This window comes from Ursus americanus, chromosome 28 (genome assembly GCF_024610735.1).
Source record: "Ursus americanus isolate L20-20 chromosome 28, mUrsAme1.1.p, whole genome shotgun sequence".
NCBI lineage: Eukaryota > Metazoa > Chordata > Mammalia > Carnivora > Ursidae > Ursus > Ursus americanus.
The window spans coordinates 34,097,661-34,383,467 of NC_142154.1; the positions used below are offsets into that span (position 1 = coordinate 34,097,661).

At 50.6% G+C, this 285,807-nt stretch overlaps 2 protein-coding genes, 2 long non-coding RNA genes, 1 other non-coding gene and 1 pseudogene across 6 annotated transcripts; 3 read left to right on the forward strand and 3 right to left on the reverse strand.

The window, feature by feature from the left end:
- Window positions 1-13,622: 13,622 nt before the first annotated feature.
- Window positions 13,623-13,729, forward strand: LOC123800891 (U6 spliceosomal RNA). Its single transcript, XR_006782042.1, has one exon. It is a non-coding gene; the product is annotated as a U6 spliceosomal RNA (small nuclear RNA).
- Window positions 13,730-35,194: 21,465 nt separating this feature from the next.
- LOC123800775 (uncharacterized) lies at window positions 35,195-39,464 on the reverse strand. Its single transcript, XR_006782017.2, has 2 exons — window positions 38,556-39,464; window positions 35,195-36,081 (listed from the first exon to the last, which is right to left on the reverse strand). It is a non-coding gene; the product is annotated as an uncharacterized LOC123800775 (long non-coding RNA).
- ANP32A (acidic nuclear phosphoprotein 32 family member A) lies at window positions 36,027-73,250 on the forward strand. 2 transcript variants are annotated; one of them, XM_045810610.2, is made up of 7 exons: window positions 36,027-36,157; window positions 65,569-65,718; window positions 65,912-66,034; window positions 67,997-68,195; window positions 69,487-69,584; window positions 71,662-71,725; window positions 71,993-73,250. In XM_045810610.2, exons 1-7 carry the CDS (start codon window positions 36,104-36,106, stop codon window positions 72,052-72,054), a joined length of 750 nt encoding a protein of 249 aa, XP_045666566.1. In that variant the 5' UTR covers window positions 36,027-36,103; the 3' UTR covers window positions 72,055-73,250. The 2 variants fall into 2 exon arrangements, with proteins under 2 accessions (XP_045666566.1, XP_087712952.1); XM_087856826.1 differs by lacking the exon at window positions 36,027-36,157 and adding an exon at window positions 37,143-37,295.
- On the reverse strand, window positions 69,638-70,688 carry LOC148107594 (uncharacterized). Its single transcript, XR_015722146.1, has 3 exons — window positions 70,530-70,688; window positions 70,234-70,356; window positions 69,638-69,693 (listed from the first exon to the last, which is right to left on the reverse strand). It is a non-coding gene; the product is annotated as an uncharacterized LOC148107594 (long non-coding RNA).
- A 32,420-nt stretch (window positions 73,251-105,670) lies between the features above and the next one.
- CORO2B (coronin 2B) lies at window positions 105,671-232,861 on the reverse strand. Its single transcript, XM_045810663.2, has 12 exons — window positions 232,531-232,861; window positions 166,686-166,886; window positions 129,375-129,491; window positions 119,722-119,871; window positions 118,923-119,087; window positions 116,982-117,098; window positions 116,750-116,854; window positions 116,133-116,229; window positions 112,467-112,579; window positions 112,010-112,100; window positions 111,667-111,806; window positions 105,671-107,645 (listed from the first exon to the last, which is right to left on the reverse strand). Exons 1-12 carry the CDS (start codon window positions 232,543-232,545, stop codon window positions 107,514-107,516), a joined length of 1,443 nt encoding a protein of 480 aa, XP_045666619.2. The 5' UTR covers window positions 232,546-232,861; the 3' UTR covers window positions 105,671-107,513.
- Window positions 232,862-278,139: 45,278 nt separating this feature from the next.
- Window positions 278,140-281,515, forward strand: LOC123800816 (cytochrome c oxidase subunit FA4 pseudogene; annotated as a pseudogene).
- Window positions 281,516-285,807: the final 4,292 nt, after the last annotated feature.

Sequence of the window (285,807 nt, forward strand, 5' to 3'; positions counted from 1 at the left end):
ACCAAGGAAAGATGGAGATCTTTTTCTTAACCTTAAAAAGCTCAGGTATATGTTTGTTCTGATTATATATTATATCTGTTCAACATAGGAAATAAATAAAATTAAGAAACAAGTAGTAAAAATTACTCATAATCTCACCTCACAAAATAATTAGCTACAACTGAAAGTTTTATATATGAATTTATACACACACACACACACAAATAAATATCATAATATAATATATTTACGTGGTGGAAAAATTAGAAATGGTAGATAATTGTATATAAAAATTAAAGCCTGAATTTTTTTAATACCTATGTTCGCATAGCTTTTTTTTAACCAAAAACTGGAATCACACTATACACATTATTCTATAGTTCTCCTCCGAAAATAAGTTGTCATTAATCATCATCAATACCAACATGAACATTACTATTTATTGAAACATATGCTTTTTGGGAGGTACCATTATCCCCATTTACAGATTAAGAAATTAAGGATGACAGACATTAAATAAATTGTGATCTGGAGCAATTTTAACCAAGTATTATAGAATCCAAACCCATGTACTTAATCTCTGTCAATAAATCCTCACTTAGAATATTGTTTTAAAGTTAATTGTTCAATTTATTAAAGTTACAAATATAAAATGCTGGTTCAATTTACAATGTTAATCATTCTCTTATTTTCCTTATAAATGTAGAAAAATTTAATAATTATTAATAAGGAGCTTGTATGAATTTTGGCTCCACTTATAAATTTAATTAAATGTTTCAATTATTTCAAATTAAATTTTGAAATTTAATGTAGTCAGCTTCCTTTTTAAGTATTTCAGTATTTGATTTACAGAGAAACCTCTCCAAAGTATCTGAGTAATATTTATAAATTCAATCAATTAAATATAAGTATGATGAGTCTAAAATGCCTTTAATTGTTCCCATACTGTTTACAAAATAAGTGAGATTTAAACATTATATGACAAGTTTAAACCAATTATTCAATTACACATTATAAGTTAGAATTGCAAACCTAGCATGCTAAATTCTATTAAACAGTGCAAACTCCTAAAGTGCCAGACAGAAACAAGCTCATTAAGGCATAAGTATTAACACTGCTTGTTCTTCATCTTTATAGTTAATTCTAAATATCCTTGAATTGAAACATATTTATCCAGTTCCAGTTCATGTCACAGAGTAGCAGCCTGTGTTAGGCTAACTTTCTTGCCAATAACGATTATAAATCCTGGACAAAATATAAAAAACAACTGTGTGAAGGCACTGGTGAGCAACCCAAAGTAGGGAGAAATGGAAAGAATATTACCCTTGAAGAAGAGAACCTCACTGTATGAGGTCCACCTTGAATCAGATTTTCCCCTGAAGGCACTTCATAGTTTACTGCAGTGACTGGGGATATACAGCCCAAGCAGAGAGTAACAGTTTTACTAGGCTGAAGAGACAGAGCCAAAGTTTTGGAAGTGATCCAGATGCACTGGAAATGGGGGTGTATTTGGGGGGATCCTAGAAAGAAAAAAGCACAAAAGGAGATCAAAATTTTTCACATAAATTTCCCTTAAATCCTGACTGATTCCTAAATTATGTAAGCATGGAAATAAGCCTCAAGAAATCCAGCAAAAAGAAGGAAGCTAAGGAAAGGAGCTGAGAGTTTAGCAGCTGCCTAGGACTTAGGAGTTTAAGTTTGGCATTTAAGTCCAACCAAAATAGAGGAGTTTGGTAAACAGCTCGGACTTTCCACTGACAAGCCAGGAGGGCCACGCTTTATGAGTAAAGACCACATCTGAGGACCAAGGGCTGAACTGAATATAGCTTCTCTAACAAGGGCCAAAACTAATCCCCCAAGAAGAAAGGTAACATGCCAGTGATTTAACTGCTGTTATAACAGAATACAATACTCTTTACAAGAGGGGCGCCTGGGTGGCACAGCGGTTAAGCGTCTGCCTTCGGCTCAGGGCATGATCCTGGCGTTATGGGATCGAGCCCCACATCAGGCTCTTCCGCTACGAGCCTGCTTCTTCCTCTCCCACTCCCCATGCTTGTGTTCCCTCTCTCGCTGGCTGTCTCTATCTCTGTCGAATAAATAAATAAAATCTTAAAAAAAAAACAAAACAATACTCTTTACAAGAAGATCACTCAACCCAGAGTTTCTACAATATATTGTTTACAATAGCCAATGCACAATAAGAAAATTATTACACATGCAAAGAACCAAAAAAAAATAAATGTGACCTGTAATTAAGAGGTCAGTAGAAGCAGACCCACAAGTGACTCATGTTAGAATTAGCTGAAAAGGACCTTAAGACTGGTGTAATATATATGATAGAAAACCTACAGGAAAATATGGGCAAATGGGTGAACAGATAGGGAATTTCAGTGGAGAAATGGGAAAACTTTTTTTAAAGAATCAGAAATTCTAGAAATTCTAGATGCATAACCTAAATGTAATCATGAGAAAATACCAAAGTATCCTTTACTAATGAAGGGGTAATCAAGACATTCTCAGACAAAGAGAGACTAAAAGAATGTGTTACCAGAGATTGACCCTAAAATACTGGATAAAGTTCTTCAACACAAAGGAAATGATAAAAGAAGCAAACCTGAAACATACAGAATAAAGAAAGAATCACAAAAAATTAAAATGTGGGTAAGTATAATAGATTTTCCTTCTCTTGAGTTTCTAAAATTATGTTTGATGGCTGAAGCAAAAATTAAAATGCTGTGTGGTATGGTTCTCAATGTCTGTGAGTAAATATTTAAGACAATTATATGGAGGAAGGTAGAGGGACCTAAATGTTTCTATACTTCACTCCAAATGGTAAAACGTGGATACCAGTTGTCTTAGTCTCCTTGGGCTGCCATAACAAAAATACCACAGACTATGTTTAAACAACAGAAATTTATTTTCTCACAGTTCTGGAGGCTGGGAGACCAAGATAAGGGTTCCAGTTGATTCGGTTCCTGGTGAAAGCTGTCTTCCTGCCTTGTCGATGGCCACTAGCATGGTTCACATGACCTCTTCTTTGTGCTTGCATGAAAAACAGGGAGATCTCTCTTCTTCCTCTTATAGGACCACCAGTTCTATCCCATTAGGTCTCCATTAGGACCATTAATTTCCCCTTACAGACCCTACGACCAAATATAGTCACATTGGAGGTTGGGGTTTCAAATATGAATTTGGGGGAACACAATTCAGTCCATAGCACTACTGAACTGTAATAAGTTATACATATATAACACCTAGAGCAATCATTGAAAAAAATCTATGAAAGAGATACCATCAAAAACACTATAAATATGTGGGGCACCTGGGTGGCTCAGTCGGTTAAGCATCTGCCTTCTGCTTAGGTCATGATCTCAGGGTCCTGGGATCAAGCCTCATGTCAGGCTCCCTGCTCAGCAGGGACTCTGCTTCTCTCTCTCCCTTTCCCCCACCCCCAGTCATGCTCTCTCTCTCAAATAAAATCTTTTAAAAAACCCACTATAGATACAGAGAAGACATACGAATGTCCAAAGAGATATGAAAAGGTGCCTAACATCACTAATAATGAGGAAAATGTAAATCAAAACAACAAAGAGATATCCCTTCACACTTGTTAGAATGGCTATTATCACCGCACACACACACACACACACGCACAACTTCCAAAACAAAAGATAACAAATATGGGTGAGGAAGTGAAGAAATTGGAACCCTTATACATCATTGGTGGGAAAATAAAATGGTGCAGCCACTGTGGAAAGCAGTATGGCACTTCCTAAAAAAATTAAAAATAGAACTACCATAAGATCCAATAATCCCCTTCTAGGTATGTATCCAACAGAACTGAAATCAGGATTTGGAAGAGGTATTTGCAGAGATACCATTTTGAAGGCATTATTCACAATAGCCAAGATACAAGCTCAACTTAAATGACCATTAACAGATGAGCAAATAAAGAAAATGTGGTATATACATATAATGGAATATTATTCAGCCTTAAAAAAGAAAGAAATCCTGCTCAGTCGGATTTCTCAGACATCCTGCTCAGAATCGGATTTCTCAGAAATCCTGCTCAGTCGGATTTCTCAGACATCCTGTTCAGACATCCTGCTCAGAAATCCTGCCATACATGACAATATAAACAAATTTGGAGAACACTATGCTAAGTGAAGTAAGCCAGTCATGGAAAGACAAATATTGCCTGATTCTACTCATCTGAAGAATCTAGAATAAACTCATAAGAACAAAAGCTGAATGGTGGGTGCCAGGGACTAGGAGGAGGGGAATACGGAGCTCTTATTCAACAGACATAAAGTTTCAGTTAAGCAAGATGAAACAGTCAACAAAACAAAGAGGCAACCCATGGAATGGGAGAAGATATTTGCAAATGACACTACAGATAAAGGGCTGTTATCCAAGATCTATAAAGAATTTCTCAAACTCAACACCCAAAAAACAAATAATCAAGTCAAAAAATGGGCAGAAGATATGAACAGACACTTTTCCAAAGAAGACATACGAATGGCTAACAGACACATGAAAAAATGTTCAACATCTTTAGCCATGAGGGAAATTCAAATCAAAACCACGTTGAGATACCACCTTACACCGGTTAGAATGGCAAAAATTGACAAGGCAAGAAGCAACAAATGTTGGAGAGGATGTGGAGAAAGGGGAACCCTCTTACACTGTTGGTGGGAATGCAAGGTGGTACAGCCACTCTGGAAAACAGTGTGGAGGTTCCTCAAAAAGTTAAAAATAGAGCTACTCTATGACCTAGTAATCGTGCTACTGGGTATTTACCCTGAAGATACAGATGTAGTGAAGAGAAGGGCCATATGCACCCCAATTATCATGGCAGCAATGTCCACAATAGCCAAACTGTGGAAGGAGCCAAGATGCCCTTCAACAGATGACTGGATTAAGAAGATGTGGTCCATATATACAATGGAATATTACTCAGCCATCAGAAAGAACGATTACTCAACATTTGCAGCAACATGGACGGGACTGGAGGAGATTATGCTAAGTGAAATTATCATATAGTTTCACTTATTGTAGAACGTAAGGAATAGCAGGGAGGACATTAGAAGGAGGAAGAGAAAAATGAAGGGGGGGAATCAGAGGGGGAGATAAACCGTGAGAGACTATGGACTCCGGGAAACAAACTGAGGGTTTTAGAGGGGAGGGGGTGGGGGAATGGGTTAGCATGGTGATGGGTATTAAGGAGGGCACATATTGCACGGAGCACTGGGTGTTATACGCAAACAATCATGGAACGCTACATCAAAAACTAATGATGTGCTGTATGGTGACTAACATAACATAGTAAAAAAATTTTTTTAAAGGATGAATAAATCCCAGAGATCTGGTGTATAATATCATGCCTATAACAATACTGTATTATACTCTCAAAAATGTGTTAAGAGAGTAGATCTTATGTTAAATGTTCTCACCGCAATAAAACAAACAAGAAGTCATTACCATCAACAATAACAACATAGCTACAGTAAAAAGGTTGTACTGAGAAGCATGGACTACTAATAATAAAAGAATCTAGTACTCTGGGGAAAGAAAACCACTATAGATAAGAAATTCTAATGTTCCTCAATGCACGAAAATCAATCATACGTTGATATGCTAGCAACAAACATGGGCAAAACAAAATTTAAAACACAATACCATTTATAATCACTCCAAAACAAATGAAATCTAGATTCATACCTAGATAGGACTCAAACAAAATACGTGTAGGATCTGTATCTGGTTATGCATCTTTTTGCAGGAATATCATGTGATGTTGTGCTCTTATTGAATCTTCTTGGGTGTCTTAGGGCTTCAGTCAGTCCCATTATTGATGATTTTCACTTTGATTGATTAAGGTGTTGTCTTTCAGTCTTTTCCACTGTAAAGTTACTCCTTTTGAAATTTTTTAAATTTGAAAAAAAATAAAAATTGTTAAATTGCACACAGTAAAATTCACCTCTTTTTGGTGCACAGTTCCATGAGTTTTGACAAATACATAGAATCATGCAACCACCACCACAGTCTAGATACAGAATAATTCTAACACTCCAGAAAACACTGCTTTATGTTGCCCCTTTTGGGTCTTGCCCTCCCTCCTCTCCGAACACTTGGCAACCACTGATCTGTTCTCTCTCCTGTAGTTTTGCCCTTTCCGTAATGTCAGAAAAATGGAATCATACAGTATTTGGTTAAAGTTACTCTATTGTCCTTTGTAGTTAATATTTGTGGGGAAGTCATTTTAACCTGTATAATATCCTGCTCTTCATCATACTTTCTGTTTATTTACATATTTATATCAGTATGAACTCATGGTTCCCTGACTGATTAAATGGTCATAATCCATTACTATCACTATATGTTTTGATGCTCAAATTGTTCCTGATTTGACTAATGAGTCCTTTCAAGTTGGCATCTATCTCTCTCTGACATATCTCTATCATTTTTTAGTACCTTCTGGCTTTCCAGCACAAAATATCCCAGGCTTACAGGTGCCCATCACTGGGGATGTGACTTTTTGCAGGTCCTTTCAGTAGAAAGATTAAGAGAATATATACACACGTATGTATGTACATACGTGTGTATATGGCACACACATACACATATATTTCCACCCATATTTATTTTTTAAAGATTTTATTTATTTATTTGAGAGAGAAAGAGCGCGAGTGGGGGAGGAGCAGAGGGACAAGCAGATTCCTTGCTGAGCAGGGAGCTTGATGCGGGGCTCAATCCCAAGACCCTGAGATCATGACCTGAGCCGAAGTCAAACACTTAACCAACTGAATCACCCAGGCACCCCTCCCCATATTTATCTCAATCTGTGTCATATATATATGTAAAGCTATAAGCTCACACCAATACCTTGAATTCCAGTCTAACATTACAGTACAGGGTTCAATCAAGTTTTACCCTGTTCCATATTTGCAACTCTCTTCTCTGATGGTGAGAAACATGGCTCCAATCATCCTTAATGTGTTTAGTTAGTAAGTATATAACCAATTTTGCATCACTGCCACTAACCCCTCACCCATGCAAAATTCCTGTTCAGGTTCCAGCTTCTCACATTGGACCAGCCCACTGCATAAGCACCCCTCCTTACCCTGCTTGGGATCCAACATCCATGCCAGGCTGGCCTTCTAGATGGATGCCCTCTTTTCCCTTGCACAGGCTCTGAACCCCCCTTAGGGCCTCCCCAGCACGTCCATGTGAATGCCTTCTCTATCCTGCTCAGGATCTGACACCCCACAACAGCCCTGGCTGGGATCTTCACTCCCTCTCTACAGGGATATCCTCCTCACCTTGCTTGGACTTTGAGTCCCCAGCATGGGCCACCCCCACTTGTGAATGCACTTCCTATGCCAGCCTGCCCCTCCCCTGCCACATGGATATCCTTCTCACTCTGCGCCAGGCAGCTCTGCTATGCCACACCCTTCTTATGGTGTTCTGGCTCCTACACTGTGCCTTGAGCCACCCTCCTGCATGGATGCCCTCCTCATGCTGGCAGATAGATTAAGACAGATCATCTCGGCTGAATTGAAGCTGGTCTATGTCCAGTTTGCCTTTACCCCTAGAGCAATGCCCATCCACGAGTCTCAGTGGGAGGGCCTGGGTTTTACCTTGGTGGATTTTAAACTCCCACATTTGTCTCTACATACATGCGAGATTGCCAAAATCTCTGCTTAGCTTTTTAGCCCCCTAGCAACTTTCTGTTCATTTTCTTGGAAGCTCATGAGCTCCACTTAGGTGTCAACAAATGTCTTGAGAAGGGATTATAAATAGAATTTCAGGCTCACTTCTTTGTGTTTCCCTTTTTTTTTTTTTTTTCTGGGATCTCCACTCCTCAAATCCTGGTTATGAAAGGTAGCTCTAAATTCCAATTTCTGTCTCCATAGCCCCATAAGCTTGTGGCAGCTTCTCTGCTCCTGCTTTCCATTCTATTGCCAGGACCGTGAATTGGCAACCACTATGAGGGGGCAAATTACTGAAAATATAATTCATAATCCGTGTGCTTCTCTTGGCTTTAGAAAGCGATATTGGTCCTTCAAGTCCCAGCTGTCAAGCTTACTCTCTAATGCAGTCAAAAAGCAGCTTTTTAATATCTAGTTTTTGGGGTGCCCAGGTGGCTCAGTTGGTTAAGTGTCCGCCTTTGGCTCAGGTCATGATCTCAGGGTCCAGGGATTTAGCCCCGCATCAGGCTCCCTGCTCCCTCTCCTTCCTCCCCTCCCCGTGCTTGTGCGCGCGCGCTCTCTCTCTCTCTCCCCCTTAAATAAATAAAATCTTGAAAAAAATAAAATAAAACCTAGTTTTCATAGTGGTTCTTAGCAGGAGAATAAATCCGATACCACCTACTCTGTCCTAGCTAGAAGCAGACGTCTACCTGTAGTTTTTGTTTTTCCTTTGTGTGAAATGTTGCTTTGAGTTGGGAAGCCAGTAGGTTCCCTGTGCGATTTCAGGGGAAGGGGGAGGATTCGGGTGTGTGCAGACCACCATCCTTCTAGAGTAACTGCCTATTTAGGTGCTAGAGGAAATTAGGTGTATTCTGTTGCTCTCTAGAAAGAACATGAAACCAGCCATCCTATCAGATTAGGGTTCTCTGTACCCTGAAGGGCTCACATGTGACTGGAAACTGCTGTTCTTAGCAGACAGCCCTTTTCTTCCTTTTATCGAGTCTATATTACAAGATATAGACATTTCAAACCAGAGTTATAAAAATCAAAGCATGTTTTACATGTTCATATGTAATGAACGTGCTCTTGTAAAAATACAAAACATGCGATTGTTTACATTTTGCTAGTTACTAGACATCTAGCAGAATTGTAAGGCTATTAATTAACAATGCACTAGCAGCACCGGTGCCCAGTAAAGGGCCGTAAGTTTAAAATTGTAAGAAAAACAACTTTTCTTCCATTCTTCTGAGTGTACCTTGTAAGTAGAGATATGATCTCAGTGTGACATAACGTCCACGTTCTGAATGTGAATGCTGTTCTGGGAAACGGGAGTCCCTGACCATGACAAGCTCTGACTGGGAGAACTATCCCAGAGAAGGGGACATTAAGCAGAAGGACCTAACTGTGGACTTGCCCCTAGGCAGAAACACTGAAAGAAAAGGATGAAGTATAAACAAACAAACAAATTACCAGCTTTAAAAGTGTTTTACTAGATTAGGGGCAACTGGGTGGACAGTTAAGCATCCAACTCTTGATTTGGGCTCAGGTCGTGATCTGGGGGTGGTGGGATCCAGTTCCCTGCTGGGCCCTGGGCTTAGCTCAGAGTCAGCTTGGTGTTCTCTCTCCCTCTCCCCCTCCCCCCACGCATGCGCACGTGCACACACATGCTCTCTCAAATATATACACACATATATACATAAAATCTTTAAATGCAGTTGAAATAAAAAGTGTTTTATAGATCGTCTTCACACCAGAATGCATGAAGGTAGTTATAGTAGCTTCTGTGTCTCATTTTGAGCCAAGAGAGTGCAGCCTGGTGGGCAGGGCATGGACTCTGGGTTGGGTCTAAATCCCAGCTGCACCCTCCACTAGTTGTTTAACCTCTATGGGGTTGTTTCCCCCAAAGTCACGAGAAATTGATATCCGTCTTACAGGGTTGCAAGAATGAGATGAGACAATGGTACATGAAAGCACTTGGTAAAGAGTAGTGACTAATTTTAGAGACTATTTTCAAAGATGGTTTAAGATGGTTTAGGACTGCCATGATCGCTAAGCTGTGTGAACACAGCCTCTCGATTCTCTGCTCCACGTACAGGATACTCTCCATTTCCACAATGGCTGGCAAAAATTTAAATTTAGTGGTCCCATTGGACAAGAATGGCTGTACATAATATATATATGTGAATATATATATATGTTTTTTTTCACATTTCATGAGTGTGAAATGATAAAGATCTAGAAGATTCTTTAGCATTATCCTGGCTGGAGCTTTTCATTTTGTAGAGGAGGAAACTGAGGCCCAGGAGGTGAAGGGCCTTGCCCTAGGTATCCTCCTTGATGACTGGCAGAGCCAGACTGGCATATGGGAGACCAGACACCTGACTTGTCTCTCCTCCCACTGTGTCCACACTGATCATGGTTACTTGAAGGACTAGGGTCCTCACGGGCACTTTGTCTCTTCTGCCTCATTCTAATGGCCAAGGCGGGTCACCCAGCCAGCCCAGGTTCAAGGCTGGGGAAATAGGGCCTACCTCCTGGTAGGAGGAGCTCCAATGCCACATTGCACCAGGCATGGATACAGAACAGGGAGAAGAACAAAGAAGAACACAAAAGGCAAATGTCTTCCATGGCCCTGATTTTTGCTCTGTTCAAAAGTAGCCAATGAGCGTCACACCTACTTTTCTTAAGTGTGAAATTATGCATGTCTTTGGATTTTGTAGGCATCTGTACACTGTGGAGAAGCCTTGGGAAAGCAGTTCTGTACCTGATTGCCCGCTGCAGCCCCACACAGTGTGTTGAGGCGAGTATGAGGCAGCAATCTGCAGGACTCAGTGATCTGGGCCTATAGGCTCACAAGCAAGGTAAGATACCCACGGGGACAATCACAAGATAGCAAATGGCAGTGGACAGCGACTCAGTGCAGGCACAAGGGGTGAGACTAGCTTGCTGACAGTCAGGACAGCAAAGCTTCCTTGAAAGACATGAAATGTATACAAGGCAGGGAGAGGTGGCTAGCCCTTAACTAGCCAGATAGAGGGAGGGGAGAAGGTCTTACCGGAGGGCAGTAACGTGGTAGAAAGTGCGACATCAGGGGTGAGCCTGCGTCACTGAGGGAAGGTGGATGGCATTCAAGGTGGAAAGACAGGGTTAAGCCAGATAATAGAAACCTTCCATCCAGGATGGCTGGGACCCAATGAGGGGGAGGAGCTGCACCTACAGGTCTGTGAGGCAGGGCAGGAACAACTTCCGGAGAGAGGAAACAGGGAGAAACTTCTATCAGCCCACAAGCTAGTGCTGGTGCCTTGAGGCCTGGGTAGTGGAAACCTAAAAGGAAAAAAGCTAAGGCTGGTCTGAAGGGAGAATTTGGAACATTTATGTCCCTTGCATTCAGACACTCATGGCAAACTGCATTATAAGCTAACTTAGTGTTTAATGATTTTGAATGGCTATGTGTCAAATGGGAGGTTCTTTTTACCCCAATGGTTATTTCCACTCTTTTACCCTAAATGCAAACATGTTAGTCACGTGGTAGGGAAGCAATTTTTTTTCAGCTTGTTTTTTTCATCCCTGAAAAAAATTCTAGTGCAAAAGCAACTCAAATGTAGATATTAGGAAAGTTTGTTTTTGAAAACTTTGTATTGGATACCACTCATTTGTAGCACTTAAAACCAATTCTAAATTTACACTCAGTATTTCAGTATTTATTACTTTAGACCTGCACTGTCCAGCATATAAGCCACGAGTAAGTATATGAAATGTGGCCAGGCCAAAGTGAAATGTACTAGAAGTGTAAATTATATTCCAGATTTCAAAAACCATACAATTAAAGAATGTAAAATGCCTTTTTAATAATTTTTATATTGATGACTTACTGAAATGATGATTTAATATATTGTGTTAAATAAATATATTGTTAAAATTAATTTCACCTATTTCTTTTTACTTTTTTAACATGACTATTAAAAAATGTAAAATTATATATGGGTTCACATGTATGGCTCACATTATATTTCTATTGGGCAGTGCTATTTTAAAAGCTTCATTTGTCTAGAAATATTATGTTATGGAGTGGCCCATACTGCAGTTAATGACATTAACAGGTAGAAGGGGTTTGCATGCCCTGCGAAATGAAAAATTGTTCCATACGTTTCTATTTTCTTCCAGGCTGAATCTGTGATTTAGTGATAAATCATACAACTATCTTGAAGCAATGCCATAGTTCACGCTTTCAAGGATAGCCATTTCTGTGATTATGATTTCTTTTCCCATAGGGAGGGGATACGAAAGAGGTTTGTAATAAAAATTTCCATTCATTAACAAGTTTAAATAATAAATATTTTAGGTTATCACTAAAGCGTGATAAGTAATGTGCCTGCATAATTTTAGCACCAGTTTACGAAATCTACATGCAGCCAGCAGTAGACCCTTACTGAACAGGTGTGATGTTTTGTTCTCGTTGCTGTTGTTTAGGTCTCTCAAGTGTCTTTTAATCTACAGTAGTCCCTTGCTGCTGTTGCTGGTTTCCCTTTTTCTGTGGCCCTGACTTTTTGAAGATTTGAGGTCAAGTGCCTTGTAGAATATTCTCCATGGTATCCTTCAACTTGTCCCACACTCCCCTGAATTCCTGGAAAACGAAGATCGGGTCTAGAGAAGCCCGATTACGTTCAGGCCACACATTTTAGTAAGAATAATAGTTGATATTGTGTACTTACTATTGCATCATATTAGGAAGCACATATGTCAAGTTTTTCTAGGATTCGTGATGTTCAACTGATCACGTGTTTAAAGTAGCAATTGCCAGGGGCACCTGGCTGGCTCAGTCGGTGGAGCGAGCGACTCTTGATCTCGGAGTTGAGTTTGAGCCCTGTGTTGGGTACAGAGATTACTCAAACTAATTAACTAATTAATTTTTAAAAAGTAGTCATTGCCAGATTTCTCCATTGCAAAGGTATATGTTTCCATTTGCAATTAACAGTAATCTGGGAGATGATACCCGTTTCGTAATAACTCTTCACTTAATGGTTGTAGCGTCTATTACCAAATCCTTGCTTGAACCAATTATTTCATCAGGTGTTGCAAAATGGTGATTTCTAAATTCTTCAGTTCCTTTTACATCTATTAGCTGCAGCTAAAGACAGATTTTCTTTCTCTCCTTTGTATTACCATGAATTCATGGATTGTTATTTATACAATATTTTACAATCAAGTATAGTCATTACTCATTTTGATGCTCAAGTTATCTCAAATTTGGCCAATGTCCTTTAGACATACCCCATCATTGTTTGAGCACTGCCTTGCTTTCTGGTACAATGAAATGTCCCAGGCTCACCTGGTACTTTCTCCACCCCAAATTGGGTTTCTTTTAGGGAAGAAAGCTGTTTAGAAGCCAAGATTTGGACATTAGGTATGCTCAGTACACAAGGGTTTCTCAATGAACAGTTGTTAAAATTGGGGTATAATTCACATACCATAAAATTCACCCTTTTGTGAATAATTAGCGGCGCCTGGACTGCTCAGTCAGTTAAGCGTCTGCCTTCGGCTCAGGTTATGATCTCAGGGTCCTGGGATCAAGCCCTGCATCAGGCTCCCTGCTGGACGGGGAGCCTGCTTCTCCCTCTCCCTCTGCCTACCACTCCCCCTGCTTGTGCTCTCTCCCTCTCTGTCAAATAAATAAATAAAATCTTAAAAAATAATAAAATTTTAAAAAGTGAATAATTCAAAATGCAAACCGAAACCATGATGAGGGGGTGGCTGGGTGGCTCAGTTTGGTTAAGGTTAAGGGTCTGCCTTCGGCTTGGGTCATGATCTCAGGGTCCTGGGATCAAGCCCTGCATCAGGCTTTCTGCTCAGCCGTGAGTGTGCTTCTCCCTCTGCCTCTGTGATCGCTTTCACTGTCTCAAATAAATAAGTAAAATATTTTTTAAAAAGAGAAAAAGAAAGAAACCACAATGAGTGCTCACTTCAGCAGCCTATATACTGCAATTGGAACAATACAGAGAATATTAGTATGGCTTCTGCGCAAGGATGACATGCAAATTTGTGAAGTGTAAAAAAAAAAAATCCACAAGGAGATACCGTTTAACAAACATTAAGATGGCTATCATAAGAAATGTAATTTAAACAGAGAATAACAAATGTAAGTGAGGATGTGGAAAAACTAGAACCTTGTGCATTGCTGGTGAGGACATCAAATGGTGTAGCCAAGATGGAAAACAGCATGGCAGTTCCTCAAAAATTCAAAATAAAATTTCCATATGACCCAGCAATTCCATTCTCACGTATATAGCCCAAAGTACTGAAAGCAGGGTCTCAAAAAAAAAAGGTATTTGAACACCCATGTTCATAGCAGCATAATTCACAATAGCCAAAAAGTACAAGAAACCTAAGTGTTTGTCGACAGATGAATGGATAAACAACATGTGATAAATATATAGAATTTATCTGTAAATTTTTATGTATATTGAGTATCTACATCTATAGACTATTATCTTGGCTGGAAAGGGAAGGAAATTTTGCACATGCGCCAGCATGGATGAAACCTGAGGACACTTTGCTCAGTGAAATAAACCAGCCACAAAAGGATGAAGACAGTATAAGTCTTCATGAGAAGCCTAGAGAAGTCAAATTCAGAACCGGGAGAGGAGGGAACGGAGAGTTATTATTGAATGGGACATAGAGTTTTGGTTTTGCAAAATGAAGAGTTCTGGAAACGGATGGTAGTGATGGTGGCTCAATAATGGAAATGTACTTAACGCCACCGAACCACACACTGAAATAGTCTTAAAATGATACATTTTATGTTATGTATATTTCACCACAAGTTTTTAAAATTCAATGATTTTTAGTGTGTTCATAGAGTCATACAGCCATTACTACTTCTAATTCTAGAACATTCTCATCACTCCCACAAGAAATCCGGTATTAGCAATTGCTAGCAATTACTGCCAGCAATCACTCCCCAGTCCCCGTTTCTCCTTAGCCCCAAATCTACTTTCTATCTCTATACATTTGCCTGTTCTGGACATTTTATATGCATGAAATAATAAAGTATGTAGCCTTTGTGTCTGTCGCTTCGCATAATATTTTCAAAGTCCATTCATGTTTAGCATAATATTTTCAAAGTTCATTCATGTTGTGGTATGTACGAGTATTTTCATTTCTTTTCATGGCCAAATAATATTCCATTGTATGGCTATCTCACATTTGTTTATTCATTGGTTAGTTGGTGGATACTTGGACTGTTTCCATTTTGGGCTTGTAAGAATACTGCTGCCGTGAATATTAGTGTACAAGTTGTTGCGTAAGCATATTTTTCTTGGATATATACCTAGGAGGGGGATTGCTGCATTATATGGTCACTCTATGCTTAGCTTTTCTAAAGCCTTTTTTAAATCTTTATTTTTAAGTAATTGCTACACCAAAAGTGGGACTGAACCTACAGCCCTGAGATCGTAAGTCATGTGCTCTGCCGACTGAACCAGCCAGGTGCCCCTCTATTTAATAAAAGAAAAAAATTTTTTAAATTTTTAACTAACATGCTTAACTTTTTGAGGAACTGCCAGACTGTTTTCCCCAGCAACTGCAGCATTTTACATTCCTACCAGTGTGAGTTTCCAATAGTTTTTTTGAGTATTATTAAAGTCATTTTGTAATCCTTCTAAAAAGGATCTATGAATTGGCTTAAATCATACAGCTCTGTGCTTTGTTTTGCTTTGCAAATTTGAAATAAAATAAGCAGGAAATGCCTCACGTGAAAAAATGAGCTGTTTTAATAATAAAATATATACTGCAACATCTGTTATCTCTAATCCAGAATATTTTTCTTTTTCTTTTTTTTCTCAGAATATTTTTCTATTGGGCCCTAACACCTGTGGCCTCCTGACTGCTTGCCGGACCCGGACAGGTAAGTACGAGGGAGGAGTCTCCGACTGGGCCAGTCCTGCTGGAGAGGCTTGCTGAGCCCTCAGCATCCCATCTACCCCCTTTTCCGCAATGCAGAGCGGCCCCGAACTACATTTCCCAGAATGCTCCCAAATGGAGGTTGGAGTTTGCATGAAAGGAATTCGGGGGAAATTTGCAAGGTAGACGCGAAAGGGACTCTGTTATTCTCCAGGGGTGGTGACAGCCAGAAGTGAGAGTCGCCCAGGCTGCCCAGCGAGCTCTCCGGAGCCCCGGCTTCAGGCTGAGACCGTCAGCGCCCACTCGCGCCTTCGCAGCTGCTGCCCCAGCTCCGCTCCCTCCCTGCTCGTCCAACAACCGTGTAAGCTCCTACCGCTGTATTAGACCCTAGACCCAGAAGACGTAGAGTGGCTTGTGTTTTCCTAAGCAAACCCTGAATAATACATGTGTGTATGGGGGAGAGGTACCATTTAACATTTAATATATTCAAAATACAATGGGGGGGGGCGGGAAATGTGGTGTGTCTAGAGACTTTTTGCACCTGTGGGAAATTTCTGTTTCGGAAGCAAACTGGAGTCAGCCTTGCTAGTCTTAATTTACCATGAACATTTAAAAAAAAAAAAAGCATTAAAAAAGTGTCGTTAAAAACTCATTGTAAGCTCCATTTAATGGTCGAATAATAATCCATCAAACAGATATCCTATGATTTAACGAACTAATCCTATAATGTTGGCATTTAAACTATTGTTTAAAATTGTTTGGCAATTATGAATAATCCTGAAAAGAGCGGCTCTTATGATTACTTTCTTCAGACAGATTCCAAAAAGTGATTATTTCGGGTTCAAAGAATATAAACATATTAAAGATTTTGAATACACATTGTTAGATTGGTTTCCAGAAATGTAGCAATTTACACTCTTACAAGTAGTGACCAAGAATTTGTCTTGCCTGTCAGGACAGTCTATGACTGCCATCAAATGCTAGAATGTGGCAGTCATGTTTGCTAATTTGCTTGGTAAAATTTCAGGTTTAATTTTTATTCACTTGATTAGCCAAGTTTGTGTTCTCTCTCTCTCCCTTCCCTTCCTAACTTCCGTCCCTCCCCTCCCCCTCTGTTTCCCTTTCTCCTCCCCTGCCTTTTTCCCTTTCCCCTCCCTTCTCTTCCTCCTCCCTCCCCTCTCTCCCCTCTTCTTTCCTTTCCCTCTTTTTTTCTTTCTTTCCTTCTTTTTTCCTCCTTCCCTCGCTCCTTCTTTCCCTGTATTCTTCCTTCCTTTCTAGAATTCACATGCTTCGCCTATAAATCTGTCAAATACCAGGTTTTTAGAAATTCCCCCAACTTCCTGTTGCATTTAATTTTGTTTGCATATAATTTTATTATATATCTTAATATTTTTATGTAGCAAAAATCTATTCCTTTAGAATTCCTAACATTGCTTTCAATATTAGTTTATTTGCCATTTGGAAATCAGATAAATACTAAACTCTATTTTCTGTTATTTATGGCTTGATTTAAAATTATGGCTTGATTTTATACATTACCTCTTCGACTTACCTGAACTTTTTTGGGAGAGGGGGAGCATATATTAAAAGAAGATCTAACTTAACTTTCCCCTGAAACAACTAGTTGCTTGAGCACCCTTTGGACAAATCCTACCCTTCTGTAATATTATTTTTAGATTCTAAATGTGGCTCTTTTAAATAATTAAGACATGCATGTTGAAGAAAGTTCAAACACCTCAGAAATACATAATGTGGGAAATGAAAGAATCCCACCCCTTAAAGGTAATCACTGCTGATGATTTAGTGAATTATTTAAATTTTAGCTTTTTGTTTAATTTATTTTTTAAAGGTTTATTTATTTATTTATTTATTATTTGAGAGAGAGAGAGCATGTATGTGCTTGCACGTCCAAGCATGGTGGAGAGGGGCAGAGGGAGAGGGAGAGAGAGAACCTCAAGCAGACTCCATAGTGTGCACTGAGCAGGAGCCCCATGCTGGGCTGGATCCTAGGATCCTGAGACCATGACTTGAGCTGAAATCAAGAGTCTGGCACTTAACCGACTGAGCCATCCAAGCGCCCCTAAAATTTAGCTTTTTAAATTGAGGTATAGTTTACAAAAATAACATGCATAGATTTTAAATGTACAGTTTGGTGAGTTTTGACAAATATATATGCCCATATAACCATCAGCCAGTCAAGCTACAAAACATTTCCGCACCTAAAAGTTTCTCTCTTGCCCCTTTTCAGTCAGTCCCCATTTCCAACTATTCCCAAAGCAACAACTATTCCAATTTCAATCTCTTTGGTCTTGTTCTGACTGTTCTTAAACTTCATGTAAATGGAATCATGAGTATAAGCTCATTCATGTCTGGCTTCTTTCACTCAACAGAATTCTCTTGAGAGTCATCCATGTTGTTCTGTGCGTTAGCCCTTCTGCTTTACTGCTGAATAGTTCTCCAGCGCATGGGTAAATCACAGTTTATTTATCTGTTCATGTATTGATGGACATAGGCGTTCTGTCCAGTTTGAGGCTGTGTCAAATAAATCTGCTAAGAACATTGCAGTACAACACTTTTTGTCAGCATTTCTGAAGTGGAATTACTGGGGCAGAGGGTAGGCGTAACTCTAATTTTATAAGAAACGGACATGTGGTTTTTCAAAGTGGGTATACCATTTAACCCTCCACCAGCAGTGTGGAACAGCTGCTTCACATTCTCACCAAAACTTGATATTATCTTTTGTGTGTGATTCTATTTTTAATATATTTTGTTAACATTTTAGCACAGTCACACAAGATGCAAGTACAATACAAAGAACATTTTCCTTCCCCATTTTATTTTATTTATTTATTTTAAAGATTTTTATTTATTTAATTGACAGAGATAGAGACAGCCAGCGAGAGAGGGAACACAAGCAGGGGGAGTGGGAGAGGAAGAAGCAGGCTCATAGCAGAGGAGCCTGATGTGGGGCTCGATCCCATAACGCCGGGATCACGCCCTGAGCCGAAGGCAGACGCTTAACAGCTGTGCCACCCAGGCGCCCTGATTTCCTTCCCCATTTTAGAATAAGTTGCCAACCTAATGCTCCAGCCCCCCTAATTCTTGAGTGTGTATTTTATACAATCAAGGACATTCTCCTACATAACAATCAAAATTAGGAACTTAATCTGGGTGCATGACAAACATCTAATCCTCAGACACTATTTACTATTCAATTTAATGATTGTCCTAATAATGTTCTTTCTAGTAAGAGGATCCTGTTCAAAAAGTCTATGTTGCACTTAGTTGTCAAAGGTCTTTAGTCTCCATCAAACTGGAATTTTCCTCAGGTTGCCTTTTTTATTTCTATTTTTAAAATTTAATTAATTAATTAATTAATTTATATTTCTTGAGAAAGAAAGTGTAAGCAGGAAGGGGCAGAGGGAGAAGGAGAGAGAGAATCCTAAGCAGGCTCCAAGTTGAGTGCAGAGCCCAATGTGGGGCTCGATCTCATGACTCTAAGATTATGACCTGAGCCAAAACCAAGAGTCGGACGCTTACCTGACTGAGCCAGCCAGGTGCCCCAACAGGTTGCCTTTTTTAAAGTTTCCAAGCCAATTATATTGTAGAATGGCCTCAAATTTGGTGCCGTTTGATGTTTCTTCATAATCGTATCCATGTCACACATCTTTGGCAGGATTATCGTAGCAGGTACACGACTTTAATTTGTCCCCTTACTGATCATATTCACTTTGATCATTTGAATAAGGTGGTGTCTGCGTGGTTTCTCCAATGTACTCTTTTCTCTTTGTAGCTAATATTTTTGTAGGGAAGTATTCTGATGTTAGGTAACTAATTGCTTCCAACACTTCTAGTTTGTTCATTTATTAATTTATATCTCTAGGGACTTGTGGTTTCCTATGTTGTTCTGTGGGCAATCATCTATTACTGTCATTTATTTTGATACTCAAATTGTGCCATATTTGGCCCTATAAGCTGGCTTCTCTGTCCTTTTGAAATGTTCCTATCATTCTTAGAATAATTCTCTGCTTTCTGGCACAAGAACATTCATTATTGCCTTGAACTCAGAGTGAGCCATTCTCCAAGGAGACTTAGTTTCTTTTAATGGAGGATGGTATTTAGAAACCAAGATTTAGGCACTTGGTGTGCTCATTGTTATTAGCATAACACTGCTCCTAGTGCCTATCTCAGGAGAAAATTAGGGAATATGTGGATGGATACACACAAATACACATACACACACACACACACACACACACACACACACACACACACCCCAAATGCACACATTTACATCTGTTTATTTCTTTCCTTTTTTTGAGAGAGAGAAGGTGCACACGCACACAGGGGTGGGGAGTGAGGGGAGGGGCAGAGGGAAAGGAGAGAGAGAGAATCTTAAGCAGGTTCCACAATCCTGAGATCATGACTTGGGCCAAAATCAAGAGTCAGACTCTCAACAGACTGAGCTACCCAGGCACCCCTATCTATGCTTATTTCTATGCCTCTTTACATTTATTGAAAACCATAAGTCCACACCAATACTTCCAATTCCAACCGAACTCATATGATTCACTTTAGTTTTCCCCCTTTCCATATTTGTAACTCTTTTCTCTGACATGTATTATCCTTATCATATTTATTTGATCAATACACTGAATATATCTAATCTCCCATGTCCACTGCTATCTCCTCCCCAGTGTGGTCACCCTCCTCACTATACTTACTCTCTGATACTCCACTCCAGATTACTCTTCTACCAGGACACCCTCCTCTCCTTGCTCAGGTTCTGAGATCCTGCTTTGGGCCTCCTGTTCAAGCAGATGACTTCCTTAGACCACTTAGGCTCTGACTCTCTAGGCCACCCTCACATGGACACCTTCTCACTCAGCTCAGACTCTAATTCTCCACGTTGGGATATCTCCCATATGGACTCTCTGCTCTTTCTATTCAGGTTCTGACATCTACCACTGGGCTTTCCTCTGTGTGAGCACCTGTCTTACATTGCTTATGCTCTAATATGCCATATTGGACTGTCCCTAAACATGTTTGCTCCCCTCACTCTGCTAGAGTTCGGATACACTGTTCTAACCCATTGTGACTGCCCCTTCCCCCAGATCTCCATCATGTGGCCCCTACTTGGCTCTGCTCCACATAATGGCTTTAGGACTGAATCGTTTGGGAAGCAAAGGGAAAGAGGAAGGGGTATGGGCCTATTGTCATTCCTTTAAATTTTCGTTATTCCAAAGGGTTTGACATAGTGTCTCACTATGTTTTTAGAATGCATATCTTTGATGAATAATGATGTAGAACTTCTTTTATGTGCTTATTGGCCATTTGTACATCTTTTTGTCAAGTGTCTACTTGAGGGTTTTTTTTTCCCCTCTGCCTTATTGATTTGTAAGAATTCTTCACATATTCTGGATTCAAGTCCTTTTTAAATGTGTATATTGAGAATGTATTTAACAACTCTGTGGCTTGCCTTTCTGTTATCTTAATAATGAAATTTTTACTTTTTATGAAGTCCAACTTATGAAATTTGATTTTATGGCTAGTGTTTTTGTGTTCCATCCAAAATATCTACCTACTTCAACTTCATGAAGATCTTCTTCTGTGTCTTCTTTTAAAAGCTTTAAAGTTTAGACTTTATGATTAGGTCTCTGATCCATCTTAAATTAATTTTTGTTTATGCTGTGAGAACAAGGCCAAGGTTATTTTTTTCCATGCAGATATCCAGTCGTACCAATACCTTTTGTTAAAAAAAAGATTTTCATTTTCTGATGAATGACCTTGGATCTTTTGTCAAAAATCAAGTATTGTACACATGTGGATTTATTTCTGTATTCTCTCTACTGTTACATTGATCTGTAGTCTACTAATACACCGAAACCCCCAACGTACTTGATTATTGTACCATTATAATCAGGTAGTGTAAGTCCTCCACTTTTTAAAAAAGATTTTATTTATTTATTTGACACAGAGAGAGCACAAGCAGATGGAGCAGCAGGCAGAGGGAGAGGGAGAAGCAGATTCCCAATGAGCAGAGAGCCTGACATGGGGCTCAATCCCAGGACCCTAGGATCGTGATCTGAGCCGAAGGCAGATGCTTAGCCAGCTGAGCCACCCAGGCGCCCCAAAAGTCCTCCACTTTTGTTCCTCTTTTTCAAGATTGTTTCTGCTAGATCCTTTGGGTTTCCTTACAAATTTTAGAATTAGCTTGTTGATTGGCTACAAAAAATGTTGCCTGGGAATTTGATTAGGACGATGTTAAATCTATAGGTCAGACTAGGTAAAGTTGCCATCTTAATAATATTGGGGTTTTTACTAAATGAACATTATATATTTCCATTTGTTTAGGTCTTTCCTAAATTTTTTTCACCATGTTTATCATTTGCAGTATACAGGCATACCAGAGAAGGGATGGGTTTCGTTCCAGACCACCACAATAAAGTGACTAAAACGATAAAGAGTCAAATGAATTTTTTGGTTTCCCAGTGTGTAGAAAAGTGATGCTTACACAATGGTCTATCAAGTGTGCAACAGCGTTATGTCTAAACAACAGTGTACATACCTTAAGTAAAAAATATTTTATTGCTAAAAAATGCTAACCATCATCTGAGCTTTTAGCGAGTCATCTTTTTGCTGGTGGAGGGTGTTGTTTGCTGTCGATGGCTGCCGACAGATCTGGGTGGTGATTGCTGAAGCTTGGGGATGGCTGTGGCAATTTCTTAAAATAAGACAACGATGAACTTTGCTGCACGGACGGACTCTTCCGTTCACGAACTATTTCTCTGTAGCGTGCAGTGCTGCTTGATAGCATTTTCCCCACAGTCCTTCAGAACCGGAGTCAGTCCTCTCAAAGCCTGCTGCTGCGCTGTCAACTAACTTCATGTCATATTCTGAATCCTTTGTTGTCACTGCAACATTCTGCACAGCATCTTCCCCAGAGTAGATTCCATCTCAAGCCACCACCTTCTTTGCTCATCCATTAGAAGCAACTCCTCATCTGTTCAAGTTTGATCCTGAGGTTGTAGCAGTTCAGCCCCATCTGCAGGCTCCCCTTGTGATTCCAGGTCTCTTGCTGTTCCCACCACATCTGCGGTTACTTCCTCCGCTGAAGTCTTGAACCTCTCAGAGTCCTCCATGTGGACTGGAATCTACTTCCTCCAAACTCCCATTAACGTTGGTATTCCATGGTCCTCAATCCCAGGATGTGAGCTTTCTGGGGTCTCCATTCATGCCTCTGTACCTATGAGAGTTTATACATTCTACATTAGGCTGGGCCCAAGCTCTCCTGTCTTTCACTATTGTGCAGCCTCTGGAATCTGTTCAGCTCTCAGCCTCCCAGAAACTTCCCTATGGGATCTCCTGGAGTCTTGCCCTGCTCATGCACATCTTAACAGTGGGCCAAGTACCCAAGGGAAGTTTTTATGCAATTTTAGAGGGTTCCTTCTCTGCAGCTGCCTCCTCTAAGTCATCTTGCCCTTCAAACCCAGCTGTGTTAGCAGGCCTACGCTCTAAGCTCTGTTTCCTCTGCCCGGAGACATTGCTGCCCTCTGCTTGGGTTCCATAGCCCTGCGATGAATGCAAGGGTGACCTCATGTGCTTCCCTTTTCTGAAGGTTAATAACCCTGCCTTGGTTTCTGTTCAATGCCTGCAATTGTTGTGTGTTCAAATGCCTGTGTCTGTCTAGCTTTTATTGTTGTTTACGGCAGGAAGGTGAGTCCAATGTCAGGCACTCAATCTTAACTAGAGCTGGAAGTCAAGAGGTTCATCTTTTAAAAGAAATTAATTTAAAGAACCATGATGTTTTTCTCATCTCTAGCTGTAGTGCAAGGCTAAATATACAGAGCCTCTTACCAAATACTCTTGGTCATATTCAAATCCCAAATTGAAAGTCCTATATTTTTATAGGGTTCTGTCCTTTCTTTTCACACCTTCCATTAAAACAGTGGAGAGCTTAATAAGATATATTCATCCCAATCTTTGCTAAATTTCCTATTCATGTAATTGGAGGAAGCCTAAAACATGTGCATATTGATTTTTATAGACCATTAGAGGCAAAAGTTAGATTTCTTTGGTCAAAGATAGAACATGGAAGTACAAGTGCTCAGATTTCCTTCAGTTGTTAAAGGAGAGTAAAATAGATGAGCTTTGTCACCTCATTCCTTCTTTATATTTTTATGTATTTTTATTTTTTATTTTATTTTTTATTTTATTTTTTTTAAGATTTTATTTATTTATTTGACAGAGAGAGAGAGACAGCCAGTGAGAGAGGGAACACGAGCAGGGGGAGTGGGAGAGGAAGAAGCAGGCTCATAGTAGAGAAGCCTGATGTGGGGCTTGATCCCAGAACGCTGGGATTACACCCTGAGCCGAAGGCAGATGCTTAACGACTGAGCCGCCCAGGCGCCCCTATGTATTTTTATTTTTTAAAAAGATTTATTTATTTGTTTTAGAGATAGAGAGCACATGAGCAGGGGGAGGGGGAGAGGGAGAGAGAGAATCTCAAGCAGACTCCCCATTGAGTGTGGGAGTTGGGGCTTGATCCCATGACCCCGAAATCATGACCTGAGCTGAAAGCAAGAGTCTCACACTTAACCTACCAAGCCACCCAGGTGCCCCTCATTCCTTATTTTTTAAAAAATTAAAAAAATAGGGGTGCTCAAAGAAAAAGGGGGCACTCAGTGGGGAGTCTGCTTGAAGATTCCCTCCCTCTGCCCCCTCCCCCCCAGCTCACACTTACACACACACATTCTCTCTCTCTCTAAAATAAATAAATCTTTTAAAAATCTAAAAAAATAAATAAAATAAGCAATCTAAAACTTTTTCCAGTTGTATTGAGATAGAGTTAACATATAACATTGTATTAGTTTTAGTAACATGATGATTTGATATATGTACATATTGCAAAATGACTACCACAGTTTCGTTAACGTCCATCACCACAAATAGTTATAATTTATGTGTGTGTGTGTGATGAGAACTTTCAAGATCGACTCTCTTAGCAACTTTTAAATATAGGCTACAGTAGTAACGATAGTCACCATGGTGTACATTACACCCCCAGAACTTATTTACCTGATAACTGGACGTTTGTACCATATGACCTTCGCACATTTTGTCCAGCCCCCTACTTCCCTGCTTCTGACAACCTCGGTACCTATGAGTTTGGTTTTTTAAGATTCCACATATAAATGAGATCATAGAATATTTCTTTCTCTGTCTGACTTATTTCATTTAGCATAAGTTAGCATATCCTCAAGTTCTGTCCATGTTGTTGCAAACAGCAGAATTTCCTACTTTTTTTTATGACTGAGTCATCGGTACATAAACAGATAGATTGGTCTCACATTTTTCTCTATCCGTTCATCCACTGACATATACTTAGGCTGTTTCCGTGTCTCGGCTATCGTAAATAATGCTGCAATGAACATGGGGGTACAGATATCTTTTCAAGAGAGTGATTTCATTTCGTTCAGACATATTCCCAGAAGTGGAATGGCTCCATTTTTAATTTTTTGAGGAAACTCCATACTGTTTTTCATAGTGGCTGCACCAATTTACATTTCCAACAGTGTGCAAGGGCTCCCCTTCCTCCACATCCTCACCAACACTTGTTATCTCTTGTCTTTTTCTTGACAAGCATTCTAACAGGTGTGAGGTGATATCTCCTTGTTGTTTTGATTTGCATTTCCCTGATGATTAGTGATGTTGAGTACCTTCTCATGTACCTATTGGTCTTTTGTATGTCCTCTTTGGAAAATGTCTATTCAGATCCTCTGCCTATTTTGTTTGTTTTGTTTTAAAGATTTTATTTTTAAGTAATCCCTACACCCAGTGTGGGGCTTGAACCTCCAACCCTGAGATCAAGAGTCACATGCTCCACCAACTGACCCAAGCAGGCAACCCACTCGCCCATTTTGTCATTGGATTGTTTGTTATTGAGTTGTATGCGCTCTTTATATATTTTGGATATTATTCCCTTCTCAGATATAAGATTTACAAATATTTTCTCCTGTTTTGTAGATGGCTTTTCCTTTTGTTGATGGTTTCCTTTGCTGTGCAGAAGCTTTTTAGTTTGATGTAGTCCCACTTGTTTACTTTTGCTTTTGTTACCTTTGCTTTTGGTGTCAAATCCAAAAAATCATTGCCAAGACCAATGTCAAGGAGTTTATGCCCTGTGTTTTCTTCTAGGAGTTTTATGGTTTCAGGTCTTTGAGCTTTGTCATCTCATTTTTTCTTGCTTTTTGATGAATGCAAAACCCAAAGGAACAAAAGTTGTATACCCTCTCTAAAATTGGCATAGACACAAAATTAGAGTTAGTGAGCTCTGTAATTCCCATGTCTTTTACAAATTGCCTGTAAGACAATTCAATCCTTGGTAGGAACCTAAAATAAAAGACAAGACAATTCTGGGGTAGAAGTCTAAAATAAAATTTTTATAGTAGGAAAGCTTCTGTGTTATGGTCATAGAAACAAGGATTTATTTTTGTTTCCCTCATGCTGGAAAGAACAAAGAAGTTACTTAGCAATCCCTGTCTCCCCAATATCCTATTGCTATTTACTTGACACTGAAGATTTAAGTTATTTAAATGTGTCAAAGGGACTTTTTAAAAATAGGGTGCCCACTATGTTCAAAACATTTATTTAGTCATTAAATATATATTGAATATTTAATGTTCAAACAAGGCAGGGGTAACAAAAACATGTTATATATTATTCCTATCTTCAAGGATTTATTATGGGAGGGGTAAAAAAAACAGCACCTGGAAACATTGGCCCCTTGTTGCCCTTTATAGTGTTACGGAAGTTCAAGGAGAGGTAAGATCTTGTTTGGGTGGGTGGGTCATAAAAGTTTTCATGAAAGCAGTGCCATCAAGTTTGGTCTTTAGTTTTAGGTAGAATTTTTGGGGGGAAAAAAAGAAAAGAACACATAACATATAGTCAAAGGTAGAAAAGAAGGGAAGAGCGGAAGATCCAATTTCTGGAAAGTAGAGATAGCAATGGGAAGGTAGTGTGGGGTCTCCTTGCTGGGAGTTTAAATGCCAGGCTGGGGGGTGTAGGCCACCAGGAACTGAGAGGCTGTTATTGATCATAGGAGCACTGTGACTGGAGCTCAGAAGCATTCATCTGGCCAGAAAAGGGTATCAGGACCTCTAGGCAAGTGCTGGTTCACAGAAGAGTTTCCAACTACTTGAGTAGAAAGTCTTGGACACTGTAGTGAGTTTGCATAAAATTAAATATACATAATATAAATGACTCCCCTGTATTCTGAATTTGAGTCCTCCCTACATTACCATTTTTTAAAAGATTCTATTTATTTATTTGAGAGAGAGAGCAAGCGAGCCTGAGCAGGGAGAGGGGCAGAGGGAGAAGGACAAGCAGACTCTGCTGAGCGGGGAGCCTGACATGGGGCTCAATCCCAGGACCCTGAGATCATGACCTGAGCCGAAGGTCCATTTCATTGCATCATTATTTACATTAGCTGAGACATGGAAACAACTTAAGTGTCCATCAATGGTGAATGGATAAAGAAAATGTGATCTCTCTCTCTCTCTCTATATATATAAATACACACACACACACACACACACACACACACACACACACACACACACATATAATCTGGCAAAAGTAAAAACTGGTGATCCTACATTGGTCCTTAAAACATTTTTTTTTTAATGTTATTGGTGAAAAAACCAGAAGCCTAAGGACTGCTGTCACATTGGGTCAATGTGGACATGAGGGAGATTGGAGCAGAGGAAGTGGGCTGGAAGGAGCAGAGACATTTGGGAAATAAAACTTAGAAGATGAGGCAACTGTTTGGCAATGTGAGTCAACAGAGGACAATTCCAAGGGTGCCACTGATAAAAACAGGAGGGTGGGGAGCACGATGGTATTTTGGTGGAGGCAGGGCAGGCAGAGGCTGACAGGGAAGATTAGTTTGGGGAATGTTCTGTGCAGGTTCCTGAGGAGAGCTGTTTGGAACTGTCTCATGGGCAGTGGAAATGTCAGTCTGGAGCTTGGGAGGGAGGCTCATTTATTGATGAGATGATAGACATTTATTATGCACCTACTATGAACCAAGCACTAAATGTGGGGGAAAGAGATATATTTGTGTGTCATTTATACAGACTCTCTTACAATTATCTTTTCTTCATTAAGTCCTTGTTACTTAATATAATTCTTTTATGTCTGTCTTATGGTGCTTCTTTTTTTTTTTTTAATAATGATTTTTTATTATATTATGTTAGTCACCATACAGTACATCCCCGGTTTTCGATGTAAGGCTCGATGTGTCTTATGGTGCTTCTGAGAACCCGCCATTCAAAGATATACTGCAAATACAATAATAAATATTTGAAATTTACAAGTCATCTACAAAATCATAAATAGATAGAAAACTAAGACTTAAAAAACAACTTTATTAGTGTATTCGTTGGCACAGGCTGCGGTAATAAATAGATCAGAAAGGTAATGGCACAGCACCGTCGAAGTTTTTATCTTGGTCCCTGTTTATCTCTTGATTAGCAAGCGAATAGCTTGGTAGCCAGGTTCTCCTTAGAGACCCAAGCGGAGGCGGGCTCCACCCTGAGAACAGCACGTGGCTTCTAGGTCCTCTGTCGCCTTCATCGCAGTCCGCGGATGCACTGGAGACTTAAGGCCTCACAAACGTCACTTCTAGGAGCACTTCAAGGCCTAAAACTCTGGCAGATGGCTGGAACTAACTACAGGGGCAGGTGGGAAGCACAGTCCAGTTTTGTGTCCAGCAAGAAGAGGAAATAGATTTTGTTGAGTAATTAGTATTCTGCCACGATTTGCATTAAATCACCTGAGCAAAAGTTAATTTAAACAACTAAAACAGGGGCACCTGGGTGGCTCAGTTGGTTGGGCATCTGCCTTCCGCCCGGGTTGTGGGCCCAAGGTCCTGGGATCGAGCCCTGTGTCAGGCTCCCTGCTTGGTGGGGAGTCTGCTTCTCCCTCTGCCCCACCCCCTGCTCGTGCTCTCTCTCCCTCTTTCTCTCTCAAATAAATAAATAAATAAATAAATTTTAAATAAATAAATTAATATAGTAATAAATTAAAAAAACAGTTGGTCATGAAGAGCCTGCAGAATGTGTCAATGAACAGAATCCTTAGCACCGCATCTCTGGAGAGAAGTTATTGCCATTTGTAAGGAACTTCTATTCATGTTACAGTTAAGCTAGGCTTCAATAGTTATAAAAATCAAACTTGGAAACAGTTGAATTCCTATTAACATTGTTCAGAGTGCCCGCAAGGATATCATTTGCTTTTTCTAGCTGAAAAGCAATCTGAGCTAAGTGACCTGAGATGATGGGGGGCAAGAGGAAAGAGGACAGTACACCAGGATTAATATGTTTTCTATAAGCAAATCCTTTACGACCTTCCTCTGTGTTCCCAGGAATATGGGCCTCTTTGATGTGTTTGTGGTGTTGACATTTCTTTCACCATCAGCATTTTTTCTCCAAAATTGTCCTTAAAGTGACTGCATCCTTTTATGATCCCTTACTTAGTCTGTGACCACTTGCCTACTCCCAATCAATTTTTACAACAAATCTCAGCCTCCAGCTTCGTCCTGCACTGGAGTCTGAACGTGTGCTCAGAGTGGCAGGTGGAAACCCATCAGCAGTAGTAACTACATCACTACTCAAGATCTTCCATCACTTGATATCCAGAGATCGCTGCATTTATTCATGAAATATAAGATTATTAGATAATAGATTATTCCTATCTCTAGTGTATTCCTCAGGACTAAATTCCTTGTGACTTAAAGTCAAATATCTCTACTGGAGATCCTTCTTCTTAGTCTTAAAGTTATTATCTGTTCTGTTTTATTAAACATTTCATTGACATGAACAATAATATGTTGTTTACTATGGCCTAGGATTTGGAGAGGGAAGCGTTTGAAAGGGAATTAAGGAAATTAAGGGTTTCAGGTATCAGCTGTGTTTTAGGTCGATCCTAGGTAGATAATGCAGTCTTGCTGATTGGACTGCTGTGACAAAATACCAGATTGGGTGGTTTATAAACAAAACCAAACTGAACATTTACTTGTCACAGTTCTGGAAGCTAAAAGTCTGAGATCAGGTGGTGTTCTCTTCTGAGTTGTACTTTTGCTCTATCCTCACATGGTAAGACGAGGGAGCTCTGAGGGTCCTCTTTAATAAAGGCACGGATCTCCATCCTGAGGACCCAACCTCATGATCTAGTCACCTCCTATTAGGAGGCCCTTCCTCCTAGTACCATGACTTTGGGGATCAGAATTTCAACATGTGAATTTGAGGGGGGGTTGCAAACATTCAGACCATAGGGAGTCTCTTCCTGGTAAGTAGTAGGGAGCCAGAGAGGGACTGAGATGGGGGTAATTTGGATCATTAGGAAACCTTCACAGTACTGTTCGATCAGAACACTAGTGGATTTTACTTTTGGTCCTCTAGCATCAGAATACTCTTTGGGCAGGGGCGCCTGGGTGACACAGCGGTTAAGCGTCTGCCTTCGGCTCAGGGCGTGATCCCAGCGTTCTGGGATCGAGCCCCACACAGGCTCCTCCACTATGAGCCTGCTTCTTCCTCTCCCACTCCCCCTGCTTGTGTTCCCTCTCTCGCTGGCTGTCTCTATCTCTGTCGAATAAATAAATAAAAATATTAAAAAAAAAAAAGAATACTCTTTGGGCAGAATCCTAAAATAGGTAGGAGGCAGGGTCACACATCCCACTGTAGAAACTAAAGAGGGCAGATAATCTTTTTCCTTGACAGCTGGGGCATCTGCAAATGTTCCTGCCAAGGGCTTTGAACCTTGAAGGAGTGACACAAAAATGGAGGCTCCTGAGAGATCACTTGCAGGAATGGAGGGGTGCAGTCCACATTTAGAGATGACTTTAGCGGGGGTTCCTCTGTAGACTATACCAGGAATACTGCCCAGCTTCCCCTGTTCCCAGTGCTTTTCCTGGACCTTATTCTTCTTAGGTTCTGTGATAGCCTTCTATGAAATTGCTTTCTGCTTACGTTGGTCAGGGAAAATTTCTGTTGTCTGCAACCAAGAATTCCAGCTAGCACAAAGAGCCCCCAAATCTGCTATACTTATATTTCCATTAAAGATAACTTTATCTTACTGCAGAAATTATCAACTGAAAAACTTAGAAAATATAAACAAAAAACACTGTAACCCCATCACCCACAGAGCAACTTTGTAAAAAGTTTTTTTAAACATTTTCTGGTGCAGGGACACCTGGGTGGCTCAGTTGGTTAAGCGTCTGCCTTCCACTCTGGTTATGATCCCAGGGTCCTGGGATCGAGTCGCACGTCGGACTCTTTGCTCATCGGGGAGACTGCTTCTCCCTCTGCCTGCTGCTCCCCCTGCTTGTGTGAGCTCTCTGACAAATAAATAAAATCTTAAAAAAAAAAAAAAACAGAAAGAAACATTTTCTGATGCATAGTCTCCCCAACTTTTTCCTGAGCATATGAATATATTCTTTCTTTAGCTATTATAAAAAGTGCTCCCATATTGCAATCAACATGCTTGTTACTTGCTATTTGGCCTCACCTGTAGCACTGCTTCTCCATATGAACATAAACACAGACACGATGAGTTGGTCCAGCCTAGTAAAAAATATGTTACACTTACTCAAGTTTCCTTTGAGTAAATATATATAAAAGTGAAGGCATATAAAATGATTTCAGGGACATCCTTGGGGCAGAACTCATCCGGCAGAGGAAAGCCAGTGTTCCTCTCCCGGGTAAAAGTCCTCAAACACCTAACACGGCCACCTGGGTTTGGTCATGTGCAAACGAAGGCATCATTTTTATAATTCAAGTTGCTAGGATTCAGGATTTCCAGAGAAAACTTGGGACATAGGTATACTCTCCCGAGGACCACTGTTACAACTAGAAATTCACTTAAAAATTGCTGATCTCTCAAAATGCCTGAAATTGATCTCTAATTCAAGAAGAGTTGTAGGATTTATATTTTAAAATCATTACTTATATGTACAAATAATAAGTGCTGCCACAAAGTAGATAATCAGAGAGGACAGTTTTGCTGTGTATGCTTAGAATTAGAAATACTACTTGCAAATAGTAAATATATTAAAAGTTCTTAGAAAGTCTGTTCTCTACCTTTTATATCTTAATAGGCTTTAGTTCCTTTTTCTTCAGAGGCAAACTTCAACTGCAGGTAGTTTAAAAAAAATGAGTAGGTTCTAAATGAATTGCATTTACATTTTTTCAACCTAGCTTGCCTTTAGCCACAGTCTTGTTCTCATGGCTCCTCATTCCATTATTTGCCTTTAAGGCATCTGTTTTTTTCCTTTATAGTCATATTTTAATTCAAGAAATAAGAGCTTCTAGCTCTGGTTTTCTTCTTGGTGGATGGTAATTAAACTTTCTTTTATTGGTACCTTCAAATTATCTTTAATAAATATATTTAAGAATTGGATTAAATTTCCAGTGCAGGTGATAGTTGTTGGGTTCCCCCCCTTTTCAAAATAAACCACTTTTTAAAAAGATTTTATTTATTTATTTGACAGAGAGAGAGACAGCCAGTGAGGGAGGGAACACAAGCAGAGGGAGTGGGAGAGGAAGAAGCAGGTTCCCAGCGGAGGAGCCTGATGTGGGGCTCGATCCCAGAATGCCAGGATCACGCTCTGAGCCGAAGGCAGACGCTTAATGACTGAGCCACCCAGGCACCCGGAAAATAAACCACCTTTAAGCTCATTTTAAGATTTTTACCATTGGTTTTAAAAAATCACATAAAATGACTGCTTTCATCTAACAGTGCTTTTTCTCCATGTCCAACCGATTGAAAAGGCAACATCAATAACTTAAATAATAAATAAATAAAACCACTCAATGCTTTATTAAGCAAACGAATTAATAGTTAACTTTTTAGATCCTGGACCTCGACATTTCTTTGCTATTCAAATCAAAATGCAGTAGTCTTCACATTTGTTACCATGGATTTCAAAAGAATAATCTACATTTCTAAAGCTATTTATATAGAAAGACAAAAGAGAACATAATTAAGCTGGAGTCTTTCCATAGCATTGTCTTTTGGGGTCCAGGCAGCAGAACCATGATATAGGTGAAAAAGTACTATGGCTAGGTTCCAATGTATGTGATTCAAGCTGAAGAACAAAGTTGAACTGTGAATACATTAGCTCAATTCAAAAAGTGAATGCTAACCAGAGGGTCTCCATCTTTGGAGACCAAACAAGGACAAAGAGCTTAAATGGCAGCAGTATCACTGAGGGTTATTTATAAAACAGCACTTTGCAACACATATCAAGAAGCTAAGACACCCATTGCTCATACTTCTCAGAGAACAGAATAGGATGCTCATTTGTTTGGAATGGGTCTTGAAGGAAAATATTCTGGAATACCCTGGAAGGCAGGAAGAGAGCCTTCCTTACTTGAAGACCATCTTTCTCCCTATGGGCTCAAGCCTTTGAATTGTATCTCATTTATCTTCTCAGTGTGAATCCACCCCAGCTCTAGAAGTTAGTCTGCAAACTTTCATAGCCTAACTCCCATTGTCAAATGGGCTTCTTTTCTTACTCTATCTTCTGATACTCAGAACCATTCAGAACATGTATTTACTACTATAGTCTGCAATGAAATGTGATTTAAGAAACAACTCTCCAAAATAAGGAATATAAGAGCAGTTTGGTCTCTCTTTTTTTTTAAACGTTTGGTCAAGTAGCATGGGACAAATGGCTCAGCTCTAGCTGAGTTAAATTCCCACTTCTTTTGATAAGAAAAAGTCAAAATCAATAAACTTTTCTTAGAAATAAATTACAAACAAATCTATTTGTAAGAGGAAATCTATTCTTCTCAAGCGTTTTGGAAAGATGGAAAGTTAAGTATTCAATTGGTTATACGTACTTTTTGGATATTTCAACTTCTGTAAGATTGGAATCTAGTGAAGCCTTCCTTCAATTTTCTAACACCAATACAAAGTCTGTTATCAAAATGTATAAAAGATGCTTCTAAAAACAACTGTTACGTTTAGTGTTTTTGACTTAGTGATCGAGCCATAATTTTTTCAATTCCAACTTTCATTTGTTGCTGTACCCTCTCCCTAATGGGGGTTTGGGCCTCCGAGTCATCTTCTTCAATCTTTGTGTGATAAGGTGAGCTACTGGCTTCTGTTTAGCAGAGCTGGATCAGGAACATCTCTGTGTTTGATTGGCTGGCTTTGAAAGGATTACTCCTCTGGAAAGCCACTGTTCTGTATCACATTGCTAGCCGGGTGGACTTAATTGTGGTTAAAAAATTCAAATTGAAGATGAGTATTTACATCAAAGAGAACATTACCTTCAGTACTCCTAGGTTACATAGCTTCTATGTGTGTAATGAAGAGCTCTATTTCAAAACAACCTTAAATGCTATAGCCAGAAATAACGGACTCTGGCAAAGAGAGGTAATTTGGGGTCCCTGTATGTTCTTTAACAAAGTCAGTACGATTTAAAAATAAATGAATTCCAACTACACAAATTGAGTTCAATAAGATTAACAAAACTGAGGGAGACCAATATGTCAGCTATGTCAACAAGTCAAATACATTATACTATTTATACCCAGATGACATAGAACAATGACTTTCCATTTTTATTTTGCATTACCCAGTTACTCAGAGTAAACATTATTACTTTTCAGATGCCACTTATCATTTTATCTGAAAGAAAAATTTACTGAGCAAAATGCTTAGCTGTAGGATTTTACGTTTACAATCCATCAGGTTATAATATTAAAGTTACTACAGTTTCTTCCCCACTGTGAGCATTCTGTATGTGCGTTTTATTTACATTCTGTCACTTTCTATTTCCTCCTAAACTTTATACGTTCAAGAAAGAAACTGTATTGGTGTTATGTAACAATACTTCAAATTTGCAACATACATACTGGTTTCTCTCTCCCTTGAACCCATGTGCCTGGAAAATAAACACAATGTATCCCCCCCAAAACCACCTTGGAGTGTATAAAGAAGAGTGTAGACCTGTAGCAGTATAAGCACTGGAAAACAGTTGTGTGGAAGGGTAAAGATGTATCTGTCCTTGTTGACAACAATCCCCACGATTTAATAAGAGCCACAGGCAGCCAACTTGGTAAATGACAAGGTTCAAGGCCTGGCCATAAGAAGTGGGTAACCCAGTGGGAGTTAAGGCTTTTAGGTCTTACAACTAATGTGATTCAAAAAACAAAACAAAACAAAAAAACCCCAAAAACCCCAAAGCAAGCAAACCGTAAAACCTGGAGAAAGTGCTCCAAATAGAGCCTCTTTGGCAACCCAAATTCAACCAAATGATTCAGGTGGACGGTTAGAATAAACTGTGCGCCGTTTCCTTTCACTAGGTCTACAAGCCCATAAATTTGTTTGGTCCAGAACACCAGGAGTTATTAGCACCTTCCTTTTCCACTTTTTAATATTCAATATATTCAGCAACAATCCTTAATCCATGGTCTTCATTCATTTATTGACTGAACAAGATCCTGGGTGCCTCCTGGTGATCGCTCCTTCCAGATTGACCTTATATGACAGCAAACTGAAATGCCCCTCCGTGGAGAGGGTCAAGACCGTGAGGAAAGTCATCCAAAGGTGGACGCATCTTGCTTTCATTTACTTGTTTATTAGAGGGGCGGCGATGGCCGTGGCTAGACGAGGACAAGGCGCGAGGCGAAGGGGCGCGCGGGCCGTGAGCCGCAGCCCCGGGGTGGGCACCCGCGGAGGAAGTGGAGGGCAGTAGCCACGCTCTACCAGCTCGGCCCGCCGGACCCAGAAAATGACCAGCCCCTCCCCCTCCACTGCACCCTTGACCCCTCCCCCTCTTTCCAGGCCTTTCATCCGCCCGCTCGCCCGCCGGGCAGCCCCGCGGGCCCCGGACCTCGCGCCGCCCGCCTCTTTCGCCAACCCGGTCCAGCGACGCGGGCAGGCCCAGGGCGGCCCCGCGAAGCCCTCGGCCGGGCGAGGACCCCGACCCCGACCCCTCCGGCCGCGCCCCTCCCCCTCGAGTAACGCACCTGCGGCCCCGCCCCCGGCCAAACGCTGAGGCGGCGGCGGGCTGGCGAGGCCGAGCGGCTCGGCCCTCCAGGCGCAGTCACCTTCCCTTCCCCCGCCATTCTGCCCACCCCCCTAGCTCAGCCACCAAGCAGCCGCCGCGCTCCTCAGCCGCCCCGAAATCTAAAGGGGTCCGTCTCCGGCACCACAACCAAATGGCTGAGCCTCCCTGGCCGGCTGCGCAGCCCGCCCATTGGTCCCTTCCCCCCCGCCGCCGCCACCATTGGCTGTTGCCCGGAGACCCTCGGCAGCGATTGGCTCCAGCTGTTGCCGCTCATCCGCTGGACCGCAGGTCCCGCCTCCACCGTGATCAGGTTAGTGTGCGCCGCGGGTGCTGGGGGCTCGAGAACCGAGCGGAGCTGGTTGAGCCTTCAAAGTCCTAAAACGCGCGGCCGTGGGTTCGGGGTTTATTGATTGAATTCCGCCGGCGCGGGAGCCTCTGCAGAGAGAGAGCGCGAGAGATGGACATGGACAAACGGATTCATTTAGAGCTGCGGAACAGGACGCCCTCTGATGTGAGCATTTGCCAAAAATATCTCTGTCGGTCCATTCTCCTACTTTGTGTGTGTGTGTGCGTTGGGGGGAGGCACTTTTTTTTGAGGGGGGGCGCCCGGGAGGTGTGGGTTTGGGGGTCGGACTGCAAATGAATTGCAAGGTTGGGGGGTTGCAATGCCATCCGAGCATGTTCCGGCTGCCGCCGCCGCTGCCCTTGGTGTGTGACTACCTGTGCGTGTGCTCCCGCGTGTGCGAGTGTGGGTGCGAGAGTGTGCGTGCGAGTGTGCACCCACCGGGGGCCAGCGGGCGCACGCGTTTGGGTCGGAGAGAATGAGGCAAAATAACCCTCTGAGCTCGCTGCTCCCTTGACTCCGTCTGGGGGGAAGATTAACGAGGGAGGAGGAGGAGGGGGGCTGCCTCCTGGATTTAACAACAAAAAAAGGGGGTTTTATATTTTATAAATGAATCCCCCCTTCCGCCCCCCTCCCGCGCCTTCCCCCTCCCTTTCTCTCTCTCTCTCTCTCTCTCTCTCTCTCTCTCTCTCTCTCGCACACACACAATAAGTTTTGGGCTTCGCGAGTCCGGTTTAGTTTCTGATAAATGTGGGCCGAGGCCCCCGGGGAGAGCGCGTGGGGAGGGGGCTGCAGTGGAGTTGGGAATGGCTCGAGTTTAAAGTGCGTCTTCATTTCTTTGCAGTGATGAGGCGAGAGACGGGGGAGCCATATTTGTAACTTTGTAGTGTTCGTGAACGCGCCCTTTCTCTCCCTCCCTCCCTTTCTCTGCCTCCCTTCCTCTCCTCCTCTTTCTCCCTCACTCTTTCCACCCCACCTTCGGGCCAGATGCTGATGTTTCTTCCTTTCCTTCCGAAGGGAGGATAAATTGGAAGGGGGGAGGGATTTTCGAATGTGCAAAGGCACAGATAATCCCCGCGCCTCCCCACCTCGAGCGATCGCTATTGCAAGTTACCCAAAGGCTACGTCCCGGTCCCCCCTCGCCCCTGCTCCTTCCGGCCTCGCTAAGATGCCAGCCTTTGAGCCCTCGCGCCCCCCGGCCAGTCTTTCTCCAGGGTGGGCTCTTCGGCAGCCATTCGGCGCCTCGTTAATACATGGGCACGGGAAACTTTGTCAGGACGCGAGCTGCCCAGACCTGGTGCCCGTGGTGGGTATTGGCTGGGTCCAGATTTATGCGGGCATAGGAAACACGCAGCTCCGGGATGGGAGTTTGCCTTCTGGTCGCCGTTATTGATTGGGCAGCGGCGGGAGTACGGCCGGAGGAAACTTACACGGATGGGAACTGGGAGGCTCGGGCGAAAGCCCACCCCCAAGGAGGGGGAAGGTGAGGGTGGGTTACTCGAACGCTCGTTTGTATTTCTGCCTCCCTCTCGCTTTCTAACAGTGTTTTATGTGAGTTGGCGGCTCAGCGGAGGAGACCCCGGCTCTGGGGCGGAGACCCTGGCCGGCTCCCCTCCCGACCCCTCCGGAGACCAGGGCGGCGCGGGCGGGAGGACCCCTCCTCCAGCCTCGGTGGCCAGGGTTCCACAGAGTTGGGAGTTTGGGTAGTGCTGTGCGCTGACCTGTCGCCCCTCCAGCCCGTTAAAAGCCGAATCCCTGGCCAAGGCAGGCCTTGCTTCCTCTTTTCTCTAGTTCCTCCCCCAAACCTGAGTGAGACTTTTGAAAACAAGATCCTTTTTGTGCCCCCCCATCATAACGCAGCTGTGGACTGTAGACGTGCAGTGCCTTATGGCGCGCAGGGCGGAGAGGGGGTGGCGGAGGGAGGGGAGGGGGTGCCCGCCGAGAAGGCAGGAGTTTCCGCGAACAATTTGCCGGCGGTTTGCCTTTCTCTGGCCGGTTTCATCCCGGCTTAGACCCCGAGCCGGAGGATTTGGGGGCTGGGTGTGGTGATGGGGGAGGGGGCCGGAGCCGCGGTCTTCCCGCGTACTTTCCGGAAGCCCCCCGTGCGGAGGGGGAAGGGCTCACAGTAGGGGGCCGGGGTCGTGGCGGGTGGGTGTGGAGGCGCGGTTCGCCCGGCCAACCCCAGCCACACGGCTGGCCAACTGGGAGCGAGATCGAAAGCGGGTCGAACCGGCTCTTTAAACTTCCCCGAGTGTGTGCTGGGGGAGGGGAGCGCGCCGCGCCGAACTGGGAGCGATTTCTCACGCTTCGCCCCCTCGCCTCCGAGTCTCCCAGCCCACTCGCCTGCCCCCTGCCTCGAGGCGGGGTGGGGCGCGGGAGGGGTTGGAGGGGGCACTTTCTGCACATTTGGGGAGGAGGGGGAGAGAGAAAGCTAGCTAATGAGGGACAAAAGGGGTGGGGGAGGAGGAACTATTTTTTTTAACCGTTCTTAAGACAAACAGCTCTCGGAGAGCGCCCCCTGCGCCCCTCCCCGCCGCGCTCCCCCCCGGGGCCCCCACACACCCACCTTCGGAGCCTCTCCCAACTCGGATCCGGGGGCTGGTGGCCACGCCGCGACGCCGAAATAGGACGAGCAGCCATGTTTCCCGGGTCTCGCGCGGCCCGCCCCGCCCCTCCCCCATGGCGCGGCCGGCGCCGAGCGCGGGGCTGCGAGTGCGGGCGCCGGGTTCCATCCGGCGCGGGGCGCGGGCCGGCGGGCGGGCTGGCGCCTGGGCGGCCGGGCCTCGTGCGCGCGGGTCGGCGCGGGCGCGGCAGGCCGGCCCCGGGCGGGCCTCCTGGCTTCCCCAGCTGCTGCGGAGCTCGCGGTGTGTTGTTATTATTATTTTCGTGAAGGCCAGGCCAGCCGGAGGCCGAGCCCGAAGGGCGCCGAGGCGTTATTGGGGGGCAGGGGCGGTCGCCGGGGCCCTGCTCGCCTGTGGCATGACTGCCGGGCGCCGGGCTGCCATTTTGTCACCGTGGCTGTTGTCGCTGTGGGGGGGCGGGGTGCAGAGCCTTGCGCCATCGCCCCGACGGCCCCGGACGTGGAGGCAGCAGGGGAAGCCGGCTCCGGGGACCCCCGGTGGTGCTCTGGGCCCCTAGGGGGGTTCCCTCCCCGCGACAACGGCCTGAGGCTCTGCTGGAGCGTCGCGGCGGCGGTCGCCCTGGGAGGGCGACGATCCTCCCTCCGAGTGCTCCCCCCCCATCGCGCTCCCTACCTCCCCCGCCCCTCTTCTCGCCAGTGTTTCGCCCTTCCTCCCGCTGGCGTTTTAGACGTAGTTAAATGTGGCCCTAAAGACGTACTGGTCGCCCCGGTGTTTGCTCTTTCGGAGGAACTGATAGGAGGGCTGGGGGAGAAATTAAACATGAGGTTTCTTTTTCGGGAGGGGGGGCGCGCGCGCGACTCTAGCGGCCCTGAGTGGAGCCAAGGACAGCAGCCGCTTACCCGGGAGGGACGAGTTGTCGATGTGTTGGGGAAACGCCCTCCGGGGCTGGGCTCTCCGGGAAGGTAGGTCGCGCTCCGGGTTTCAGGTGGGTGTTGCAGCGCCCTGCCTTCGCTAGGGGAGCCCCCCCACCCAGTCTTCTGCCCCTCCCCCTTTCATTTTTTGCCTTGGGGAAGGCAGTTTACGGTAGTAAATGTAACCCTAAACCGAAAAGAGAAGGGAATAAGGTTTGCTTTTTTAAAAAGTAAGTGATGTCTTTCTGCCGACCGCCTTTCTGCGTCACGTCTCTGGCTTCTCTCCGGGACTTTTTAAAAGCCGATGTCAGTGCTGGTTAAGCACCTGACTGGTTAAACTCTGGTGTCTGCATGAGACTAGCTTTGATGGCAGAGGCTGCCCAGGAAGCCAGGTTTTAACTCTGACCTTTGGAATACGTCGCATGATGTTTTTCAGACTGACTTACTGCCTAATTGGGTTCATGTAGCCTGATATTAACTACAGTTTATGCCAGCCAACCAGGGATCCACAGGCAGAAAACTGAGCTCCAGCTCGGTATGGTCATGGTCGGTTATGTTTTGTTAATGCATTGCCGCTGCTGGTAGTTTTGAGTCTGGGGGCTCCATGGTGAAGCTGAGTTTTGGAGCCCCCACGGACCTGAGTTTGAATTCTAACTACTACGAAGAGGTAGGATAAGTTAACCTCCTCTTTGAACTTTAGTTTCCTCACCTGTAAGAGGGGAATGGTGATCTGGTTTAATGTGTAAATGACCAAAGTGGTTCAATCTGGCCCTCGGTTGCTCAGTATGTGATAGTGTTATTGGAGAAAGAACTGGGGTGCCACGAGGCACAACTTTGAGTGGCTCTCTGGTTCTGGACAACAACAGCAATAATAATAGTGAATGCTCACACAGCCCTACGCTGTGCCTGGCACAGTTCTAAGTGGATTAGACAGATCAATTAACCTAGTCCCCACAGCTGCACTGTGAGGTAGGCACTGTTATCCTCCTGTTACACACAGGGAAACTGAGGCATAGAGAACTTATCACAGCCAGTCTGCGTACTCAGCCTCTTAGTCTCTGTGCCCTCCCCTGAAGCACCCTTTTCTGTCAGACACTGAGGGGAGAGCATTTTCTTCTCTGGTTTTTAAACAGTGCCACCTTACGAGAGATTGGGTTTCCTGTCATTGAAGGTACTGACGAGAACCCGGGATGGCCCCCAGGTTGAAGATACTGAGGTGGATAGTCGGGACCAGGGGCTCTGATACGGGGGAAGCCGTACACTTTCTGAGTTCGGTTTAGAACATCCCATCTGTTTAGGCTGAAATAAGTCTGTCCTTTTAGGTGTTGGGGTATACATTTTGGGTGATGAGAAGACTCTCAGGCAGTGATTTGTATGGGATTTTGCATGTAATGCATTTTCCATTTTTGCCTGTCACCATCTACAGCCAGAAAACTGAAGAGAATTGGCGTGGCCTCTGTACCTAAGATGTGGTGTACTAATAACTCACGGATCATCTCCCTTAATTCTCCTTAACAACTCGTTAGGGGTAGGCAAAGCAGTGTGACCTCCTCCATGTTGCGAGGGTCACAGCAGGCAACAGAGTTGAGTTCTTGTCCCACTGTTAAGCCAGGGGCCCCTTAAGTTGGACTGTAGGGACTTTGAGGGTTGTATAGTCCATTAGGTCCCAAACGTGGCCCCTCCTCAGAATCACCCGGGGGAGCGTGTGAAATGCAGACTCCGCAGGGGTCGTCAATTTCAGGTTCAGCTGCCTGTTTGGTGTCCTGAGCTAAGAATAATCTGTAGCAGAAACATTGGAGTCAGTTTGAGGATTTGGAACACTTTAACTTTGAATCTCAGTGAAGTGAAATGTTATCCCCCCAAAAGAATTCCACTTGTCTCTTAGATGGTTATAACCCTTCCACCCCCCCAAACTGTATATATTATAGTTGAATTTTGTCAATAAAAGAATTGTGGAAATTTGTTTTCTTTCATTATAAAAGTGCCTGTGTAGTATTGTTACTTTTCTCTCTAGATACAGTTTATTGTCTGGCCTTTTACAGAGAAAGCTTGGTGACCCTTGGGTGGGAGGCAGTGGGATCGAGATCTGGGGTGTTTTTGTTTGTGTGTGTGTGTGTGTGTGTTTAATTTTTTATTAAACATGGGCAAGCCATTCATTTGGGTGGTGCTTTAGGAGTCTTTCCAAGTTCCTTTTTGTGTTGCCCTTTAACTAGTTGATGCCTGGTGGAAATCGGCCTTGCTCAGAACCCCCGTCAGAAGTGAAATTGTCCTTGTTATCAGTTTAGAATTGAGCACCCGTTCTATCTAGAAGTTCTGTGCAACCAGCTAAAATTCCTACGCTTGCGTACTCCGAGTATTTTAAAAGGTTTTTGCATCTCTTGTAGTTAAACGGTTAATCTTAAATTTCAGATGTCTTAGGGCTCTGGGGCCTGCAGAAGGTGTAGCAGCTGTGTCCTCCATGGCTGACATCAGACCCTCAGCACAGATCGTTGAAAGCCACAGATAATCCTGCAATCTCTAGTTCTGCCCTGCTGCTCTCCCACCATGCGTGTTTCCTGGGGAACATACCAGCAACAAAGTGGCTTTGAGTTTCAGAGCCCTTCTTTCTACCTCTAACCTCTCCTGCCTGAGCTCCTGAGCCGAGGGAACAGATATAAGATTGGCCAGGCCGAGGGGAGGAGATAAATCCAAGGGGAGGAATCCCAGTTCCCGTACATTTGGCCTGTCCTTTAAGGACAGCAGGCCGCAGACCCAGTTCCCTGTCTGGGCTGCTCGCGCACCCCCAGCCTTTCAAGGTGACTGCCTCTAGACTTCTACAGTCCTTTTTATTTGTACAGGCACCTACCTGAGCTTTGGGTGGTCATCCCAGAGCTTCAGTCCAATTTAATGACAGCACGTTGAAGTAAGAAACTTAGGGCTGTGGGTGACCCTTTATAGGTATTGTAAATAGGGTACTCCTCAGAGGTCTCACCACTGTACCTGCCCTCTCTACCTTGGGAGAGGAGCTCAGAGCTTGTTGCTGAGTGGTGATGAGCCCTGGTCGAATGAACTTGGCCCAATTGTTTGGCCTGAATTCTGACATGAAGAGGAGGCTCATTACTCTGGTGTCCAGAAGGGGCTACTCCCTTACAGATGGGTGCTGCCGTGCCTCCCCACCCCATTTTGACCCGCCCCCCCCTGCTCTCGCTAGATGTCTCCCAGGAAGTACACCCCACCAGTCCCCCATCACCACTACCTTCTTCCCACAAATACAGAGAAACAGGGACCTGACTTTGAATCTTATAATCTTATGTTACATTGAAATACAATTGTACAAATGATAAATACCCAACACTGATGTTTTCATTAAAGAGATGGAGTCTGGCAGGGATGGAGAATTGCGAAGGCATCTGTTATTCAGAACTTGTCATTTAATAAAATTTGCTGAAACAAGATGAGCAAAGCACCCATGGCCCTGGGCCACCTGCCCGGACATGGAAACAGCCTCCTCATATAGAACCAGTAGTCCTGATGATATTTGTTAATACAAAGTCTGTAAACAAGATAAAATATCTTTGTTCTGCCACGCCAGGCCCTGTCTTGTGCCCACTGGGCCACACCCTGCAACCCCCACGTTTGCACCCAGATTGATTTTGCTGTAGCCGCACCAGGGGCACAGCTGCCCTGGTGCGCTCCTCTGTCTTCTTTACCAGAACTTGCTCCAGGCAGCAGATCTGAAAGATCAGCTTGCTTCCTCCTATCACTTACCCTAATGTGGATTAAAGTGAAGCCTGTCTTTCCCAGAGATGTTTGTGTTTGGGGATTCCGGTTTGGTGAGGAAATCAGCAGAGGACTATTAGAGACTTGGGTGGTGTTCTCAGTTTTGCTATTAACTAACTTGGACGAGCTGCGGGGCTCCTGGGGCCTCCGTTTCCTCCACTCTAAAATGGGAGTATTGCATTAGCTTGGTGGCTTTCAGACTTTCTGATCCTAACATAAAAATACGTTTCACACCACTATCCAGTGTGTATATACTTACATGTTACACAGAACAAAGACAAGATGCTTCCTTACTCCATGGAAAACACTTCTGTTCATTTAAAAAAAAAAAAAAAGTTTACTGGCTTTGACCTACAAATTGATCGCATTGCTTGTGATTATTTGAGGGACATTAAAAGATGAATATTAAGCTTCCTTCGCACTCAAACATCTTGTGGTTTGATTTGGGAGAATGAGAGAATGCCGATTGTAGCTTTGTAAGCTCCCTTCACTGAAGGTCAATAGCGATTTCTCCTGCTTGTAAGCCAGGGGTCCCCGTGTTCTCAAATGGTACCCCTTTGGTTTTGTTCCACCTCTTTCCCACCCCAAACCTTCTCATGGCATTAAGGAATCCTTATCCTAAGTTCCTACCCCAGGTGGATGCCTTCCAAGGTTCCTGGTTATGCCAGGGGCCCCCAGCCAAACACGCCCCTCCTTCTCTGCACACTCATCGCCCGGCGCCCTCCATCCTCGCTGTGCCACACACTGTGCAGGTTGCCCGCCGGCTCCCACATTTCCCAGCACAGAGGAGAGACCGCTGGGGAGAGAGGAGAGTGCCTTTGGCTCCCGCTTCCACCCAGACTACCTGGGTGGTGCATCCTGCCTCCCCCACTTCAGCCACGGCCCCTCTTGTCTCTGCAAAGTGATGATAGAACAGTACCTACCGGACAGGAAGCGCTCAGTGAATGATAACCGGTATTGGTGTTCTGGTCCGTTCCGCTGGAGCACCATCGTGGGCATTCACTTAAACACACACACACACACACACACACACACACACACACACACAGACCTATGTTAACAACGGACACATTATATAAAAAAGTCACATTTGTTTCAATGAGAAAAGAGGTTAGAAGCTAGAGATTCTAACTTGGCAGAAGTCTTTTTCCCCACAAGCAATTCAATAGTAAATGTGTTGGGGTGCCTGGGTGGTGCAGTCGTTAAGCGTCTGCCTTCAGCTCAGGGCGTGATCCCGGCGTTCTGGGATTGAGCCCCACATCAGGCTCCTCCGCTGGGAGCCTGCTTCTTCCTCTCCCGCTCCCCCTGCTGTGTTCCCTCTCTCGCTGGCTGTCTCTCTCTCTGTCAAATAAAATCTTTAAAAAAAAAATAGTAAATGTGTTGTTTCTAGATGTGAGTGGAGCAGTGGCATCTCTGCCCCCCAGAGCAGCCCCAGCCCTGGACCCCAGGCAGTTTCTAGAGGGTAAGGTCACCGCCCGCCCTCTCCCCAGCTGTGCCTTTGCTCACTGCGCAGGGGGCTGCGTCGGACCCTCTCCCCCGACTGCCCTCCGACCCTGCCCCCTTGCCTTCCCAGCCACCCTCTCCCCTCTCCCAGAAAATCCACACCTTTCTTCTGAAGAAATGCCTGGACAGAATCCGTGCCCAGCTCTGCCATCCTTGGGGTCTGGTCCACTCCTGCCGCTCAGTTCCCTTTCGCCCCCTGGGCCCCTGAGCCCCGCTCCGCTTCTTTGGTCCCTCTCAAGCTTGGGATGTTTCTCCCATCTCAAAGCAAACAGAAAGCCTGGCTTGATTCTTCCTTGTCACCGTAGCTGCTGCCTAGCTCTCTCCCTTTTTATAGTCAGACTTGCCGAATTGTCTAGAACCACCTTCTCCATGCCCTCACTTCTCTCACACCTTAGCCCTACCCCTCTGGTTGGCTTCCTGAACAACTCCAGAAAGACACACTCACTGTCTTCCCTTACGGTGTCTGCACCCTTGACCTTCCTGAGAGCCGTTCCCTCTTGCTCTCCCTTTCTCCTGTACGTCTCTTATAGCTTTGGCCACTCCTTGTTTCTGGGGTCCTTTGTCCTCCTCTGTGTGGCCATGAAGTATTGTGCCCAGGCAGGCCTGGGCCTTGGGCCCTCTCAGTCTGCGTTCTCCCTCACTGACAGCAGAAGGGACTGTGCTCTGTGTGTGATCTGATGTGGGCCTTCCATCCCCGAATCCCTGGCTCAGCTCAGGACCCACCCGATGTCTCTACCTGAGTGTCCAGAAAGAAGCCCTGGCCTCTGTCACCTCCATCCGCCCGCAGATGGACCCAGCTGATGTCCCTGCATCAAGGCCCCCTTGAGCCATGCTTCAGACTTCAGCCAGCATGCTCTCACTGAAACACAGGGTTAGCTGGGTTGCTGTGCTTCAGATCCATAGTGTTCTTAGGAGGTGGTCCGAGAGCCTTGTGAGACCTTACTCAGGTCCTGCGTGGACTGGCCACGGCGTGCTCACATCCCCCGCCCCTCCGTGCGCTGGCCTCACCACCTTTATTCCCACAAAACTACTCGAGGCCCTAACTGCCACCGCTGTCACCCACTTAGCATCTAAGTGTCTCCACCAGCTCCCTCAGCTTCCACCCTCCTCTGCTCTGGGTCTGGTTCTTTTGTTAGGAAACTCTTACAGAAATGGCCTTCACAGTGCTTCAGTTGGTAATTATACACTCTTGAATGTGTTTCCATGAGCATTTCTGTCCCCCTGTGTAGCCATACGATTTAAAGGCTCCGTTTTTGGTACACGTCACCGTGTCACCTCGGCGCAGCACTGGCCGTGGCACATGGTGGCCATTCTAGAAATGTTGGTTGAATGAAGAGACCAGGGTGCTCCTGTGTTCTTGTTATTGTCATCACCCTCTGTCTGGAAAGCCAAGCACAAGCCCCTTAAACAAAGCATCGGAAACAGTGTAGGGTTCATTGCGCCCCCTGCCCCAGCTCTCCCCTGGGTGAGGGAGCTTCTGCCTCTGGGTTGGTGATGCACACTGTCTTAGTGCCCTGGGCTCCTCGGATGTTTCTGGTTTTCACAGCCCTAGTGTAAAGAATTTGAACCGCAGCCCTGGCTTGTCTAGCTTTCAGATGATGGTTTGTTCACATGCACCACGTATACGTGTGCACCTGATAAGACAACACCAAAAAAAGTCGAACCTCAGAAATATTTAAACCATTCAGAAATATTTAAAAGTCCTGATATTTTCTTCCTGTGCGTCACTGGACTGTGTTGGCCGATGCACTCGGGAGACTACTGCTCTCATCTGTGGCTTATGTTATTTTTAATTTGGTCATGAAGGTCCGTGCTGTGTAAGACGTGCCTGTACTTTACCCAGCACCCTGTCCTTACTCAGAACTTCCAGCTCTGGTGTGTGATGGGTTAGGGGTGGAGAGCATTCTTAACCCTTCTTTGCCCAGCAGGGGAGACGCAGCGGTCTGCGGAGAGCCCCAGCAAGGGGAGTGTCCAGGCTCTGCAGCAGGAGCTGCTGTCTGCTTAGGCTCTGCACAGACCCCCCCACCCCCGGCCATCCCTGAGGGTCCAGCAAACCCCCGTGCTGGTCTGCAGATGTCTTGTGAGGCTCACAAGCGTCTGAGGTGAGAAGATTCCAGGAGCAGCAGATGGAGGCCGGCCAGGGTGGGGAGAGGAGGTTTTCTCCTCCTTGTCCTCAGGCCGGGAATAAGGGAAAGGCAGAGGGTCAGCTGCAGGCTGGAAGAACAGGAATGGAGGGTCCATGAAGTCTGGAGGAGGAGGGCCTGTGCTCTTTCTGTGTGCACCGCGTCGTGCTGGGACTCTGCAGTCAGAAGTGTCCAGGAGGTCTCGCTCACTGGATTCTGCTGCCTCCCTCAGAAGTCATGAGAGAAAGAGAGAGTGTGTGTGTGTGTGGGGAGGGTGCTGGGGTTGAGGCAAGAACCTGTTATAGTAAATTTAAAGGGATTCCTTACAGATTTCTTCAGGGACATGTATCCCAGGGAGGCACGCATCCCCCATTATGTAACCAACTTTCTCTGTAGCCGCTGGCCTCCCCAGCAGGCCCGAACGGTGTGGCGGTGAAGGGAGGGAGGGTGCGGGGAGCCCACTTTCGCTGACCCGGCCTGTGCGCCCAGCACCCGGAATAATGCAGGGGGTTCCGTGAACGCTGCGTAGGCATCTGGGTAGCAGCTTGAATGTGCTGAGCCCGGTCCCCGTGTGCTGGCTGGGGAGCGGGTGACAGACGGATGCCATGAGGTCTCTGTGCTGGGGTTGGGGAGATGGAGCACGGACCGGAGAAAGAAGGAATGAGGCCCGAAAGGCAGACTTCAACCCCAGCTGCGTATCAGAGCCACCAGGGGAGCATGTTAAGAAATCCCCAGGCTCTACCCAGCTACAGAATCAGCTTCCGAGGGTGGGGCGCGGTCGGTGTATTTTTAGACTGCTCTAAAGGGGGCTCTAACGCGCAGTCAGGAGCCGCCACATTCAGGCGGGGTGCAGAACTTCGCAGCAGGTAGGAAGAAGTAAACTGAGCGGGTGTCCAAGGAGAGGACGGTGGAAGAAGGGAAAGAGGAAAGGGGTGTGGCATTCCAGCCGCTGGGGTGCCCGACTCTGGTCCTTGGCCTGGCCCCCTCACGCCCCCGCATTCCAGCTCTGCACACTGGTACCCATACTGGTGTCTCACGGGGCTGTTCCTGGGGCTCCCAGTGGTATGACTTGAGCAAGCCCAGAGTTGGCCCTTCCTCCATCCCCAGGGGCCTGAAAGGCCAGGGGGCCTTTTGTAAGGAGGAGGGGAGCCCAGAGCCAAGGAGGCAGGCGTCGCGGGCAGTGCCCGAGCTACGGTGCTCCGCTGTTTGAGGACACCCAGCAGGTTTTCCACGAGCCTCGGCTGCCTGGTCTGTCAAATGGTGACTCACAAAAATACCTGCTTCCCAGGGGTTGTGGTCAGGACTGAAAGAAATGTTTGTGCCAGGTGTGTGTCGTGGATAGCCCCTGGAGGCTGGGAGACTTTAACCAGCCCGGGCTTGAAGGAGCTGTTGGAACAGGGTTGGGGAGGGGGCGGCCTGTCTGAAGAAGGCCCTCGCTCGGTGGCTGAGCCTGAGTGTGGTGGGAGCAGTTCTGCGGAGAGCTGTCTTTGCCTGCCCCAGAAGGAGGCCTCCCTTGGAGCTGCTCTCGCAGGTGGGAGGGGGCCGGAGGAGCCCCAGGCAGGAGACAGCCCCAGGTTTCTGTGGAGGTGGGGCTGCAGACATCCCCTGCCCCAGGGCCTCCCTCTCCTGTCGTTAGGGGGAAGCTGCTCTCTGCCTGGCTGGTCTTTTCTGGGGCAGTAGTTCTGCCCGCAGACCCTCCTGTGTCTCAGAACTCTGGGTCTGCCCTGCTCGGGCCTGCCTCTTCCATTCAGATAGCTCCCGAGAGGTCTCCTCCAGGAAGTCTTCCTCCACGCACTAGAAGAAAGGGTGTGATTTGCACTCCTCCCAGATGATGCCAGGAGGTAGAGGTCCCCAGGACTCGCAGCCGTGCTGTCCCCTGAGCGCATCCCCATACCACCTCCCTGGGGCGTGCATCGTGGCTCAGCTCTCCGTGGGGTCAGGTCAGTGTTCTGACATCCCCCCTGCCGGAGGGCGCTGTTGAGGGCTCGCAGAGACAGGCACGGCTCCCCTGCAGCTGGGTGCACCAGGACGGCTGTGTGATGACGTCATGCGTCTCCAGCCTCCCGCCTAGCTGCCTGTGGGAAGGATCTGTCTGTTCTGGCACAGGGGCCTCCTCCATATGGACGGCCAGGAATTGGCCATCACAGTCACCCAGGGCGTTCCTGCCACTTCTGCGTGTCTCCGTTTCCCCATGGAGATTTGGGGGCACCGCGGGCATGGCCGAGGGAGGGTGGGCAGGCATGCACGCTGGTACAGCTCCCCAGCTGTGTCTGGGAGGCTTGAAGAATCCTATCTGCAGAGGTTGGCCTGCTGCCATCATGAGTGGTTCTGCTCCTTCTAGCCCCCGTTTGCGGCTGTGTTGCAGATAGGCCTCTGTGTGTCTTGGTCAAGAGTGCCGGTGTGTCTTTACAGTTAGGTGTGGTCTCTGAGTCTGGGGAGGCCTGTCCTAGAGTAGGGCTCTCCACGGCTGCTGTTTTGGGTGAAGGTAGAGGCGCTGTGGTCACAGGAGCAGAAGTGGAATGCTGTCCTCCTAAAGTGAAGGAGTACGTGGTTCAGGGCAGGCATTTGGCCTCTGGAGGCACTTGGGAGCCTTCCCTCGGTTCCAGTGGCCAGTGTGGTCACTGCCAGGAGCGGCCACAGGGGAGGATCTGATGTGGAAGGGAAAACACACGTCTGCATTTGACCAGTGGCCATAGACTCAAGCGAGGTATGATCCTGGTCTGCAAGGTGCCCACTGTCCTGGGAAACCAGACTTGTGTCGGGCAAATGTTCTGCTAGCCCTGGGAGGCCTGTGACGGCCACAGATGTCTCCAGTGGGAAGCAGCACTTGGCCGGCTAGCATCTGATGTTAACCAGTTAGGAGGGTGATTTTTGCAGATAGAAAACGCTGTGATGGGGTCATTCATCTTCCCATGTGGATTGAATGACTATTGCACTCTGGGTCTTCTCTAGGCATTCTGGATACAGCAGTGGACTAGACAAGCTCATCCTCTGTGCTGCCCACATGGGGCTCCTGTTCTGCTGAGAGATGGTCAGTAAGCTAAAGGCAAGACTGCTGCTGTGCTAGGTCCCAAGAAGACAAAGCTGTGTTAAAGGGAAGGTGTGATCCAGGGAGGCCTCTCCGAGGAGGTGGCATTTGAGCAGTCACTCGAATAACTACACTGGACATCTGGTCCCGGCAAGCCAGAACCTTAGAATATCTGACCTCGAAGTACCTACGAATCATCTTGCTGATGGGCGAGCCGAGGCCCAGAGAGGTTAAGATGCAGATTCATGACGCGATAAGTAGGAAAGATGTGGTAGAAGAGGGAGACAGCACATAACTGGCCAGTACTCTGCTCACACCAATGTTAGGCATTTCCCCGGGACACCTGACCCTCTGCGGTTTCGTCCCAGAGCGTCTTTCCTTAGCCTGTCAAGACTCAAGCTTTGGAAGATCGGTACTTGCAAATTTGCATTTGATAACAATAGCAGACTTATTTTCTCATTTATGGCTTTGTGAGTTGGGGGGTGGGGGCAGAAAGTTGCAACGCATCTTGTGTCCACCAGTCAGCCCTCCAGGCAAGGGCTGACCCCTGGTGTTGGTCTTTCCCTCCCGAGGCAGAGATGTGGCCCAGTTTGGGTGACCGCAGGCTCCTGCTGCCATGGGATTTCCATGGTTCTTTTTGCAAGAGCCGAATTTCTCTGAGGATCCCATTGCAATTTGGGGGGTTTCATCTGGCCCTCCCAGCCTAGTTCGAGGGTCCAGGTGCCTCTAGGTGGTCTAGGGAGACCCTACCGATGCCTCTGACCAAAGCCTGTGAGGTAGGACTCAGAGGGCCCCCAGGGCTTATTTTCAGGGAGAAACACACAGTAAAATCGGGTCACAGAACCAGCCCTGACCCACCTCTTCTCCCAAGGACCAGTAAGAGCCTTAATTGGCTGATAGTTTTCATCTAGAAGAAGGTGTCCTGCGTGAAGTTGAAAGGAGCTTCTGGTGAAGTAAGACTTCATTAATTAGCCTGTTAGGGAAATTATTATGGGGGCTGGATAAATTTGATGACCACTGTTGTCCTTTGGGCTTCTGAAAGGAAGGCACTAGATTTTCATCGTTTCACTAAATTTTGAGAAAAATGTAATATCTTTTGCAAATATCTTGTTTGTTTCCAAGTGTTGAGTATCTGTGTGCCAGATACCATATTTATTCTTCTTTAATCTGTACAGAAATGCGATAAGTGGGATTATTCCCACTTTAACAGCTGAAGGAACTGAGGTTCAGACAGCTCGTTAAGGAGCTAGTTCAAGGTCACATCCTACTGAGGCGCTGCGCTTGGGTGCAAAGCCAGGCCCTTGACTTCAGAGCTACCCTGGATCTTTACTGTCACTTCCCGCATCTTCCCAACCACTTTGGGGCTGCCAGTAATACGAAAATGCTCTAGATTCCTGACTTTCTTTCTCTTCTCTCTAAAATCTGCTGCCTTTGTTTTTGCCCAGGAGGGTGAACATAGGATACCAGCATTTCTGATTTTAAAAACTTTAATTGTGACACAGAACACATTAAAGGAAATAAACGTGAAGTTCCATGATTTTTCTCCTTTGGATTTCCCCCCCCAAATGATCATTTTACATTGTCAGGGAAACCCAGCAAAGTCAGCCCTCCGTGTACCTTCCATTGGCTTTCTGTGCCAGGGTCTTACTTGTCTGCGCTTCCCCTCGCGGCTCCGACATAACTTCTAACACGAGGGCTTAGGCACACAGAGGAGAAGCAGACCTGGGGGGCCTCAGGACTACAGAGGGTCTGAAAAGTGGGAGAAGACCAAATCCTTTTCCAGTAAAATAGGCTAAGACAATTAGGGGCTTAGGTGCTGCCCCCAAAACGTAAGTAGCAGTGCATTCCAGCTTTAGTAAGAAGACCATCATGCTGGTTGTGGGAGGGGTGTGGCAGCGCGTTTTGCCTGCCTTGCCTTCGGCAGGTCCCACGCAGGACCCCTCCTGGGACGGGAGTCAGGCCTCCCCCTTCCTGAGCACCTGCTGCAAGCCTTAGATTATGTTAGGTATTTGGCAAATGATACTTTTTTTGATCCTCTAGAATACCCCTAGAGTATACATAAGTTCATCTATTACCAGATAGGGAGGCTATCCCTTGGGGTGCACAGAGCTGCCCCTGTGCGTTCCTTCTGCTTGTCCCTCCAGACTGGAACATCCGGGGGGCAGAAGGCAAGATGCCTTTATCATTGGGTCCCCGGTGCCTGGCATTTGGTAGATTCTAAGCATTAACTGAAGGAATGAAGGTGAAGTGACTTGTCCATGTAGGTACAGTGGTGAATCCATTAAATTGTAGGACCCCGAGGCTTGGGGACAGCTGCTCTGCGGGTCAGAAGTAGGATCTGATTCCAGCTCTTAGTGGCTGATAAGTTGGGTGAGCACAAAATGAAGTATGCGGCCACTTATCTAAATTGCGACATTATTGTAGCGAAAGACTGGAAGCAACCCAAATCGTCATCAATAAGGGACTGGTTAAGAAACATGATGGTGCATCCACACATGGGACACGATGGAAATGAGAACGATACACGAGCTTCACGATAAAAGCAAAGATCAGTATATAATATGCGAGTTTTGGGTAAAAAGGGAAAAAATAAGATTTTGAATTTGCTCGTATATGTGTCAGCAAACTCTGGAAGGATACTGAATGGGTGGGACAGTTAGCTGGGCAGGATGGGGGGAGAATTAACTGTGTATCTTATGCTTTCTGGTTTCAAAGCGATGAGACTGAATGTTACTCAAAAAATTAAAAAGAAAAAAAATAGTGGAAGTGACTTTGGCCCCGCTATTCTATTTATCTGGGCTTCAATCTCCCCATCTGAACAATGAAGTGATTGGGTTAGAACAAGTCTTCGCGTGGAGGGAAATGTTGTATATATTCGGTGTATCTCTGGCTTTTGTGGGCATTTCCAGGAGATGCTGACCCTGTCCGAGGCTGGTATGCAGTCCCTTCTGTTGCTGGCCTGGACCTGGATGGGCTCAGGCTGTCCGAGAAAGGCTGGGGTGATGCCGAGAGCAAGCGGCCTTCCGCAGAGGTGTGGGCCTTGTTCCTGTCCCCATTCCTTGGTAGTTTGTCCTCTGAACACCCTGCCCTGGTGTGACTCAGGTGGTTCTTCCCCCAGACCGGAGGATTACAGTGAAGAGAGACTGTTCTGGAGCGTTCTGGCAAAGTGCTGCAGTTTAATAGGAAGAAAAATGGCAGAATGTTTTCCCAGGTTATTTTTAATGCTTTTCAGTTCAGCAAACATTAATTGAGAGCTTAAGTGCGAGGCAGTGTGGGGGAGTCAGAGCTACATAGCACCTCGTCTCTGCTCTCTGGGGTGCGAAGTCTTGGGTGAGAAACCTGAGTGTAAAATCCCTCCTCGTACCCTCCAGGACTGCACGGTTCACCTCACCTGGTCCCGCAGAGACTTGTGGGATTGGTAGGAATTCTCCCCATTTCACAGATGAGGAAATGGAGTCTCAGTGAAGTGTTGCCCAAAGCCACACAGTTTCCTAAGTGGTAAGCCTGGCACCAACCAGAATTTCTCTGCTTCTCATGAGCCCAAACCCTTCTAGTCAGAACATTCTGCCACAGGATGTTTCCCGGAGGTGTGTGGCTTAGACCCCTTTCTACCTGGAAATTCCGGGTGAGCACAGCCTTAAATACGCCTCCTTCACCAGTTTCCTTTATGGAAGGGCAGTGGAAATCTCAGGCTTCTGGTCGCATGTTGAGTCTTATCCCCCTTTCCTGTGGTCCCAACAGTTGTGCCCTCCAGTGCCTGGGAAGCTCACCACCTTACCACCAGTTACGTGCAGAATGTCCCATCTGTGTGTAAGGGTGGATGTGACAGACAGCAGCTTTCTTCCCACCCCATCCTCATGCCACCACTTCCCTTCCTTCCCTTCCCTTCTTCCACGAATTCTGCTGCTGCCACCTGTCATCCTAGCTATTTCCCAGAAGAGCCGCACATGCTCCCTGCTCGGGGTCTCTGCCCTCCCTGGCTGTTCCCTCTATCTGAAAAGTTCTTCCCTGGGACTTCACTTGGCCTCAAGTCCCTGCTGGAAACTGACCTTGGGTAGCTCTTCCCTGGCCTCCCTTTCTTAGAGTGGTATCCCGGCCCACTGTTGCCGTTTCCTGGCTGGTTTTTTCCTGTGTGGTGTTTGTACGTCTTCCATGCAGCTCACATGTATTGTATTGTATCTCACTCCCTGCTAGGATGTAAGCCCATGACGCCTGGCTAGTTTCGCTTAGCGCTGTATGTATCGCTCACTGTATCTCTAACGCCGTATGTATCGCTCACTGTATCTCTAACGCCGTATGTATCGCTCACTGTATCTCTAACGCTGTATGTATCGCTCACTGTATCTCTAACGCCAGCCTAGCCCAGCATCTAACAGATACTCTGTAAATATTGTGGAATGAGTAAATCGCCCTGTGGCCTAAACCAGTAACACTTCTTTAAAGAGGAAAGAAGCAAATCATAGCCTTTTTTTTAAGAGGTGAAAAAGACCCAAGGCTTCTGTCTTGGCAGAGCTTCGCCATATAATATTAATTCCTTTAGTCATCGTTCGGCACCGGGTCTGGGTAGAGGCCTCTGCAGACGGTCACTTAGCAGCCTCTGATTTGTACGCTCAGGGAGACCGCTCGCGGACTTTCCAGAGCCGCCCGTTCTTTGTGGGATGGTCATAACGATTTAAACACTCTCTCGTAGTTTACATGGGGCCGAAAACGGCCTCGTTGTAATTCCTGCATGCTGATCTCGGTTCTCAAAGTGCTGGAGAACACGGAAGAAGTGGACTTCTGCGTGCGTATGACACGACTTCAAATGGTTGGAGAAAGATGGCTTGTGGCGAGGCTCCCCCACCCCCTGGCCCGAACATCCCTGGTTTCCCTGACGGTCCTTCCAGTGCTGCCACTGTCAAGAGTCTTCCCACCCTCGGTGCCTTCCTCAGCTTCATTCAGCTTCGAGGTTCAGAACTTATGGTTTAGTCCCGTGGGGGGAGAGTGCTTTGGGACCCTGGCCCAGGAGGGGCGGGGGAGGAACCTTGGCCCTTGTTGACTTGTCTCTGTCCACACAGCCTGGGATGGCCTCGGTTGGTGAAGACAGAATTCAGTACGTTCTTCTTCACGCCGTCTCCTCAGTGCTGGGGCCCCTCCCTAGCTCTTCCAGAATCATAAAGGTTGTAAGGTCTTTGGTTCTGGCTTTTAGCATTCTGAGATTATAGCAGCTAGAGTAGATCTGCGAAGAACAAGGAACCCGACCCAGACCCTATTTTAAAAGACAGTAAATACTGTCAAATATAGGGTCAAGTTCTGTCTTCAGAATCCCCGTGAAGAGGGGAAACTCTGGAAGTCAAGCAAAACGTGCCGAGCCTTTAGCTGTATCGTTTCTTCCCTCTTTCTCACTGCCTGTGGCTTTTTTAACGGTCCGTCTGTCTGTCCCTCTGCCTTCTGTGTTCCTTCCTCCCGGCAGCCCCTCGCTTCCCCGTTCCTCCCTGGCCTTCCTGCCACCGCTCCCCCTCCATGCCCGGCCAGTGGGCAGACATAGGGAGCCCACGTTTGCCCGCGGCCTCTCCTGTGCATCCCTCACTAATACTTTGACCATAAGCCTTTCGTTTACAGACTTAGGCACATGTCGCATCTCTCTCGAGGAGAAAGAACTGACATTAAATTGCTTCGTATGTGTGACCCTTGGCTGATTTGTTTTGTGGCCTTGGAGAGAAGAAACGTCCACCCCCAGCTTTAGGCTCTGGTGCGAGATTGGTTCCCGCGTCTGCCCACCTCGGCGGCTTCCAGTGGGTGGTTGGACGGGAGGGCTTCAGTGCCACGCTGTTTGCTTGCTTCTGTCATTGCCGCTGCCACTGTCATCTTGGGTAGAGGTGGCAGGGAAGTTGGCCACTGAGCCTTTCTCTGCCCCTTCTGCACCTCCAGCCCTGCTGGGGTGTGTGCGGACGCAGGAGGGAGGGGGTTGGGCCGGGATCAGGAGTGGGGCTGTTTTCCTTGTCCTCCTTTGTTTCCTCTGGCTTCAAGGAGTTCACCCCGGAGAGGCCTGTGACTTTGGGATGTGGGCCCTAAATTGGGAGAATGGAGAACAGCCCAAGGACTGATTCCATAATGGGCTAACTGTGTGACCTTGGGTGAGTCACTGGGCTGGTTTCCACCGAGCTTCATCAGTTGCCCGAGGAGCTGGATTGGATCCAGTGGTTCCCTAGAGGTGGTGATGGGGTCCTTTGCTTCTCTGAAGTGTTGTGGAACAGCCAGCTGTAAATTCCAGCAGAGGCACATGCAGGGGCTGTGTGAAGCGGCCCAGCGTCTGAGTTTGGGTAGTGTGGAGTCTTCTCAGAGGGGTTATGCTGCTTGGCCCGGCTGGGCAGAGGCTTGACCTGCCAGCTCATAGATCCCCAAGGAGTGAAACTGAGCAAGCCAATGAATTAACGTTTGTTTTGTGGACTGTTCTGCCACGTCGGGGGTTAGGGGGACAGGGTAGCTGTCAAGGTCCACATGGGACCCGTGGCAGAGACCCCGCGCCATCTTTTCAGACCCTGCTGACCTGAGAAGACTCCAGAGGCATTTCCACAGCAGACAGCCCCTGCTGTCCACAGGTTATCCCAGCGGGGCTAAAGATCTCCAGATCTGATGTCAGGAGCCCAAATCAAGCACATCAGGCAGCTGGGACAGAGAGTCCAGGAAGCCATGTTTGTTGATTTGCCTAAGAGTGGAATTACTGGGATGCTTTGCTTCGGAAAGTGAATAAGGGGTTGGTTAACCTTTTCGAATCTAGAAAATTCTTCAGAGCCATTGCCCACCCCCACTCCATTTTTTGCTCTGGCTTGAGTGACCCGGTCCAGTTTGACCACTTAGCAAGTGTTTACTGAAGGCCAGCCCCTCTGGGCAGGGCACCAGTGGGGAACACTGAGACCTCAGACCTTGGTAAGGCAGTGTGTGGAGGAGAGACCGCAAGAGGAAGGACTGCCAGGTGCCCTGTGGCCAAGCGGCGGCTCTCGGAGGGCCCTGGTGGACAGGGCCCGTTTCCCCGGGAGAGGGATAGGATGGGTAGAATTCCAGTCGTCTGTGGATTCAACGAGGTGATGTCTGGGGAAGCACTTCGTCACCTGTCACGTGGGGAGGAAATGCCAGGTGGTGTCACCGCGTTGGCTGCAGGGCGGGGAGGCTGGCAGAGAGGTGAGGTGGGGACAAACTGCCTTGGGAAGAGGCGCAGGGCATTTGGTCTGGGAGCACTGGTGGCTGGGAGGCTGGGAATCCTCCTCTGGCTTTGCAGTCCCCGTGGCTGTTAAAGGCTGTGGCCCAGGAGCCACGAGACATGACAGGACATGATCAAAGCAGTGTTTTAGGGAGATGGGCCAGGATTTGCCCCTCTGCTCTCCGGGCCTTCCTTTTCCGTCTCCTCGCGGCTCTTCTGTTGCGCGGGGCCAGTGCTATGGTGCTTTAATGAGATCATCGTGGACGGTGGGGGTTTCATGAACCACAGCATTGTCGGACCGGGAATTGGACCCCAGGAGCTGAGCTGCCTGCTCCCTGCTGCCCTGGGAGATGGCAGACATCAGATGGGACGACGCCAGCCTCCTGCATTTGGAACCCAACGCCCTCGGCCTCTGGGGGCTGTTTTTGTGATCCTGGTGTGTTTTAAGATACTACACGATTGATTTTTGTGTTTCATTAATTGCCTGGGGCCCCAAATTTCCTTTCTGGCATCCCTCAGTGATGAATCCTGGGCTTTTTTTGGTCCATGAAATCTCCCACTTCCTTTTGGGGAATAGAGGCTGAGTTTGGATGATAGGTGGGACTAAAAGTATATGGACCCACAGAAAGGGGGCCTTCTGTCCGTGCTCAGGCTCCATTGTCCAGTGTGTGAAGTAGGGGACTGGCAAAAACCCAGAAAGGGATGTGACTTCCCCCAAGACTCACAGCAAGTTACTGGCAAAGTAACCAGGGTCCATCCAGGTCATCAGACTGCCTCATGAGGATCCTAGACACTGTCCCTCCACGCGTCTTGTCCCCCTTTCCTTCTGGTCCCCATTTAGATACCACTGCTGGGACCAGTGCCTTCACTGGACTCTGCTTCAGACTCCTGCTTCATCACACCCTCCAGGTCTAAAGGTGGGAAGGGGCAGCCGCAGAGAAGAGGTAGCCTGCTAGACTGCTGGTTCCAAAACCCCATCTCTCCCTGTTCCCACTACACCCCCTTACCCTAGCAGAGTCAGACCAAGACAACTCCTCCCCACTTCCTGGGCGCAGACAGCCTTCTGGACCTATTTTCTGTTGCTCTGGGAATACTTTCTTCACGTACACTTAAAGCAGGCAGGGAGGGCCCGGCCAGGGGCTAGGTAATCAAGGAAGCCTTCCTCCAAGAGGCGGAATGGACAAGGTCTGGAAGTGGAGTAGAGTCTAGACTGGTCCAGAAGGGAGGAATGAGGTGTCAGGGGAGGAAAGCAAGGGCGGAACATCAGGGAGGGGCCCCCGCTCTGCTGGGGGTTCACTCGCTAAACAGGCCCATTGGACAAGCCCGGGTTCTCCAGCCACCCGGCACCCTCCAGGCCTCCAGGGACGGCCCAGTCTGTCCTTCTGGCCGGAGAAAGCATCTGCAGCAGAACCAGCGCCTCTGTCTTGGCGAGGCAGAAAGCAAGACCTCCCCACACCCGTTGGAGGAGGTAGGGAGCCGGTTCCAGGCAGCGCGGGAGCCAGTCACAGGGTTTATGTTAATGCGGGCCCTCCCCCAGCCGGCGCTTAGCCTATTACCCGGGCCCTGGCCGACAGCTTAATTACGCTGCATCGCGCCTCGGCTTGCGTTCCACGGTTCCCTAAAATAATAAGGATGGCGTCACCGACTTCCCGCAGCCATGTGCTCCCACCCGTGCCTTCCGAGCTCTATTGTAGGAAACAAACAAAATCCAGACACTCAGATGCTTTTTTCTTGGAGAGATTTTTTTTGGTTTTAAGGTAACGTGGGGACCCTGCCCCTTAGTTAAGATTTTTAAAAAAGATCTTTAAGGTGCAGGGACCAGAGTCTTAGCTACCAGGCGGCTGCAGAATATCCTCCCATTAGCAGAAATTCGAGAGCTATGTGGATGATGCCACAGTCTTCCACCGGGGACGGTGATTCTGATCAGAGCGATGGGGTAAGCTGCCGTGGCAGAAGAATCACGCCGCGCGGGGTTCCTGGGCTCTGGGCCGGCTCTGGACCTTGCTTTTTCCTCTGCAGAAAGAGGGCTAAACTGGATCAGCGTTTTACAAGCTGTGGGTCACATTTAAAAAAAAATACATTTTTTTTAATGTAATAGAAAAGAGTGATTGTAATTGGGTATGTTTTGTTTCGGTGGGTGTGCCTGTGTACACAACATGTGCCCACTGAGCCACGGCATAAATATATTCTTTACTGTGGACTGTGGTCAGAAAGCCACTGACCTACATGTTCCCGAAGGCCTGTCTAGCTTTCGAAATGTCCGACTTTTCTCCCAGAGCCTGACTTTCCCCCTCATGGAACCTGCCTGGTTTTTGCACGTTTTGCCCCACAGACTGTTAAGCAGAAGTAGAGATTTTAGGGTCAAAACAACAAAATCACAAGCATCCGTCACTCCTGTTGAACGCCTTTGGGAAGACGCTCATTTTCCCTCAGCCTTGGTGACTCAAACAGTTTGGCCTTCTAGCTAGAAATGGGATCTGCAACAGGGGATGGCCCATTTAAAAGCTGACCTATTTAAAACCCACGAGCACCAAAAAAACACGGGGTCAATTTGATTTGAGTCTCCTCTTCTGTACAAGACTGGAACCTGAAAACTAAATTGGTCAGGGACTGACGGGGTTGAAACCAACACTACAAATATTTATTGAGTTCTCATCCAGTGAATGAAAAGAAAATCAAGGCTTGAGGTTAGTGGGGGACAAAGAAACAAACCAAGGTGTAGATAGAGTCAAGAGGGCTATGTTTTGGGCGTAACATCTCAGCTCTCCAAAATGCTAAGAGGCATCATGCGTCCCATGAGAGACAGCTCTGGGGGCGCAGGTGTGCCGGCCCCCCTTTGTTCCCGTTCGTGTGCCGTGGCTGCGGACACGGTGGTGAAGGTAGCTGGGGATCGGGGAGAAGGCAAGTGGCTTTTGCCAGGCTGGGGATGCTCTGAGTGCATGAGTTCACTTAACCCAGCCCTAGATGATGGGCACTGTTGTCATTGGAGGAAACGGAAGCTCAGGAGAGGTGAGATGAGCTAGCGAGTGGAGAATGTGGACTTGAGCCAAGGCTGTCTGACTCCGGAGCCTGCCTTCTGTCCCCCTCTCCACGTTGCCTCCGGAAGTGCTGGAAAAAGAAAAAGCTGTTCTCAATCGAGCTTCCTTCTCTCTGGTTCTGGCCTTCCGAGGGCTCTGTTTTAGGCCCAAGCTGTCCCTTGAAATCAGGGCCCCCGATCATGGGCATGTGACCCGTGCGGTCACACAGGGCCCTGGGCTTCGAAGGGCCCTCCCTTGGGTTTAATGCGCTGCTGTCTCTGTTTGCGGAATTCTTAACAAGTTTTGAGCAGTGGGTCTCCCATTTTCGTTTTCAGCTAAGCCTTGCCAATTACATAGCCAGTCCTGGCTTTGATGTAGCGCATCCCCTTTCTCAGTGTTTCTGGGTCCCTCCTGTCTTCCTTGAGCGTGCCTGTCCTCTCTGGGGTGGAGGCATTTGAAGAATGCACTCTGTCCCCCCCTCTGGCCTGCTACCTGGCACACTGCTCCAGTAGCTGTTTACCAGCCGGCGGCCTCCTCCCAGCCGCCACCACACCTCTTGCTGGCAAGGACCCCAACCGTGGCTCACCGCAGCCTCCGAGTCCCCAGCACGTTACCCTATAACAATGTCATAGGTACACCCTTTACGGAGGGAGGGGCTGCTGCTAGGCGAGAGGTCCGTGTACAGAGTACTGGGTCAGGTCAGGAGGAGTGTGTGCAGTCGGCCTGCTTCCTGGGGGACACATTGTTTATAAGAGGTCAGGTTCATTCTCGTCTGTATGGGACCAGTTACACCGTACGTTTCACGGTGGTTGGACTCCCTCTGTATGCCCGGCACCTAGTGCTGGGCCTGGCACGATAACCAGGACATTTGTTAAGCAGTTGCTCTGGTGTCCGCGCCCCGCTAGGCTGATTATGGGGAAGGACAGTCCCTGACCTCTAGGAGGATCGGATGCTTAATACACGATTAAATGATTCATGTGGCAGCTGCCCTCGGTGCCCTGGGATGCTTGGAGCTGAGTGGGGGAAGGCTTCCTGGGGAGGGGTGCCTGAACACCATTTGTGGTGCAGGGGTGAGATGTGGGGAGCCCTGCGACTGGGAAAAGTGGGGAGAGGTGGGAGCCTCCTTAGGTCAGTTTAGGGACTTGGAATGCCCTGCCTTCCCCCACCCCAACTCCCCAGGCGGCAGGAAGCCAGGAGGACTGTTTTCTAGGCTGGAGTTTGCACTTTATAGGTTAAACGGATACATTCTCCCGTTTCCACAGAGGCAGAGCCTCAGACCTCGGGGACGGAGTCAGGGTCACCAGCCAGCCGGCTCCTTGAATAGTCCAGTAGTCCGGTTGTCCCTGCTCTCACAGAGATCCCATTTGGAGGCAGGAACAGACTTGGAGTGACTTAGATGACCGTGACTAGGACTGCAGTGTAGAGAATAGAGAGGAAATGATCAAATTTGAGAGAGCTGCGAAGACCAGATTTCACGGTTTTGAAACAAGCAACGGGATGTTCCTTAGAGTAATCGTGTGTGTGTTTATCACGACGTTTCAGCTCCCGTTGGTGAGAAATGATTGCTGTGTCCTTGCTTTGGGGACACGTTTTTCAGGAAATGCCGGAGCCGGACAGTCTGATTGCTTGGGAAGCTTCCATGCCTCCCCACTGACCTCTCGTGGGGGCCGAGGGTGAACATGCAGACTCCTCCTGGGGCTGACACCTGAGGAGTGAAGCAGAGTCTCGCGCAGTTCTGTCCATGGGTGTTTGCAAAGCTTCTGACACCAACAGAGTAAGCCAGTTGTCGGGCCGGGGAGAGAGTAACCGCACGCAGATATTTTTAAAGGGCCAGTGGAGTTGGGAGAGAATCTCAGCCCAAAGTACAAATTTTCAGTTTAATTTTAACTTTGCACTTAGCTCACACCCAGGATTTGGCAGGGGGACGTGGACCTTAATTTTTTTTTTCTTTTTTAAGCAGAACACACCCAGGATGTAAAAGGGATACACGCTCTTGGCCTGGAAGGGCTTGGAGTGGCGGCCACCACACAGACGGGAGGCAGTGGGTTGGGATTGGAGCAGGAGGCCCAAGTGGATTTGAGGGGTGTTGGGGCTGGTTGGAGGTTTGGAAACATGTGAGCCTGTCTCGGAACTCTAGGAAACGGCGGCCCTCCACCAAGTCCGGGGGACCCAGGGGGGCACAAGACGGTGCATGGGAAGACTCCAGCCGCCTGTTGGGCTGGTGTTCGTGTGTTTTCCTGTTTGGTCCACTTCAGACACTTCACAGGCAGCTCACCTGCCATCTCCAAAGTGACAGTCACTCCCCAAAGCAGCAATGGGTTTCCCCCTCGCGGTTTGGGCTTTTTGGTGATATCAGCAGCCTCCAGGTCTAAGCCTTGCCCCTCTCTCACCTCTTTGATCTTGCCCCAAACACTGCTGCAACCCCCTGCCAGGAAGGAAATGCGAAAACCGGTGGGGGTCCCAGAGGCCCCACAGACCTGACCTGTAAGGGCCACCTGCTGGCACTCCAGACAGCACTGGGCTTCCCCCAGCGGCAGGCGGGGCCTCTTCCTACTCGGGCAGGAGCAGGGTCCCCGGTCCCCAGCCCTTCTCCACATCCTTGCTCCCTCATCGCAGCCTCATCTGAGTGAGGGCTGGCTTGGGCTTTGTTTTGGTTACCGAGGAAGTGTAACCAGGGCGGGGACCGCTGGGAGTGGCCCCCATCCTGCTGGTGGAACTGTTAGAAGAAGAGGGGCGTCAGGGGAGCTCAGAGGGTTGAGTTGGGTCTGGGAGAGCTTGAGCCTCACATCTGGGAACGTCGGAGAAACCGTCAGGAGCCAACACAGAGCAGCTTGGTGCAGTCCATTCCTGGGACTTGAGGGTCAGTGGTTCTGAGGTGGCCGGGAAATGGGAGCCTCCCCCCAGGGAGCAGTGCTGAGGATTAGGCGAGCTGGTGCAGGCGAAGCACGTCGGCGAGGGTACCTGGTGAGGGCTCAGGGAGGATCCGACTGTTACTATTAATAAACACGTCGGTGGTAGCGGCTTAGGTATTGTCCCCGAGAGGACTGGTCCCCCGTTGGCGGTGGCGCTGGGAGTTGGGACTGGGACCCTGGGTCTGTCCGTAGAATTCCCAGGCGGCATCGTGCCTCTCTGGAAGAGGCCAACTTCCGGGAAGAATTCCCCCGACTCCCAGCACCACCTCCCCCATCTCTTAGACCTTCTTTTCCTTGGCTTACGGCCGTAAGAAGAGAAGCCCTTGACCCGTCTGGAAAAACCGCATGTCTGAAATCTTTGAGGCTGGGCTGGAATCCCTTCTCATAATTTGTCTTTCTCCAGTGGAGCGTCAAGAATCCCCAGCACCCTCTGAAGACTGGGCCCCGTGGCTCCAGTGTTCAGTGCAGGCAGAGGAGGTGGTCTTCCCTCCCCCCAGCACAGTGGATCTCCCTCCATTTGCCCTGCTCCCCTAAGGCCTGCAGGGCTTCCTGGATCTACACTGATTTCCTGCCCTGGGGTAGAAGGCCTCATAGGATTTATTCCCAGGCACTCTTGCCAGTGACCTTGAGAAGGTGGCCTGACCTGGACATCTGGCCTCTCCTGGGGACTGAAGGAGTGGAGGATTTAACTTCTCCCATCCCAGATCCCAAGGAAAGGCGGGCCTCGGCCGGCCAGTCCTAGGCCCAGAATGGGTCCGCTCTGGGAAGGAGCTCCTGCGCCTGGCTTGGCCCCTTCTGGCACACTGCTGCTGTCCTGGGCTGAGCGCGCCACCTCTCTCCACCAGGGAGGCAGGAAGCAGGGCAGCTGTGGGGCTCTGCAGCCCACATGTGCCAGCGTAGACGTGCCCCCAAGCTCCCCTGGTCTGCCGCTGGTGAGGGTGGGCTGAGAGGGAGCACGGCAGGCCCACTGTGGACTCTGTTCCCCCAAGCTTCCCCCTGGCCCCAAGAGGCCTGAGCAGGAGGAAGGACTGGGGACTATAGCTAGCGAGTCGTCCTGGGTCCAGCAGGGAGGTCTAAGCAAATCAGTCTGCTTGTCCAGGAGAAGAAAGGGCTCCGAGGGGCTGAAGTGACCCTTTGGACAATGTGGGACTGCTGTTGAGAAAACTAGACCATACTGTCCGATACCGTCTGACCCATCCGTGCCGAGGAACATGTGGGTGGACGTCCCGGGCTGGCAGTATACCAGCGACCTCGATGCCTGCTCCCTTGAGGCCGCAGGGAGCAGGCGGGTGGGGATGTCGCGTCAGCACTAGGTGCAGCCGGGAGGAGTCACCTTTACGCTGCCCGCCAGCCCCAGGTGGCCGCGAGCAGCCGGACTGCCGGGGCAGGAGTGGGTGACCACGGGCATCTGCCTGGAGGCAGGACACCCTGGCCTCCCTTGCTGACTCCCCAGGGTCATTCAGGCCGAGACTTGATTACTCCCTCAGCCGGTCCCCCTCCTCTCTGCACTGGAGCCTGGAATCACCTTCAGCCCTGTCTAGCTTTCCCAGTGAGAAGTGGCTTTTTATCCGTCTTTCTATATTCTTAGAAAGAAAAGATTTGGACTCAAATTTGGGTAAGAAGAGAAACGAGGAAAATCTAAGAACTCTAGTGGCACAATTGCCTCCCGGGAGTTTTACAGGAGGGACAGACAGGGTCCCAGACGTGCTTCCAGAGACCAGCTTTGGCTCTTTGACGACCTCAGCATGTCACTGTGGGGCCGTCCTCGGTTTGTGGGGTTTCATTTCTTCCTTTCACGTGTGCTCTGAGGACCCTGTGAAGAGCAGGGTCCAGAGAAGCTCTGTCCAATATGGTAACTGTAAGTACTAAGTATCTTTTTACACTTAAATTAAGGAAAATGAAAACTCAGTCCCTCGTTCTTACCAGCCACGTTGCAGGTGCTCAGTGGCCACACTTGGCCAGTGGCTCCTCTCGTGGCTTGAGCAGGAGGTGTCCATCGTTGCAGGAAGTTCTGTGGCACAGGGCTGGTCTAGAGAATGGAGAGTGGGGGGGCTCCCTAGTCTGCCGTCCCTACCTGCGCCAGGGCACGGCGGTGACCTGGTGACAAGCACCAGACCTGGTGGGCAGGCTCTGGCGGGCAGGCCGGTGAGAGCAAGCGTCCACATGTGTCTTGGGACCCATCCGCACGTGGAGGGCCACAGGCGCACAGAGGCGGAGGGAAGGTGGGGCCTGTGGAGGGCAAGTGAGGTAGCTGGCCCTGGGAGGTGGTCAGGCTGAGGCCTCGGGGGGCTGGGGCTGGAAGGATCTGATGGCGTGCCTCGTGCTGACGGGAAGCTGGGGACTCTGGTGGCTTATTTTTTAACAGGGGTTTTGGAAGAGTGTGGCAGTGGGGTTGGGACGGGACCACCAGGGAGTGTTGAGTGTGTCACCTGCGGTCCGGCCCAGGCTCCTGTCGGGAGCGTGTTCCCGCCGCAGTGCTCCCCGTCCTCCCGAGGAGGCCCGACCCCCTCCCCAGCCTCAGCCCCCAGTCCGCACCTCCGTTCACGCTGGCCTTGCCTTCGCAGGTGAAAGAGCTCGTCCTGGACAACTGCCGGTCGATTGAAGGCAAAATCGAGGGCCTCACAGATGAGTTTGAGGAGCTGGAGTTCTTAAGTACAATCAACGTAGGCCTCACCTCAGTCGCAAACCTACCAAAGTTAAACAAACTTAAGAAGGTAAGTAGGGTGTAGGAGTCTGTGTGGGCGGGGGGAGGGGTCGCCCCTCCGTGTTCGGGGAGCGGGTCTGAGGGTGAAGCCGGGTGCCTGCGCCGACTTGCCCCTCGCCTGTCTGTCTGCCGAGGGCCGGGCGCCCTGGGCCCTCGGCCTTCGTTTTAACAGCTCTCTCTGCTCCCCCTCCCTGCCTGTGTAGCTTGAACTAAGCGATAACAGAATCTCAGGGGGCCTGGAAGTATTGGCAGAAAAGTGTCCGAACCTCACGCATCTAAATTTAAGTGGCAACAAAATTAAAGACCTCAGCACAATAGAGCCACTGGTGAGTCATTTGGGTCCTTCCCTCTGCGCGGGGCGGAAGGCGGGGGGGCTCGGTACCAGGGAATATTACTTCTGCCTCTGTAGAGTGTGGGGTTTGGGGGGTTTGGTTTTTCCCTCCACTCCTCTTACTTTGTTTGACTCTCGTTATGGGCCATGAGGTAAGTTGGAGCTACTATTTCTGCTTGGTCCGGAGAGAAAACAGAAGCCTAGAGACGTTCGGTGGCGAGCAAGGGCACACAGCCCAAGTGGGCAGTCAGGGGCAAGGGAGGGGTCGGACCCTCGCCACGGCTTCCGGTCGAGTGCTTTTCTTCGTACAGCTTCTGCTCAGCTCTGGAAACCCGAGTTGTCATTTCTTAGAGCGTGCTTTCCTTGTCCCTCGTTGGGGTGAGAGGAGCCATCCGGGACTTAGCTGCCCCTGGAGTTGGCCGCTTGTTTTCTCCTTGGATGGCCGGCCCGAGGCCGGTACCTCCGAATGGTGGGATGGCCCCCTGGATGGCACGGAATGGTATGGGACGGGAGCCTCGGTGCTGGCCTTCCTCTAAGGGGCACGGAGGAGAGCGACTGACCCCCTGGTCTCCAGTCGTTGGTGTGATGGTGACCAGGGCCTCATCTTCATCCAGCCGAACACACCCCACACTTCATGGATTTGCTCGCCAGGAAGGGGCAAGGCCTGGTCAGAACAGCAGTTTGGGTTTTGGGGGTTTTTTTTCTGAAGGATTGAGCTCCCTTGATTTCAGCCGTGTCATGATTCACAGCGTTCTGGAGATGCAGAATTGCTATCGCCTTCAATGAGCACATTTACTATAAACATACACCCAGTGCACACCCAGTGCACACCCAGCAACCCGCCCACAAGCCACGCACCTTATACTCGGGGGAGGGTCGTGAGGATATGTGCCAGCTTTGCCACATCTCCCTTGTCTAGGTTTATAGAGGTGAGGTTGGGGTATCCCTCAGTTTGGGTTGGTAGGTTCTTGTCCACAAAGCACCCCTCGCCCTGTCTGGACGCCCGAGGGGTGGCTTGACGGGCCAGGGCGGCAGAAGTCAAAGCCGGCCCTTCGTCGTTAAGCTCACACTTCTCCCGTCTGGGGCGTGGAGTCAACTACGAGATATGCTTCCCATTGACCTTCTTTTCAGGTCTAACCCTGACCTCTGAGAGCAAAAGCAAAACTATTTTGACCTACCTGGAAGCCTTGCTTTCATGATTTCACAGGAAAATCTTTGAAGTTCTGTATATGTGTATTTTGGGAGACAGGGATGGAGACCAAGTGTGTGTGTATATAAATCGTTGTGATTCGGTTACCATTAAAGGTCAGACCTAGACACACGTGCGCACACGCACACGCACGCCCTGTTCTCCCTGCACACACCACATGCGTTTTCGTAGCTCCTCCTTGGTGACCAGTGTGATCTGATGCGCTGTGCTCACCTCCGCAGGGTGGGGGTTGCTGGGCTCGCCCACCCAGACCACAGCCCAGACACCCTCCCTGCCGGTGACCTGCGGAGACTGACTTGTCACTGCTGAGATCGCGAGAGCAGCGGGACTAGTAATCCCCTCTGGTTCTCAGGCTTGTGAGGAGAAACCGAATTACTACCTGGTGTGCTGCGTAGTGGCCGTCCTCCTCACCCTCCTGACCGGTAGACTTTGTGAGTCCGGGCCGCCTTTTCCCTCTGGCTCCCCAGTCACAGGGGCTGGAGCCCCAGGGGAGCCCCAGCTTAATTTGAAGCCCGTCACCGGGCCAAGGCTGTACTTGCAGGCTAAGTGCGTTGGTGTTGGATGAGGCTGTAAAGGCCCTCGGGTCCATCCTCTATTTTCCAGGTGGGGGAACCGAGGCCCACCCCCCAGGGATGGGGCTGCACAGAGCAAAGCCGTTTCCTCCACCTGTTTCCCCGGGGTGGTCGCCCCGTCCCCTCCCGTCCTCCCACAGATGGCTCACTGTTGACTTCATCTCTCTGCTTGCAGAAGAAGTTAGAAAACCTCAAGAGCTTAGACCTTTTCAATTGTGAGGTAACCAACCTGAACGACTACCGAGAAAACGTGTTCAAGCTCCTCCCGCAGCTCACGTATCTTGATGGCTACGACCGGGACGACAAGGAGGCCCCCGACTCGGACGCCGAGGGCTACGTGGAGGGCCTGGATGACGACGAGGAGGACGAGGATGGTGAGTGTGGGGGTCAGCGGCGGGCTGGGCCGTCTCCTCGTTCCACAGTAGCGCAGGGGAGGGGCTGCTTTGTTAACCACGGTCCCTGGTCTTTCTCATGGGGCTCGAACCCCAGAGAAGCATCCTGAGGCTTCCTGATGTCATGGTAACTCCTTGAAAAGCATCTAACTGAACCCTCCCATCAGGTGTTCCTCTTTTTCCAGAGGCCCCCCGGAATGAGATGCTATGTGCCTCTGTCGTAGGGCCCTGGACTCAGTTCCCCACCCCTGCCACGCGGAACAGGGCGTGTGGCCTGAGGGTCCCATTCATCTGGGTCTCCAGGAGTGGAGAGGAGGGCAGGAGCTGGAGAGGTTGTGGAGCCCCCTGGTGGCTGCAGACCACAGGACCACGGGACCTGCAGGGTGTGGGCGTAGGAGCCCCCTGGACCCCCGGGGAAGAGGAAGAGGCTTGCAGGCAGCGGGCTGGGCACCCTGGTAGTGCAGTGAGGGTGAGCTGGCAAGGCCTACAGGGAGGAAGGGAGGAAGGAAGGAAGGGAGGGAGGGAGGGAGGAAGGAAGGGAGAGAGGGAGGGAGGGAGGGAGGGAGGAAGGAAGGAAGGAAAGAAAAGAAAAGAAAAGAAAAGAAAGAGCCACTTCCCGCTGTCCCCTTCCCGTGTGCCAGCACAGTGTGGCTTCCCTGCAGGGCTTCATGGCCACAGTAATGGTGAGAATGGAGACATGTGGCCCATTAATTCAGACACAAGATTTTTTGTTTTTCCTCGTTAGGTCGGAGTGTTTTGCAACTTACTCAACACACACGTTCGCCCTAGCTTGTTCCGTCTTGGGGTGCAACAGGAAGGGCCCAGGACCGGCGTCCTGAGCCTAGGTCTCTAGGCCCACCTCCGTGGCTAACTTGATGTGTGACCTTGAACAAGTCACTTCTCCCCCCAGGGACCCAGATTTTCACCTTGAAAGCCAGGAGTTTGGCTAGATGCTCTTTCCAAGTGAATCACATCTCGGCTTTTGTAAGCCCTGTGATTTGTTCCTTGGATCCGGCAGCTTCTCTGCGGTCTCAGCCTCCACACGGGATCTCTGTTTTTGTAGCACTTGGGAGGAGGGCGTGTCTTTTGGATGACCTCAGGACGCATCAGGTCACATTGGAGCATCCAGGTTGTGGCCTGGGGGCGGGGGGCGGTGGAAGGGTCCTGGGCCCCATTGAAGACCGCACCGCCTGTGCCAGGTCCATGAGCCTGGGTTTGTGCCGTGAGGGAGGCCAGCTCACCTCAGTCCCTTGTCCCCGTTTCTGCGGCACAGAGGAAGAGTATGACGAGGACGCTCAGGTCGTGGAAGACGAGGAGGATGAAGAGGAGGAGGAGGAAGGAGAAGAGGAGGACGTGAGTGGAGAAGAGGAGGTAAGGGGCCGGGCTGGGCAGGGGCACCATCTCCCGGGGTCCCCCTTACTTGCCTGTGACTCAGTCCCACGAGGTACCTCGGCGACCAGCCTGTGGCAGCCCAGAAGCCCTGGGAGGGGAAGAGGGAGAGGATTCTGGAAGCAGGTGAGGAGGGGACTAGCCCTTGTTTCTATGTGAAAATTAGGTCGCAGGGAATCCACATCCTTATTTTCTGCCTCTTCGCATTCATATGTTAATTCAGATATTTACTGAGCACTTAGCCTCTGCTGGGGAAAACCAAAGACTTGCTTTGAACCAATGGGTGGTAGGATAAGACACTGCTGGGTACCAAATCAGAGTGACCAGGTCCCTAGCACACGCACGGAAGTAATGCTATCACCCTAACACCCTGGCTTGCTCCCAGTTTCTAACAAGGCCTGTGCATGTCTGTGAGGGTTAATACAGCACAGTCTGTGAGCGGTGGAGCCCAGCTCTGCCCCTGGCTGGCTGTGTGTCCCTGGATAAGTCCCTTAACCTTTCTGAGCCTATTTCTGCATCTGTAAAATAGGTCTTGTTTTACAGCTGGGTTGTTAATAGGGATCAGCTCAGTGAATTCTTAAGAGAATATAATGATTTGTAAGTAATTCGAGGACAGTGTTTGACCACTTACTGTTTCAGGCTTTTACACCTTCAGGGTTCTCGGCTCTGTGTGCTAGGGTTCGCGCTTGGATGTTTGGAGTCTTTCTGCAGGAGTCGTGTTCATGACTTGTTCGGAATTCTAAGTCAGCTCTTCCTAATTACAAAAGTTAGACCTGGAGAGGCTTAAAATGACAACAGCATAGGGTACCTGCTGGTTCCCCTCCCCGCCCCCCATTTCCTGTCTCCATTCATTACGGGTTCAGACACCTGCCTGCCACACGGACCCACTTGGGCAGGATCTCCGCCCCCCCCCCCCCACACACACACCTGGGAGAGTCAGGTCAAGGCGAACAGAAAAAGTCAGTGCGATCAGCCTGGTTCCTGTCTCGTTCGGCTGCTTGGTTTCCCTTCTCTCTAGGTGTGGGCCACTAGGCTCAGCTCTGAAGAATATTGCGAGTAATTTAAAAACAAAGACTTAGAAAAACAGTCGTGTCTCCCCCCCCCCCCCCCCCGCCCCTGCCAGGACAGGGCAGTAGGTCTGGTTGGCTAATGGATTTTTCATCTTGCACTTCCTGTCACAGGAGCCACAGCGTGCAGGGGTTTTTTTGTTTTGTTTTGTTTTGTTTGCCTTTTTTTTTTTTGTAATCTCATTGACCATCTGCAGAGTTCCAGCTTCCAGAGAAGGACAGCTTATACACAGACACAAAAAAAAAAAAACCCCTCTTAGCAAACAGGCTGATTAAAGAACTATTTGGTGACATTATAAAAGGATATTTCCCTTGACAAAAAGAAGTCTATCACCAAGTTCTTTTTAAACAGTGGGTTGCCTGCTGCCTTAGGAACAGTGTTCAGCGGGCAGAGATCCGACTAGCGGGGACTTCAGAACAGCCTCAGTGGCGGCCCTGCGTTGAGAGTGAATTCACACACCTTGCTGAATCTCAGGGAGCTGGGAATGATGTCCTCAGGGGGCCTTTAGCCTCCCCTGCAAGGGATCCCAGTGTGCAAAGTGGGAGACGGGCTGGGGAGGCTGAGGTTGGACTTGCCCACAGAATCTGGATTTGCTAAAACTGGGGTCTTCCCTTGAAGCCAAAACCATTTTGAAGCCAAATGAAAGGCTGGCTGGCTTGGCACGACAGAGTCGGCTTGGGGAGTTTCTCCCTGGAGAGCACAGAGATGGGAAAGCTTGCCTGGGTTTGAACCCGCCATCCCCCCCGACACTGTTTGCGGATACTGTGTGTGATGCGGGAATTTTCTGGGGCAGGGGTTCGAGGCTTTCTCAGATTCTTAATGGGATCCTTGATGGGAAAGACCCTCTGCTTTGGATCCGTCCTGAGGTGGCAGGTTCTTGGGCTCTTAGAGGCTGGGGCGGCCCCGCTTTTTTGATCCCGCTCTCTAGGGAGGTGCCTCCCTCACGTATCCCCGGATGGGAAGCATCGCTAACGTCCGTCTTCTCTCCTAGGAGGATGAAGAGGGTTATAACGACGGGGAAGTAGACGATGAGGAAGATGAAGAAGATGTTGGTGGTATGGCAGCATTTTTACCCGCAGCTGGTAGCGGCCTGGCCCCCTCGGTTGGCAGTAGACCGCACAGGCCCTGGGGACCCGACTGAGGGCAGAACACGCCCATCCGAGGCCCCCGGGGCCCCCCTGGCTCTGCGGATCCCCCGGCCCCGATTTGCCAGGGGTTGGCAGAGCCTCCCAGACGGGCGGTCCCCTGGGTTCCCAGCAGGGGGGTGGAGTTAGAGGCAAGATCCATGTTTTAACCGAAATGCCTTGTCCTTGCTCTTCCAGAGGAAGAAAGGGGTCAGAAGCGAAAACGAGAACCTGAAGATGAGGGAGAAGACGATGACTAAGTGGAATAACCTATTTTGAAAAATTCCTATTGTGATTTGACTGTTTTTACCCATATCCCCCCCCCCGAAATCCCGCCCCCCGAAACTTATTTTTTTCTGATTGTAACGTTGCTGTGGGAACGAGAGGGGAAAAGTGTACTGGGGGTTGTGGGGGGAGGGAGGGCGGGAGGGGGTGGAATAAAATACTATTTTTACTGCCACTCTTTATTTTTTTCCCCTACTTTTTCTTTGTGTCTGGTTTGGTCCCTGTAAGTGTGATAGCTGAGTACACACCGAATGAGCGTTTGTCCCTGACGCTCACAAGAGGACGGCTTGGAGGGCTCTCACGTTTCCTGGTATTTCCGAGTCTCTGGAATGGGTTGGAAGGTCATGGCTGGCCTCCATTTGGTTTCTCAGAAGCCCCGGAGGGGCTGAGCACCAGCCCACATCTTACCTCTTGTTCTGGTTCTCGTGATTCCCGCATTTCTTAGGCCGGCTAGAGGCATCCAAGGCCCTGGTTTGTAAATAGCAACCTAAAGGCGGATTTTGGCACTGGTTGGGGGACATTCCCCGTCTCTCATTTCTTTCCTCCTTCACAGATGGTGGTGGGCTTTGCTCCCCGAAGAAGACTCTGATGTCACTGTTCAGAGCTATGAGCCAGAGAGCCGAAAACAGCAGGCTTAGGAGTCAGGAGTAAAATGGAGTTGGGAATTATAATTAAAAGAGAAGCAGCAAACCCTCCAACTTCAACCTCTTTAAAAGATTTAAAAAAAAAAACAAAAAACAAAAAAAAAACCTGTCCTATCTTGTTCTGTAAAATATTAGAACGCTTTGTTTTACAAAAATGACCAGAGAATTCCTCCACGTGTACTTCTGTGCTTAGACCGTTTTTACAGACCTGAGCGCGGGAGACACTGCTGCATGTCGGCTGGGTTTCTTTTCGTACACCCGAGCACGGAAAAAACTAACGCAAAATTGTATTTTCTTACCTAGTGGAAATCTGAAATGACTGCAAATTCCTAGTGAACGTACAGGTTTGCTCCCCTGTCCCTCTTCTGGATTGCTTTAGAAGTGACGTGTGACTTCCTAGCCCATGTTTCATCTGTATGAAAGAACATCTGCACCAGTTTCTCTCCTCCCCCTCAGAAGAGCCAAACTTTTGAGTTTTATGTCTGTTTGTCATTGATAAATTTCAATAAATCTTTTTATACAATTTTTTTGGGGGTGGCTTCTTTGAGTCCAGCCGGGCCATCAGTCTTGTTGCTAAGATGCATTCCTGATAAGCAGCTAGCTGACGGGGTGGGGGAGGGAAGCTTAGCATTGGTTATCTGATAAAAGAGCTGCTTTTCAGGGCAGGTAACCCGAGGCTGGGTTTTGGATGCTCTGGGCCTCCAAGCAGGGCCCGCTGGTGTGCCGTCTTCATTGAAAGCTTTGTCGTCCGCGTACAAACCCAAAACGATGTAAAGACGTAAAAAGTTATTCAGTCACCAAAAATTTTGTTAGGCCAACTTGGGACCTTATTTTAAATTCTCTTTTCACGGTTTTGTTCAGATTCTGGAGAAAGAACACGTGCTCGAAGATCCCAGGAACGTGTAAAACAAATTTATTCCTTTTTTGACTTCCCACGATGATGGTAATTTCTCTTACCTCTGAAGAGTTCAAAAGCACATCCCTCCAATGGCGATGGAGCAGTCTGTTAACACTCCTGACTTGCTGAATGCTGACCGTGTGGTTAGTTAGACACACATTCGGGTTATTTCCCACTTCTCACCATAGTGGGTGTTGTGTTGTTGGACATTTTGTGGATTTTTTTTGTACAGATGCTTCCAAGTAGGGTCATTGAACCAAAAGTTGACATTTCTAAGGCTTACGTGGAAGGTTCTATGTTTTCCAAAAGGGTTATACCAATGTACTGTGGTAGTGAATGCAGATACACATATGTACTTTTTCAGCCCTACAGCCTTGAACCCCACGGTGAGGGCTAGTTCTGTGCAGTTCCCACAGAATGAGGTGCTTGGGGAGAGACTGACGCTCCCCATTTCCTGGGTGGTGCCCTAGTATCTGCTGTCTTTTTTTTTTTTGGCACAGACATCCTCTGGCTCCAGGTGTCGGATGAGCTGAAGGCATCCCAGAGCCAGGGGCTGTGCTATACTGGGGTGGTGAGGGAGAACCAGGTGGGCATGCTCTTGCCTTCCAGAGCTGGGGAAAGAACATAGCAATGGGGTGAAATCGAGAGACACTCAGACCTGGCCCTGGGTTTTCCGGCCCTGACTCCCTCCATGGAGGCTTTAGGGGTTAGCTGACTCACATAAATCTGGACATGAATGCTATAAAATGTAAGGTAAAATGGATCGTGACGGACAGGTTAGTGCTGATGGGATTAATGGAAGAACAGGTTATCTGTATCGATCATACCAAGCATTCACAGCAACCCTCAAAGGGTTTACTGTGCCCATTTTACAGATGAGGGAAACTGACATCAAGTGATGGGGAGGTAAGAAGCAATGGAGCCAGCATGAAACCCGGTCCGTGGGGACTATTTCCACTTCGCTGAACTCAGTTGTGAATGGCAAGGAAGAAGAGGAAGCCCAGCCCAAGGGGGAGAGGCAGTAAAAGCCTGTCTGTCGAACTGGCTGTGTGCCTGGTACGAGGCTTGCTTTGCGGCATCTTGTTCATCTTAGTGAATCCTCACGGCCACCCTAGGGAAGCGCCATTGTCCTTGTCGACAGGTGGCTCAGACGGTAGGCCCAAGGTCACGCAGCCGCAGCCGGAAAAGAGCAGCAGCAGCACCAGTGATAAGCCAGGGGAGTGTGGTTCCAGAGCCAGCCCGCTCTCCTTACACCCGAGGGCCAGCAGCTGGGACCACCCGTATGGGCCAGCTGTGTTCCAGCAGTTCCTCCCCTCGCCCACTGGGGCGCCGGGGGCAGAGCTTTCCCTGCTGAGTGCTAGAAAATACCGTAGCATGGACCCTCGAGAGGGAAGGACCCTTAGAAATCACCCAGGTCATCAACGGTCCCATTGGATTGAAGAGGAAACCAAAACCAGAGGGCGTGAGTGATGTGCCCAAGGTCACATTGCAAGGCAGTGGCAGAGCCCAGGCCGGAACGCAGGACCCCCGTTCCTGGGCGTCTGCCTCATATCCACAGCGGCACTGTGGTGGCAGGGAGGCCAGCTACTGTGGGAAGTGGGATAGCGTCCCCCAGGAAGAACACAGCCAAGCCTTCGTCCGACAGGATGTAGCGAGCGCCCCGGCACATCACGTGTTCCATGTGGTTCTGGGGGGCATCCTATGTTTTTAAAGATCCACAGGGGGTTTGGCTTCCCCATCGTGTCTGCCATTGATCATGCCTGGAATCCGTGTGCATTTCCTGATGCAGAACCAGTCCCTGGAAAGAGGGTAATGATGATGATGATTCTAGATTACAAGCTACACTGTGTCGTATCTTCACACGCATTGCCTGCCTTAATCCTCGCGCAGATCTCACGGAACCAAAGTTCAAAGAGAAGACAACTAGCCTGGCTGGGCAGTGGCTAAGCCTCAAACTTACGTCCTGACACGAGAGACCTTGTTCTTACCCGCTAGTAAAAAGAGCCAGGCATGAGGGAAGGGGGTGAGCAATTCCGTTTTTCTCATTTGCTGACTTGCAAAGGCTGTTTTTATCCTTGTTCAGAAACTCATTGTTCATGGTTGGAAGGATTCCCACAGTGGGTCCCTAATTAGCAGCTTTGCACAATAGTGGCCCTGAGTCCCTGGACCAGCCCTTCGACGGGCCCCTGTGGCAGGCCGGGCCCCGGGGTGAGTGAGCAGGGCCAAGGAGAGGGGGGAGGTGGTGGCACGGAGGAGGGCAGGTCAGGCCGAATCAGGCAGGCCAAGAGTACGCCAGCAGGGGAGGGACGAGAGAGACTCCGACCTGATGGGACGTGCGTAGCCTGCTGACTGACGGTGACAGGAAACTGATGCAGGGGACAGCTATGGAGCTGGGTGTGGCAACAACACTCTGGGGTCCCCCAGAGGGACTCGCGTGGATCCAGGACCACTGGTTCCCATTCCTGAGGTTCAAGTGGCACTACTGTCTCTGGTTCCCAGACTGACCCAGTCCTGGCCAATCAGTGTGTTCTGAACTGAGACCATAGTGACTGGTACAAGGAAGGGCCTGGAACCCAAACTGGTTAAATGAAGCTTGGTCCCTGGAATTCGGAAAATGAGAAACTTCCTGTTGGGGTTTTGGGGCTGGAAGGTCGGAGGCCTGGAATTGTGGAGGCATACACATCCCTTGGAGAGAGCTTCTGGATCATTCCATTTCAGCCTGGAAAAGTCCTGACCACTACGATGGAGTGAAGACACCAACATACATTTAAAACTTGTTGTCTGCTGGACGTTGTACGTCATTTTGCTCGTTTCTCATCTGGTAGAGTCGTTCTTATCCCCATTTCCAAGACCGAACACGTATAAATGCTCGATAAATATTAGCTGCTTGGTGCCAGACACAACAATAAATGCCTTCTAGAAATCAACCCAGTGTTTTCCTGAATGTCCCTGATAAGAATCCCTGGGGCTTGTCAGACAGCCCGGCCTCACCCCCTGGGAATTCTGGTTCAGTAGCTCTGGATCGAGGCCTGGGAATGTGTGTGTTAACGAGCACCCAGGGAATTCTCATCGCTGGGGACATTTGGGAAGTGCTACGTCAAACTCAGGACCCGCAGTGGCCCGGAGACGATGGTGTGGCCACACTCAGTTACAGTTGAGAAAGTGAGGCTCGAGGCCGGATTAAGGAACCCGCCCAAGCGACCCCAGGCAAGTGACAGAACTGGGATTCGAACCTGGGTCTCCACGACGTTCACGCTTGTTACAGAAAGAGGAGGGTACGAACTACTGAGTAGCTCATAGGTTGTGAGGCGACGGGAAAGATGGGAAAGAACATTGCAAAGCAGAAGGCCAACACTGCTCCTGAGAAGAGAAGGAGAGGGGCGCCTGGCTGGTCCCGTCAGAAGAGCACATGCTTCTTGATGTCGGGGTTCTTGACGTTGGGTGTAGACAGCCCTAAGAAAATAAACAAACTTAAAAAAAAAAAAAGTAGAGTGAGATGCCAGTTTTATGAGAAAGAGCCCCAAGCAACCCAAATATTTTCTGTTCACAAGCAGAAAACAAAATCCTAAAAGCCGCTTGGTAATTAAGATAATCTACATGGAAGGTTTTTCTTCCCCCTCAAAAAACTTACATACAATAAAAGTCACTCTTTGCATCAGCCGCCACGGTCGGGCGCAGTTCATGAAAGATGTGAGTTGTGAAGAGAAATGGATTTGCGCTCTGGGGTGGCCTCAGTCTTGCTGATCGCCTTCTGCGGTGTGGGGCGTCTTGGCCAGGGCTCCGAGTCAGGAGGCCGGGGTCCCCGTCCTAGCCCTGCTCTGACACTACCCGGCCAGGTGATTGCAGACAGGTTGCTTTCAGAAGCTACAAGAAGAGCAGCGCAGATTAAGTGAGCTCTGACAGCCTGAGTGGAGGCTTTGCTGTGACTATCTTTCCCTCTTGCCCCGAGGCCTGCAGTCAGGCCTCTGTTGAACAGGAAGCTTGGTAAAGGCCTTCCCTGCCCAGACTCAGAGGCGCTGACAGGGTCATGGTGGGAGAAACAGCTTTTGTGCTGAGACAGGTGCCCTCTGATGAGGAATTCGCAAACCGAGTTTCTGAGGTCTCACCGTGTGGACAGAGAGCCTGGTCTATACACAGCCCCCATCACCTGGGTAACCCATCAGGAAGTCGGGAGAAAACCAATCTGTGTGGAGGGCTCGCTGCGTGCCCAGAGCTTGCCCTGTGTGATCTCGCTTCCTCATCTTTGAGGTGTTCTCCCGGGTTCCCAGATGAAGAGACTGAGGTTCAGGGACATCACGGACCTTGCTCAGGGTCACACAGCCAGGAAGGCCCCAGCTGGTATGAGAATCCATGGCTTCCTGGCCCGAAGGCTGGAGATGTTTCCCTGGTTCTCAGCCCTGTGCTGCCGACTAGAACCGCAGCAGGATTCGTCTGCTCCAAATCTTGGTTTGACTGATTTCACACCTTTTCTCAGGAATCCAGCTCTCAGGCCCAGCACGGTCCTCCCACTCCGCTCTGCGCTTCTCCAGACTCCTAAGTCTGTGACAAAGCCAGTCTCTCCAGAGTCCCTGGGAACAGATGTCTACAAGGAGAACGATCTGGACCTCAGGAACAGGGAGACTTGATCTCTGCCTCCGGAGAGAGAGACGCCGGATGTCTTGAAGGAGTAACAGCAGCTCCTTCCTCTGCGTGAAAACCTGGAAGAGGCAGCATAGCCGGGGACACCATCCTGGGCCCTGGGACGGGCCACCTCTGTGCACAGCCTCCATCCCAGAAGTGTCCGGAGGTGCAGAGCACGTTTGTGTGTTGACAGGAATGATCCAGAAGAGAAGGAGGTGTTGATGATGGACATGCAATGGAGAGCATCTTGGAGGAAGTCAGAGGCAGGTGATCCTGGTCAGCCTTTGGTGGAGGAAAAGCCACTTCCCCCTCTGGGGCCAGAGAGAAGAGGGAGAAAGGCTGTAGATGCGGGAAGGTGGGTAGATTTGGCGGAGGGAAGGTGGCAGAGTTTCGTCTGCGTTTGGAGGAAATAGGAAGCAAGCTGGTCCGTGGCATTTGGGGGCGGAGAGGGCAGAATGGGAGTGAGGGTTTGAAGACAGACGAGCAGGTATGAGACGGTGGTTCGAGAGGGTGGGAAAACAGCCACCTCTGCGAAGCCTGGGAGGAGCCAGTACCCATTGACTTGCAACTGGGGCCAGGGCTGTAGAGGGAGACCAGTCAGCACGGCCCAGTTGCTTGAGTGCAAGCGTTGGGGTGGCAGACAGTTGGGTTTCACTCGCTGGATGATTATCATGTGTAAGGCGTGGGACACGGAAGATGGGGTGTTTGGGAGATTGTCAGGACGGACCAGGAATTCCAAGTTGGCTAAGGATGGAAGTGAGAAAGCGGGAGAAGGTCTGTAGATCGGAGAACTGCCAGGCTGCCAGGACTGTTGGGATGGGACCCCCAAGGCAGGTGAGCTGCCACGGGAGGAGGCGGCCGTCAGAGGGAAGGTCAAGGACAGGGCCGTGGGGGTGGGTGTCTGAGCGAGGTAGAGGAGCAGATCTCCAGTGGGGGTGAGGGGCTGGCAGAACTGAGGGGCCAAGGCATGGGAGGGTTCATCCACGAGGTCATTGAGGTTGCTGAGAATGACAACAGGAGGGACGCCTGGTGGCTCAGTCGGTTAAGCGTCTGCCTTTGGCTCAGGTAAGGATCCCAGAGACCTGGGATCGAGCCCCCAGTCAGGCTCCTTGCTCAGCGGGGAGCCTTCTTCTCCCTCTCCTGCCTCTCCCCCTGCTTCTCTGACAAATAAATAAATAAAATCTTACAAACAGACAAAAAGAATGGTAACAGGAATAAGAGGAAAAGAGATGCTGAGCCACCTCGCTGATGAGGAAGCCCCCGGCCGCAACAAAGAGGCAGTCAGAACTTTTTAAAGGAGGAGGAAAGGGAGATGTTCCCATGGGCGGTGCCCGGGGCTGGGGCCGGCAAAAGGACCAGGTCTCTCCCATTCAGGTGCCCGTGGGCGCCCACGGAGGAAGCTCGTGCATTCTGTTTGCTGTCTCCGACCCTTTGGAACTTGCTGGCTTCTCCTCCCGGGCTGCCGACCTGCTGCGACCCCACACACCCGCCTTCTCTGTTCTCTAGCCAATGACAGGGGGTAGTCTCTGCCTCTTGGCTTAGGCACACTCACTTCCAGAACAGTCCCGGCAAGACTTGGTGAGAGAGCATCCACTGGCCAAGTATCTAAGCCAGATCTTAATGCCTTGGGCGGGCATCCCACGCTCCACCGCTGGGATTCCGATGGCAGGGAGGAAAGCCGGAAATGCCACCCCAGCCCCTCTGTGTCCCAGCCCCCCACGGATGACATAACAGACTTTCAGAGAATTACAGCCAAGGCTTCTTTGTTACTCCGATACAACGGCAGCTCCGGGGCCTCGGCCATTCATGCCCTGTGCCGCCCTGCATGATTGGGCTGGTTCTGGACACCAAGCCCTGCTTCAGTCTCTGGCCGGAGGGGCTCCAGCTGTGTGGAAAGAGCTGCCTGGGTGTCCCCCCCCCCCATGAGGGGCTGTGGGCAAGAGAAGTGCATGAAGCTTCAAGAGCTGTCGGAGGAATCGAGTTTGTGAGTTTTGTGGCTCACACTTTGTGCACCCCAGATCCTTTGTGGGCCTCTGTCGCAGGACCTGCCTTTGCCCACTTCCTTGAACCCTATCCAGATTCTATGAGTTCTCGGCTGCCTTGATTGGCCCCTGGAAGTCTCTTCAATCTCCATAATTACGGTTTCTGACAGTCCTTTGACTCCTGACCACCTCCAGGCTGTGCCATTCAGGTCCTTAGAAGGCAAAGGAGAGCAGACGCAGGGCCCTCACGGCAAGAGGTCTAAAATAGGACAGACAGATGGTTCTGTGGATCCTGGGGAGCCAAATTCTCCCCGACGGGTCAGTATTTGGTGAAATGGACCACGCCATAGGAAATACTGAAAAAGCAGGTATTGACCACCATGCCAGCCATCGTGAGAGGTATTGGGCGGGACGGTGGGATGACAAAGTTTAGGGAGGCCTATCTTCTCCCTGATTTCAAGATGGCGGACTGACGCGCAATCTGAATGTGAGCTGTCCCTTGAGAGTTTGTGGCGACGCATTAAATTCTGCCAAATTTGATCAGTAGCTACCCAAACTGATAATTCTTAAAACTGTATCAGCATGGGAAAAGGCTTGTGACAAATGGACCAAGTTTCCAGCTGACCAGGAGGAAAAAAAGGAGAAATGTTAGATAATTGTTATACAAAAGTTTTGCAAAGAACACAAAACAAATTAATATGCCTACAAATTTAAAAAAATGTAAAGTTTATTGCCATATGAAAAAGATAACGTGCTCTATAATTCAATAAGAACAAAAAACCCAATTAAAAAAATAAGTAAAATCCTGATGCGGGACTCGATTCCACGACCCTGGGATCCTGACCTGAGCCAAAGGCAGCCTCTTAACCAGCTGAGCCACCCAGGCATCCCTGAACAGGCCATTTCTCAAAGGAAGATACAAATAGCCAACAAGCACATGAAAAAGTACCCAACATTATTAGCTGTCAGGGAAACGAGTTGTCACTCACCCCCCTCCATAATGGCTAAAATTAAAAAGACTGACAACAACAATAGCTGGTGAGGGTAAGGGAACAAGCGGACTCTCCTGTAGGTTCGATGGGTGTATAAAGTGGTACAGCCTCTTTGGGAAAAGTTCTGCAACTTCTTTTAATTTTATAAATGTATACCTACCCTCTAAGCCAGCAATTCCATGCCTAGATATTCACCCCGCAGAAATGAAACATGCTCGCAAGAAGACTTGTACAAGAATGTTCACAGCATCTTCGTCTGCCATAGCCCCAAACTGGAAACAACTCAAATGTCCAACAGCAGGTGAATGAAGAAACAGAGTGTAGTATGCCTGTACAACGGAATGCTCCCCACCAATAAAAACAGATGAATTACTGATAAACGCAACTCAGAAGAATATCAAAACTCCTACGCTAAACCAAAACGAAGCCAGACACAAAAGACTACAGACTGTCTGATTCCACTTACAGAAAATTTGATAACAAGCAAAACTAATCTATAGAGATAGAAGTCAAACACTGGCTTGCCTCTGGGGCATGGAGCTGGGGGGCGTGGAGCAGGGGATTGATCGGAAAGGGGCATCAGGAACTATCTGGGGTAATGGGATTATTCTCTTCTTTTTTTTTTTTTTAAGATTTTATTTATTTATTTATTTGATAGAGATAGAGACAGCCAGCCAGAGAGGGAACACAAGCAGGGGGAGTGGGAGAGGAAGAAGCAGGCTCCCAGCAGAGGAGCCTGATGTGGGGCTCGATCCCATAATGCCGGGATCACGCCCTGAGCCGAAGGCAGACGCTTAACCGCTGTGCCACCCAGGTGCCCCTCTTCTCTATCTTGATCAGAGTGTGGGTTTCAAACGTGTGCTCATTTGTCAGAGTTCATCCAACTTAGTAAGGTTGGTGCATTTCACTGTATGTAAGTTTTAACTAAAAAAAAATTATGAACCGTAAGTAAATATTGAACTTTAGCTAGTGATATGTATGCAGCAGTATTCAGAAGTGAAGGGCACTGATTTCTGAGACTGATTTTTAAATGCATAAAAAAATTAGACGGGTTGATGGATATGTGATAAAGTAAATACAGCAAAAATGTTAATTATAGATGCTAGGTGGTAAATATATGAGTTTCTGATGTACAGTTTTCTCAGGTTTTCTGTATGTAGAAAAATTTCAGGATGGAAATAATGATGGGAAGATAGCATGCAAAACAAAGATATATTATAGAATTAATGTTATGGATGAATTTTTAAATCATCTGAAGCATTAACTTTGTATTTTGTATTCAACTAAAATAACGTGATTCTCTACTGTCAAAGTAAAAAAAAAGCTTATTATAGAAATTTGGAATATGCAGAACAGAAACTAAAATTTCTTCTTTTCCAAAACAAAAATTTTTAAATCTGTAATCCATAGAAAATCACTTAACCTGTTAGTGTATTTTCTTACTAAACATATTTTGAACATTTCCCTGTCATTAAATATTCTTGAAAACGTGATTTTTAGATAGTAGTACATTTCATTGTATGTATGTACTATATATAAATTGTTAATCATTCCCTATTGTTCAATGTTGGCTTGTTTCCAAGTTTTTCTATTGCAAACAAAGCGAGGGTGAATGTTCTGGTACATACACCTTTGACCACATCTTGGTTTTTCCTTAAGATGGACTCCTTGCAGCTGGGTTACTAGGTCAAAAGTTAGGAAGATTTTTTATATTTAATACTAGTAAATTGCTTTCCAGAAGGGTTAGACCAATTTACATACCATAAGTAGTATGTAAGAGTGCTTTTTCCCCCTGCAACTTTGTCACCTTTGAATATTTTTTTAACTTAGTTTTTTTTCTTTTGCCGATTTCATAGGAAGGAGATTGTATCTTATTATAATTTTAATTTATATTCCGTTGAATACTATTAAACATTTCTTTTCCCAAATTTTTATTAGTGATTTGCATTTCCTCTCTGAATTAATGTCTGCATCCTTTCCCTATTGTTCTTGGGAAATCATCTGTGATTTTGCACATTTGTCAAAAATCAATTGGTCACACATGTGGATTGATTGATTGATTGATTGATTGATTGATTTCTGGGTACTCCGTTCTGTTGATCTATGTGTTCATCCTTCTGCCAATACCACATAGTTACATTGATTACTGTAACTATTTAATAAATCTTGAAATTAGGTAGATGATTCCTCCCATGTTTTTATTTATTTATTTATTTATTTATTTATTTATTTATTTGACAGAGAGAGACAGCCAGCGAGAGAGGGAACACGAGCAGGGGGAGTGGGAGAGGAAGAAGCAGGCTCATAGCGGAGGAGCCTGATGTGGGGCTCGATCCCATAGCCCTGGGATCACGCCCTGAGCCGAAGGCAGACGCTTAACGATTGAGCCACCCAGGCGCCCCCATGTTATCCTTCTTATTCAAAATTATTTTAGCTACACTAGTCCCTTTGTGTTTCCATATAAGATTTAGAAAAACTTTATTTATGTTCACAAAAAAATCTTTATGGGATATTGATAGAAATTGCATTAAACTTATATATCGATTTAGAGATAAGTAGCATCCTACTATGTTTTGAGTGTCCCAATCCCTGAACCCAATCTGTCTCTGCATTTAGGTATTCTTTAATTTCTTTCTTAGTGTTTTGTAGCTTTCAGCACACAAGTCTTGTACATGTCTTGTTAGATTTATACTTAAGTATTTCAGGTTTTTAAAGCAATTTTAAATCGTATTTTATTTTTAATTTCAGTGTCCACGTGTTCATTACTAGGATATAGAAATGCAATAGATTTTTCTTATGTTGATCTTGTATCTTGCAACCTTGCTGAACTCACTTATTAGTCCTGGGGGGTTTTTTGGTTTTTGTTTTTTTTGTGGGTTTTTTTGTGTGTTTTTTTTTTTTAAGATTCCTTGGAGTTTTCTATCTAGAAAGAAAGTTTTCTATGCAGATAATCATATCATCTGCAAATAGGGAGTTTCATTTCTTCCTTCTGATCTTTATGCCTTTAGTTTCTTTTCCTGGCTTAGTGCTCTGACGGGGAGGGACTTCCTGCACCCTGTAAGAGTGATGACAGTGAACATTCTTACCTTGTTCCTGAGATTTGGGACAATGCATCCAGTCTTTCTCCAGTAAGTATAATGCTACCTGAACATTTTTTATATCAAATTGAGGAAGTTCTTCTCTATTCCCTTTTTTTTTAAGAGTCATTATCAGGTATGGATGCTAAATTCTGTCAAATGCTTTTCCTGCAAGGATAAATACGATCATGTGTGTGTGTGTGTGTGTGTGTGTGTGTGTGTGTGTTTTCCTTTCGACTGTTCATGTGGATTACATTAATTGATTTTAAATATTGAGCCAAACTTGCAGGCTGGGGATAAACTCACTTTGTCATACTATATAATTCTTTTTACATAGTGGGGATTCTATTTGCTGGTATTTTGTTTAGGATTTTCGCAGCTATATTCATGATGGATATCGGGTTGTAGTTTTCTTTTTTGTACTATTTTTATTCAGTTTTGGTACTGGGGTGATACTAGTTTCATAAAATAAATTGGGGGTGTGTGTGTGCCTTGGTGGCTCAGTCAATTAAGCATCCGACCCTTGATTTCAGCGCAGGTCGTGATCTCGGGGTTGTGAGATTGAGCCCCGTGTCGGGCTCTGTGCTCAGTGGGGAGTCTGCTTGAGGCTTCTCTCTCTCCCTCTCCCTCTCCCCTTTCCCCACTCACGGATTTCCTCTCTCTGTCTCTCAAATAAAATAAATAAATGAATAAAATCTTAAAAAAATAAATTGATAAGTATTCTCTCTTCTTTTCTTTTCTTTTTTTAAAAAAAGATTTTATTTATTTGAGAGGGGAGAGAGAGAGAGAGCACAAGCAGGGGGAGTGGCAGGCAGGGGGAAAGGAAGAAGCAGGCTCCCTGCTGAGGGAGCCTGATGACATGGGGCTCAATCCCAGGACGCTGAGATCATGACCTGAGCCAAAGGCAGATGCTTAACGGACTGAGCCATCCAGGCATCCCTTCTCTGTCATTTTCTGAATAAGATTGTGTAGAATTGGTGTTGATTCTTTTTTTTTTTTTTAAGATTTTATGTATTTATTTGACAGAGGGAGACAGCGAGAGAGGGAACACCAGCAGGGGTAGTGGGAGAGGGAGAAGCAGGCTTCCCGCCGACCAGGGAGCCCGATGTGGGGCTCGATCCTAGGACCCTGGGATCATGACCTGAGCCGAAGGCAGACGCTTAACCACTTAGCCACCCAGGCGCCCCATGGTGTTAATTCTTTAACATATGAATTCAACTTCCTTGTAGGTATAGGGCTACTCGAGTTATCTATCCTATAGTTAGTGAATTGTGGCAGTTTGTGGTTTTTGAGGAATTGTTTTTTTTCCATCTAAGTTGGCAAATTGATGGGCGTAGAGTCGTTAATAGTACCACTTTAGCCTCTTTTTAAACTTGGCAGGGTCTGTAATAAGATCCTCACTCTCATCCCTGATATTGGTAATTCATGTGTTCGCTCACTTTTTCTTCTCTTTTTCTGTCTTCCTAATTTTGTCAAATTTATTCATCTTTTCAAAGACCCAGCTCTTTGTTTCATTGATTTTTCTCTATTGTTTTTCTGCTTTCAATTGCATCGATTTCTCTACTCATCTTTATTATTTCCTTCTTCTTGCTTTACTTTGCTCTTTTTCTGGTTCTTGAGGTAAGGTTTTAGATTGCTCATCTGGGATTTTCCCGCTTTTCAAATGCGTGCACGATGGAGTGCTAACATTTCCCTCTGGGCGCTGCTTTACCTGCATTCCACAAAGTTCTGTATGCTTTATTTTCATTTGAATTCAGTTCAATGTATTTTTTTTTAATCTCTCTTGCACGATCTTCTTTGACCTATGGATTTTTATAGAAGTGTGTTATTTAGTTTCCAATTGTTTCAAAATTTCACCGGTACCTTTTAGTTATCTATTTTGATTCCACTGTGTTCAAAGAACAAACTCTGAATGCCTTCAATTCTTAGATTTGTCGAGGCTTGTTTTACGGCCCAGTATGTGGCCTATCCTGGTATATCTCGATATGTGTTCCCTGAACGCTTGAAAAGAATGTCTGCTCTGCTGTTGTTGAGCGGAATGTTCCAAAAATATCGGTGAGGTCCCACTGTTTGTTGTGTTTTTCTCTATCCTTGCTGATTTGCTCTCTCATTCTAGCAATTGTTGAGAAAGGCATATTGATGTCTTCCACGCTAAATGTGAATGTGTCTATTTCTCCACTAGTTCCATCAGTTTTTGCTTCATATATTTTTCAGCATTTTTGTTGATATGCATGCCTTTCGGATTGCTATGTTTTCTTGGTAGAGAGGGCCCATTATCATTGTGTAATGTCCCTGGTAAAATTCTTAACCCTGAAGTCCAATTTATCTGATAATAATAATATAGCCACTCCTGCTTTCTTTTTTTTTAAATTGATACTTGCATGGGAGCTATATTTTATTTTTTTAAAATTAAGATTTTTTTAAAGATTTATTTATTTATTTGGGAGACAGTGAGAGAGCACACGCGTGCAAGCAAGCTGGGGGAGGGGCAGAAGGAGAGAGAGAATCTCAGACAGACTCCCGCTGAGGGCAGATTCTCATGACCTTGAGATTATGACCTTACCTGAAATCAAGAGTAGATGCTTAGCTGACCAAGCCACCTAGGGGCTCCCCCCCCTTTTTTATTAAGTTTTAAATTTTAATTCCAGTGTAGCTAACATATAGTAGTATATTAGCTTCGGGTGTACAAGGTAGTGATTCAACAATTCTGTACAACACCCGGTGCTCACCACAAGTGCTCTCCTTCATCCCCATCACCTATTTCACCCATTCCCCTCCTCCCTCCCTGCTTGTAATCATCTGTTTGTTTTCTATATTTAAGAGTCTGTTTCTTGGCTTCTCTCTCTCTCTTTTTCCCCCCCTTTGTTCATTTGTGTTGTTTCTTAAATTCCACATATGAGTAAAGTCATCTGGCATTTGTCTTTCTCCACCTGGCTTATTTCACTGAGCGTTATACTCTCTAGTTCCACCCGTGTTGTTGCAAATGGCAAGATTTCATTTCTTTATGGCCGAATAATATTCCATTGTATACATATACCATATCTTCTTTATCCATTCATCACTCAGTGGACACAGACTGCTTCCATAATTTGGCAATTGTGCGTAATGCTGCGACAGCATGTATCCCTTTGAATTAGCGCACTTGTATTTTTTGGGTAAACACCCAGCAGCGTGATTGTTGGATTATAGGGTAGTTCCATTTTTAACTTTTTGAGGAACCTCCATACTGTTTTCCACAGTGGCTGCACCAGCTTGCACTCCCACCAACAGTGCATGAAGGTTCCTATTTCTCCACATGCTCTCCAACATTTGTTGTTTCTTGTGTTTTTGATTTTAGCCATTCTCACAGGTGTGAGGTGATCTCTTGTTCTAGTTGTGATTTGCATTTCCCCGATGATGAGTGGTGTTGAGCATTTTTTCATGTTTGTTGGCCATCTGTTTTCTTCTTTGGAGAAATGTCTGTTCATGTCTTCTGCCCATTTTTTAAATTGGATTCTTTGTTTTGGGGGTGTTGAGTTTATAAGTTCTTTAAATATTTTGGATACTAACCCTTTATCATAGATGTCATTTGCAAATATCTTTTTTCAGTCAGTAGGTGGACTTTTAGTTTTATTGATTGCTTCCTTTGCTGTGCAGAAGTTTTTATCTTGTCCAGGTCCCTGCAGTTCATTTTTGCTTTTGTTTGCCTTGCCACGGGAGACCTATCTAGAAAAAGGTTGCTATGGACAAGTCAGTGTCAGAGAAATTACTGCCTGTGTTCTCTTCTGGGATTTTTATGGTTTCAGTTCTCACATTTATGTCCTTAATCCATTTTTTTTGTTTTTACGCTTTTTTAAAAATAATTTTTATTTTGTTATATTAGTGATCATACAGTACATCCCCAGTTTTTGATGCATGTTCCATGATTTATTATTTGTGTATAATGTCCTTAATCCATTTTGAATTTATCTTTGTATGTGGTGTCAGCCAGTGGTCCAGCTCCATTCTTTTGCATGTAGCCTTTGCGTGGGAGCTATATTTTCTAAAGAGCTTCTTTAAAATAGAAAATGGGTGATGAGAATTCTAATTAAATACTTGTAAAAAATACAGTGAACTCTTAGTTATCCAAAATGAAAAGAATCTAAAAGTGCAAAGACCAGGTAGAATTGCTGAGTTCACTTACTTTATTCCCTACACGCCTTCTTGAGGGTGAACAAATTAATACAAAAAATAGAAAGGAATCCTAGTAACTTTTTTTTAAAGATTTTATTTATTTATTCGACAGAGATAGAGACAGCCAGTGAGAGAGAGAACACAAGCAGGGGGAGTGGGAGAGGAAGAAGCAGGCTCATAAAGGAGGAGCCTGATGTGGGGCTCGATCCCACAACGCCGGGATCACGCCCTGAGCCGAAGGCAGATGCTTAACCGCTGTGCCACCCAGGCACCCCGGAATCCTAGTAACTTTGATACGCCTGATTCAAAGCTGGTTTATACCAATCCTTGCAGAACTTATGCCAAAGAGCAGAAGTACTGGCAGGACTCTTCTAATTTCTATTTTGTGGGAATAATTCTCCCCTGCCTTGAGAATTTTGCTGAATTCCCCCAGGCCTCACAGGAACAGACCATCTTAAATATAGAATTTTAATCTTATTTCCAAATGAGATTATACACATAACCACAGAAACATACCAATAAAACTGAAAGAAGATGTTCATCCCGCACCTTTAAACCTGTGGCCCATCCCTGGACCCCACTGCTGATCATGTGTTATGAGTTAATATTTTTATGAATTCTGTAATTATCTTCCAATTAGTACAAATATAATACATTTTGTTATTTCTGTTTTTTCATATTCAAAGGACTGACTTAAAAATGTGCATATTTCAAATATGCCATAATTTTGTGGCCCCATTTGGGCATTTCTTCATTTTATAGCTTCACTGGGAATCCTAGAAAATGGCATTTGTGGGGCACCTTGGTGGCTCAGTCGGTTAAGCATCTGCCTTCGGCTGAGGTCATGATCCCACGGTTCTGGGATTGAGCCCCCCATTAGGCTCCCTGCTCAGCGGGGAGCCTGCTTCTCCCTCTTCCTCTGCTCCCCCTGATCCTGCTCTCTCTCTCTCTCTCAAAAAAAAAAAAAGGCATTTGCTGAGGTCTCTTCTGATGGCTTATGGAATCTACAGTAAGCCCTGAGTCCTTTGAGTACAGTATGCCCTGATCTAGGAATATTGGAATCATATTAGTTAATTATTTAGGACTTTATCTAGAAAGAAACAGAATCCACGTATTTTCCCCTGGAACTAAAATAGCACGTAGAAAGATCAACATTGGAAGGATGGCTGCTTTCTACCCCGCCCCCTGAAGCATCAGGGCGGGGTGCTGAGCTACCAACTCAGTCAGCTATTTAACAAAACCAAAATGTATCATGTCATGTCTTTATTTATTTATACTTATTTATTTTTTTTTTAAGTAGGCTCCACGTGCAACGTGGGACTTGAACTCACCGCCCTGAGATTAAGAGTCCGTGATCTACGATCTGAGCCAGACAGGCACCCCCCATCATGTTCGTCATGTAAGTAATACCAGGGGAGCTTTAAAAACTAAATACGAATTGAAAGTAGACGTTTTATGATCTTTGCTGGAAATCCAAGGCGTTTTTAAAATTCACTTTACAGCTGATGCCACAACTGCGTAATAGAAATACGAGGCGATCCAAGGTCCCCATCCTTCAAGGCGGGATTTGGGGGGGAATCTAGATAGTCAAAAGATTCAGATTGTCTGAATTATGCTGGAGGAAAATGTCAGGAGAGTCAATGGCTCTATGCATTGGATATTATAGTGAGTGAAAAGACTTTAGGAAATCAATACACAACACAACTCACGTTCACGCTGCTCACCGTTCATTCGCTGGAACAAGAGCAGTCAAAGAGCGTGCGGGACAGTGCGTGGGTCACGTGCTACCGTCCTTGTGCTGGCAAAGCCACATATGCCGCGTTACGATGGGACTCAAGCCTTGAAATCGTGGTATTTGCGATCAGGATTGATGGAGGTTTTCATCTGTTTTCCATTGCTACTTTAGCAACAGTAAAACAAAAATCCTGAGGCTTCAAAGATAGGTATTAAAAGAGCAGGTGGATACAGAAATCTTATTAACTGGATACTTAGGACCACTTCTCTCCCACCACTGGCGTATTAATTTAAAGCAAAGTTAAAATTGTCATTGTGTTTGGTTCAAATAGGTAATACGCTGACAGGAGACAAAAATCAAATAACAAAAAGGTATACAATAAGAAGTTTTGTTTCCCACCCCCGCCCCAGTCCCTCAGCTCCCACCTACCACCCTACTGATACGTTTGTAGTTGCCTCTTTTATTCCAAGAAGCCATTTTGCAAATACGAGTATGTCATTATAACCCCCCTCTTTTTATACAAAAGGCAGCATAAAAAGTATTAAGAGCATGACCCCTGAAGCCAGACCCCAGTTCCTTCACCCATTAGCTGTGTGGCTTTAAGCAAGTTTCATAACCTCTTAGTGCCTCGGTTTCCTCTTCTGTGTAATGAAGACAATACTAGCATCTGTCTCACAGGGTAACTGAGGATTAGATGAGCAGATGCAGGTAGGAAGCATTTAGGGCAGGGCCTGGCTCGCACGGAGTCCTCTATATGGGACACATGGCCCTGTCACCACAGGGAGGTGTGATGTCAGGATTCTAAGGGCATGGGCTCTGGAGCCGGACGGCCCAAGGTCAAATCTCATTTCCCTACCTGTAAAGCGTAGCAAAGAATAGTACTTATCCTCCCAGAGTTGTGGTGCGGTTGAAATGAACGGTGCCTTAGGCTTAGTAAGCACTATTGTATTTTATCAGATCCAAGACGCCATGGATTTTGAGACATCGTTATTTCATGGGCTAGGAAAGAAAAACCGGTCCAATGAAATTATGGCATGTCTTTGACTATAATGTGTCCTTATTTCAAAAATGTAATAAAGTGGGAAAAAAAGGCACATCTTAGAATTGATGAAATGTGGGATCCGAGTGTTAGCTATATTATACTCTTATTTTCACCTAAAAATATGTTCGGGATATTGTTCTCTGTTGGTACAAAGACAACTTCTCTCTTTAAAAAAAAATGGCTGTATAGTAATCCATCGTGTGGATGAGCCATCAATCATTTAAGCAGTCTCCTATTAGCTTCCCGTCTATTGCTGTTACAAACAATACCACAATGAATAACCTTGTAGACATGTCCTTTGGCAAGTCTGTTCGTATGTCTGCCGGATCAGTTCCCAGAATTGGCGCTGCCGGATTAAAGAGTACAGGTATTTGAAATTTTGGCAGGCGTTCTAAGCTCAAGTTTCAATTTCCAGGCTGCTTCCCACCAACTCAAACTAAAGAAATCATGGATCAGGAATGTTTGAGAAGGATGGACCCGAAATCAAAGTCCGAGAGCAGAATTGGAAGAGTGTCACCACAGAGGTAAGAGAGGAAGGACATTCCTGTACATCCCTGGTGGCCGTGTAAATTGGGCAGACTTCTCGAAAGGCATTTTGGCTAATCTCTTAAATTCGACTTCTAGAAAGCTACCTTTCAGAAATACCAGCACAGGTTGCAAAGGCGTATGTAATACTAATGGCAAGCACTTGGGAAGTGGCAGGTGCACTGCAAAGTGCTTGACAGATACAAACCCGTCTGATGGGCGTAGCACTGAGAGGTGGGGGCTGCTCTCCCAGATTTAAAGATACAGAGACTTGAGACCCAGAGCGGGCAATGCTAGTGGCAGAGACAGGGCTGGACCCAAGCAGCCTGGTACAAGTCTTGTACTCTTATGCATCATCCAAATACATTATTTTGAAGTAGCAGAAATATATTTGAGAAGCCCGGAGTTTCCAAAGTAGTTAGTTTATGTTGTTATAAACCCATACTGTGGGAGACAGTGTGACCATGATAATGAACGAAGTAAAACTTTATATAACAACCTCAACATACGTCCATGATGTATTGTCTTGTTAAAAACAATTAAAAAGGAGGCCGCTGGGCAATTTGCACAGCACGAGTACATTTCTATATGTGTGAGTATGCGATGTATCGATCAGATGGCAGATAGGTAGACAGACAGATATTAAAAGGTCTGGAAGGATAATTAAACAATTAAGGAGAGTCGCTCCAAACACCCCTGGGTGTGAGAGAGTGGAAGGGAAGGGGGACCTCGCTTTGTATACTTCCAAATTATTTGAATCTTTTTCACGATACGTGTGTCCTTACACCGAGCTTGTTACTGGTTCAGAAAGGCATTTAATTCCAGGTTCCTGACATTCAGCTTCATCTCCGCACTGACATCATCAGAAACACCCGAAGTGACTGGATGTGAAGGGGCATGTGGCCCCTGGGAGTAAAAAAAAAAAAAAAAAAAAAAAAAAGAACCAACCCAGATTCAGGGATAAATAGCTCTGAGCTGCACAACCGTATTACCTGGGCGATAATTCAGCACGATCGCCTACGAAAGTCACTTACAAATACAAATGTTCTTTAAATGATTCAGATATAATGTAGTTTTCTTTTTAGCATCTTTAGAACTGTTTCCTCCATTTCTAAGTTTTTACCCCCTAGAATCTTCCCGAGCTGATTTGAAACTCTCTGTAAACGCCTACCAATTGAAGGAAAGTTTAAGATATTTTTCACCAGGCTGTGCAAGGTGTCTGTAAGCGATCCTTTTAAAGGGAATCTCTTTCCTGAAAGGCGCAGTCCTGGCTGAGGTGGTGGAGGAGGCCTGGGTGCACACTGGTGGGGGGGGAAGGTCATTGCTGATGTCTGGAGAGCAAGGCGCAGCTGCCTAAGGGGGACGCAGGTGGTCTGGCTCCAAGACAGCCCAGAGGGGCGCATAAAGGGCCCTGCCTTGCCCCTGCACATCTCTGAGGCTGGTACAGGGTCAGCTCAGGCTTCTGGGAAGAGAGATGGGCTCTCGAGCCTCCCAGGAAGGAGACAAGTCACAGAAAAATGATGGTTTGATCTTTGGAGAAAGAGCATTTGAGATGGTGTAAAGGGAATTTCTAAGGAATCGGCTCTGTAGCAGGAAAGCTGAGAAAGAAGGAGTAAAGTTTCATCTTCTCATAATGAAGTGTGCTCTGATGTCTCAGCAGGAAGCATGTTCCAGGACACCCGACCCTCCAGCCTTGCACAGCTGTAGGCTCTGGATGGAGTGCCCGGCAGGGGATCCTAATTTTGTAAGCCTCTTCCTTCTACCACGCTTTTCACACTTCTTGGGGGCATTCAGCCTGCCTTCTTCCTTCTCTGAGCTTTTTCTTTTTTTCTCTCTCTCATTCTTCTCCTGAGTTTTCTGGAATATTTGGAATTTTTTTTTAAGAGTAAAAGCTTTTATCTCCTCCTTTATTGTTGATCTTAAAATGCATTTTATGTATCTTGAGGACCCCGTTTTACTGCCCTAAAACTCACTCTCCTGTTTATTTTTCCGCCCTGCTATCTTGCAGGTGACTGGAAGGGGTCTCTTGAACGGATACGGTTCCTGAACCTATAAACTCCCTCTGCATCTAGATGCCAGAGGAAGCTGCGGTCTCTGGCCATGGTCGGCGTCCCTAAGCTGTAAGTCATACCCAGAGCTTTGTAGCAAAAAGGGACGGAATTTTTCATCTTCTTTGAGATCTTTCCCATCACTGCTCATCCTCACTCGTGGGTATTTGCTACTGGCACTTTCGCGTTTGTGCTTCTTTTCCTTTTTCCTCTCCTTTGATTTCCTGACTTAATGAAAACATTGTCTGTTTCACAGAAGTACTTAAAATGTCTGTTCTTTTCAGCTAAATTCTTCCCTCGTGATGACAGTGGGCAAACACGGAGCCTGGAGGAAGCCTGCTTCCTGGGCCTGTGTCATCCCATGAGCGTACCAGTTGATGGAGGGAACTGGGCTGGGAGCTTACCATCTCCCCAGGGTTGGTACATCCATCGCTGTCTTCTTCCTCCACAGCCTTTGCATCTCCTGCAAAGCTTTGCCTCTCACCCTGAGCCCTTCACTTTGGCAGAGCCCTAAGCAGAGTCTCAGCGAGGATGTCCGCCTCCCGCGCATTCAACGGGAACTCAAACACCACTTCCTGGATTGCATCTTTCTGCGAAATACGTCACTTCCTGGATTACATCACTTCCTGGAGTCTAGCATCTCACGGGGCCCCTGGGACCAACAACTTCTCTGCTTGATTTTGTCCTTGTCACCTGTAGGTAGCTTGGAAGTCACTCTCCTGACTTTTAGTTGCGATTAGGGTGTTAAGTGTTCTTATCACAAACAAAGAAACAAACAAAGGGACGTAAGGAAACAGGGAGGCAATGGCTAGGTCTGTTACCTTGTTTGTGGTAATGCAGCCAAGTGTTTGCCCATGTCCAAACCCATAAAACTGTACATATTAAATACCTATAATTCTTAGATATCAACTATGCCTCGATAGAGCTGTCTATTTATTTTTAAGATTTCATTTATTTATTTGTCAAAGACAGAGCACAAGCAGGGGGAGCAGCAGGCAGAAGAGAGGGAGAAGTAGGCTCCCCGCCGCTGAGCAGGGAGCCCAATGCGGGGCTCGATCCCAGGACCCTGGGATCATGACCTGAGCCGAAGGCAGACGCTTAACCAACTGAGCCACCCCGGCGCCCCTGACAGAGCTGTTTTAAAATAAACAAACCCAACGTTGTATCAGATGCAAGCAAACCTGGCCAACCTTTGCCGTGGAGGGACAAATACAAGTGACTTTATTTGTTTGCCAGGACATAATTCTTTCTTGTTTTATTTTTTGCATTTTTCAACCACCTTCTCTTTTTGAATATTGCATGTGTGTGCATACACACCAGGGCCAAATAAATAATCCCTATATTTTGTCACTGCTTTTTTATCACTTAAATTTTTTTTTTTAATTTTTTTTTTTTTTTTACTGTCTCCTAGTCCAGGGCTCTGTCCTCCACACCGCAGTTACCTCCTGGGATGGAGGAAGGAGCCATGGTTTGTCACTGATGTATCGGGTCGCTGCCGAAGTTTCTCCACTTGTCATTCAAGGCCTAGCCTACCTCTTTCCTGTCCACCTCAAGCGATACGGCTTTCTTCTTTTTCTAAATCCCTGCAACATCCACTCATTCCTGTTAACCCAATATACTTAAGTATCCACAACACACAAGGCACAGTGACAAGTGCTGGCTATGATGAGGAGCAAGACAGACAGACATGGCCCGTCCATCAGTGAGTTACAGAGCTACCTTCGCTCTTGGGGAAGACAATTATATAAGTAATTGTTAGGAAGGGAAAGTCAGGGATGCTGTGAAGGAGCGGGGTGTAGGTGCTAACGCATGCTAGCAATGGGAAGGACCTCTCTTGGGAGGTGGCATCAAAGCAGGACATGAAGGATGAAATGAGATTAGCCAGACCAGGAGTGTGGGCAGGAGTGATGCAAGCAGGAGGGATGACGTGCGCGAAGGCCAGGAGGCTGAGGGCCTGGAAACACAGCTCAGGAAATTGGGAAAGCAAAACAAAATAAATATCTCTCTGGGATGTTTTCTGACACCGACCAATTCTCCAACACCAGCTGAGTGTCGATTCTGAAACTAACTACTCAGAGTTAGCACAAACCACACAGCGAAAGGGCCCAGTCCCACAAGACTGCCCCCACTTCAGATGCCAGTTACCAAGTGTCAGGTCACCCTGGGTGGCTCAGTCGGTTAAGCATCATCAGACTATCGATTTCGGCTCAGGTCATGATCTCAGGGTTGTGAGATCAAGCTCTGTATCAGGCTCCATGCTGAGCGTGGAGCCTGCGTAAGATTCTCTGTCTCCCTCTGCCTTTGCCAGCCACCCTGCATGCTTTCTCTCTAAAAAAAAAAAAAACAAACCCTAGAGTCAAAGAGACTAGTGAGGAAGCTCACTGGTAATCTTGATGGAGACAATGATGTCCTCGGGAGGTCATGAAGGTGGAAGAGAGTGGATGGGATCACGAGAAGGTTGAGCTGGCCCTACTGTGATCTTGGATGCATGATGACCTGTATCATTCTTCCAGAAATTGTGTTTTTCCTAACAATGTTTTTTAGTTTTTATTTTTTTTATGATTTTATTTTTTTTTAAGTAATCTCTACACTCCACATGGGGCTGGAACTCACAACCCTGAGATCGAGTCACATGCTCTACGTACTGAGCCAGCCAAGCACCCCTACAACATTTATTTTTATATTTTTTCCTATTTCTTTTATGCTGTTATTTGACTTTTTGTGCATTTATATTTTTTCAATCCGACATTCCTTAAGATCTGGAATTATTTCTCATGTGTAATCAGGTTTAATTTTTTAAATCTTTGAGCCTCAGTGTCCTCATCATTAACATGAAATTGATAACCCATGTCTTTCCTGCTTCTTAAGGTTCTTTTGAAGACCTGGTATTCAATGAGCTAAGATGGTGAAGAATTTTAGATAGCATGGGGTTGCGATAGATTATTATCATAAAGGAGTCACCGACCTGCATTGGATTAATACTACCCAGAGCATATTGGTCAGGATGCAGTCAGAAAAGAGAAGATAAAAGCCGCCGTACTCTCTTGTGTGGTTGATTCTTAAATTATGACTGAAGTTCAATCAATACTAGCCAAATAATACTGACTTCAGCTGGAGAGAAGCCTGGAAAATGGCTCTTGTGATAAGAATCTGATGGTTGATGATTTCCACTACCTACTGGGGTTATCCTAACACCTCCACTTTCCATGTGATTGGTTGGAAGCCCACCTCACAAAGCAGGGAAAACCCAGACCTTCTCCAAGATTTCTGTTAATTCTTTGGATTTAGATTGCTCACGGTCACCTCTGACTCTAAATGTCTTTCTTTGCTGAATTGTGACCACACCTTTATCTCTATCCCAGAACTGCTCCCAGAGTTGAAAAGAACTCCTTATCTTTGATGCCCCCTAACCCTGCTCCCACACGGTAGTTCTGTGGAATGGACATTCGTTGGTGATTTGGGGAATGGATTGCACTGGAGAGGGCTGGATTGCAGAATTCAAGCCAGAGACCTCTCTTTAAAAATATGTATATATACTGGGGCACCTGGGTGGTGCAGTTGGTTAAGCGTCCGACTCTTGGGGTCCTGGGATCAAACCCCGTGTCAAGCTCTGCACTCAGCGTGGAGTCTGCTTGAGATTCTCTCTCCCTTTTACTCTGCCCCTGCCATTCGTGCTGTCTCTCTCTCCCTCTTTAAAATAAACAAATAAATATTTAAATAAATATTTAAATCTATATAAACATATATATTTCTATATTTTATATATGTAAAGATTTCTCTTTTTAAAAAGCTTCCCCGGGGGTGGCTTAGTCAGTTGAGTGTCCGACTCTTGATTTCCACTCCAGTCCCAGGATCCTGGGATGGAGTACCAAGTTGGGTTCAGTGGAGAATCTGCTTGAGGATTCTCTCTCCCTCTCCCTCTGCCCCTCCTCCTGCTTGCACACATGCTCTCTCTGTGTCTCAAAAATAAATACGTTAAAAAAAAAAAGCTTCCCCAACTTTCCCCTTTTAGTCTTTGACCATTTTGCTTAGTTTTCCTTTTTTTCTCTTTGTTCTTCCTCATCCTCAAACTCTCCTTCCAGGTTAGGTGGAGCTATTTAGCTCTCTTTGTCTTTTCCCTCCCCACCCATGTCCTTAGGGCCTCACCTTCTACCACCCCTCCCCCGCAAGGGGCCTATCAAGGTATTTTCCTAAACAAAGACATTTCCTTCCCTAAAAGGAACTCTGGTACCAGCTGATAAAGTAATAGCTTCTCTTATCTACTACGACAAAGACAAGTTTGCCAAACTGTGTTTATTCTTTGGGAGATCTGACCTTAGGTTGGGCCTTCTGACCAATGGGAAAAGTAATTGGTCTGTACTCGTGGTAATTTAGGTTTGACCCCATTGTCATTTGATTGGGTGCTCACAGGTTTGGGAGAAGGGATAGGTGGTTCTGATGAGTTCATTTAATGGTGGGCAAAAATGGAGTTTAGAAATGGTCATTGACCCCAGGAATGCGTTTCTGAAGCAGCACTCGAACCCAGATCCCAGCTCATTCAATAGTCTTTCCCTTGAGAGTTTTCCTGACAATGGAAAATGTCCCTTGTGTGTTAGTCAGGCGGGCTGTCTTGAGAATGAACTTGATACTCCTGTGGAGGAGGTCAAAAGAGACACGGATTATTTGCCAGATAGGTTTTGCAGAAGAGCTGGAGAGAAGATGAGCTGTCAGCAGATGCCCTTCTGTGTTGAGACTGAACTGTCATCCCCCTGAGATAACCATCTTGAGGCTGTTAGAAGGGGCTGAGGCTGGGGAAGGATCCAGCAGGACTGCTCTGGACCCACCTCTCAAGGCCTTCTCTCCGCCATGGCCGCTGCTCCCTCCTCTCCCCCCATCCTTCCCCTCTTCTTGGAGGCCCAGTCCCCGCTCCCGAACACCCTCTGGGGAGCCATCCCTGACAGCCACACGCGGATTGAATCTCTCTCTCCTGGGAATCCCCTTGGCAATTACTCTCTGCTTTGTCCCATCAGCATGTTCTCCATCAGTGGCTCGCAACGTGGTTGATCGCGACCTACAGAGAAAACCATGTATTTGCTTTGCATCTCAGTCCACACGCCCCACCACCCCCTCCTGTCTCACACACACGTAGAGTCGTACACACGCACGCTACCGAACAAAGTTCCCTGTGTACTTACCGTATTTTGTGGAATGCATACCAATATTTCTTTTCTATTCTACTTAATTCTACTCTATTCCACTAAAAAATGCTGGTTGCAACCCACTCCATTGGTGTCATGACCCACTAAGAATCATTCCTTTGATCTAATTCTCCGCAACGCAGTGTGGTAATTTACTACTCACGGCAGCCCACTTCCCTCCCGACCGCTCCTGATGCGCAAATTCACTTCCCCTTCCCATCTCACTGGGAACTCCCAGAAGCTTCTCACCAGCCTCCTTGCCTTTTGTCTCTCTCTCTCTTCCACCCTCCCCATTGCTTTTTCTTAAATGCAGATTTCATCTGACTGATCATTCTCCTGCTTAAAAACCTCCTGAGGCTTTCCATTGCTTAAAAGTGCACTTCAAATAAATAGCCTGAGTAGAAGGCCCTCTGCAGACTATCTACCCGCCTGCCTTCTCCTTGGCTTCAGCAGCTCAAGGCCCTTTGTAATTCCCCTGCCAGGTGCCTGCTGGTTCCCTTCTGTGACTTTGCACATGCTGTTCCCTGGCTGGAATGCTTCTTCCCCTTCTTTAGTGGAAACTGCTTTCACTTCAGTAACTCAGGTTACTAGAAAGAAGGAAATCCTGCCATTTGTGACAACATAGATGGACCTCGAGGGCATTATGCTAAGTGAAATAAGTCAGACTGAGAAAGACAAACATTACGTGATATCACTTCTGTATGGGGTCTAACAATGCTGAACTCGTAGAAATGGAGAGCAGAAGGGTGGTTACTGGAGGCTGGCAGGTAGGGGACTGTGGACATGTTGGTCAAAGGGTACAAACTTGCAACTAGTAGGTAAATAAGTCCCGGGGATCTAATGCATTGTATTATGCAGTGTAATTTACACGATATTGTATTATAATACGTTGTAATACATTATTACTGTATCATGCACTTCAAAATTGCTAACAGACTGGATCTTAAATATTCTCACCACAAAAAAGAGGGACAATCCTGTGACGTGAGGGAGGTGGTGGCTAATGCCACGGTGTGTGTACCTCACACTTGCACAATGTTGTATGTAAATCGTATCTCCGTAAATAAAAAGTTGAACTCAGGTTACCTCTCACGACGAGGTGTGTCTTCTGGGTGTCGACGGCTCCACTCTACAGCTCTGAAACCGTAGCTATTATGCCGAAGCATGCTTACTCGTGCGCAAGTCTGTGTCCCTCAATGAACCCAAGGCCAACGACTTGTATGTATCTCGGTCAGTTTTATGTCGTTGGCACCCAATGTGCTGTCATTGTCCAGCAGATGTTAACTGAAAATCAGCTAAGGAACACTGTTCTCCAGTTTCATGTCATTAATTAAATTTCTCCCAGTGCCATGTGATCTTAATCTTTCTGGCCATTTTAACGGTCCAGTGATACATGTGTGCGTTTGCACGCGCGTGCAATTCGTAGGGGGTGGAGAGGGTAGGTTTTGGAAATAACAGTGGTTGATTTTGTAATCCCTGATGTGCGGGGTGCTCTGATCAGATTGGGGGGGGAATCAAATATGGGGTATCCCAACTGGATGGGGGCTGGTGGCAGGGTCGGTGAAAGAATTCACCCAAGGCAGAACAAAAGAGATAGAAGTTTATAGAATGCACCGCAAGGGAGCAGGGGGCAGGACAGCAAAGGGGAGACTGTCTGTGATGAGGCGGTGGTGAGGGGCTATCGTTATAGGGCAGAGCCAGGGAGCACGGGGAGGTATGGAATTTTCCCTTTTTTAGTAAACGTAGGAACTGTGCCTGGTTGTAAGTAGTCAGTTAGGGCCTGTGGTTTTTCCGAGGTGGGTCGCTTCATGAGCTGTTTGCATTCAGCTCAGCGGTTGCTGTGGGTGGGCTCTTGCTTTACTGGGGGTTCCATAGCTCAAGCCGGTGGCCTAGAAGTGGCCTCTACTGGCTGTGCCTCCCCTAGCCCCACCCCCAGCCAGAGGCATTCATGGCCCGAGGGGAGATCAGGATTCTGATAGCCAGAATGCATCAATAAACAAATAGTCAATACTCCCAACAGATTTTCAAAAATTCATGGCTGAGATAATAAATAGTCACGAAAAACGAGACTCCTAACTTGAAGGGAAAGAGTTCCCTGCCAGGTGGTAGGGTTTACGCCACAACAGGGGAAGAAGTTCGGTGAAGAGCCCTCGAAGCCTCTTCCTCCACAGGCAAGATTAGGGATTGGGGGCACTTGGGGTCGAGTGGGAGGAGGTCAGTGGGTGGCCCCAGGCCTAGAGGGATCAAGAAAGGCCCAGTCAGCATCAAGAGGATCCAGGCAAGGCTGAGCCAGGGCCGGGGGAAAATCCTTGCCGCCCTTGCTTCCGCAGGCATCCGAGCGAGCGGGCATCGCAGGGGCAGGAGGCTGGGAGCCTCCCGGAAGGAGCTTACTCATCCATTGTCCACCGGAAGGAACACCTGGCCAGACCGAAGTCTGCTCCCCCCATTCAGCTGCTCACAAGGGCAGTCTCTTCCGGGCCACAGGCGCAGTGGTGGTCTGGTAGGAAAAGCCCCAGCACCCACACCTGTAGACTGAACATTAGAAGTCTGAGGTTTTATCCCAAGGAAAACAGTTGTGGCAAATCCCAAGCACTTACATGTGTTTAAAATAACTTTAAAAAAGTACCTCCTCTTTTATTAAAAAAATTGTTTATTGTGGGAAAATGCAGATACTAAAAAAGAATCGAATTAATCGGAAGGATGCTTGCCAAGCAGGGTTCGGCGGCCATGCCGGCCTTGGTCCCCTGTTGGGGAAGCGCTGTGCCCACCTCTGTGGGGGGTCCCGTCTGTTGGCAGGGGGGTTCATCTCCCACCCCAGCTCTGGTTCCATTCCTGGGGGGGTGTCTTCTAACATGTCCCCCTCCCTAGCCCTTATCCCCCTACTCGCCCCCCACACCCCCGACCGAAGATGTCCATTCTAGAGGCTGCCCTGACTGCTGCCCATGCCCCCGCCCCGTGTTTCCCCCTGGACCACTAGCCTGCCAGCCCCCACTGGGCTCCGGGCTTCAGGGCTGCCCTCTGATCCTTTCCCCTCACAGCAGCTGGAGGGACGTGTCCATTCCTGTTTCCATTCCTTCCTTGGCTCCCGGTTGCGGCAAGTGGAGCGCAGCCCCGCAGAGCAAGGATTTAGGGCTTCTGTGGTCTGGCTGCGACCCCTCTTCCTGTACCCCAGGCTGCTCCTGTTGCTCTCCTCGGTAACTTCCTGGAAACTGCACAGGCTGGGGCTGGTGAGCCCCACAGCTGGGCCGGCCTGGACCCCTGCTCCTCTCACTCCCCCTTTCCTTCCCCATCCTTCCCCTCCCCAGCTCTTCCTTCACTCCCCTCCTCAGGCCCAAGCCTCCTGCAATTGCAGCCTCTCCAGGCCTTCCCTGTCATTGTCCCTAAGGGGGTGGGGGAAAAGCTGTTCAAGGTCACAGAGCAGGTCAGGGACTGGACCAGGCCAGGAATCCAGATCTAGCCTCTTTCCAGCTCCTCCTGGCAGGTGGCCTTGGAGGAAGGAGGCGTGAGCGCCCTCCTCTGGCTGCTTTTTGGAGGCAGCTGGGCTGGGGCCGTGAGAAGGCCCGGCTGCCCTTTTGAGCCTCCCGTCCTCTATACTTGGGGCATATCAGATCGTGGCTCTTCCCGTGGGTCTGCTTTGCCATGATGTCCTGGTGCCTACGGTTGTGTCATTAACTCTGGGGTGGCGCGGGAGGTGGCAGAAGGGACCCAGCACAGGAAAACTGGGCTTGATAGGAAGGCCATCAGCTGCCACCTGCTGGCTGGATTCAGGCTCCCAGCAAACCCTTTCTGGTCTTCGACTCTTGCCTTAATCACTGTGACCTTGAAATCCCAGATCTCCATCCCACTGCCCTCCTCCCACGTGAGGCCCTCCCGTTTCCACTGCCCCATGTTTTCCTCACGAGCTGTGTTGACCTTACTCACGCTAGCATCCCAACCTCAGGGACGCATATGTCTACGAAGAGGGCTCCGGCAAGGGCAGTGCTTAACCCAAAGGGGCTTCGTACTAATGGGAAGTAGCTGGCAGTGTGAAGCCAGGTGTCAGGGAGAGGCTCGGAGCCAGGAACTTGGTAGGACTGCTCAGACCTAGCCCTGTAGGTGCTCACCTGTGCCAAGTAAGGCTGACCCATTTGTGTTTGTGACCGAATTAAAATGCCAAGGAAAGACAGACTGCAGCTTGTTTCCAAATAGAAACACATGTGCACAGAGAACAAGGAGCTTCTGCCAACATCCCAGACAGGGCCGTCTTCCCCTCCCCGCTCCACACGCCCGCCGGGGAGGAAAGGGAGCTGGTAATGCTTCCTGTGGTCGAGGTAAGTGTCTGCTCCTGCTCCGAGCAGCCCCCGTCAGTGCGTGTGGCCCTTCCAAACAGTAAGGCGGGAAGCAGGGGCCTTGCGGTGGGGGTGTTTTCGGTATGAAGTCATTTCCCACAGTGAAGAAGCAGCCACATCCCACGTGGTACTCTGGCAACCCAGGATGTTCTGCTCAGCACCAGGAGAGAGTCTAAAAATGCCCCAAGCCCATCTCGGAATCTCAGGAATCTGGCTGGAAGAGAACCCAGGAGACAACAAATCCCCAAACAACCACTTACCCTACACTGAACCCAGCAGAAGGGAAGCTCATTCCAGCCTCCAGCGGTTCTATGTCCCGCTGGGAGACATGATGCCCACAGATAGACTCCTGGCTGAGCCCCTCAAGGGCAGGCCTGGTTCTTTCCTATTTCTGGGTTCCCAGCACCCAGTACTGAGTAGATCCAGCTACTGAGCGTGTGTTGGACTCTGTTGAAAACTCAGGCAGGTGTCTAGGGTGCAGGACAAGGAGTTCTAGGCATGCCCAGGAGGGACCTCTCCATAGAAGAGAAGGATCTGGAGTTTAGCCTAAGATGTCCTCACCTGGAGAAAAGAAGGGAGCATGCATGTGGTGGGGACACGGGAGTAGAAGCAGGTGCAAAGAACCATAAAGGGGTTTGCTTTCCTACGTTGTTACAGCAATCGAAGAGAGCTCAGCATCACAGACCAGGCACGGAATATTTTCTAGTAAATGAGAACTAAAGGATCTAAAGACAACCAGTGAAGAGAGGATGGGTTATTCAGCAATGCAGTTGGGAAAATGGGCTACTTGGGGGGAAGTCACATTTAACCCTGACCTTGGACAATTTGCCATTATTTCAGTAATGCTTAAAGAGCTGGCCAGTTGGGCTCAGAACTGGGGATTCAGTGGGACAGAGGCACACAAGAGACAGGTCTCGTTGTCCATTCACCTGCTCCCCTGGACCCGGGGAGGAGAATGTCTCAGTCGAGGTAGAAAGCATCTTCCCGGCGTCCCAGCCAGGGGAAGGAGCCCTCCATAACCGGACTCTCAGTGACCTTAACATTTTTTTCAAGCCCAGGACTTTGTGCGTTGCTCTGGAGCAGAGACTCTAGGGGTGTCTGTGTTCGAACTCATGTTTGGCAAAAGTACTTTCCTGCACCCAAGCCCCGTAAGACACTGTTCCGCTGTTTCCCTTCTGCTGACCTATTTCTCGTTTGTACTAATTGAGCTGGACTCTGGGTGCTCTTGGCGATTTGTCCCATTCTCTCAACTGCTGGCGTAATGGAAACTGAAGTGTTAGACCAGGAAGGAACCCTAAAGTTGTCTTATTCCCTCATTTTACAGAAGAAGAAAGTGAAGGCCAGAGACGAGTAGCGAATTACTCAAGGTCACACAGCCAGTTAGAGGCAGAGCTGAGCTCGAACCACCCTCCCGGTCTCTGGCGCCCTGCCCAACGCTCCTCTGCTTCCCTTTGCCATCTCCTCTCCAGCCTTCTTTTCTAAGACTTTCCCTGCCTTCCTCTGGCTCTTCTGAGTTTCCTGTGGTGTCCACCCTGCCCCACACCGTCTACTTTGCAGCCTGACAACCCTGCTCCATGACGACCTTGGCTTGGTGAGAGACGGAGTGTCTCCCAGTGGCCTGGCAGCCCCTGCCCAGCATCTCTTGTCTCATGATGGGCCCCAGCTCTCCTTTCGGACCAGACTCCACCCGGCGGTGAGCCTGGCTGGCGGACCGGGCATGTGTGCTTCCTCCAGCTCCGGGCTCAGAAAATCCACATCCTTGTGCGTCTTCCCCACTACGGCAGCTGAGTGACCTTGAGCGTGTCATGGCTCTTGATCTGATTGCTCTTCTTGAAAATGGACATAATTTTAGAACACAGCATCTAGAGCGGCTGTGAAGATCAAGAGTCAAGTATAAGGAAACTACGAAGCGTCATTCAGCGTAAAGCACAGGCGTCCCCCAGACGCCAGCCCCGGGCTGGATACAGAGCAGATGCTTCCCGAATAACTGAAGAACAGTGCTTCTCAACTGGGGGCGATTTTCATATCCTAGGGGACATTGAGTGATACCTGGAAACATTTTTATTGGTCACAACTGAGTAGGGGTGGCTATGGCGTCTACTCGGCAGAGGCCAGGGATATTGCTGAACGGCTTACAGTGGTAGGACAGCCCTCACAGCAACGAATTATCTAGAATTGTCTGAACCAGTGGTGCTGGATCAGAAGCCCTGCTGTGGATGAACAAAAGTGTGAAATGATATCTGTAGGTACAGACATGGTTTGTCGTTCCAGAAAGGCGAAAGCTGTGGCTGGGAAGTTGACCATCAAGATACCACTTGACCAAGAACGGCAGCCCCTGGGGTTAAATGAGAGGGTCATGCCCAGATTTGATAAGTTGAAAACATTTTATTTCAATTCTATCCTTGGGAGGCAGCATAAATAATCACAGAAGACCACAAAGGTCAATGGGGAAGAAAAAAAAGGTCCAGAAGTGTGAGGAGATGAGAACGGACACTGTCTAGCTGCGGGGGGTGGAGGGCCCGGAGACCCTGCTTTAGCTGGCCCAGAGGGTGGAGGGTTCTTGGAGCAAAAGCCTGAGGGCTGGGGGCTTTCCCTGCCCAGGTGACCTGGAGGGGCTGAGGGAGCCCCGGCCTCGGTGGAGGGATGTACTGCAGGGTGGCCACGGGAAAAGCAGGGGTGGAGCACAATGCATCTAGTAGATCCTAGCTAATGAGAGAGGAGTGGACACCCATTTCTTGACCCCCAGGCCAGATCTCGCCCCCAAATTGTGACTTTTCTGACAGCAGTGTTTATAGACTCTGTGGGTAGTGGGACGTGGCGGGAGAAGATAAGGAAACAAAAATGTGTAGACGACCCAATGAACTACGGCGTCTCAAAGAGTCCTGTGACCTTGGGCCACTTCTGTGTCCTCATCTGCAAATGGAGAGAATGCTTCCCACCTCTTGGAGCGGAGGTGAGGCTTAAATGAGATCCTACGGGTCAAAGAACCGTGTAAACTTTAAAGTGCTATACGGACGTGAGGGGCTGTGGTCCTTCTAGGAGCGTAAGGCTGAAAGTGGCTGAGACAGCAGTGGTGAGAGACGCGCGCGGAGCATCCCTCGAAGTGATCGGACCCCTGCTCTGCCGTCCCCAGGGCCGAGCTCCACCCTTCTCAGCCTCGGCTTCCAGGAGGAAGGGGCCTCATCTGAGGGAGTCCCCTGGGGAGGGAGAGCAGAGGGTGGGGGCCGGGGCACCGAGTGGGAAGGGCCTCAACTGGGCAGTGTGACACATTGGCACTACTGGTGTTGGGCAGATGGTAGCAGTGGCTTCCAGTTCTCTTTCTCCACAGAGACTTGGGCACTGGGGAAGCCCCCATGGGATTGGCATCTTGATGCAGTGGGAAGGGCCCCGGCCCGGAGTCTGGACACACTGGGTCCTGGTCCTGGGTCAACTGTTGACCTTCTGGGTGACTTAGTGAGTCACTTCCCCATTGCAACCCTCAGTTCCGTCCTTCGTAAAATGGGGACACTATTCCCTACCCTGCCTACCTCACAAATTAAACGGGAAAGGGGTGTTCCAAGAGCTTTGAAGAGAATCATGGGAAGGCAAGGGGTCATTATGGCCTTGGTGAGCAATCCTCTTAATTCCCTGAAGACAAGAGAGAGGGGGCAAGGGACAGAAAGGAGCTGGGCTGCTTGCAGCCCTTGTCAGGTGAGTCAGGCTTGCGGGGCTGCCAGGGAGGGGAGGGAGGTGCGGGGAGGGGAGGCCGAACACCCCAGGCCTGGAATCCAGCCCTTACGGTGCACTCGGCAGGGATGCTGTGAGCCCCGGCCAGGAGGGCCGAGATGTCCTGGCAGCCCCTTGGCAGGGGAATAGTTCAAGTTCTCCATCTCCTGGGGGCCTGGCTTGGCCCTCTGCCCCCCGGTTCATTGAGGGCACCCGGCAGGGAGTCTGTGGTCTCTGCCCCTCCGAGGGGTGGCTGAGGCTGCTGGGGTGGCAGGGAAAGGGCAGGTCTCCAGCCACAGGTCTCCAGGAGAGGCTGAGGACTTTCTCAGCAGGAGGTCGAGAGGTCCAAGGTCAGCTTCCAGGCCTCAAGGTGGCAGGCGGGGTCCTCGGGCTGTCCCCAGCTCCAGGCCCGGCTCTGTGTCTGGGGGCGCCGGAGAAGGGGGAGTGAAGGGGCGCGTGGAAACCGCGGCGAGGTCGGAGGTCAGCTGAGAAGGCAGCCCCGCCGGGAGCTAACAGTTCTTGGGGCTGTTGAGCAAGTTTCTCAGCTCCAGCTGCAGCTGCCGAATGCGGATGTCCTTCTGGGCCAGCTCCTCTTTCAACCGCCGGATCTCATCCTGCTGCCGGAAGAACATTCGGAGGAGCTGGGGCGGCGAAGAGAGGGGCGGCGGGGCCGCCGGAGAAAGCAGGTGAGACGGCGATTTTGCAAGTGGGTGTCACGCCCCGCTCCCCCCGCCCCGGCCTCCACCCCTTGTCCCCGGGCTTCCCCCTGACCCTCTTTAGTATCCCCAGAGGCTCTTGTGCCTGCAGCGTGCCCTTCTCCAGACCCAGCTCACGGGCTCCCACTTCCCCTGGGAGTCCAACACCGCCCCCCCTTCCCAAATATCTCCAGCTCACCCTTTTAGGGGTGCAGACAGAATACTCTTGTTTACCATTCTGAAGGGGCAACTTTCTACAATGTTTTGTATCCTTCTCTTCTCAGGGAAGCCGAGGATGCAGAATGGAAGCCAGCTTTTCTGCCACCAAGGGCCACACCGCACCCCGATTCGCTGGCTGGGGTGGACACGGGCAAGCAGAAGGCTGGGACAGCCCTTCCCTGAGACAAGGCCCTGGATTCACCAGTCCCGCCCCTTCCACCAGAACACAGACGGACAGGTGCTGGCAAAACCACTGAGTCCCGCAAAGCAGCGGGCCACGTGAGGACCCCCCACCCTTGGACGGAACGTTCCTGACACGCACTTGGGGGTGTCCTCCCACTCCCTGGTGTGAGCCGCACTGGATCGTGTATACTTTAGTGAGATGGGAGCGACTCTGGAGGAATGCTGCGGACAGAGACTTGTCGTTCCATGAAAACTAAGCTGCTCGCTTTAGATAAAGCGGGTGGTAACCGAGTGGCTCCTGAGTTCCGGGCAGGTGGGCGGTATAAACATAAAGGCTTGGCAATAGTTGATATCTTACAGATGGTCCCGGAGTGGTGACCTGGCTGGATGGGTTTGTCAAAACTCACGGAGCTGGACACTACAAAGGACGGTTTTTACCACAGGGAAATTAGACCTCAATAAATCTGTCTTAAGCAAGAAAAAAATGGGGGAGCACTCCGAAAAAACCCTCAGGCTTTGTTTTCTTGCTCTACCTCGAAGGAATCGAAACTGCCATTTGGAACGAAAGGATGATTTCTTTGTGAAAGACATAGATTCCCAAACAGGAAGCTCCTCAAAGAAAAGTCTTGGTCCTGCGTCAAAATAGGATTTACATATTTATTTATTTTACCGTGTTAGTCTATGTGCTGCCGAAGTGAGCACTGTTTACTTAATGCATTAAATGAAAATGAATGGTTTAGGGGCGCCTGGGTGGCACAGCGGTTAAGCATCTGCCTTCGGCTCAGGGTGTGATCCTGGCGTTCTGGGATCGAGCCCCACGTCAGGCTCCTCCGCTAGGAGCCTGCTTCTTCCTCTCCCACTCCCCCTGCTTGTGTTCCCTCTCTCGCTGGCTGTCTCTATCTCTGTCGAATAAATAAAATCTTTAAAAAATAAAAAAAAAGAAAATGAATGGTTTAAAGAATGTCTCTATCATTTGTATGATTCTTTCTTTAACTGGCTTTTTTTTTTTTTAACCAACCGATCAGTCCTGGTTACATCTTTTTGAAGCGATGACGTGTTATTTGCCCTGCATTAAATGATTCCATACACGCCTGTGGCTTCCAAGTTCTCAAATTCCTTTGCATCAATTTTTGGTCAGCTTTTGTTTTTTGTTTTTTGTTTTTTTTAATATTTTATTTATTTATTTGACAGAGAGAGAAAGCCGGCGAGAGAGGGAACACAAGCAGGGGGAGTGGGAGAGGAAGAAGCAGGCTCCCAGCAGGGAAGCCTGATGTGGGGCTCGATCCCAGAACGCCGGGATCACGTCCTGAGCCGAAGGCAGACGCTTAACGACTGCGCCACCCAGGCGCCCCAGCTTTTGTTTAAAAAAAACAAACAGTTTTATCGAGGTGTAATTCACATACCCTAAGTTCCACTCCTTTGAAGTGTACGATGAACTGATTTTTAGTAAAATTCAGAGTTGTATTAAGTCTCCTCCCCTGGATCGAGCTACCGGTTTCTCTTCACACGTAGACCCACGTGTCCACCATTTACAGTCCATTTTTCTAATTGGTTGTTTCCCATTGGCTGCGATGGTTTAAATTGTGGGTAAACCCAGAGTCAAAAGGCTCTGGGCAGATTTCTTTGCAATAACAAAGAAGCACAAGCTTCAGTGCAGACAGACTGTGGGCTCTGTGTTGCCTGCTCGGAGACCCTTGAAAATTTCCCTCTGGGTCCTCAGTTTCCCCGTTCATATAAACAAGCTTTAATGAAATGTTACTTGATTTCACAACTGCTCAACCCCCCCTCCCCCACATGGGCTCCAGAACTGAGCTCGGGCTCTTGGTAGGGCCCCCCCGGGGCTATCCCAGCAACTCAGGTACCTGTTACCTTCTCAGGGTGCTTACAAAAATTTTTTTTTAATGGAAAATGCCGAATAGATACAAAAGTGGAAAGGTTAGCACTATGAACTTCCAAGTACTCACCAATCGGCTTCAAGAAAGAATATGCGGCCATTCTTGGTTTATCTCTACTCCTACCCGCTTCACCTGCTCCACTTCTTTCAGAAATTATTTTGAGGCAAATCTCATTTCTCACTTGATTCCATCCAATCCTAAACATTTGACCATCCCTCTATAATGGTACTAAATATATTTTATAGCAATTATCAGTTTACCTTTCAAATTTCCCTATAAGACTGTGAGGTCTTGGAGGTCAGGAATAATCTTTTTATGAATAACAGTGATAATCGTAAGTTGGTGTGACAAGAGACCTTTAAGATGGCCCCGACATTACCCCACCCCTCAAGGGTGGACTGGACCTAGTAACTTGCTTCAGATGAATAGAAGATGGCAGAAGTGGTGGGCTGTCATTCCCAAGGTTAGGTTACAAAAAGACTGTGACTCTCCCATCTTGGACACCTTCTCTTGCTCACTCTGAGGGAAGCCAACCGCCATGTTGTGAGCTGCCCTGCTGAGAGGTCCATACGGTTAGGGCCTGAGGGAGGCCTCTGGCTGATAGTCCATGGGGAACTGAGACCCTCAGTCCAACAACCCGTGAGGAAATGAGTCCTTCCAGCGGCCATGTGAGTGAACTTGGAAGCAGATCCTTCCCCGGCTGAGCCTTCAGATGTGGCTGCAGCCTAGCCGCCAATTTAACTACAAGGTCTCACGAGAGACCGTGAACCATGGTGTCCGTTCTGAGATACTATGAGATAATAAATATTTGTGGGTTTAAGTCACTAAGTTTTGGGGTGACGTCTTACATAGCAATAGATAACTAATACAGGGAGCCTCATTGAGCACTTCCTATGGGCCAGGACGAGTGCTAGACCCTTAGGAAATACCTTGTGTTATTCCTATGTGTTATCCCACCCCCCCACCCCCCACCGAACTTTACCATGAGAAAGACAGGAAACCTGCATGGGCACAGCCGGGCAATAGCAGAACCGGGACTCAGATGCGGGTGGCTCCATGCAGCCCATCTCTACTTGAGCTGCATCAAGCCAAGTCCTGGCACAGGGCAGGCACCTGTGGACCCTGGCTGAGCCGAACTCTGTCCCTGGCACCAGGGCCTGGTGGTACAGTCGAGAGGGGAGAGGACTTCGGGGGGCATGGATAAGCCCCAGCTATGGTTGCCCCTGAATGAGCTGCTCCCATTCTAAAGGGTGCAAAGTACCTTCATAAACACAGCCTCTTCCCCCCAAACAGGGAACTGTCAGACCCCATCCGGCCACAATGCCAGGGAGGAAGGCATGATGTAAGGCATGAGGCCAGCATTTCCTCTGTTGGTCAGCAATTTATAACTCCTGTAACAGCAAGTGACAGCCCCGCTCTGAAATGAGACGCGGGACTGTGTGGGTTAGTGAGGGCTGGGGTGGGGTGGGGGCATCAATAGCGCTACCATATCCCAGCCTTTATTTATTGGGGTCAGAGGCAACGGAAGCCAATAGCAGGCTACTTATGGTATTTGTCACAGAAAGAAAAATGCCCCAGATGGAGCCAGCTGAAAGGCCTGAAGCCCATAATTGAAATGTAAAGGTCTCGCTCTTCCAGGACCTGGAGAGGGAATAACTTATATTCCTTACCTCGTTCTCTGTCCTGGGCGGGACATTCTCTAATAAATCTATTCCATTGACCACAACGCTCTTCTTTTCTTTGATGGGAGCCTTAAATACCATTTTTGAGGACTTCTTATAGCCTTCCTTCAAAGACATCAGCACAGGATCTAAGAAAGGCAAGGGAAACGTTCATGCTGACAATTTGGTGGCGCGTCAAGGAGCGATGTCTTTCATTCACACCATGCTTGACAGCTGGCCGAGCGTGGGGGGTGTAAAGAAGGACGCTACGCAAAGGGCAATGGGTGAACCAGAGTGAAGGCAAAAGCTGCCGTCTCCAAGCCTCTCCTGGGAAGCCCACCCCCTGCAGTACCTCGGTTGATGCCCCCCAGCCATTCATCGGGGGTCAGAGCTGGCTCCGTGCCCGGCGTCATGGGGTAAATATCTTCCTGGTAGGAATCCGACTGCAGTGGGGGGAGCAGAAGGGGGACAGATGGGGGCCGCTGAAAGAACCCCTGCTTTTCAGCAGCCCCTCCTTGCAGACCTCTCACCAGGCTCCGGCTGTCCTGCCTCCAAGCCTCAGCCCTCGGGCGTCTCCCGATTGGAATCCCCACCCAGCATTTGTCAGCAAGCCAGACTGTCCCCACCCTGGAACCGCCCTGATCTTACCCCCCCCCACCCCCCCCCCCCCCCGCCACCACCCAAATTGGGCCCGGAGTCCCCAGTCCACAGGACCTTCTTCTTCTGGGTTCCTCAGGTGTCAGTCTGTGGCGAGCCAGCTAGGATTCAATGTGGGGGGTCCCTTTGGAGCCCAGCGCAGCCCCACTCACCCTCCGGGGCACAATCATGGAGATGGGCTCGATGAGGCCCTTGAGAGTCACCAGCTTATAGAAGCGGAACACCTCGCACGCTGACACGTCCAGCCCATGCTTCGGCATGACCCCTGCGGACAGGCACACGCAGCTCCATGGGTCCGGGCTGCCCCCGTCAGCGCCCCTCCTCCCTGAGCACTTAGGAGGCAAGGATCTATGCACAGGGCAGCAGGTGCTCTGGGGGCTTCTCGAGCCAGGCTCTGTGTCTGGGTGGTACCATCTCAGATCAGGCCCTCGGGCCAGACCTGGCTCACCAAGTGCCCGCTTTAGAATGGGGGCCTTTTGTAACTGGGAGGAGCTATTGAAATATTCGAGTCTATTCCATTCTTTTGACGGATGAGACTCCTGCCGGTCTAGGGAAAGGGGTTTGCTGCAGGTCACAGAGGATGGCTGGGGCTGGGCCACTGAGCCTGTCACCTTCTAAAATACACTAGCTTCCCTCAGCCTCTGTGTTTGGTTCTCAGAGAGAGCGGAGGAGAGAGAAACCTTTCTCCATGAGCCCTCCAGCCTGAGAGTGCTGTCCCGTCGTACATCTGGGGCCGACAAGGGTGTGTGTGTGTGCGTGCGTGCGTGTCCTACTATCCACGTGTGTGCACTGGCCACCGTGTTCCTAACAGCGGTGTCTGCTATATACCGACTGAGGAATCTGAACGGTGTGGGGTTTGGAACGCAAGCTTTGGGGTCAGACGCACCTGGTTCTGAGTCTTGACTCTGCCCCTCCCTCTGGCTGGGCGACCCAGGGCAAATCTCTGCATCTCTGAGCTTCAGGTTCCCTGGCTGGTTAGAGGCGGACAGCAGGACCCTTCCTGAGATGGTCAGGGGACTGAGCGAGAAGATGCTCATTGACTGCCTGGCCTCATCGTGAGCACAGATAACGTTAGTTTCTTTTTCCCTGATGTGAAACTGAGTTAAGGTCCCAGCTCTCCTTGACCAGAATGGAAAGCTGCTCTTAGAGATAAAGGAATTCTGGGAGCTGGAAGGAGGTACTGTAAAGGTACCCAAGTGGAATTTAGAGCCAGCAGTCCTGGCTTTGAATTCTGGCTCTGCCATTTAGGGTCTATGCGACCTGCCTAGGGTGAGTTGCTTAGCCTCTCTGAGCCTACGACAAGTGCTTGGCTCATGGCAGACGCTCCACAGTGGCCACAGGCGAGGGGGAGAGGAGAAACAGTTCTCCCTGCTTCCTCCCTCCTCCTCCCTCTTCCTCAAGTCCTGCTGACCCTACTTCCTAAAGGGATTCATCACCCCATCTTCCTGCCCCCCTCACCAGCTACCATCCTTTCTTGGCTAGAAGGCCACAGTGGCCTCCAAATTGGTCTCTCTGCCTCCCTCCTGTCCTTTCCAAATCCATTCTCCCTACAGAAGCCAGAGCAACCTTAGACTAACATCTCAGATCGCATCACGCTGTCCCATCTCCCACCTGTCTGCCGAAGACAAAGAAAACCCTCCAGTGAGTTCCCAGTAAAACCCAAACTCCTTCCCCTGTGTAACGGTTCACTGTACGTGTCCGTGGGCTCTGGAAAGAAGGTCACCCTCCCCAGGGTGGATGGGTATCATCTAAACCGCGGAGGGTCTGAACAGAGCAAAAGGGAGAGGAAGGAGGAAGTCACTCCTTTTCTTCCTGCCTCCCTGTCGGAACTGGGACCGCTCATGTCGTCTTCTCCTGCCCTTAGACTGGGATTCGCACCATCAACTCCCTTGGTTCTCGGGTCTTTAGACTTGGACTGAATGACACCGTCAGCTTTCCTGGGTCTCCAGGAAGCCAGCAGATCATGGGACTTTTTCTTAAGATTTTATTATTTATTTGCGAGAGAGAGGGCATGAACAGGGGGAGGGGCAGAGGGAGAAGGAGAAGCACACTCCCCGCTGAGCAGGGAGCCCAACACGGGGTTGGATCCCAGGACCCTGAGATCATGACCTGAGCCAAAGGCAGACGTTTAACCAACTGCGCCACCCAGGTGCCCCAGTCATGGGACTTCTCATCCTCCGTAGTTGTGTGAGCCAGTTCCTCATAAATCCATATATATATATATATATATATATATATATATATATATATATATGGATTTCTAATATATATATATATATATGTATATATATTTCTTCCCCCTGTTTCTCTGGAGACTCCTTCAAGAATACATCCTTCTAATCCATCCCATGGCGTCTGGCCCCTGCCCTCAGCTCCAGATTCACGTCCCAACCCTCTCCCCATCTTCTGCTACATTACAGAGCCTATACTTAGTCATACTGATTTCCGTTCTGTTTCTAGAACCTGCCAGGCTCATTCTTGCCAAGGGACTTTGCACCAACTTCTCCTTCTGCTGGCCCTACTCTTCCCCCTTCCTGCCTTTCAGATCTTGGCTTAAAAGGTCACCTCCGCAGCGAGGCCTTCCCTGACTACCTGGTCCCAAATAGGCCCTAGTTGCTCTCTGTTCTTATATGAATCTCTGCCTAGAATTTATGACCATCCAGGATTTTCCTCCCTTATTTGTTTATTATCTGTCTCCCTTTAATGGAATGTGAGTTCCACGAGAGTAAGGCTGGGTTCTGTATTTTGTACCACTGCGTCTAGGGGCTGCTCCCCAGTGTTTGTTGAATGACTATGTGAAAGAGCAGGAGGAACCAGGTGTTCTGCCAAGTGCTCTATCTAAACTTTATAATAGCCCTACCTGAAGGTAGGTTTGATTTTCCCTATTTCACAGATGGAGAAACTGAGCCTCAGAAGGGTGAGGTATACAGTTGAGTCTGAATGTAAACCTAGGTCTGACTCTAAAGTCCAGGCTGCTTTTTATTCTGCTCAATGAAGAGGTAGGTGACAGTGAAGAGGAGGAGAAGATAGAGTCGGGGAAGGCTGACGTCAAAGGAATGGTCACTGGGACTTCAGGCATATCTCTGGGCCGCCATCTTGCTGTCAGTCCCTGAGGTGGGCTCTCGGGCCCTTCCAGCACTGGCGACCTGGAAGCCGGCTCTCAGGCCCTATCCGTAACACCAGACGCCCAGGGAACAAGCCAGACTCAGGCTCCAAGATAAGGAGGGAACGGAGCCCCGGAAGAAACTTCTTCCAACTGGGTGATTCCGACCCCAAACAGGGAATTGCTGAATGACGCGTGCTGTCAGTGTTAGCTGACAGGAATGAACATTTTGCTGTAAGGCTTTAGTGGTGGAATGTGGGGTGTTAAGAACATCTCACCCCTGCCCTGACTCGTGACGCTCCGTCAATCCTGGGCCCTCTGTAGGATTTGCCTAAACACCGGGGAGCCTGGGGGTGCAGGGATGGGGACCCCCTGGAACTTTCTCCTGTCCTCTCAGGCAAGAACAGAGCTGTTCCCAGACCCGGGAGGCCTGGCTTCCCAAAGGCTTCGGGAAAGGGTCTGGGCCTAGACCTTAGACCAGGGTGTCAGGCCCCGTGGACTAGCAGTCCGTCAGGTGGGCGCTGACGGGCTGGCTGAAGAGGGCAGGCTGACCTGAGGGCCAGCAGCTGTGGGTCCTCTTCTGATGGCCCAGGAGCTGTGGGCTTCTGAGTCTGCTAGTTCATTTCAAGGCACGGGTGACCCGTGAGCCAAACGACCGGTTTCTCGTTCCGCAGCATCACAGCCAAGGAAGCCTCTGGAGCCCCCCCCCCCTTACCTAGGCCTTTCTGCGGGGCTGGGGAGCGGAACTCCATGAGGTAACTCAGGAAGGGCTTCTCAGTGCTGATCTCGTAGTACCGGATGTTTCCATCTCCCTGGGGGCAGGGAGAGAGGGAGGGAGGTGAGCAAAGTGGGGGGTGGTCCCGGGGGTCTGCTAAAGGAAGCCTCTGCTGTGCCTCAGGGGTGGTCAAAAGGCCAGGGAGACCTGGGCTCTAGACCCAGGGCCGGCTGCCCCAGGGCACTGAGGGGGGTGGTGGGGTGGGGACGCCGTGTGTGTAGACAGCGCTTCTGATACACGAGGCCATATTTGCCAAAGAGCACCTGGCAGGTGCCTCAAATGTCACCATGAGTCACTGTCCTCTACACTTCTGGCTCTGATCCTTATTCCGGTGCAAACCCCAGGGCACCTCTGATGTCACTGACACTTCAGTGGGAATGAATGGCAGACCCGTGGGCGGGTTCTGGTGGAGGAGAGTGAGAGCCCGAGGGGATGAGCAGGAAAGCCCAGAGAGGTTGGCCTGGCTCTTCTTAGGGGGCAGGGCAGGAGCAGGGACCCAGTGGGGCGGGTTCTCCCACAGGCTGCCCCAGCGCCTCCCGCCCCTCATCGTCCACTACCTTTCCAGCCAGGTAGAGCATGTGGGTGTCAGCATCGTAGAAGGGGAACAGGAGGCCTGACAGCCCATCAATTTCCTCCTCGATCAGGGGCATGGACAGGTCCTCCTGGGGGGATGGAGACCGGTATCAACCTATGTCCCGGCAAGATGGCCCCTTACCGCCTTCCCTGACCCCGGCAGAGCCCCCAGAGCGACCACCCTTCCATGTCAGCAGCGGCCTCCCTGTGGCTGACCTGGTCCCAGAGGGCAATTTGTCTCGTGTTCCACCTGGAGACCCCTGTCGTGAGAAGCCGTTTCATGTTTCCCAGGAACACGACCCGGTTCACTCGGTGGTTTTTGCAGTTTGCCTCCTGGCGGGGACAGAGAGAGCTGGTGAGCCAGGGCCCCGGACACTAGGGAACTGTGGTGGGCTGAATGGGGCCCCCAAAAGCTAGGTCCAGGCCTCCCTCGGTGGCGCCTGTGAGATGGGGTCCTTCACCGCCTTGGATTATCTAAGGGGGCCCTAGAGGTCATCACGAGCATCCTTGGAAGAGGTAAGAAAAAGGGAGGCGCTGCAGACACACAGAGGAGGTGACGTGACTCCGGAGGCCGAGAGCGGAGTGATGCGGCCAACAAGCTGGAGGAGGTGAGGGAGGGTTCTCTCCCGGAGTCTCAGGGGGAGCGCAGCCTTGACTTTGGACTTCTGGCCTCGGCAACTGCGAGAGAAGCACTTCACTGCTGTGGGGATTCCTTCCAGCCGCCAGAGGAGGCCACCGTAGGTGCTGTGGAGCTAAGGGGCCCTGGGGTGGGGAAACTAGGCCTTTCTGCCGTGTCCCAGGGGGTGGGGGTGGGGATGGGGAAGGGGGAGCTGAAGTCAGCTGTGCCAGGGGCTCTCAGCGAGGCATCTCTCCCAGGTGTCACAACAGCACCTACTGGAAGGCATCTCCGAGGTCAAGATGAGGCTCAGGAGCTCAGGGGACTCCCGGGTCACTGCTCCACCTACTGGCTTCACCGGGACTCCTTCTAACCGGGCCAGCCTCCGCCTCCTTCCCCCCCCCCCCCCCCCCCCCGGCCTCTTGGTTCGTGACCCTTCCTTTTCCTCCTAACCCACGACAGTCCTTTGTTGGGATGAGTCAGCATCAGGTCTGAAACCAGAGGCTGGCGGAGCAGCGCAGAGACCCGGGCTGGTGTCCCTTCTGGTCCTGCCCGACGAGGGTAGCCCCCAGGAGCCCCACCTCTCCGGCCCGGGTCGTGTCTGTGGAGCCTGGGTTCTCTGTTCAGCAGTGGCTCTGGGGGCCGCTGGCTGGGCTGGGATTCCAGCTCCACCTGTCTAAGCTTCCATCTCGAACCCTCCCCAAGCCTCGGTTCCCGTGCGAAGCGGGGAGAGTAGCCGTGCCCACGTTAGCAGGCTGTCAGGAGGGATCAGCGAGTCAGGCCGCGGAGCCACATAGCGAGCTCGGAGTCGGGGCTGCTGGACCCTGATGATGCTAGTCGCTCTGAGGGTCGTTACCCATGGTGGTAGTAGATGACTTTCTGCTCTTGCAATTTCGGGCTCTTCCAGGATAAACGGCACCAGGTCAAGCATCAGTCCTTTCTTGCGTAGGAGGCAAACCTCCCATTTCATCCACGTTTTCCGTCCCACCTGGCCCGTGACTGGCACGCGGTAGGTGCTCGGGAAGTGTTCCTCTCTGACTCCCAAACGGCATCTAGCCCTTCCTCACAGTCAAGGCCCAGGAGACTCAAAGACCAAGCTGGAGCTGAATTCGCCGTCAACCTCCCCACGAGGAGCCGTCCCCGGGGCTGGTGCCCTGAGCCATGTCCCTCAGGCTCGTCCCATGCAGGTGGCCGGGCACGAGTCCAGAGCCCCCTCTCCTGGGCCCATATTGGGCAACACCCCGGGATTTGTGCACTGAAGGGGGTCACCCGTTCTGCCCCCCCGAGCAGGCCAGAAGAATCCCACCTGGGGAGAGGGGTACAGTGGGGATGAGAAAGGGTCCCAAGGTCCTTCCCCACGCAGATAAGGCAGGGGCTCTGCGAGCTGAGAAGAACCCAGAACCCAGCGGCTGGCTCTCGGAGGTGCAGGGCAGGTGCGTGGGAGAAGGGGAGCTGGCACAGCCGTTTCCTCTAGGCCCGACTGAGAGCCACGCCCCAGATCCCGACACCTTCCCTTCCCCTCAAAGACTGTGGGGCTTCACCTGTAGGACGCAGCCAGAGCGGGGCTCGATCACGCGAAGCTTCTTGTCCTTGCACGTGGTGGTGAGCAGGCTGCCGTCCGTGTTGAAGGACATGCAGAGGATCACATCCGAGTGGCAGTCTATCATCTTCACCGGCTCTCCCACGTCCAGGTTCCAGATGAGGACCTGCCAGGGGAGGGTGGGGAGGGTGGGCCCTGCGGCTGAGCCCCGAGCTGTCTGTCCCCCGTCTGCACCCGATGGCCCTGGGAGAGACGCCCCATGCAGGGTCGGGCTGTGCTGGGAGGCAGGCCGGGGCGTGAAACTCTGTATCAAAGGCTGACGCTCCCTGTCGCACAAATCCACGGCTGTCCCTCGGCAGAGCCCAGCCCCAGCGTGGGCTCAGTTTCTGCTACGAGCCAGAAGGACTCGTGTTCCCGGCCAGGGTCCCGTGGCCGGCACACCTCTTGGGAGGGCATGCCCTTCTCTTCCCTCCAGCAACTTTGGTTGCTCCTTTTTCCCATCAAGAGGGCAGCAGCCACTTCTAGATTTAAGAAGTGGCTCGGAAGAGGGTGTGGGAAGGAGTGGGCCTTCTCTTCTAATCCATAGGGGCCAGAAAAGCTGGAGAGATGGCCTCTGTGGACCCCGGCAATGATGGGCCCACCGGCGATGCCCAGCCCTGAGTAGCGAATGAATGAATGAATGAATGAACAGACAGATGGGACAATGTTGGTCAACAAGCTCAGGAGAGTAACAGTGCTCCTTACAGGTGGCCCCTAAAGAGAGCACCTCCCCCCCCCCCGGCTGCTGCCGGGCCGCTCACCTTGTAGTCATAGCCGGCGCTGAACAGGATGTTGTTGGTGGTGGGGTGCCACTCGACCAGCCCCACACGCCGGCTGTGCCCGTGCAGCTCCAGGAGAGCCTCGGTCATGTTCCGCTTCAAGCCCCCCTCGGGGATCTCCCAGATCCGCACCTGCAGAGGGGGACGGAGGGCTAAGGCTGGGTGGGCAAGGGCCAGGGGAAGCCCGGGCCGGCCCTCTCCCTCAGACTCCAGGCTTCCCCCAATCTGCGCAGGGGGGCACCCCCGGCCGGTCCAGTGGGCAGAGCCTGACTGAGGGTCTGGGTGAGGCTCCTGGGTGCAACTTCACACAGCAAGCAGCTTTCGGAGACGGCTGTATTTAAGAGCCTATCTCTGCCTCCCTTTCCACGCCCTTCTAAGAGCTCTGATCTCAGCCTGGGCAGCTCTGTTAGTACCACATGGCCCGCTGCTCCTCACCAAGGTGGACAGGAGAGCAGAGGAAAACCCATCTGGGAGGCTGGGAGGCCCAGAGTCTTTCCTGAGAGGTGAGGCTCCAAAGGGTCAGAGACTGAGCAGATGTTTGGAGCCTACACGGGAGGATGGGCAGAGCCTGGGTGCGCCGCGATTTGCAGTCTTGTGGACGCTGGTAAAGAAGCAGAAAGAGGGGCGCCGGGCTGGCTCAGTCGGTTAAGCGTCCGCCTTCGGCTCAGGTCATGATCTCCGGGTCCTGGGATGGAGCCCCAAGTTGGGCTCTCTGCTCAGTAGGGAGTCTGCTTTTCCCTCGGCCTCTCCCCTCTGCTTGTGCTCTCTCTTTCTCTCAAATGAAGAAATAAAATCTTAAAAAAAAAAAAGCAGCAGAAAGGGATGAGGGGCCGAGAGGAGGAGGGGACACATGAGGGAGCAGAGAGCAGAGACCACGTGGCCCCAGAGAGAGGAAGTACGCAGTCTCTCTGCCCTCTTCGAGCACCGTCCTGATTCCTGACATCAGCCCCGCTGGGCTTCATTTCTCGGGCCACACACGCTCTGTCTCGTTGCAATGGTTTCATCCACAAATGGGAGGAAAAACCCTTTGCCTTGCCTTGCCTCCTGGTGGAATAAAATGAGGTGCCGGTTGCCCAGGTTTGTAAACTGTAAAGTGCTCGAAAGACCGAAGGAATTCTAAGCCCTGTTAAAATCGTTGTCATCATGAGCGCTGTTGATTATGCTCTGACTAGAAAGGGAAGAGCACGCGTCACTGCAACTTAGGGCACCTTTGAAGCAAAGCTTTTGAAAAGCTGAACTCCACCCTTGCCAGTAAGGAGAAAAACTGGAAAAACAGCTTTGAGATACCATTTATAATCTTCGAACTGGGAGGTGGGGTGGGGGAGAGCCAGTGTTGGCACGATTATATCCTGGGACTGGTAGATGTAATTGGTGTTGGTAGTATTATAAATGAGAGTGAGTCTTCTGGAAGCAATCTGGCAATCTTTATAGCAGGAACCATAAAGATATTTATGTCGTATTCCTTGATCTGGTAATTTCACTCTGAAAATCCGATATAAGCAAAAGTCTCTGCGTATGAAGGTGTTCACCGCAACGCGGAAAATTTAGCAACTTTCCAAGTGACCAACGGTAGGGGAACAATTTAATATGTTATGTTATTCTGCAATATTAGCTATTCGAGGATAATTCTGAAGCCTGTGAATAAACATGGAACTCCAAAGGCAGTCCTTGGGACAGGGGGGAAGGCTGGGACCTGGGGGGTGCCCCCAAGGAGATTCCCATGGTGATTTCCCTTCTTGTTGTGTCCCCCGAAAGACCCAGCTCCACACATGTAGACGTGGAGGCTTCAGGGTAAGAGAGGCAAGATCAAGCAAAGGTTTGGGCTTACCCTTTAGTGTACTAGTCTCAGTTTAAAGAACATGCCCAAGGGACACCTGAGTGGCTCAGTTGGTTAAGCATCTGCCTTTGGCTCAGGTCATGATCCCAGGGTCCTGGGATCGAGGCCCGTATCAGGCTCTCTGATCAGTCGGGAGCCTGCATCTTCCTCTCTCTCTGCCTGCACTCTGCCTCCCTCTCTGTCAAATGAATAAATAAAATCTTAAAAATAATTTTAAAAACATGCTGGAGAAAAAGGTTATAATTAGGGGACAGTTTAAAACATTTTTCTGACATTGCCATCCCCTGTGGTTGGTCCAGCTCTCCAGAAAAGCCCTGCATGATGGCAGGGGCTGGGGGAGCGAGGCGACACAGAAGGGACCCAGCAGGGCCCGTGGTTTTTCCTCAGTGGGCCCTGCATAGGGCATTCAGAGATGAGGTCTGATCCGAAGTGGAGGAGAGGGTGGAGCAGGGGCCCATGTAGACGACTGCATGGTCACCAATAAGACACAGTCCTCTTGTCCCCCGTGCACTAGAGGAAGGTGACCGTTGAAGAGAGGAGACCAATGCTTGGGTTGGACACGCACCATGAGCACGCACGCCCGCGTGCACACACCTCCCCCACGCCCCCCACTTCTTTCTCTTCTACCCCGCAGGGAGGCTGTTAGATATGTTCTTCTGTAACTTATTTTTTTTTTAAGATTTTATTTATTTATTTGACAGAGAGAGAGACAGCCAGTGAGAGAGGGAACACAAGCAAGGGCAGTGTGAGAGGGAGAAGCAGGGTTCCCACCAAGCAGGGAGCCCAATGCGGGGCTCGATCCCAGGACCCTGGGATCACACCCTGAGCCGAAGGCAGACGCTTAATGACTGAGCCACCCAGGCGCCCCTCCGCAACTTGCTTTTCTGCTGTAACAGGTAGCGAGCATCTTCCCACCCCGGTGCACACGGATTTCCCTTGTCTTAGTGAGCGGCCGGAGGGACATGTGTTGTGTGACTGTGCCGGGATGGGTTGTATCAGTCTCTATTTACAGACATCTGGGCTCTGCCCGCTTTTGTCCCTCTTACGAGTCACTCTGTGCAGAGCAGCCCAGGAATACAAGTTTGGGTGCGAATAGTCCTGTAGGGCACTTGCCTCCAAGGGGCTTCATTTTTTAATAGTTACCGTAAAACTGTCCCCAAAAGCTGTCCCAGTTTTCGCCACCAGAGTCTGAGAGTGCTTCTTTACCTATGTCTCCAACGATACCTTCAGAAATAGGCCTCTGCCCACCCAACAGGTCGAAAATGCCATCTCACTGGCTTTGCATTTCTGTGATTCCTAGAGATACTCGGCATCATTTTCTGTGTCCATTGTTGGCACTTGAGGAGGACGCTCTAGAAGCTTCCAGACTCTAAGGGATGAGATTTCGAGGGTCAGAGTGACAGGCAGGTGTGGAAGCGCTTGGGGGCCAAGGACGCCTCCTACTGCAGCTTGAGGACAGCTGACAAGTACGGACGCACACGAACACTGAGACATCAGTGCAGAAGCGTTGACTGAGGCAGGAGAGCGGTCTCCGGACTTGGAGAAAGATCTCCGAAACAGAGAGGAGAGCCATGGTCATTCCACACACGCCTCTGTGAGCCAGACTCCTGCTAGCTGTGGGGATCACGCTGAGCTCGCCCTGTGCCTGCTCATGAGCAGGACGCAGTGGGGCAGAGAAGAGCCGAGAACCCATGGACACAGAGCTGGAGGGGCCTTGAATCCAGTCTTTGGCTGGGGGACGGTCAAGGGTGGGAGGTTCTGGGACCATCAGGGCTGGAAGACAGCAGGTTGGCCCGTTTGAAAAGAGAGGCTGGGGATGTGGGGAGGGGGAAGGAGACAGAGAAGTGAGCAGCGTGCATGGGTTCGGGCACAGTGGGTGGGAAAAGGCAGGTGGGTCCGCCCGACGGGTGCGGAGCAGGCTGGCAGGTAGCAGAGGAGGCCAGAAGCCGTGTGTGTCACACCCGGTCGCCGAGGCCCGAGAAAGCTGTTTGGGTGAGTCTCAGGAAAAACGCTTCCCCCCCAACCCCCAGCAGCCTAATTCCTGAGCACCCAGGGAAAGCCTGGTGACCACTCCAGGGCTCAGGCTCCTTGTCGAGATGACGAACAGAGACATGTGCGCCGTTTAGAGGCATGGGGCTTAAACGAAACTGGGCTTCGTGTCTTTGTGAGTCTGAGGCTTTCTAGGGTTCCTACCTAGGAACCCAGGGACTAAGCCAAGGGGATGGGGGGCGGGGGGGCTGTGTCTGTGCCCAGGTTCAGCCTCTGGCCGGGATCCAAGTCCCAGGGAGTCGAGGCCTGTAGTGGGAGACCCAGAGAGTAGTTTTCACCAAGAACTGTTGGATGTAGGAACGGTTCCAGGCCGGCCTGGGGGGACCCGATGAAAAATGTCCTGCAGAGAAGGAAAGAGGATAACCTCATTTGATCCCGGGCCACTTCCCTCCCAGTGTTCTCATCTGCACATTGAGGCAATACTAGTTAATCTCCCGAAGGTCTCAGCTTTGACATCATTGAGTATGTCCCTGGGGAGGGGGGAGAGACTGGCTTTGCTCCATCTACTGCTACAGCAAATAGTTGGCCATAGGAGCTCAGAGGAGGAGCTGGAGTTCACAGTGGGCCTAAGTAGCTGGAAAAAGGAATATCAATGCCTCGGTATTCAAGGGATTTGTTTGAAGCAAAGAGAGGATGGGTGTGGGAGGAGCACTGTGGATCTGCTCGGAGGAGGCTGCTTCCACAGGAAACCTGATAGGGCCAGACAAACCGGACTTCTGGAAGGAAGGGGTGGAGAACTGCGGCAAAACGCTCTCTCTAGCAAGCCAGCTGTGCCCTTTCTTAGGTCCCTGGGTCAGAGCCCTGTTTAAGTCAGTCACATTCAATCCAACAAAATCTGCTCGGTGTCTGCCTGGGTCCCACATACTAGACGCGGGCAGCTCACAGGTTCGTGGGGGAGACAGCAGACCGCGCAGACAAAGCCACGGCAAGAGGGCTGATAAGGACGGTTAATAAAACTACAAAACCACGTGCCTGGGGAGGGAGCAGCGGGCCAACAACCTGAGAGCTCTGCAGTCTGACAAGCTCTGTTCAAATCGAGGTCCTGACCTTACTTGGCTGCCCGGTGCCTTCTGTCTCCCCTGGATTGAATCTCACACCTTGGAGAGGCCATGCTTTGTCCTGCTTATCTATCCCCAAAAAGAGAGCAGCTCCCCAGTGCCGGGTATCTAGACATCACCCTTCTGGGGGCACCGACAACCTGCCAGGCCGTCCTGCTGGATGGTGGACTCCTCCATACAGGGGTGCGATCTTTTTTTTTTTTTCTTAAGGTTTTATTTATTTGACAGAGAGAGAGAGGCAGCAAGAGAGGGAACACACACAGGGGGAGTGGGAGAGGAAGAAGCAGGCTCATAGCAGAGGAGCCTGATGCGGGGCTCAATCCCAGAACGCCGGGATCACGCCCTGAGCCGAAGGCAGATGCTTAACGACTGAGCCACCCAGGCGCCCCCAGGGGTACGATCTCCTAAGTCACCACCTTTGCCTTCAGTGCAAGGAACAGTGTCTAGCACATCCCTTTGGAATGCATAAGCCAATGGAAGAATCCTAGAAGCCCAGAAACCGTGCATCAGCAGCAGGCTCAGGAATGAGTCAGCCCCCGACTTGCAGAGAGCAGAGCAGCCCTGACTCTGGCCGGTGCTGAGCTGGGTAGATGGGGAATCAGGGCTGTATTCCTGGTTTGGAAGGGGTGGGGGATTTCTCTCTTGGATTTTGAGGGTCACCGTGCAGCTTTGTCTTTTTTTTGGAAACCAGTGACAGAAGGCCTACCTGGGGGCTCCAAGAGCAAAGAATGAGACGCAGTGGAAAGAGTCCCAGGTCTCTGACTGCCCAGGATCCGTAGAGTTCTTAGTAGACAAGAAACACAAAACACTGGATACTCGTTTGGCTCTGATGCTGAGTCCAATATGATCTCCGTTTCACAGGAGGGCAACTTGTGCCCAGAGAGGTAAAGAAACTGGTTCAAGGTCATGGGCCTGGGAAGTGGCAGAAACCTATAGGCCTGCGGACTCCTGAGCCCGGCTGCTTGATGACAGAGCCACACTGCCACTTGCTCTGCAGTGCCAGGCCCATGGGCGGGGCCTCCATCAGGCCGTTGACCTCTCTTGGGGGCCACTGTCCTTTCCATCTCTGAAAGGGGCACGGTGCTCCCTTCTAGCTCCAAGAGGTGTCAGTTCTCTAGCTCGTGTGCATGCGTGTGTGCGTGTGTGTGTGTGTGTGTGTGTGTGTGTAAGAGAAGGGCAGGGTGGTGGGTGGCTTCTGGTTGCTCCCCACAGGGCTGACATCTTGCCTCATCCCACTCCCAGCTCCTGGGGGAGGGGCATCCTCTCTGGGACGCGGGGGTGGGGTGGGAGGGCAGCCTTTGGATAAAGGAGCAGAGGAAAGCTGCCCAGCTCAGCCCACCAGGGAGAGGGGCCTGCCTCCCTCTCCCCTCTGGGACCACTCTTTCTCTCTCCTTGAGATGTCAGAAACCTCTCCCTTTCTCTGCAGCTGCTGGCCCTCTGGGAAGGCTAGGAGCACGAGGCTGGAAGCCCACAGAGCCCTTCCCTGCCGCCTGCCAGCCACCCTCCCTAGCTGCCGCAGAAGCTATAAAAAGCACAGCCATTTAACAATAGGTGACATCACCCAGCGGCGGAAAGAACTGGATTCTGCCAGATGCCAGGGAGAGTTATGGCCCCTACCTCTCCCGCAGGACATGAGCCCATTGGGAAAGGGCCTGGGTATGTGCCACCGGAACCCTGGAGGGATGGGGTCAGACTCCCAAGGCTCTCCTCGCACTCTGGGGGAGGGGCAGGGCATGGGGCATGGATTTCCCTGGAGGGGTTTTCAGGGATGGGGACTATGGCAAAGGAGCTGGGGAGCAGGGAGGGCTTGCTGGCTGCCTTCAGTGTCCAAGCAGAGGGCAGTGGAGGGGTGGGGGTGGGCCGGGACCTGGAGACCTGGGCCAGACCCGCTCCAACAGCTACCCTCTAGCTCCCAGCCCCCATGAGGAGCACGGTGCCTGGCGCTTAGGTCTGCGGACTGGCCTCCCCAACCTGGTTCCGGATGTCGTGTCTGCTGTGCATAAGTTGACCATTTGGGCCACAGTGGGTTGAGGGAGGGTGTCTCAGTGGCCTGACTTTGATGGCGGCAGGTAGGTCAGTCCGAACAGCGCTGGTGGTGCGGACAGGCCTCCTCACCTGAGTGGGGGAGCTGCAGGCTCCTTCCCCTTCCGTGCCGCTCCTCCCAGGCCCTGGGGGGGATGCCTCCCCCCACCTTATGCCCTCGGTGGATGTCGGGCCGGGCCTTGCTCAGAAAAGCCTCCGAGATGTCAGTACTGAATGTTCGATGGATCCGAACTGCCAGCCCTTCGTGACTGTGCCTCAGTTCCTCACCTGGAAACCTAGGACCGTCGTTGAGGGGCTGAGGGGTGCCGGCCCTGCCTGCGCCCCGCCTCCCCGTGTGCCCTTGGGCCTCAGGGACCATCTCCAGGAGGGGCTATTCCAGCCTGGGGGGCCTGTTAGCTCCGCTGGCCCTGAGGCCCAGGAGGGGTGAAGACCTGACAGGGGCTAAGTGGGGCTCCGAGCCGCTGATCCAGGGGCAGCCGGACCGGCGGCCAGAGAGAGAGCTTAGCTCCTCTCTGCACCGAAGACTTAATCTCCTTCTCTCTGGCTCGGTGGCCCCGGGCCAGCCATGCCCGCTGTGCCCCCAGGCCGGCCGTCCTTTCCCTTCGTCTCCCACCCCTGCCAGCCACGCTCCTCCCCTGGATGCTCCCCTCCTCTTGGCCGAGCCACATCCCAGGGCTGGTTTGGCTCGGGGCGCGGGGTGGTGGGGCCCTCCTCCACAGAGCCAGCCATGACCCCCACTCTGGCCCAATAGCTCCCCTTCCCTGATGCCCGGGGTACACAGTGTCCCCTACATATGTTGAGGTCCTGCCCCCTAAGCCGACGGTTTTGGGAGGTGGGGCCTCTGGGAGGTGACTAGGTCATGAAGGTGGAACCCTCAGGAATGGGTTTAGAGCCCTTATCAGAGAGCCTCCAGGGAGACCCCAGCCCCGGTCGCACGTGGGCACATGACGAAAAGAAGGCCCTCCCTGACCATGCTGGCACCTGATCTCGGACTTCGGCCTCCAGGACTGGGGACAACAAACGTCCGCTGTGCCCCCTCCCTGGGCCTCCTTCCACCCCTTCTCTGCCAGCAGTTCTGCTTCTCCAGGGCCCAGCTTTCTCGAATTCCCTCCCCTCACCCCTACACTTGCGGCAACACAAATCCCGGATCCCTGTGCGCATAGCCCTCTGTCCGACCTCCGTGGCCGCAGACACTTCAAACAGTGTGGCACCTCGGTGAGTGGCGTGCGACCCTGCCCTTCTACCGGTGGTGTTTCCGGAGCAGGACAGAGACCCACAGGCACCGTGTTAGGCTCAGATCCCTTTTCCTCCTCACAGCAACCGCCAGAGGCACGTCTCATCACTGCTGTGACACAGAGGAGCAAAACTGAGGCCCAGAGAGGGCAAGTCATCTGCCCTTGGTCACCCAGCTGGCAGGTAATGAAGCCGAGATTCAACTGTGAGACTGCACAGCCGAGCGTCGCTCGAAGAAGGCCCGGCCCGGGAGCGCGGCGGGTGCACTGCGGCCCTCTGGTCGGCGTGCGCAACTGCAGAGACCCGCTTAGCTGGTGTGGTCGGCGCTGGGGCCTAACGCTTCTCCTGGACACACAGCGTGGAGCCTGGTTTCTTAGCCGGGCTCCTGGAGCAGCAGGCCCCTGACTCACTCCCGGGGGGAACAGGGTGCTGAGCTAGACCCGGGCTGGGCCATCCCGGCCAGTGACCCTCCTGCCCTCGCCCTCCGTCAGGCAGAAGTTTGGACCAGAGGTGAAACCAGGGCGGCAAGCAACTCGGAGAGCCCTGGCTCCTCTGTCCATCCCCTCATCAAGCTGCTCTCTCACTGCTTGTCTCCTTCCCAGCTGGCCGCCCTGGAGAGACGGGACACACTGGGGAGGGCCAGAGGCTCCCAGCCCGGACCGTGTGGGTTGGCGTCCTGATGAGACTTGGCTGAGCCGGGGGAGCAGGGGCTGTGCGGCCAGCAGCCCTGCTGTGCTTCCCGGTGCGGGACCTTCCCAGCCCTCAGTGTGGCGGTGGCCGTGAGGACTAGCGACACCCCGGCTCAGAGTGAGTGGAGGAGCTCGGCAGGAGGCAGCCCCTAGTTGGAGCCCGTCTGCTCCCTCATGGCTGGTGACAGGGGCCCGACAGCTCAGCAGGCAGAGATGGGGCCGGCTGTGGTCGCTGGCACACCTCCTCGAGCTCCCTGTACCCCGAAGAGAAGGATGGGCAGCTCCTCCACGTGCCGTCTCTCCCGCTGAGCCCCTGCGCTCGCCGCACTGACCGCTGCGCCCTCCAGCCCCCCAGCTCCAGCCGCACCCTGCCCACTGGGCAGAAGGGAAAACACAGACGGGGAGGAAGGTCTTCGTCTGAAGACCACAGACGAGTGCTGAATCACATGCCTGAACTTCGTGTTTTAATTCTCACCTACAAAATCAACACCTCCAGACGAAATCACACTAAAGGCGCAAGATGTGCCAAATATTCCAGGGATTCGCTCTCTCAGTCCTTTTCCCAACTCCCCCCCCCCATCCTGGGGCTAGCTGGAAGGGTGGGAAGAAGACAGAGGAAGGGCAAAGAAGGGAGAAAGAGAGGAGTTTAGGAAGGGAGGCCTCCAAGAGGAAGCAGGGAGGAGCCCCCGGGGTCTGCCCTCCTTGGGGAGCCCCTCTCCTGCTCACCGATGTGTCCTCCGAGCAGGAGGCAATGATGTTGTCAATGAACGGGTTCCATTTGATGTCCAGCACGTTGCCCTGATGACCACAGACCTTGGGGTAGTTGGGCTCAATCCTGCCCGTCTGTCAAGGAGAAAGAGAGAGAGAAGAGGATTAGTTGGACCGTCCTAGGGGGGCCCTGAAAGAAGAGCCTTTATTCTTGGCTTCTAAACTGGACGGGAAGGTCCCTGATGACCTACCACTGTCTTTTTTTTTTTTTTTTGAAGATTTTATTTATTTATTTGACAGAGACAGAGACAGCCAGCGAGAGAGGGAACACAAGCAGGGGGAGTGGGAGAGGAAGAAGCAGGCTCCCAGCAGAGGAGCCTGATGTGGGGCTCGATCCCAGAACGCCGGGATCACGCCCTGAGCCGAAGGCAGACACTTAACGACTGCGCCACCCAGGCGCCCCCTACCACTGTCTTATTCGCCTTCGCATCCCTGCCTCAGGTGGGTCCAGATGGTTCCGTGGCTGAGTCCTCCCCAACACTGAATGGTAATGGGGCAGGCGACACATAGTGGGGCAGGGCAGGGCCACTGTTGGTCCATTTGATGCTTTTGTGCAAATTAGGAAAAGGTACCCCTTCCTCAAGTAAAAAAGTTTCAAGTTAAGATGCTCCTATTAGCCTGCACAACCAAAGCCTCGTGGACAGCCCATACCTCCAGACACGGGAGCATATGTACTCTCCCCAGTGCCCTACTCCCCCCTGCCCTTCAGGGGAGGAAGCTCCTTCCTGCTGCTCCAGGAGTCACCAAAGACGCTGGGTCCACCTGAACACTGTCATATGAGTCACTCTGCCTATGATGTGAACAGTGCCGCTCCCAGATGTGGATGCTTGTTCAGTGCGCATCTTAAACAACTGTACACAGTGTCCTGTGGTTCAGAGCATTGTCGATGGAGTCACACAGGCCTGTGTTTGAACTAAAACTCTGCTACCTTTTAGGCCATGGGAAAGTCAGTGAAGTTCTACGAGATTCAGTTTCCTCATTTCTGAAATGAGGAGAGTAATATCGTCTCTTAGCCTTTGGTGAAGATTGAATGAGCTAACGCTTAGCAAAGTGCTTCGTGTGAAGATTATCATCACAGTGAATACTCAATATATGATAACTGTAGTATTATTATACAGATTAGATAATAACACCTCCTCCAGGAAGTCTTCCCTGATCCCTCAATGGGTGAAGAGCTCCTCCTCTGTGTGCTCATAGCATTCTAGGCTTCCTTCCATCACAGGTTCCCTCATGTGCAATTGGAGCCTGTTTCTATTTGCCTGTGAGCAACCGAGGACAGAATCTGTCTCTTGTCATTCATTATCCAGCTCCTTACGAGCCTGGCACACGCTATGTGCTAGGTACATGACCTGAAAGACATCCTTCAAAGGGATTGGATTCCACAAAAGAAGAAACAAGGAATCTGGGGGAGGGCAGTAGGGAAGGGAAGGGAAGTCCATGTTTAACGAAGGGAAGGAAAATTATAGGCAAAAGCTGTGTTTCCACCCCCAGGCCCTTTTAATACTAGGTTTTTGGGGGGCATGGGAGGAGATAGGGAGGATTTTCTCAGTCACTGCCCATCGGCTGATGGTGGTTAGGTATTCAGAGGCACCCCAGCAAGGCCATACCTCCCCCGTCTTAGGTCCCTCAACGGATTCATGAAGAAGAGAATTTTTGCAAAGCCTCTGCTCCATGGGCCTTACGCTTCACCAGCACGATGCGGCAAGAGCGATCTCAGAGTGTGTGTCCTACTGTGACCTCTCCCCACCCACTTCCTGCCCGCGTCTCCAGCACCTCATTTCCAGATCCTCTGACTTTTGGTGACCCAGCAATGGCGAGATGGGTAGAGAAGAAACAGACCCAAGAGCGAATGGCAGTGGTACAGAGGGTAAGAAATGAGGCAGAGTAAGAGAGGGGGGAAGAAAGCATCGGAGCCGTACAGAGGGGAGCTTCGCGGACACCGTGCATTGTGGGAAAATTACAGAACGGAGGCAGAGGAGATCTGGGGAGCACCACCAGCAGTTAGGAATGGGAGATCCCCCCTTTGCCATTCTCTGGGCGATGCAGTTAGAACGGGGATACATTTTCAATTACCGTTGGGCCGTTGCACTGTTTCTTTAAATGAGACTTTAAGCAGAGACTCAGCCACATGTGACCGTGGCATTTGTCAGGGTTACACGTGATCTCCTTTGACTCTCGCAAACCCCGTGATTCAGGTCTGAGGAACTTAAGGCCCAGAACGCTTAAGCCACTTGCCCAAGTTTACCCAGCTGAGAACCAATCAGGGGTTCCTGCCTAGGGGTGAGCCTTTTGAATCCCACTGCTCACTTGGGCCGGCTCCTCTCCTCCAGCCCTGACTTCCAAGGGCAGATAGGCCCTGCATTGTCTGCTCCCACAGCTCACACACTGTCTGATGGCACCATTCCTTACATTCGATCCCAAAGGCTACATCCGAGTGCTCCCGGGGGGAAAGCTATCTGCATTATGCGTTTGGCACCGAGCCCAGCCCAGCCGTATCTGAGGGGCACTGAATCAGTCGATAGGTGGCCATCAGCTAACAGCAGCTTCTGGCCCGCAGCCTGTGTGGGTGATGCACTGGACGGACAGGTTAAGCAACATCGCTGGAGCCTATTCAGAATGGAGTGAGGTCAGAGCCCTGCACTGGGAAGGGAATCAGTCTTTTTAAAGCCGAGAAGATCCTGATGTAATGTATACTCCCAGGCGGACCTTGCCTTACACAATGGATGCATTCCCCAATAGGGTGGGGAATTACAATTGTCGTGACTAAATCGCATTGTTGCTTATGTGAACGGTGACCGCTAGAGTTGTGCAGTGCACAACCTACTTGGCTGTACATGGCAGCCCTCAAGGGAAGAACCCCCTTTCGACCTGGCAGCTCTGTTTTTCCTGTTTTATACTGTCAGTTTCCACATAACATTTTGTTTGAAAGACAAGTTCCACCTCTAAGAAAAAAATGTCTGAAAACCACTGTTCTATGGAGAAATCAAGTGAATAAAAAAACACCATTATTAACTCCAGGAAAAAGGTTGTATAAGAAGGCTAATGTAAATCATAGTGATAATGATTTATGTACAATATTTACATGCTGTAATAATGTAAATCTTGAATATTTATTGAAACAAGAGTTATACTATAACGTACTGGGAGCACAGAAGTAGGGAAAGTGTGCGTGTGTGTGTGTGTATAGTAAGGGGGAGACTGAACTGGAAGAGAGCCAGATCTTCATCTTCCATAATAAGAAGTCACCATACAATGTGTACGATTTAAAAAATCCAGACATGGCGGTGAAAGCATGTAATTAAGAAATATGGGGATAAAAGCCAAAGGAAACAGCTAAAAGCCACGAACAGAGCTCCCTTTGGGGAGTGTGGCAAAGTGGGGGAGGGACTGCAGTCACAGAGAGTCGTGTGCTGGTACCCATTCACCTGCTTTTCCAGGAAACAAAGGCCCTGTTTGGAGCATCTGCCGATTTCAGTGGTATCACTATTCCCACCACAATAACTTTGATCGACCAGGGCGATGTCACCAGCAGTAGAGTCCGAGGAGACTCCCAACGGTCCAGGGTTATGTGACCTTTCTCCCATGGATATACTAGACACCAGTCCCCTGGAGAGCACAGAGAGTAGTCAAGTAACTAGGGAGTCACGAATTGTTAACATTCAGTACCTTTTTTTTTACGTAATTTATTTAATCGCAAGTTCGCATAACTTAATTGTTAATAATGGCCGTGTGTACCAATCGGCTTGCAGAATGAAAACTGTAGCGACAGGCTCTCAAGAGCCGATGCGAGCAGACCACAGCTCACGTCTTGTTCGATAGGCCTTGGAGCAGCACTAGACCCTATGAACTCTGGACCGTTACGCTTTGAGAGGCATAAAAATTAAAGAACAAAGAAATAAAATGCAGGTACCAGATGTTCTAAAGGAGGCTTGTTTTGTATTTTTTTTAAAAAGGTGAATAGTCCTTTCCCCAGACCCCCAAATGCCTCTGTTTTCTGTTCCAGCTTCTCTATGGCGGTGTGACTTGAGACCAAATCCCGATTGGTCTGGTTATAACCGCTACACAACACGGCCTTCTCCCCGTCACTCCCCTCCTCATTCGCACACTGACACTAACAGCTATCACTAATGCGATCGGATCTAATCCTCATAACAGCTTCATCTTACAGCCGACGGAGCAGAGGTCTAGAAAGGGTCCAAGGAGCAGAGTCAAAGTTTTTCAGTGTTTTATGATGTTAGGATCACTGCGGAGACAGTCAGTTCACAGAGCCCCAGTGGAAGGGCGTCAGGGGTCCCGGGGTCTAAACTGCCATCTGGTCCTTGAATCTCCAAGACAGCTGCAGCCTCAACAGAGCCGGGGCAGAGACCCTGCTGCCTGGGGTGGGGTGGGGAAGCCCCTTCCCTGCTGTCTAGAATCCTAGAATCCCGATGGAAATCTTCATGCTGTTGGTGTGGGCCTTATCCTGGAAGCCTCAAAGGGCAAATCCAGTCCCCCTTCAGTGAGATAGACCTTCCACATCAAAGGGTGGGTGGCAGCTGTTACATACCCTGAGCCTTCTCAAGGAGGAGCCCCACACTGCGGGTTGGGTCATATCCCAAATATACCTCACCTACCAGAAGATGGAGTTGGTAGAGGCTGGGACACCGGCCTCTCCGTACCTTCCTGCAGGTGCATTGGACCTAGTCTCTCAAGGACTTTTGAAAGGTTCATAACCTTTGGCCAATAATTCCACTTTGGGAGCTTACCCCGGGGACTCAACAGAGAAGCACAGGAAGACATTCACTGCTGTGTTATTTATAAAAGAGAACAATAAATAAATGTCCAACAAGGGGGCACTGCCGGAATGAATTCTCGTACACCGATATTACAGAATATTATGAGGTCATGGAAAATCGTATTTTTAAAGAATACTTGAAGACTCGAGAATCACTTACGAGCTCATGTTTAATGAAACAGTCAGAAGCACGCTAGGTACGTAACATGACCTCTATGTATTAAAAAAACACATAGTCTGGGGGGCGCCTGGGTGGCACAGCGGTTAAGCGTCTGCCTTCGGCTCAGGGCGTGATCCCGGCGTTGTGGGATCGAGCCCCACATCAGGCTCCTCCGCTGGGAGCCTGCTTCTTCCTCTCCCACTCCCCCTGCTTGTGTTCCCTCTCTCGCTGGCTGTCTCTATCTCTGTCGAATAAATAAATAAAAAATCTTTAAAAAAAAAAACACATAGTCTGTGAAAAAATACATCAAGACCTGAAGAGCGGTGATCTCTAGCTAGTTGGCTACTCGTGGTTTCCAATTCTGCCACGATGAATGTTTAAAATTTGTATCGCAAAGACAGATGTTATTAAAAACACGGCCATACCCACTCGCAGCTCTGACAGAAAAGTACCCCTCTCTGGCTGTGGTCACGTAGGCCCTAAAGAAGTGAGGGGCAGACCGATGTGTCTCCCAGATTTATAGGTTCCAGAAGCTTTGGGGGGAAACATAACTATGTTAGCTCACACAGCTTCTCTGCTCCCCTGCTACGCCACGAATGGTTTGGGGGAAAACCAGCCCCCTGAAACCGAATAGCATCGTCTAATTGACTGCAAGCCGGTCTGAGAGTGTGGCGTGCACGCGGGCAGCCGGGGCCGGGTGCTGCCCGGGAAAGGCCGCCTGGGGAGCGGCGGGTGCTCGGGCCTCCGTCCAGGCTCTGTCTGAACCCCATGAACCGACCGAGGACAAGATACTGTCAAAGCAACCTGCACTGCAGCTTCAGCCTAGAACTTTCCACCGCTGCAAAGCTGAATTTTGGACACAGAAGCGAAACATTTCTGACCTGGGGAATCAGCTCAGCGCGGCTGCAAAAGGACAGACTCTGAGCGGGAGGTGGGGTTACCGGGCCCAGTTCTGGCACTCCCCTAAGCGGCCCAGTGACATTGAACGTGGCCCCCACCCCCCCAAGTCTCTCTGGGCTTCCCGGATTCCTACACTTTGGGCTATCTCCTTTTCTGCTTCTTCGTGGCTGCCCTTTTAACCGTATGAAGCCAGGCTGGGCTGCCCCCAGAGGCGCCTTGCCTCTGGTACCGGGACAGAATGTGGACGGTCACATCGAGTCAGCGATGGGAAAGATGCGGGATGGCCGTACCCACGATGACAGCGACAAAGACAATAATGGTAAGAGCAGCTCAGCGGACAGGTGCTCACAGACCCCTACGCCTCGCGCTGAGCAATTTAGGCACGCTGTTTTATTTAATTCTCATAACAACCCTACAAAGCTTCAGGAAATGCTTCGAACCCTCCAGCAACAATCCATTTCAGGGAGAAGAAGACTGAGCTCCTGGGCGGCCGTGCTGAGGTGAGCGGCGGCGAGGCGTGGGGCTGCAATTTGCACTTGGCGCTGTCCGGCCGGAGGGACCTCCACTCTGCCACCACCAACTCACACCGGCGGTGAGACACTTGCTAATTAGGGAGAAAAGTGATCATCGATCAGAAGGAGGACCTCAGAAATTCTCATGGGCTTCTCAGGACGGGCTGGCCGGCATCTCTGCTGTGAAGCCCCTTGAACTTGCTCTCAGAGAACCCCCTCCCCTCACGCAGTCTCTCCCCTCTCCCTAGTCGTTCTCAAACTTAGCTACAGTTTAGAATCACCTGGGAAGTTTCAAAAAGTCCCAATGCCCAGGTTGCATCCCTATTGATTTAATCGCCATGACTGGGACTGGGGAGCCAGACATCAGTATTTTTTCAGGATCCCCAAGTATTCCAATGGGCACCAAAGTTTGGAAGTTCTAATGGTCGGTGGCATTCCGAGCTTTGGCGGGGGAGCCATTTTTGGACAGGCCACCTGGTCATCGCACTGATGTTCTGCGCTGTCCCATGCCGATCAGAACGCACCGGTCTCATGTCTCATGGTTCAGGGCCTTGATCTCTTCGGTCAGTTAATCCAATAGACCAAAGCCTTCTAAGGAGGACACCGGGGGTAACGGGTCAGTCCGTTCTTGCTAGCAGGTCATCTATGCGGATAGCAAAAGAGCCTCTAGAGAGAGCCTTCTGGCCCCCAGGGGCACGCTCCTGGGTATTCAGACTCTCAGGCAGTCTGGGAGGAGATCTATTTCGGATAGAGGGCTTTACTCAAGCAAGAGCTTGCAGGATTGTTCTACGGGATTCCTGGAGTGGGTCCCCGATTTGTCCGCTTGCCTAGTGTCCGCCCTCTTCAATTCTCTCACCGGTTCATCTTCTGTACTGTCGCCTCGAGTCTACTTCTGCTGCAGTAACTCCCCTGCTCCATAAGATTCAATGGTTCCCTATTGCTTAGATTTGAAAAGCTGAACTCCTTATTCAGACATCAGAGCCGTTGTAGCCCCAGCTCGGTCCTGCTTTGACAGAATCCCTCGCCCCACTGCCGGGGCCACGCCATGGCTATTCACACTGCTTTGTGTCCCCGCCTCCAATGCTCCCGCTACCTCAATGACTTTTGTTCCTGGTTCATCCCTGCCACCGGGCTGGGAGCACCACGAGGTCAGTGACCTTGATAAAGGCATGTCTGAGGCCTCATTCAGGGCCCAGCTCACAGCAAGAGCTCAAGCGAGGCGAATGACTGCCCCCCAATTTCCCACCTCTGGGCCTTTGCTCATGCTGTTCCCTCAAGCTAGACACCCCTTCCCATCCTCAGCACCTAGAAAATACGATCCAAGGAATAGACAAATGCTCTCTCCCATCGCTATGCTGGGAGATAATTCTGGATCCGGCTCTTGGGACCTTGAGAGACTCTCCACTGGGGCTGAGCTTCAGGGCTAGATTCAGAGTCAAAGGCAGAGTGTGGGAAAGGGGCTGTGAATGCTCTCGAGTTAGTTATCTGGACAGAGACAGGCTCATGGCGGGACCTCAGAAAGCCTCCTAACCCCATGACTTCCTGTTTTGATTTTCCCCCTCATTCTTTTATCTTCATGTTTTTCAAGATGAAAAGGGTTTGCTGAATTTTCCAGTTAAGATCCCTGGTGTGTTTGTATGTGTGTATGTGTGCATGGGCAGAGGGAGCGGGAAAAGGCTCAGCGGGGGTGGGAGGGTGGGAGGGTGGTGAGAGGGTGTTGTTTGGGGAAGAGCAGTGAGGAATCCTGTTTCTCCTGGTATTTCGGCTCTGGGAGACACACTCAGCTCTTCCAGGCCCCAGGAAGAACAGGTGATGGGGCCGCCTTTGTCCATGGTCCTAGGATGGATGGCACACAGCCAGGGATAGCATGGGGAAGGATCGAGACACAGAAGGACCAGCACCTGGTAAGGCCTGGGTAGATTTGGAAAACCAAGTAAGTGGAGAGAGACAAGGCTGCAGAGGAAGGCCTCGACCAGATGGTTGAGGAAGTTGTTGGTCTTGAGAAGGAGTCTGGACTCTACCCCGTGGCAATGGGGACCATTGATAGTTTCACGCAGAAGAATGGGCCGCGGGGGGACCCAGGCGTGCCAGGCAATTCCTGCGGAGCAAGAACTATGTTATACTCAGGGAGATGAGGGGCTGAGAGAGGGACTCCCAGGGAGCATGTTTCCCAGTATCCCAGGCCTTAAGGGGGTTGGGGGATGGGGTGTGGGGGAGAGACCGCAGAGGGAAGAAGATTCTCCAGTATCCCAGGCCCCCCATCACTTCCCAGTGTCCCACAGTAGGGAAGGGGCATGTGGGCAGAAACCCTCAACCGTAAACTGTTGGAACCGTGAAACAATCGGTAAAAATGCAAGAAAAATACACAGGACAAAAATATAAAACATACAAAAATACAAAATACAAGACAGCATCTATGCAAATTAGAGGGAAAGACTTCATTTTGTTTGTTTTGCGATGAATAGAAAAGCACATTTCTAGTCCGGGCAGAAAATCAAAAGGAAAAGGTGCTCACAGACCCTCTCAAGGCAGTCAACAGGTAGGTGCACCGGGCCCTGGCCTCTCCCCTTGCCATGGAGCCTTGCTCTCCCAGAAGGAGGGGAGCCCTGGGGACGTGAGGCCTGGGCCACTGTGGAGTCAGCCACTGGCTCTGCAGTGTCTCCCCATTTCTTGGCCCCAAGCAGGCCTCATCCTGTGTGCTCCTCCCAGAGCCCCGTCAGTGCCTCTCCCCAGAGGCCCTGCCACGGAGAGGGCCCTAGGGAAACCCACCGCAGGAGGGACGGAGGCCTGGATGGGCCCGAGGGGGAACCTAGTCAAGGTCAGGAGCAGCTCCGGGGTCAGCCCTCTGCTTTTTGGCCCGGAGGCCTGAATGTCTGAACGTATGACACAGGAGGAGCCATCTCAATAGAGACCCCCACCCCCAGGCCTTCTTGTGTTTTCCAGGGACTATTGCCAAGAATATAAAAATCCCTTCCATTTGCTGTCTGGTCCACGGAAAGAGAGAGAAAGGGACATCCTGTGGCCTGAGGCTCTTACTGTGACAGCCCTGCGTATGTCTCCGGCAGTGCGAAGGGAAGCTCCTTCGGGGTTACCCAGTCCCCCTAGGGTTCGGGGAACGCCACTGAACCTCCATCCCGGTCAGAAGGCTAGTAGCCTGGACGTCAGGGCACCTGGGCTCAAGTCAGCCCTGCTGCTCCCTGGCTTGTGGCCTGGAACAAGTTCCTGCCTCTCTGGGCCCAGCCTCTCCTTCGGAACAGTGGAGGCATTCTGGAGGGCCCCAGATAACAAACCCGCGGTACCCCTGCCCCCCAGGGCTTCCGTCTCTACGGCAGGCGTTGATAATGGCTCACGGCACCCTGCCTGAGCCCTGCGCTCCTTCTTCGTGATCAGCAAGGGGACATCTGAATGTCTACCTGGGGCCACTTGACCCTCTAGGGCTCCGACAGTTGTTCCCCAAGCCCCAGAGATGCGGGGTAGCTCTCAGCATTCAGAGAGGACGCCTGAGGCCTCCGGTAAGTTAATCCCCACAAATGCCTTCACATCTGCCCCCTCCAGAACCACCGTGCCCACGCCCCCATCTCCCTGAGGTGCTCCAGCAGCCTTCCAATTGCTCTCCTGGGTGCTTGGCCCCTCTGGAACCCCAGTGTGAGACTGGCATTCATAATTATCACTCTCATTGTACAGCCCCTCCGGAACCTTCTGTGGGTATAACCACTTGTAGGAATTTGGGCAGTTGGATATCCAAGCTCCTTTCCTGATCTGGGGGGACTGATGGGATGCAGCTCCCCACCTTCCGTCAGGAGAGTTGATGTAGGGCGCCTCCTACCCAGAGTCCTCTGGGGACCGAGGAAGGACACCTCACCAGGCGTGAGCAATGATACTTCCCACCTGGGATGGCCAACGACTGCCCCAACTTCCTGCTCTGGGCCCTCAGGGGCTGACTTGGTGCTTCCCTGGGTTCCAAGACTGGCTCTTCGCCACCCCCAGCCCCTTAATCTGTGAAGGCCCCCAATCCCTGTCTGCTCACGACGGCCACGGTGACCTCTGCTGCTAGCACCCAGGAATCCTGTCATCCGCCTTGTCCCTACCTCCTCAAGCTTATCTGCTTGGCCTTTGAGGGGCCACACCCTCCCTCACCCCACCTGACCCACCAGTTTGTCCAGGTCTATTGGGGTCATACGTCTCAGATCTGTCAAGAGACAGACCCTATGTTAAATGTTATGTCTCAGGTCCTAATAAAACACAGAAATCTCCCTAAATCCCAGAATTTTGGTGACCACACCTTTTCTCAGACTGCTTCTCACATCTGGAAGAAACACAGAACTTCTTGGCTAGATCATGTGTGCCCTGACCCTTGGTTGGGGAAAATACGGTCCCCAAATCAGGGGACTCCCCACTGGTCCACGACTGCCTCACTGCCCATCCCCACATTCCTCAGGATACCCATCCTTAGAAGGACCTGCTCCTTTAGACCCTCTGTAAGCCCTAACCACCCTTCAGGAGCTCCCCTGACTCCTGCTCCTGCTAAGACATCGTGTCTGACCCTTCCACATCTTGTGATTTCCCTCCGCCATCAGCTCCACAAGTCTGTCCCCCCATAACCGGCCATTGGTGATAATGCTGGCTGCCATTTACTGAGGGCCTTCCAGGTGTCAGACCTGAAACCAAGTGTTATTTCAATTATTTCCCACAAGAACCTCACGAAGTACATATCATCACTGTGATTTTTTTACAGATAAGGAAACCAAAGCTCAGAAAGTTTAATTAATACAGTGGCAAGGCCAGGACTCAAGCCTCAGTCTGCGTGACTTCTGAATTAGGATGTAAGTTACACGAGGCATGGCGCTTGGTCTGGTGCTGTAACCTGAGGGCCTGCAATTGTGCCTGACCGATGGCAGGATCTCAGTAAATTTTTGTTGAGTGCCATAAACTGTCTGAGTGAGAATAATGCTACAAACTCTGGACCGATTCAGATCCCCTGTATAGTTGCATGGGTTGTGCACTGCACAACTCAAAGGAGGTACCGTTCACAAGGTGTATAGTCTTCTGTGGTTCTCTACCCATGATGCTGCCCTGCTTCTCAACTTAGCACTACCTTGTATCATTTGCTTTCATTCATGGCCATTGGTTGTCTTCCTAAGAGATTATCAACACCCTCATTTTTTAAAATATAGGCTCCACACCCAATATGGAGCCCAACACAGGGCTTAAACTCACGACCCCAAGATCAAGACCTGAGCTGAGATCAAGAGTTGGATGCTCAACCGACTGAGCCACCCAGGTGCCCCATCAGCACCTTTATTTTTTAATGGGATGATCATGGAGGGTTCTCGGCAGAGTATGGGACCCAGTGAAACCTACAAAGCATAGAACAAGCTTCTTACGCCCTCTGGCCCTAACCACAATGTCAGTCTATATTCAGGATCAAATAATCCCCCACCCACATGCTGCCAGTTGCCCAGATGCTGCTTTTGTCAGCAGCGGGAGTGGATCTGAGTGCACTGTTCCCGCTCCCCAGAGCTGGACCACTCCTCTGCTTCGTCTCTTTGGAACCATCTCCCGACAGAGCCCACAATCCATCGAGAGCCTGCAGCGTCTGCAGGAACCCAGTGCCTCGCATCTTCCTGGCCGAGACTCAGCCCTGGGCTGGCGCTGCCCCCGTGGGAGCTGCAGAACCCCAGGGCAGGGCAAGGGGCCTGTGGCTCACACCCTCGGCCTCGGGCCATCAGAGATATCTAAGAGGCTGCACAACCTCGGAGACAATGGCCCTGCGACATCATTGGCCTTGAAAGCCCCCTTTAAATGGAAGGTGAGCAGCTCACTTCTTAGATGCCCCCCCATCCTAAGCTTTCTCTCACTGCATCTGCGAGGCCCGGTGGTCTTCGGCGGGGCGGAGGGGCGCTGGGTGAAAGGATGTACCACACACACTCCAAGCTCTTGGAGCCGGCATCTGGCTCTGGTTCTGCGCACACTAATGAGTGAGCAAGTCCGTTCCTCCCCGGGCTTCAGTTCCTTCAGGAGACAATAAACACAAGCCCCTCAGCACAGCCCTGGCACCAAATAAGCACTCAATAAACCTCACTAACCATTATTATCTGCAAAATAAGGGTCTGCGTTCCCACCCTGCCCCCCTTGACTGTGCTCAGTGCCTCTGGGCTGCGTCTCCACCCATCACGCACCGGTGAGCTCTGCATGGGTGGGGCAGGCGCCTAACCCAGCCTGCAACCCCAGACCAGCACAGCCCCTGCACACGGGCTCAAAAGTGTCTGAGGAACGGAGCTGAGACATCGGGGCCCTGCCAGCTCTGACCGGCTGTGGTTATAAATTGAACCTCCACCCATTTGCTCATCAAACACACACAGGGACCCTCCCCGGGCTTGGCACTGGCCTTCTAGAAAGGAAATCCCCCCTTTCCTCTTTGAATGTGAGCTCCATGACTTTCTGTCTGTTTTGGTCATGGCTACATCCCCAACCCCTAGTACAGTGCTGGGAAGAGGACTGACTCTCAGTAAGTTTTCACTGAATGGGTGTGTAAGTGAGAAGCAGGTCCCATTTTGCAGAAGGTCCATACCCTCCCTCATCCGCCCACAGGGCCAGGGCAGGGACTGGCTCTTAGTGTGGAACAGCGCTGGGCTGCCAGAGGGGGTGGGGCGGGGAACACATCCCCTGGTAGGCCTGCCACCTGGCCTCCAGCCAGATCCATTATCTTTCCAGTGACCTGGGGCTACTCTAATTCTCGAACAATAAATGGGACGTTAGGTCTGGGCCTTGTTGAACAGCAACAGATGCAGCCACGGAGGCTGGGGGCTGGGAGCGCACTGCCTGCGTGTCGGGGGTCCCCAGAGGAGACAGTGTGGGCAGCTCCTCTGAGCTTGCTTCTCACTGCCCACCCGCTGATCCCTGGGACACCATCCGTTGGTTGTCCCCTGGCCCCAGGGCCACCTTCTTGGGGCTCTGGGTGAGAGAGGGAAGAGAGGGTTCCCATCAGCACAGAAATTGGGGCTTCTGCATCCACCAGAGCCCACACCCTGTACCGTGGCACCCGAGGCCATGCCTGGCTCAGCCTGGGTGGGAAGGGGCTCTAACCTCGCCAGGGTTGCAGGATGAGCTAGCAGCCAGCAGTCAGCCGCATGCGTGCTAAGCAACTCTCCTGGGGATGTCATGCGCCCATTAAGCCTTAGTCAGAAAGGGACAGTGGCACTTGGGGCTCAAGGGGGCAGTTATCCTTGCTATTCAAGTGGCCCTCTTAACCTCTGTCTCCTCAATCCTCATAGCTAGAGAAACGGACCTTCGGCTAGATTGGTCCTAGGAATTCGAAAGCCAAGACGGGCCAGGAAGAGAAGGAGAACGTTCTGTTTGAATTCAGGGGTCCTCCCTTCGAGTGTCTGTGCAGCTCACAATGACTCCCTAATTATGGCCTTTATCCATAGATGGGGAAGCTTGCAGCCATGTTAGCCACGCCCCAAACACACACACACACACACACACACACACACACACACACACACAGCTGACAGGATCAGAAAGAACATTAATTAAGCTGAGCCAATCAGATTCGGCGTCACACCCCCTCCTTCATATACAACTGATTGGACCAGAATGAACATCTAATTCAAATTGAGCCAATCAGAGTACTTGACCGCCGTATTTAAAGTTGTCACTACCCCCTCACCTTCCCCCATTCCTGTCCCCTTCCCTAATTTATTTCCTAGCATTATCTTCCATTATACTCTACAACTTGCTCTATTGTCTGTCTCCTGCACTGGAACATGGGCCCCAGGAAGGCCAGGATTTTTGTCTGTTTTGTTTCTTGCTGGGTACGTAGTGTTTCCAATAGTACGGCACATAGTAGGTGTTCAGCAAAAATTCTCTCTTCTAGGAGATGTAATCATAACTCCCATTTACCAAGCACCTACCGCGTTCATATTTTCTAAGTACTTTAAATATGTGTTAACTTGTTATTTCCCTTTTACAAATGACTTGTCTGAGGTGACATGGGGAGAGGCAGGATTCAAAGCTGTCTCGCAGGGGCTGGATGGCTCTAGGTGTATTATTCTATTAGTGATATTGGTTTTATGGTTTGCAAACACTTATAAACATGGTACCTGAGTTCTCCCGACTCCCCTGGGGGAGGTACTAGTTCCCTAATTTTTGAGATGAGAGAACCGAGGCCCAGAAAGGTTAATTGACTTGCTCAAGGTCACAAAGCAAAAAAGTAGCACAGCTGAAAGCAGGACCTTGGACTTCACACCTTCCCCCGGAGCCCTACTTCTTTTCAGACAAGGCGTCTCTCCTATGTCTACAAAATGCTATTCCTACCCTCAGAAATGTACTCTTTTCCTGGGAGAAGCAGCTAGGGGAAGGGACAGATTTGCAGGCCCAAGCAGAGGCTGAATGGACTGAGAAAGGAGAATTAACACGAGCTTGTGTCCCCCTAGGTACTGTGAAAGCCTCATAAAGGAATGACAGCAAAGCAGAGGCAGACATTGGAAGGGGAATCCAGAGCACATGGACGGTGGGGGGTACAACACTCCAGTTCCTGTTGGATCAGAAGTATTTCTGCCATCATGGCTGCCTTCTTCAGATTACCTTCTGCTCTATTTCCCAATTAAAGTATGGCTCATAGAGCGGAGAACAATACTGTACTTCCAGCCTGTGGTCTGACCAGCACAAAAGGAAGGGGGGAGATTTCCTACTTTCTTGACTCTAAAATCTTGCTGGTTTATAAAAGGATCACTGACTCTTCAGTTGACTCATACCCGAAACTCCACTATTAGAGATTCATTCCTTTGGCACTACACCTTGCTGCTTTTAGCATATAGATACTACTGAGGAGTGCGCAGTGGTGGGAGATGTTGTTGATCACTGACAACTCATGTGAGTGCACTTTGGGACTTTCCTTGAGGCAGTTCTGAGGGGAAAGAACTAACGGTACTGGTTGGGAGGGTGGAGAGGGGGAGATGAGTATGAATGAAGTGGCTGGGGTCAGTGCAAACTCTTCACCTCAGACCTTGGCTGATGAGGTCATTGACCATCACCGAGTTTGGTGATCTTCATGCTGTGTCCCATAGAAGAACTGCAACCAATGAGCCTCTGGTGGTCAGAGCCCCTGCCCCTCCACCCCACCACCAGTGTGAAACCCAGAGAAGGGAGGGCACTCGCTCAAGTCACCCAGTGAGTCCGTGAACAATGGCCATGCCCAGGGCCACACCCAGGTCCACAGACACTCAGGTCAGTGCCCAGTCTCCGCCCCGCCAGTTCTGGAGGCCCTGCTTGAGGGAAGGGGGCGGTAAGGTCATTTGAGGGTGGCTCTCGGGCTTCATTCCCAGGTGACAGATGCTGGTGGGGCATTCTGCCTACCTCTCCTGACTCCTGGCACATATGTGCAGGGGGTATCCCCTGCCTCATCTCTGGAAGCTCCAGCAGGGAGCTCTCAGATCCCAAAGAGTTGCTCTCCATCTGGAAAGCCTTGCGGGGCCAGAGGACAGTGCAGTGGCCAAGCAGGGGAGGCTGTGCTACTGCCATTCCGCCAGCAGAGGGCGGTGGCTGCGCTGCTCTCAGCCACATCCAGAACTCTGTATCTAGAGTGGGAGGAAATTTCACAGACCAGCTCTTACTAAGGCTGGGGTTCCTGACTCACATTCCAGCCTTGACTTGAATGCTCCCAGTCAACTGTAGCTCACTATTGTGCTCACTTCGCTAGAAAATTCTTTATATTGAGATGAAAATCTAATCCTCCTGTGTGTCTTGCTGTAAGTGCCTAGCTCCGCTCCCGGAGCCACACAAAGTCAACCACTTTTTTATCTGCCAGCTCTTGGGAGCTGGAGCCTCTGTCCTAATTGGCCATCCACAGTGCTGTGTGACTTTGGGCAAGACACTCTCTTTCTCTGAGTCTTTACTCCTTACCTATAAGACCAGGGAATGGACCCTGATAAATCCCAAGGCTCCTTCCAATTCTGACATTCCCCATGACGTCCCTTTCATGGTTGCTGCTGAAAGGCAGGAGAGGAGACACCGCACCCCCCATCTCTTGGCTTGGGCTTCCAGCACTCACAGTGGCTCCCAGGTACTCCTTCAGCACCCTCCAAGCCACAGTCTGTTCTTAGTCCCTTTCCTTTGGAGTTTGGGTTCTGCTAGCTGCTCCTCTCATCCGCCTCTACCTGAGCTCAACCAGGCGACCCTGACACCTTCCACCAAGTGCATCTGACCCAAGCTACAGGTCACTGAGCTCACGTTCCACCTGCGGTCCCAGAATGCCTAGCCTCTTGGTGGGGAGCAGGGAGGACAGGTTCATGGGTGGCAGGTCCCTCAGAACCTGGTTTGTTGCCTTGATCAATCTTATTCCCTTCCCACCTCTCCCCAGGCCTCTGCGTCCTGGACCAGCTTTCTTTCGGGTTCTAGTGGTACCTTTTCTACTCACTTCCAAAGCTGAGCCACTGCACCATCCGTGGCTTCTCTTGAGAGTCAGATGGTTACACATACTCACAGAAGACAACCTGAAGACATTCAAAAAATATACACAACACCACACAACACACACACATACGCACCAAGTCCAAATAACCAAGTTGTTCTGATCGCCCCGGAGATAATCCTATTTATTTTTGGTGTAAGTCTTCCCCACGCGGCACTCAGTGAATAAGTGGAGTAGGGTCCTCCCTATGTGCTAGCCCTGTGGGTCCCCCATCACACTTGCCTGGGCTTCTGAAAAGGTCGAATTCTGTTGAGTGAGTATCACCCCCCACCCAGCCCCCAGCCCCCCTTCGAACACTACCTGTTCCTATAAAGCACTTTAACCCTGGAATGTAGGAGAGGCAGCCTCCAAGGTGGCCCCCTGCAATTTCCACCTCCTGGCAGACACACCTCGTGTAGTCCCCTCCCAAGTTTTACCAAGGTTAGTCTGTGATGCTAATGAGATGTGGTAAGAGCTATAAAAGCTTGCGGTCTCTGCCTGGGGCCCTTCCTCTCTTGGATCGCCACTCAGGGGAAGCCAGTTGCCATGAGTGAGGACGGTCAGCCTATGGAGAGGCCCAGGTGGCAAGGAATTAGGGCCTCCAGCCAACAGCTATGTGAGTGAGCTTGGAAGCCTATGTGCCCCCAGTCGAGCCTTCAGATGACTGCAGCCCAGCTACACAACCTAACTGCAATGTCCTGAGAGATCCTGAGCCAGATCTCCCCGGCTAAGTTTTGGGGTAATTTCTCATGCAACAGTAGAAAACGAATACAAAAATTAATGATTCTAAATGTTTTTACTTCACCTTCTTGGTCCCTCTCCAGTTCCCTATAATGATTGGTTTTCTATAATAAATATAACATTTTTATTAGCAGGAAAACTCAGGGATTTCTTTATTGAGCCCTCCAACCAGCCTGGAATGATCTCTCCAGTAAGTTCATATTTATTTCTGGCCCTGGGAGCATCAAGTCATAGCTAGCTCAGAGATAGCCTTGCTCTTTGCTCTCAAAGGAAGTGGGGCCACCCAGTGACACACCAAAAGTAGGGGCAACAGCAGGACTGGGTTTCTCGTTAGTGCTCCTGGCTCTTGCTCACTCCCGCCTTTATGCTAAGCATCGCAATTTCTTTCAGAGAACACATCCCCCCACTGGGTGAGACAAATCTACCACACTCTTCACAGCCACCTCCACTTCGCCCTGTCCAGAGAAAGGCCCTGTCATCCGTTTGCAGATAAACAAATATGCCAGCAAATGAGCCATGGTCCAAATGTGGACAAGATGCCCTGCTTCTCAAGGTCAAATCCCCTCTCAGGTTTTCTAAGGGATGTGCTATTATGTGTATTTCTTTGCTTAGCTCAAGTAAGAGGCAACCTTGAGCTTGAATGGCTTCCACTGCACCCACATAAAAACTCAAACTCTTTAGTATGATCTCCAGGTTCTGGGTCACCTAGCCCCTGCCTAACTGTCCATCTCTCCTGCATCTCTGCTCTACTGCTCATCCACAATGCCCCCCCTACATCGGCCTTCTTTGCTGCCTTGGGCCTTAGCACCTGCCGTTCCATCTTGTGAAGACACTCTTCCCTGTGGTCTTTACATAACTGGCTCCTTCCCATCCAAGTTTTCAGAGAGGTCTTACTTGACCATCTTATCTAATATATCCCTCCCAAGTCTCTATCACATCACTGAGCTGGGCTTTCTTTCCCAGCACTTACTGTTGAAATCATCTTAATGACTACTTTGTTCCCTTGTTTATTGCTGGTCTCCCCGACTGGCCCACACAGCTCCTGAGAACAGGAACCTTGTCTGCATACCTGTCTGTACTGTTTGCATGACCCAGAAGATTCTCTGATCTCTAGTAGCTCCCTTTGCTGCTCTCCTTCACTCCCTGCCCGCGCCCCCCCTCCCCAACCTGTGCCTGCAGATTGCCAAGTCTGGGTACACAGTGGAGCAGATGACCCAAGCCATGTCACTGACCGAGGCTCGGCATATGCCAGGGACTGCTGACCTCTCGGCCCACATCCTCCCAGTTTCTTCTGGTTCTATCACCTTCCAGCAGTGTGACTTTGGGTACGTTACCTAACTGTCCTGTGACTCAGTTTCCCCCCTGCAGCTTCATAGAGTTGCTGTGAGCATCCCATTAGGACGTGGAGCCGTCCCTGGGCCATTGTATGGGCTCAACGGGTGTGAGAAATTGTTCTCGTAACAACCCTGTCAGGTAGGGTTTATTACCTCTGGTTCATAAATAAGAAAACCAAGGCTTTAGGGCCTAATAGCTTAGCTAGGAAGTAGCTGAGTCAGGATTCTAAGCCCCAAAGCCCATGACTCCACGGCCACATATCCCAATTCTTTTTATAGAGATGGAGCTAACTGGTCTGAATTCTCTCCCCTTTCCCAGCAACCGCATCCGAACACATAGAGGACTGGCTTTCTCTGTGTTCCTCCAGCATGAGGCAGTGCCCACACTACCACAGTCTCCAGCGTGCTCTCCCATCTCACAGATGGGGCAAACTGAGGCTGCGAAGGGGCATGTGGGTGAGCAGAGAAGGCCAGGGCAAACCCAGCTTCATGATGCCCAGGTCACTGGATACTGCTCCCAGACGCCCATTCAGGCTGCTCCTTCACGCGGGGGAATGGCTGCAGGTGGCTGAGTTGGAATCTGCCAGAAGCCTGTGTCTGGTCCACAGGGCCTCACTCATCACGCCTCTCAGCCAGGGCCTTAAATTCAAAGCTCATAGTCCAGCAGACATGGGGGTAGGAAAGACAAGGACCAGCTCAGGAGAGGGACAGGGCTTGGACGTGGAGAGTGCGGGAGATTCTGGGGAGTCAGGGCTGGTGTGGGCTTCACCAGGAAAGGGAGGGGAGGCCTGGGGAACTTTCAGAGTGGAAGAGGGCCCCATGCAAGTGAGGGAGAGTCGGGAGGGGCGAGGCTGAGGAGAGGGACACCCAGTCCCCATCTGCCAAGGGCCTCCCTCTGGGCCATTCCACCGCGACTGCAATTCCTCTCACTGCCCCGAGGAGGAGTGACATTTGTACCTCACCCAAGGTCACACAGCTAGTTTCTGGCAGTGCCAAGATTTGAACTCAAGTCTATCTGACTAGACACCTGTGTATATATATGAATGTGTATATTTATATATATAAATTACATACAAAAATTATAGATTTATACATAAATTTTATTTATTTATTTACTGTAACTCAAGGAGGGGACTGCAATAGTATAAATAAAAATGACAATGCAGAAGCCCCCTGTCCACACCCTGGGCCAGCACAAAGCTCCCTCGGCCCCTTCCTTACCGTTCCCCAGCCCTCAGCCCCCCGTCTTGCTGCCCACTCCAGCTGTCCAGGAAGAGGTCATTCAGAGAAAGAGGGAAGTCCCTTCTCAGCCCACTTCCTTTTCTTTGTCTGGGGCTCTGCTAGGAGGGGTCAGCTAGGCAGGAGCAGGAGACAGAGAAAGGAAGGAAGAAAGGAAATCCCCACCAGCTGTCAGGAAAGAGGGTGTCTCTTGGAAGTGCGGTCTGCGCTCCCCGGGTCCTGTGGAAGCTCGGAGTGCTGGGGGATGGGGGAGGCTGTCCTCTTTTGCCTCCTTTCACCTGAGCACCACCTCACCCACTTCATGTCCTGACATCTGGGCTCCCCTCTACTACTTCTTCTTCTTTTTTATAGATTTATTTATTTATTTTAGAGAGAGAGCAGGGGGAAGGGCAGAGGTAGAGGGAGGGGAGAAAATCTCAAGCAGATCCCCGCTGAGCGTGGAGCCCGACGCAGGGCTTGATCCTACAATCCTGAGATCATGATCCGAGCCAAAACCAAGAGTCAGACGCTTAACCCAATGAGCCACCAGGAGGCCCTCCCCTCTACTTCTGAGGCCCGTGTGACACCTTGGGCAGGGTACTAAGTGGCCCAGGGCCTCATTCCCGGTATTTGTACATCTGAGCATCTTATGATGGCCCAGCATGTGCTGGGTCCTGTGCCGGCCACACAGAACGTCTCCAAGGAATTCTCCATCTGATGCCCCTTCCTCGCCTCAAACAAATAGGGCACCCAGCATTGGCGAGTATGGTATGCTGCTGATAGTAGAATCCAGGTGACGTTCTCTGCAGAACTAGTTAAACTTAAAGGTATGTTTGCAAAGTTTCATAATAAAATGTTGATGGAAGAAAGCTATCTTTCTCTACTCCAAGTATTTACTGGGGAAACATGTGATGTAGGGCCATTTAAGTTAAGAATAAGACACCACTATTGCTGAACACTTTCCTGGAGGTGCTATCCAATGCAATTAGAAAAGAAAAGGTACCAGAAAATTGTAAGTAAAGAGGTGAAATTATTCCTACTTGCAAATGATAAGATAGTATCCCCAGGACACCTAAGAGAAAATGCTGAAAAAGTACTATAAACAATTAGTGAATTCGGTGACATGGTGAGATAAAAAATTACCATAGAGCAACCAATGGTTTTCCAAGATACAGTGGCCAATTCACAGATGTAATGGAAAAATGTCCCTGTATACAATACCAACAGCACAGCAGTAGATACAGATAACAAGAAATGCATAAAATCTACATGGAGAAATTTTTTAACTTACTACAAAAGGACACAAAATACCAGGACAAGTAAACTACAATCATAGATTCAACATCATAGGGTTGTCCACTATCTTTAATTTATCCTATGCATTGAATATAATCCTAATAAAAACAACAGGGTTTCATTTTGTATCTATATAAGCAGATTCTAAAATTAAATATTAAAATAACAAGCACGAAGAGGCAGCTAATGTTTGAGAAAATGATGAATGATGACCAGCCTTATAGATATTAAAGCACATTATAAAGTCTTAGTAACACAGCATCGTGGTACTGATATGTGAATAGAGAGATCAGTAGAAAAGATTGGACAGTCTATAAATAAACCCAAATACATAGAGAAATGCTGAATGTAGCAAAGACTGCATCTCCAATCAGATGATTTGAAAGATGGAGGACTCACTAAGGGGTATTAAGACAACCAGATAGCCATACAGAAAAAAAAAAAAAAAAAGATGAATCTGTATCTTACACTTTATACCAGGGTAAATTTAAATGTATCAAAGATTTGAATATAAGGATGAAACTATAAAATATACTGGAAGGCATGGTGAGAAAACCATGGTATAACCTCAGAGAAAGGAAGGCTTCTCTAACCATGACCCAAGATCCAGAAGCCATAGAGGGAGAGACTGGTTAATTAGACTTCTTGGCATTTTAAAGAAGAAATCTACACTGCAAAAAACACCATCTGAAAGGTATAGTTGCAACTCATATCCCAATTAAAGAGCTAATTTCCCTAATATATAAAGAACTTATTCAGTCAGTAAAAGAATCATTGACCCTGGAGAAAAACAGATGAAGGAAATTTACCGATAATTCATACAAAATGGAAATGCAGATAGATTTTAAACATATAAAGATATTCCAGCTTCATTTTCAATAGAAATGCTACTTGAAACCACTCTGAGAAAGTTTCCCACACTTCATCTTGGCAAAAAAATTAAAAGTATGCCAAGACTCCATTTTTAAGGGGGCAAGGAAACAGGCACACTTATACTTTGCTGGCAAGAATGTACATTGTTACAGCCTCAATGGGAGACAATTGTGTCACTATCTATGGAAATTTCACAAGCACACACCTTTCCCCCTCGTTTGTAAATTCTAACTAAGGAATGCTTATATCCAATAAAATACGGAGATCTTAGCTATACACCTCATCGAATTTCTATATATGATACACTCATGCAACTACCACCACAATCAAGATCTAGAACATTTCCATCACCCTAGAAGCTTTTTCATGCCAACCCAAAATGCAACCACTATTGTCACTTCCATCATCATAAATCAGTTCGTCTGTTCCTGAACTTCCAATAAGCAGAATCATACAATGTGCATGGTTTTGTGTCTGGCTTCTTCGGCTCAATATGTTTTATTAATTAATTAATTAATTAATTTTTTATTATTAGTTTTAAGGATTTTATTTATTTATTTGTCAGAGAGAGAGAGCACAAGTAGGGGGAGCTCAGGCAGAGGGAGAAGCAGGGAGCACAATGCAGGACTCGATCCCAGGACCCTGGGATCATGACCTGAGCTGAAGGCAGATGCTTCACCGACTGAGCTGCCCAGGTGCCCCTAGCTCAATGGGTTTTAAAGATTCATCATGCTGCTGTGGGTATCAGTAGTTACTCCTTTTTACTGCTGCGTACTATTCCATTTTACGAATCTACCACAATTTGTTTATCCTGCTGATGGACACTGGGGTTGTTTCTAGTTTGGGCTATTATGAATAAAGCTGCTAAGAATGTTCTTTTACAGGTCTTCTTTTGTGGATATGTGTAGTCGTTTTTCTTGGGTAACCTATGAGTGGGATTGCTTGGGTAGACATCTGTTTCACTGTAGTAGAGACTCAGAACAGTTTTCTAAAGTGGCTGTAACATTTTACATTCCCACCAGCAAAGCAGGACAGTTCCAGGGGCTCCCACAACCTCATCAACCCTTGAGATTATCAGTCTTTTCAATTTTGACCGTTCCGGTGAGTGTATGGTACGACTGCCCGTTTTAATTCGCATTTTCCCAGTGAGTAATGACCCAGTGAAGTGCAAATAGGTCTTAAACATGTAAAGAGATTTTCAGCCTTGGTCTTAATAAAAATGCTAATCGAAACTACCCTGAGAAAGTAGCACCTCTCCATAGGCCGATCGGCTTTTTGGATATTCATTTTTGCACGATGCTCATCTAAGTCTTGCCTCTTTATTTTCACCCGATTTGAACACCGTCATAGACTACGGACACCGGTCCTCTGTCAGGAAGATGCCCTGAACATAGTGTCCCTGTGTCTGTGGTCTGCCTTTTCGCTTTCTAAATGTATCTTTTGATGAGCAAAAGTTTTTAATTTTGATAAAGTCCAGTTGGTCAGTGGTTTTTATAATTATTGCTTTCTGTGCCTGTTCAGCAACTTCTGCCTACTTCCCCATCAGGAAGAAGTTCTCGTGCATGTCTGTGCGAGTGTGTGTGTGCATGTGTATGCATGTGTGTGCGTGTGTGTATTTCCTGGGAGAAATCACAAACGTCTTGAACCATCGATCCACGATCTGGGCATTTATTCAGGAAAGACACCTGAGGAGTTATACGAGTTGCTCTCTGGTAAAAGCACCGAAAACTGGAAGCTAGGGGCGCCTGGGTGGCTCGGTCGGTTAAGCGTCCGACTCCTGATCTTGGCTCAGGTCGTGGGATCGAGCCTTGCATCGGGCTCCATGTGCTCAGTGGGGAGTCTGCTTGAGATTCTCTCTCCCTCTGCCCCTTCCCTCCATGCTCCTGGGCACACACCCTCTCTCTTGAGTAAATAAATACATCTTAAAAAAGAAAAGAAAACTGGAAGCTACGTGTGAGAGACCGACCCTTCACTGTATGTCCTTTGACTCCTTTTGAAGTTTAAACTATGTGAAGGTTTTATTACCTGAAAATAAATACTTATGTATAGATAGTTGTTATTCTAAATGGGTAAGACTTTCTGTCAGCAGATACTGGTGAGTAAAGGCAGTGCGGAGAGGCAAGAGTCAGAGCGCAGGTGTGAAGGAGCTGTCCTTCGCTCCTAGGCTGCTAAGTCCCAAGTGCCTGGGGGCCATGAGACTGTGTTAGGGACCTTTGCCCAGGGCCTCATCCCGGCCTCCATGCTGCATGCCAAGCGGCAGGCACTTTCCTGTCTCAGGGGTAAGCCCTCTCGGGATGGCCTACAGCACTGGGCCCACAGTGCTATCTCCCTCAGCGTCGTGTCGGGGTGCCTTACCTATCCCATGTCAGTTAAATCTCATTCAGATCCCAAGGGGCAGTTTTAGGAATGATGTCTGTTGGACAAAGAAGGAGAGTGAAGCTCAGAGAGGTCAAGGACTTGTCAGAGGTCACACAGCCAGGAAGTAACTTAACTGGACCCAGGGCTGCGTATCTTCCCACCTCCAGAACTCTCTCTAAGACCAGGGAGGGAAAAGGGAGGGTGGAAAGAGTTAAGCACCCAACAGTAAGCAACTGCGCTCTTCCCTGGCTCTTTTTCTCAGGCAGCCCCTCCCCCTCCCACCCAGGTTGCCGCCTGGCCTCGGGCCCCATCCGCACCCCCACCCGCCCCCCACTGGCGGACTGCAGGAAGGAGGCACAGATGGCAGGCGAGGACGAGGCCCCCAGCCAGGCTCACCCAGCTGTCGCTTTGGAAAGCACCACGCATCTCCTCCTCCTGCCTTGAACAATTGGGAGCTGGCCAGCCTGGCCCCAGCTGTTCCCTCTCTCTGGTCCAGGGCTCCCGCAGACCCACACTTCTGAGGCCTTTGTCTCTGGGGGGCCCGGTGGGGGGAGGGGAGAAGCATGACTCCCAGAACATCAGAGCTGGACAAGCTCTTAGGGGACAACGGGTCTGACGTCTCGTTTTACAGATGGGGACACTGAGGCCCAGAAAGGCAAAGGCACTTGTCCAAGCCCACAAAGAACCAGGCAGAGAAGTCGGGTTTCCTCACTGCTAACTAAGCTTAGGATGTAGGGGTGAGGGGTGCTCAGGCGGGTTCCACTGGCCCTCCGGACGAAGCTTCCAGCAGAGCCGTTCTACTCATCCTGATTTTATACGATGATCGTCCACCTGTGACTTTATTTCGGGGGTCTTTATCCGGGTCTACAGACCCTTTAGGTCTGTAAGCTTGGATAGGAGAGAAATTTCACTAGCTTCTGACTGAAATTTAATATTTCTTTTGTTTATAAGTGTAGGCAACAAATCCCAGCAATAATCACATCTCGTCAATAATCACACATATTTTCAGATCACATTGTTCTGTTACTGCTGTCCAAAATCATGCTTACGCTCAGCACTACTTTGAAGTTACAGTACTTATTAGGCCCTCGACTTCGCTTATATTATTTAATGTGTTAATTTAAAAGCACAGGTGAGACTATATCACCGTTCTGGTATACATTTGCATAACTGTATCTCGACATAATTGGTTTCTTTTCTACTCCTATTTATCTTATTTTGTGTAATTAAAATTGTTATTCTCTGAAGTGGTCCATGGGCTTATCCAGATCGCCCCCCCTTAGAGTTAAGAAGCTGTTTCTTTTAGGGGTGCTGGCGTGGCTCTGTCGGTTAAGTGTCCGACTCTTGGTTTCAGCTCATGTCATGATCTCACGGGTCATGCTCAGACAGGAGTCTGCTTCTCTCCCTCTCCCTCTGCCCCTCCTCTCACTCTCTCTCTCTCAAATTAATAAATTAACTTAAAAAAGAAGAAGAACCTCTTTTATTCAGGCAAAATGTCCCAGTGTTAAGAACCAAAGTTTGACAACTTTTGTGCCATACCTGTTACCTCAGAAGACACAGACTGGGACTGAAGTCACTGGAGACAAAGGAGCAAGCTGGGGGTAGGGGGCTGGCAGCCCCGGGTGGGGAGCCCATGGGCACGCCCTGTACCAGGTGCCCTTTCAGGCTTCATGTGACCCCTCACTGAATCCTCGCAATGGCCTTGGGGTTGAGACTTAGCATTTCTTCCATTTTGCAGCCAAGGAAACTGAGGTACAGAATATTAGGTATTAGCTCAAAGCACATGGCTAGTGAATGGTGGAGCCGGGATTGGAATCCAGGCACATGACGTCAGAGCCTTCCTGCCTTCCTGGCCGGGTAGATGGAAGCTTCTCGCAGAAAGTCCCTGAGGTGTTGCGGCTGCCTGGGTGCTTCTCCTGGTGGGGGGGAGGGGCGTGGGGGAAATGAGATTCTGAAGGATTTGTGGCCCCAGCGGATCCTCTGACACATGGGGCACCTGCAAGCTGTGCAGCCTTGACCAAGTCCCTAGCCCTCTCTGGGCCTCAGTGTCTCCATCTATAAAATGCAGGGTTCTAAGCATGGTCGTCCCTACCTGCCCCCTCCCGTGTTCACCTGACGGATGACCCACTTGGAAACTTAGGCATGGGTTGCTTAGCAACTAACATCAAGGTCTTGGCTGAGTGGAATAGAAAGGGGGGAGGACAGGCTAGCACCATGTGATGCTGATGCCACAAAGCCTTCTCGTGTGTGTGTGCGTGTGTGTGTGTGTGTGTGTGTGTGTATGTGTGTGTGTTTAAGATTTTATTTATTTGAGAGAGAGACAGAATGACCAAGAGGAAGGGCAGACGGAGAGGGAGAAGCAGACTCCCCACTGAGCAGGGAGCACGACTGGGGCTTGATCCCAGGACCCCGTGATCATGACCTGAGCTGAAGGCAGACGCTTAATCGACTGAGCCACCCAGGCGCCCCTATCTTGCGTTTTAAGAGGCTGAGTACTGCGACCTATCCCTGCACCTTAAGGTGACCTGGCCCTTTAAGAGCCTTGGGAGGGAGGTGGGGGCAGGGACTTTGGGAAGGCCATCCTAAAATGAAAACTTTCCTTAGGACTAAATGGGGCTTGGAGTTTCTCGGGCAAGGCAAACACACACTCATTGTTCTGGAAGCTGCCATGAGAAAGGCCAGTTAGGAGGGGTCTTGGCCAAGGCCTCAGGGCTCCATTGGCTCCCCCGGGAAGATGCCCTGTTTCAAGCCAGGCCACCTTAGTTCCACTCTCTACCCTGCCCCTCCTGGACCCTCTATCACTTTTGCTCCCTAAAGTGTCGGGAGTCCATGGACGATGGAGGAGGGAGCGCCAGGTGCTGCAGCCTCACTGCCCCAGACCTCAGAGAACAGGCAAGTTTCTCTCCAGGGCTTGGGGATGGCTGGCCTGGGCGGACCCATCTCATGGGCTGAAATTCTCCTACTAGCCACACATTCCTTTGGGTCTCAAGGCTTCGGTCTCCTTAAATCTCACCCTAACCTTAACCAAAGGCAAATTCCCTTGGTGAAGGGAAGCCACTGTGGCCACCAATACCTCAAAAGGTCTGATATGGGACTCTGGCAAGGACCCCTGGGAAAGGGCCCTGAGGGCATCTGGGGGGGCCCTACAGGCTTGGTAGGATGCTTCTCTTTGGGGCCAGGATTTATCACGGGTACAACTTGGTGCTGAGAACATGTGATCACTGGAGGCTCCTCTCATTCCAGCTTCGTGTCAACACGAGCCTGGAACTGGGGCACTGGGGAAGTGAGCGGGGGTTGGGGGGCAAGGGTTATGAGGACCGTGAGGCCTCAGGCAGGCTCAGAGCACAGAGTCTCAAACTCGAGGCCCACCCAGCAGTCCTGTGCCTCGGATCCGAGCCAGCTAGATGCCAGAGAGCCCCTGTCTCGATCCCCAGCCCCTCTTCTCCCTGTGATGTGAAGCGTATGATAGTAGTTCTGATAGAACTCTGAGTTATGATCAAAGGGGATTATAGCAGTTATGATAGCTCCGTTTATTGAGCCCCTGCTGTATACCAGACACCATGGTAAACTTTTCCATGCCTTATGTCATTTAACCCCGGCAGACAGGTGGACCCCAGGTAAGCAGGCAGGCTGACTACAGAGACGCATGATCGGCCACCAAAGTGTGCCCAGACCCCTCCCCAAGGCCCCCCTCCCGCAGGCATTCCCATCACTCCCATCAGTGTGCCCCTGCATCACCATCCCCAGGCCCTCTGGGGCACAAATGATGTGGCTGTGAGTGCCTTCCTCTCTACAATGCTCAGTGTCTGTAGCAACCCAGACAGTTCTAAGAAGGGCAGAGACAAACTTCCTTGCTGGCTGCAGGCTGGGGAGCCCACGGGCTGTTTCTGGGCTGGGGTGGACCAAGGAAGAGGAGGGAGTGGACAAAAGCCCTTGTCCCCACCAAGTTCCTGCTTCCTGAACACGCACCGTGTACCTGGCAAGCTGAATGCTTGCTTAACCATCGCGGCCCCCTGAGCAATGAGAAGCATTATTATTTCACAAATAGAGAAAGCGAGGCACAGAGAGAGTACATGTCCGGGGTTCACAGCCAAGGGATGGAGCTACGATTTCTGAAGACGTGGGAGGCTCCAGGCCTGAGAAGGAAAGTGGGGAGCAGATCCAGCTATCTGGCAAATTGGTCTGGCGTCCAGGCCAGTGCCTCTATGGTGGGGGGGGTGGGGGTGGGGTTAGGCCCATGGCCCAAGTTCACAGCCTCACTGGCTGTCCTCGGAATGAAGCCAGGGAGACAGCTCCGCAGAGGCCCTGACCCAAGGCAGAGGGATGGATTCTTCGACCTCTCCGGAGATCTACCAGTCAGGCTGCCTCCCCGATCCCCTGTACCTCAAATCCAGAGGGTCCCAGCCCATAACCATGAACTAAAATAAGGGAACAACACTTCCATGTCTACTGAAGAGCATGCCTTCACTTTTCTCAAAAAATAAGCAGTCATTCTTCCAAAAAAGGGAAAAACACAAAGCAAGGCTGTCAATCTCGGCCCTCAGACAAATGGAATGAAGTTGTGACTTCGCTCACAGTTCCCCCTTCCCAAAGTCACTTACTGCACACTCAGGCTGTCACAGGCTTTGAGATGCAAATTGCACCGAGCGGAAGGCAGCTTGAAGAACAAAGAACGATTGAGGAAAGATCTGAAAAATGGATTTGGAAAAGACTCTCTGAATTCCCCCGGGAGAGGGGGAGACCTGTCTGCAGAGGGGAGCAGGGATGGAGATCTGGGGCTTTTCCATGGGAGCCAGCAGGGTTGAGCAGCTCAGTGCTGAGGCAGGGAGTGTTCCAGAAATCCGGAATGGAAGCAAAGGCTTCGGGGGAGCGAAAAGTCTGATTTTATTACAGTCTTCGGCACTGAGCTGGGCACCCGTTTCTGGTCCTTCCTCTATTATCAGGCCTCAAACGTACTGTGAGTCATGGGGCTAACTGGTCTGCCAACTTCTGGGGTTGATTCCAGAGTGAGAGCAGCTGGGCCGGCAATACTCTTCTAAGGGCTTTAAAGGGAGGGTGCACCCCCCCCCCTTGAGGCTGGGAAGCCCCCGCAGGGCACTGCGCTGTCCCTAAGGCAGGAGAGGGGCTCCCAGGACCAGCAGAGAGAAAACCGCAGCTGGGGAGCTGGGGCGTGGGAGCCTCAGGACCTGGCCTCTGTCAGCCCAATGCCCCCTTGCTGAGCACCTACTGTGTGCAGGCCTTGTGCAAGTCCGACCTGTTCCCCACCCTTAGGGCTCTCATTCCAATCAAAGCAACTCGCTGAACCGCAAACTCCAGAAGGTTTGGTCTTGTTGGCACTTGGTCTTGTTTACTGCTGTAACCCTGGTCTTGGAACTGGGACTGGAGCATAGTAGGTGCTCAGCAAACATCTGTTGAATGGATGGGTGGGTGGATGGATAGACGGCTGGATACACTAACCACTTAGGACCTAATGAAGCATTTAGGAAGAACCCTAATAGCGACAGTCACAGACTGCCTCTGGGGGGGTACTGGGTTGGGGAAAGCTTCATGGAACTGGCCTCATTTGAGTTGGGCCTTGAGGAATGAGAAGGAGCCCTTCCTGTATTCTGCACAGAACCTACCAGCACACTGGTGAGGACATATTTGAACAAGACGGTGTGAGAGGGGAAGAGAACATGAGAGCTAACCTGAACCGGAGAGCGCGTGGCCCAACCCCATCATTTTGCAGAAGGGAAAACTAAGGCACAGGAAGGTTCAGTGACTCACCTAAGGTCACACAGCAATTAAGTGGCAAGGCAGAGATTCAAGCAAGGTCTGTCGGCTTCTAGAGCCTGATCTCTTGGCCCCCGTCCTGTGCTGCTCTCCTGCTCCAGGGCTCTGCTCTCCTCACTGAGATGCCTTGTGGAGTTTTGCTCCCGTTCCTGTTCAAGCTTGCCTCTACCACCCCCCCTGGCCGCCCTGGGGAGATGGGGAGCACCTGCCCAGCCTCGGTTAGGCCTCCTACCTTGAACACCGAAGACAGGACAAAAAGCAAGAGAGGCCACACTGGTTGGGTTGGGGGAGGAAGATACAGCACCCCAGACCGAAGTCCGAGGGGGAACTGTTCTGCCACCAGGGCACTGAGACTCAGCAGGCATGGGGGGAGAGGAGAGGCCACAGGGCTTGCACAAGCGGGTAGGAGTGACCCCCCCTGGAGCCTAGCATCCCAATCCCAGAATCAGGTTATTCTGCACTATATGCAACTAAATCTGAACATAAATTAACCAGGCCTCCCCGCTCCTGGAGCATGTAATAATGCCCGATCATTCCGAATGGCTGGCAGGGAGCCGTTAAGATGGGCAGGGTCAAAAGCTTCCTGCGCACATCATGGGGTTGGTTCCATGAGCAAGACATGTGGGCAGGACCCTCTCAGGAAACTCCCACCTGCCTGGCCCACCAACGGATGTCCTCTGAGCCTCTCAGAGACCAGGCCTGATGTAACTTGGGACCCAGGGCCCGGTACAGGGCTGGCGCTCCAACCATGCCCGCTGACTGAAGGAAGGACGCCATCTTGTCCGGTTTCCTGTGCCAAGACACCTCTCTCCATCTCCTCCTGCCGGCTGAAATTGTTGCTTCAGGCCTTCGGGGCAGAAGCTTCCCTCAGAGTCTAAGAAATACCCACTCTCCTGGCTTCCAGCAGGGATGGACAAATGGTGTTGGCATATCAGAGGAGCTCATAAAGTCCTTGGAGACACTCAAACAACAGTAGTAACAATACAAGGCACATCTCCAGACATGCCTTGGCCTAACCCTCCAGAAGGTGGGCAGGCCCGCTGCTGGGAGAGCCCCGAGTTTAAATTCAGCCACGTGTGCACCGTGCAATCCTGAAGGAGTCACTTGACTTCTCCAAGCCTCTGTTTCTTCATCTGTAAAATGGGGAGAATAACTATATCTCCGTCATGGGACTTGAGGTGAGATTCAAAAGCAGCCGGTAGGTTAGACTCTCAAAGTCTGTCCCGCTGGTTCTAGTGCACAGCCAGGACTGAGAACCGCTGGGTCACGGGGTCGAGCCAGACTCCCGATGCCCAGGCCAGGTCTCATTCCTCTTCTAGCAGGTGCCAGTGGGGCTACCAGGTAGCTGCCTAAAGCTTCGGTGGGCAAGACTCTGCTTCCAGCTCGGGGCCTCCCCGTAGCCCGGATCCGGAGGCGGTGACCCCGGGTGGATTGCGGCAGGAAAGGGGCGGTGCACCTGGGGAGGCCCAAGTGGTTAATCAGGCCGCTGGGCACAGTGCCTGGTCTCTGGAATATTCATAAGGCCCCTCCAGCTGTGCCAGGCAATCAGGGTGCTGATTGCTCCCCCATCTGCAGCTTAACATTCCGCTCGAGAGAGGAGAGAGCTGGCGGCTGAATGTTAACTAGGGGAACAACAGGCTCCCGCCCTCCCAACAGCAGCCCGGACAACAGCCCCCAGGAAGGCAAACGCACTGCTTCTAGAACCGTCAGCCACAGAGGGACTGTTCTCCACCGTCGGGAGTGGTGGAAAGAGCCCTGGAGCAGGAGGCTGACCTCAGGTCCGGCTCCCGCACTGACCCACGGGAGGCCCGTCTCCCCAGCCTTGGTTTCCCCCCTGTGAAATACGGATGGCTCCACCCACCACCCAGGAGGACCGAGTTTCAGATTCTCTTGGACGCAGCACGGGGCAAAGGCAAGGCATCAGCACGGCTGCTGGGTGGTGTTGCTGCCGATGTGACTTCTGCCCCCGAGACAACTTTTCCATCTCAAATATGGAAATCTTAGGCAAAGACAGCGTTCAGGGAACCCGAACAAAGGGACAGGTGGAGTCTCCCTCAGAAGGCGGGGTCTCAGGGCAGGGATCTGGGGGTCCCGGGTAGTGCTATTCTCATTTGGCCCGAACCTCTCAGAGAAGCAAGAGGGAAATGGGAAGGACACCTGATAGTAGGCGGAAAAACATTCAGAAAAGAATGACAACAGCAGACAATGTTCTGTGGCCTTCCGGTTGCTCGGGGGTGAGGGGTGGGGGGGTGGGGGGGGAATAGCCTGGAGTCATTTGGTGTAGGGGACAAAAGTGCGTCCCCAGGAGTCCACAGCTCCTAATGAATGCTCAAAGCCATGACTAGGATCGGCTAAGAAAGGGCCAAAATCTTTTCGGTGTTTGTACTGAAAAACACAGGAAGCTGTTTGTAGAGATTTCTGTCAAACCGAGTGAAAAGAACCTGGCGCTAAAATACTAGAATCTTCTTCCTAGAAAACTGGCCAACGTGGAACAGCTCATCTCTACTGCTGACCAATAATGACAGGGTTCTGAATTTGGCATTACTGTTATGGTTGGTAAGCCCTGTCCCCAGACCAGCCGGGCTTTGCCTGCAAGGCTCGATGTGGCCCCAGCACGCAGGACACTGACAGCCTTGACCCACGCAGCAGGGGATGGCAGGCGTTTGCCCCAATTTCTAAGGAGCCACTCTTTGGGTGTGGAACCTTGCTCCATATGGTCTCAGACACCCAAACTAAGTGAACCCCCCAGATCAAAGAGTTATCTCACCCACCCACCCCACTACCACCCTTCGCCCTCACTGCGGGTAGGTCTGTCTTGTTAGCCTTTTCTCCAGCAAGCCCTTAAGCCTGTGTAACTCTGGGAGAAACTATTTGCAACATAATGGAGGGCTGAACTGAGCTCCTTTCTACAGCCTCTCAAACCTCAGGGGCTCCCTTTTTTACGTCAACAAACTGCTTTTTTGGTTTTTTTTTCCCCTGAAATACAAAACACTAAGTGTTCACCTAAAAAAATTAAGAAGCTATAGCTATGGAAAAAGAAGAAAATGAAAGAATCTTCATGATCCCAATACTCGGAGATAACCATTATTATCCTTAGGTGTATATTCGGCCCAGTCTTTTCTGGATGGGTAGATGGAAAGATAGAAATTTTCTTTTTTAAACATTTATTTATTTATTTGAGAAGGAGAGAGAGGAAGAGAGAGCACATGCGGGCTGGAGAGGGGCAGAGGAAAAGAATCTTAAGCGGACTCCCAGATGAGAGTGAAGCCCCCAACACAGGGCTCGACCTCCCGACTCAGAACTCATGACCTGAGCCGAAACCAAGAGTCTGACACTTAATCGACTGAGCCACCCAGGCGCCCCAGATGATAAATTTCTAATGGGATTAATTACACTTTACCTTTTTGTTTCACTTAACAGTATGTCATAAAATTTTCTCTCATGAAATATTCCCCTGCATCGGTGGTTCTCAAAGTGTGTTTGGGGGATCCCTGGGGATTCCCAAGACTTTCAGGGATTCTGTTGTGTTGAAACAACTTTCCTAATAATACTAGGATGTTATTTGCCTTTTCACTGCCATTCTCTCAGGAGCATACAGTGGAGTTTCCGGAGGCTGTGTGCATAGTATTAAAACAGGCTGAATGCAAAAGTCAACATGCAAATCTTCTAATATATACATATATAACATGCAAATCTCCTATGAAGCCAGACTAACTTAAAGAGATTTGCAAAAGGGTAAAACAATGCCTTTCTTCTCATTAATTTTTTTGTGTGTTTTGGAAAATAGTTATTTTTCACAAAAATATGTTTCTTGAGGAACATGAAATGGGTTCATTAATGTTATTTTTTAAAAAGATTTTATTTATTTATTTATTTAATTGAGAGAGAGAGAGAGTGCTTGCACACGTTCGTGAGGCAGGAGGGCACAGGGAGCGGGAGAGAATCTCCAGCAGGCTCCCTGCTAAGTGAGGAGCCCAAAGCAGGGCTGGATCCCACAACCCCAAGATCATGACCTGAGCCAAAATCAGGAGTGGGATGCTCAGCTGACTGAACCACCCAGGAGCCGCTAATGTTATTTTAAATAAATTAACAAATAGATATATTTTTTAAATTCCTTCTTTTTTATTTTGAATATGCCTAATATTGATAGACAGAACCCGCCTGAGTAAAAGCTCTTTGGTAGCCTCAATACTTTTAAGAAGTGTAAAATGATTCTGAGCTGAGCACTTGGGAACAGCTGTTCCACATCATGAATTTCGACGACTGCTTAGTATCCCCTTATGTGGATGTCCCTTAATTCTTTCCACATTTCCTTATTGATAGACCTGCAGGTTGCTTCCAATTTTCATTATTGTAAAAGAGCTGCACGAACCATCATGCACTTATGTAAAGTGAAAATCTACTGGATTCAGAGAAAACAGAAACCAACTGGCAGAGTGAGCCATCACTACCGGTCCCCTAGCAATCAAATTAAATACAATGTATCGCAAAATGTGAACAAATAAAGTTGGACAGCTCTGTGTGCACTGGATATATGTGTATGTGTCCAGATACATTGTTCATCTCTATGCGGGGTCTCACACCCTATAAAGAGTACCTTTTTCCCTACTGTCCCTGAAGTGTTTACAATATCTGATCCTATTCAAGACTAGTGCTACTGATAATATAAAACTCTTTGGTACCATTACAGAAACTGAGAAAAAGAGTTTAGAAACTTTTAAGCAATTTGAGAGAGAAATTTTATCTCTGTAGAAAATAAATTATAAAAAAAAATGGAGTACTAAAAACTGTTACAAACATGTTGGATATACTTGAGAATATTCCTGTTGGATAGATTCCTAGAAGCGGAATGGCTAGGCCAGTGGATGTGCACATTTATATGTTAATAGTTAGTGCCAACTTACCTGTAAATTTGATGTAAATACATCAAAAATACCAAGAATGTATTTGGGCACCTGCTCTCTTGCGCGCTCGGCAATACCAAAGGTAATTACTCTTTTAAATCTATTTTTAGATTACTATTACGATTTTCATCTTCTGTGAGCTGCTTATTCATGTCCTTTGCCTGTTTTCTACAGAGTTCTTTTGCTTTACTGATTTTTCTGGAACCCTTATCTATTTTAGACATGGATCTTTTATCTGTATCAGTTATGGGGTTTGCTTTTAAGCTTCCTTACATGTCTCACGGTAGTATAGAAACTTCACCTTTTTAAAAAAGTTGTTCTAATTTATTAATCATTTCCTTTATGGTTCTGGGATTCTTGTCTTGTTTAGACAGCCTTTCCTCATTGCATGATTTAAAAAATACTCTCTTTTCCTGTAATATACTTGCAGCTTTCCTTTTTCTTTTCTTCTCTCCTTTTTAATTCTTTCTCTTTTAATGTTTAGATCTTTAACACATCTGGAATTAATTGTTACAGCGTGAGGTACTGGCTATTGACCTTTGTAAGCCACACAGTGGAGTATCTCAGGGTGCTGGCAATGGGCTTGAGCCCCCAAGGACCAACCCACACGTGGCTGGGGACCTGCTGTGGCTGGAGATTAGCTGGTCCCCAAGGTAGACAGGGATCTGAGCCCATCCGGTTTGAGAGGGGAGACAAACTGTATTTCAGAATCCTTCCGAATGTGTTAGAGCCGCTGTGGGCATCTGTCAGCCAAGCCCATGAGCAGAGCTAGTAGATTTTTCCAAGAAAATACCCAAACATCTTTAACATGCTATGTGGTTCACGAGGAGGTTCCGTGTCTACCATCCCACTCCATGCCAACATCACGCATGTAGATGGAAGAGGATTCAGCGTCCTCGTTTTACCATTACACGGAGATAAGGTGCAGAGAGGGTAAGTGCCATTCCTGAGACCACCTGGCTGGCAAGTGGCAGAACCAACTAGAACCCAGACCTGCTGCCACCAAGCCCATGGCTCCTCAGACCTCTCTGCCCCTCGGGCTCTGTCCGCAGACCTCTCAGTGTCACTGCGGCTGTGCCCCCTTCGGTGGGAGGGAGGCTATGGACTAAGGATTTCCCAAATCCGTGTTCTCCCACTGTGGGTAGGAGAGACTGGAAAAATCCATCCTCCACCACCAGCTGACGGTAGATTTCAAGAACTGAGGCTTCCTTTCGCCTGCACCTCCTCCTTTCCTGGCGGTTTGGCGGAGGGTGGGAGTGGAGATGAGTCAGGCCGGGAAGGGAGAGCTCAGCCATAAACAAGCCAGACTGACAGCGAGCGCTTTCCCTGAGGCGCGCGACCTCCCACGGGCCTCCAGGGACTCTGCCTGAGCACAGAGCTTCAAAATTTCATGATCTAGGCTTTGCAGATTTAATTTGTTATATTCACAAAGGCAGCCACAGAAGGGGGAAAACCTTTAGCTAGAAAGTGTGATGAGAGAGAAGGTAAATGATTCCCAGCCTTTCAGTGGAGAGCTCGCAATGTTTTTTTAATGAGCGTGTCATTTCTGCAGATGCCCCATGTGCCTACGGCTGGGTCTTCACCCCTCCCAGCTCCACACCAAAAAGGACAACCCAGGACACAGAACTGCAGAGCAGGACCTGGTCTTGGAGATCACCTGGAGATCAGGTGTTCTAATCCCGAGTGTTAATGGGAGCCCCACGTACCCAAGGGGAAGTGACTTGTCCAAGTGCTTTAGGAAGCGCTCTTTGGGGAAGTTTTGGGAACAGATCTCAGGTCTCCTGGATCCTGGCCTGCGCCTGTTCTGGCGGATCTCGGGAAAACCCTGGGGTGGGCATAGCCACCGGACATGTGATGAAACAGTACAAGGGCGGGGGCGCGCAGAGAGAAATGGAGGCAGCAGTCCCGACAGTGACCGAGGAGGGCTTCTCCCTGCTCTGGCCAGCAGCCGGGGCAGGGAGGTGCAGGTCCTACCTGCTGCAGGGGGATGACCAGGAAGGAGCCACCTCCCGCGCTCTCGGTGACGATGGCCAGGAAGCGGGCGTTGACGGCACAGAAGTGGTTATCGTGCACATTTTTGGTGATGGGGATACCGTCGAAGCAGTGCTCCCGGTTAGCCACCTTCCCGTAGACGTTTCGGAACTTGGAGCTGCGGTACTGTGGACGCCAGGACATCTGTGAGGGACCAGGAGAGACAAGGGTCAGGCAGGTCACCACTTCTGGAAGGGCCTGGGCTGGGCAAGGGGGGGAAGGAAGTGGAGAGAGGCGAAGAAGCCTCTAAGAATGCAGGGCCCTCTGTGTGCCTGGCCCTGTGCTAGAGGACTTACTCTCTTAATAAAGTCCTACAAGAGCCAAGACTGGCATAAGGGCACTCATACGTTTCCTGGCTTTGGTACGCACTCCTATCCCATCTTCCAGAAAAGATGTAAGGTCCTTTCACTTCCTAGGGACATGGCATGTGACAGAGCAGACCATCTCCCCAACAACACGTATGGGCTGCCTCCTGCCTCTCAAAGGCTGTGTTCAATTCAGTATGGGAGATACAGACAGAGGGGGCTCGGTGGCCACAAAGACAAGGGGGGGAAATGTCCCCCTTTATGTGCAAAGAGACAAACGACCATCCATTATCATCCCCTCCTCTGATCCTCTCTAGAGCTTCTAATCCACAAATGCACCCTCAGAAATCTCTCAGTCCTATCTATCATCATCATCATCATCATCATCATCATCATCATCATCATCATCACCAGGCACAGAGAGGTTAGGTGACTTGTCCAAGGCCACACAGCTAATAAGTAGAGCTCTGAACACGGGTCTCCCGACTGGAAATCCGAGACTCTTTCTTATGCCAGAATACCCTTTGGAGTAAGGTTTCTTGCTGTGTGGTCTAAGGATCACCTGTATCAAAATCATCTGAGCCTCGAACATTGTTTGTGAGAAATGCTGATCCTTGAGTTCCGGTCCTGACCCACTGAACCCAACAGTTGGGGGATGGGGCCAGAAATTAGCATTTTAATTCAGCTTTTCCCCCACCTACAGGAAACGCCCAGTGTAACAGAGGCACATTGAAGTTTGAGAACCCAACCCCCTCTCTACCCGCCATTGACAACACAGGTTCCAACCAAGCAACCAGTTGGCCCCTACTGCATGCGTGTCCCATGCCATGTAGCCGAGAACACAGATGTGCACAAGGGGGAACTGGAGGACCAATTGGGCAGCCCACGATGGAGTCCAGCTTCGCTACAGGTTGGACCCTCCTAGGGGGAAGCCCTACAAATGGTCATCTTCACAGACTGGAACCCGAATAGATTTAGACATGCCTCCAAGTGCAACAGGCCCCCCACAAGTACCCAGCCAGGGCCTGGCATACAGCTAGAGCTCAACAGACCTTTGTGAATGAGTATACTGCTGTCCTGACTTTGCCATGATCAATGCCTTCCCCTTCCCGCCCACTCTCCTGCTGTCTCCCACCCCATCTCGGGACAGAAGGAGGCAAGGGTGACTTCCCTACAGGAAATTTCCACGGGAAGGAAAACAAAAGGAGGCGCCACCGAGGAATCAGGACACCAACTCTGGGGTCTGAAAACAACACTTCGCATTTGATTTAAATCAAGTCAAGAGCCCGGCTGCAAAGTTCTCTTCATTGAAGGAAAGAGTTCAGATCCAATAAGGAGATTCTCAGGGAGGGTTTCTCACCTGCAGGCAAATCCTCTTTCTCCCCGCCGCCCCCCGCCCCAGGGGGCCCCCAATCCCCACCTTCTCCACTGCCTGGGTCACCGTGTACCCTGCGGGGGGCCTTCTCCCTGCTCTCCCTGCCACTCCTCCCTCCCTCCCCGGCTCGGCCCACGCTGCCACCCACTCCAATCCGTCTGCTCTGGTCCCCGCCCAGGTCCGCCAGGACTGTTCAGGACAGAGTCCTGCAGGACATGGACGGGAGCCTGGTGGGCACTGCTGGCTGCATGACCTCAGGCAAGCCCCTTGCACTCTCAGGATGTCAACTCCGCATCGGGATTACATCGGCGGAGATAGTCAGGCTGGGGTCCCAGGCGCTCCCTCGCAATCCCCTTACACGGTACAGAGATGAAGTGTGTAATTTTAGCAGTTACGTGTTTATTTTAATTTGCATTAGAAATAATAGAACTTGCATGCCAAATCCATGATTTCACAGATATTACTGCTAATAAGGCTAAGTTAAAAAATAATTAATCAATTAAAAAAAACAGGATGAAAAATATAGCATAGACCTGGCAAAAATTCAATCTGATATGGGAGTGCTAAGAATTGCTCTGTCCCTTCCAGGTAGAACATTCTAGATTCCACAGTTCCCACGAAAGAGAAAGAAAGAGAAATCCCACCTCCTGCTCCTTGCTGGTGCATTCCCGGCCTAGAACGCGTTCACCCCTCTTCCCTGCCCATCCCACCCTTAGCCTCCAGGGCCCGATTCAACTTAGACTCCATAGGCCCACACTCCTCAGAGCCCCTGGACAGCCATCATCTCTTCTTCGGGGACTAGTCTCCTCTGTGTCACTGGCTCTCTCTTCCCAGGAAGACAGTGATGGCAGGTGGTGACCCCAGGGCCTCTGAGCCGACTGCAGACTGGTCTCTGCTCTTCCCAGGACATGAGTCTCAGATGCCATGGGGAGACCTGCTGGGCACCCGGCCCCTGACAGGTCCAGCCCCTCCCCAAAGGGAGCCCCCCGCCCCCAACGGTGTCATGGTGTCTGTGAGGGGAAGGGTAATAAGAAGCCACATAGCCCAGATGCAGCGCCATCTTTGCTGCTGTCTAGCTGTGTGACTTGGGCAAACCACTTAACCTCTCTGTGCTGCCTCCGTCTGCTCTTACATAAAGGAGGCTAATAACCCCCACTGCCTCCAAGAGCGCAGAGGAGTCAATGCCAAGATGCTGTGACGTGCATAGCACAGGCCTGGCACCCCTCCGATGCTCACTCCACAGAGCAGAATGAGAGGCAGGAGAGGAAGGGCTGGGCTCTGTGCAACCCCCCACCTCCACACCCTGCTTATTCTGAATACCCCAGAGCCCTGCAGGGGCAAGGGTGGGGCCTGCGCCCAGGTCCTCAGGGTCCCCAGCCTGGGTCTGCCATGGCTGAGGGGGATCCACACGGGCCTGCTGAGAAACACCTAGTTCCAGAGCTCCGGTGACACTGAAACCAGCTGACCTGACAGGCTCTCCGGAACCCTCCCACGACACCCATGTTTCCCTGGGTGGCGCCCACAGATGCTGGTTATCCTGGGTCTATTTTCCCATCTGACTTCACCCCTTCCTCCTCCATCTCTCCTCCACTCTTTCCCTACTCTCTCCCCCCCCCTTTCTGCACTGTCCCCCTCTCTGCCCTTTCCTTCCCCCCCCATCTCCCCACGGCCCCATTCCTTAGGGTGTCTGTACGCAAAGAAGTCTTTGTGGTCAAGGTTCCTGGTGGGCGCACCTGTATTCTCCTTGAACATATCCCACTAGTGCCCCTCACAGCCCAGCATCCTGGGAAGCCTGAGCCCGGCCCTCGGGCTTGGGGCTTGCACTCAGTAGGCCTGTTGTTCCAATGAGCCTGTCTCCTGGGGCTGGGTCCCAGCGGGCCCTAGAATGATGCCAGCCTGCCTCCTGGGAAAAACGGAGAGCATCTTTCCAAGGGCTTTGTTCTCAGCAAGCCCGCTGCTGGCGGTTCCCCCCTGGCTGATAGGCTGGGGCTGGATCTCTCAGCTGGGCGTTCGGAAGGGCCCTGGCTGATCGCGGTCCTCATCACTGGGCCTGCAGCCTCACCCCACACGAGTCCACAGCAAGTGCACGGCCAGGGCTGGACCCTGGGTTTCCACTCCCCACGCTGACTCCTGCTAACCTTGGAAAAGACCCTTCGTCTCTCTGAGTATCAGGTGTTCCATCTCTAAAATGGGATTGCAAGTCCCATTCACGATACCACGGCTGCTCCCATGGATCCGGGCTGTTGAGGGGTGTCCAGGAAAGCACTGGCCCAGATCCTGCTTTCAGATCCAGAGACGCTAAAGCCCGCACTTGACACATTCACGGTAGTCGGCCAGTCGCTTGGTGGCAGACTGCGGAACGGAAGTGCAATGGGAATGGGAGGTCAGGAAAGGGGGGGATCAGGGCCGGCTTCATGGGGGTGGGGGCCATCCGCCTGTACCAGACACCCAGAGAGCACGGGGCTGCACGCAATCTCCTTGGGGGATCTCCAGCTGTCCTCGTACCGGGTGGGAAACACCCAGCCCAACTTCAGATCATTAGTGAGCACAGGGGGCGACTTGAACCTGTTCTCTCTGACTCCACAGTCCAGATCAGCTTTTATTATGAAAGATTTCAATACAGAAAAATAGTTGGGGGAATGGTAAAATAACCACCCAGCACCTAGGTTATTATTAACATTTTGCCACATTTCTTTTTCTCTCCCCCTGTGTGTGTGTGTGTGCACACACGTACGTGTCTCTTTTTTTCTTTTGTGGAATCATTTGAAAGGAGGTTGCACACGTGACTCTTGTCCCCTTATTATATCCGCATGCATTTCCTACAAAGGAGGACAATTTCCTACACAAGCATATTACCATTATCACGTCTAAGAAAATTAACGATTCCTCGATCCCATCGAAGACCCAGCCTGTACTCAAAATGCTCCAAAACGCCTTTTACACTCTTCCGTATTGTGAACAACCGGGACGGGGAGCCACGTTGCTCCCACGGGTTTCATTTGGTGGTGATCTCTCTTCTGCCTCCTTTCAATCTAGAACATTCCCAACACCTTTTTTTTTTTTTTGGTTTTGTTTTCTTTCCTTTTTTTTTTTTTTTTTTTGGTGGTATTGACTCTGAACACAGCAAGTCAGCTGTGTGATAAGACGTTGCAGCGATCTGTCTCATGTTGCTTTACGACAGCTTCAAAGTCATTCCTGTCTTCCCTGTAAACTTTAGGAATCAGGTGTAAAGCTTTGATTCGATTCCGGTGAAAGACGGCCCTGTCATTCATCGCTCGGCTTTGGTGGGGGGAGGATGGAGAGGAGAAGGCAGAGAGAACGAGTCACACGCACCTGGTCCGACTGGCGGCAGGGAGGGACCGGCTGAGTGCGCCGAGGGTCTGTTCTGGAGGGCGGCGGACAGAAGGCTGGAGGGCCTGGGAGGCCGGATCAGGCACCGACACGCACTGTGGACCAAAGCAGGGCGACCGCGGGCCCCGGAGGGCTGACCTTTCCACCCGCAGTTCCCAAGGGGTTGACTTCACTCTGAGGTCAGCTGGCTGCGTGGGCAGGCAGGGAACAGAAAGCACTCCTCTGTCTTCGGCCAGAGGAGGAGACCGTGCCGAGGCTGGGACGGAGATGCTGCCCTGACCTCGAAGGGAAGTCAGTCAGTGTGGCAGCCAATGGATGACCTAGAACCTGGCCCTTTGCCTTTTCCCCGTGGCCCCCAAGCACAGCCTCGATCCTGGCGGGTTGCCCCAGCTCATTCTCGTGAGGGTGGGACACACACTCTCTCTCTGAAGCTTTCAGGAGCGATCAGCACAGACTGAGACCCAGCTGAACTCCCTACAAGGGAGGACTTTCTTAACAGTTAATGCCGCCTGAGGTGGGAAAGGAAGCTGCCTTGAGAGGTAATGAGCTTCCCATCCCTGGAGGGGTTTAAGATTCTGGTGGATGACCTCTGATCAGGGTGGTGTGGAATAATGGATGGGACCAGCCGGTCTTCCGGCCCCAAGATGAGATCATAGAGCTCCTCTATGAAAGGCATTGTGTTGTAATAGAAAGGGGCATGGGGGTCAGAGTGACCAGCAGGGTCCTAGTTCTGTCACCCTGGCCAGGGCCCTTCCTCTTCTGTAAAACAAGGAGCCTGATGCCGCGCCAGCGGGGCTGCTGTGACTCTGAATGACAACCACTCTCGTGGCAACTGCCATCCCCCCCCAGGGTGTCCCAAGGGCTGGTTAGTGCTACTTACTCCAAGCTTCAGGTGTATGTTTTCCCTCTCCTGTTACTAGCTTATGAGTTAGTCTGATCAGCCAAGCCCTTCTGTGCACCCCACCCCAGGCCTGGTCCTGGACTCCTGTCTAGCAGGACCTTCCCGGTGACTCCGGTTGAATAAACTCTCAGGATGGAGGCAGGGCGCGAGCCGAGGTCAGGCACAACTGCCCGGCTCCCCGGATGGGACAGGGCGGAGTCTCACCCCAGGGCTGTGACTTCAGCTTACTGAAGTTTAGAGTTTCTTACTCAAGCTCATGTCCCACTCCTGCCCACAGGAGCGTCTGCTCCTTACTCTCCCCCACTAGTGCTTCTGGGTCCACGCCCTTCCACGCAGTGTTTGTCCTAGAGGTCACGCAGCCCCATGTCCGCTAGGCTCCTTGTCACCGGGAGGCCCCGGGCTCTGAATTCAGGACAGCTCTCAGGAGAGGGCTTAGGGAGTCCCTTGCTGCGGACGGCACTGGATCAGCAAGGGGACCAGTGTCTGCAGAACCGCCCCAAGAAATCCACCCATGCTGTAGCCATGATCCAGTCTAGACACCACCTCATTCGCCTCCCTCCGCCCCAGCTGGCCAATGCGCAGAGCTGGGCAGATACTATAACCTCACTGGCAATAGACATATGTGAATAATTTGAGGCTCAGAGGTGTGAAGAGACTAGCCCCAAGTCACAAGCTATGAACGTGTTGGAGCCAAGACCAGCCAAGTTCTTTTGACTCTTAGTCTACCGTTCTTTCCAATATAATACGCATCTTCTCTGTCTTGGCCTCTCCCTAAACTTCTATCCCTTCACTCTTGCTCCATATAATACAGGGCATTATACAAAAGTGTCAAGAAACTACGTAGTAGACAGAGTGTGGGAGTCAGGAAGAATCCACAGGTCACTATCTTGTTATTGGTTAGCTGTGTGACTTTAGACTAGTTACGCAACCTCTCTGAGCATTAGTTCATCTCCCCATAAAATGCAAATGTCCCCCTGGCTCACTGGATGCAATGAAGCAACCAAATCCAAAGTACCCGGCAAGGTGTCTGGGCGAGGGTGTGTGCTTGTCCTGTCAGGGACAGGCTCTGACCTCGATCGAGTGTTTACTTGGGGAGGCCAGGATCTGCCAGGAGCAGGAGGGGGCTGGGCTGGGCCGAGGGTCAGGAGGAGGGAGGGAGAGGCTCTGGCCTCCAGATGTGCGCAGCTGCTGGGCCGGCTCCCTGGCGGCCTCTGCCCGGGCCCAGCGCCATCCTGGTCTCCCTCTGAGAGGGGGAGGGCCCGGAAGGAAGCAGCATTCATTTCGCAGCTGAATGGCCCTTATAGCCTCTTAAGAAATGGAGGCTGCCTTTTTTCTCCTCTGAGATAATCGCTATGTACACTCCACATGGAAGCAAATTGTATCCTGTCCTCCGATCCTAAAGATGATTTATGGCGGCCAGCGGGTGCATTTTCTAGACGACGATGACTAAAATTCGGTCCTCTAACTGCAATACAAAAACGTACCAGGGCAGGGTGTTTTTTTTCTTGTTTCTGACTCAGGTGAGCGGGGAGCTCATGGCTACCTCCTGGGGGCACAGCTGTTAGCCAGGGAGCCCAGGAGCCCTCTGGATCTGCACTGGCAGCTGCCGGGCGGCCCAATGGGATCCGTGGGAGAGCCACTTTCTGTCCACGTGTTGCCAGAGGAAGGCTGACCGTTTCCATCTGGTGGGGATGGCCAGCTGCGTGGCGTGGGTCAAGCCACCTTCCTTCCCCCAACCCCCGCCGGCTCGGAGTCCTCTTCCATACAACCTGGGCTTCACCCGCACCTCTGTCCCAAATCTCCGTGACGATGGGACAGGAGAACACGGGGGCAGATGCTTCGCAAACGGTGCGCCGCTGTAACAAGGGCAGGCCTCTTAGCACTATTCTCACCTCACTCGACCACAACGATCGGGCTCCCTGAGCCACAGCCTGTCACGTGGCCCTCGTCCGTCTCTGAGCCCAGGGCTGGACAGACACACGGCAGGGACCCAGCTCATGTTCCCAAACTGGAGGGGGCAGAAGTGACTGCTGCTCGGGGTCCTGAGAAGCGCGCCAGGCCGGGCGGTCGTACTGACCTGCTCTAGGCCTCGGTTTCCTTCTCTGTGAAATGAAGGGCTAGGGCCTTTTTCCTCTCTCAGCGCAGGTGCCCTTTCAACAGAGCACTACTCAGACCTCCCAAGGTCACAGGCAAAGCTGGAGAGGCTTGAGTTCGTGTCGAGAAGCAAGCTGGGAGCACGTTCCTGCAGTGGTCTGCGACCACACCGTGGAACCCTGGGCCCCTGGGGAACCCAGTTTGAGAAATTCTAGTATGAGGAAAATGCCAAAAACCTGCACGTGCTGGGGGCCATCAAGCAATCCCTCCTTCAGCCACAGGAGGGGTTTGGGCCAAACGGATCCCCACCCAGTTCTGCCACTTTGTGATCTAGCCCCGGACGCCGGGTTCTCACTGGCTTTCAGGACTCCTGAGAAGATGCTGTGGCCATTCGAGCATTCACCAGCACGGAGACGCTGGACCGTACATGTTCTCTCTGACCCGCTCTCTGACTGCTGGATCCGCCGGGTTTGGGCTTCCAGAGAGTTCCTTAGGGCCTGTCCCTAAATCCTCTGCTCCCCAAGGCACTACCCGATGTCAGCAGGGGTGCAGGAGGCAGGAGGCTGACTCACTGACCCTGTCCCACCTTTAGGCCAGAGCTCCCAGCTCCCAGCATGGCCGTGGTCAGGTGACCCACGTTCACACCCTGGCTCCACCCCAACCTGGGACGAGGCCCTGAACCCGTCTGAGAGCCGGTTCCCTTTGTCCGTGGCGTGACCTGCTCAGGAAGATGCTGTTTCCCCTCCTTGCAGTGCTTTTCTCACTTCCTGCAGGTCTTTTCTCAAAGGTGGTCTCTCAGTGAGACCTTCCCCAGGCACGTGTCATTATCAACCACACGACGCATTTGACGCGTCTGGTTGTGTCTGTCCAGGGGCAGGGATTTCTGTCTCTCCTGTTCACTGTGGCATCAGCAATGCCTAAAACCGTGCTCGGTACACGGCAAAGACTCAAAGCATGTACCTGCCGGGGGGTCTAGGGCAGGGGCGTGCTGGTAAATGGTTACCAACCAGCTCGCCGAGGGCAGGGGTGTCCTAGTTGGTAGTATTTACCAGTTTCTGGGGTATAAATGCTCCCACCATGATGATGGCATCACTAAATGTGTAGCTGGCCCGGAATTACACAGCAGTGGAAATCAGGTGACGGCAAAAGAGGTAGAGGCCACAAGGCAGACAGACCGATGGACAGATGGTGCAAGGCTCGTATGCTGTGGGATGTTGACCCCTTCCCTCAGTACAGTGCCTCTGAGACCCCCTGGTCTGGTGAGTCCCTAACCTGACTACACACGGAAATCATCTGAGGGGCGTGTTACAAAGGCGCATACCTGTGGACGCCAGCTTTTGACGCTATCTGCCCTAGCCCCTGTACCCAGGAGTAGGCCAAAGAGGCACGTGTAGCTACTAGCTACCTGGGACTGATGAATTAAAATAAAATCAAATTAAAACTTCCGTTCCTTAGTCAGACTGACCACATTCCGAGTGCTCACTAGCCCTATGCGGCTAGGGGCTGCCATATTGAATGGTACAGATCACAGAGCGTTTTCATCCCCACAAAAAATTTTACTGGACAGCACCGGTGGACTATCGATTCTAGAAGAGACTAATCAGACTGAATCTCCATCCCCCACTAGCTCCTGGCCAGGATGCCAAGGGACCAAGCAAGGCCATGATCTGGAGTCACCCCCAATGACTTTCTCTCCACCCCCAGCAAACGTGGAAGGCCTGGGTTCCAGACCAGCGCCCCCACCGATTCCCCGAGCCTCTTGTACAAGCCTTTCTCGGCCATGAAATGGGATCCCTCCCAGCTCTGTCCTGTCTCCCTTATGCTATCAGAGCACATCAAAGTGGGAACGAACGTGGTTGGGATGGCATCTTCTCAACAGCCCGCAGATGGGAGGCTCCAGCTCCGGCTCCCAAGGATGCTGCTTACTGCCCATCACCCAACGCAAGTCCAGCCAGACACGAAGTCTATTCCTGGAGCAGGCTTCTGCCCTGAATCCCTGCAGTCTTTCCTGTTCTGCGGAGCAGGACTGGACACGTGAGGGGAAGGCTGCCGGCCTGTGCTGCTCCGAGCTTCTCAGGAGAGCTTCCCACCTCCCCCAAGATGGCTCCCGAGTTGGGCAGTCTCTCCCGAAGCCCCCAGGTTCTGTGCTGTGCTCTCCCTTTCCTGGCTCAGCACACTCATAACAATAGCCAATGTTCAAGCGCTTGCTGTGAGCCAAGTATTTTATGTTCAGTACATCCTGTAATCCTGATAATAACCCTAGGAAAAGATACAGCAAGACTCCCCAAGGACAGATGCACCCGGGCTTCTAAGGTCACATGAGTGGAGGGGCTGGATCTGAACTCAGGTCTGACACCTGGGCTCTACGTCACATCTTTGCTCCGCAATCATGCTGGATGTTATTGAGGGCAGGGACTAGGTCTCAGTCTCCCTCATTTTTCCAGGGCTTACCATTAGGCTGAATACAGTATTGTGACATGTTTAGTAAGTGCACGAATGAGGAAAGGGATGAGGACAGGAATCAGGAAGAGGGACCCCGTCACTTCCCCCTCAAAGCTTCCAAAAGCCCCCTTGGCCCTCCCAGATCACAAAACTTGCCTATTCCCTTCTGGAGAGATGTAGGCTTGGCTCCCAACTGCTAAGATCCGACCTGGGCAGAAAGCCAGGAGAAGGCAATGTCTGTCTCTCCAGGGGCCCAACTTTTCCTACATGTGGGTGCTGACCCTAAAAGGCTTTTATGGAACCCACCATAGCCTGTCAGAGCAGAAATGCATGCTTGGGTCCACTAAAATCCAGCCTCTCATTTCGTAGATGAAGGCCCAGAAAGGGGAAGTGATTTGTCCAAGGTCACACAGCAAGGTTATGTGATGACAGTTTCGCACACCAAGACTCCTGTTGGTGCGTGGTGAGAAGGGGGGAAAGGGTGGGGGTGTATGCAACATGGAGCTGCTCATTTCCTCAACAGGCAGGCCCAGTGGGAGGGTCTGGGGTGGGCAGGCCCTGCTCAGCGAAGCGCCCACCCACCACTGGGGTTCTGAGTTCTATATTCCTCTGCCCAGTGAGGGAGGAGCCCTGGAGCTCAAAGCATAGGCCCAACAGATGGTTTCTATTTGCAGCCACCGAGCCTGGTCTGTGCCAGACTTCTGACCTATTTTGAGGAACTGAGGGCCCCACTGGCTCAGGGATGGCCTCCCACTCACACCCCTTAACCCGCAGTTTGGCAGGGGATCAGATGGGTGGTTCAAGGCCAGTGGAGATGGGGAGTAGAGGAGGAAAGCCTTTGAAAATGAGGCTGGGGTGGATGTCTGCAAGCCTGAACGCCAGAGAAGGGATCCTCAGACGGGGTCCCCAGGCCACCTGTCTCAGGGTCATTGGGGGTGTCTGTGGAAATTCATGTGGTTGGGCTCCGCTTCTGGCCTGGAGGATCGCGCTGTCTGGGAGTGGAGCGGGGATTCTGCATTTGAACTTAGCTCCCCAGGTGATTTCCTGCTCTTCAGTGTACTGTCTGTGGGCCAACAGCCCCGGCAGCCTCTGGGAGCTGATCAGAAGTGCGGAATCCCAGGCCCCACTCAGGCCTGAAGCAGAATCCAGTTTTGCAAGATCCCAGGTGATTTGCAGGAATGTTAAAGTTGAGAGACAGTGCTTCTGTTCAGCGGTTCCCAAACTCGAAAGAGGGCTTGGTAAAGCACAGACCACTGGGCCCCACCTCCAGAGTATCTGATTCAGGAAGTCCAGGGTGGGTGGGGGCCCAAGACTCTGCATTTCTAACAAGCTGTCTGGTGATCTGGGGGGTCGTAAGTCCTCGAACTGTGGTGCAAGAAGCACTGTGCCCTCTGAAGCCCTAGTTCTGTGACCTTTTATAAATCCCTTTGCTTTGCTGGGTCTCAGTTTCTCCATCTGTGAAATGGGTAGAATTCATACCTTTTCGCTAGGATAGTTGTGAGGTCCCCGTGAAATAGTGACGTGTGGGGAGTGCTGTGTGAACTACGATACAAAAGTTATTATATAAATGTATTTGTTCCTCAAAAGTACTTGCAGTAATCTCATTTGCCCTTGACAGCCATCCCGCTGTAGGGCGGGTCAATCAAAGAGCTGGCCTAACATGTTTCTCCAGGGTTTTACTTTGCATTCCTAGACTGTGGAGCTACAAGACCGGGCATGCAGTAAGTGCTTAATAAGAGCTGGCAGAATTCCACCCAAGACCTCTGGTTCTCAGCCTCATTCTCTTTTCCCGCAATCTCTACTTCTCACACCCTCCTCTGTGGCCCTCTGGTCTCTTGCTAGGGGAGGCTAAGCAACTTTTTTTTTTTTTTAAAGGTTGTTTGGTAGCTGAGGCTAAAGGCTGGGTTGGGGAGACCCTCCAGGTTCTTCTCCTGTGAAATGTCTTGCCCGATGCTTAGGATGATTGGGGATCCCATATGCAGGGCGCCGGGTCTAGCCCCTCATCCCAGGGCTCCTTCCCCGTGGCGGGATCTGCCCATCCAGGGGTCCCCAAGCCGGCGCACTTCAGGGCGCAGATGTGTGTGGTCAGACCTCACAGGGCAGATACCGCTCCTGTCACGGAGACCTCCTGAAACGATGTGTCAGGTGTGCTTGCCGGGAAGCAGGCATTCCGAGCCCCCTTGGGGTGGAGTCCCACGAGCTTTCCTCCGGGCCTGCCGACGAGCCCTTCCACCTGTTGGTCCCTGTGGCCAGGGGTCCTAGGACCACCTACCTCACAGAACAAGACCTTGGTTCCCTGTCACCTGGCAGTGCAAACAAAGACGGGCTGATAAACTGTTGTGGGACTGGGGGGGCGGGCATGGTCACTGGGCTTGGGCCTCCCCCTCCCCGAGAGATCATTTATCTAGACTGCAATCTGGGGAGGCCACGGACGGGCAGGATGGTCTGCGTGTTACATAGTAGTGTCTCCGTTAGAGAACGGAGGAAGCCGACCCGTCTCTCAGTGCCCCAAGTGAGAAAGGGAAAGCTGAAGGCCTTTTTATTTTTTTAAGATTTTACTTATTTATTTGAGAGAGCGCGTGCGTGCTGGCTCGAGTATGAGCAGGGGAGGGGCAGAGGGAGAGGGAGACTCCCCGCTGAGCACAGAGCCTGCTGTGGGGCTCGATCCCAGAATCGCTGAGATCCTGACCTGAGCCAAAGTCTGAGGCTTAACGGAGGGCACTACTCCGGCCCTGTTAATCAACGTGGGCACAGACAAGGTGGGCCACCAGCTTACCCACAGAGAAGCGACACCAGGCCACATGCACACAGCCGTTCTGGAGATCAACTCTTCGTGTTGCTTGCCCTCCACTATCCCCTAGGGCTGTGTGTGTGTGTGTGAGTGTGTGTGTGTGTGTGTGTGTGTGTGCATGTAGGAGTCACCATTTCCTCCAAGACACTGGAAAAACTTCATCAGCTGGAGGTCTAGAAGCTAGAGTGGAAACTTCGTGATGAAACTTTATGTCACTGAGAAAATACAAAGGTTTTTGTTTAAAAAACCATCTGATGCCTGTCTCGTGGTGTTCTCTACCTCTCACTCAGTCTTTGCCTTATAAAAAGAACCTACTAATTAATTTAAGACCGGCAAAAAAAGGGGACTCTTCTGGGATCTTTGGCCAACGATTCCCCTATGACAGCCACGGCTGCCCAAACTCACGAGGGCCACGGCCTCATCGAGGTGGCCATGTTGTGTCCCACAGGGACCGCTAGCCCAGCTCCAGAGCTCTGCGCAGTAGGGGACACCCACACTCAATGGTGATCGGCTCAACCAACCACTCAGCTCCTTCCTTGGAGGGTTGAAATGTGAGCTACGGGGAGCCAGCAGTTGGTGGCAGATGCAGGAGCCACAAGCCCAGAGAAGGGGGATGGAGCAGAGGACATGGAGAAGCATAAGGAGGGTCGGTTTTACTTTTTAGATCTGTAAGCGTGCTTCATTCCTTTGCACTGGCTAGCTGCGACCTTCTCCTTCTCCCTCTTACTGGCATCCGTTTATCCAGAGAGGCTTAGGACGGTTAAAGCAGGAATCCAAAAAAAAAAAAAAAAAAAAAAAAAAAAAAAAAAAAAAAAAAAAGCAGGCTCTGACATCCAAAATAGGATCTTACAGCTACCAGACAGTCTTAAGAGCCAGACCTAGGAGGCTTTTCTGGACTCCCATCTCCCCCTGTTAGCAAATGAAGAGTCTCCCTTGGCCGACTCTGGTGAGACACCGGGGGAAGGGGAAAGCCTACTCCTGGCAGATGGAGACGGAGAATGTGAAGGGAAATCAGAATGGAAGTTCATGTTCAGGTGTGTGTCCTGATTTTCCCCACCTCGGGTCAAAATCACAGGGGCAATGTGCTTGGTAGGTAGAGGGGTTTCCCTCCAACGTCTTGGTTAGAATTCTGGAAAGAGGGGCGTCTGGGTGGCTCGGTCGGCTGAGTGTCCAACTCTTGATCTCAGCTCGGGTCTTGATCTCATGGTAATGAGTTCCAGGCCTGCATTGGGCTCCACGCTGGGCATGGAGCCTACTTTAAAAAAGAAAAAAGGATTGTGGATGGAGGTCACTATTCAAACAAGATGTGGCCTCACCGGATGAAGATGGCCAAGGGGAATGGCCACAGAGAGGGGGCTGGGTGTGCAAGCCTGTGAGCTCCCTTCAGCTCCTGGCTGGTGGAGAGAACCCCGCAGTGGGTCCCTGTACAACTCTGAAGGAGGACGTGGAAGGTCCAAGAGGCACAGGCCACCAAGAAAAGTTGCCATCGCGAGGGGCAAGTCAACTGCCTCAGAGGCCGGGGGCAAGATGGATCTGACACAGAGGCCCGGCTGGGAATGGACCCTGTCATTAGAGCCAAGAAAAAATGGACCATGAGTCTGTCAGTTGCAGAGTTCAGTGGTAGGTGCCCAAAGAATGTTCCGGGAGAGGACAGACCAGCCACACCTTAGTGGACATCAGCCAGGACACATCTAAGGACCAGTACAGAACCAGAGGTCCCCTCTCCCCTGACGCTTGAGGTCACACAAGCCTCGGCCATCTATATCCACAGATGTCACTTTGAAAAAGAAGCCAGAGGAGGACGAGCTCTGAAAGATGAGCCCTTTGGAATCATTCAAGCAGAAGCCAAATTTCCCCGAAGGGGCTGAGCCCTTACCTCACAAGACTATTTAAATGACTGAATCAGACTGACCCCGCTGGACCGGGCTGAATGTGTTTTATCATCGTGACTCGGGGCTTCTGAATGAGATGAGATCAGCTTTGGAGAAAGTAAACAATTCTCTGCGCATCCAAGTTGCCAGGGCCGCCATGGAAGGCCGGGAAAGCCGTGCACTGCACACTTGACCGTGTGAATAGCGCCCCCTGGGGTTACAGAGCATGGGTGGGCGTGGGGGAGGGTGAGAAAGAGGCTGCAGAGGTGGGAGGCAGAGTAAGAGAGCTCTCATCACTACCCTGGAGGCCAGGCTTGAGCAGACAAGATAACCAGCGGGATCCCGCGCCCTTGAACGTCAGAAACGTCATTCCAGGCTTCTGACACCTGGTCGTGTGGCTGCCCTGGGGAGCCTGTGAGGCCTGCCAGCCCATGGCTCTCTTGCCCCCTATTACTAACGGTAACAGGGTCTGTTTCTAGCAACCAACAGAGAACCCACTCCAGCCACCCGGAGGGGCATCCATCGTCTTTGGCAGCTCAAGAGAAGGGGCTCTCTTCGTGCGGGCGTGTCAGGACTTTCTCCAGCGTGGGGTGCTGGCTTCAAGACGTCAATGAATTGGCCCCAGTGGGTCCCTGAACACCCTGTCCCCGGGGACTCATGCTCCCTGAGCACCTGGAGCACTGCCTGGCTGCAGCCCCCACTTGGCCCTTGGTCCTCCTCCCCCCAGACCTCTTGTTCGGTAAAACAGAAACATGCCTACAGCTTGAGTCTTCCTCGGTTGACCTTTTTTGCTATTTGTAGCCCAAAGCACCGCAGCTGATAGAAGAAAGGGCAGAGGGTAATGGGTGTCTGAGTCTTTGGACACTGCCTGTGACAGGTCTCCATGAGGTCTCTGGGTCTCAGAGGTCCGGCCCCCACGGTCAAAAACCCAGACATGGCGAGAAGGCCCAGACACCACCCAGCCCAGGCCTCTGCCAGAGGGTGAAGAAAACCAAGACCCCGGCCATTCCCCTTCCAGGTTTTCTTTCCTCTCCCAGCAGAGCTCCTTGGGGTGGGCTGAGGCAGCTGCCTCTCCTTCCTGTGTGCTTGCTGGAAAAGTCGCATGGATGGGGGGGGGTTGGAGGGGGAGCGAGAATCAGATTCATGCTGCCGATTGCTACACAGCCACCCCACACGGCACATCCCGGGCCCAGCAGCACTGTGGAGACTTGAAAGGAGATCCCCCCACCCTTTTTTTTTGATTCTACTGAAAGCTGTCATTGCTTCAGAAAGCATGAGGAAGAGGCGTGGAGGGGAAAATGAGGTCATGTGTCTAAAACATCTGGCACAGGCCTGGTGGGCGATGAGCAAACAAACACTGGCACCCTTCCTCCCCCTTCCAACATGGCGGCAAAGCGGGTGACAAAATGTGGCCAACGGGCCGCTCCAAAACGGGGCTGTGCCTCGGGCAGGATAGCCTCCCATTGTCTGTTGGGATTCATGCTTTTTGAAATACCCTTTCTCCTTTCCTCATGGTAGTCTCACACACACACACACACACACACACACACACACACACACACACTTTTGGCTCAAGAACCCAACTTCTCTGACTCCACAGGGGGTTGGGGTCAGGGTCACAGGTTACCATCTTCTTCAGCCCCATCCAAAGCTTGCTGAGCTGATCCCCGCAGGGGCTGCTCCCGTCGCAGTCCCCATCCACTTCGTGAGCACATTAGGAAGCCCCAGACATGGCTCAGCCTTCCATCAACATGGTCCCAGGCTGTGTCCTTTGCTTCAGGACCTCCGGTCACTATGGAAACCAAAGCCATGGTTCCCCAGGTGCCAGGCCACTGGCAACGTCTGACCTCTGCCGATTCATCTCTGCAGATAAAGTCTCTCTACCCCCCCCATCTCCTGGAGTCAAGACCACCCCTGTCTATAGGGTACTTTTGTGAGAATAGAACATGGTGCCCCTTCCTCTAGGCAGAGGCAGACCCAGATCAGAGCCCACAGCTTGGTGAGTGAAATACGAGCTGGACTTGCTCCTCTGCCAGGTGCCCTTGTGCAGGGCACAACTTGCACAACTGTACATGGTGACCACGCATGGAGCCTTTCCATTTACCCTCCTGTGTTTCTGACCTAAATGCTATTCTCAGACGTTGACGACTCCAGAACTTGCAATGTGGGGCAGACCAGCTCAGGGGGCAACAACTTCACAAAACACCAAGACCTACTTAGTACTCCCCAGCACAATCCCGTGGCTCACCCAGCGCCTCCCAGTAGGTCTCACTCCCTGGGCTTTTCTCTGCTCACGCTGGTTAGAGCCATGGCACCTCTATCGCCCCCAACTCCAATTCATTCCTCGCTGCGCCGTCTGGAGGTGAACCACACAGCTATCCCGGGAGACGTGGGAGGGGGGGTCCTACCCTCCCGTGTTCTCATCTCGCCTTGGTTGGAGGTCTTTCTCTACCACTAACCGGCTGCTGTCACGAGTTGTCAGACAAATCGGGGTTATTAGTGGTGCTTCCTCAAACCACAGGAGGTGGCTTGATGCAGGAATTAAGTGAGAAAATGCACGTAGAATGCTCCTGACATTACCCGGTACATACTATGTGCTCAGTGAACTTAGCGCTGTACCGTCCTGATTCTTTGTTTCAATAATGCATGTGTAACGTATTTGACACAGTGTTGTACTTGCTGACGTGTCAGGTGCTATCCTACGCATTCTGCCAATATTAATTTCATCCTCACAGCAATTCAGAGCTGTGGTAGGGGCTCTTATCTTCCCCTAATTACAGGGGAGGAAACTGAGGCACAGAGGTTCTGTAACATGGTCCCATATAGAAGAGGTGGAGGAAGAGATCTGAGCCCAAGCCTTCCAGCTCCACTGGCTGCACTGCTCGACAAGCAGGCCGTCGGGCTTCTTGGCAGCTAGCGTGGGAATTAAATGAGATAATGCATGCAACGTGCTTGGCACAAAGAAGGCACTCGATATTGGGCCTTACGTTAGGTATTGTTATTGTTGAACATTTATCATCGGTATTACAAATGAGTGCAAAGCACCCACCGAAGCCAAGCTGCCCCTTCTCGCCCTCTGTCCCTCCCTCCAGCGCCAATGTTGCTGCGTTCTGGAGGTGGCGGGCAGGAGTCTTGGCACTCTTTGTAGAAGGTCTCCTGCTGGGTTTCCAGTTTGGGGGATGGGAGAGAAGATGGCGGGTACCAAGGGGAGGGTGAATGAAGCCCCCGAACACAGAGCCCCCTGGAACTGGTGGTTCCAGGTCAGACACATGGCAAATCAAGTTGGCTCCAATATGGGGAGGCTCGAAGTAAGCAGGGCTAGGGAAGCAGATGAAGGGGACCAGCCTGTCCCCTCAAGGTTGAACTCAGCAAATGATAACTGAGCTGCCTCAAAAGAATCCCCGAGGCCGTTTCCTCCAGGAAGCCTTCCTAGATCTCCCAGGCAGATCAAAGCCTTCCTTCCCCATGTTGTCAGAAGACTTTATATTTCTAGCCCCGCCCTGCCCGTATTATGCCAACTTTGTGTGAGGGTCACAGCACAGTGAAGCCAATGTCTCTTGGACTGGAGGCTTCTGGAGCGCAAGGACCGGGGCTGTAATTGGGGCGGCATTCCCTGTGGGGCCTTACGTACGGTATAGCGGAGGCTCAGTGAACACTTGCAGAGTGAACAAGTGAATGAATGGGACACAGCTCCCGCCCGCCTCAGAGTTGGTGGGACGTGAACCATGTGTGGGCCCAGCCGGCTGCAGAGGGTGATGGGGGACACTGCCACCCCTTCCCCCCATGACAGGGGCTCTGCCGCACACCCTGGGTCCCCCTTCCTTCCACGGCCCTGAGCGAAGATTCTGCAGTTAGTGGTGAGACTGGGAGTTAAACCCAGGCGGCTGGTCCCAGGGCCTGGGCATCTGAATTTTAAAAGTTCCACTCAGTGAGAAGGAAGAGTCAGCAGTCTAAAGGCAGCGATTCCTGGGGGGGTCCCTGGCTCTATCTTGCCACCTCCCCACCCCACTTAAAGGCCAGGAGTCCTGCATCTATGTCATTGGGCCGCTGTCGACCCTTTTCTGTTGAAGTCACTGCTCCCCAGAGGGCACAGGGGAGGTGAAAAGAGCAAAAGGCGACCTGGTCGTGCTGCTTGTGCCCGGCGCCAGGCCCCACGTGCAGCCAGAGCAGCCTCAGAACATGACTGTGAGTCTGGACTCGTCTCGAGGTTTTTTTCACTTCCTCCAGGACACGGAACATCCCCCCTCGGCGTTTCCGACCCTAAGGCTTAATGACATCGCTACAACTCCCTGGCCATTGGTGCGCTCTGCTTTTTACAGTTCGGGCAATTTGGTCTTCAGTCCCCGTGGGAGCTGGCTTTGGTCCTCCAAGCACATCTGGTAGAAAGGGCCAGAAAGCCCCAGAGCCCTGGGCCTCCAAGGGAAAGGGGCGAGATGCTGCACAAGGTGTCCACCAAAGGAAGTGGCAAGACTCCCATTACGACGGACAGTTAGGTCTTTGGTAGAGATGGGAACGAGCAAGCAATCCGGGCCGTGATTGAAAAACCAGTATTTTGGGGTCAAGTCCATGAAAGAAATTTATAATAACCAACCTCGGTGCCCAAAGGGCTCACTCACACCTGCTGACCCGCCATGCTCTGGGGGGCCCAGCCTCTTCCGTGCCCACAGTCCTTGCCCAGGCCAATCCTTCCGAATGACACGTGCCCGCTATGGGCGAACTCCTACTCCTTCACCAAGGCTCACCTCAAGGTCACCCCCTCTGGAGAGCATTTTAGTGCTGGGTACGAGGTACAATACTGTCTTCTCAAAATACCTTTTTACGTGGCTCCTGGGACCCTTCTCCCAGGGGGTAATTCCTGCTCTATAAGCCTGGTTTCTCCCGCTGTGTGTGATCAACTCAGAGGCAAGCAGCTTTTCTCTTTGCAACCCTAGCGCTTAACACAGCAAAAGCCCCAGGCCTCAAGACAGAGACCCACAGACTCAATCTGGCCTGCAGATGTGGGGCTTCAGGGCCAGCACAGTGATTAAAATCGTTCTGAATTACTTGCCAACATGAAAAAAAATCAGGACACTTCATCTAAAAATCCAGACGCCTTCCTTTTCTTGAAAAACCGGAAATCAGAAGAGCTGGCCGACTCTGGGTCCACATTCCCACTGCTGCTCCTTCGGAAGGGAAGTGGGGTGTCCCGGTTATTCCCCAGGCGCCCCTCATGATGGTTCTTGTAACTCTTGTACACGCTCGAACTATGTGCTCTGGAAGAGAGGCGTGTAGTAGCTAATTTGAAAAACATTGCCGAAGAATGAGTCTACTTTGACTTTTGAAGCAAGCAGAGCAGAAAGATCTACATGGGAACCAGACCCATTGCATTTCTTGCTTGATAGGATTTCTGGACCAAAGCTGGGGACAATGAAGTTACCCCAGGAAGGTGAACCATGGCGCCTCCATACAATCACGTCCTACTCGGCGATAAGAAGGGACAAATGACTGATGCCCGCATATGCCATGGACGAGTCTCAAATACGCAATGCTGAGCCAAGCATGCCAGACACAGACACTGCATTTATAGGATATTCTGGAAAAGACAAAACGATAAAGATAGAACACAGATCGGTGGCAAGTGGGAAGAGGGGTTGACTACACAGCAGCTGGAGGGGATTTGGGGGAGGGGCTGATGGAAATGTTCTAGGTCGTAACTGACAGTGGTTACACAGCTGTATGTCATTGTTGAAATACATGGAACTGTACACAGTAAAGGATGATTTTTACTGCATGGAAATTACACCTCAATAAACCTGACTTAAAAAAAAAATTACTCGAAGAAATTTTTGTTCTGGTCCTCGATACAGAAAGTTGCATACAAGAAACAACGAAAACACTTCGCGTTTGGGGACTCCTAAGCCCTGTGCGGTGCATTGAAGGGACCGGGGTCCCTTTCCCCATGCGGTGGCAGGCTCTGGACAGCCAGTGCAAGGAGCCTTGGTGCGTGTAGCACAGAGGAAGCGTCCCTGGGCACCCTGCCACTTGTCCTGTGGTGTCCCCCATTCTGGGCAGGTGTGGGCTTCAGCCCCTAACACTGGAAAAGAAACAGAGACCCCAGTTCCACCCCACATCCATGGAATTAGAATCCCGGGGGCAGACCCAGTAACCTGCCAGGCTGATGGTTAATAAGCCCCTCGCGTGATTCCAATGTAACACTCATATTTGAGATATGCGGTATATTGGCTCTGGGCCCTGGAGACAGTGGTTCCTAATTGGAATTCGGGCTGGGGAACAGTCTGTGAATGGAACCTCTGGAAGATTCTGATGATCTGTGCATCCCCATTACTATTTGTGGTGGTGACTGCATTCATCGTTGATTCTGTCTAACCTTGGTAGGGCACCCGGACACGGATTACCTCGTCCAAACCAGGCAGCCGGCTTCCTTAATCCCCAGTTATCGGATGAGATTAGAGAGTCAGAGAGCGAGGTGAGGTCACCTGCCAGGATGGGGCAGGGGCGGGATCTGAGACCTGGTCGTTGGGTCCATCTCTCCTGCCTTCCACCACCCCTCCACCAGGGCTTAGAATCCACCTTCTCACTGGAGGCCGAGCTGAGGACGGGGTGGGCACAGAGGAAAGAGTCAGCAAGGGTTTCCTCTCCATCTGGCCCCTGAGAAGCCCCTTTGCACCCTCCCTGGGCCCAGTTGCAGAAGGGGCTGCTGAAATCTGTGCTCCAGACTCCCAGGGCCCAGGATGGAGAAGCCCAACGGGATTTCTGGAGCAAAGGAATCTGCAGGCTGCCCTTGGTGTCCCCCGCCTATGACGACTCCTGGACATCATCAGGGACGGCCTCAGTGCACATCCCTGCTGGGAGAGGCTGACCTCACCCGCTCCTGTCCTCTTGGGATGAAGCCGGGCGGGGCTGGGGAGGCAGGGCAAACACGGCTGTGGGTGGGGAAGGCTGGAGGTCACTCCTGTCGGCTTGCACACGCTGGACACTGCCAGGGTTCCCGACGGTGTGCCAAGGGCCTGAGGTCTCAGTCCAACTGCTTCAGTTCGGGCCTCAGCTCTGCCACTCTGGCAAGTGTCAGGGCCTTGATCCCACAGGCAGTCCGGGTGGGCCGCTTCCTTGCTGTGTGACCCTGGGCAGGCAGCTTCTAGCCTCAGTTTCTTGGAGCCTGTTTCCTCACGTATAAAATGGGATGATATTAATAGTGCTTACCCTATCTGGTCGATGTGAAGATTAGAGTCATAAAGTGTGTAAAGCACCTGACGCATTCCGGACCTCTACAAATCTTTGCTGTCACCATGATTACCATCAACCTCAGTTTCCCAGTCTGTTAAATGGGTGCAATTCTAATCCCACCATGTCTACCTCCCAGGATTTTGTGAGGTAAGGTAAACAAAACTGCAAACTCCCTGAGGACAGAGCCTGTGTCTGCCTTGTTTTCCTGATGCCCTCCCGGGATTTAGAGTAGTGCCTGGCCATTGCAGGTGCTCAGAAAACATCTATGAAAACAGGAAGGAAGGAGGGAAGGAAGGAGAGAAGACAGGATGGGGATGTGTCTTGTGACCCTGCAGGCACTCCATCGGGGTGATACTTTTGTTTCTAATGAGTAGCCAGAGATGTCCAAAGACAGAATGGATTATTTGCAAGTGGTGAGTTCCCCATCTCTGGAGGCAATTAAGGAAATTGGAAGGTCCTTTGGCACAGGTGTCAGAGATGGGACTCCCACATCAGGTTCAGATTGAACTGGATGACACCTCAGGGGTCCTTTCCACCTCAGAGCAAACGACAGGCTCTCTCATCCCACCCTTCCAGCCACCAAGCAGCCCTCAGCGGAATGTAGTCTAGTCAACTCACACTCCAGGGCCTGTAAAACCAGCCCTTGCCTCCTCATGTTGTGGTCCCATGCTCCGCCCAGACGGATGTTCTCAGAAACACACTCAAGTCCACACTCGGACACACTCAAGTCCATCTTACACACACAGCCACCCACTAAGCTGTCGTCACCATCATCGCCAATGACAGTAGCACTTAACATACTGAGCTCTCACTACAAACCAGGCTTTGGGCTAAGTCCTCCTCTCACTTGGTCTCATTGAATTCTCCTAAGAGAAAGGGCTCTCTATCCCCATTTTAAAGATGGAAAACCAAGGCTGAGAAGGGAAACGACTTGTTCAGGGTCACATGGTAGGCAGGAGCGAAGCTGGACTTTGAACCTCGTTCTTTCTGGCCCCAAAGCCTGTCCTCGTGAGCCACACTGCGTCCCAAACACAAACCAACAACCAAACCAAAGTGAGCCGAACTTGTCCTCAAAAGACTGCTTCCAGCCCAGCCGTCACCCCAACCTTGGCACATTGTCCTCTCCGCTGCACTTGTGCTGGTCTCCAGGTCCATTGCGAGTGTGGAATCCTGGCCAGCAGCGGGCTCCTGCTTGGGCCTGAGCAGCATGGGGGCCCCCGCTTGTGAAGGGTTCCAACCCACTTTTGTAGCTTGTCCACAATGGACTCGCCCAGCTGATATCCCAGCCAAACTGGACCCTTCCTGGTCGTCTCTGGGCCTTTGCTAAGGCTGGCCCCTCGTCGGGAATGCCTACTCCTCTTCTCCTGGCGAACCCTATTCAAGGGCACAGTCCAGTTCGGATGTCTCCTGCTCCGTGGAGCCCTCTGATCCCCAGGAGGCAGAGCTGGTCCCTCTCTCCCGAACACTTGGTCCATTCCTCCGTTCCAGCACTTACTGCATTGTTCTCTGGCTAGTTGTTGATGTGTCTGCCTCCCCCATTAGACCATGAGTCCCCAGGGCCCAGAGCAGTGTCTCATTCAACGTGAGCGTTCATCTGTGAGCACAGGGCCTGGAATGGCAAAGATGCCCAATAAATGCCGCGATCTCATTACTCGTGGCCAGGAGGGTCCCACACAGGACACTCGCAGGTGCGCGGTGGCCAGAGCTGAGTCCGTTCACGGCTGATGTCATCCGTCCACATGCAGCAGAGCACCAAACCCATCAGGGCGCAGGCAGGAACATCTGGGCTCCTCCGGACAGCAGTCCCGCCCCAGAAGTGGAGCAGAGATGGGGCAGCGTGGACAGGGCAGCGATGTCCAGCTCAGACTGCTCCCGAGTGGAGACAGGCCAGCGGACTGCTTGATTTCACCCAGCCGACTTTCTATCATTGGTTGGGGGATTTTAACACAGAAACTGGCTCCCCGCCCGACCCTGCCTGACACACAGTGGGAAGCCTGGAACTGTTCTACCCCTGGTCCCTTCGTAGCTGGCTGGGTGACGGCAGGCCCATCCCTGCTCTGGGGCTCAGTTTGTCCATCCCCAAAGCGGGAGAAACAGGAACTCCTGCTCTGTCTGCCCTGTAGGACTGGGGTCATAGGAATAAGTAAGGGGGCGCCTGGGTGGCTCTCAGTCTTGATCTTGGGGTTGTGTGTTTGAGCCCCATGTTGGGTGTAGAGATTACTTAAAAATTAAAAAATTTTTAAAAGAATATTGTTTAAATTGACCCTTTCTAAAATTTAAATATCTGCTTGAGCCTCATTCTAAGGAATTTTACCTATGACGGAACTGGTCCGATGTGTTAGCTAGATTTTCTCTACTACACATTAAAGAAACATGTGACAATTAAACCAAACCATATTCATCCAGGCCCCAGTGAAACCATCTTGTACGTCACGGGTGGTTCATGTTAGTTCTTTGAGGAACAGAGGGAGAAAGGCACCTTCGGGCCCTTCTCAGCTCTGACAGCCCAAAGTGTACATCAGTGTGATGCATGCCGCTGACACCCAGCCCTGGGATCCAGGAGATGGGGAGCCAATCCCTACTCTCCAGCAGCTTCCACTCTTGTCTGGGAAAAAACAACAACAACAACAAAAAACAAAAAACAAAAAAACAAAAAAACAAAAAAAAGCTCTCCACTTGCTTCAGTGTGTTTCCCTTGCATTTCATTTAAAGCCTGCTCTAAGGCATACCAAAATGCATACGTTACAGTGGGGTGAAAAATCAAGTAGTGATGGAATTCAGTTTAAAGGAAAGTGAGGGTAGGAGAATTAAGGCAAGTCAAAAAGAGTACATAAAAGGCTCACTGGAGCCCTTGAATGCTCCGTGGGAAAGTACCACGGATTGGAACTCTGAGCTTCCTAGCAGCCAAGGTAAAAAGGGAAACATGATTTATTCTCCTTTCATATGATATATGAGCCACGTCCTTAACTGCATTGAGATAAATATGATATAATGGTGTCTGGGGCTGCTGACCTGAGCAGAAAGATGCTGCTCCGTCTCCTGACAGGTGTCCCTGTCTTTCTTTGAGCCCGTCTCCTATGCTGATCATCTTCCCCCAAATAAAGCTGTGATCATGTCACTTTCCTTTTTGAAAAATATATAACTTTCCCCCCCCCCTTACCTCCAGAATGAAATTAAACATTCTCAGGCTTGTATTCAAACATGCCCATGAATTAGCCCCCAAATATCTTTAGGGTCACATCTCTAGGAACTTCATATTTAGATCCCTGTGGAACTGCCTGAGTTCAAAGCCGGGCTCTACCACTTAGTAGCTCTGTGATCCTAGGCAAGTTACATAACTTCTCTGAGTCTCAGTTTCTCATCCACAAGACAAGAGTTCTTGTCTCCTAGAAATTATTATGGGACCTGAGTGTGGTAGGCCAGGGAAAGTGCTTGCCGGGCTCTGCCCCGATGTACTCCTGTCTCCTGGCCTGTGCTCCTCCTCTTGCTTCGGTCTAGCTGGCTTTCCCCTTTCTCTGTTGACCAAAATCCGATCACACATCCACTCAGGTGCCATTAGAACTGGGAGCCTTCCCTGATTTTCCCAATCAAAAGAACCCATTCCTTGTTCTCTTTTCCCACAGCACGTAACTTACATGCGATTCCATATACACATTATACGCAACACTCAACCCATGTTTCTCACACTGGAGGGTCACCTCCTACCAGCAGGTTATGAAATCAGAGTGGTAGGATGCTATCAGCACCGAAAAAAAATGAGACAGAGTAGAAAAGACTAAAAAATATCAGAGTGCATGGCCTGCCTTGTGATGTGCTGTTGTATATATCATATCTATTCGTGTGCATGCGTGCTCATGGTCACAACATAAAGTGATTTTCCATCTAGGAGTCATAGCCAAAAAAATGTCTGAGTGCCACAGCACTAATGGTGGGTTCCTGGAGGGCAGGGACCAAGTCAGGTTCACTTCTGTGTCCCCAGTACTTAGCACAGAGCCTGGCACATAGCAGATACTCAATAAACAGTATTATTTTTGTTTTTGTTTTTTTCAGTAAACATTATCGAAGTGAACTGAAAATCCAGTAATTCAGAACAGCTTATTTACGAGGGCATCGCGGGTGCCCCAGATTCAACTATAAACCCCCATTTCCAGCCACAGGACCCGCCCAGCAGGAAGGTGGCCACCCAGGATGGAAATCCTAGGACGGATTTCAGAATTGCGGTTGTCGGGTCTGGGCGGAAAAGAACGATATGGCTTCTTCCCCATTGACTGAGGACCCCCTCCCAAGACTCCTGTTTCATTTTCTAGAAGATGGGAGTGATGATGGCAGTATCGTCCACCCCATGGGGAGGGAACCCGGTAAAGAAAAGGCCTCGAGTCCATCTGGTCGGCTGGGAATGAACACACGCTGGCACACGCTCACACGCCTGCACGTAGACTCACAGACACGTGAGCAGCCCGCTCTTCATTACATAGTTGGGAACGTGGAGGCCCAGTGAGGGCAAGTGACTTGCTCAAGGTCACCCAGCAGGCTAGTGGCAGAACTGGGCCTAGAACCAGGTCCCTTGGTTCCCTGACCAAGAGTGAAGACAGGACAAATAGAGCATTAGACAGAAGAGTGCCTGGAAAGGCACGAAGGTCCCTTTCGAGACTGAGAGGTGGTGCCAGGCCCAGCTCCAGGACCTGCAGACATGAGTCGTTACAGTGGACCTGCCTCTCCTCCCCCTCTGCCTCCAGATTCCTACCCATGTCTGATGCCAGTTCCCCGGGGCCCCCTGTGCTGGGATAGAGACCTAGCCTGCTTCGCAGAGTGGGAGGGAGAAAGCACAGGCCAACTGACTCAGTCCCAACAATTCCTGGGCCGTTTTCTGAACCCCTCAGAGCCCTGGAGCCTCTCCGGTAACCATGGTTACAGCTCTCCACATCCACCGTTCTGGGGAGGAGGAAAGGAGAAGGTAAGTTAAGTAAGCGTGGGCATACGTTCATCCCTGCCCTGCCCTTCTCCCTGAAACCCTTTATTTCACCCTCGGAGAGTTCTTCCAAGTAAAACCATAACACCTCTGACCTCATCTTCTGCTCTAACACGTCCAACGGCCCTCCACTGGGAGAATAACGTCCACACTCCCCAGCCCAGCGCTCAAATCCTTCAAGGATCCGATCCTACTGCTTTCTCTCGGCAGGCCTTCGTGCATCAACAAGGTGGGCCCATCACCTGTCACCTGGGATCGCAGAATTCGCTGTGAACAAACGCGCACGCGCACGCCCAGCACATACCGCTACACAGATGCACGCAGACACACACACACACACACGCACACGGGCCCACGCAAGCGCACACGTCCACAGATACGCACACACGCTCACAGGCACACACACAGCGCTCTCCCCTCAGGCTGGCCTTCCCCGCATGCTCCGTTCTGAAAGCCTTCTCGGATCCGTGCCACTGGAACGAGTCTGCCTGCATGTTTGGTTCCAGAACCCAAGGCACGTCAGCACCCTGTAATCCTTCCTGTGTGCCTGCCACGACGCCACCACCAGTGCCCAGGAGGCAAGAGCCAGATCGCGGGCCCTGACTCTTGGGACTCGCACAGCTGGCCGCAGCGTGGGATTGCCTGCGCGTGCTGAGGCCCTCGTGCTGACACGGCCACGCTCACAGCTCGTCAGAAGCATCCCAGCCACGGCCTGGGACACTCACCCAGGTGCCCACAGCTTCCAGCTGGAGGTTGGAATCTGGACCGAGGGCAGAAACCTGCTTCCGTCTGAGGACTGAGGCATAGCCGAGAGGCCGGCAGAACAGGCAGTGAGCAGCCCCCTCCTTGGGGGCTGGGTGACCTTGAGCGAAGCCTTGTTCTTTTGTTGGCGTCACAGTAAAATTCTCCAATCTATAAATAAGACTAAAAATAAGGCTAAATACCTGTCTGGGAAGGAACTAGGACAACGGGGGAGCTTTTTCAAGCTCTATACATCCTGCCCAAGATTCGCAGCCCTCCACCCCTGTCAGCATCTGGGTGGTAGGGAAGAGGCAGGCGTATTACTTTGAAAAGGCTTCTGAGATAATTCTGATTAGTCATGGCCCCAGCAGCAACCCAGGTGCGCCCCTCTTTACACTGGTCACTATCAAAGTGCCGCGGGCTTTGGGCCTTGGGCTGTCTCAGCCAGGGGACCATGCTTGACCAGGCTAATCTCCACAGTCCGCGGCTCCACGCGACACGCTCCAGCCAGAGCTGCGGGCAGGGGACAGCGGCTGCTTCCAGCACACGGGGGAGGAAAGGTCTCTTTGGACCGGGCTGCTGAACCCTGCGTGTTAACCTCCTGGCAGGTCGGGCCCTCAGTGGGGAGTCTCCTGGGGAGCCTGGGTGGCTCAGTCGGTGAAGCATCTGCCTCTTGGTTTCGGCTCAGGTGTTGATCTCAGGGTCGTGAGATCGAGCCCCCATCGGGCTCTGTGCTCAGTGTGGAGTCTGCTTAGGGCCCTCTCTCCCTCTCCCTTTGCCCCTCCCCCCTCAAATAAATTAATAAATCTTAAAAAGGAATAAATAAAATGCCAGTCTCATCTCCCTCCTCATCGAGGTGAAGTTGAGTTCTCCCATCAGGTGGCAGGCATAAGAGGGAGGGCTAGACATCTTTCTTTTCTTTTCTTTTCTTTTCTTTTTTTTTAAAGATTTTATTTATTTATTTGACAGAGAGACAGCCAGCGAGAGAGGGAACACAGGCAGGGGGAGTGGGAGAGGAAGAAGCAGGCTCATAGCGGAGGAGCCTGATGTGGGGCTCGATCCCAGGACTCCGGGATCACGCCCTGAGCTGAAGGCAGACGCTTAACGACTGAGCCACCCAGGCACCCCAGGGCTACACATCTTCTGCCTCTCCTCCAAGCCTGAGCCTTTGGGTCCACCATGAAGGCTCAAAAACCCTTTCTCATTCCACAGACGTCTACTGTGTGGTTGCCATGCACAGGCCCCCAAGTTCGATGATACAGAGAGGAGCAAACCCTGCCTGCACCCCTCAAGAGACTCCCCGCCCAGGGGAGAGGACTGATTCTCTATCCATTCTAATTAGGAAGGTTGGCGTTAGTTCTGTCTCCTGCTTGCCCAAGGCCCTCAGGCCACCCCGCAGATGCCCCAGGAAATGACTGGCTAGCTGGGGCCTGGGTTAGCCAGACAGCCTCTATTAATAACCCCACAGTGTATTCAGAGCAGGCCTGGGAGCCCTGGGAGGGGAAGGGGCTGTTTCCCTGGCTGCCCTGAACTCGAAGTAGGCCATCCCTCCTGTTTCAGCCAGGAAGGCCCATATTGCCATCCATGACACCACACCTCTCTCCTGTCATCGACCTCCCTGCAAATCCCACCTCCTGTACATGGCACCCGCCACCATCCCACCCCCTGGGCAGCCAGTGCCTGGTAAACAGAACTCTGTAGGGGGCCAAGCCCCCACCCTACTGAGCTCCCACACACAGAAGCTTTGTCTGACTGTTGATGCATAATACATGGGCGCAGGCTCGGACCAGCCGCGGGCCCATCTTGGACAACAGGCCCGTCACTAAGAGGCTGTGAGGGACACGGCCGGGACACAATGCTCCAGTCAGAGCTGAGGGCCGTGGATAAAGGGCCTGCTGGGGCTCTGGAACCAGCCCCTCCCCCAACACGCAGTGCAAGGCTGGAGAGGAAGGCCGTCCCCAGACAGCCCCGGGAGTCCTGAAATCCTCCCAACCGCCTTCCAAGTACAGCCTCCAGCCACACCCTTGCGTCTCAGGCATAGCTGCTTCTCCCTTGTGACCTAGGAAGAGTCATCGAGGACCCCAACTTGTCTTGGTCCTCATGTTCCTTCTTTAGAAGAGTTTCTCCATCAGGTGTTACCACCCACCAGGGTCTATTGTGCTCCTTGGGGTCTTGGAGGATGGTTTCTGCTCTTGCCTGGCACAGAGGCTCCTCACGGACCCATGCCACATTACCAGTGGAAGAGCATCGTGGGGATAACAGAGACTAAGAGACGGGCATGAGGAGTCAACGACGATGCACTTCAAAGAAGTTACGCACACTTTCCGGTGATACGACAGCACCCTTTCTCTTGCAGAGTATTTAAGTAGATAAATCCACATGCAGCCCAACTCAGATGAGCAGAACTGGGCAATGACACGTGCAAATGCTTTAGCAATAAGGGTCCGTGAGATCCGTCGCTGAACCAGCATGCAAACGTGTTAAAAATGTGTGTTCAGAGGTTCTCACTGGCATGGCGATGTTTATTCTGGGGCCCCGCTCCCGGAGGTTCTGATTTAGGAGGTCTGGGTGAGTGAGAGCCCCGGAGTCTGCGTTTTAACATGTACCTAAGAGATTCCGGTGCAGGTGGGCCACAGAGGGCGCTTTAAGACACCGGGGTTAATGAAAAATTCTAGGTTTCAAGTACGCAAATAAGTACCACTCACTGGTGGGTGACGGAACAGCCCACCGCGAACTAAACCCCATAACAGCGGAGCTAGACTCACAGCAATTTCTCATTAAAAAGCAGGGAAAGCCACAACTGGACACTGGAGCCGGCTCAAAGAGGACGTTGAGGCTAAATGACCTTACGGAGAATTCTGGGAGTTCCTGCTAGCTAGACAGGCAGCTGCACACAGTAGGAGCTTTGGCAAGGTCTTGCAAAGGCAGCAGTCTTGGTAGAATCCTGATTTCAAGGCCCCGATAAACTCTGCAAATGCAATAATTTGGGTTTACAAATACCATGGTTTGACCATCTTCGTTTGATCCAGGAGAATATTTGTGCACAGACTTCGGTTGTGCATTAAAATAAAAATCTGTGGAATTGGGCTTCACTGGCTCTTAAGGATCCAAGGAAAAGCTGGCAATTCTGAACCTGTTCTCCACCCTTCAGGGAGAGCCTTGCCCCTCGCCAGTGGACTGAAGACTAGTCCTCCAAGATTTGCTGCAGAGACAGAAAGGAGGGGAGACATGTGGGGGTTGGGAAGGGGAACAGCCAGGTTCAATCTATTCTGATAAATCTCAATTTGGCAAGGCATTTTAATAAGCTCCTGCCACCATCATGCAGCTCTTTGGAGCCTTGAAGCTCTGGGCTTTAAGATCTGGGTGTTTGTTTGTTTGTTTGTTTTGCAGAGATTGCTCACCAACGCGGCCACCCCCCACCCCACCCTCCAACTCTGTCCTATTCTTACAGAAATAGAGTCTCAATTTTTAGCAGGGAAAAAGACTACATTTCCCAGCCACCTTTGCAGCCAAGTGTGTGATCATGTGATAAAGTTCTGGCCAATAGGATGTGAGCAGTGGTACCATGTGGCAACTCCAGGTCCTGTCCTTTAAAGGAAGGGGGAGTCCCCCCTCTTCCCTCTTCCCATAGATAGAAGCAAGGACATGGGGTGAGCCATCTTAGATGACAGAGCTAAAAGAGAGAAGGAACCTGGGCCCCTAACCACTTTGAAAAGGAGAGCCGCCTTAACAGCCCGGGTACTTCTATCTAGATTCGATGTGAGAGATAAATACACTTCAATTTTGTTTATGCCACTTTGGGTCTTTAAAGAGCAGCCCTAACCACAATCCTGTTTCTAACTCCCATTTCTCACTCTTTCATGACCCCAGGGAGGAGAGGAATGTCTGACTTGTGATTCAGAGTCCAGTGAAGATAAGGCACGTCACCCAGGACTGCAGGCTTCCGTCACTCGCACGTCACTCTCCTGGAACTTCCAGGCAAGAGGAGAAGACGCTGAGTTTCTCTGGAGTCATCAGTTTGGGTGCAGTTAGGGATGGGAGTCCAACGTCATGCTAAGTCTGGCCAAATATTCCCTGTGCAGTCCCAGGTTAATGGCTCTAACGTTCTGCCTGGGTAAGGGATGCCACGAAATTTGTTCTAGGCCCCAAGGCACAAGTGGGTCAGCAGGGGTGGGGAGGGCTGAGGTGAGTTATACACCAGCCACTGCCATCTGTCTCTCCCCATGTGCTGGGCACACCCAAGCTATAGATCTGCACACTGGAGGGATTCCCAAAATCATCCAGTCCCATTCCCTCGTTTACAGGGAGGGAAACAGGTGTTAGGGGGGCAAGTCATGTGTTCAAGGTCAGCTAGAGAGCAAGTTACTAGCAGCCCAAGGCTGGAACCCAGGTCTCCTGGCCCCACTCTTTTCACTGTGCTTTAACTGGTGGGACAGCCCAGCTCCCAGGAACTTAGGGGTATGCAAAATCTGACCAAGTGATCTGCTCTCACCCCAACAGCTCTCCGGCCCACCCCAGACCTCAGATCAGAGCACTCACTCCTACATCATCCATGCCAGTATTAGGGCTCCCCTGCAGTGCAGGGCATTTCTCAGTGTCCTATTCTCTCCCATTCTCTCTCCCTCTTCCCTGCACACTGCCCCCCCCAAATAAATGGAGTCCCTCACTGCTGATTTGTCCTTACGATCATCATTTTGACATCTACACATAAAGAACGGCATAGAGAATAAGAACTCGCTAAATGCAATGCCCGTCTTCATCCCTCTATATTCACTTTTGGTCCTTGTCAGCCTTTAAAATCTTCATTCATTTTGTCTCATTGTATCTATTCTTAAGAATCCACCCCAATAAACAATGAGCAATGTGGACACATTTCACATATTGGATGTTTCTTAAAAGTACAAAGCCGGACCCACCTAAATGTCCAATCATAAAAGGCTGATAAAATCAAGTACTTTGTGGCACCTGGGTGGTTCAGTGGGGTAAGCATCTGCTTTTGGCTCAGGTCATGGTCCTGGGGTCCTGGGATGGAGCCCGGCATCAGGATCCCTGCTCAGCAGGGAGTCTGCTCCTCCCTCTCCCTCTAACCCCCCTCCCCCGCCACTCGTGTGCTGTCTCTCAAATGAATAAATGAAAAAATTATAATAAAAAAATTTTCAAAAAATCAAATATGTCCACGTTTATAGGATAGACTGTTTATACAAGCATAAAAACCATGCTTTCAAGTGGGTAAATATTTCATCAAATCCAATTTAACCACTTCTAGGACTGACTATTACTTTATGTTCTTCCTAGGAAAAAAATGAAGTAATTAACTACAACATGCTATCAATTAAAAGTACATTGCAATTTCAGGGATCACAAAATGTAAAATATTACAATCAATGAAATATGGTATAAGTAATAGCATGGAGAAATGCTCCTGATACAGTGTTATAATAATAAATGCACGGGGTAGGATATACTCATACACACTCATAGGAAAAAGACAACCTAAGAAAAAGAAGAAGTACTAAAATGCAAAGGGTAAGACAAAGGGTGATATTTTATTTCCATTTTTACAGTGTTCTGATTTTCCAAATTTCCAGAATGAGCATAAATCATTTTTATAATCTAAAAAAGACATTGGATTTTAAAAAATAAATATAACAATGAATACCATGGAACAGGTAAAATCATGGTGAGCACATACACGTCTATAGAGAGCCGTTCCCAAGAACCACGCTTGGTGGCTGGGGCACGTACCCTCCAGTTGAAGAACAGCAGTTGGTTTAGCTTAGTTGTTGTTCATGAAATGTTCATGGAATGTACACGGAATGTTTCCCAATTTCTTGCTAACACAAATAAAGCTTTGTGCAAAGTGCTTCTTTTGTTCTCCCTCTTGGGTCCTTTCCTTGGCCACTTCCAGGGTGTTGAATGAAAGGTGCTACCCGGCATGTCTGGGTGTTGGTTGGTGTCTCAGAGTTGCAGTCAAGGGACAGGATGGTCGGTCTAAGGTCCGTTTTCACTCTGACGTTCTGTTTCTAGATGGGAGCATTCTGGACCAGCCTGATGCCATGTCGGCCTCCCAAACCTGCCTCACAGAAGCCGGGATTCTTCTACTGGGGAGCAGACTATCGTACTGTGCAAGGTGATAAGCCATTTGAATAAGGAAAAGGAAAACATCAGTTCCTTGACAGATGGGACCCTGGGAGAGACGTACCCTCAGGTAGAGAAGACAGACAGATCTAGCCTGAGACCAGGTTTCTACCCACAGAACTTCAAGGCATAGGGTGCTCGTGGGGAGGGGGAAAAGGCATAGGGAGGGATGGGAAAGTAGGGGGGATGTATGAGATGAGGGGACATGAGGGAAAATGCAGAAGGGACGTGAAACCAAAGCAAAGGGCACACGAGAGGGATGGGAGACAGCCTTCTCCAGGGAAATCGGCAAGCTAGAGCTAATGCCTGCATCCTGGCACAGCCAGGAAAATGCCAGGTCCCTACCATCTTCAGAAGTGGTGCCAAACCCCCTAGAGGCATTGGATGAGTAGGACAAAAGGGTGAGGTGGGGAGAGCGAGGAGTGTGAAGATGCAGGATGGTCACGAAGGATCCACTTCCATTTCAGAATGTCTCCTGGTCATGCCGTGCCCAGTGGCCCCAAGGGACCAGCCAACATGTCAGGACTGGTCAGAGCCTTGGACTAGGACCGGGAGACTGAAATTCGCATCGTGACTCTTTCAAGTGACCTTCAGTACATCACGTGCTCTCCAGTGGTCAGTTTCAGGAAATATGAAAGAGGGGGCATAAACCAAGTCTGATTTGGACATCTTATGGTTCTAAAACTGATGCAATTCCATCAAGAAGCTCATTTAAATAATTATTTGACTTTATTTTTAAATAATAACTGTATATATTTAAGGTGTACGACATAATGATTTGATACACATATATGTAGTGAAATGACCATGATTGCCAAGCTAATTACCATATTCATCTTTCTACAGTTACCTTGTGTGTGCGCGTGTGTGTGTGTGTGGCGAGAGCACCTGAAATCTTTAGTAATAAATAGCAAATTTCCAGTATTCAATACAATATGATTAACTACAGTCACCATGCTGTCTTTAGACTTACGCGTCCCATAGAACTGTCACTTTGTAACATCTGACCAATATCTCCCCATCCCCGCCCCTAGTAACCACTATTTTTCTCTCTGCTTTTATGAGTTTGGGTCTTTTAGACTCTACATGCAAGTGAGATCTTGCATTTCTTTTTTCTTCCTGTGCCTGGCTCATTTCACTTCGCGTAATGCCCTCCAAGTTCATCCGTGTTGTTACAAATGGCAGGATCTCCTTCTTTAAGGCTGAGTCACGCTCCATTCCACACACAGACACACATATCACAATCATATCACATTTTCTGTATCCATTCACTGCAATGGACACTTAGGTTGCTTCCATATCTTGGCTATTGTATATAATTCCGTGTCTATTCAAGGTACCGACTTCATTTCCTTTGGCTGCATATCCAGAGGAAGAATTGCTGGATCATACGGGATTTCAATTTTTAGTTTTTTGAGGAACTTCCACGCTTTTTTTCATAGTGGCTGCACCCATTTACATTCCCACCAGTAGCGCCTGAGGGTTTCCTCTGCTCTGCATCCAAGCCAATACTTGTTACCTTTTATTATTTGACACTAGCCTTCCCAACAGGTGTGAGGTGGTATCTTATTATGGTTCTGATTTGCATTTCTCTGATGACGAGGGATGGTAAGCACCTTTTCATGTATCTGTTGCCGTTTGTATGCTGTTCTTGGAGAAAATGTCTATTCGAATTCTTTGCTCGCTTTTAAAAACGAGGTTGTTTTTCTTTTTGCTATTGAGTTGTGTGAGTTCCTTACATATTTGGGATATTAAGCACTTACCAGAGATATGGTTTGAAGATACTTTTCCCAATCTATAGGCTGCCTTTTCATTTTGTAGACCATTCCCTTTGCTGTGCAGAACTTTCTAGTTTGATGGAGTCCCAATTGTTTATTTTGCTTTGGTTGTCATTGCCAAGGCCAATGTAAATGAGTTTTCCCTATGCTTTTTTTTTTCCAGAATATTTACAACTTCGTGTCTTACATTTAAGTCTTTAATCATTTTGAGTTGATTTCTATGTGTGCTTTAAGATAAGGGTCTAATTGCATTGTTTGGCATGCGGCTATCCAGTTTTCCCAACACCACTGAAGAGACTGTCTTTCCCATTGTATACAGTCTTGCAGTCCTTATCAAAAATGAGCTGACTTTATATGCTTTGGGTTTATTTCTGATCTCGAGCCTCTCATTTTACTCATCAATCACTGAACAAATCTGTGCGAGGCACAGCATTAGGACCACAGGATGGCAAAGCAGAATGGGAGGGGGACACACTTCCAGAACATACAATACTTGTCAGGCACCGAGCTGCCCTGGTCATTAGTCCTGGTCACTAGGAGGGAGGTATTATTTCCCCCCATTCTACAGACAGCAAAACCAAGGCTCAGACCTATTAGGTCATCTGCCCAAGGTCATAAAATGCTAAGTAGTTGAATTGAGAACCTAACCCAAGTTAACCCACTATGTCTCATCTTCCCTCTAAGAAAAAAAGTGCTACTTTTGCCTTCAAAGAACTCAAACTCCAGTAAGTGCTTGAGTTAGATAGCTAACTGCAGTGCTGGGCAGGAAGCAGGACAATGCCTGATTGATTCCGATAGAAAGATGGGGAAGGAGTCGAGGAAAAGCTGGCATGGGAATCCGCCCGAAGCTTAACTCAGATTCCAGATTCGGAGTGCAGAACCAGGGGCAAGGGAGGGAGGGGCGGCCTTGGCATTGTGGGTAGAGGAAACAGCACAAAAGCATGAGTGGACGGAGGGTGAAGTACATGGGCCATTTGGGAAAGAGCAGGGAGCCTGTTGTTGCTGGAACCGGGTGTCTGGAGATGAGGGCAGGAGACCAGCCTGGGAAGATGGATGGGGCCAGGCAGTGAGGGGTGTGGGATGTCAAAGCGAGGGTAGGCAGTGAAGGGGTGCACCCAGGACCTAAGCCTGCCGCCAGCCCATCCCCCACAGGGTCAGGGGCATGGCTCACTGCTTGCTTCGTAAACCAGGCACTAGAGTCCCCATGCTTTCCTGCGAGGCCCTAGCTCCTCTTCTGGGCTGCACCCCCTCACATTTACTGAGGGCTGCTGGCTCCCTGAAGACAGGGTCCATTTCTGACAGATCTCCAACGCTCACCTTGTAGGAGGGGCTCAAGAAATATTCACCTAGTGAGCTTTGAGTAACAAATGAAATAATCCCCGCATCCGTTTTGTTTTCTTTCTGTGCCTGAGTCTCCGGCGGGGTTTCCACTAAGAAAACTGGGGGGGGGGGGGAGAAGCTGGTTGCACAATTATGGGACCCCTTGGGGATGGGCTAGGGGGCCAATGTGGATGATTCATGCAGATTCCAGGTCAAGCCAGTACTGAACAGGACCTCTTCGCACTCCCCCACCCCATTCCAACTGGTCTGCCATCACAGCCAGTGATGAGGCCCAGAAGGCCCATCCACACGGCGTGCAGTGAAAAGCAGCTCTCAGTCCCATGTCCTCACCGACTGACCCCAGCTCACCCCTGGGCAGCCGGAGCAGCAGCCTTCCATCAGTAGCTCTTAGGCCTTTGGTGAAGTCATACGGGACCCTCTGGGTAAAGAACGGTAGTGAGGAAGCCAAGGGCCAGCACGGAAAGGAGCGGGAGGCCAGGAGCAAAGAGAAGCTGGAGACTGGGAGACTCCCTGACTCCACTCCATTTTCCTCTCCATCGGCTCTACTCTGGTTCAGACCCTTGTTTCCACCTGCTAGGTGGTCGATCTGGCCCACAAACGGATCCCCTGTCCCAGAGCGCGCACAGCCAGGGTCCCCTTAAACACACACCCTGCCAGGAGAGAGATGGAAGACCATTCCTACTGGCCTGGTGTGTGTGACCCAGGTCACCGGATCCTCTTCCCCTCAGCCAGGAAAGGCTCAGGAGCAGGAACGCTGGTGGATGAGGACTAAGTCTCTCAATGTAGCAAATACACCCCTGCGGGGTGCCTGCCTTCTGGGACAAGGCCCCACACTCAGGTCACTCCTGTCACCCATAGCTTCTTCCCCTTCTCCCTGCCCCACCTGCCGGAGCCAAACCCCAACCGCCCAGAGGTGCAGGTCCACACTGCTTGTCCCTGAACCCTTCCGTGCTCCGCACCCAGGCCCTCGGCCTTTCCTGTTGTGGCCGCTTGGGGACAGGGTCTGAGTTGGAGCTCTCTCTCCCGCAGCTTCAGTAAACCCTTGTCACAACACCTGTTGAATGGATGGGTGGAGGCTGGAGCCGTGCGCACAGGAGGAGACAAATGACGCTGGTGATGATGACGACAGCTGGAAGAAATCCATGTCCCCTCCTGTAGCCCCAGCACTCCTGAGAAAGGGCCATGGGGAGCCTGGCAGGGGAGGGGCAGAGAATGAAGCCTCGAGGCTCCAACTACTCAGGGTTCAAGGTTCTGGTTCTCTAGGGGAGAAACAACTGGGAAGAAGAGGGGGGTATTGCCCTGACCTTGGGCCTCATAGCATTCTCCAAAAAATCACTTCTCTGCACGGAGCCAAATCCTTGAAAAACAGAAATGCCCCCCAACACACACACACACACATACACGAAGGTGGAAAGAGCCAGGCTCCCTGCCAGCCAGCCGGCCAGCTAGAAGGTCAGGTTGTGCCCATTGGCCTGGCCAGGAGAGCAGAGTGTGGGGAGGGAGAACCTGCCTTGCCAGCCCTTTCCCCAGGGGCCTGGAAACTGTAACCACACCGCTGGGGTCGGGCCGTGGCAGCCAACCATAGGAGGCCAAACCTGGATGGCTCATCCTGGGGACTGCGCAGCCCAGGTCACAGGACAGCGTCTGACTTCCGGCTCTGGGCCCGCGGTGGCCCCGGGGAGGCCGCCGGGTCTGGTGGTGGCTGCGGAGGTCCGGGGGAGAGGAAAGGCTTGCCCAGAGGCAGGGCACAGGAAAAGCGTGTAAGTCCACTCAGCAGGGCAGCATTTCAGTCCAGAAAGCTCTCTGTGGAGTGTGGAGCAGCTGAGCCCCGCGATCCCCCCTCCCCAGCCCCCACTTCATGAAGCGCATGCCTGAGTTTTGGCTGGAAGATGATAAAGACCGTGAGGGTCTCGGGAAAGCCAGCCACACGACCACGGGATGGTGTCTGCTCCTGGAGATGTAGTCTGACCCACCTTAGAGAGAGGCAGAGAAGCACGTCTTAAAGGGGACTCTGAGGTGGCTTCCATGTCCCCTCCCCTTGAATCTAGGTGTGGAAGTGACACTGTGTGATTCTGAGGCTAGGTCACAAGAGGCCATGCGTCTTCTGTCTTGCTTGCTGGAACACGTGCTTCTGAAGCCCCAGGTCAGGAGGTAAACACATCTGACTCCTCTGAGGCCACCATGTCATGAGGAAGCCCAAGCCACACAGAGCCGTCCCGTGTAGACACTCCAGTCCCCAGCCCCAGAAGGGCCCGTTATCAAGTCACCCTCGTTCAGGCACCAGACACGAGAGTGAAGAAACTTCCAGATGATTCCAGCCCCTGAGATGCTCAAGTCACTCCTCGCATTTGCACTTAGCTGGGACCCCAGATGTTGTGGAACAGAGACAAGCTATTCTCTCTGTGCCGTGTCTGAAACCTGACCCACAGAGTCCGTGAGACTCCTCGCTAACCCTTCCATTGACCCAAAAAAACCTGGTATCTGTCCTGACCCTGGTGAGCCAGAGGGAAAGCGGGAGACACTCAGAACACGGGGGAAGGCTCCTTTCTGTAAGGCCCTCCAGTTTGGGACACCCTTTCCACGGCTCTGAATCAGGCACAGTTAATGAAGGACGTACTGAACACCCCCAAAATGCCTGCCGTGGGCCAGCAGCTTGGGGGGATGCCAAAAATGTCTCCCATGCCCACCGCTCTGCTCAAGAAACCACACTGTTTCTGGAGCCGGCAGAGGCTAAGCAGAGATCCTGGGGGATATGTAACTCCGCATTAAGTTATATGCTCCAGATTTTTCTGTCTGCCCCAGTTTCAAATATTCTGCCCTGTTGTCCCCGTGAGCTAGCAAAACACCCCCATCATTTCAATGTTTCTGTATCCAAACTGCATTTTCTACGTGGCCTCTTCCACCCAGACGCAGCTCAAAAGTCCCGCAGGCCGTGTGCCAGAATTTGGGGTATGGAAAACGTTTACTCTAAGGAACGTGACTGACCAACAGGGCGGACACCTAAGCCTGCCGCCTGCATGTCAGGTCCTGTGCTGGGCACTGCAGGGCCATCGATGCAGGTCTAGAATCAGGAACCACAGCGCTGGAACGGCCACACCCACACAGCTAAATCCAGAGGCCAAGGCCTCCACATACCGCCCTCTGGATGGCCCTTGGAGCAGATGACCATTCCCCCTCCTTGACCTTCCGTTGGCCACACCTTCTCGGTCACCTCTGGGGGCTTTTCCGGTCCTCAGTCTCAGCAAGGTTCAAACCCAGCCACTCCTCTTTCACCTTGACCCAGCTGCCCCATGACTGGATTACCTGGGAGCTCTGCACACGCACTGATGGGACCCCGGCCAGAGATTCTGAGTCACACGCCAGGAGGGACCTCCGCGGACGCTAACGGTGTCACGGGTGAGACCCACTGCCCTGCCTCAGGTCATCCACACTCGGGGCTTTCACACCATCTACAAGCGGACAGCTCTGCAATTTCTGCCGCGGGCCTGGGCCTCCTTCCTGAGCTTTCAACCCATCCAGTCGGATTCTCCCCAGCGTGCTTGACCCACCACGTGGGGACAAACTATGACTCTTCTCCCCACCTCTATCTGCTCCTCTTCTGCCACCGCGACTCCCAGTAAATGGGACTTGCATCCACCCACCGGATCAGCCCACAAACCTCAGAGCACCTGTGAAGCCCCCACCCCCTTCTCCCCCGGCCCACCTCTAGGTCCTGTCCGTTCTCCCTCTCTTTGGTTTTGCTCCGCAATCATCACGTGTGCGGAAGAACTTTGAATCCTTCCCTTTTCACTTCATGTGAACGTTTTTCCACATGGCCATGTCGTTTCGGTATTATAATTTTTTTTTAAAGATTTTATTTATTTATTTGAGAGATAGGGACAGCCAGCGAGAGAGGGAACACAAGCAGGGGGAGTGGGAGAGGGAGAAGCAGGCTCCCAGAGGAAGAAGCCTGATGTGGGGCTCGATCCCAGAACACCAGGATCATGCCCTGAGCCGAAGGCAGACGCTTAACGACTGAGCCACCCAGGCGCCCCTCAGTATTATAATTTTTAATGGCTGCAAAATGTTCTATTGAATAAACGCTGCCTAATTTACTCAGCCAGTCTCATATCGTGAAGCCTTGATTTTGCAGCTGTTATAAATAATGCCATGATGAGCATTTTGATGCAAAGAGCCTTTCCCCGCCTTTGGATTATTTCTTTTGGCCAGATTCCCAGAAGCCGGATTACTAGGTCACAGGATATGGACATTTTTATGGCTTGTGATGGATGTCGCCAAACTGCTTTTCCAAAGGCCGATCCTCCTTTACTTTTATGTGTCTTTGATAATGGCTTCTAGGGCATTGGAAGACCCTGCCACAGGACCTAGGACAACCCGGGGCAGCTGGAAGTTTAGAGTTTCTCTCTTTTTTAGAAGACTTCTTAAAAGCTTGCTTAATTTTCTCTGAACTATCAAAATTATAAATATACAGAATAGGGCGCCTGGGTGGCTCAGCCGGTGAAGCGTCTGTCTTTGGCTCAGGTCCTGATCTCAGGGTCCTGGGATCAAGCCCCGCATTGGGTTCTCTGCTTGGCATGGAGTCTGCTTCTCCCTCTACGCGTCCCCCGCTTGTGCTCTCGCTCTCTCTCTCTCGCTCTCTCTCAAATAAAATCTTAAAATAAATAAAGTATAGAAAGGCAAACAGAGACGTATAACCAAACAGAACAAATCAGCATCTATAATTCCACTTTCATGTAGGTTCTCAGGACCTCTGATTGTCGGAATCCTAGCACAAGGAGCTCCCTGAATTTACACAGAAGTGAAATGGTGGGTTTTTTTGTTTGTTTTGTTTTTTTGTTTTTTTTTAAATGGTGGTTTTATGTCAGGACTTAAACGCACAGTAAGTGCTGAGCTTCCGAGAGTAGCCCTCTGGGAAGGACAGGCACATATTCTAACCACACCGTTGAGAGCAAATCACCACTTTTTAAAAAAAGAAACAACAACAAAAATCACTTTGTAAATTCCTGGAGTGAAAATCCCGCTTAGGAACTGGCTAGGGATAGCCTCAGTGAGGGCATATCTTTGCCCCTCATTAATAGTGGTTCTCTCCTTAGCCCCAGTCGGAGTCATTCGGACACAAGCTTGGTCCTCTTAAGGTGGGGAAGACGGTTTGGGGGGAGGTAGGGAGAGGCTGGCCATGAAGCCCCAAATGATTTCCTGACCTTAGAAGCTGGTCCTGAAAGCTGATCCCAAGTAGGTCCCAACACGTTCTGAACAATGGCTGGAGCCCCTGGAATCCGTGTGACATGAGGGGACACCCGAGTGACATCCCTGACAAGCAGACACAGTAAGATGAAGGGGGCAGCTATGTTTGTGGGGGACTTACTGTGCGCTGGGCTCTGTGCTCGCTGCTTTCGTATGTAAAGAACTCAATGTTCACAACGGTACTGGTACAACAAGGGGTTGACCGCAGTGACTACTGTTATTATTCCCATTCACAGATGGAGAAACTGAGGGTTAAAACCCGTCCTGGACCTCACAGCGGGAGGGTGGGATGGGCCAGGGTTTGGACCCGGGCAGTCTGACCTCACAGCCCGGCCCCTGAATGTCCGGGATGTACACGTTCTCGTATGAGCCTCTGCAGGAGACCAGCTGCCCCTCTGAGTTCCTCCCCCCATGTGCTGTCCACCCCGACCTCCCCACTGAGCTCCCGCGTCCCCATGTGTGCTCTCCGCTAGGGCTGCCGTAACGGAGTGCCACAGGCCAGCTGGCTGGCTGACACCACCTCGCAGTTCTGGAGGCTGGAGTCTGAGATCAAGGTGCCGGCAGGGTGGGTTTCTGGTGAGATCGCTCTTCCTGGCGGGTGTGCTCACACGGCTTTTCCTCTCTGTGCCGCACACTCCTTCCTTCTCTTAGGGGGACATCAGTCCTACAGGATTAGGGCCCCACCCTTCTCCCCGGCTTCAACCTTCATCATCCCCTTAAATGTCCCATCCCCAAATACAGTCACATTGGGGGCTCGGGCTTCCACCTATGAATAGGGGGGGGATAATCACTTCAGTACACTGAGTGCACCTGGCTCTGCTCTGGGAGATGCAGACTGCTGACATCTGGGTGACCCTGCACTGTCCCCGTGGCTCACCCAATCCTGCCTCCTGTTAGCATCCTCGACAAGTATGCTTTTATGTAACTGGATTACGATTTTTTTTAATTTATTTTTTATTTTTTTAAAAGATTTTATTTATTTATTTGACAGAGAGAGACAGCCAGCGAGAGAGGGAACACAAGCAGGGGGAGTGGGAGAGGAAGAAGCAGGCTCCTAGCAGAGAAGCCTGATGCGGGGCTCGATCCCAGGACTCTGGGATCACACCCTGAGCCGAAGGCAGACGCTTAACGACTGAACCACTCAGGCTCCCCTGGATTACGATTATTTGGAGGTTCCAGGCCAACATTCACTGCTCTACACTATCTTCCCATTCATTCGTTCAACTCATTCATTCCTCCAGTCAGTCACTCAGCCACCAGGCAGCTAGTTGAGTAATCCATCACCTTCTAGAATCCGGGCACTTGTTGGCCCTGGGACTTCGATGGGGCACCAGGGCATGGGACAGAGTGACCATTCTGCATCCTAAAGCAGCCCACCCACCTCCTCTCTCCCTAACCCCGGGCCACCTGGCACCTGTCGCCTCCCATCCCCAACCCACACTGGGCAGGGGGCTCTCTAGCGCCTTCCTGCTCAAGGGAAACGGGTGTTAATCCAATGGGGCAGCTGTTTCTAAGCAAGGGATCGCAAAACTCTGTGTCCCCTCCCCCCAAATAAAATTACACGCGTCCCAACAAGAGAAATAACTGTGTATGTGCAAGATTCGTGCGAACAGGCCCTCTTTGTCGAGAAACAGGTCTGCCGCCATGAACTATTTCTTCCAAAAACAGAAAGGAATTGTATCTTTGTGTTCTTGGAGAGGAAGACGGTGGGCGTTGCTTAGCTCACTGAACCTCCCCTCACTGAACTAGAGAGCTATGACACCCACAGCTACCATTCTTCCCCCGCAAGGGGCAATGAAAGGACGAGACACACCAGAGCAGGCAGACTCCCACCAACCAGGTCAGTAAGAGTCCCGGGAACCGTGGAGATGACGGCTGGATCCTGTTTAACTTGGGACAGACAGGGACAGAGAGGAGGTAAAGGCACATAGTCTAAAGGGCAGTGAGGGTCCTTATGTTCATCTCTCTTGAGTGGCCTGAGATGTCTGTATCAAGGTGAAGGAAAACCTCCAGGTAAAGCGTGCGTGGGTCCGGAGTGAGACCCTAATGTGGGCCACATATCCCAATCACTGCGATACCCTCCTTGCTTCTCACTGGTTTCGCTTCACAGGAGCAGAGTGACCTGACATGAAAAACTGGGGATCCTTTTTATTTTTTGATCATCAAGGAATACACGCCAGAGTGGCCCTTTTACACCTAAATCCGGTGTCCTTCCCCTGCATAAAGCTGGTAAATAGTCCCCTCCTCAGCCCTAGGAATTAAGTCTGTGGTCCTTGTGAATTGGATTATGGTGGTCCTGCTTGGCCTGGCCCCCAGCACGGCACATCTAGGCCCCGGATGCACTCAGTTTCTTCCTGTTCCGCAGGGCCTCTGTTTCTCTTCTCCGGGCCTTTGCACGTGCTGATTCCTCTCCCTCGGTCCCGCTGCCCAACTCATCACTGGGCCAAATCCTCCCCCTCCTTGGGGGTCTCTGCTCCAGAGCCCCTTCCTCAGGCCAGCCTTCCGATTCCCCTCGACTGTGTTAGCAGCTTCCTCTGGGCCCCCCCAAGCTTCCCTCAGCCGACGTTCCTCACCCAGTGCTGTGAGGGTCAGACCCTGCGCTCCTCACCTCCTCCTGCCCTTGACTGGCAGCTGCCACGTTTGCGGCTTTAGCCTCGGTGCTCACCAACAGGCACGGCGCATGGGCAGAGCTCAGGGGATGTTGGCTGCGGGAAGGCCCAGTGACAGGGAAGCCCCACCAGCCTCCCGCAGCCCTGGAGGCCAGGGACGCACCTCGTCCATCCCCGCATTCCCTAGGGGCTGGCCCAGGGCTTGGCAGGGGATTCAGGACAGTGTGCGGCCTTAAGGGGAGTGGGTATGGACAGCAAGCAGAAGACGCTGCTTTCTGGATAGATTTCCACATCTCTACTATCTGCCAGCCCTTCACACACCAGAAGCTTGCCCACCACCCCATCCCTCCAGGGAGACACACACATCACAGAGTGTCACTGCCCGAAAGGCCGGCTGCGAGGTGTCCCGGCCCTTTTCATTAAAAGCCCAATGGGCGGGCTCCTCCCCTCTCATTCCTCTGTCTCCAGGTCACTTCTGGAAACTGAGAGTCAGCAGGACAGATGAGAAGGAAGTGTCGTGGATGTGGAGAAATCGCTGGGTTTGCAGCTCCTTCCAGTCCTCCTCCCACACTGATCTTCCCCTGCGGGGGACCAGGAGGCTGGGCGCTGGGCCAGGGCTGTCCCCCGCTCACTAGCTTCATTTCTTCTAGTCTTCTTTTCATTCCCACTCTTTCCCTGAAGGCCTGGACATCCTTTCCTCCCCGGAGGGCTGTCCCCTGGCCGTCACCCGCAGTCATGGAAGGCAAGAGGGTCTCCGAAGGCCCTGGGGGCCACATCAACGGAGAAGCTCTCAGGCCTGGGCCTTATTGTGGGACTGAGGGCGAGAGAGGCTGCTAGCAAAGACCCCTTTCTCCACGTGAGCCCCCTGGGGGCACCACATCTGAAGCTCCAGAGAGGAAGGCAGGGGGTTACCCGCACTGGAGGAGCCTGTCACCTGGTATGAAGTGAACCTGGTGTATACTGGGCCAAGTCCACTCCTGGGCAACTGTGCTGAAAAACGCGTGCGAGGAGAGGACGAAGCACGGTGGCAAAGCGGGCTGGGAGAGAGACAGCTTCCAGGAAGGCTTCCTGGAGGAGGTGGCATTTGAGCCAGGCCTTCAAGGAGGAGTGCAACTTCCACATTTTAGAAAGTTTGCAAAACAGACGGCACTCAAAGCAGTGGAATTTGGGGTGTGTGTGTGATGAAGGGGTGTTTATTTGATGGCTTGTAGAGGAAGGAAAACCCTCCTGAAGTGCAATGAGGCTGAGACTGAAATCATCCGAGTGTCTTTTCTTCCTTTTCAGCACAGTGGCAGAGGCGGAGGATTGTGGACTCCATCCCAGGGGTCTGAGGAGGTCGCCTCCATTCCCTGTCCCCAGCCCCAGCTCCTGGGTGGAGGGGGCCTCCGCCAAGCAGCAGGGACAGTCTACATGCAGGGACAGGCGGAGACCCCCTAGCCAGTCTCCAAGGACGCAACTCATTAGAACGCACCCCTCGTTGCCATGGAAACTCCCGGCCCACAGAGCCTGGGTAAGAGTTCCTGAATTCACTCAGGCCTCGAGCACAATTAGACAAGATGAATTTTTGAGTTGGAGCATAATGAGACCCGGACATCCGGAAAGCATATGGAGCCTCCCAGGGGACGGCAGGGCCCCCGGGAGAACGCACTGCTGTTAGGAGGTCACCAGGCCACCGCCTCTCTTGGGCGGGAGGTCTGGGAGGCCCTGGGGGGGCACTTCCCCCCTTTAGAATTCTTCAAGGGCAGCACGTTTGCTAGCAGTGCTGGGGGGGATGGGAGAAAGAAGAATAAGGTCCCTCTCTCTGTCCCAGGCCCTTCCGGGGTCAGGGGTGGGAAGCTGTATTCTGCCAATCTATCAAAGATTGGCCAACAAATGCATCTCACGTGGCTGAATCCAGGCTGCACGCACAGAATAGATTCTTCTCTCCGTGGAAAAGACAAATGTGTCATTCAAAAATCCCTACTCGAACATAGCCGGGGCCAGGCATGAGAAACGCGTCCCGGATCTGTGGCCTCACACGCTCCCTCCCACTCAGGACGCGGGGCTTGCCCTCTGGCAGCAGAGGCAGGACATCTTCTGCTATCACCCTCTCAACACAGCAGTGACAGGAGAAGGACAGAGTTTGGAGTTGAGGAGAGATCAGCGAAGGCTCCGTGGAGGAGGTAGCATTTCGTCTGGGCCTTGAAAGCGGGATTAGGAGGCCATTGGAGTACAGGGAGCAGAAAAGCACAAGCTGAATTTGGGGTCAGCAAGCGCACCAATGTGGCTAGAGGGCAGGGTCTGGGCAGGAGCCAAGGAGGTCAACGTGATCAGAGAGGGATAGAGGCTGGTAGGACTTCCCTCCTTCCCCCTTCCCCTAATCTGGGGCTGCCCAGGCCAGTTTAGGCCTAAAGCCAGCACAGGCTCAGAGCAGGGCCGCCGCAGCTCTTGCCCCCCTAGCTCCCAACCCCCAGTGTCCTTCAAGCAGCGCCACCCTTCCACGGCTTCCAGAAGCTCCAGGCAGAATGAGAGCTTGCTCCTGGCAAGGCTCCTGCACGAAGCCCCCAGCATTTTAGACACAGACCAGGTGTCAGATGAGCCCCTGGGTGCCCAGCAAGGAACCTGGCATCAAGAGGGGAGGAGAGCGGGGAGGGTTATGGTTTGCTGCAGGAGTTGGGGAGAGAAGGCAGAGAGGCCCCCCCAGGCCTGGTGGGTTCCAGGGAGGGATGCTTGCCAGGGACTTGCCTCTGCCTGGCTTCTCTAAGGTCCAGGCTTTTTTTTTTTTTTTTTTAAAGCAGGCCTCCTATCCTGAGAAAATTGGATCAATTTTTTCCAGGAGGTTGCTATTAGCAAAATCACTGACCCTGCAAGATAGAGAAGCAGAGATGGCGAGACTTCCTGTTTGTTCTCTCTCCCTCCCTCCCTTCCAGCCTCTCCCCCATCCCTCTCTCTGGCCAGGAACCCAGCTCGGTTCCCCAGGAGCCAGGACACCCCTATTCCGGCTGAATGTCCCTTTCCTCCCGAACTTCAGCCTCCAGGGGATCCGATTTTCTGAAACTGGAAATGCTCTCGGAGCCAAGTCTGTGGAACAGGTAGACAGTCTGGCCAAGGGGGTTGGATCTGGGACACGGCCACTGATGGGAGCTGGCTCCTCCTTTGTGCCCCAGGAACCCCAGTGCCGCACTGACTTCCACCTCTTACCCACCTCTACCTCCAAAACGTCACCCCGTGTCCTGTTTCCTCCTCAGCCCTCACCGGTTCCACCTGGCCGGCTCAGGCCTCCTGCCCGGACCACCACGATGGCCCCCTGACAGGTCTGCTGCCCTAAGCCTACCCAGAGCAATGGGTGTAACTGCAGGCCCCCGGGAGAGGGGCAGGGTTGGTGCCGCAGCCGAGAGCTTTTTGTTTGTTTGGTCCTTTTTTTTTCCTTGTTGGGAGGGAAACAGAAATCAGGAAGAAGCTGTGGGTTAAATGCACTATGTTTGAGGGACAAAACGGCCAGGCAGCTAAAGGGCCAATGCATCGGGGATGGGCTAGAGCCCTGGTTCCATCAGCTTACCAGCTGTGTGACCTGGGACATGCGATTCTCTGAGCCTCAGTTGTCTCATCCATAAAATGGGCGTAACAGCACCCCACGCCACCCCTCCCTTGCCTCACAGGCTGTTGAAAGAACGTTATGAGATGCACGTAGGACAGTTAGCATTGTCCCCAGAACACGCTCAGCACCAGGTAAACACTGATCACTAGTATTTTGTTCCTGGTGAATCCAAATCCTATGGCACCTCCCTCCTCACCACCCAAACCCCGGCCAATGCGGAACAGAGGTGCCAGGAGCCCACGAGGCAGCCGCTTCACTTCCCTCCTCCCTTCTCCTTGACCCGAGACGGCTGAGCCTCTTAATTGCTCTTCGGTTTTACTCCATTTGAAATGAGCAGGGCACCAATTCCCCGCAGGAAAAAATAAATATGCTTCTGCTCAAAATACTAATGAGGTTGGATGCCAGGTGAGGCTGGCAGGGGGAGGCCGCCCCTGACGCCTTCCGCGAGCCCAGCCGGCCCTGTGGGAGGACGCAGCCCAGTTTGCAGCATCCTCAAGGGGACAAGCGGGATGCGAGGCTCTGGTGTTGCTCCGCGGGCCCCAGGCCGGGGCTGGGCTGGCTCAGGGGACCCGTCGTGGTAGGGGGTGTGGGAGCCCCCTGTGGTCATGTCCCATGGATGTGGGGAGCCAGCTCTCCTCTGAGCAGCTCCGGGAAGGGCTGGCTGCCATCTGCCTCTCCTCCCACCCAGTCACCAAGCCTGGACAGTCCTCTTCCCCTGCCACTGCCTCTGCCTGGCTCAGACCCTCGTCAGCTCGACGTGGCTGCTGGGCTCTCGACCTCCAGCCTTTCCCGCCTCCTCTCCTGCCTCCCCTGAGCGGTCATTCCCAAGCAGTCAGTCAACAAACATTAGCGAGCAGGAGTCTTGTGGCAGCCTATGGGAGGGAGGAGGACTCAGTGTGACCCAGACCAGCCTCAGCCTCCTTTCCGACCCTCTCCCCTCCCACTGCCCAGGATGAGGGCCTCTGGCTGTGCCTTCAGTGACAGGCGGCCTTCTCCTCGGAGCCTTGAGCTTGCTGCTCTCAGCCAGAAAGTTCTTCCCAGATTCCACGTGGCTCCATCCCTCCCCTCATTCCACTCTGGGCCTCCACAGCCTCTTTTCGGAGCCATCCTATTTACAATAGCCCCGCCCACTGCTCCGCCCCTGACCCCAAGGCATTTTTCCTAATATTTTACCACCCCCTGACATCCTAATATTAATATATTTCTGTTCTGTCCTGGCTCCCGAGCCTCTTGGGTCAGTTCCCTGAGGGCAGGGACCTTTTCTCTTTTGTGTCCCCCCACGGGTCACAGGGACAGCGAGCCAGTGATGAAGCTGGGAACAGAACCCAGGCCCTGGGAGAAGCCTCTGAAGCCCTGCCCCAGGGGCCAAACTGGGGACAGGGTTCCCAGTCCCCGGAGTGTAGACAGCAGATGGCCTGGGGCCCTGCCGCAAAGCTGGAGGTGCAGAGCTGCAGACTTCCAAGTCTGAAAACAAGCCCCATTGTCAGGGGGAGTGCAGCCTTGCTCCTTGGTGCCTGCAGCTCCCAGGGGATAGAAACCGGACAGCCGTGTCCCCTTCCTGGGAGGAAATCCTGCCAGAGTTCTCAGGGACACATGCAGCGGGACTCAGCTGGAGGAGGAAGAAGGGAAGGGGTCCCAGGGTGGGCCTTGGTCCTGGGAGTGTTCCCTCTGGTCTGATCCCTCAGGCCACAGCTGAGGCTGTCGGCTGGGCCAACCATTCAGTCCTGCCTCTGGTCAGTTCTCTGGTCTTGAACACTGCATAGCTGGGACTTTTGGAGGGTATAACGCGCTCCCTCCACTGCTTCCTACCCATTCCGTAGCTCATCTGACTCCACACAGTGACAAGAGACAGGCAGACCTGGATTGATGCTGCTCTCTTTTCAGAGCTGGAAACAAAGGCCCAGAGGGGTTAAGCAACTTGCCCGAGGTCACACAGCGTGGTAGAGGCAGAGCTCAGAATAGAAACTAGGCTGCGATTTCAGTTGTTATTACTTGGAGTCACCAGGAAAGCATGTGCTGAACGGCTTTCCTGGGACCGGAGGCAGGAGGTTGAGAGGGCTTTCTGTCTCCTCCCAAAACCCTCCTCCCCTTCCTTCTGCAAGCACACAGGCTCTGTCTGGCTTCAAACCCAAAGAAATTCCTTCTCTGCTCATTGGCTCTCAGACACGGGAAGCAGCCCGTTCCCTGTGGCTTCTTCCCTGGAGGATGCACGTTCAATAAACAGAACCCCTTTCTCATCTTCCTGCGTAAATATCTCAGGAGGCTGAGAAACAAACAGCTCTGCATTTGCCCTGCTCCTGGCCACTCGGAAATGGGGGCTCCTCTGACTCAGGCAGGACCCTCACCCCCCGACCCCTGCAGTGTCCCCAGGGGAACATGGGAGATACAGGATGGCAGGAACAGCCGCCTTCCTGCATGGGGTGCCCACCTGGGGTGGGGAACCTGGTGGGAGTGGGAGAGTCCAGCCCTGTTTTTTACCAGAAGCACCCAACCCACCCACCCACCTACCACTTGCTGTCCCCAGAAATGGGAGAACATAGTCTGCTCAGCATCTGTTGTTCTTGGGGACGCTTCAGTCGCTGCTGCTGGAGACCACAGTGCAGGGGACACGAAGTTCCTGCTCAGACGGGCACCACCTGCGGGGCAGGGGTGCAGAGCCTCACGAACAGGGGGAGCAGAGCTCTGGCTAGACACCTCAGCAATTTGGCAAGCCAGACCCCTAAAACTCCCCCATACCCTCCTTTTGTTTATTCCTTCAGTCGTTCGTGGAGCACATTATTCTTGGGCCAGGAACATTCAGCGGCTCCCCATTGCCGACCAGATTCGGACTTCTCAGACTGTCATTTCCTGTGCTTCCCAGCCCCGCCCCACTCCAGCTTCCCAGCCACACCTCCCTCCACTCAAGTCACACCGCACACTCCCTTCCCCTAGACGAGTCCTTCCCTTTCCTTATTGCTACCTGCCTCTGCCTTTTCTCCTCTCCTGTTCTTTGCTCTCGCTATTTGCAGGATGGCGAGTGAGCCACCGCCTCCTGGAAGCCTTCCTTGACCATCCCACGCCACGACGATCCCCCTCCCCTCCCCAAGCTTCCTCGTGGTGGATCGCTGCCCCTGCTGCCACCTGGAAACTGCTCCTGGGATCCTCACGTGTGAGGTCTTAGCATTCCAACTCAGTGACAAGCGTCTAGAACGCCAGGTGCCAGCTTCCGTTTCAGCCAGGTGTCTGAGGATGAGGGCTGCCCCTGGACATAACTCCAGAAGGAAATTCAGCTTTAAAGAAATCTTCATGCCTGCGCCCTACCTCCCAGAAATTTTGATTCTATTGCTCTGGGCGAGGGGTGGTGGGGGGGCCAGAAAGGTCCAACTACATCATTTGTAGGGGTCCTTGATAAGAAAGCATAAAGAGTTTCAAGACAGTACCAGCAGAACATTAAACCGAGTGTCTCACAGGTCACAGTCCTGCAAAGCCGGTCCTGGGGGCAAGCATTTAACCGTCCCCAGGTGATGTGTAGTCAGCGTGGAGAACCACCGCTCCCGACAATGTGGGGTCACCGCAGGTTCTGCACCCCTGAGCCCCCGTAGCAGCACACACGCCTCTGCACGCCCGGGCTGCCCGGAGCACGGATATTTGTAGAGGGAATGAATATACGAACGGATGGAGAGGCATGAAGCTTGAACCAGAAAGCCAGGAAGGATCTTTTTCCCACTTGCTTTAAAAACCAAATATAAATATATTAAATATTAATATCATGTTATTAACAAGTAAATATAATAAATCTATAATCATTTTGTGTAAGAAAATAAAATATTCATATTTTAATATTCATATATTAAAATATACCCAACGTGCCCTTAGTGCACAAATCTCAAGCGTTCAGATTGAAAACCTTTTACACATGCATACATTCACCCGACGACCATCACTCCAGAAGGTTCTCTTCTCCAGAAGGCCCTGTCCCAGTTATACCCCACTCCACCCCCGGTCACCAATGAAAAGTGGATCGAATTTTCATCAAGGCAGGGCTCTCGGGCTGAGGGAGGCAGAGTCAGCACAGGTGGGGTAGATGGAAGAGAGGTGGAGAAGGCTGACCATGGAATTCCCTGGTGCCGGAAAGGCTGATATTTACACCAAATGAGAGGGAATAAGCACAAAGTTTCAGACCGGCTCAGCAACTTGCTCAAAGTCACAAGGCAAGCTGTGGCAGAGCCAGGACTCGAACTCTGATCCTCAACCCCCAAGATTTTGTTTTGTTTTGTTTTTTTAAAGATTTTATTTTATTTTATTCGACAGAGATAGAGACAGCCAGCGAGAGAGGGAACACAAGCAGGGGGAGTGGGAGAGGAAGAAGCAGGCTCCTAGCGGAGGAGCCTGATGTGGGGCTCGATCCCATAATGCCGGGATCACGCCCTGAGCCGAAGGCAGACGCTTAACCGCTGTGCCACCCAGGCGCCCCTTGTTTTGTTTTTTTTTAAAGATTTTATTTATTTATTTATTTGAGCAAGAGAGAGAGTGAGAGCGAGAATTCAAGCAGGGGAAGCAGCAGAGGGAGAGGGAGAAGCAGACTCCCCGCTGAGCAGGGAGCCTGACGCGGGACTCGATCCCAGGACCCTGGGATCATGACTTGAGCCAAAGGCAGACGCTTTACCAGCTGAGCCCCCCAGGTGTCCCATCAATGCCCAAGTTTTGTTAGCTGTTCATGACCTTGGTAGTCTGAAGTGTGTGTGCGCACGCGAGTGTATGCGCGTGTGTGCATGCACTGGAGGGAGGAAATACATCCGTAACCTCCCTCCTGCACCCTGCCTTGGACCAGGGGATGTTATCCTAAGATAGCTGGGAAACTGAGTCCCAGTGAGAGTGGGGGGAAGTGACTGACCTAAGGTCACACAGCATCTGAGCTGGGGTTTAGGCAGGAGCTTCTAGAAGCCCCCTGCAGTGGTCTTCTCTCCATGCTGTAACCATGTCTCCCAGGCAGACTTACGGCCCTCTGCCCCCTCCTTCTGTTTTCTCAATTCCCAGAGCCAACCTTTCCGGTAGCCCCAGGCAGCAGGTGGGAAAGGCCAGTACCATGGAGTGGTCCCGCCAGGGGTATCTCCTTGGGGGCAGAGGGGCACGGGCAGCGCTTACTCCTAGGCACAGGGAGATATCTGCAGGGGATCCGGGTCTGGGGTCCGAACCCCTTGCCCTCACCCGGCTGTACCCAGGTTTTGGGAATGTCTGCTCACTTTCTGCCTCCAAGGTCAGGTTGGAGCAGACCACCTAAAGGGCAAGTTGGATCATGTCACTCCCGTTACAACCCTGCCAGGGCACCTCGTGCCTCCACCAAGCACCCCCCCACCCCTTGCTTCCCCTGCCTGTCCACTGCCTTCCCCACTCCTTACCCTACCCTTTCCACCCAGCACACCCAACTCTTGCCTCTCCTAGAATAAGCCAAACCTGTGTCCCCCTTCCGTGTCTTTGTTCACGCCGTCCCCTCTCCCTGGAATGCCCTTCCCTCCTCTCCATGTGCCTCTGCCTACTTATCCTTGGAGACTGAACTAGGATCTCTTCCTTCGGAGGCTTTGCCTGGCCTCCCCAGTCTGTCCCATGGCTTTGGAGCTCGGTGCACACATCCCTGCCCTCCCACACCGCTGCTCACCAGCCCCCTTTGCCACATCCCTGCCGCGCGTGTCTTTCTGGGCAGCCTGTCTCCCCCGCTGGACGGGGGTCCCCCTGATGAGAGGACAACGTGGGCGCATCCCTGCGTGCTTGGCGCCACGTGCTTCGGGCCTGGCACACCAGCGCTCAGCGAATGTTTTCGAACTTATCTAGGGCCTCATTTTATTTAGGGCCGGGGGGGGGGGGGGAGGGCGTGGTCAGTGGTCCGGAGAACAAGGCAGCCAGGGTGCAGAGGTACACAGAACCACAGCCGCCCTCGCGGCTCCCGTTCCCCTGGCAAATCTGGCTCCCCAGCCGCCCCCCCCCCCCCACTCCTGCCTCACTTTCCTCCTCGGGAACCTCTCCCGAGTCGAGTCTCATTATTCTCGGGTCTTGCTCTCTGTACGCCCGGCCCCGTCAGTACAGTCACTTAAGTAAGGTATTAACCCTCCTGGGGGATTTATATTTTAATAACGTCTAAAAGGCCCAGAGGAACTGAATCCTGGGCACGGTGCTGGGAGGGTGATCTTAAAAAAGCAATCACACAGCATGATCGGCCCCCCACTGTCGGGCCAGGGGCCCACAGCGGCCCAGCCAGACACTCACAGGAAGCACCCTTCCCCACGGTGGCACCCAGGGCGAGTGCCGCCCTCTCTGAGGCTGGGTCTCCCCCTCTGTAAAGTAGGGGTAACGCTCGAGTTGTGGGGTACATCCCAGATGTGATGCGCTTGGCATGGGGGGCAGGCCCGGGGCGGGGGGAGCATCATTCCTACTGCTCTTGGAAAGCAAAGGCCCACTGGCTCCCCAGGGGCCCGCAGAGGGGTGGCTTTGTTTGCGGCTCCTGAGCCCCCTCTCTTCCCTCCGCCCACTCTCCTGCTCTCCTTCCCTCCCGCCCTCCCTCCAAGCCAGAGTTCCAGGGAAAACTTTGCCGGGAGACTTCTCAAGCCGTGATAAGGTCTGGCCAGAGGAAAGCTCTTAGCAACCCAGGCTCCCAATCCAGAGGCCCTTCTAATGGTTTCAGAGAAACAAAAGAGGGAAAGATTGGCTGCAGCCCAGCGTGCCAGGAGGGCTGGCTTCCAGGAGAGAGAGAGTGGGGTTTGCGGGCCTCTGCGGCGGCTAGGGTGGCAGCCTGTGGTACACAGGGTACCTGGCGGCCAGATCTCGGGGATCAGCCCCGTGGCCAAGCAGAAGGAGCCTCAGAATGCACTCCTCCTCCCTCTGCCATGGCCATGGCCACGACTTGGTGGGGGGCTCCCGGCTGATTACCTGGGGAGCTGAGCCTCTCTGTTCGGGTGCTCCCTGCCAGCTAGGCGAAGTTCTCCAAGTCTCCTTTCTAGAACTTTCCTCCGCCACCCACTTCTGAATCAGTCCTTGGCCTGATTTCTACTGGAAGCTGAGAAAAACCCACTGAACTGAAACTCACCCAGCCTAAGCTTGCCATCAACCAGAGGAGCCCCACTTTCTGCTTGGCCACTGGTGCCCCCTTCAGAAAACCTTCTGGGGCCTTGATTTCCGCCTTTGCAAAACAGGGGATCCCATTACATCTCTTTAGAGTTCCTTCCAGCTCTAGCGGTCCACGGATGTACAGGAGTAAGGATTTCGCCCAGGCAGCAGCAACAGCATCGTCTTCCTCGAAATCCCGCCCAACCTTGTATCTCACACCGGGTACCCCAAAGTCTACACCCCACCTTTGACGAGTGCCGTGAAAGATACCCCAGAACATCAGACATCATCTCTGGCCTCGGCCAGCTCACAGTCAAGTCAAGGAGTCAAGGTCAATCCCCATAACAACGTAGCAACACATTGGGCCTTTACCTGCGGCTGGTGTAATGGAGGCTGGGCAGGACAGGAGCGCTGAGAACAGGGGAATTGACTCGGATCCAGTCCCTAAAAGGCCAGCTTAACAGGACAATTCGGGCCTTGAAATAGACTCAGTCCATAACAACCTGAGTTCGTTCTCATATGCTATCATGAAGCAGGAAGGAAAGCAGCCCTGGGGGTCTTTACAGGACACATTTGTGATAATAAAAAGTTATCAGATGGACCCTCAGGTACACAGAAATCCCCTTTCCCAGAATTCCAAACTTTTCAGAATCCCAACCCCCCCCTCCCGCCGTGCATTCCTGAAAAAGGTCAGCAGGGCGGGCGTGAACTGCATTCTCTTCACAAGCAACACCGAAACTGCAGGAATTAAATCCTCTTGTCCCCTTCCCCCAACTCCTTCCTTTTCCATCAGCTGTTTCACGTCCTGGAAACTCCCCCAGATCCCAGATCATCACGCCCGCTGTTGGTTCTGAAGTCATACTCGAAGGTGTTTAAATGGTTTGCTGCAAATCCCTTAAGCCAGCCCAGGATATTCCTTTCCAGAAACTCAAAGGAAAAGTGGGTCTGAGCTTCAGGGGTGCCAGGATGTATCTGGAGCAAGGGTCAAGGTCATTTGCCAGTGGGGACTGGGTCTCTGTGCCCAGCGATGGGCAAGACTGTGCTTTGAGACCAACTTCCCCCCACCTTCTGCAGGGAGCTCGGGAGCTCGGGGATCCAGGAAGATACAGATCAAGGTTTAGATACTTTGTCTCACTTTTCAAGCGAAAGCAGGGCATCCAATTCTTGCAGCCACATTATTTGTCCCAAGCATATTAAAACAGCCGAAATAGAACAGGAAGAGGGAAAAGCAACTTTTCATCTGCCCCAAACCAGCCTGACCGAGTACAGAGAGAGGCTGTTGGAGAGAGATGAACGGGTCTCTTCCGCCGACACCGTGTGAAACAGTGCTGCGGTGAGGACCACAGCAGGGGAGAAGGGGGTGAGCTGTTGGATGAACTGCCTCACTGCCAAGGCCATGGACACTGGTGGGGGGAGGCGGCAGGAGGGGTGTGAATTAGAGACACTAAACTGGCCCCTGCGTGACATCTACCAAGCGCCTCCCCTGGAGATCCCAGTCCCTAGAGACGCAGAACGCTAACTCCCTTTTAACAGATGAGAAAACAGAGGCTCTGAGACAGGTCACAGGTCTCAGGATCATTCCTACCAGCCCGACTGAGTGGCAAGAAAGGCCTGGAAGGTTGGTACTGTTTATTTCACGGTCAGCCCTCAGAAAGCAGGGATCTAACAGCTGGTGAAAGGCTAGGATCGGCCTCCTAAGAAACTAGTATTTTATTAAATGGATCTAAATTGAGATTAGGAGTCATTCTCGTGTTCCTAGAAAGCGTGGAGTGCCACGTAGACAGAGGGCTGGACCAGATGACCTCAGACAGCTCCGGAGTCGAACCCTGAGCATGGGGGCTTCTTCCCTGGGATGAGTGTCAGCACCCACCCAGAGAGAGCCTCCCCACCTCCCCGTCTGGGCAGCCGGAAGCCTCCGCGGGTGTTCCCCTCCGTCTCACACGGGGGCCAGTAAGTTCACTCTACATGTCCCTATAGTTTTATTTTATTATATTTTCTTTTCTTTTCTTTATTTATTTGGGAGAGAGAGTGAGAGCACAAGCAGGGAGAGCAGCAGAGGGAGAGGGAGAAGCAGACTCCCTGCTGAGCAGGAAGCCCCCAACGCAGGGCTCCATCCCAGGACCCTGGGATCATGACCTGAGTCGAAGGCAGACATTTAACGGACTGAGTCACCTAGGCGTCCCTACAGTTTTATTTGAAAGACCGAGGCCCAACCCAGATAATCGGAAAGATGTAAAGACTAAAAATGGTTGTTATAATTGGGCCCGGTGAAAATATAAGGTGGAAATTTCCCTGCCAGAGCAAAGTTTCCTTTTGGAAAAAAGAAATGACCCCTCCCTGGAGCTGCGTGCAAGCCAGGAGGGGCCCTGCCCTCCCAAACACGGCTCTGGGAGGCTCTGCGAGGGGCGGCGGGGCCTGGAAAACAGAACGTAGGACCTCCATACCCCCCTGGCCCGGGTCAAGTCTAGGAAGTGACCCACGGAAAAGCCATCCTCCCATGATGAGGAAGCTGCAGGGACGAGAAGAAGACTGTCAGAGTCAGGAGGCCCGGGACTGGACCAGTCTCTCATCTTCCTCGCTGGGCTACTTTTTGCGGCTTCCTTGGCCTCTCTGTGCCCGTTTCCTCATTCCCGAAGTGGGGATAGCACGGTAAAGTCACTCGGAGGACAAGATGCGCTAATACCCGTGGTGAGGTCTCAGACGCTGGTGAGCGGGAGGCATTCCTGCGGAACTGTCCCTGACTCCGTTCCCTCCGCCTCTTACCCTCTCCTCGGCTCCTCTCCTTTCACCTGTTACCTTCTACTCATCCTTCGTGAACCAGCTTTAAAGTCACCTCCCCATCCCTCTGACTAGGTCAGGCCCTCTGCTGCTATTGCCAGAGTTCCCCTGTACTTCTCGTTTCATAAGCCCCAGGACGCTCATTGTAAGCATTTGTTTAATTTTCTGTCTTCCCGATGTGAATAGCGAACGCTCACTGCCAGGCATGTGGTAAGTGCTTCACACGGATCAGCTCATTTAATCTTTATAATAATCCTTTTAAGTGCTACTATTATCAATCCCAATTAATGGATGGGGAAACAGATGTTCAGAGAGGTTAGGCAACTTGCCCAAGAACGAACAGCAAGTAAATGATGCAGGACCATCCGTCTGGCCCTAAAGCTGGCATTCTCAGCCACCGGCACCCCCCCCACCCAGGTAATCAGGGGCCATCTCGAGAGGGCCACACACCCTGGGCATAGAGGGAATTTGCACATTCAGGAAGGTGAGGGCTGCAGGCCTGGGCCACAGACCTGTGTTCCCCAGACAGAGCTAGCTTCGTGGACATGGAGAAGCTGTCACACTAGTTTGTCCCCCAGGCTGGCCTGCCCTGCCTCAGAGGCCCTGTCTGACCTCAGACACCACGTGCGGGGTGCCCCCCTCCTCACTCACTCGGTTTACATTTTCTCCCAAATTATTTTCGTGACTCCCAGCCCCAGCAAAGGCCACCGGAAGCCTAAACAGAACACAGCCATGGGTGTCACCCTCGAGGCAAGCAGTAATTGTCAAGCACACTTTGGTGCCAGGGCCCGAGACACATAGACGGGACCCTTGTGCCTTGGGGGTGCGGGTCGGAATAGAGTCCTGGAAAGGAGACCACCGGCTGCTCTGGAGTCTGACAGCCCGGGGACAGATCACCACCCACTCCCCCATCCACGAAGCCTGCGACCCAGAGCAAGTCACTTACCCTCCCTGAGCCTCTGGAAAATGGGATTGTCTGATAACAGAATCAAGCCCCCAGAGTCAATGCGATTGTGTGTGCCCAATGGCCGCTTCGGAACTGTTACTCCTGAGATGATGGTGATTCATCGTCACAGGATGTGGACCATTAGCGACTGGATCGAGAAGGTTCTGGCTCCAAGTCAGAAGATCTGGGTGTGCATCCCAGCTCTGACCCGTATTAGCTCTGGGATTAGGGTGTGGCCGTGTTTTCGCTCAGAGACTCTGTTTATTCTTCTGTACGTAGGGGGACCCCTCCCCACCGTGGGACCCTCCAAGGGATTCGTGCTTGTTCTGTATAAAAGGGACTGTCCTGAGCAGACCTGGGGGCCTCCGCTCTCGCTTTGTTAATTAATTGGAAGGAGGGTGCCAGCCAGAGACCAATTAGGAGGTCCCTCTAGGGGCCTCTTGGGGGAGGGGAGGGAGTGGGCAAGGAAAGGCGGGTGGCAGCTTCTCCTCCATTGTCCCTAACCCACCGCCTGATGCCTCTTTTACAGCTGGTCCCACACTCCAGGCCCACAAAGGACAGGCTCGTTCTCAACAGCTTCTTTTCATGTGGAAGCCACTGGATTGGCATCTGTCCTTGCCTGGCGGGCCCCGCTCCATGCCAGCTGCTCCGAGCTTCCCAGGCTAGGGGCTGCGCGGGGCCCGAGCCTGCAGGGTGCACAGGCAGGGAAAGGAAGGGGAACAGGACAAGCTGATCGGGACAAGGGTGGGGGGGGGGGGCTGGGCGCGGAGGGAATTTGCACATTCTCTCATCTCCTGGACACCAGACAAATTCTGTGGCTAGCATATCCAAATCAGAATCGGCCCCGGAGCCAGGAGCCGGCGCTGGCCGAGGCCATGTCTGCTCCAGGCTGGCCAACCCAGCAGAGAAATGGAAAAACTCACTCCATCTCCGAGCTGCCAGGGACGGATGCTGCCAGGCCGCGGGTCTAGCCAGTGTCCACACTCCCAAACCCGCCAAGCTCAAGTCTAGGCCGATTCCACAGGGCCGGCTCGCTGTGGGGCTCCTGGGGGCCCCGGGGAGTCTCACCATTCTTTCCAGATGCCTCTGCGTGCTGCCAGAGGGGCGAAGGTGGCAATGCCCCCGGGGCCAGAGAACGCAGGGCATCGGGGCACATGTGGGAAGAAAGTAACTCATCAGAGGCCTGGAGGGAGAGGCAGCGTGGAAGGAAAGACGCTGAGGTGCTGAGCACTAGAGTATGTGGGAGACAGAGCTGGCCGGTGCCCCCCGGACCTTGAGACTCCTCACTCAGGCCTTCGGCACTGCTCCTTCCACGTGCATCTCCTCAGAGTCCTGGACAGCAACGGCCGTGGCTTCGGCCTGGCCCAGACTAGGAGCTCAGAGGGTGCTGGCCCTACAAAGAGTGAGCGCTAGCCACATACCTTCTGCATGAGAATGCCAGATATCTGGAAGAACTGGGGGGGGGGGGGGAGGTATGATGGGCGCAGGGGCAGAGAAGGCAGAAGCCCCACCCCCACCCTCAGGTTTCTGGGAGTTGGGTCTCTGCAGGAGGGGGAACTTCTCCTCCCTCGAATTGGCCCTGTCACAGGCCTGCTCTCTCCTCTCTTGTCCCAGTAAGAGACAGACAGGAAAGAGGTGCTGGGAAGTGGAATGTCTGAGAGTCCAGGCATCTCCCGGGCGGGCTAGACCCTGCCTGGGTCTGGGAGCTGGAGACAGAAGGGCGTCGTGCACCTTTCTCCTTGTCCTGATCCTGGGTGTTGCAAGGGCTCCCCTCCACCGTGACCCCAGATGCTTTTTCTTTTTTTAAATTTATTATTATGATATGTTAGTCACCATATAGTACATCCTTAGTTTTTGATGTAATGTTCCATGATTCATCGTTTGCGTATAACATCCAGTGCTCCACGCAATACGTGCCCTCCTTAATACCCATCACCGGATTAGCCCATCCATCTGCCCCCCTCTCCTCTAAAACCCTCAGTTTGTTTCCCAGAGTCCATAGTCTCTCGTGGTTCGTTCCCCCTTCTGTTTACCCCCCCTTCATTCTTCCCTTCCTTCTCCTACCGATCTCCCTGCTATTCCTTATGTTCCATAAATGAGTGAAACCATATGATAATTGTCTAACCCAGACGCTTTTTCAATAAAGGAAGAGGCTGTCCGGCAGAGGGAGTCTCCGACCCGAGAGGTCCAGGCTGCGGTGGTGCAGTGGGGTCACCGGAGTGGGGCCCAAACCCCTGTCCCCATGCAGGCCACCTTGAGGCCCCTTCACAGGGCAGCCAGGTGGAAGGAGCACTGACCAGGAGTCAGGAGCACCCAGGTTCTGGCCCCTCCGGCCTCAAACTTTTTGAGTGACTTCAGGCAACTTAGGATTCGTTCCCCGGGTCTCCGTTCCCCTTAGTTGTCAAGGGAGAGATTTGGACGGTTTGACTCCAACATCTTATTCTCTGAGGCCACTCGTCAGGAGCCCTAGAGACACATGACTTGGCCAAACGAAGGCCTGTTAGCAGCTACATGGACAGGGCAACCCTGTCCTCAGTCCCATCACATTCAGCAGGAGCCAGGGGCTCCCATCCATCAGCTAGGCTCTGCTGGGACAGGGGCAGGAGAGAAAAGGTTGACACACCAAATGAGGGGCCAGAGAGTGACCGATGATGTCACTTGTGAACCTGGAACTGCTCAGAGGGGGACGCTGGCATCTAGAGTATTCTCTTGCCCACACTCCTTCTCCTAAGACCTTCTGAGGTGCAACAGACATTCCTGCAGCTCAGGGTTCTCTGTTCTTGGACTGCTGACCCCCAGAGCTGGCCTTGGGAACACGGAAAGCACTGAGCGCCCTGGCCTCTAACGTAACAAGCCACACCCGGGAACAAGGCAGCCCAGTGACCATAAGCCATCGCCTTCCTTACCTACAAGCCCCACCTCCCGTCACCTCCAGACAAAAGCCAGGAAATCACTCCAAAGGATCTCAAAGCGGCAAAAGGAGTTTGCAAAGTCCTGCCTTAGGGCAGGCAGACTTTTCTTATAGCCTATTGACTTGTACTCTACACACTATTCTAATGTATTTGGTTCTGTTTTTCCAGCTGATGGCAGTTTAGAAACACTTTAGGACCAGAGAAGCGTTGTTCAGCTGGCATATGACTGAAATGGCAGAGAGACAGAAAACGTATAGAGAGCAGGCAGAAAAAGTCAAAGAATAAGATCATCCTGTTACTGGGAAAGCAGCCTTCGCTCCCTCAGCCCTCACCTGCCCTCTGGACGGATACTGGACTGAACCTGGGAGGAGGGGGGCCTTAACCTCCTGTGGGTGTTTATGGTCTGGGAAGCTGCATCCCTTCTTTTTTTCTTCCTTCTCCTTGTCGTTACATAAAGCAACTAAGACAGCTTATGAAATTCCACAAAACAAAACAAGAGTTTAAAACGTCATAACCAGGAATCACGCCATCGGCCTAGAAGGGCACACTCCAGAGCCCTGCATGGCTTTTTATCTCTAGTGCTACTTGGGGGAGGGGGTCCCTCCAGACGGCCTGGGCTTTATGTGCAACTTCAGCCTCAAGGAAGGGGGCTGGGGTACATGCGAGGGGGGATGGGAAAATGGAAACTGGAGGCCCATCTGTTCTCAGGAAGTGCTATTGAAGATCTAGCAGCTTGTCATCGGTTTTTTCTTCTCCGCTCTCCAGGCCCTCTGAGCCAAAGAGGCCTCCTCCGTAATCCACACCTACCCCGGCCCAGAAGACTCCAAGGGGCAGGCAGCCGGGGCTGGGGACTCGCCCTCTAACCCAGTCCTCCCCTGCCTGTCATTCCAGTTGGTAAGCAGGGACTCCACCTCCCAGACCCCCTTCGGGGTTCCTCTTCCTGTCTTATAACTAGACCAACCCCCGCCCCCCTCCAGTACAGAGAGCCCCCCTCCCCAGTCTCCATCAGAACCGACTTCCTTGCAGAAGCTATGCCAAGGCCCAACAGAAGGGACCCACGACGTCCAAGAAACTAATTGCTGCACCTCACAGATGGGAAAACAGAGGCCTAGAGATGGAAGTGACTAGTCCAAGGTCACGCAGCCTATCTGTGGCTGACTGAGGACCAGAAGCCAGGCCTTCAGACTCCCAGAGTACTGGGGTTCTTCTAGAACTCATGGAGAAGCCTCTTCCGGCAGGCTTTAAGGCAGCAGGAGGGCCCCCAGGCCCTCTTCTGCATTTCTGTTGCTCTTCTAGGCCTCCCCACGTGAACACTGCTGGTCTGTGCCGGGGACTGGCGGCAAGGGGAGAGAAGCTAGGGTTAAGGTGGGGGTTTTATTTAATCCTCTGAGCTGGCTTAAACTGATGGCACATTGGTTAGGGCAGGAGGGACATCCAGAAGGGTTTGGTGGGGGATGGGGGTAGAGGGGAGGGCGTTAGTGAATAATCACTAGATACCAAGAGGCTAGGCCTGCCAACGAGTTTAGCAGACAAGTACCCACCTTCATGAACTCTCCACCCTAGGGCCTGAGCCTCCAGGTAGTGACCCTTTTTCATGGAAATAACCCAATCTCCATCTACTCAACAGTGCCCAGGCCATAGGTTGAGACTGATCTGAGAGCAAACCCCAGCTCTGCTACTTACTTGCTGGGTGAACTTAGGCAAGTCCCTTTACCTCTCTGAGCCTCGGCTTCTTCCTCTTTTAAGGGGGCTGAGCACACCTTCTTTGCAGGCCTCCTGGGAAAGAAGGCTGCCTGAGCTCATGTACATAAAGAGACGCAGGGGAGGCATTGAGTCAAATCTCAGTGCTATTAATACAAATCTCATATGCTTTATCCCTCATCCAGCCCCATCCATTACTCTTCTGCCTCGGCCTGCTTGCGTCTTTGACATTAATAACCTTAATGATAATAATCCTTCCCAGCCAAACGGCATTTGCATCATTTCAAAACACGAAGCGTCCTGCCCACTGCGGGCCACAGCAGCCCTGCTAGGAATAGCCAAAACTGAGGAAGACCCTCAGCCCCCAGGCACATTTCCCTGCAACGTTTCTAAGTCCCAATTTTGGCATTGAACCCAAAGACCCTGAACAGACATGCTGTCTTATGGCAGGCAGATCTCCTAGGGGCACTGGCAGCCATTGGCTTATCAGAAGGAGCCAGAGGCACCCCTCCCGTCACCTCCACAGCTGACCCTCCATCTGGCCCGCTGCTCTGACCACAAGTAAGCTGCCCTCTCCACGCTGGCCTCCAACTCTTCCATTCTGAGAGCCAGGTGGGCAGCTGCTGGAATCTGGCCTTGGGTGCACGGATTGCCAAACCCAAGACCAAGGCTGGGCTGTGAGCTCCTTACCCTGACAGAGCCCTCTGAAAAGTGTGGGTTCACACCTTTGAGCTTTTTACTGGTTCTTCAACTGTCACCATCCCCAGGATCCACAGTATTTTCCACTTATTTCACAAGAGGAAACTGAGGCCCAAAGCAGAAGGCCCCAGCCAAGGTCATCCGTGGGGTCTGGGGTAGAGCTGGGGAGTGCGCTCAGGTCTCCTCTGGTCTCCTAATCCTGGGTACTTTCTGCAACTATCTTGGTCTGCTTTCCAAGACGGGGAGGCCCCCAAAGTCTCTCCAATAAACCTGGGCCGCTGGACCCGAGTCCAAGAACTCTCCTCCAATATGGGGACCGCCAGAATGCGCATCTCTCCCTTCTCTGTCACATTCCCTCCCCACATCTTCAAGCGGTTCACCCAGAAACCTGTCCTATCGCTGGTAGCAACTCCTGGGGCTGGAGGAGTGCCTTCTCCAGCGAGCAGCTCTGGAGTGGGGCCAGAGTCTGCAGGATGGGCAGCAGAGGCCGGCAGGTGGGGTGGACTTGCCCCTCGGATGGCCTCCCCAGGGCGACAAGCCCATCCCCACACCCACTGTCCTGCCAGCGACGCTCTCCGCTGCGCGCCCCAACGGGGGATACCAAGCAGCTGCCCAACACTGCTCTCCAGGGGTTAAAAATGCAGCATCCTAAACAAGGGTTAAAAATGCAGTCGCGGGGCGGGCCGGTGCGGAGGGTTGGTGTCCAAACCGCCGCGGCTGCCAAAGCGGCATCCTCCCCCTTCCCTCCGCAGTCCCCGGGGGCCGGAGTGACTGAAGGGACCGGGGAGAGCAGAGGAGGCGCGCGCCGCATCTTCCCGGCACCAGTGCCCCCTCCCCACGCCCACACCCCCGCGCCCCCCGCAGCCGAGGCCGGGGGCTGCAGGCGCCGGCGGGTCCCCGGCGCGGCGGGCGAGCGGCGCTTACCTTTGTGACAGTCATGCAGAAACTCCGGGGCGGTGCGGGGGCGCGGACGCGGCGTGCGGGGGCGGCGGCCGGGGTCCACCGCAGGCCCGAGGCGGCGGCGGGAAGCGCTCGGGCGCGGCGCGGCAGCTCTGGGCGCGCTCCCCGCTCCCGGCGCCCCGCGGGCGGCTCGGCGGAGCCTGGGGCCGCGCTCCGGGCGGGCAGCGCGCAGGGACCGCTCGTCGGCGCTCGCCCGCCGCTCGCCGCTGATGTCAGCCCCGAATGTGCATTTATAATAGATGAGCCTCCTTCGCCGCAGGAAGGCGAGGCAGGAAGAAAGGGAGAGGGGGAGAGGGCCCAGGCTGGGGGGCGGGGGGAGGAAGAGGGGCCGGGAACTCGCTACAAAGGAGGAGGCGGAGGGAGGAGGAGGAGGAGGAGGAGGAGGAGGAGGAGGAAGCGCACGCCCGCCCGCTGCCCTGCCCTGCGCCTGGGGCTCGCTAGCCCGCCGCCGGGCACCGCCGCTCCCGGAGCCCCGGCCAGGCGCCCGGGCCCGAGGCCTTAACCCCTTCGCGCCCGCGGACGCCACGCGTCCGGGCGAGGCCGGGTCCTGGCACCTGCTAGCTGCGGGCGCGCGCGGCCACCCCGGCGCTCGGGGGCCCCCGTTGGCCCGGGGACGCTGCTGAAGTCACACGCTAGACGGCCGAGACGCCGCGTGGGCCGAAGAGCCCGCCGGGCTCGCCCCCTGGAGGTTGGCAACATCCCTCCGGGGCCTAGAGTGCCGCGCGGCAGCGGAGAGGGGCGTGGCGGCCGCAGGCCCGGCCTCAGCTGACCAGGCGCAGGGTCGCGGGATGGGGCTATTGGAGCAGTCATTTGAATCTAGTTCCCGCCCCAACTGGCTGGCCCAGCGGGCACTGTAGCTAATTTCACAGAGAAGGAAACTGAGGACCAGGGTGGGAAGTGACTTAGACAAGGGCACACAGCCATCCTTGGCTCCAGGCGGTCGTCCTGGCGCCCGCTCTTTCCACGTCGCCACAAGCTCTCTACGGAACCCCTTATTATAAAAGCTGTCTTCTCGAGTTTGGACGATCTCTGCCCTAGGTGTGTCTGTACTGCGCTTGGGTGCCTCGCTGCTCTGGGGGAACGTAGGTGCGACCTGTGTGGTGCACTGATCCTGACCCGGGTCACACCACATCCTGGAGCTGCTGATGCATTTGAGGGACAACCACCTGAAGGTGACCCGGCAAGTCTCCTCCTTCCCGAGCACCCGAGCAGAACCGGTTTCGGCAGATACTGAACCGCGGAGACTCCGAAGAGGAGGGGTTAGTGGAGACGGAGGCGGAGGGATCTTCGCGCCCCGCCGCCCGCGGACAAGTCCGGAAGTGCTGGCTTCCTGCTACACCGCGACTGTACTAAGCAATTAACTAGACCAAGCCGACCAGGTGGTGTGTGGGCACTTGCTCTGTGGAAGGTGCTGGAGGAAGAGGGGAGATCAGGTACCTACCTGTAGCAGACTACAATAGAAGCGTCGTCAGCATCTGCAGAGCGCTCCGTGGATCGGCCTGCTATTTTTATTTTCATTTTTTCCTGTAACCGTACGTGCAAGAGTATGAGGAAGGAGTTACCATCTTCATTTTGCTGATGAGTGAACACACTCCGAGAGGGGAGGGGACCCAAGACCACACAGTGACAGAGCCTGGACTTGAACAGAAGTCTTTTTAAATGGAGCGCAGCATTCACAGCATCGTGCCTTGGCTCTGTGGATTCCAGGGGGCTCTCGCACCTGCTGCCTTCTGTGAGCTTCACACTTGTCCTGGGACGTAGATGGACAGCCACTATCCCGCTGCCACATGTTTGAATGCCTTACTAGTTCTCGTGGGGAGCAGATGTCCTGCATCTCCTCGTGCTCACGCTTCCTGCGCCCATGTTGGACCTCGTGCCTTTGGCCACATTGTTCCCCTGCCAAGAATGCCCTCCTCGTTTTTACGCACTAATCCAAACACTCCCCGCCTCTCGCAGCCCTACCTCCTGGGTGCACCCCTGACGACTCCAGCCCCCATGCTTCCCCTGTTGCATTTGGGTCTGAGTGCCTGGTGTTGTTTTCAGGAGCTTCCCGTCAGTATAGATGGTGAGCTGACAAGTATCCTGAGCCCAAGGGCATAGCTTCTCTTGCTGCGTACCCCTGGGCAAACAGTAGGTGCCCAGTGAATATTTAATGCCATTAGCAATGAATCAAGCGAAATAAACGTTTGACGTGCGGCAGAAGAAATTTAAATTAGACCCGCAAAAGCATTTCCCCTTCAGCGAGCTGTCCTGCCTCAGAAGTGGGTCACATTCCCTGTCTGGATTGGCTTGGGTTAGGTCAGCCTTCAAGACAGGAGGATGGACCTCAAGACCCTTCCAGGGACCCCTCCAGCCCTTCTTGGAAGACATTAAAGGACAACTCAAGAACACCAGTCACCCTTTCCCGATGGCTGTGACTTGTCCACTTTTATCTCTCATGGTTATTTAAAATCCCAGATTGTTAGCCTCAGCTAGCCAGCATGCCTCTTGGCACCTTCCCCACCATCCGCCGGCATTGTGCGCTCCGGGAATGAGACAAATACTTAATATCAGCTTGAGCCAAATGTAATTAGGAGCATCAGTCTGCTGCCCGCAACCCACGTGACACACTCCGAAAGCAGACAGAAAACGTTCCTGATCCCTCACATGGTGGCTCCCCCCTCTTGTCTCATCTCCCCATCAGGACCGAGGTGTGGCAGAGTGAGGACCCCCACGAAGAACTCTGCATCCCCTTGTCAAATCAAGGGTTTGGCCCATAGAAGATACTCAGAAATACATCTTCTGTGGTGAGGCTGTCTGTCCCGCAAAACCTCCCGCCCTGGGTTCCTGAACATGGCCCGTCTTACTTTGCATTCTCCCCAAAGCAGAGCCTGAGAAAAGGAGCCGGATGCAAGTGGGTTAATCGGAAGGTGATCCCAGGAAGCCGGAGTGGGACAGTGGCGCGGGGAGTGGGTAGTGAGTCTGGGAAGGAGGGAACGCCCATAGAAGATCGGTTTTATATTGTGTGTTCTCAAGGCCACTGCTGGTGGCCAGGGGGGCCCGTTTCCCCAGGGACCTCTGGGATGTGTCCTGCACTGCTTGCCAGGAGTCAGTCAACGGGCATTAATGGACAGGCTCCTCCTTTCTTGAGGAAGAGTGCTGTCAGTCTCGAGTCTGAGCTCTCGGGGAGGCAAGCCCAGGGAAGCTGAGGGAATGGGCTACAAATCGTGGAGGAAACAAGCGTGTGCAGCTCTGGCCTCCCCTAGACGCTTTCACGCCCTGATGCTTCGATTATGCTCTCTCCTTGGCCACGGATGCCTCTACCCCTCTTTCTCTGCCTGGCAAACTCCTGCTCGTCTTTCAAAACCCAGCTCAGATGGCACCTCCTCTATGCGGCCTTCCCGGGGGCCTGATTCGAACTCTGTGATCGCGATCAGTACTAAGTAGGCTTGTCCTGTCTCTTTGGATGGGTTATGACCATGTGTTCTCTCTTTTTAATCATAACCAGTAGCCGACACATAGATCAACGAAGCCAATGAGACGGCACCTTCGGCTCTACCTTGGTGACCCCTTGGCTCCGGTCTCAGCACCCCTGAGTGAGGCGTCGGGTCGCCCTGGTACCATGTTGGGTGCCACTGTACCAAGTGAAAAGGGTTTGGTCCTTGCCCACCAACATGGGCATATCCGAGACCGTGGGCGGGTGCTGCCCTGTAGGGGGGAGCAGAGGGAGGTTGCTAAAGCCATGGAACCCCAGAGGAGGAAGGTCCTGCCTCATTCATGCCGTCCCAGGACACACACATACTCCACCTGCCCCCAGGTATTTAATGGGCGGCCCTGCAGACCTCACTGCCCCTCAAATCCTTCCCCTCATCACTGTCTCCACTATTACTGCCTTCGTGCGGCATTTTCTTTCGCTTGGGCCACACCAACTCATCCTCCTGCCTCCTATCTCGTGCCCACCCATCCATTCTCTCAGCTCATGCACTCCTGAGCAAACACGCACAGATCTGCCTCCTTGAAATTCATCAGAGGCTCCCCGATGCCTTCAGGATGAAGCCCAAACAGGGTCCACCAAGGCCTGCTCCAGCCCCTTTAATCTTCAGGTTTCCTGTTTCATCACACTCGTACCCATCTCTCCCCCTTAATACCTACCAGAGTCTTCCTCATGCTTTCTTCAGATGTTGCCTCCTCCAGGAAGCCTTCCTGGACTATGACCAGGATGGCTTAGCCTCCTAGCCTCTGTGCAACTTTCCACACTCCCTGAATTTCCTTCTGTGCTTCTGCATTGTTTTGACATTTCCTGCTTGTGTGTTTGGCATCCTGCAGTAGGACAAGCTGCTTGAAGACAGGAACTGCTCCTTTTCTGGGCGATTCCAGCAAACAGCAATTCTAGCACATGGCTTCGTCCCCTTCCATCTATACAGTTCTCATGGTTTCCATTTCTCCCTTCCTGTCTCTTTTTCATTGTTTTCCCAATCTCTCTCCCCGGCTACATGCCTCAGTTCCTGGGTTCTCTCCACCCCGTGTCTCTGTTGCCCCCACCTCTCCATGCTTCGAATCTGCATGTCTGTGTCCTCCCCACACCTCTTCACCGACAGACACCCCTCATGCCTGCTTTTCCCACTCTGCCCTCCCCCTCCTTACGCCCTCCACTGCTCTTCATGCCCAGGCAGGGGCTCTCTTCTCTCCTTCCCTTCGCTAGACGTTCATGCTCTCTCTCTCCCTTCTGTCTCTCCCCCAGAGCCGTCCTCCTGCCCTCTCATCTCTGTCTGATTTTGTCTCTGTGTCCCTCTCCCTGCCTCGCTCCCTCCCTCACCCACTCTCTCTGTCCTGGTCCCTCACCCCCTTTCTCCATGGCCCCTATACAACACACATTATGTGGACTTTGGGAGGGGGCCCCTGTTCTGGGGTGTCATCCCTCACCCCATATTGGAGGGGTGATGATCGCTGAGCCTCCTGAAAGGAGGCACATCTGCATCCTTGGCTAGGGATGCCCTCAGGACCTGGGCCACAGGCTCTTCAACTGTGACCCCCTCTGTGACTCTGTGAGCTTGTGTGAGTGGGTATGGGTGTGTGTGTGTCCATATGTGTGCTGTGTATATGTGGGATGTATGGAAGGGGGTGAAGAAGAAGGAGCCGAAGAACGGGGCTCAGTGAAGGAAGCTGGGGGTCAGCTCCCCCCACCCCTGTCTGCTCTCCCAGCTCTCTCTGGGGCCGTGGTGGCAAACAGGCATGTTCAGCCACAGGTAGGGAAGGTGGCAGACACTGCAGGTGCAGCCCAGAGACAATGTGCTCCAGAAACACTGCCTGCTCTTACAGTGTAGGGCTTCAGGGCTGTGCGCTGGGGCCATGATGCCTGCGCTCGAATCCTGGCTCTCCCACACCATCTGTGCGATCAGGACAGGGGTTTGACCTCCTTGTACCCGTCTCCTCTTCTCCAACGTGGAGGTAATACCACTGGCCCAAGGAGCTGTTACTGGGTCTCAGTGAGAGAGCACTGGGGGCCGCGCATCTGCCCAAGTAGCTTGTGGTTTCAGACTCCCCCTCCAGGCAACAGGGAAGGGAGTCAAGATCGGAGTTCTAGCTCAGGCTTTACCATCGTGAGCATGTGGTTCACCAGAGCCCCATAGCTTACGAGGCCATCGTTTAGGCCTTTATAGGATGAGATGACAGCAACCCGTCCACTCTAGAACTATCAATTGGGGCACGTTTATTAAAGATGAAAAATGTTGGAAAGAATAAAAGAAAGGTGGGGGAAAAAGCCTGCCATGCCTCCAACCACCAACAGAGGGCGCGAGCGGTCCCCAATATCAAGCCACCTGAGACCTGGGGACAGATTCCCAGCCTGGAGCTCCTTTTGCCTCTCAACTTCCCTAACACCTCCATCAGTGGTTCTCAAAGCGTGGGTCCCAGAGCAGCAGCAGCTCCAGCAGGAAGCTTGTTCTAAAGGCAGCTTTTGGGGCCCCACACCAGGCTTCCCGACGCAGGAACGCTGGAGGTGGGTCCGTGGTGTGTTTACGGAAGTCCTGGAGGGATTCTGAGAAGCACTGCTTTTCAGCATAGAGTACGGTGGGCACCTGCGGGCCAGCGGCTGGGAAGGTGCTTTACAAACCACACAGGACCAGGAGGAGGGAGCTGTTTCACCTCCCGTCTCTCAGGCAGCGGCCCTGAATTTTAACCTGGGCTTCGAAATCTCAGCCGGAGGCTTTTAAGATCTTTCCACCAAAGATGAGGAGATTACAGGTAGGGCAGGGTGAGGGGAGTGGGTCTGCAGCAGCTCCAGAGAGAGGCCATGGCTCTGGATGTTCGTGCTTGGGTACTGCCCAGGGTGAGCCCCCCTTGGCTCTCCGAGGCCGATCCTGAAGACGCCCCCAGGAGTGGGAATGGCCCGTATCCTGATTGTGTCTTGGGAGAGAAGCTCTTCAAGTTGGAGGACAGGGGTGGGGCCTCAGAGACTTGGAGAAAAGTCTCATAGATCCACTTACAACCTGACTGCCCTTCCCAGATGCCCTTCAGCCCCACCAGTCCCTGATGGTGCCCCCCTCCCCCTCCAGGTCCTGCTTCCTCTGCCCCTCGGAGCCTGGATCCCCCCCCCCCCAGGCCACCCAAGCTATGCTCTGCCCCATTTTCCTCCAGATTGGCTCAGCAGAAAGTCCTTTCATTCTGAGGATCCCCCCATCACCCAGACACTCTGTCCTCTCCCTCCACTGAGCCCCTAGCGCTTACCAGCTTGTCCCTGTTCAACACCCCGAGGTGTCACTGTTGCATTTCAGTTCCCCCATCATTTGCAAAGAGCAGGCTTTGGACCAGGCGGTTACCAAGGTCTCTGCCTGCTGCAAGATTGCTCTGACTCTTAAGTCTCCAGGCTTATCTCCCCCTCATTAGGATGCCCTTGGCGTATGCAGGGCCTTGTGGAAATTTGTGTGTGGGGGGGAGACTCATGTCTATGTAAACAATTTGATTTTAAAATATACTACAAAATTCTTGGCCCATGTGGGGTGTTGTGCTTTATCAATGGAGATTTATAATAATGTGTAGAGAAAGGAAACTAACTAACTTGTTTATTTCCAATCAGGGCATATGAAGATTCTTTGTAGAATCCAAGAAACATCTTTTCTTTCTCTCTCTTTTTTTTTAAGATTTTATTTATTTATTTGAGAGAGAGAGTAAGAGTAGAGGGAAGGGCAGAGGCCAAGGGACAAGCAGATTTCCCACTGAGCAAGGAGCCCGATGTGGACTCGATCCCAGGACCCTGGGATTCTGACCTGAGCCGAAGGCAGACGCTTCACAGACTGAGCCACCCAGGCAGCCCAAGAATGATCTTCTCCTATTCACCCATCTCTTTGTATTCTTTATTGTCAAATATGTCATTCCTGGTTAATTCCTTATCTTCCACCAGGAGAAAAAGGTGAGAACACTGCTGTTACTCACAATGTCGCGCTTCTTAGAAACCGGTTGGTATTCAAACAGTAGGACCCCTTGCCTCTGTTGGTCCCCGCTACTGTTTCTTTCGTGCCAGTTGCATCATTACTGATGATGTGCACTGTCCACTGGGGCGTCCAGAAATACCGGCTTCCAATGACTTTCTCGAAGGGTCTTCATCTGCTTCATTGATGACGCCCCTCAATGCAAGTCCTACCCAACGTGTGGGAAATGAGAAGGATCGTTTGTTTTCTGGTCATAAGTGGACCATTCAGAATGCCGAGCTGTAAATGACCCATGTGTTAGGCTATAGAAGACGGCAGCGGGGTGGAGAAATGTCCCAGGTGCTCAGGGAGGTTGGCACCAGGGCAAAGGATGCTTGCTGCCACCCCTGCCACTAGGTGCTGTCGGCCAGAGGGGACGCTGTGGTCAAAACATAAATCAGCAAGAGCCCCAGCACGGACTCGCATGCAGGGCGTAAGCCCAAGGGTCGACAGTGGACTCATGGTAGCCCATAGGCTGAACTGGTCCTGAGTCTGCATGGGAATCACTCGTAATCAGGGTGTCAGCCCCGTTTTAGTGACCTCTATCCTACAAACGCCATAGCACCAGCCACCTTGTGGGAACTACCTACCCACCAGGCCACCCTCTTGGAAGTGAGGCCTGGTGACAGGGCTCTAGGACAGCCCCCCAAGTGCGAGTCCTGGAGCTCCTGGTGGAGTCATCGAGCCAACCCCACGCCTGGGGTAAAGGTCAAAGGGTATCCGAAAGAGAGAAATGGGGGACCAAGCCATTGGGTGAGGTGATGATGAGGGTCCTGGCCAGGCTCCCAGGCATCCTGCATTGGTGGCAGCATAGGCCCTGACTGGTCCGGGTACTGGAAGGGAACTTTAATTCTGAAGAAGGCACTCCACTGAGGAGTGGGCCTTATTGCCCCAGACAGATCTTCGCCCTCCTGGGAAGGATTTTGTTTTGTGCTTCTTTCTATCCCTCTCGGCCTTGGCCTTCCGTGCTCAACAGTTACCTACGGATTGGCTGGGGTGGGTAAAGGCTAGCCGGGGGGTCTCTTCTCATAAAACATGCTGTCAAGGCAGGACTTCTCGAACTTACCGAACCCCGGGGCGTCTCGTTAACCCGCAGATTCTGACACAGTAGGTCTGGGGCACGACCAGCACTCTGCATCTGCAAATCTCCCGGATGCTACGGTCTGCAGACCACACTGAGGAGCAACCCCCCCCGCCCCCCGCCAATCCCTGGTGCTAGGCTTCCCTCCAAGACAGTGGCATCTGCTTTGGAAGAGACCGGTGAAGGTGACTTGGTTGGAGGGGAGGATGCTGGGCTGTGGGTCAGGGGACATGAGCCTCGTCGCTTACAGCAGCCCTGTGTGTTTGTGTAAGAGGCCACTCCCACGGTCAGCTCCTGGAGCGCTTCTTACGGGCGGGGGCTGGGGTCTGCTCCCTGGGCTCCATGGGGCCCGGGCTCCTTTCCCCCAAATCTTACCTCCCCCTCGGGGTTGTCCCCATTCCATTACTGCTTCTCCCATCAGGAAGGCGGTATTAATTTGAGAATTCATCTGGCAAATATTTTACAGGAACTTACTCTGTACCATCTGCTGTGCTGGGGGCTGAGGACGGGGGTGGGACCCAAGCCAAAGTCCTTGCCCCCCATAAGCTTTTGTTCTGTGGGTGTGGGGCCAGGGATACAGACGATGAGCAAATTATCAGGTGAATACATGGCAGGGGGAGAAGGGTGTGATGCAAGGTAAGGAGTATGGGGCAGGGTTGGGGGAGACCTAAGGACCACAGCCCTTGTTCCAGAATTCCCTCTGCAGGGATGCTTGCTCACAGGACTCCTCAGAGTGACTTCTCTCTGCAGGTGAGACGCTCCCCCCAGCCTGCTGGGAAGGGCACAGGGCCCCCCGGAAAACGGCTCCGTAGCCTGCACACAGTGAAAGCGAGGTGCACAGGGAGAAGGTGAGTGGGAGGACGATCTGTCACCGCTGGGGTGAAGCCTTTGCCTCGCTGCACCTCAGTCCTCCCACCTGCAAAATGGGGGCAAAGCTCCCAAACACTGGCCACAGCAAACACTGGTGAGGATGTGGAGCGAAGGGGCCTCTCATTCATCGCTGGTGGGAACACAAGATGTCACAGCGACTTTGGAAGACAGTTTGGCCATTTCTTACAGAACTAAACAGACCCGTACCGTACCATCCGGTAGTAGTACTCCGTGGCGTTTACCCGAAAGAGCTGAAAACTGACATCTACGCTGGGCACCTGGGTGGCTCACTTGGTTAAGCATCTGCTTTCTGCTCAGGTCATGATCCCAGGGTCCTGGGATCGAGCCCCATGTTGGGCTCCCTGCTCAGCGGGGATTCTGCTTCTCCCTCTCCATCTGCCCCTCTCCCCCTGCCCCACTGCTCGTGCTTTCTCTCTCTCTCTATCCAATAAATAAATAAAATATTTAAAAAACCCTACACAAAACCTCCACAGGGTATTTATAGCAGTAAGCAGCCAATATTATTCATAGCTGCCCACACTTGGAAGCAGCCATGACATCCTTCAGCAGGTGAACGGATAAACAATGGAATATTATTCGGCACTAAAAAGATGTGAGCTATGAAGCCACGAGAAGACACGGAAAAACCTTAAATGCATATTAGTAAGTGAGAAGCCAATCTGAAAAGGCTACACACTGTATGATTCCAGCTATAGGACCTTCTGGAAAAGGCAGAACTATGGAGACAGTAACAAGAGCAGAGGCTGCCAGGGGCTAAGAGGAAGAAGGGATGAACAGGCAGGGCACAGAGGATCTGAGAGCAGTGAAACCATCCTGTGTGCTCCTGGAATGGTGGACACATGACATTGCACATTTATCAAAGCCCACAGAATGGACGCCACCAAGAGGAACCATGATGTGACCTGTGGCCTTTGGGTGACGATGCCGTGTCAATGCAGGTTCGTGGATTGTAACAAACGTCCCACTCGGTGTGTGCGGGATCTTGATAGAGATGGAGCCTCTGTCTGTGGGGGAAGGGATATGTAAGAATTCTGTGTTTTCTGCTCTATTTTGCTGTGAACCCAAAACTGCCCTAAAAAACAAATATCTATTTTAAAAAACAGAAACAAAATGACACAGGTCTCAAGCTAGGATAAACAAGCTTGTGCCCACGGAGACAGTTTGTAGACAGCAAGCTGGTTTATGGGTAGGAAGGATTGGTGATATTATGTTCTTAAATTCCAGCTGCGCCAGAAATCAGCAGTGGAGTTCAAGTCGGTCATTTTGACTTTTTGGGTCCCGATATCCTTCATTACAAACCAAGAGAAAAAGACTTGTTCTTTGTTCCCATCCCCATGACAACCCCTCGGAGAGCGAGTAGTGATAATGATGATAATAGGCACCATTTATGTCTAGGCCCTGTGTTAAGCGCTCTATACACATGATTTCATTTAATCCCCACAACCATCCCGATTTCATAGATGAGAAACGGAAGCATGGGATGAGGGTCAGAGGGGGAGCAGCAGGTGGGGTGGGGAATAGGCAACATGCCCTGGGTCGCCTGGCCGGTCAGTGGCAAAGAAGGTTCTGGAAGGCCCAATACTTGTATTCAACCTCCCGTTTTACCCCCACGCCGTCCAGGCTGACACTGGAGGGTGCCCCCGGGATTGGCCCCATTGCCTGATCGCTGGGGACTGGTTTGTAACAGGTGATGGTCACTGCCAACATTTCTGTAGGACTTACTGTGAGCCAGGGCCATCCTTAAGCACGTGACACACACCGTTTCATTGATTTCGTACAATAACTGCAGAATAGCTACTGTTTTTATGCCCACTTGAAGGTGAGAAAATTGAAGCATAGCCGTCAAAGAGCAGAAAATGTCAGACCGGGGAGGAGTGTGGGGACCAGCTGGTCCGAGTTTTTTATTGGACATTTGGCACCAACAGCCTCAGGTCCCTGAGCTGCTGCAAGGTCAGTTGAGTCAGGCATGCGTGAGCACGCGAGTGTGTGTGTGTGTGTGTGTGTGTGCGTGTGTGTAATGCTCGCTGTGCTGGGCTGTGGTTGCAATCCTTCCTTTTGGGACCCACCAAACCAAGAGCCAAGAGAGGCCAAACCTGGGCCTCCAGAGCCTCGGCTCCTGTTGCATTCAAATCCTGTCTCTGCTACTTGCTGGCCGTGTGACCTTGGTTGAATTACTTAGCCTCTCTGGGCCCCAGTTTCTTCCTCTATCAAATGGGGATAATGACTGACAGCAGCCACTTACCGGGGCAAAGTCTGTACCTGGCCTGGGACCGGGACTGGGCAGAGTAAGGACTCAGAATATATTAGCTGCCTCTCAGCCGTATATGGGGAATCCTGATAATAGCTGCCTTTTCGTGAAGGTTAAGTGAGTAATGTACATGAAAAGCGCTTAGGAAGGATCCCGGCACAGAGAAGGCATTGACTATTTTTAATATTAACACCCGCTTTCCTCCCACCCCTTCTCATGGGTGCGGGGCACCTAGGGCACGACCGAGGGGCGGCTTGACTTTAAGATGCAAAGTGCAAAGCTAGCAGTGGGTTCCGCTGCCTCCCCACAGTGGTGGAGGAAAGAGAGGGCTGCAGGAATTCGTTAGCACCAATTAGCACTGTGAAGCTCCCTTCTGCTCTCACCCTGGTCTGCCTCCCTGCTGGCTCGGGGCCTAGAACCACATGGCAGAGGAAGCAGCCAGGCCTGGGGGGGGAGGGGTGAGAGGGATGTTGTGGAACCAACAGCTAAGGCAGGGTGCCCCTGCAGGTATGATTCCTAGTTGGGCAGGAAGGTTCCAGAAAGGGATGAAGCGGGCATGGAGCATCAGGCAGACCTGGTCTCAGGGCCAGAGACAAATGCTCTCCCAGGCAGGGACCCTTTCTAGTGCCTCTGGCACCTGGAGTGGGGCCCATCCCTTCCCCTATACAACGAACTTACCTGTAGCTATGATCTTGCAGCGAAAGAAATAATCAAAATAGCTAGAAAAGAAATGGAGACAGTGAAAATATTATATATATATATACTTTATACATATAAGTTCATAATATATGAACTTATATGTATATTCATGCCAATAAAAAATTTAAAAATGAAAGTACAAAAAAGGAAAATAGCAATCCCTTGTTGAAGATTAGTTTCGGTGTGCCGAGGCCCACTGCATGATTGTAAGTTCTCCGAAATGAATCACGTGTTGAAAACACTGTTTATTAAAGAGAAAGTAAGTAAAAACCATGAACTTACACCCCCGTCCACACACACACACACACATACACACACACTAACAATAAATACAGCAGTTATTTAGAGCTTAGACCATCTAATATTGGCCCACCGCCATCTTTTTTTTTAAAGAGATAAAATCCACTTCTTTTTTTTAAATTTTTTTTAAATTTTTTATTATTATTATTTTTTAATGTGACACAGAGACAGCCAGCGAGAGAGGGAACACAGCAGGGGAGTGGGAGAGGAAGAAGCAGGCTCCCAGCAGAGGAGCCCAATGGGGGACTCGATCCCATAACGCCGGGATCACACCCTGAGCCGAAGGCAGACGCCTAACGACTGTGCTACCCAGGTGACCCTTGACCCATAGCCATCTTATAACACTTTTGTCTGGGTTTGGTATGAGGGTAATGCTGGCCTCCCCGAACGATTTAGTTCCTTCCCTTTCTGTTTTTGGAGAATTTAGGAAGGAGGGGTGTTAGTTTTTCTTTAGATGATTGGTTGAATTCACCGGGGAGGCCATCTGGTTCTGGGCTTTGCTTTGTTGGGAGATTTTTCATTATTGGCTCAATCTCTTCCCTTCTTATAGTTCTGTTCAGATTTTCATTTTCTGCTAGAGTCAAGTTTGGTAGTTTGTGTCTTTCTAAGAATTTGTTCATTTCATCCAGATCATGCAGTTTTTGGCGGTGTTAGCTGTTCGTATTCTCATAACCTTTTAAAATTTCTGTAGACGTGGTAGTGATGCCTCCAGTTTCATTTCTAACCTTAGTTACTTGAGTCTTAGGTCTTTCCTTAGTCCGTCTAGCTGATGTCATGTCAATTTTGTAAACTTCCCAAAGAGACAGCTTTTGGTTTCATCGGCTACCTCTACTTTCCTATTCTCTGTTTTGTTTATCTCTGCTCTAATCATTATTATGTCCTTCTTTCTGCTTGATTTGGGTTCAGGTTGCTCTTTTTACTAATTTCTTTCTTTTTTTTTCTTAAGAATTTATTTTTAAGGAAACTCTATGCCCAATGTGGGGAACTCACAACCCCGAGGTCAAGAGTCCCACACTCCAGCAACTGAGCCAGCCAAGTGCCTCTCTTTTCTCTGGTTTCTTAAGGTGTGAAGTTATGCTACTGATTCGAGAACTTTCTCCTTTCATAACGTAGGCTTTTACAGCTACAGATTTCCCTCCCAGCACTGCTTTCCCTGAAACCTAGAAGTTCTGGCATGTTATGCCCGTGTTTTTATTCTATCAAAGTATTTTCTAATTTTCTCATTTCCCTAGTGATTTCTACTTTGACCCATTGGTTACTTAAGACTGTGTTGTTTAGGGGCGCCTGGGTGGCACAGCGGTTAAGCGTCTGCCTTCGGCTCAGGGCGTGATCCCGGCGTTCTGGGATCGAGTCCCACATCGGGCTCCTCCGCTGGGAGCCTGCTTCTTCCTCTCCCACTCCCCCTGCTTGTGTTCCCTCTCTCGCTGGCTGTCTCTATCTCTGTCAAATAAATAAATAAAATCTTTAAAAAAAAAAAAAAAGACTGTGTTGTTTAATTCCGCATATCTGTGAATTTTCCAGTTTTCCTTCTTTGTTGGTTTCCAGTTTCATCCCATTGTGGTAGGAGAAGATAGTTCAGATGATTCAGATTTCCAAGATTCATTGAGACTTGTTTTGTGACCTGACATATGGTCTATCCTGGAGAACCTTCCATGTGCACTGGAGAAGAATGTGTATTCTGCTCTTGTTGGACAGAATGTTCTGTCTGTGCCTTTCAGGTCTATTCTTGAATTCTTTTCAAGTCCTTTACTTCCTTATTGATCTTCTTCCTAGTTTTCTCTGCGTAATCGAAAGTGGAATGTTAAAGTCTTCTGTTATGATTGTGGAACAGTGTATTTCTCTTTTCAATTCTGTGAATGTTTGCTTCCTGTATTTTGGGACTCTGTTGTTAAATGCACCCTTGCTTATACCCTTATATCTCTTGTTGGAGTGACCCTTTCATGAATATATAATATCCTTGTCTCTGGTAACAATTTTTGAGTTAAAAATCTCTTTTGTCTGATATTAGTATGTATAGCCACTCTGCTCTATTTTGGTCACTCTTTGCATAGAATATCTTTTTCCATCCTTTCATTCCAACCTATTTGTGTCTTTGGGGGGCTTCCAGGATAGGGTTGCCAGATTTAGCAAATAAAAATATAGGACATCCAGTTAAATTTGAATTTCGAGACACAATGAGTAATTCTTTCAGTATAAGTATATTCCATGCACTCTTTGGGATGCATTTATACTAAAAAAAAAATTATTCACTTTTTATCTGAAATTCAAATTTAACTGAGCATTCTGTATTTTATCTGAGAACCTTATTCCAATAAGAATGTAAAGACACAGCCCTACGCTCTGGAAACTTCTGATTTAAGGGGAAAAATCAGGACCTTGCTTGGACAGGCATCCACTTCAAGGGGGGAACACAATCCTTGCCCAGAGTACGGTCTGAGGGCGATGAGGAAGTGGGGAGGCAGCACGATCTTCCCATAAAGGCAAGGTGGGGCTAGTCGGGCCTTGGCACCTCGCTCCTTCTTGGTTCTTCCAAGCTTCCCCCACCCACATTTTATGGCCCACCCAGTGCCCAGCACCCAAAGTCCACCTTTTCACCCAGTGGGTAGGATCAGGGGAGCCCCAGCCAGCCGACTATGGGGGGATAAGGCATGCGGGAGCCCAGGGCACTCACAGCCCCCACACGCGTGCATCCTTCTAGACGTGTGCTCACCGTCCCCACTGTGCATGGACCTGCCCACTGGGCACTCAGTGCTAGATATACCTTCCCATGCACTCTACACACAGGACCGCCCAACACCCCACCGGAGAAACGTGTTCTCGTCTGCTCAGGCCCCTGAAACATGTTCTGCTCACACAGACACTGGCCCTGCACACATTTGCGAATGTGTTTACACTCTGTCGACCCTGTACCCAATAATAGATCCGTCACAACAAACTCATATACTCCGCCTGCCCTCTCTCAGGCTCTTGAGTGTGTGTGTGTGTGTGTGTGTGTGTGTGTGTGTGTGTGTGTAGGGGGGTGGATTTTCTCCTGCTATCTCTCTCTGGATATCTGTCCAACTTCCGCTCTCCCACCCCAGCCGTCTTCTCCGTCCCCGCAGGGAAGGCTGAGGGAGGGTGGGCAGGCCTGGTCTCCATGGCAACCAAGGACCCTCCACCTGGGAAGGAGAAGGTGCTGGGAAGCAGTGTTGGCTTTTGCCCAGGCCCTGGCTCTGAGTGGGGCTGGGGGGCGAGGGCAGTGGGGTGGGAGAGTCGGGGAGGAAGGCACGGGGTGACCATCTGGACCCAGGAGAGGGGCGCTGCGGGCACTGCCCAAGTTCTCCACAATGGCAGATGGGCGTCATGGCTCCGGAGCGGCACGGGGAGGAGGGAGACAGCCCGGCAGACATCTGCAGCCCGGTCCTCCTCCACCACCTTGCCCCCTTGAGCACCCTCAGGCCTCACTGATTCCGGAAAAACCCCTTTCAAAGCTCCCTTTCCTGGGCCCCCACCAGGACCGAGAGGTGGAGCTGTACGGGAGCGTGTGTGGGGAGCACACAAGCCCCTTAAGACCCCCAGGTCTTGAGCCCTTTGTGTGCCATTCCCTTGGGGGACGTGTGACCCCTCCTGAGGTCCCGTTTTGGATCCTCTCCCTGGGGGCTGGTAGGGAAGATTTTCCTGACGGGGCTAAGCTGTGCAAACCTCACAAGAGGGAAGGAGGCCTGGGTTCTGGTTCCTCCGGGCAGGCGCCTCAGGTTGTCCGGGCTCTGCTCTCACCCTGAATGCATCAGTCAGAAGGCCTGGCAGACTGGCCCCAAAGGCCCTGAAAACCGTCCCTGAAAGGGAGGGTCTACAGTGCGCAGAGAGAGGGGACCTACGAGCAAGGGGTGACAGAGGAAATGGTTGTTTGTAGAGCACCGTGCTTTGAGAGAGGGGAGGCTGCAGCTGCTCCTGTCCCTCTGCAAGAAAGAACTTGCAGACCCCCTCCGGGGAGTGCAGCCCGGTGACAGCTTCTAGCACCTTCCATTAGCTGAATGACAAGGCCTAACTTGCCAAGCAGCCCTCAGTAATGTGTGAGCACAGCGAGCTCTGGGGTCCGCCTGTGCACCCATGGAGGACCCCTCAGACTGGCAGTCTGGGCTCTGGGGGGTCCCTGCTGGGTGGGGGCGGGTGGGGGCTGGTGGGGGCTTTGTGAAGCTGATGTCAGGGACTGCGCTCTCCCTGCCAATCCTGCTTCTTCCCTCCCCGCCTGACACAAGTTTAAGCCTCGATAAACTTCCTGCACCCCTAACTCCTACCATAGGACCCAAAGTGACACAGATGCCGAGAGCCACAGTCGAGCACGCACACGCCTGTGGGAACACTTGGGCGGTCTTCAAACCGCGGAGTTCAGAAGGCTGTGGGCCACCCCGCCCTCTGGTGGACACCCTCGGGAACTACACCTCCAGGAGGGGAGACAGGAGGGGAGACAGGTGGGAAGCAAGAAGGGTCTCCCTGTGGCCTCAGGTGCACTGACTGTTTGCTGTGAGACGTCAGGGATCACGTTACCAACGGGGAAACTGAGACCCAGAGAGGGAAAGGATTAAAGACAGAAAAAGCTCTGGGGCTGACAACATCTTGTCACCACCAAACCTGTTTCTTCTGCACCCTTGCCCCCATCGTGTCCCTTCCCTTTTCTTGTGGGTGCTGGCTTGGGTTCTGTCAACGGTGTCCTTTTCCTCCCTTGGTAGCCAGTCCCACACGTGCATCCTTTCCTTCTTTCTTTCTTTCTTTTTTTAAGATTTAATTTATTTATTTGAGAGAGAGAGAGAGAGCTCAAGCAGGGGGAGAGGCAGGCAGAGGGAGAAGCAGGCTCCCTGCTCAGCACAGAGCTCCATCCCAGGACTCCAGGATCATGACCTGAGTCACCCAGGTGCTCCAGGTGCACCCTTTCTTACACTGTCCTTCAGCCCTGCTCCCCAAACCACAGTGAATGAGGCTCGTGGTTCCATTGACCTAGTCAGGCCACTACTCATGCTTTCAGAGTGTAAGAAGGGGGACGGGTCCTTAGTTCTCTAAGCCACACTGACCTCCAGGGTATATTGTTTTTCTTGTACCTCCAAACAGTTCTGCAGTTGTCTATGGACACTGACCGGGTGTCCCACAGATTTCACCCAATTCTGACACTCCCCATCTGGAGATAGCATCAGATCCCACAGGGTAAGGGTCCGTCCTACAGGATTACCCCCCCCTTCAGATGCCAGTCCCAAGTCCCACATTGTCCCCTGGGCTTCCAACCCGCTGGCTAGGGACCAGAGGTTCCCACGACCCCCTCCTTGGGTGTGATCGATTTGTAAAGCGGTTCACAGAACCCAGAGAAGCATTGACTTATGTTTACCCGTTATTGTGAGGGATGGGACTCGGGAACAGCCAGGGGGAAAGTGCACAGAGCGGGGTGTGGGGAGGGGCTCAGAGCTTCCGTGTCCTTCGAGCGCGCCCCTTCCCGAATCGCCACGTGGTCACCAGCCCAGAAGCTCGTCCCCTCCTGCTGTTGGACAGTCTCTATAGAGCTTAACCTGCGGCCACCACCCTCCCTTCCCCCTTCCGGGAGGTCAGTGTCTGGGTCTGAATATGCCGACCCTCTAAGCACTCAGACTTTCTGGTGGCCAGCCCTGTCCTGAGGCTGTCTAGGGCCCATCCTAAGTCACCCCGTTAGCCTACACTCAGGTGTGCTCAGAAGGGACTCCTAATGAATGCCACTCCTAATCCTTGGGCAAGTCCAAGGGTCTTAAGAGCTCTGTGCCAGAGTCAGGGGACAAAGGTCGCATCTGCTTTCTTGTACATCACAGGCACCAACCACAGTCATTGACCAGAAGTTGGCCATGAACTTCCCCAAAACACCAGGAATCTGCTGGTGACGTGAAGCTCTGATTGCTAGACCTCTTGGAGAAAGCGAGAGTCCACCCTGACAGGCTCTCAGCAGCGTCCCACATGGGGAAATGAGGGAACACGACCGATGGGATTTTCGGGCCCACGCGTGCTTGAAGCCGCAGGGAACTGGCTGTGCGTGAGGAAAGCGGACAGTTTTGCCCTGGGGGGCATGGGGACCAGAGCGCCTTGAAGTGAGTCTGGATCTGGTTCCTAGTAGATACTTCCATGAGTTCAGTCTTACCATTCCTGGAGCAAGTTCCTTAGTCATTTTTTCTTCGTCTCTGACTGTTTAACACGGGGTGGGAACAGTCTTAGATTCAGGTCATGCTTTGAGAACAACTTCAGGGCATGAGGGCCCTGCCTGGTGTTGCCCCCGTGTCCCTGCTGGCATGGCCGATGATGGGGCTGCGGGGGGGGGGGGGAGGCAGGGAGCAGAGACATCCTTCCAGTGTGGTCCCACTGCAGGGACCCCTACCCACCCTCCCATCCCAGGGCTGTGAGGCCTCCCTGCTAGCTCGTGGCTTGTCCCCCACGCTTCACCGTCCCTCCAAGGCCCTGGCTCCTTAGGGGCCCTGTGTGGCCTGGCCTCTGCCCTCTCCTGCTTCGCACTCCAGCCCTCCATGGCCACCACACAATCCTGCACGTTGTGCCCCCAGCCTGTCCTGCCGGTGGCCTAGCAGGGTCTCTCAGACCTCCGCACGCTCCGAGTCTTGTGGGCGGCTTGCCGCAACGCAGATTCCTGGGCCCCGTCCCCAGAGATGAAGCCACAGCAGAGGAAGAGGGGGGCCCAGGAATCCGCTGCAGTAAGAGCTCTGAGTCATTGAGATCCAGGGGGTCTCCTGACCACACTCCGAGATGAACGCACGTGTGCAAGGTCACTGAAGGCTTTTCGTTCCCACCCCCTGCCCTGGGCCAGGGAGCCCCAGACTCCCCCAGAGGCTGTCACTCCTCCTGCCGGCGGGCAGGGAAAATTTGCCCAGTTACTATTTTTTCTTACGCAACGGCTCCTGGCAAAACAAAGCACAGGATCGTTTCTACATTAGTGTAGGAATAAAACACACTGCAACTTTTAACCAGCAGGGATGTCACTGAGCGATAACGGTTCCTTGCCCCCCAGGTGTCCTGCTCTTCTGGGAAAGCACGGCCGTGTCTCACACACATCGGCCTACCCACCCCTCCTTCCCAGCGCGCACCAGAGTGTCCGGCACGGAACGTGCTCAGGAAATGTTTCCTGAGATGAAGAGGAGACGGCAGGGAAAGAGAAACACGCTCACTCCATGGCCTACCTGGGCCCCGTCCTCATCGTTATCTCATTTTATTCCCCACAGGACCCGGAGATGAGGGACCTGAGGCTCAGAGAGGGGAATTAACTGGCCCAGTGTCACACAGCAAGCCCGGGCAGGACTGGGATTTGCCCCAAGATCTGTCCAGCTCCTCACACCTGCTTCTCCTGCAGCCCCCAGCAAGCAGCTCGCTGGGGTGCTGGTGGCCCCATAGCCTCCTCCTCCAGACCACATCCTGTCTGGAGTCCAGGGGAAGGCGGTTGCTTTCTCCTCCTCACCCCCACCTTGCCAGCCATCTGGAGCTCCAGCAGAACTCCTGGGCCTGCCAGGCCATGGCGGCAGGAGGCAGCTTCCAGAGAGGCTGGGTTTAGCCGAGAGATGCATTATGCATGGGGGGTCCCCACTGATCCCCCGGGTGTATCCCCAAACACAGGTCAGGAGCCTGTCAGCTCATCTGTCAGCGTCTCCCCGCCTGCCCTCCCCCCAGGGCGTTGCCAGGCCCGGGCACTCACTGGTGCCTGCGGAAGGCCCTGTGCCTCCTCTACCCTTCATGCCATCCCCTCCAGGTTGGTGCCCGCAAGTACCTGCCGGGCTGTTCTGGACCCCCTCCTCCCCCGCCACAGGCCTCTCCCAGGGCCCACCTGCCCACCACTTGTAGTGTGTCTTTGGGGCTTTCCAGAGGCAAGCTCAGTCTAACTGAGCAGAGGAAAGACATCACCCGGAGGTGGGTAAGCGTGCTGCGAGGCACCTCTCTCATCCCTCCATCATTCCCTGCACCCCGGTCCCAGTTAGCAGTGCAGACTCTGAGGGCCGGCGGCCCCGGGTCAAGTCCCGGCTTTGCCACCCACCAGCTGTGTGCCCTTGGACATTCGCTTAACCTCTCTGTGCTCCCAAGTGATCATGAAAGCGATGGTGTCGGCCTCCCAGGGTTACATGTGAAGCGCTTAGACCAGTGGCTGGCTTCTTGGCAGCCCTCGGAGAAGATGCTGTTATGGGCGTGAAGTTGCCTTATTTCTGAAAAGCTGGGCGAGCGAAGCGTGGGTCTGGGTTTCCCTCTCTGCCCTGCTGTTTTCCAGATGGACGACCTTTGATGGACCTGCCCTGAACCTCAGCTTCCTCCTTGGCGACCCTCCCAGGCTTTTCTGTTGAGGATCGATCTCCGTATTGCAATTCTCTGCGTGGCCCCTTCAGAGCCCCGGTGAGCATGGAAGGGGGACCGATGCTGTGCGGAGCCCGTGTCCCTGTCATCTCCTTTCCATGAGGGAGCTAGGCTTTGTGTTTCCCTTCTCCGGGGACGATCACAGCCAACAAGAGCCATGGGCTTGTTTCCAAGAGCTTCCAAAAGCTGGACGCCTGATTCAGATACCAAGAGTCCTTGAGAGAGGTTGGCGGTGTCCTGACCCTGAGAGGCAGGGAGGAGGCCCACGGGGCCCACGAGGGGGCTCCAGGAAGTGGTCAGGTCTCTGTGAGGTGGTTTGAAGGGTGGGCAAGTGGGCAGCCCCTTCTTGCGTGATTCTGGGTGGGGGAGAAGACCTCTAATAATAACCAAATAATCCCCAACTTGGTGGGATGAGCTTTCTGCAAAAGACACGTGATCTCAGGGACATAAAGAGCAGCTCGGACACACAGTATGGACGGGGGCTTGTCTTGCTCCTCGTGCAAAGCGCTTTGGCTCTTGGAGGTGGTACTTGGGGGTCCGTTTGACCGCAGCACCCTGGCCTGAGCCGGGTAGGTCTGGGCTTTATAAACCTTCCGTTCGTGGACTTGGTGCGCGTGGTGGCCTTCTAGATGGGAGGCCGACAGCCCTAGATGCCTATACTGACATCATAAAAGGTAACAACTGACTGAGTGTGGAGGGTGGGGAGGAGGGCAGCACTTAGTCTGGGAAAGGGGAGACTCGCCTCCCAGCGATGACCCCCCACGGCCGACCGCAAGCCTGGGTGAGCCCTGCCAGCCTGGTTCCCTGCAGGGCCTAGCTCTTGTCACCTTGTTCTTCTTCCTGCCATGCACCCCTATTATCAGTAGGCATTGCGGGAAGATGAGAAAAATGAGTGGGTTTCCCTTCCTCGGAACTTTTCTTCTTTTTGACCCCTGAACCTCCTCTCATCCCTTGGGGTCCCAGCCATGAGCTACCAGGGGCCCAGGGGGAGGTGGGCCTTCCCTTCTTTCCTCTTCAAAACCCCTTCCACGCCAACCTTTACCCCTTCCGGTTCTAACACACCCAGGGCATGGAGGGAGGGCCAGATGGCGGTCTGTGACCTTGAGATTGACCCGACTGACCATGACCCATGGTCCTCAGCACAGATTCTCATGAGGGAACCCAGCCTTTGCTCCCCTCCTTCCAGACTCTGTCACGTATCATCAGAAAAGCATCGGAGGGAGAAGGGGGCCATGTCCCCCCTGCCTGACTTTGCAGAGTTGGGGAACCCATCAGCTGGGAGCTAAGTCCTTCTCTTCTCATCTGTGATGAGAAGATTTCATCAAGATGGAAAATAAGAACCCCCCACCACGACTGGGGAGTCTGGGCCCCTCTCCTGTCATCATGCACACAGATTCCTGAGCCCAGACACCACAGGACAACCCGGGTAAGAGGGAGGTGAGCCCCAGCGTCCCAGGCTGCCACCGCCCGCCCTCTCCGCTGGCCAGCCCCCGGCCCACGGCAGAGAGAGCACTGACTGGGGAGGTAGGGCTGTGAGTCCTGATAGAAGTGGGTTGGGTGGCCTTCAGCAAGGAGCTTGCTTGTTTTCCCAGCCCCCCGTTTGCACATCTGAAAAAAGTGGGGGCCTGGCCTAGCACCTGCTCCAGTTTTGCGGGGAGGGGAAAAGGCCGTTTGTGGAAAGCCCCCTCCTGTGGTTCCAGATGGGAGGGCCCAGCGCCCCACCCCCACCCCACCCTGACTTCCTGGCCACCTGGGCCGGAGGAGTAAGTACTCCGGGGTGTCTGAAGTCACCCAGTGTGGAGGCCATGTCACCAAGTGTCATCCACTGTGACCCTCCCAGCACCCCAGGAGGAAGCAGGGCTGGTCGGAGGACCCAGATTCACATGCAGTGGACTCAGGGGCATAGGGGTCAAGTGGCTGGCCCAGGATGGGAGCAGAAAGTGAGGAGCGGGCCTTGCTGGGGCGTCGGTGCGGGACAGGCTGGGGGGACCATGACTCCGGGGACCAGTGGGGAAGATAGAGCTAGGCTCTCACCCATCCATCGGCCAACAAATCTCTTCTGTGAGCTCACGGGGAAGCCACAGACTACTTTCGGGGACACAGGCAGCACCACAGGGGCCTTCGTGACACAGCATCTTCAGGGACAGTGAGGGCGGATTCCCATGAAGAGGGACAGCTCCATCTGCCCAAGGCTGGGCAGTGTGAGAAGGGGCCTCTCGCCCCAGCCCCCACTGTGGAGCAGGGTGGGGTGTGCGGTGGGCTGGGCCCCAGGCCTAGGAGGGGGGCCTCGGAGAAGCAGAAGGCAGAGGACAGTCTGGTAGAGCCGGCTGGCACTGGCAGGGGACCAGCCGAACCAGCCATTCCTCGGTTTCCAGAAATAGCACAGGGGCTCTGGCTTTTCCAAACCAGGTGCCAGAGTGGGCAGGGAGCAGACAGAGCCCTGCTTGGGGGTCCAGAGGTCTGGGCCACTTTCTCGTCCCATCTCTGGGATCTCTCTCATCCCATCACATTAACCGTGAGACCTTGGACAAGACAGGTCCGGGAAAGCTCAAGTTGGAAGGGACTTCGGAGAGAATCCCGTGTGCACACTGAGACCCCTGGGGACTTTACAAATGCAGAAGCCCCCACCCCAGAAAGTCTGCTCTAATCAGCTTGGGGGCAGGGCTTCAGCATCGGTGTCTTCATGATTTAAAATTTTTTTAAATTAATTAATTAATTTTTAAAAGGAAACTTTTAAACACAACATGGCGATGAAACTCACAACCCTGAGATCAAGTGTCGTGAGCTCTACCTACCGAGCCAGCCAGGCACCCCAGCATCTGTATTTTTAAAAAAGTTGCCCAGGTGACTCAAATGTGCACCCAGGACTGGAAAGCACCATGCTGTCTGGTCCACTCCTTTCAGTTAGAAGCACCCGCCCCGCAACCCCCCCCTCCTCCCCGGGTATCAGCCAGGCCTGGGTTCCCATCCCAGCTCTGCCATGTGCTGACTGTCAGGGTAGCCTCGTCTGACTTTGGCCCCAAACTGGGGTATTTGGTGTCGAACCCTGGCGCCCCCCTTCCCGGCTGTGGGACTTGGGACAACTTACCTGTCAGCTTACTCAGCCTGTCTGAGCCCCGGGCTCCTGACCTACCATGAGAGAACAACACCCTTTGCGCAGGGAGAATGAGAAGCTTGAACCAAAGGGAGCAGGCAAAGTGCTGGGGCTGCATGGGGCACATGGGGAGTGGGCAGGGGTGGTGCCCCTTATGCCACAGATGAGGAGAATGAGGCCTCTGCTTTCTTTTTTGGGGCACCAGGTGACTTCAGGTCAGAGCCGGGAGCACCCAGGTGGCTCACTGCCCTTTGGGTCTCAGGGGGTGTGGTGGGGTGAGGGCTAGACTCTGATCTGTTCTAGGGAGACCCCAGGCTTTGGAAGCAGACCAGATCCTGATTTCCAATAGACATTTTGGTTTATTCTCTTTTTTCTTTTTACCGTTTTTTAAAAAAGATTTTATTTATTTATTTATTTATTTATTTATTTATTTATTTATTTATGTAGACAGAGAGCGTGGGCAGGAGGAGGGACACAGGGTGAGGGAGAGAGAACCTCAAGCAGGCTCTACACCCAGCGCAGAGCCCGACGCGGGGCTCGATCTCACGACCCTGAGATCATGACCTGAGCCGAAATCAAGAGTCAGACGCTTAACCGACTGGGCCACCCCGGCGCCCCTCGTACTTTTTGTGTGTGTGAAAGTAGTATCTATTTATTGTAGAAAGTGCAGAAAATTACAGAGAAGCAAGAAAAGAAAAAAAAATCACAAAAACAACACGGAAACCCGAAAGTACCAGATTTATAGCTAATCAAGGTTCCACTTCAGCACGCTGCTTCCGAATTTCTTTCTTTGCAATTTTCTTGGTGGAGTTGTTTATACCATTAAGACGGTTGTGCATGATATAAATATTTTATATTACGCATATTTTCCCACATCATTAAGGTTTTTTTTTTCCCCAAACATCTTTTTTTAAGGCCTTCTAATCTTCCTACCGGGGACCCTGAATTCCATAACTGTCGCCCTGCTGTTCATTAGATTGTTTTCATTTCCCCCACGATAACACGGCCACGAGACACAGCTCGGTACATAAATCTTTCCCCCACATCTCTGCTTATTTCCTTAGGACCCGTTCCCAGAAGGGAAATTACCGAGTAAGAGCAAATGAGCATTTTTCAAGCTACAGCTTCCGAAGCTGCTCTCCAGACACACCACGGTCACCTCCCCAGTCTCTCCACCAACCCGGCCACCTTGGGCTCTGAGAGTGTTCTCCAGTTAAATGGCCATTTCTTTGATTTCTCATAAAAGGGAACGACTTTTTCCATCTGTTTCCTAGTCATTTGCGGATGGAGCCTTCATAGACCCTTACCCAAGACCGGGGTCACACAGGGTGCGAAGGGGACACAGTAGTCCCCAACTCTCGTTGACAGTGGGGGGAGTTGACGATGCCACACTCTCCCCCCCGCCCCCGTGCCGAGACCAGGGCTGACCCTGTCTGTGGTTTATCAGGGAATTTGGAATGAAGGGGGCAAAAGGCCAGGAATGGAGCCAAGTGCCCCAGCCCGAGCAATGGCAGTCGTAGAGTCTTAGAAATGATACGATTCTTTCGCTAGGTCTCCGAGGAGGAAAGGCCTGGGCTGGAGGGCTGCCTGAGGGAGGAGGCAAGGGCTGCTCAGGCCCTGGCAGCCACAGCATCTCCAGGTGGGCCTCCCGGGCCTCCAGGTGGGCATCTCCAGGCCTCCCAATGGCTTGGCTTTGCGTGAAGCCCTCAGCAGAGCCCAGGTGAGATTGTCCTCAGGAGTCCCACTTTCTCCAAGTCCTTGCTCTCTTCTAGATCTGGAGGTCAGACATCCAACACGAGTCTCAGGGGACTAAAATCAAGGTGTCGACACGGCTGGATTCCCTCCAGAGGGCTCTGAGACCTCCTGCGTTCCTTGCCTCGTGGCCCTGCCTCCAATCACTCCAGCCTCTCTGAGGCTCCTGCTTCCCTCCCCTAAGGACTATCGTGATACCATTGGGCCCACCCAGATAATCCGGGATAATCTCCCCATCGAAAGATTCTTCATTTAATCATATCCGTAAACATTTGCAGTATCAGGTAACATTAGGAGGTTCTGGGATTTAGAACATGGATGTCTTCGGGGGGGCCTGATTCAGCCTACCACACCCCCCTCTCCCGCAGCTACAGATGAGATGCCTTTTTTTTTTTAAGATTTTATTTATTTGTTTGACAGAGAGAGACAGTGAGAGAGGGAATACAAGCAAGGAGAGTGTGAGAGGGAGAAGCAGGCTTCCAGCGGAGCAGGGAGCCCGACGTGGGGCTTGATCCCAGGACCCTGGGATCATGACCTGAGCCGAAGGCAGATGCTTAACGGCTGAGCCACCCAGGCACCCTGATGAGATGCTTTTTTTGTGCAGACACAGCTCCTGAGATCTCCTCTTTATAAGCGCACCCACCTGTAGAACTCTTTTCTTTGTCTGACTCCCTTGGGAGGCTGAGCTGCAGGGACTGGGCTCTCCGACGCGCCCCTGGGTCCCCGGGCCTGGCACGGTGCCTGGCATGCAGGCAGTGCTCACTGAACGTTTGTGAAGTGTATGAACGGCTACCTGTCTGGCTTCTTCCGTCACCCAAAGGCCGACGGCTGGGGGCCCAGCCACAGGCAGCCTCAGCAGCCACCCAGCATCCCATGGAGTAGCAAGCATCCCTCTTCCCCACCCTCCTCTGCCCCACGAGGCAGCCACCCAGCGAGCCACTAGGTTGGGAGAACTGCTCGAACTAAGGTCTGGAGGCAAGATCGAGGATGCTGTTGTGATCAGAGAGGCTGACAATTTGGGGCGGCTGAAGCACGAGACTCTGGGATGAGCAGGGGCGAGCAGGCAGGAAATGAGGCAGGACAGGGTCTTATTCATGGTGGTGGGGGGCTCGAATCTGTACAGGAGACAGTCTGCGATGGGGGAGGAAGTGGTTCCAGCCAGCTGGTGTTGAGAAGGCTGGAGACTCACGGGCACACACTCGTACACAGCCTCCCTCGATGGGGCTGTCACCGAGGCAACAGAGGAAGCCGGTTGCCTGGCAACGAGGCCCACCTCCCCCATCCCTCTTATGGCCACTTCTGCCCCTTGGGAGCTTTGTGCCCTTTCTAGATTGCTCCAGTGTTGTGATGGGACCAGATTCCCTCTGTGTCCAAATACCCAGGCTAGGAGAGGAAAGGGGCTGGTTTTGTGACTGGTGTGCTCGGGCTTGTGGATTTGGCATCGGGAGAAAGGTGGGTTGAGTCTGCCTAGGGGAGGAGAGGGGAACAGGCAGTGTTTCAGCCTCAGTCGTTCCTGGGTGTTCTTCCGTTTCCATTTTTACTAAAATGAAGCAAGGACAACACCAGCCTGGGAGTCAGGAGACCTGGTCTCATGGCCTGGATCCGCTCCTCACTTGCTGAGTGTTTTGAGCAAGGGACTTCTCCTTGGCTCTCAGTTTCTCCCCCTGGAACAGGAGAATTTAAGCCAGTGGACCCCCAAGGCCCTTTCTGAGCCTGACATTCTACGATTCTAGAACGTCGGGGGCAGAGACGGAGCAGACTCCAGGCCCCATGTTCCAGGCACGTCTCTGCACTGCTATCCTCTCCCCTGACCTGCCCGAGTCCGCAGCAGCCAGTCTCTGTCTATGGGAGGGAGAAGGAAGGAGAGCCCCTCGGCTCTGGGCCTTACATTCACAAACGGCCCCAAATCTAGACTTTAGATGTCATACTGGAGAAGTTATAGTCACTGTCATGTTTTATACGTGGAAACTGTTCATCTGGAATCGTAAGTATTTAAAATAAGCTGCAGTCTTTATAACTCTCATTGCCACTCTTCATTTTCCATTTAAGAAGTGGAAGCAGCCCGGGCCTCCATTCTCCCCTGTGAGCCCCTGGCTCCCTAGCTCTGGGGGCTCAGCCACTCAGCACCCCTTCCAGGGGCTCTGGGGGTCTGGGCTGCCTGGAGATAATGCAGGACCTTCAGAGGGAGTGAGGTGGCTGGTCAAGGCCCAGGTCTGTTGGCGGGGGGGGGGGGGTGCCGTAGGGGGCTAGCATTGGGGAGAAGAGGCTGGGGAGGCAGAGCTGGGGGAGGGGCTATCTCTGCTCCCTCTGCTCCTAGAGCTGGGAACAAGAGCCGAGGACAGCAAGCCCTGTGTACTGGGGCTAAGGATCTCCAAAGGGACATGAGCCACATTTGGTGCCGGGTTGTGCCTTGAGCCTGCAGGGAGAGCCCCTGGGGGTTCTTTGCTGGGTCTCTCAGTTCCCAAACTCAGAGAGTGAGGTACTTGGTTGCATGGGCTGGGGATCAGGCGCTCACACGGAATGGGTCCCTGGAGGGCAGAGGGCATCCTGGCCCTGTGCCCTCTGAACTACCTCTTTCAGGTTGTGCCTTAGTTTCTCCCAACTGCACCCCTCCCCTCCCGCCTCAGCCAATGACTCCTGAGAAAGGCTGATGGGGGAACTCTGTGCAGGGTCAACGAAGGGGCGGGCAGCCTGTGTCCTCCTCCCCTGGAGAGTCAGGCACCACTTCCCCACCCAGACACACACCCAGGAGGCTAGGGGAAGCCGGTCATCCCAACTTCTCCAGATGGTTCTGCCACACCTCTGGTGGGGGGGGGGGGTGGCCTGCAGGTGGCAGGAGACTGGAGGTGTGGGGAGAGTAACGCGGCTCCCTCTGGGGCATGGGCGCTGGGGTGGAGCTCTGGTTGTCTTGACTACAGCGGGAGGCCCTCTTTAGCCTCAGAGCCCGGCTCTGGAAAATGGGGGAGCTGGACTCTCCAGAGCCCCTTCAATCTCAGTGGACTCAGGCTCCAAAGGGACCTCCCCGCCTGCTGGAGAAAACCTTTCCACTAGCCGCTGGGAGATTTGCTCTGAGACAGCACCACCTGCTGGCCCTTCTGGGTATGACGCCCATCCCTTCTCCGGCGGCCCCGGAATCCTGGATCTCTGTCGTTATATTAACATGTACCTGTTGAGCCTTACTTTCCCTGGATCAATACGTTATTCAAGATACGTGCTATCAGGTTCCAATTTTAGGTTAAATAAGTTGCCTAAGTTGGTCAGGGTTGGGAGTGAAATTCAATGCTGCCACCTGGCTCTATAGCCCCTCACATCACTACCTACCTCCCCCGGAGGGAAGTTTCCAGAAGGGGTCCTAGGCCCAGGCTGAGTGACTTGCCAAAGCCACAGGGCAAGTCAGTGACAAAGTTGGGAAGGAAGCTAAATCAACAAGAAGGAGCATTACATCTCACGGGGCTCGTCTAAGCTTATTTGGAGCTTGTCGAACAACTCTGCATTTCCACGCCTGCAAGAAGTAGCTTCCAACCTACCTGAGGCCAGTGGTGTTCTCCACACAGAGCTCCCAGCTCCAAGCACACCTGGGGTGTGGCAGCTCTCTTATCCAGCTCGTGGCCGCCTCTACCAGCACTCAGGTGCGGAAAACCTAACAAGTGTAGTCTGCCCACTTGCCCCCCCCCCCCCCCGGAAGCAGGAAGCAAGGAGCTGACCACGATTGAGAGAAGCTAAGTGTCTTGCCCCTGACTTGTCACCGGAAGTTCCCTGGTATTGGCCCAATTGCCAGCTCAGAGCTTTTCCTATTCCCTCCTCCTGATGAACCCGTTGTCCTGCTCACCCCTCCTCCCCCCCCCAATAAGGCCCAAGCTGGTTCGGCTGGAGGCTGGCCAAGGGCCAGAATGGGACCAGAGGGATGGAAGTGGAAGCCCTTGCCCAAGACAGCGGGAGGTTTTGGTGCCACAAGAGCAGACACATTAACACGGCCTACTCACCTATCAACAAACCAGTTCAAAAGACCGAAAACCAAGCGTGGGAGGTCCAGATAAAAAACATTCTAGAAGGGAAGACTGACAGATGAAAAAGTGCCACCAAACTCTCCGGGGGCTACACACTGCACACAGCAGGGTGTCCTCGGTGGGGTGACATCACAGGCCCACGTCCAGGGACAGAGCTATACATACATCTGGCGTATATATATATCCCTGACCAACACACTGAAAGTGGTTATTTCTGGGTAGAAGGATTGCAAATGATTTTTCTTATTCTTGACTTTATGTATTTTCTAATTTTTCTGCAAAGAATTTGTATTGCTCATGTAACAAGACCAAAAAATTGATTTGTAAAAAGGAAGCATGGAGGAGAACGTCTTTATGATTTGAGGAAGGAGAGAAAGAATTTCTTAAACAAACTGCAAAAAGCATAAGCCAACAAAGAGAAGATTAGTAAGTCAGACTGAAAATATTTGCCATTCATAGAACAAACAAGGGATTAGGATATGCTATAGGAAGAACTCCTAGCAATCATTAAGAAAAAGGTAAATAATCCAAGATAAAAATGGGCTAAGAATACGAGAGGCACTTTGCAGACGAGGACACCCAAGTCATCAATAAACACATGAGAAGGTGCTCAGCCTCACTGGTTGGAGCGTTTCTCATTCATCACAGCGGCGGAAATGCAAGTCAGAATGTACTGAGAGTCCTGGCAAAGATGAGGAGGGTGAATACTCTCACTGGCTGCTGGAAGGAGTACAAATTCGGAAGGCCACTTTGGACAGCCATCGGGCAGTCAGCGGTAAACTTGAGAGTGCCCACAGCAGCTTCCTTCTGAGATATATTGCTAGAGAAACGTTCGCCTCCACGCACAGGGGCGTGTGTTCGCTATGGGGTGCTGGAGCCAACTCGTACCAGCTCGCAGGACCCCAGGATTCCAATTCTCCCCAGCTCTGCGTTGGGTGGCATCACATCAGTAGCCTGAATTCGGTCGCAGCCAGAGTATTTACAACATGGAAATTAACAAACACTACAAAGCAGGGCTCTTTTTTTTTTAATTTAATTTTATTTATTTGAGAGAGAGAGAGACAGCCAGCGAGAGAGGGAGCACAGCAGGGGAAGTGGGAGAGGGAGAAGCAGGCTCCCAGCTGAGGAGCCTGATGTGGGGCTCGATTCCAGAATCCCGGGATCACGCCCTGAGCCGAAGGCAGACGCTTAACGACTGAGCCACCCAGGCGCTCCCCTCTTTTTTTTTTTTTTTTTTTTGAGAGCTGGTGGTTAAACATTTACCAACATGTCCACAACAAATATGTTCTTTGCAGCTTTGATTTCAATCGAAAAGAATATGGGCTAATTTACATGTCCATTAACAGAATAGATAAATAAGGTGTACAGAAATGATGGCATAATGTACAGAAATGAAAAGAATCAGATTTAGGTGTCAACATGCACTGATCTCAAGAACATACGGTGAAGAGGAAAACAACAGGTGACTGATCGAAATGTTCAGTAAAATACGGCTCTGGAGATTAAAAACACTAATCAATATTTTGCATGAGACATATGTCTACGGGAGGAGTCCTTCAGGGACTCCAGTTACATGTACAGAAGCCTGCTGGGGCTGCCTCACAGATCACAGAGGGGCTGTTCATTATTTTTTTCTCTTGTTCTCCATTCATTCATTTTCTATTATTATGCCTTTAAATTCACAAGTCCTTTTCTTCTGTGGTATCTAGTCTGCTGTTAATCCCATCGAGTGTATTTTTCATCTTAGACATTATTTTTTTCATCTCTAGAAGATTGGTTTGTCCCTGGGGCGCTAGGCTGGCTCAGTAGGTTAAACAGCTGACTCTTGATTTCAGCTCAGGTCATGATCTCAGGGTCGTGAGATCAAGTCCCGCATCAGGCTCCCAGCTCAGCTTGAAGTCTGCTTGGGATTCTCTCTCTCCCTCTCCCTCTGCCTCTCTCTCGCTTTCTCGTTCTCTCAATAAATAAATAAATAATCTTAAAAAAAAAAGAAGTTTGGTTTGCCCCTTTTTGCATCTTCCATGTCTCTACTTAACATATTTATTTTTTCTTTACCATCTTGAACATATGGAATACAGATTTAATAACTGTTCCACTGTCCTTGTCTAAGTTTATCACCCATATCATTTCTGGATCTGTTTCTATTGACTGATCTTTCTTCTCATTATGAGAAGAAAGTCATATTTTCCTGCTTCTTTGCATGCCTCTTAATTTTTTATTGGATGCCAGAATTTTACCTTGTGGGTGCTGGATATTTTCATACGACTTAGATGTGCTTAAGCTTTGTCCTAGGGAGTTACATGGAAACAATTTGATATTTTTAAAATTCAATTTATTTAAACAAAAAAGAAAAAGCAACAAAAAAATCCAGTTCAACCATATCTCATTTTTTTTAATTTAATTTTATTTATTTATTTGACAGAGATAGAGACATCCAGCGAGAGAGGGAGCACAAGCAGGGGGAGTGGGAGAGGAAGAAGCAGGCTCATAGCAGAGGAGCCTGATGCGGGGCTCGATCCCATAACGCTGGGATCACGCCCTGAGCCGAAGGCAGCCGCTTAACCGCTGTGCCACCCAGGCGCCCCTTACCATATCTCATTTTTAATTTAACTTTTTTTTTTTTTTACCATCACTTTCCCTTTGCTGTAATCTACTTCATTTTGTATCGTATTTAAACTTATAAAGTGATTTGAGACTTTTTTTGGAATAAGACAGGTTATAAATCAATGTCTTTTTCAGATCCATCAGATAAAGAAGATGAGATCCAACAAGAGAGGAAGAAGGTATCCTGACTGGTTGCCGGAAATACTAGCTCATATTTGTAGCTTTTTTTGTCCTGGTGTAAAGAACCGCGTGATGGAGTGCACAGGGGGCCGACAGTAGCTGAGGTCAAGGCCAAGGTCAGTGGAAGGCATAACACCAGAGAGGGGCAGGAACAAATCCAGAGCAAGGACAAGCAAGGCAACATCCATTTGTTCACTCATTCAATCATTCATTCGATAACTACTAAGCACCAGGCAGGGCAGGCGAGCCAGGGGTGGGGGTCGGGGGCAGCAAAGGCTCTAGATACCCCAGGCTCTAGAATTACCAAAACCCAGCTTGGGAGGATCTGGGCTAGGGGTGGCCGATTGTTCCCATCTTGACAGGACTCCTCCAGGTCCCTGGAAACCCGGGAAGTCCTTGGGGGAGCTGAGCCCGGTTTCGATCTACAGAAACTCATTCCACATACAACCCAAGTGAGGAAATGCGGAAAATTGCAATTGGATGGCAGAATCTCAAAGCCACGTCCTGGGAGGTCTTGGAGCAAACGGCTCAACGTCTCTGAGATGGGTTTCTCCGTCTGCAAGATGAACGCCACAGTTCCTTGTGTGGCCAACCTCCTGGCAGGAAACGCGGAGGGGGAGAGGACTGGAAAATAAGGGACAATCAACAAAAGAATGGCTCTGTCTTCAGAAAAGAGCCTCGAGTCCATGTTCTGGAGGGGCGGCACGCACAATTCGCTGTTGGCATCGTGCACTGGAAAAATGAGTGACATGAGTTGGTGGAAAAGGGGAGAGCAAGTGGGTTGAGGTTGGGGGTGTGGGAGACCTCGTGCTGGGGAAGCGAGACCTTGTTGGAGGAGATGCCAAGTCTCCGGGTGGCCACTGACCCTGACAGGCTTTCTGGGCCCTGGCACGGCCAGGCACCACTTTCCTAACCACAGCCTTGGGGCTGGGGCCTGGGGGACGTCTGGAACTGAACTTGGGAGGTGACCTCGGCTCCTGCCGCCCCCATGGGATGCCCACAGCCTGCCAGACAGGCCTGGCTCTTTACCCTACTGAACTGGACGAGGGGATGTTTCTTTCCTGAGAAAGAAATGTTTTGTCCAGGGCCTAAGGACGGGGAAGCCTCTCTTGCTCCTTTGAAGGCAGCCCTGGCTCTGCTCTGTTCCCCTCTCCCAGTATTACCAACTCCTTGCCCTGTTCCAGCAGGCTCCAAAGGGAGGAGGGCATAAGCCTGGTGGGGAGCACTAAGCCTTCACCTCAGGGAGGTTTGGGGATGGTGGGAAAGGCCAGTGGGGAAACCCCATCCTCTAGCTCAAGAACTTTATTTTTTTAAAGATTTATTTATTTATGAAAGAGAGAGAGAGAGCATGAGCAGGGGGAGGGGCAGAGAGACACAAGCAGATTCCGTGCTAAGAGGGGATCTGGATGCAGGGCGCAATCCCAGGACCCCAAGATCATGACCTGAGCTGAAATCAAGAGTCAGACGCTTCACAGACCGAGCCACCCAGGCGTCCCATCTCAAGAACTTTAAAATGCAGAGAGGAGACGTCCCCAGACGGGCATGCAGTTCTAGCCTATTCGAGTTGTATTCACAATTCAATTCAAAGGATTGAATGGACCACCTAATGTGTGCCAGGGGCTCAGGTGGGGAGGGTAGGAAGGCCACCAACTTGGAATCAGGCAAACTTGACATAATATTTCCAGCCGCAAATGCTTTTCCATATCAAAACAATGAAAAAGCGAAAACAAGTGAATTGACCCCCCAGATTGAAAAGTCTGGGGGGAGCCCAGGAAGGCTTTGAGGCCAGGGTTTCACTTCTTTGTGCCTTCTTCCTTGATCGAATATCCTATATGTGTCAGGCATGGTAAGCTCGATTTACCAGGACACCGTCAATCCTCACACCTCACACCACCCCATGAAGGTGGGACTCTAATCACCACCAGTTCACAGGGCACAGGACGAGTCACAGGAAGGTTACAGAGCTCGTGGATGATGCAGCTGTCTGAGCTTATCAACTTCACGAGTATCGTGCAATGTCTGCGGCGCCGGGGCCCTGCGCCAGGCATGGGACGGACAGAGCCCGGGGATGTCTCCCATGTCGTCCCCATCCTCTAAGCATTCAGGGTGCAGTTGGCGTGGGGTGCCCTCCCCCTTGTCCCCCCAGGGAGCCCAGCTCAGGTGCTCTCCCCCAGGCAGAAGGCCCACTCCCGCTCTCCGTTCCCACGGCCTGGACTCAGTTCTGTCCCGCGGTGTCTAGTCACTAGTTTACCTGGTCCCCTCCCCTACTTGTAAGAGGGCTTCTCTAGTCCTGGGCATCTGTGTGTCCCCAGCAACGAGCTCAGAGCCTGGAAAACACGAGGGGTTCAGTGCATGAGTGCCAGGTGGATGGGTTGATCAGTGGATTAAATGACGACTAGTGTCTCGGCGCACAAGCGACACACGCACGCACGTGCACACACCACGGCACCTTGTTACACGTTACCTCTCATTACTCTTCTCAGTAATCCTCTGACCAAGGCACCATCATTATCTACCCTCTACAGATGGGGAAACTGAGTCACAGAGCGGTCCAGCCGCTTGCTCAGGAGGGGTAGAGCCAGGGTGTGGACCCCACCTCTGCTCTTAACCACCTCCCTCCACAGTTGGCTGTCTACAGCGGGGGCCGCAAGCGCCTGGCTGGGCTGGCGTGGTCGGCAGGGTGGGGCCCGCGTAGCCCACAGACAGAGGAAGTGGGGAGGATATGCCGGGGGAGAGCCGGTGACTTGTCCAGAAGGCTGACTGTTCAGATAGACGGTCGGGGAGAGGGAAGGGCAAGGATCCAGAGTTGCAGTGGTCCTTTGTGCCCTCACCTGGACGGGCACCGGAGGCCGCCGGACAGGAGACTGCAAAGGCAGAGGTGGGAACACCGGGTTGGCTCTACAAGCAGGATGGCTGCGGAGGGCTGGGGAGAGGCCAGGGCAGGATTGAAGGGAGAGTTGTCCCAAGGAGGAGGAATGGAAGCCCTGAGCTCAGAGACAGGCACAGGGGCTGGAAAGAAGGCAGGGATTCAAGAGTCAATACAAGGGAAGGCTCCTTGGAAGCAGGGCAGAAAGTCTCCATGGGAACCATGGACTCCACCTCTGGGGAACTGGCCTTGCTGGCCTTGGAGTTGCATTTTTAGTCACTCCCACAAGCCCCTGGGGTGGAAAGGTGGGGGTGGGGATCCACCAGCCCTTGGATGCTTTCAGTCTCTGTGTCTCTGCGACGACGTCAGGAATGGTCTCAGACACCAAGATAAACAGCTCGTTGACCTGGCCCAGGCCTGAGAATGATGCTGATAGAGCCTGTGAATCAGCCCCAGGCTCCAGTCCAGGACAGAGACGCTTCCCAGCCAGCGGGAAGGGAACAAGCCAGTCACTGTTCTAGAAATTTCCATGCACGTTATCCTCCTTTTTGAGGGGTGAAAGCTGAGGGCTACAGAGGGGGACAGGACTTGTTCAAGGTCACATAGCCAGTACGCAGGACAGCCAGTGTTGGAGCACGCCTCTGCAGGACCTAAGCCCAGCGTCACAGTGCTCGTGGCTGTTTCTGGCTCACAGTGCCTCTCCCTCCCCTGAAACCTGCCTCAGAGATCTCCACCAGTCCGGGGGGATGCTTTCTCGATTTGCACTGCCTTGGAAGGTAGGCGTTTCCCTTGTTCTACAATAAAATCTGACAACCCAGGAGAAAGTCTGCGACAAGCTCTTTCTTGTTAAATACGCAGGGGGTGAAGCGTTATTTAACACATCACATATTGACCACTGATTATCGAAGAGGGAGCCAGTGTAGGCAGTACACGAGCAGGTGTTAGGATGGGTCAACAATATTCCCATTTCCCTACTTCTTGGTATACGGTAGGCAGGAGTGCACGTGTCTGCTCTCTTTGGAAGTGGAGGGAAGCCATCTATCTTGCCCTGGCCTATGGAATGTGAACAGAGAGACGAGAACCCTTCTGGGAGGCTTTAAGAGCCAGTGTGCCGTTTCGGGCAGGTGTTCTTCCTGCTCCGCAACTATGAGAGCCGGTGAGGAGATCGGTGGGCCGGGCTGCTGAGGGACGACCCCGAGGAAGGCCCTTTCCTTCTGGCCCACAGTGGGCGTGTAGTGTGAGCCAGAAGTAAACTCTTGTTCATTTGGGGGTTGTGGCTAGCATAGTGCCGACTAGCCCATTCTGACTGACACAAACATTTGTCGCCGGAAGTGGAGTGCTAGTGAAACAAACAAAAAATGAAAAGATGTGGCGTTCTGTTAGAGGGTCAGTGGCAGGCAGTGAGAAAACCAATGCTGGAGGCTGGCAAGGTGGGGACCCTTGCAGTGGAGAAACATTTGGTAAAACTATGACCTGTGGTCACTTGGAATGTACCCGAGGGAAAGAAGTTTGAAGACAGAACATTAATAGTGTGATCTTAGCGGTGGCTGGAAAAAAGTGATGAGCTCAGAAATTACGCAGTTAAGGATGGGTCAGGTTAATACATGGGTGACGACGGGAGGGTGAGATGTGGAACACTTGGGGTCTTCCAATTCCAGCCAAGACGGGTTAGCGGACTGGATTCACCAGCCCACCTGAAACAACTAAAAATATGAGCCAATGGATTTCAAGACACTGGACGTCAAAAAACACAGAGCAGTGATCCCCAGGACCTAAGAAACGAATGAGATCAGTCCTGGGATTGCCCCATCCTGCGGCCCCGAGAGAGTTTCCAGGCCACAGCGCAGGCGGAAGAAACACCGGCAGATCCCAGCAGACTCCCTGGGTTGAGAAGACAGAACTGAATTTAGGAAGCTCGACGCAGGCAGAATTCATAGGGCACAGAGGACAGCTAAGAGAGCCACAGAGAAGGACCTCCAGAGATCCACAGAGGCTCCCCGTCAAGTCTTCCCAGAGCACTGAGAAGCCCATGCATGGAGGAAATGCCATGGGGACCAGGGAAGGAACGATCTGGCACGATTAGAGGGAACAGTGGAACTCCCCCAGGGCCAGTTCTCCAGCGAGACTGAACAATCCATAATTCACAGGGCACTGGACAAAGCACTCAGAAGGGTCTTGCTTCTGTCGTCGGGGATCGTTAGTTCTAAAAGGTGTCATTTTGATAAAACAAAATCACCACCGGCACTAGGACTATGGTACTGACTGCAGTGATACGGATGCCTTTGGGTTTGGCATATTATGATCTTGTGTAATGATCCAACTCTTCTGTCACTTTTCCCCTCGATCCAAACTACTTGAAAACCTTTGTTCGCTCAGCCTGACATCATTCACTATAAACCCGTCGCCTTTGTGCTATGCCTCTCCCTGGCCTCATGAGCCCTTGAAAATAAAACAGTACTACTTGGTGCCCACAAGACTCTCAACTCAAATGAAAATTAGGGCCCTAAAAGCACATGATGATACTTAGTTATCAAATGTTTAAATAGATCCATGATTTTCAAGGTGCCAGCCACTTTGTAGGTTCCTGAGAACTCTCAGGGGCTCTACAAAGTCAAAAACTATTCTCCTAATCACACGAAGACATAATTTTTCCTTTCACTGGGTTGGAATTTGCAGGGCTGGAGGAAAAGCAAAGGTGGGTAATGAGGCTGGTGCTTTAGCATAAGTGGGCATAAGAGCGTCTGGCAGTGTTAGCGGTCATCGCTGTTGCTTTCCACCACTACACCCTTGCACTGGAAACAAAGAGGTCAGTTTGGCTTAAGAATGTCCTCGATGAAGTGGTACAAATTATTCATTTGATTAAATATTGAACCTTGAGCACATGCCTTTTTAATAGTCTGGTTCTGTGTGACAAAATGAGAAAAATGCATAAAGCATTTCTGCTGCCAGAAAAGGATGGGGATTATCTAGCGGACAAGGACCCGTGTGATGGATTGAACTGTGAGCTAAACTTAGACACTCTTTCATGCAACACCATTTTTACTTGGAACACGGAGAAAGTATAGTTACCGAGGCTTGTGTCTTTGGCAGACACAATCTTGAAAATGGATGAAATAAGCCCACCGCTTCAAGGACAAGAATTGACATGAACCGTTACCAATTGTAAAAGTCAAGCTTTCAAGGGCACATAAGAATTTGGGAAAATTTGTATTTGCCACTGTGAGATCGACAGCTTTGCAATACGTTGGAATTGGTTGTAATATTAAAGAATGTTATTTTTTATTTTGTATAACGAAATGTATCAACATTTGGAAGATCTAAATAACTCAGTAAACTAATAGTTTCCAAATGCTCGGTGCATGATGTTTTTTTTATTATTTTTAAAGATTTTATTTATTTATTTGACAGAGAGAAAAAGAGCCAGCGAGAGAGGGAACGCAAGCAAGGGGAGTGGGAGAGAAAGAAGCAGGCTCCCAGCGGAGGAGCCTGATGCGGGGCTCGATCCCGGAATGCCAGGATCACGCCCTGAGCTGAAGGCAGACGCTTAACGACTGTGCCACCCAGGAGCCCCTCGGTGCATGATGTTTTAAGACCAGGCATAGGCAAAAGATGCACATAGAGTGCAAGGTTGACAAGTGGATTTTAATGAAACAGAGAATGAAAAGTCCACTGATATGATTTCGGATTCCTCGCTGCAACAAACCTGGTGAGGTTTTTTTTGTTTTTTTGTTTTTGTTTTTTTTGTTTGTTTGTTTTTTGCTTTTTCCTCGGCCCAACATGGGGCTCAAGCTCACAACCCTGAAACCAAAAATCGCACACTCCCCTGACCGAGCCAGCCAGGCGCCCCTCATTGTAACTACCCTTTAAGAAATGATCACTTGCTGAGCTTTACTGTGTTGGCAACACAGAATATTCACAGTCATCTTAAAACCTTAAAATACTCCTCCCTTTCCCAACTACATGTTTATGTGAAGTCAGATTTTCTTAAAAAAAAAAAAACTTTTAAAAACAGCTTTATTGAGATATCACCGATATATAAAAATTGTATATATTTAAGGTACACAACTGGATGTTTTTTGTTGGTTTCTTATTTTTTAACTTTTTAAAAATTTTTTTATTTACTTATTTGCAGAGAGAGAGAGTGCGCACAAGCAGGGGGGAGGGGCAGAGGGAGAAGACTCGCCGCTGAGCAGGGAGCCGGATGCGGGGCTCGATTCCAGGACTCTGGGATCACGACCCGAGCTGAAGGAAGACGCTTAACCAGCTGAGCCACCCAGGTGCCCCTGGATGTTTCGGTGTACATATTCATTGTGGAAAGGTCACCACAATCTAAGGTATCTATCACTTTACATAGTTACCATAGTGTCTGTGTGTCTGTGTGTGTCTGTGTGTGTCTGTGTGTCTGTGTGTGTGTGTGTGTGTGTGTGTGTGTGTGTGTGAAGCAGATTTTCTTCAGATACTTCAAACAAAAAACATCAAAATAGATTGACTGCAGACGTCGATACAAAAGTCCAGCTGTCTCTCATGAAGTCAAACATCAAAGGACATTTCAAAAATTTCAAATAATGCCACCCGTTTCGCTAATTTTGTTTAGGAAAATACAGTTATTTTCTTAAAATGCATTATGTTGATCGTTGTTATTTTAAAATAAATTCATATGACAAACATTTCTCCGTCTTTCTAGAAGGGAATTGTGGATAGACATAGGCTCATATATGCCAGTTATCAATTTACTGACTCTCAGTTCTAAATTTATCCTTCACTGCCAACTCTGCAAAAATGGAGCTGAGCCCTTTAAATATTTTTTTTGCTTTGCCAGCTGCCACAAGGCTAAACTTTGCCAGTAGAGGGTGCTAGAGACACTGCAGGAGGCCAGGGCTTTCCTTTCTGGTTCAGCCTGTTCCTCTGTGACTACATTTGCTCTTGGTCCCAGAGCTATCCCTTATGCTGTAGCAGCCTCCGGATCTTAAGCAGCATAATGAAATTAAAATGTAATGCAAATGCTTGAATGTAGGCACAAAAAGTGAAACAGAAGAGTGGGATTGCACAGGGCGCCTGGGTGACACAGTTGGTTAAGTGCTCAGCTCTTGATTTCGGCTGAAGTCCTCATCTCGGCCCCGCATCCGTCTCTGTGCTGGGCGTGGAGCCTGCTAAAGATTCTCTCTCTCTTTCCCTCTGCCCCTCCCCTGCTCATGCACGTTCTCACTCTTTCTCTCTTTCTCAAATAAATAAATATTTTTTAAAAGAGTGTGATTGCCATTCTGTGATATCATAACTTAAAAAACCAACAGTTTTCCAAACCATCAATATCTCGGGACCTTAGTGAGCTCGCCAAACAGAAATGAGGACCCCCAGCTATGTGTCTGATGGGACAAAGGGAGACCCAGGTCTGTGAGAACTTGCAGGCTGCTGTAATGACACCTGGTCCCCTCCTCAGGGGTCCCAGTGCCCTGTCCAGAAGGTCACAATGCTGAGAACTTAGAGTGAACTTGAAGACCAGGCTTCAATCAAAATAACAACCAGAACCAAAGTGGGGCCAAATCAGCTGGGGTGATCTGACGGTGCAGAGGAAGGGGGAGTGCAATCCGGGAGTGATAGCAACCAGAGACTCCAGCAGCAGATGCCAGGCACAGCCCCAGGACCTCCTCACGGTCACCACCTCACTCAAGACTAGTCCCTCTGCAGCTAGACTCGGTATGTAGGGAGCACTGCACGAATCCAAAGACCCATCTCTCTCCCAGCTGCCACACCCTGTACATTTTTACCTAAGGAAACCAATCATTTTATTTTTTTTTAAAGATTTTATCTTATTTGACAGAGAGAGAGAGCACAAGCAGAGGGAGCAGCAGAGGCAGAGGGAGAAGCAGGCTCCCCACTGAGCAGGCAGCCTGATTCAGGGCTCGATCCCAGGACCCTGAGATCATGACCTGAGCTGAAGGCAGATGCCTAACTGACTGAGTCACCCAGGTGCACACCAAGCATTGCTTTAAAAAGACTAAATTAGGGGCACCTGGGTGGCTCAGTCGTTAAGCATCTGCCTTTGGCTCAGGGCGTGGTCCCAGAATCCTGGGATCGAGTCCCCCATCGGCTCCTCCACCGGGAGCCTGCTTCTTCCTCTCCCACGCCCCCTGCTTGTGTTCCCTCTCTCGCTGATTGTCTCTCTCTCTGTCAATAAATAAATAAAATCTTTAAAAGGATAAATAAATAAAAAGACAATTTTATGCAATTTAAAATTACTGGGGTAGATTAAATTGTAACATTTCTTGCCTCTGTTACCCAATGGATAGTGACTTGAAGGCGATCAGATCAATTATTGGGAAAGAAAAATGAAATTATATATTTCTCTGAATATCTGGAGATAGCACAAGCAAGTTTGAGACCCTGCTACCTGGACATATTTTATCTTGCCCCACTAAATGGTACCCAACCTATGGGCAAGACTCTCTCCCATGGCAGACATCTGATACATACTCGATACATACTTATTATTTGAAGTTACAGAACCCTGACCATGTATTCTATAGAACGAATTGGCAAGCTTTTTCTGTGCTGGGCCAGGTAGTGAGTATTTAAGGCTTTATAGGCCACATATGGTCTCCATAGCAACTACTTAGCTTTGCTGTTGTAGTGTGAAAGTAAACATAAACAACAGTAAACAGGACTGTGTTCCAATAAAACTTTATTAACAAAAAACATGCACTACGCTAGCTTCACCTGTGGGCTATATAGTTTGTTAACTTCTGTTCTAAAGTGTAGCAGCCAGAGTCTGCCCACGATGTTGCCTATCCCTGTCTTTGGAGACTAAGGACCTCTCTCTCCTCTTCTCCCTTCCAAATCTCACATGAAGGCCTCTCTTAGGCAAAGTAATCCGGAACCATTCTGAAGGGAATTCTGGGAAACGTGGTTCTTGGCTCCTCCCCTTCAAGAGGGTGGCAGTGTGTTTTGTGGACGGCAGATAATCCAGAATCACAAGTATCAGAATCACAGATTTATAGGCCATGGTGGCAGAATGATAGAAACCAAGTTTTTAGAAACATCTGTTCTTCGAATTAAAATAGTGAATCCAGCTTGCTTCAATGAGGCACTTGAATTCTCTTTCATGTTTTGTAGGGTTGGGCTAGTACTCCCCAGTGTAAGGAGCTCAGGCTCCTTTGATGTCAAGGTCCCATCGGTCATAACTTCCCTGCCAAGGTCACTTTATAGTTCAGGGTGGCTGCCGGAGCCAGGTCTGCATTCCAGCCAACAGGAAGCAGGATGGGTAGACGAAGGCCATAGCCCTCATATATGGGCATTTCCTAGGAAGTATGTATGCTTCTTTCGTTCACGTGTCATTGACCAGAGTTGAGTTACAAGGAGAACATAAACCGGCAAGAGAGGATGAGAAATTTAATTTTATTTCAGGTGGCCATGTGCCCAGCTAAAAATCAGGTGGCTTGTAACCAAGGAAGAAACGAAGAACAGGGATTAAGGGACAACTAGCGATCTTTGATATACCAAGCTTCCATAATCACACTTCATAAAGACGAAGTTGCTGAAACCGTACCGTGTTACTACGGGCCAGGTTACTTGCACCACATTCTTTCTGGTCAAAGTGCTGACCTGCTGTGCTATGATATGCCAGGATTCTGAATCACACAAAATTTTCATTGGCTGAGATTCTAGAATTAGATAAAATTTGTTCAGGCTAAAATTCCAGATTCACCTAAAATTCTTACGAGCTAAGATTCAGAAACAAAATCCAAGAAACCAATCTTCCCAAATCACATGAAATTCTCTTGATCAAGCGTTCGGAATTATCTGAGATTCCTACAAAACGAGCTTTCAGACTCATGCAAGAGTCCTATAGGCTAAGGTACACGGAGACCAAGATTTCAGATTTACACTAAATTTCTTATAGACCAAGCTTCCAAATCACCTATTCTTGTATAACAATTTTCTGAAATAACACAGTGTTATTGCCGTAATATCGTCCTAGCCAGGATCCTGGAATCAAGCATAGTCATTCTTTCAGGCCAAGTTTTGAGAATCACGTAATGTTTTAACAAACGAAGCTTTCAGAATCATGTAAGTTTATCGTAGGTCAAGTTTCACACAAGGTTATGAAATGGCCTAACACTATCATAACCAACAATTGTCTGTCATATGACATTCTTTCAGGTTAATGCTTCAGAATCACCCAAAGTTCTTTTAAGCCATTTGATCTAGAATCACGTAGCATCCTAGAACCTGATGTTCCCTAAACCCATACGATTCTCACAGACCAAGTTTCCAGAATCATATGGGATTCTTGAATGACCTGTGCTCTAGAATCCCACACGATGCTTGTAGATGACATTCTGGGTCTCTGGTTCCTAAGTCTCCACTGAGCTGGCATTTGAAATGATGTCTGCTCTCAAGTTAGGATTTATATAACCACCCCTCCGACACCAGTGGCAGGCACTCTTCCTCTTGCTAGTCTCCTTCCCGTGTCGCAGAGCCCCTAACAGCTCCTAGAAGTGTTTATATATTTGTGAGAGGCAGGAGGGCCAGGGTGAGAGGTGACGTCATCTATGTATGAAGCGTTAATAATAATAAGAAGAAAAGCAACATTAACTGAATACCTATTAGGTGCGTCATACTAGTTCTTGACATATTTGACTTCATTTCATCACCCTGGCAATGCTGTGATTGAATTACCACTACGGCTAACATCACTGATAATTATCATCAATATCCTCATTTGTAGATGATCAAAGTCCGGTAAGTAACTCGTCGAAGGTCATACAACTATGAAATAGATTCAAAACTGTAGGGCTGGTCATTGGTTCCAGAGGTACAGGGAGATGCCTCCAGCTTTAGGGCAGAGCCAGTGAAAGAGCACCCCATCCTTGAGATCAAAACTACTAAATCTCAACAGGAAGATGATAAAAGGAACCATCTGTAGAAATGATCCTTCCTAGGAGCGGGTAGAACGTGAGGAATCGAGAAGACTTGGGAAGCATAAATCTATGTAAGATGACCAGGGTGAAGCCTTGAATGCATGCCCACATGACTAAGAACCATTAAACCGGACTCACTGTGCTGGTACACGCAGAGAGAACAGATGTATTGGCAAAGAGGCTGTAACCATTAGTGAGTTTGCATAGGGTAAATTAGCATTCTTTAATCGGCAGTAGGTAGGGAAAAAGGGATGCCTGGATTGGCTGACATGAGTATTCTGGTCCATTTGTCAGATAAATTCCTAAGGTGGAAGTGAATATACCATTTAGCAACATTTACTGAGCTTCTACCATGTTCCTTGGTCTAGAAATAAAATACTATAAAAATGTATAAGGCACAATCTCTGTCTTTAAGAAGTTCTACTCTAATAGGAGGAACAGGTGAACAAAGATCAGATATAAGTGAGGGGGCCACACCCTCATGCACAGAGAGGTGAGGGGAAAAGCTTTCATGGAGACGGACATGGTGGGCTGGATCTATAAAAACGAGAAAGAAGTCAGCTAGGTGGGGTGGAACTGGCAGAAGCGGTGGGAGGCCTTCCCATTTAGAGGACCCACCAGATGCACAGATTCTTGGGGGGAAAGGGCACCCGTGTGCATGGGGAACCATGAGGAACTCTGCGTGCCTTGGGCATAGAGCTCCTGGTAGGAAGCTTAAGGATCGGGGAGATTAGGGCCAGACTGGACCTTGTTGGGACCTATCAATGGCTGTAGAAACCTACTGCATGTGAGGATCCAAGATGGGGGGCTGTACACAAGCATGGGTGGGGTACAGGGGGAAAACAGTCACAAAAAGGTCCCCAATCTTTGATTACTTTCTCCAGGCTCTGATATTTGGGGCACAGGTATTTCAATAGAGTATTTCATATTGCTTACCTTAACAAATTTTTATTACTATTTTAATGACCCTCATGTCAAATGTAACCTTCGAAAATGTTGAGAAGACACTGGTCTTTGAGACGGTGCCTGGGGAGCTGTGGCTACTCATCTCCCTGACTGCATCCTCTCATGGCCCTGCCCAGGGGAAGCCCATCCCAGGTGTGAGTCCCTCCTCTTAGCACAGGGAGGGGCGATTATCACGAATCGGCCGACACCAGATGATCCAGCGCCACTGGTTCCAGCTCCAGTCCACCTACACTATTGGTGAGTCTACCCCAGGTCCCTCTTGGTCTGGTTTTTCCGTCTATTTGTTCACACTGTCACCAATATTTTTGCATATCTATTATATGTGTGTTTAATCTGCAAACCTGTTAACCCACCTCCGCTTTCCCCAGCCCAGCTGAGAGTTTCTGAATTAAAATTCAGTACACAGGATTTCCGTTTCTGACCATGCTAGAGTAACAGAGTTCGGACTTTCTTTCCCACCATAGCAAGCTAGGAAACTGATCAGAATATATTAAACTGGGTGTTATAGGCAACTAATGAATCATCGAAATTTACATAAAAAAAATAAACAAATAAAATAAAATTTAGCTTCTCTGGTGTAAAAAAAATATTAGGCATGATCTTTTCTTTACCAAAATTATGGAAATACACTGAAAATTAAAATTAAATTTTACCCTCCTATGTTAATTTTACATAAGTAAAATATATTTGAAAGATTGTAAAAAAAAATCAACCCACAAAAAAAAAGAAAGAATATATTAAACTGCTTTTAGACATTGGTAAATGGGCTGCCTGGGAGTATGATCCCTGAGAGAAGGGAAACAAATAAGATGAGCCCAGTGATCTCTATGGATCTGTGTCTGGAGGCACATTCTGGGCTGTGATACAAAGAAGAAATTTCAAGCAGAGCACAGGGGCCTCATCTAGTGTGTGAGATGGAGCCCAATGTCCAGGAATGCCAAGATAGTTGGAAAGATAGCTGGAGCTCTGGAGACAAGGGTCTATGCAGGAGAAGAAATCCCCCAAATTGCACAGGGGTCCCCCGGAATGCTTGCTGAATTATAAGACCCACATGTAAAGACTGAAATGCCATGATTTCAGGCAAAGAACAATGGGATTTGTCAGTTGCCCAGTTCCCAAGGTTCATACAAGTGAGGAGATGTTTCGGCTATAACCGGACAGAGTGGAAATTTCGTATTGATCCTCCAGGGCATTCAGCTCCAGAATAACAAAAGTTTAAGCAAACTTAGAAAGGGCTAAGCTAATCCTTGGCAATTTAATCTCCTGTTATAAAAATTCTACTGGAAGACAACAAAATAGGCAACAGCGTAATATTCACAGTGAAGTAAAAATTCAACTAAAAATTACTAGACATACCAAGAAACAGGATAACGTGACTCAAAAAAGAGGAGAAAAATCAGTCGGCTGAAGCAGAAACAGAGATGACAGACTTAGCAAACAAGGCCTTGAAAAAGGCTATTAAAAATATGCTCCAGGAGCGCCTGGGTGGCACAGCGGTTAAGCGTCTGCCTTTGGCTCAGGGCGTGATCCCGGCGTTATGGGATCGAGCCCCACATCAGGCTCCTCCGCTATGAGCCTGCTTCTTCCTCTCCCACTCCCCCTGCTTGTGTTCCCTCTCTCGCTGGCTGTCTCTATCTCTGTTGAATAAATAAATAAAATCTTTTAAAAAATTAAAAAAAAAATGCTCCACGGCTGTCTCGCTGGCTCAGTGAGTAGCATGTGTGTGTGTGTGACTCTTGATCTTGGGGTCATGAGTTCAAGCCCCAGATTGGGGGTAGAGATTACTAAAAAAAAATAAAGAAACTTAAAAAAATATGCTCAGTATGTTGAAGGCCCTAAAGAAAGAATATGAATATAATGATGCAAAACAGAAGATACAAAAATGCTTGAGAAGAAAACTACACAGAATTTTTAGAGGCAAAAATACAATACGTGAAATGAAAAAGTCACTGGATGGGGTTAAGAGTAGATTAGAAGAAACTTAAGGCATCAGTGAACTTAAAGACATAGTGATAGAAACTGTCTAAACTCAAGCACAGAAAATTTTTAAGAGGCTGAACAATGAATAAAGAGTCACAGTGACCTATGGGACAGCATAAACAATCTAATATATACATTGCTAAAGTCCCAGAGGAGGGAGAAAGGGACAGAAAAATATTTGAAGTACTATTGGCAAAACTTTTCCATATTTGATGAAAAATGTTAACTCATAAACCCAAGGACCTCAATAAATCCCAAGCAGAACAAAAATAAAGAAAACCAGACAAAGGCACATCATGATTAAATTGTTGAAAACCAATAATGAAACTATTAAAAGCGTCTAAAGAAAAAAGGCACTCTATGTTGGAGAATGAAAGATCACATACCACGCACTTTTTGTCACAACCAGAAACCCAGAAAAGACACTTTTGAGGTGCTAAAAGGAAAGAAAGAAAGACTCTGTCAATATAGAATTCTATAGTCAGAGAAAATATTCTTTAAAAAAGAAAACAAACTACAGATTTTTTCAGGCAACAAAAGCTGATAGATTTTGTTACTGGCAGAACCACACAACAAGAAAGATGAAAGGAAATTCTTTGGGAAGAAAAGAATGATACCAGCTGTAAACTTGGATCTAATGGAAGAAGGAAAGGGCGTCAAAAATAGTATAAATATGTTAGTAAATGTTTTTTTCCCCTCATTTCGTAAGTTCTTTAAAAGATAAGTGAATAAATGTATGATGGTAATATAAAGGGTGGGAGGCAGAAATGAATGTATAGTGTTGTAAGGGTCAGAAACTACACATGAAAGAATATAATTTTATTTAAAGGGGAACTGTAATGAGCTAAAGATATCTATTGGAGGCTGTGGAAAAACCACTAAAAAATAAAGAAGTGTATCTAATGAGTCAATAATGGAGACTGAATGGAACATCAATGAAACCTAATTAACCCAAAGGAAGGCAGGGAAAGAAAGGAAAAGGAGCAAAGAACAGATGGGACAAATAGGAGGCAAGAAAAAAGATGGAAGATTCATACCAAAAATTACATTAAAATAAATGGTCTAAACATCCCAATTTAAAAATCAGATACTATCGGATAGAACAAAAAGGCAGATCCGACTATATGCTTGTCTATAAGAAACCCGGTTTAAACATAAAGGCACAGATAGTTTGCAAGGAAAAGGATGGAATCAGATACACCATGAAAAGAATAATGATAAGACGTGTGTGACTGTATTACTATCAGAAAAAGTAGCTGGGTGACTTTGGACATCCGTTCATCCCTGGTGTAGGACTACTTAGTGCCGGGCCTTGCAGATTTGATCTTTTCTCCTTCTGGACCAGAGGCCTCTGCCACAACCATGATCCTGGGTCAGGCCAAGAAGCATCCGAGTTTGATCGCTGTCTCACTATTTTATCGGAGCAGCCCTGGATGTCTTGTGCCTGGCATTGTTCAATGACGATGTTAGTTGGGATAGGAAGAATAACACAGGACCCTGAAACAAACTGGGTCCCATGATCAATACTAGTTCTACTCAGTGAATGTAGATTACAGCAAACTGAAGAAAGAGGGTCCAAACTTCTAAGGAAAAGGTTTCCCTGTAACGCTGCTTAGAATGAAGTTCTCCCAGAAGCCATCTGCACAGTCTTCCACTTATCCAGTTCCCCCCAAAAGGCATGCAATCATGTTGGGGTATTGTGTTGGGGTTTACACTGATTAACAAATATCTGAAACTTAGAAAAGAAGAAGTGGTATTGGGACAAGAAATATGATTAGAGATAAAAATGAATTTTTAATTGTAATAAAACACAATTCATCAAGAGAGACAAAATCCTAAGTGTGTATACTTTTACTAAGATAATTTCAAAGTGCATGGAGCAAAATTTCTAGAACTGCAAAAATAAATAGATGGGCCTACAATTATGTTGGAGATTTCAATACTTTTCTCTCAATTACTGGTAGAAGAAAAATTAAAAAATCAGTGCAGATAAAAAAACACCTGAACAGCCCTTTAAGCCAATTTGACCCTAGCTGACATTCATTGAGCATCCATTAACGACAGTATGAACAGTTTTTTAAAGTGCAAATAGTACACGTATCAAGATGCCATAAAAAAAAATCTCAGTATATCTGAAGGACTGAAAACAAAGTCTGTTTAATTCCAACGAAATGGAATTAAACCAAAAATCAGTAACAGAAAGATCCCAAATATGTAGAAATTAAGCAACACACGTCTTTTTTTTTTAAGATTTATTTATTTATTTGAGAGAGAGAGAGAGAGTGAGCAAGCGTTGAGGTGGGGGAGGAGCAGAGGGAGGAGGAGAAGAGGGAAAGAAACCCAAGCAGACCCCCAGCTGAGCTCCATCTCACAACCCTAAGATCATGAGCTGAGTTGAAATCAAGACAACTGAGCCACCCACGCACCCCAAACAACACACTTCTTGATTCGAAAGCCTTGATTCAAAAAGTAAATCACAAGAGATATTTACAAAGATACCTTAATTGGTGATTATGAAAAATTGGTGATTATGAAATTAGTGGGATAGTGCTTGATGAAAATTGTTTGCCTTGAAATGTTTATTTTAGAAAGGTACTTTATCAATGTTTCTCGTTTCATTCTGGGAAAAAAAAAAAACTAGGAAAAGAAGAGCAAATGACACCCAAAGTAAATGGAAAGAAATAATAAGGAGAAGAAATAGGAAATGGACAAATAATTGAGAGCGTCAACAAAACCAGAAGCAGGCTTCCAAAAAGACCAATACGTTGAAAAACTTGCGGTGAGATTCATCAGAGAATCAGAGAGAGAGAGAGAGAGAGAGAGAGACAAATTACTAACCTAATGAATGGAAGAGAAGATCTAAGCACAGACTTGAGAGACAATAGATAACAGCATTGTAAGGGAGAGCGATGAACAGCTTCATGCCAATACAATCAACAAATTGGATGAGATGACCAATTGCTTAAAGACGCAACTTACTCAAGAAGAAGAAGAAAAAAACACCCACAACAGCCTGATACGTGTTATGAATGTGTCTCGAGCTTTGTGAATGACATTTCCCATCCTTAGAGCTATTTGTGTGACCTCTGATGGCCTGCTTTGACTAATATGACCGGCGTCGTGTAAAAGAACATGAGAACATAAAATGCTATGACTGTTTCCTCCTACATTGACAAGCACATATAGAGTGAAAAGCAGTCGATAGAGTTACGCTTACCAAGACACTGCCTACGGAAGCGTACTGATGAAAACTACTCTACCTTCTGACCAGGAGACAGCTAGGGAATAAGACGCCAGTCGGTCACACCATCATCAAGCCACTTTCCATTGAACAACCCATGTGCTTGGCTGCCTGTGTCTCACCAAGAGACACTGGAATGTCAAGAGATCAAAGGACAGCTGATCTTGAGTTAGGGAGAGAAGATTGATTCAAGGATTCGGATTATCTACCCCATTACACCGTTTAAGTTTGCTTTTGCCATTTAGCTTTGGAAAGAAATAATTGTTTGAGTTTATAATATTTAATTAAGTCACTTGGGGGTTTCTTAGTTCTGCTTCTGCGTATAGTTTTTGCTAAAATCTGAGTAACGTTGAAATTGAAACTGAAATCGGAAACTGAAGCACAACACATAATTCATTTAAAAAATTGGATTAATAATTTAAAACCTTCCTCCCAAAACAAAACAAAACATTCCAGATCCAGATGGCTTCACTAGTGAATTCCAGCAAACATTTAAGAAAGAGATAATACCAATTTTAAATGAATTCTTTCAGAAAAAGGAGGAGAGCACATGTCCCAACTCTTTATGAGATCATCATATCCTGATATTAGAACTAAAGACATTGTTTAAAAAAAACTGTGGATCAGTATCTCCCATGAACATACACTCAAAAATCCTTACAAAATATAAAGAAAATGGAACTTACAAAATTAAATTAATTATCCTTAAATAAATCCTTACAAAGTAGAACTAGTGATATCTTAAGGGATAACACACCAGGCAAAAGTAGGTTTCATCTCAGGAATGCAATCATTACCGGCAATATTTTTTTAAAATTTTTTAAAAGATTTTATTTATTCATTCGACAGAGAGAGAGACAGCCAGCGAGAGAGGGAACACAAGCAGGGGGAGTGGGAGAGGAAGAAGCAGGCTCCCAGCGGAAGAGCCTGACATGGGGTTCGATCCCAGAACACCAGGATCATGCCCTGAGCCGAAGGCAGACGCTTAACGAGTAAGCCACCCAGGCGTCCCCATTAACGGCAATATTTTAACATTGAAAATCAATCGGTGTAATTCACCAGTGTAACGGAAGGAAGAATAAAAACTGTATAACCACCTCAATAGATGCAGAGAAAGTATTTGAGAAAATTCAACAGTAATTTGCGATAAAAATTCTCCATAAACTAGGAATAGAAAGGAACTTTCTATTTTGATAAAGAGGATCAGTTAATGATAAAAGCCTGCATGCTTTCCTTATAATGTGAGAAATAAGACAAATGTCTGCTTTTCCCACTTGTATTCAGCATTGTCCTAGAGATCCTACATCGTGCACTAATTCAAGAGACAGAAACAAAGATCCCCTGAATTGGAAAGGAAGGAGTAAAACCGTCTTCATTTGTAGACCAATGATTGTGTGCATAGAAAATCCTAAGGAGTCTTTCAAAGAAAGGCTTCTAGAACTACTGAGTGACTTTAGCAAGGTGAGGGGGTTGCAAGGCCAATATGCAAAAATCAACTATTTTTCTCTAGCAAAGACAACTAGAGAACACAATTTAACAAAATAACATTTACAGTATTATCAAATAACGGGAAATACTTAGGGATACATTTAACAAAAAATATGCAAGGTCTGTACTCTTAAAACTACAAATCATCACTGAGAGAACTCAAAGAGGACCCCAATAAGCAGAGAACTATATTCTGTTTCGTGGGTTGGAACACTGTTAAAATATTCATCCACCCCATATGGACCAACAGATTCAAAGCAATCCCAGTGAAATCCCAGCAGGGCCCCGCTTCTTTTTAAAACATGGACAAACTTATTCTAGAATGGATACGGAATGTAGATGAAATGTATGGAATGTACGTGGAATATACAGAAGACTTGGCTAGACAAAACAATTTTGAAAAAAAAAAAGGTGGAGGACTCCGATTACCTGATTTCGGTGTTTACTCTAAAGCCCAAGAGAGCTGCGGGGCTGGCACCAAACCAGTCACAGATCAGTGGAACAGAAGGAAGACTGACAATAACTTAGATACACACTCCGTTGATTTTTGACGTACTCCCATCAAGGTAAGGGCAGCCACTAATATATGGCGCTGGAGTCACTGATGTCTGGACGGGGTGGGGGTGACAGATGTACCTCGATCCCTACTGAGCACCACGTGGAAAAATGAACTCAAAATAGGTCAGAGACCTCAAGATAAAATTGCAAAACTTACAGGAAATAAAATAGGAGACAATTGTTGCTACTTTGGGGTAGGCAAAGATTTCTAAGCTAGAAAATAAAAAGCACAAATCACGGAAGATAAAACGGATCCTTTATTCCGTGTATGAGTCAGTGAGGAATTCCCCCACAAGCTGGGGGCGCCGAAGGAACAGAAATGCATTTTCTCAGGGTTCTGGTGGCTGAAAGTCCAAGATCCAGGTGCCAGCAGGTTGGTCATCTTTTCTTTACGCTCCCGCATCCCTGGCGTTTTTTTTTCCCTTTTCTAAGACACTAGTTCTAGAAGATTGGAGCCTCAGCCTCACGGTCTCATTTAACCTCAAGTACCATCTTAAAGGCCTCACCTCCAAATATGGGGCGTGGGGCTTCACTTGGGGCTTAGGGCTTCAACCTGTGAATTTTAGGGGAAATAGAATTCGGTTCACAACAG

Coding starts and splice junctions, on each gene's coding strand:
- ANP32A (XM_087856826.1), top strand. CDS start 37,158: ATGCCAGCCTTTGAGCCCTCGCGCCCCCCGGCCAGTCTTTCTCCAGGG. Junction 65,719..65,911: donor AGTTAAACAAACTTAAGAAG/GTAAGTAGGGTG, acceptor CTGCCTGTGTAG/CTTGAACTAAGCGATAACAG. Junction 71,726..71,992: donor AGATGAAGAAGATGTTGGTG/GTATGGCAGCAT, acceptor TTGCTCTTCCAG/AGGAAGAAAGGGGTCAGAAG.
- CORO2B (XM_045810663.2), bottom strand. Junction 117,099..118,922: donor GCTCTGGCTGCGTCCTACAG/GTGAAGCCCCAC, acceptor TGTCCCCGCCAG/GAGGCAAACTGCAAAAACCA. Junction 111,807..112,009: donor GCTGGGGGGCATCAACCGAG/GTACTGCAGGGG, acceptor TGCCTTTCTTAG/ATCCTGTGCTGATGTCTTTG.